General features: G+C 44.2%; 5 protein-coding genes and 2 non-coding genes across 12 annotated transcripts in view; 3 read left to right on the forward strand and 4 right to left on the reverse strand.

Moving 5' to 3' along the window:
- The first annotated feature begins 6,557 nt into the window (after positions 1–6,557).
- ASCL3 (achaete-scute family bHLH transcription factor 3) lies at positions 6,558–7,445 on the forward strand. The gene has a single exon (XM_041729714.1). It carries the CDS (start codon positions 6,900–6,902, stop codon positions 7,443–7,445), a length of 546 nt encoding a protein of 181 aa, XP_041585648.1. The 5' UTR covers positions 6,558–6,899.
- Positions 7,446–10,249: 2,804 nt separating this feature from the next.
- On the forward strand, positions 10,250–18,078 carry C15H11orf16 (chromosome 15 C11orf16 homolog). The gene is made up of 6 exons (XM_041729824.1): positions 10,250–11,252; positions 12,974–13,130; positions 14,712–14,946; positions 15,553–16,200; positions 17,674–17,891; positions 17,992–18,078. Exons 1-6 carry the CDS (start codon positions 11,086–11,088, stop codon positions 18,076–18,078), a joined length of 1,512 nt encoding a protein of 503 aa, XP_041585758.1. The 5' UTR covers positions 10,250–11,085.
- AKIP1 (A-kinase interacting protein 1) lies at positions 17,507–25,588 on the reverse strand. Of its 3 annotated transcripts, XM_041730499.1 has the most exons (7): positions 25,440–25,588; positions 25,039–25,248; positions 24,529–24,609; positions 22,465–22,518; positions 22,236–22,340; positions 21,173–21,244; positions 17,507–19,195 (listed from the first exon to the last, which is right to left on the reverse strand). In XM_041730499.1, the coding sequence occupies exons 2-7, from the start codon at positions 25,240–25,242 to the stop codon at positions 19,055–19,057; spliced, it is 657 nt and encodes a 218-aa protein (XP_041586433.1). In that variant the 5' UTR covers positions 25,243–25,248; positions 25,440–25,588; the 3' UTR covers positions 17,507–19,054. The 3 variants fall into 3 exon arrangements, with proteins under 3 accessions (XP_041586433.1, XP_041586432.1, XP_041586434.1); XM_041730498.1 differs by lacking the exon at positions 25,440–25,588 and having other exon boundaries at positions 25,039–25,391; XM_041730500.1 differs by lacking the exons at positions 22,465–22,518; positions 25,440–25,588 and having other exon boundaries at positions 25,039–25,391.
- A 24,182-nt stretch (positions 25,589–49,770) lies between these two features.
- Positions 49,771–196,895, forward strand: DENND2B (DENN domain containing 2B). Of its 3 annotated transcripts, XM_041729818.1 has the most exons (21): positions 49,771–49,991; positions 95,071–95,159; positions 143,113–143,217; positions 161,856–163,100; positions 166,460–166,596; positions 174,213–174,364; positions 175,804–176,019; positions 176,958–177,054; positions 177,630–177,674; positions 178,667–178,851; positions 180,314–180,423; positions 180,639–180,708; positions 183,473–183,550; positions 184,128–184,268; positions 188,138–188,286; positions 192,003–192,180; positions 192,481–192,522; positions 193,472–193,583; positions 194,331–194,570; positions 195,428–195,514; positions 196,152–196,895. In XM_041729818.1, the coding sequence occupies exons 3-21, from the start codon at positions 143,138–143,140 to the stop codon at positions 196,184–196,186; spliced, it is 3,399 nt and encodes a 1,132-aa protein (XP_041585752.1). In that variant the 5' UTR covers positions 49,771–49,991; positions 95,071–95,159; positions 143,113–143,137; the 3' UTR covers positions 196,187–196,895. The 3 variants fall into 3 exon arrangements, with proteins under 3 accessions (XP_041585752.1, XP_041585751.1, XP_041585753.1); XM_041729817.1 differs by lacking the exons at positions 49,771–49,991; positions 95,071–95,159 and adding an exon at positions 95,406–95,933; XM_041729819.1 differs by lacking the exons at positions 49,771–49,991; positions 95,071–95,159 and adding an exon at positions 119,948–119,967.
- Positions 196,896–203,525: 6,630 nt separating this feature from the next.
- The window catches only part of RPL27A (ribosomal protein L27a), a 3,202-nt gene continuing 364 nt past the window's right edge, over positions 203,526–206,363 (reverse strand). The window contains exons 2-5 of one of the 2 annotated variants that reach the window (XM_041729821.1): positions 206,013–206,076; positions 205,501–205,576; positions 204,650–204,824; positions 203,526–203,698 (exon numbers count right to left, since the gene is read on the reverse strand). In XM_041729821.1, the coding sequence (XP_041585755.1) occupies positions 203,570–203,698; positions 204,650–204,824; positions 205,501–205,576; positions 206,013–206,076 (444 nt within the window). In that variant the 3' untranslated portion in view covers positions 203,526–203,569. Of the gene's footprint in view, positions 203,699–204,649; positions 204,825–205,500; positions 205,590–206,012; positions 206,077–206,363 lie in introns of those variants that run through there. The other variant, XM_041729820.1, reaches the window with a different exon arrangement.
- On the reverse strand, positions 203,804–203,932 carry LOC121476741. Its single transcript, XR_005984026.1, has one exon. It is a non-coding gene; the product is annotated as a small nucleolar RNA SNORA3/SNORA45 family (small nucleolar RNA).
- On the reverse strand, positions 205,201–205,330 carry LOC121476678. The gene has a single exon (XR_005983975.1). It is a non-coding gene; the product is annotated as a small nucleolar RNA SNORA3/SNORA45 family (small nucleolar RNA).

Here is a 206,363-nt window from a genome sequence, read left to right on the forward strand (position 1 = left end):
AAGGTTGAGGTTTTAGGAGTTCTTAATGGGTTTTTTGGCTAGTAAAAAAGTCTTTTTAAATCTACAAACCTAACCTAAACTTACTGATTTTACTGTTAGTATTAAAGGATGTAAGTAAGTTCAAGTACAACCAAGTGGAATTTATTCTCAGGTATGCAAGGCTGATTGAACATTCAAAAATCAATGAAATCTATAACAGCAAACAGGCTAAAGAAGAAAAATGACATGATCCTATCAATAGATGCAGAAAAAGCATCTGACACAACCCAACACTCAATTATGATTTAAAAAAAAAAAAAAACCACCTCTCAGTAAACTAGGAATAGAGGAGAAATCCTTCAACTTTATAAAGAATATCTACAGACCTACAGCAAACATTATACTTAAACAGAAGCTTTCCTGTTAAGAGAAGGAACAAGGCAAGGATACCCTCTCTCATCACTTTTCAACATCATACTGCAAATTCTAGCTAATGCAATAACAAGAGAAGGAAATAAAAGGCATACAGATTGGGAAGGAAGAAATAAAACTTTACAGATGACATGATTGTCTAAGTACAAAATCCATAAGAATTGATAAAACCCCAAAACTCCCTGGAACTAGTAAGTGATTATACAAAGGTTGCAAGATAGAAGGTTAATATTTATAGGTCAATTGCTTTCTTATATATTATCAATGAGCAAGTAAAATTAAAAACAATACCTTTTACATTAGCACTCCCCAAAATGAAATAGGTATAAACCTAACAAAATATATATGAGGAAAACTACAAAACTGATGAAAGAAATCAAAGAACTACATAACGATATTCCATATCCATGGTTAGGATAACTCCATAAGCTATCAGTTCTTCCTAATGATCTATGGATTCAACACAATCCCAGCCAAAACCTCAGCAAGTTATTTTGTGGATATTAGCAAACTGATACTAAAGCTTTATATGAAGAGGCAAAGACCCAGAAAAACCAACACAATATTAATGGAAAAGAACAAAGGTGGAGGGCTGACACTATTTGACTCCAATACTTACTATAAAACTATAGTAATCAAGTCAGTGTCAGTGTGGTATTGACCAAAGAATGGACAGATAAATAGAACAGAGAGCCCAGAAATAGACCACACAAATGTAGTCATCTGATCTTTGACAAAGGAACAAAGGCAATATACAACGGAGAAAAGTATTTTCAACAAATGGTGCTGGAACAACTATACATCCACATGCAAAAAAAAAAAAAAAAAAAAGAAAAAGAAAAAAAAGCAAGACACAGATCTTACACCATTTAAAAAACTCAAAATGGATCATAGACCTAAACGTAAAACACAAAATTAAAATTCCTAGAAGATAACATAGGAGAAAATCTAGATGGCCTTTGGTTTGGTGGTAACTTTTTAGATAAAACACTAAAACATAAATCATGCAAGAAAGGAATAATGATAAGTTGGAGTTCATTACAATTAAAAACTTGTACTCTGTGAAAGACTATGTCAAAAAAAATAAGACGACAAGCCACAGACTGGGAGAAAATATTTGCAAAAGACATATCTGATAAAATTCCATTACCCAAAATATACCAAGAACCCTTCAAACTCAATAATAAGACAACGTGATTAAAAATGGGCCACCAAACACCTGATCAGACACCTTACCAAAGAAAATATACATATGGCAAATATGCACGTGAAAGATGTTTCACATCATGTCATTAGGGACATACAAATTAAACAACAGTGAGCTACTACCACATACCTATTAAAATGGCCAAAATCTAGAACACTAACACTACCAAATGCTGGTGTGGATGTGGAGCAACAGGAACTCTCATTCATTGTTAATGGGACTGCAAAAATGGTACAGCCATTTTGGAAAAACAGTTTGGCAGTTTCTTAATAATTATTAGAGGATCCACTCATCACACTCCTTGGTATTTACCTAATAAGTTGAAATCTTATGTCCACACATAAACCTGCACATAGTTATAGCAGCTTTATCCATAATTGCCAAGACTTGGAAGCAACCAAGATGTCTTTCAGTAGGTGAATGGATAAGTAAACTGTGATACATCCAGACAATGGAATATTATCCATCACTAAAAAATGAGCTATGGAGCCACAGAAATATACAGAGGAATTTTAAATGCATATTATTAGTGCAAGAAGCCAATCTGCAAAGGCTACATACTGTGCGATTCCAACTATATGACATTCTGGAAAAGGCAAAACTATGGAGGCAGTAAAAGAAAACTCAGTGGCTGTCATGAGGCAGGGAGGGATGAAAAAGTGGAGCACAGAGGCTTTTTATAGTAAAACTATTCTGTATGATACTATAATGGTGGATACATGTCATTACACATTTGTTAAAACTCACAGAATGTACAACACCAAGAGGGAACCCTAAGGTAAACTATGGACTTTGAGTGATGATGTGTCAATATTGGTTCATCAGTTGTAACAAATAAATTACTGGGAGGAGATACAAGTGTAGGGAAAGGGTTATATGGGATCTCTTTGTATTTTCTGCTCAATTTTGCTGTGCATCTAAAATTACTCAAAAATAAGATCTAAGTAGAGGAAAATAAAATTTAAAGATATTTTAATAAAATTTAGGTTCATATTGACCTTCCTGGTTATGGCCTTAACTTCTACGGAAAAGAATATTGACCAACATTATGAGACTATTATTTACAGATATTTTTCATAAGTAATTTTGATAGAAAATCATATAAACCAGATGAATGAGGAGGCGTTGTTTTTACAAGAGTATGTTACAAGAGTCTAGTTTTGTAAGCAAACCTTTCTATTTAGTATTGTTATATGTTGTCGTATCTACATATTAGGTAGAAAAAAACAGCTAAACCAGAACTAAGCAGTTCTGTTTAACTGTAAGCTACTTTGCATATAGTTACTAAATGATCACTTATAAATCAGGTTAAGTCTGACACAGCCCAAATACAGCATCTCAGTGACAAAACAGGTAAGAGACTCTTCTCCAGAGTAGCCCATGGCTGGGGGTGGGGGTGGGGGGGGCAAGGAAACGGCCTTTAAGGAAACTCCCAGGCACAGTTGATAAATGATGAATTTTATCAGCTGATGATTCCATTGTCTTAAACTATTAAATATGCCCATATGTTAAAAGATTCAGATTTTGCTGGTGATTAAATCATCTGGAGGAGTGGGAAGGGTTTGGTTTGGAAATCAGGAGTCCTAGGTTCTGACCCCTGCTCTGCTGACAGCTCTGCAAGCTTAGCCAACTCACAGTCTGAGGGATTGGATAAGAGGATTTCTAAGATTCCTTCCATCTCTAACATTCCATAAGTCAATTATATGTGCAGTTATAGAGTTTTGTTTTTTACATGCTAGATATTTTTAATACCTTTGAAAAGTTGAAGTTTTATGCCAAGCAGCACTACCAGAATCTCTTAGGATTTTATCATTAAGACCTCATCATTTATTTCCCAGAAGACAGAAATCTGAGATTTTCCCAAGATAGGTGCATTAGTTAGCTGTGCATGTATCTGGAACTGCAAAGCCCCAGCACCAATAGTCCATATTGCTTTCTTTTAAAAACTTGTATTCAATTCAAACACTTCCATCCTCCACTAGGCTTTCTATCTTGATCCTCTACTGAGTTTTTCATTCTCTCTGTTGTGTTGGGATTAATTTTTTTTAATAAAAGATGATCATATTTAAATGCCATTACACTGATTGATGAACTTTTGGGAAATGCTCAATAACAAAAGCTGCTCAACAGTGTGTCTACAGAGACACTAAATTTTTTTACCCAAGAATTATGCATAGTCTACTTAAAGCCTAGAAAATGTTAAGTACCCATGGCATATATAAATTACCCAGATTTCATCTGGGCCAAGATTTAAGACATTAAAATTATCTGTCAAGATAAAACTATACCTAAAGAATTCTTGTGTGTAATTGGCTTTGCTGACATCTGCTTTGCATTTTGATACTCTGCTGTGTCAGTTCTGGCTTGCTAGCCATAGGCAGAGATAAGGCTCTGCTTTTCTCAGAGATATAGAAAGACAGGCTCCATCCCCATTGTGCCATCATTTTGTAGCTTCCGCCATACATGTTCTTGATCTCTTACCCCCTCGAATTCCTGTCTTGGGAATTCCCTAACTCTTTTCCCTTAGCAACTTTTTATTTTTGACAGAATCTTGGCTAGTTTTTAATCTTCCAGAGATTTTTGTTTTAAGTGAAATATTTTAGGCCATTTGGTCAGTAATTTGGAATCTTTCATTTCTTGTTCCTTTGTTTTGATTCTTAATTGAGCCTTTCATATTTATCTCATCTGCTCCCCCACCCCAGCCCCCTATTAGGAAGAGCTTTCCCTGGCATTTACTCCTTTCCAGGGTGTCCCACCATGGGACTTCTTATCGCACTCCCCTCTCACCCTCCCCTCTCACCCTCCCCACCCCTCACCCCTTATCCCCCATCGCAGACTTCCCTTTCTGATTTCACAGTCATTTTTGTCTTTCAGCAGCCATACTAGATAGGCTAGGCTTTTTCACACCGTAAAGTGATACGCTTCACAGCACTTGAATTCTAGTGCATATTGGCGGCTCGTCTCATTACATGGTGTCAGGCTGCAGGTTGTTACTCTGCTCAGGTAGAGAAGCAAGTGACTATGTTATCCAATCTTGCTCATAAACAGGGTTGGGGGGAGGAAAGTGGCCTTGTTTTCTCTACACATGCCAAGCATAGAGGTCAAGCCCTCATTCCCAAAAATGTTGAAAAATCACACCCTGAGGAATTAACAGAAAGTCATATTTCCCTCTTTTCTGGATGCCCAAGGCAGATTTCTTGTTGCTTCTCCATTTTAGGTATGGTCATCTCTCAACAAATATGCTTTGGATAGATCAGTGTTTGATTTTCCGGTGTTAGGGAAAATATAAGCCAGGTTTTTCTGTAGGGTGCAGTTCAGAAATGGATACTGAACAAGTATTCATCTGTAAAGAAAGGAAAGAGGAAAAGCACTAACACCTGTGCATTATGGTTGTTTTTTTTTTTTTTTCATTTGATCCTCACAACCACCTTGCAGAATAGTTAATACCTCAGTTGATCATAGGAAAGAGGTGAAGCTCAGAAAGGTTAAGGAACTTGACTGAAGACACACAGCTAGGAAGGCGCAAAGCCAAGATTGAAACTCAGGGGTGTTGTAACTGAAAGAAAAACTGTTCTTTTTCCTACAGCACTACCCTGCCTCCCAGTTTAGTAATTAAACTGCAACATCTTTGTAAAATCTGTTGTGGTTTTATTATTATAGTCAAAGGTAAAAAGGTGGTTTAATAAATGAGATACATGAAGACCTATTCAGAAAAAAGGACTGTATTGGTTTGGGACCTCTTGGGGTATAATGCTTTATCCTTATGTTCCATGAAAAAAAAAAAAAACTAAATACAGATTCACTTCATTCAATATATTTAAAGTTCTGTGGAAGTAAATTAAAAATAGGTAAATTGACTATGTTTTAAATTGGTGAGTTTCCTATTTAAAGGATCTTAAAGTGAATTTTTAAAAGCAAAAGATTCCTTTCTTATTTTTTTTTCCTTTCTTATTTTTATTTTTGGTTTTGCCCCTGGCATAACAGGTATTACTTTAGAAGGCTATGCCTGTGAGCTTGCATGATCATTAACTTGTTTGTAGTGTCTCCAACATGTATTTGAATATTGTGGTACTTCAGTGTTTCCCAAACTTTAGTTACTTATATGCACTTCATGGAGTTTATTATCCGGGTTCTACCTGTACTGTTATTTACTTATTATTTTTCTTGAAGTGCCATTTTTTAATCAAGTAGATGTACTTTTAAAATTGTATTTAAATTCAATTAACTAACCTACAATGTATTATTGGTTTCAGAGGTAGAGGTCAGTGATTCATCGGTTGCATATAACACCCTGTGCTCAGGACGCCTGGGTGGCTCAGCGGTTGAGCATCTGCCTTTGGCTCAGGGCGTGATCCTGGAGTTCCGAAATCGAGTCCCACACCAGGGAGCCTGTTTCTCCCTCTGCCTATGTCTCTGTCTCTCTCTCTTTGTCTCTCATGAATAAATAAACAAAATCTAAAACACACACACACACACACACACACACACACACACACACACACACAAACCACCCTGTGCTCATCACATCATATGCCCTCCTTAATGCCCATCACCTAGTTACCCCGTCGTCCCAACATTCCTCCCCAGCAACCCTCAATTTGTTCATGTAGATGTATTTTTATTTTATTTTTATTTTTTTAAGGGTTTTATCCATTTATTTGATAGAGAGCACAAGCAGGGGGGAGTGGCAGGCAGAGGCAGAGGGAGAAGCAGGCTTCCTGCTGGGAAGGAGCCCAGGACCCTGGGATCATGACCTGAGCTGAAGGCAGATGCTTAACTGACTGAGCTACCCAAGCACCTCCAAGCAGATATATTTTTAAAGGAAATTTTGTATCACTGCCATAAGCATGAAATCAATATAATTCACAATAGAAATTAACAGCAAAATATTATTAAATTCTAGTAGATACTATCATTTGTTGAAGACTTCCATCTAAGGAGGATCAGAAAGCATTCTAGTAGGGTGGAAGACACACACACACTCTTACAAGATTAAAACTGTATCTTTGTAATCACCAGGATTGAAAGAGTTGAAAAGGAATAACTTTCTCACAAAGTGAGTCAATGTTACTTAATGTTGTTTCTCTGTACTAACAAAAAATCCTCTCTTACTACCCACAGAGTATGATTACCCCATATCGTTTTCAGAATGAGCTCAGAAAGTATTCATCAAAGCAGAGAAGGCTTTAAAACATTGATCTCTGAGAAAGTCCATGATATCTGCTTTCTTTTGATCTGGTCAAATTAATAAACTTGGTTATGTTTCCAGGCTAAAGAGGAAATGATGGACAATCGAAGCTACTCTAATCTGCCAGAAAAACTGCCAGCTGTCTCTGAATCTGCCCACCTGCCACTGACCAGGTCTTTCTATCTTGACCCCATGGTCACTTTCCACCTGTATCCTGATGCCCCCGTGCCGTCACCTTACTCTGAAGATCTGCCATTGCTGCCTTTTCCCAGCGATTCCCTGATCATGGAAAATTACGGTGAACCCTGCCCCTTCGCCTTCCCAATGTCTTATCCAAATTACAGAAGGTGTGAATACTCCTATGGGCCAGCCTTTATCCGGAAAAGGAATGAGCGGGAAAGGCAGCGGGTAAAGTGTGTCAATGAAGGCTATGCCCAGCTCCGACATCATCTGCCTGAGGAGTACTTGGAGAAACGACTCAGCAAAGTGGAAACTCTCAGAGCTGCCATCAAGTATATTAATTACCTGCAGTCTCTTCTGTACCCTGATAAGGCTGAGACCAAGAATAACCCTGGGAAAGTTTCCTCCCTTATGGCAGCCACCAGCCACCACACTGACCCTATTTTCAGAATCATTTGATTGTTTCCAAATAGAAACAAATAATCTCACAAAATGGTGTCTCTTACAGCATCATTCAATAGTTTTTCCTAAACATAAGTTCTGCTTATAGAACTTATAGAAGTTATAGTAGATAACAGCTCAAATGTCCACCTGTGCTGATTATTTCCTACCAGGGTTTGACATGTACAAAACATGATCTTATGGGGGTTGAGAAGATATGTCTTAAGCTTTGGTGATTTCTTTCAAGAACTGTAGAGGAGCAGGAGTCCCCAGGATTCTCTATACCCCTCACGTTGTCCTTCTCACACACTTGGCCAGAGTCTCAGCTGTAAGAAACTCTCATGAAAGTATAGTAAAGTCTGATCAATGACTAATCAATGTTTATAATGCCCTTTGCAAACATTTCATGCTAAATGATCACAATTAACCTCCCTTGGTTTGTCAGAGTCCGGTAGTTCTTTTTGTTATAATTTGGGGTTGACAGGAAACCTATATATTTATACCTTACCCATGTCCTGATGAGAAAGTATCCCAAGACTGAAGCAAAGATAGCTAACAAAATCTTGTGATTTGAAATTATTTTACAGTCATCTTTTCCCTGCATGCAGAAGACTTCTTTAGGCAGCTTAGTCTAGTTAAGAAGGCTATCGCAGTCTGTGGAATCAAGCTGCCTCAGTTTAAACTATGACTCTGCTCCCTCCTCTCCATGTCTCAGTTCTTCATCCACAGAATGAGAATAATAAGAAGAGCAACGATTCTCCCCTTATGTTTGGAGAATTAACAATGCCTGACACATACGTATGCATAACCATTAGTAGTAGTAGTAGTAGTAGTAGTAGTAGTAGTAGTAGTAATCTTCTATTATCCATAGCATCATCATTCTACAGGTTATTCTGGCCAGAAAATGTACAGGGGCCATGCCTGTCCTTCACTGCCCCATATCTTGGAGTCTGCCTTCAAAATGTCTCTATATCCATTCCTGTGACTTCCACCTTGAATCCTGAGCCCCATCTGTGGCCAAGCCCAGCCCGGACTTTCCATATACTGGCATATTCACCTCCAGTGTCATCTCTGTGAAGTCTTCCCACTCCAGCCATTACTCGTTCATTTATTTTGTACACATATTTCCTTGCACTTCCCATCCTACCATCTTTACACACTGTATTACACATCTATGTCTTCAGTACATAGGGACAGGCCTATTCCTCCCTACATTCCTAGCACTCAGTAAAGAGCCTCAAATCAGGTAGATGTTGTGTGTAAATATTTGGTGTTACTATTTTCCTATTCCAATCCTGTCATGTTTTATCTTGGTCACTGTTAACAGTCTCCTCTCTGGTTTCTTGGGCTCAAGAATTAACTGCCTACATTCTCATTCTGATGTTTTTTCTTAAAGCATTTCATGTCACTTCCTTGCTCAAACCCCATGACGTCTTCCTTTTGACTACTATGTTGTTTACATTTATCTGCTGGGTTTGCAAAGCTCCCACCAATATGGCCCCTTTCCAAATAGTCACACCTTGATTTTCTCATGACACCGCATTTCCTCCAAAAGAGAAAAGCAATCTTATAAATGAATCCTTCTCTCTTCGCTCTAGCCTCCTAAACAAGAATGTTCTCCTTTTTCCCTCCTATCATTGAAATCCCACCTGTCTTATTCAGAAGTAAGTGACCTTCTCTCACTGCCAGAGACTCCACTGGTCTTTCTTGGACTCCAACTTTGTGCACCAAATAACTCAGCTTTTATCTTATGTGGTCCTTAGCAACAGTCATTCTCCTGACTGGTAGGTTATGCTGTGTGAGGGCAGTCATCAGTTAAGATGCTTTTAGTTGCAAGTGAGAGAAAATACAATCCCAATTTGTATAATCAATAAAGATTCACATAATGGAAGCATCTAGCTATAGATCTGCCTTCAGGCAGGGCTCAACAGTGTCACCAAGAACCTGTTTTGTTTAGGCCTATCCTCCCTTTCTCTGGGAATAGCTTCAATGCCCCAAAAAGGCAGTCAGAGGCTCCTAGAACGATGTCCTTTCTTATTTATGTGTAGGAGAAAAAGAGAAAGTCTATAATCCAGGATTCCCAACACAAATCTTGAGATTTATTCTGATTGGAGAGGCTGGGGGACATACTCATACCTAACCAATCCCCAGAGTGGAACTGGAGCATGGAATGTGCCGATTAACACACGTTCTACCTGTGGAGCTGGAGATAACGGTCAGCCTCTTTTACCAATGGACCTGTGAAAGGAAACAGGAAGTGTTGGAAGAGGGGAGTGGATGTGGGGGAGACATGCACAAATGTCCCTGCATACTTTTTGGTATTCTCCCCTGAACACTGTGCCAGGCACATAACAAGTATACAATGACTGTCAGATGCCTCAAAATACCAGCCTGTCCCATGGATGTTCAAATGAGAGCAGAATCCAGACTTCTGTTCCCTTTGTCACCAGTGTCCATTCTCATCACCCTCAAGTGGTCACCACATCTCTGCTCCTCAGCAGGGTCCTCTCTATTACAGACAAGCAACATGCCCATACCTTTGACTACTTTGCTTTAAACTACAGACCAAGTCTATCTTAGAGTCCTTCGGCCAGCCAGTGGCTCACCTAACCTAGCCTCCTGTCTGCACAGGATGGAGGCAGATGGATAGTCCTTAGTCCTTAGTCTGGGCAGGGGCAGCTCCCTCCCTCACAGGACTCCCTGGGATTCATGAAGGCTTCCCACCAGGACTGCCTCTTCCAGTAGTGGGGAAGCCTGAGCTTTGGGGAATTGAGGGTGCAGTGACCTTTCTCCCCAACGCCCCATCTCCCCTTTTCCCCAGGGAAACCCTCTGCCCCCTTGTCCTACCCACGGCCCCCACAGCCCCCCTGCCATCCCTCTGCACATGCCCAGTACACTCACTCAGTCCACAGCATTCCTGCTGGCTTGCATCCATGGCAACCTGCTTGGCAACCAGGAGTCCGTTGGGCTAAGGCCCTGAGCCCCAACTGTCAGAAGGCTGAAGTGGAGGAGTTTGGGGCTGTGAGTAAGTCTCCTTGGGGTCAGACCTGTGGACGTGGGCAGGGGCAGACCCTAACAGAACTCTGGTGGGCTGGGGCAGCAGTGTGATCTTGGATCCTGGGTGTCAAGCCGTCACGTCTGAACAGGTCTATGAAGGACATGACCTTGGGATATCAGCGGGGGCTAGTGTTAGTCCTGGAGGTCACTGGATTAGGAAGGGAGTCTGTGGCTCAGATTGGGGGTTTGTTATTAGGGTTAGGCCAACCATATTTGTAAAGGGAAGTGTTGTTTTATCCCAGAGTCTCTACAACTGGGGAGGAGGAAAAAACTAACATCTATTGAGCTACTTATCAGCCAGGTACTTTCTCCATATATCATCTCCAGAGCCATAACTGAGGCGCTGTGGTTACGTGAGCATACAAGGATTTAGAGCTGGGTTTCTCTAAAGTCACAACTCTCGCTCTTTCAAGCCCTCCCCTATTTCTTGAGCTGAAGTTTCCAAGGCAGATGATTCAGAGAACAGCCTGAGCTCGTCTGTGGGAGCAGGTGGGGTCTGCTAACCCCAGAAGTGAGCCCTGCGCCAGCCAGTTGCCGTCTGCCGGGCTGTGGGCTGCAACTCAATGGTGGTGCTTGTTCTCAGGTGGTTTCTCCCAAGGCCATGGAATCCTCTGCAGGGACTGGGACGCCTCAGCCCAAATACTGCAGTGTGGCCACAACCCTGAAGCCCCCTTCCTGGACTGGCCCTGCTCCTCCCTGGGAACTCTCCTGCACCTGCCCCTTTGCCATCCAAGAACCCTGGCTCACCCGGCACAACCTCCTCACCAGGTATGAGTCCCTGCAACCTCTGGCAGAAGTGATGTGCGCCCCTCTTGTTCCTCTCTGTTCTTGGCTCTCGATGGTGTACCATGAGGGGTAGAACTTGCTTCCTGGGAAGGCTGAAAAAGTTCTTTCCTGTGTGGGCTATGGTTTGCTTGTGGTCTTACATGACTCCAGTCTAAACTGTACTCCCTTGGCACTCTGAGGCAAGGTGGCAGATGTCAGAGTTGGCATGGGTGAGAGAAGCAGTCAGACATCGCCAGTTGAAGAGTTTCTAGCTCATTTTACCACCAACTACGAGACTAGCCCTGGCACCACGTGAGAAATTAGGGTTTCTGCAACCAGCAGCTAAGGCAAGCTGGCCAGTTACCTCTTCAGGTTCCCTCGGTAACCCTCAGTTATCCTGGCCTTTCCCGAATCAAATCCTCGGTGGGCTGTGTAAAGTGTGATTGCAGAAGGAAAGGAAGCTCAGCCCTCAAGCATACACAAGTGACGTAAGTTCCAGGGACTCGCTTGTGTCCATGCCACTCACATAGGGACATGCCAGTTTGAACCCTTAATAACCCGCTTTCTGGATTCACCTATGGGGACCATCTTGTTCAAAGCCAGAGTTAAACGTCCCTGCTTCCAGGCTTGCCCACAAAGTAAACAGCTTTTTCAGAAAACCAAACCCTGACTCAATAATCCACCCCTCTACAGCCCTGGTTTGGCCCTGCCCACAAACCTTTCCAGGAATAGCTTCTCCTTTTTCCTGTCTCTCAGTCCCTTGGCCAGCTCTTCTGTGTTTCCCCTGCTCAAACACTTCCTCCTCCCTTCTGATCCCATAGCATCAAGCATCCTTCCAATGTTACTCTTTTGGTACAGCTATCCAAACACCATGCCTCATCCTGGATTCCCCCACACTGCCTTTGGATTTACCTCCCCAGCGCTCTTTCCTGGACTGCTGTTCAGCCTCAGAACCAGGATTTATTCACTTGAATAGATCCAGGCTAATCACATTTTGATGACCTTAATGCAATTCTCAATCCCCAAATGGTAGTTCCCTTCATTGTCCTCTCCTTCTGCCCTTTCCAGCAGTTTATCTTGTTTTACTGGAAGTCCTAGATTACCAGCCACTTTTTACATGGGTTTCTGTTCCACATAGCCATTATGTCACATGCCTACTGCTGTGCTGCTCAGATCTGTGAAATGTGTTTTCTTTCTTCTCTTCTTTCTTTCTTTCTTTCTTTCTTTCTTTCTTTCTTTCTTTCCTTTCTTTCTTTTCTTTCTTTCTCTTTCTTTTTAAAGGTTTCTTTCTTTCTTTCTCTTTCGTTTTAAAGGTTTCTTTCTTCTTTCTTTCTTTCTTTCTTTCTTTCTTTCTTTCTTTCTTTCTTTCTTTCTTTCTTTCCTTTCTCTTTCTTTCTTTCTTTCTTTCTTTCTTTCTTTCTTTCTTTCTTTCTTTCTTTTTCTTTCTTTCTTTCTTTCTTTCTTTCTTTCTTTCTTTCTTTCTTTCTTTCTTTCTTTCAGGTTTTATTTACTCATGAGAGAGAGGCACAGACATAGGCAGAGGGAGAAGCAGGCTCCCCTCGAGGAGTCTAATGCGGGACTTGATCCCAGGACTCTGGGATCATGACCTGAGTCGTAGGCAGATGCTCAACCACTGAGCGACCCAGGTGTCCCGTGAAATGTGTTTCTTGATGTTTTTAGGGCTTGGTTTTCTCCACTCCCTAATTCTATTTGCTTTTTCCCAGATATGTATCTTACCAACCATGTCTCCACATTGCTGACTCGGCATGGCAGGGGCCTGGCTGGTTGGGAAGAGTTGGAGATGCTGCTGACACATGGGTCCTGGCGAGAAGGGGACCAGATGGCTTTTATTACCGGGCTCAGAGAAAGGCTGCTCCAGAGGCAAGTTCCTCACATCTCCCAGGACACTCCTCAGGGTGGCCCTGTCATACCTGCCACGCCCCAGCTGTGTGTGCCCAGCAGTACGGTTTCTTGGATAAGCGTACGTCTTTCATGGTCAGGTTCTAGAGGGGAAATGTAAAGGCAGTGAGTTTGCTGGGGCTGTGTAACAGAGTAGCACAAATGAGGCGACTTAAAGAACAGAGATTTATTGTCTCTCAGTTCTGGAGACTGGTGTTGGTAGTGTCAGTCCCTCTGAGGGCCGTGAGGCAGAGTCTGCCTTTCCTAACTAGCTTCTGGTGGCTTGCTGACCACCTTTGATGTTCCTTGGTGTGTAGAAAAGTCACCCTAATCTTTGCCCCATCTTCACATGGTATCTTCCCTCTGTGCATGTCTGTGTCCAAATTTCTCCTCTTTATATATAGGAACATCAGTCTCTGGATGAGGCACCGACCCTACTCAGCCTAGTATGACCTTGTCCTAACTAACTATATCTGAAATGACCCTGTTCCCAAGTGAGGTCACAACCTGAGGTACTAGTGGTTAGGATTCTAACAGATGAATTTTGGAGGGATACAAGTGAACCTGTGACAGTGAAGAAAATTTACAGTAAAAAAGTGCTTTATTCAGGAAAATTCAATGTGTTGAGTGCTGGGCACCAGCCTAGGGGAAAGAGGAACAAAACGTGCCCACATGCCTGCCTCTGTGCCTGGTCCCCCACGTGCTGGAAGCCAGGCCTGTACTTCACCTCAGTGGCTGTTTACTTCTTTGGGATTTTTCTCTTCTCAGAGTCAGACTTTGTGAATGTGGACTCATGGAAGGAAGACAAGTGTGAATTCCAAAAAACTGAATTATAGAATTTCCATTCAAAAGTCATTTTGTTGTTTTCAAATAACTAATATGTGAATTCCAATGAAATATTAGCAGAGGTTTGTCCAAATAATAGGCTGTGTGGTGATCAAAGTAACTTGTCACCAGACTTTATTTCTCTTCAAAATCATACTGATTTTTCAAAACAGCTTAAAGGCTCCTCTTGCCCTCCCTTTTATGATGTTCATTTGCTTAGCCAAACCTCTCCACACTGAGGTGATGGCAGTGCCAAGGGCTGCCTTCACGTTAGGCCACAGCTACTCTTTGCCTGTGTGGGCCTGTGGATGAATACACTATCTCTGGTTGGTCTTGGACACAGGGAAAACACTTTCCAGAGGTGCTGAGAGGAGGAGGAGTACACTGGGGAAAGATCCAGAGGACCCAGGTTATCCCTGGGAATTGCAGACCAAATATATAGAGGAGCAAAGAAAACCAGGAAGAGGAAGAGAACGGGAAAGGAATGGCAGGAAGTGACAAACATGAGTTGCCCATGGCAAAAGGAGGTAGAGGGAAGAGCATAGCACCCAGAGTACAGCCTGCCTGTCTCTGCCACAATCAGCTCTAAGCAGCATCTGTCTCTGTCCTTTCCCTAGATGGCTCTCACTGTTTTAAGGAGGACCCGGGGCTTGTTACTAGGGCATTGCAGGGAACCATGGTGCTCCCTGTTCCACTTCCTAATGCCAGATCTCATTGTGAGTGTTTTCTTTGCCACAGCTGGAGAGACAGGGGGCTCTGCTTGTGGAATTTGAGGTTCCCCTCATCACAGACCCAAAGCTGCCAGCCCAGTGGCAGAGCATGGTCTTAGAAGAGGATGTCATTCAGTGTTTGCCAACCATGGACTACTCACTGGAACCTGGGGACAAGGTGCTTGCACCCTGGGAGCCAGACCAACAGCGGTACGGCCCTGGCACTGTTCTCTTGGGCTCGGAGGCAAGAGAGCCCCAGCAAGGTAAGGGAAGCTGCTCTGACCTATCGGTCCCCAGAGGGAGCCAGGCTGGTAGGAGAGAGCAAAAAATGTCTTAGAGGTGAGCTTAGGGCCTTAGAGATATATTTAAAAAAAAAAAAAAATCCTTATCCCCTACTAGCAGCTTAATCCTGGGTGTGGCAACAGATACACAAATCATATCTTTCAGATTATGAAATATCTGGGCAAAATAGCCTAAAACTATTATGTTGGTTAGCGAACCTATGGTGTGACGGGGTTAAGCTGGGCTCACACCAGTACTTATGACTGGTCCCCCATCAAGTTATCCACAGACTGGGATAGTCTCCTCCTGCAGGCCCACCAGTCAGCATCATTGCCTTTCAGAGCATGACAGGCTTCTCCTCTTTCCCCATGAAAATTGAGACAGGGAGGTAAACACAAGGGCACTGGGAAGTGGCTGAATGGAGCAGGTGCAGGAATGCTCCCGGCAGGCTTTCCAGGGAGAGGTGCCCTCGAGGAGGCCCACAGAGCAGGGGCCTGCACTGAGGTTTGTTTTGGGGGTTAGGAGAACCCTTGTCCATGACACAGAAGAGGTAATTGTAACAAAATGTTGCTCTTTCTGTTACACAGCATCCAAAGGAGGAGAAATTACTGTTCACTTTTGGAATGGCAACACAGCAACCGTGCCTCTAGGCAGGGTTCAGTGGGTGCCCCTGGCTGTCTGGAAGAAGGCTGTGGAGAGGCTGCACAAGCCTTTAATCCAGGAGCACCCCAGGCCCCTCCTCTGGGCCCCTTGCTGCTCTCTGTGGGGACCAGCCACCGGATGTGTCACCAGTGGGCCTTCTCTGGGCACTCCATTCCCATGTCCTCCCTGTGTCCCCCCCGCCTGCTGCCAACTGCTGTGCCAGGGCTGCCTCTGCTGTTGCTCCCTGGCTGGACCTACCTGGTGGCCTCTAACCAGGACCTCAGGGGGCACAGCCAAAGAATGTTCGGAGGTGGAACCGAAGCCCCCAACACAGCTTTTGCCCCTAGTGCATCCTAAAGAAGATGAAGCTTCCGTGCGAGCTCCCCTGGGTGTTTCTTCCTCCTCCTCTTCATCTTCTGAAAAGGATTTGGAGACTGATCTGCAGATGGGCCTCCCCCAGAGGCTGATGGTGGACGGTACAGTCAACACAGACCTCGTCCTTCCTGAGAAGTGTCCAAGGAGGCAGGGTGGCCTCCACCAGCCTGGGTGGAGATACTGGAGAAACGGGTCTGAGCCGCATCCTGGGAAGCTAGGTATACCTACCTCTTAGGTGGGGCTGAAGACCCTGCTCCCTTCCCTCCCCCGTGTCTCTTAGGAATCTCACTCATGCATGTCCTGTCTGGGGATTGGAAGTAACACTTAGGAGCGTGGCCACGTTGATGGGGAGGTGGTGATAAAGGGGAAGTAGTAGGTTTCCACCTGAGCAATAAACCCCAGTAAGAGGATGGGCTGATCTTCGGGCGAAGGTCTGCATCACTCTTTAACAACTGTCTTTCCCTTCTTCACTGTTCTCCTGCCGGGGCCCTGCCATTGTCTGTGCCTGCCCCCCACCTCCGCCCCCTGCCTTTTTTTCTTGGAGCCCTTGAGTTTTCTCTAGATGAACAGTCAAAATGCCTCCGGGTGTTGATTAGAGTTGCCCATGCCCTGAGAGGACAGAAATTAGTCTTTAAACATTCATTGGTCACCAGACCCTGCTCTCCAGATGGTCCCCATAGTAAACCAGAGCGGGAACAAGCAGGGTACTGCATCCTGCTGTTCATTCCTTACAAGATGGGGCAGTGTTACTGTCATTCGCCATCCATAGCCATCCCCATCTTCCCCTTAAGAACCATGTTGATTCCCTCATAGGTTTAGAAGTTGTGTGTCACTAGCATGCATCATGCCTGTCCCATTTAATTCCCAGTGAGGCCCAGAAAGCAGATGCCTAAGTCAGTTGGCAGAGGTGGCTAAGCCCAGACCTAGACTAGATTCTAGGGGCCTTGAGGTCACTAACATTCAGTGAACTAAATGAACATTCTGTCTGGGGCAGGGAGGCAGTGTGGTTAAAGAGTACCACTGCTAAGGGCTTTAAGATTTCGAGACACCCACTGTGGGTCTCTCTGCCCTCCACGCTCTTTGATACTTTCGAATTCCCTTTGATCCCAACCTAACAATTCTAGAAGGGCCAGGCTGCTGGCTGCCCCCAGTTACTCTGCTCTCTTCCCTGGAGAGCTTATGATTGAAACAGGGCTCAATCTGTAGTTTTATAAGCCAGGAAGATGATGGATTCAATAGTCCTTCCTTTTCAGATTATTTTCCTACTCCCCAGGGAGTCACATCTCCCATTATTTTGTTCTACCTCACTCAACCTCTTAACATACACACACCCTGCCACCCTGCCCCACCCCCAGAGCTCACTACGTCGTCTTTGTGAGCAGGGAGATTTACAAGCTCCTGCAAGAGTGCCAGTTGGCTATTTTTGCTTACCCTCCTGGCTGTTTTGAAAATTGCGTCTGGTACCTTCTTCCCATCTAATCGCAAATGTAGTTATTGGATACAACCCATCCAGAAAGCATGATGGCCAGAAATGACTTAAACTTTATTTCTCTTTCAAAATAGAGAACAGTGGTAGGTAGCTTACAGATAGTTAAGAGCTTTGGGGATATCTGACATATAGTTCTACTTCAGTCATCAAGACTAATCCCATGGTGGCATGTGCGACATAACTAATTGAATTTGGGGTTTAGGAGCAGGAAATGGCACCATCTGGAAAGAAAAGAGGAGCAACAAAGAGCAAAGAGTACAAGCTATAGTGATGGGGAATACCAGGGAGCTGGTCCTGGAAGCAAATGGTGTGAAGCCACCACATATCCTGCCACAAGATGAACACAGAAAACAAAGTCAGGCAACAGCGACACACCAGAGGGACCAGAATGCTCTCAGACCAAAAGCCTTGAGGAGCCAGGTAAAAAGCAGGATGGCCGGGAAGGGGCTCCCTAAGGACTCCTGACATGGTTCTCCACGCCCCTTTTGAAACTGAGAACTCCCGCGCTGTCTTTTCCCAGGAAAATGCATATACCCACAATTTTGCATTCCAGTTCAGAAGGCTTACAGAACCCACAAAGCTGAGCACAGACTTCTTACTTAAATGACACTTGACCCTATGGTGAAGGGGATGGGTCTGCTGGACTACAGCCTCTGTCTGTGGGAGTCTGTTCCTCATTAGGAATGCTAATACAGCTCTACTTAAAACTTGGTTTTCATCATATAAAATACTGGCATTTGTTCTGAGGATAGACTTGTCATGTTCACAATGAGATGAACTACCAGGCAACTAAACTGCTATTGGCTTGGTAGCTTCGAGAAGTTCAGGGCACATCATAGACCTTTTAAGATCAGTGACTTTTGATCCTTAAAATTACAGCATCAGACTCTCAGGATTTTTTTTTTCCTTATAGGAAGCTAAAAGAGCAGCAGTGATAAATACCTGAGGAGGTGTTACTAAGTGGCTGCCAAGTCCTCCTGCAACGGACGGGGACAGAGAGCAGGCCACATGTGATGGGTGCATAAGCAGTTGCAACCTCACACTCTACAACTTCTCTGCAGATGAGGGGCACAGGCATGTGGTGGTCCTGGCCAGGGTTCCGCCGAGGGACCTCGGCGGGGCTACTTCTCTTCCACAGAAGCTGCAGGGCCTGGTTGGTCTGCTTTGGGCAAATGTGTCCACAGCCTCTCTGCCACCTTCTCATAAACCTACAGCTGACCATGAACGACACTGTTTCACCTCTTCATGCCAATAAAAAGGAACTCTCTTCATTTCCAAATCTCTCCCTTTATTACCACAGTTAACCTTTTACCTAGAAAATAAGCAGTTAAGAACTATTAAGACAGCATCATTACATTATTACTTTCAGCAGAAGGAGGAGTGGGGTCTTAGACATTTAAGTTAAAATAGACACTGAAAGACACAAACTCCAGTTCCCAGAAAGGCTGACCCTCTACAGTCAGCCCTGAAAGCAGGATTACTGTGTAAATATGAAGAAAATCATACGGTGACTTTATTCTTCTTGTCACTTAAAAAAAAAAAAAAAAAAAAAAAAGGTGATGTGATAGCCATGATGGTCAACATCATATGGGGAAGACCAAGTCCACACTTTGTCCCGAGTCAACTGCTACCACCTGAGTCCTGGTTAAATCACTTGTACCCACAGTGACGGAATAGGTCCCTGGATATACTTCTATGTAGAGGTCTTTAGAGATGTTCTCAGCCTGCAAAGAAAAGCAGGTATTAGCTGTTGAGACTAGAGGTCACAATGCCGTCAGAGCACCTCTACCAGGCGACCTTGGTGTGCCAGGAACACAGTGGAATGGAGCACTGGTGTGGGAGATGGAGGTCCTGCTTCAAGGCTCGGCCTGGCCAGACAAGAGGAAAGTCACTTAGGTAAGTCTCAGCCTCTCCTTGTGCTTGTTTCCTTATTTCTAAAGCTGTGGTACTAAGTACCACATGTACTTTCATAAACATGTACGTGAAAACACCTGGCAAGTGCTAGAATGCTATACAAACATGAAGGGTCATAAAAGGGACACTCCTGGTTGTAGAGAGGAATTAGGTAGAGGAAAAGGGGATCATTGTTTGGGGGCTCAAAAGCAGACAGTGGGACTTGTTAGCACAGAGCAGCAATAATGACAAGGTACCATGGAAAAATGGGAATCTTTCTAACTGTGCTTTGTTTGCTAAATTCATTATGAGGAAGATGAAATATTCTTTTCTCCAAAAGCTGAACACACTGTGAGTTGATTCCATTTTGTCATGCAGCAAGGAGCCGGCTGGCCAGAGCCCTCCCTTAGTGGGCTGGTGCTCCTATAATACAAAACACTGGAAGCTGGAGTTAATGGAAGATTTGTGTTTAAAGCTGTGCTCAGCACAACCCATCTTTCAAGGACAGACCTGACACATGACTGGGAAGTGGGCGGAAGTACAGGCAGAGAAGGGGTGTCAGTCCAAATGGCTGAGAGCAAAGTTGCAAACCAGAAGAGAGCCTGTAATTAAGAGCTGCTATCCCACAGCTGGGAACCCCCCACGAACTTCCTCCCTGCTCAGAAGGAGCCACAGGCAGCAGCTGTCATCTCTGTCACCACACCCAGGCCAGCAAACTACACTAGGAGGACTAAATGGCAATATTTATACTTAAATGAAACTTCTTCCCCATCCTCCACCTTGCATAGATTTAAAGCCAACTTTTCTCCAAAGCTGCTTTATGTTCTAGCCTTTCATGCCCAGTTACTGCAAAATTGGCCTTAATTTACCTGTCATTTAACTGACATGAAGGTGTATGACTACGCCACAACTCTTTATTGGTCTTTGACCACATAAGTACACAAAGGTAGATTTTAGAAAATACAGCTCTATCAGAATTGCAGAAAGCGAAAGATATTCCATTTCTCTGCATAAAAGGAAATACGGGGTCAAGATTGGCATCTGTGATTCCACCATCATGAGTATCAGGAAGATTAGCATTACCAAAATACAGCAAGTCTGGGAGGCATCTTGGCCTAACTTATATTTGTACTAGAAGTAGAACATTCTTGGTTGTTACTAACGCTAGTATATTTTGAATCTTGGCTAGTAGCACGATAATATACAAACAAAGATTAAGCAAACTATCAGAGTAACATGCTGGAGTTCCTTTCCTCTGAATTCCAGTCCTTCCAAGTTCCCAAAACTTTCCTGGGTTCATGAACTAATGAGTACTTCTTTATCCTAAAAATGAGAAACTCATCACTGTGTTTTTAACAGAGAAATATTTGTGGAAAATGAGAACAAATCCCTTCAAATGTTCTGGAACTTGAGCTAACCAAATTTGTATGTTTCAGAATTTCAGCAATGGTTTTCACTTTGTAAGCAGGAGGGTCAGGCCCCTCCTGCTGCTTGAACAGATGGTGGAATTCCAGCAGGAGCCAGTGCCAGCCCAGCTGAGCTGTAGGAACTGAGAAGTGAATACTTTGCATTCTTTCCAACCACAACTATGAGTTCAGGCACAAAAAGTATCCCTTAAGCTTCAAGTGAAGGAAGGATACCAAAAAGACATGATTTTACACTGAATCCAAATGCTGTACTCTCAAGACTGGAACGTCCCAACATAAAAATACTGTACGTCTGGAATAAAGAACCCTATAACCGACTCAGTGGGTTCATGGAATTGCACGGGTGGTGAAGCCCAGAACAATGAGGAGATGTGTACTTACAGGCTGGGATGCTGCTAGAGTGCACTCTGACGCTTGAGAGATGCCTCCAAGATCGAGGGAGGTTTCCTTTTTCTGGAGAGACAAGTACAAACATTGATCAGTGCCCAGACTCTGACTTCTGGATTGTAAAGAGAAACTTTCTCTTAGTTTATTAGGAACAACTAACAATTGTTCTGTCAGTTTCTTCTAAGTCGTCATCTAAGTTATTATGGCTTTTAGTGGATTCTGTGAGGTAGTTGTAGTCAGATGTTTACCATGCTTACTTTTTATACTTACATGGGCTTTGGAGTCAGACCAGAATTTGAATCTTAACTCCTGCTTTTACTGAAAAGGGCATATTGATCTCTCTAAGCCTTAGTTCCCTAGTCTGCAACATGGGGACTAGATTGGAGATTTAAAGTGCAACAGTGACTGACACTTATAATGGGCTCTCAGAAAACAGAATTCTCTTGTGTGCTTCTCCCAAGAGTCCGGGTAATAGCAGGGAAAGATGGAATTTCCCTCAGAGGCACCAACATTTTATAGGAAGGAATGGAAGGACAGGAATGTCTCTTGTCTACATGTAACCCCCTGTCAGGGTCAGGCCAGAAAAGGGAACCCAGGGTTCAGGCTCTGGTGTGGCTCCACACATCTCAGGCCAGGGAAACAGAAGGGACCTCCCAGTGTGCATCTAGCCCTCAAGCGTATCCCTGGGGCCCCTCTCCCGTCCTTTCCCTAAACCTGCAGGCCAGAGAAGTTAGGAATCCAACTTGTGGGTCAGACTCTGAACTTAAGTTTGCTACCTTTGAGTAGAACTAGTGGGAGTTTAAAAAGAAAAAACAAAACAAAACAAAACAAAACAACACACCTCCTCCAAAAACAACAATGAATTTCTACTGTATCAGTTCAACAAGTAGAATCTTTGGCTTCTCCAGAACATGTGATAAAAGGCAAGTAAGTTTGTAGTGAGAGGCCTGTAATTGTTCATTACTAATAGTTTATTTCCTAACATTTTAGGAAAAGAATTCTGTTAAGAGAGGGAAGGGGAGTGGAGGGCACAGCACAGGGAGCTGAGGATACATACCTGGCCATTCCCCATGTCCCAGCACAAATGCACCGCTGACTTCCCTCTGTGATAACGAGAGACGTGGGCTGCCCCTCCTTCCTCCAGCACAGATGAATAATATTTCTATAGAAGAAACATGAAAGATGTTAGGTAACCAAATAGTCTGGTCAAACTTTAAAAAAAAAAAACTCCGTTACTTGAGGAAAGTATGGTTAAGGAGGGAGGCAACAGAGCAAAAGTAAATTACCTGCTCTCTTGACAGGCCTCTGAAATCCAACAAATCTGAGCCCATGTGAAGTGGCTGCAGAGGAGGAAGTTGCATTTGGCATTACTTTGCTGCCATCTGCTGCCTTTGTAGGGCAAGAACTCTGGCCAACCACAGCTGGGCAGGACCATGCTCTCTGCCAGGTTAAATAATTGTCACAACATCTTCACCCCAATATCAAATACATATGCCTTTCCACCTCCTCTCATCACAAGTTCTGATGAACTGTTCCATGTTTACTGTCCGAGTCTCAGACAAGGACAAGGGAAGAGGGGAGTATCTCCTTGAGATTTAGAAATACAACAGGAAATGTAACAAAAACTCAATAGCTAGGCAACCCTTCTCCCCATGCGGAGGAGTGGAAGAAGAGGTCTCTAATTTAAGGAGAATAATCCAAAGGATCAGAAAGCAGTTACATTTTTTCTTGTCTACTTCCTTCCTCCCCCTCAAAGTTAACCTTAGACTTGCCCTTGATTATGACTAATGATGAGGACATCACAAGCCTGCTTGTTTTGAACACAGTGTTCAAACAGTGTTTAAGGCATGAGACCAAAAGAATGCGAAGCTGGGGAAAACACTTCAGGACATAGGTCTAACGATGTATTTTAGGGATTGCTTTAAAATTGTAAAGGCAAACTCAGAACACTGTTCTTAATTCTATCTCCAGAAAGCCAAGGGGTTCGGTCCGAGACTCCATTCCAGAGTGGAAACTTGCAGTATGGACTGAAAATCAAAATGAAGAGCACCAATTCACTGAACCTCAAACCAAAAACAAATGTTTTTCCTTTTAGTGGACCATGAACCAAAATGTTTAAGTTAATCTCTACACAGAAGAGCTAGATTTTTCTAAAACAATTTAACAGAATAATATTCTCTGGACCATTATTGCATTGATTATGACTCCTGTTGTTGGAGTAATAGGGCTTCTGCAAAAAATTAAGAGATTTTTTTGAATATCTCTTAATATGTGAAATTGAAAAGCAGGACAGAAACAAGTTACTCTCTTCCTTCTCCTTTGCAGACCAGCATCCTTAGAACCAACCACAAAAGAATCCCATCATGTTAAAGCGGGCAGAGACCACAGAGTGGGCTTTAACTCCTAGACATCAGAGTACCTTCCAGGCAGGTAATGTCTTGGGATGCAGGCTGGCCTGCCTTCACCATTTCTTCAGAGTACTTGATGACCTAGTGAATGGTTTTGAGAAGAGGATCTTCTAATCTTCGTACACCCATTTCAATGAATGGTACCCAAAATTTCACCTAAGTCCCTCATGCTACAATTTATGACAAATTCATCTCTCAGTGAAGACCAAAGAAACAGACTCTAAAGGCTGGAAAGCACTTTAGAGATCTTCATTTTATGACAGGGAAGGTAGGCTGAGTGGGATTAACTGGCCCAGGGCATTATAGCCAGTTAGGGGCAGATCATGGGTCTCATTTCTGAGAGGCTGCTCCTGCCATTAAGCCACACCTCCTCTGCTGAGGGCACTGCATCCGTTCTCTGTAACCACCCTTGTGGCCAACAAGTGATACAGACTCACAGGGACATACTTAAAAACCACCTTACTCGCAACAGCGGTTAAACTCTAGGGATTTTGCCTCAGTTTTTGTTTCAATACATTTTTGAAAACCAGGAAGTCTCAGTTCCAGTTTAGAGCAACCTTACTGATTTTTTTTTTTTAAACTTCAGTTCAAAGTTCAAAAAAATCCCTAATATCTGGACTTGAATGTTTTGGAATTCAGCAAATAAGCTCCGCGGGCCCTGCCCCAGTCTGAAAACAATAATGAAGACAAAGACCTTCTGTGGTTGGTTCACTGCTTTATCCTCAATCATACCTACAGTTAGACATTCAATAAATATTTGTTGAATACATTCTAACTTGGGACTTATCACCTGGTTTATATCCCTGTTTACAATCTGGCCACGAATGTGGGGCGGGGTAGACCGGTAGCCTCCAGATTCTCCTTAAAGTCTGCGAAGATCCACTTTGTGGCCCGTGTGCAGGTGCATCCAGGCGAGCTCTGCTTTGGCTTACACCAACTTACCCCACACTGACTTGAGGTATAGTCCATGAATGCTGCCATTGTCCTGAAGGAAGCACTGAGGGTTGGTTGTCTTTCTTCTCTCTATTCGAATAAATGGCAAACCACAGGTGAGAGCTGGAATTCGCTAGACAATAGAAGTCATTTGGGGAATAGCATCTTTTTTTTTTTTTTTTTTTTTTTTTTTTTTACTGTTTGAAAGGCCTCTGCAAGTGTCAGAAGGCCCTTACTGAGAAAGAATTCCACTCTAAAAGCAATAAACAGACACGCAATTTATCCAGGACAAATAAAGGTTTGCTAGCTTCCCTGTAATACCAGAGGGCAGCGTGTAAGAATCTTTTTCAAAGTCACCCACCCGGGCGGGGCACTGGCGGTAGGTACCCCCACGCCCCCCAGTGAGAATCTGTCAAACGTCAGGGGTTCTCCGAGGGCTTTTCCGCCCACGTCCCGTTACCTCACGGCTTCCGTCAGGGGCCGCCAGCGGGCCGCCCGGCACCGCAGCCCTCGCCTCACCTGTCCCGGCAGGAGGCGCTGGGGGCCGGCCGCGGGCCGCTCCCGGGAAGCGCCCCCCACGCTGCTTCGGGCAAGCTCCCGCGGACGCCAGTCCGCCGCCCTCGTCCTGGCGCGCTCCAGCACCTCCCGACCCAGCCTCGCCGTGCGCTGCAGGGCGCGTCGGTCCACCCCGTTCAGCGCCGCGGCCGCCAAGCAGTTCTCCATGCCTCCCTGCGCGGGCGCACACACACACACACGGCGGGGTCAGCGGGCCGCCGCGGCGGGTCGGAGCCCCAGTCTCCACCTCCCCGGCGACCAACGCGCCCAAGGCCCTCTCCAGCCGCCGCCGGGCCGGGGCCGAGCGGGTGCGCGCAGACCCCCTCCATTTCCGTCTCCCCCTCCCCGCGGTAGGGGGCCCTCACCGGCCCGCCTCTCTAGGCGCATGCGCCCACCGCGGCGCCGGAGAGGGAGGGCGGGGCCTGGAGCCCCGGCGCCGGCGCAGCAGGCCGCCGCCAGGGGGCGGGGCCCGTGGCCGCCGCCGGCCCCGCCTTCTCCCTGCACCCGGGCCCGGGGTCCCTGCGCGCCGGTTGCCGGGCTAACGGGCGGGCGCAGGGGCGGGGCCTGGCGGCGTGCGAGGCGTGGGGGCCGGAGTGGAGCGGTGGCGGGGCGGTGGGAAGAGCTCCGGGGCGGGGGCCTCGCCGTTCAAGGTCGTCTCCAACGCCTCACTGGGTGGCCCTGGGGGAAAGTCAGGTGGCCTCCTGTTGGGCTAAGGAATTGTAGGGAATTAGACACCTGCCCCCAGGCGCCTCTCTCAGCCCGGTCTGTATCTTGAGATGCAGCCCCTGCAAAAACCCCTTTCGTGGGCTCAGCGGTTTAGCGCCGCCTTCGGTCCAGGTCGAGATCCTGGAGTCCCCGGATCGAGTCCCATGTCAGGCTCCCTGCATGGAGCCTGCTTCTCCCTCTGCCTGTGTCTGCCTCTGTGTGTGTGTGTGTCTGTCATGAATAAATAAATAAAACCTTAAAAAAAAAAATCTCTAGGGATGCCTGGGTGGCTCAGCGGTTGAGCGTCTGCCTTTGGCTCAGGGTGTGATCCTGGGGTCCCGGGATCGAGTCCCACATTGGGCTCCCTGCATGGAGCCTGCTTCTCCCTCTGCCTATGTCTCTGCCTCTCTCTCTCCTTGTGTCTCTCATGAATAAATAAATAAATCTTAAAAAAAAAAAAAAAAAACCCTCTCGTTGGAGGAGATGGAGATGGGTAGGAGAATCCAAACTGTGCTGCTGCTGCCAGGGTGGCGCTTGTCGAAGACTGTGGCCATGTGGCTGTGGCCCTCCGCCCGCAGGCAGGTTCGGGGCCGGAGGGTGGAGTTGGGGGTGAGGGGGGCGGCTGAGTTGTCTGTCCTCGGCCCCAAATCCCTCCAGGGCAGCTTCCTCACTCCTCCAGTGGCAAGTACGGACTCACACACTTTTGGAAGCCTCCTCTCTGGGGGAGTTGGACGCACCTTTGCAGAAGAGTTGCACCACATGTAAATGAGCTGTGCATCCTTCCCGCGCACCGCACTCCTCCACACCTCTGGGTTACGTGATGGACGGTGTAGCCCAAGGTCTCACTGCTGGTCAGTGGCGGCCACACCACGCTGCGCACAGCGGAGCACTGATGTTCAGGAAGAAGCACTTTACGGGTTACTGCTCGGTGGGGGTCACTTTAAGGCACACACGGAAATCTTCAATGCTGAGCGAGTCTCCGCAGAGGGCTCGATCAGCAGTTCTGCGCTATCAGGATATTACTGCAACTTGTTTGCACTGTTGCTCATTTCCTGCTTTTCTCTCGCGGAAAGAAATGGAGTAGAAGTCTTCATTATCATTGGGATATTTTTCATTGTAGTGTAAAAGTATTCTAAAACTTTCTCTTCAATAATGCTTATCAAACGCCTCCTTCATTTTTTTTAAAAGATTTATTTATTTATTCATGAGACACAGACTGAGAGAGGCAGAGACACAGGCAGGGAGAGAAGCAGGCCTCTCGCAGGGAGCCCGATGCCCAGGATCACGATCTGAGCCGAAGGCAGGTGCCCAACCACCGAGCCACCCAGGTGTCCCCAAACGCCTCCTTCAGAACATAGTAGTTAACCGGTGCACAGGGTCCCCAGTATAAGGTCTGGAGATCTGAGTTTGAATTCAGTCTCTGCCACTTTTTTGCTGTGTGATTTCTGGGCAAACAAGTCACTTAAAATCTTTGAACTTCAGTTTTTCCTCTTCTTGATGTTCAGGAATACCAATCGTACTAACCTCCTGGATTGAACTTCTTGAGAGTGGGGCCGTATTTGTTTTGTTTAATGAGTTTAAGGTGCATCTAGTATTTCACTTGCCACAGAAAGGGCTAACAGATAGCTATTGAATGCAGTGAAATAGGAATCGGATTGCTGTAAGGATTTTGTGAGAGAATTCCTGGAAAATGCTTAGCACAACGCCTTGCAACGAGTAAGTACTCCGCAGATATAGCTAGGACTATAATGCCCCAAGCACTGTCCTAGGACTTGGGGAGAATAGAAAGTGGGTCAGGCTAAAGCAGAATAAAAAAAGAATGATGCTTATAAAATCTGTAATGCTAGGAACCAAATATTAAGATTTTGTTCATAAACTGTTGCTTTTTTTAAAAAAAAATATTTGAGACAGAGCAAGCAAACACAAACAGGGGGAGTGGCAGATAGAGACTCCTCTCAGCAGGGAGCTGAGGACCCCGAAATCATGACCTGAGCTGAAGGCAGACTCTTAAGGGACTGAACCACCCAGGATCCCCTGGCTGTTACTATAAGACTGATATAAAGTGTTATGAAACTTAGAGGAGAAAGATCCATCTATGGTTCAGTTAGAGGGATCAAGAAAGGCTTTTTAGAGAAGGAGACATTTGAGCAAAGTCTTGAAGTATGGCCCAGGAAGAGAAGAGATATTTAAAATACCTGATAACTGCTTTTATAATGAATGTGGTTGAGAGGAGACAGAATTTGATTTGCTTTTTTTATTTATGGATTTCAAGATCCCGGCTCTATAATTTAGCTGAGTCTATATAACTATGAACAGATTATTTAACCATTCTCTACCTCAGTTTTGTCATCTTTAAAATGAGAATAATATTGTATTCCTCATAGGATTGTGAGGACCAAATAAATTAATACAAAAAGTGCTTTGAATAGTACTTGACACATAGTAAGTACTCAATAAATATTAGCTAATATTATCTTAATGAGACCTCAGCCTTGTTTTTCAATATGTCCTCACTTGCCTGATACTATATCCATACCTCACGTTACTTGGCTCTCTTCCCCAGGACTCTATTACCACTTCCCATGCCCAATTCAATTTCAGTTGAAGCACTAGTTTCTTCTTGTCAAGTCAACTTTTTAAAACCTCTGTTTCCATGGCTTTTTTTTTTTTTAATATCGAGGTACTTATCCCAATCTGATTTAAATTATATGTAGTTATGGTTCATTTTTTCCTAACAGCTTATGAACTCCTTGAAGGTAGAAATAGTTCCTAATTTGTTCCTAAATATCCAGGGCGTGGTAAGCAGTAGGTGTTCAATAGACATTTATTGAATTTACTGACCTAATCTTTTATTTAAATAGATCCATGTAAAAAATAAATAAAAAAAAAAATAGATCCATGTTAGGTCAGCTCCGGTGGTGCAACGGTTTAGTGCGCTGCCTGCAGCCCGGAGTGTGATCCTGGAGATCTGGGATCGAGTCCCACATCGGGCTCCCTGCCTGGAGCCTGCTTCTCCCTCTGCCTCTCTCTGTCTCTATGAATAAATAAATAAAATCTTTAAAAAAATAAAAAAATAAATAGATCCCTGTTAGACCAGATAAGAATTGTCTTCTTAAAAAAAAAAAAGTCTACCTTTTTTTACTTTAGTGAATATAATGAATATTCAGTTATAAATAATTTTCCAGAATTTAACATTAGAAATATTTGGGAAAGAAGATGCTTGGAATGGAACTAAAGCCTAAAGACTGACATGAAAGTAAATCATTGCATTTATTTTTATATTTGTATTTATACATGTCTCTTTTTTGGTATAATTTGAAGGATTGAACTGTAAACTACAGTGAGAATCTTTTTTCTCTTTTTTAAGATTGGATGGGAATAATGATGGAAACTGCCTACCATCAAGTCCTTTGTGGATTAAACACAGCCCAAGCCAGCTACTTCTTTAAATTTTTTTTTCTCTTGTTTTTTTTTTTTTTTTTTTTTTTAGAGTGAGAGAGAGTGTGTGACTAGGGAGGGGCAGAGGGAGAAGGAGACAGAGTCTTAAGCAGGCTCCACACTCAGCGTGGAGCCTGATGTGGGGCTCGATTTCACAACCCTGAAATCATGACCTGAGCTGAAATCAAGTGTCTGATACTTAACTGAATGAACTACCCAGGTGCTCCCAAGCCAGGTACTCCTTAAAGCCACCAGTGAGACTTGGAAATGGAACAGCAAATAGAGGGAGGGCATATGATCAGAAATGTATCTGATCATCAATGGAGAAAGAAAACTGTTCCTCTAAGTCTTCCACAATTTCTCTCTTCCCCAGGATAGATATATTACAGAGAGCACATAGACGTTGTCTAGGTTATATTTTGGGGAATAAGTGGGTTGAAGGACATTTATATTCCTGAAATCTGAGGAAAGAGATTGGTGCTGTATTTGGACTTCTTGAAAAGAAAAAAAAAAAAAACAAATTTAGTCTCTAGGGTCACAACCTGGGCCGAAGGTGGCACCAAACTGCTGAGCCACCTGGGTTGTCCCAAAAAACAAATTTAATAAAGAACAAATGCAAGTATTTTTCTCTACGTGAAGAGGGCAAGAAAGGGTTAAAAGCCTATGATGTAAAAGTGGGTATCATGCCAGAGTTAGACAATGATTTATACTGTACATACCAGAGAATGTATAAATCATTTCATTTGACAGGTGGTATTTTTATTTCTTCAGCAGACTTAGGGAGCTTTAGAATCATTACAGCTTTGTAAAGTAGTATTATAGACTGAGTCATTAGATCATTCATTTTGCCTGATTACATCAACTCATTGGGTTTTTGGGGAATGAAAGAAACTCATTATCAAAATTGTCATCTTGATTATATAGATTAAAGAAAATGGATCAAAGTACTGAGAATTAGCTTTCACAACCTGTTAAGAAATTGGAAGTTAAAAAATTGATTGCAGAGCAAGAATGATTAGGGAAAAGTTTTGTCATTTAAAAAACTATCAGAGATTAAAGGCATGACAATTTTGGTAGGTATAAATAGTAGGAATCCATGTGGAGTTTTTTTTTTTAAATGACTTTATTGAATTGAGGGATAATTTATATTACATTATACTTACCTGTTTTAAGTGTACAATTCAATAAATTTTAGTAAATTTATAGAATTTTGCAGACATCACCATGATCCAGTTTTGGAAGATTTTCATTAACTGAAAAAGATCCCTGTGCCTACCATATGCAGTTAGTCTCAGTTCCCACCTCTAGGTCCAGGCAACCGCTATTCTGTTCGCTACGTCTATAATTTTGCCTTTTCTAGGCAGTTTATATAAATGAATCACAATATGTGACCTTTTTTTGTCTGGCTTTCACTTACCATCATGTTTTTGAAACTCATCCATATTGTAGCAGGTATCAGCAATTTATTCCTCTATACGACTGAATAATATTCCATTATATGAATATACTACATTTTGTTTATCCATTCACCAGTTGATAGCCATCTTAATTGTTTCCATTTGGGGACCATTATGAATAATGCTGCTATGAAAGATTGGATACAAGGCCTTGTGTGGATACAGGTTTTAATTTCTCTTGGGGAGATACTTAGGAGAGGAATTGATGAGTGATATGGTAAATGTATGTTTAACATTTTTAAGAAACTGCCAAACCGTTTTCTAAAGTGGCTGTACCATTTTACATTTCCACAAATGATGTCTGAAGGTTCCAGTTTTTTTTTTTAAGATTTTATTTATTCATAACAGACACAGAGAGAGAGAGAGGCAGAGACACAGGCAGAGGGAGGAGCAGGCTCCATGCAGGGAGCCCGACGCGGGACTCGATCCAGGGTCTCCAGGATCACACCCCGGGCGGAAGGTGGCTCTAAACCGCTGGGCCACCAGGGCTGCCCGGTTCGTTTTTCCACTCCTCCTCAATGCTTGTTATTATTTGTCATTTGAGTATAGTCATTCTAGTGGGTATGAAGTGCTATCTCGTGATTTTAATTTGCATTTTGTTAATGACTATTGATATTGAGCACGTTTTCTTGTAGTTATTAGCCATTCCTATTTCTTCTTTTGTGAAATGTTTATTCAAATCTTTTGTCCATTTTAAAAAAAAAGATTTTATTTATTTATTCACGAGAGACACCCAGAAAGAGAGGCAGAGACACAGGCAGAGGAAGAAGCTGGCTCCATGCAGGGAGCCTGATGTGGGACTCGAACGCGGGTCTCCAGGATCATGCCCTGGGCTGAAGGCTGCACTAAACCGGGGCTGCCCTCTTTTGTCCATTTTTAAATTGGTTTGCCTTTTTTTTTTTTTTTTTGAGTTATAAGAATTCTTGTTCCAAACAAGAATTCTTTATCAGCTGTGTAGTGTATAAGTGTTTTCTCCTGGTTTCTCCTGGTCTATGTCATGTCTTTCATTTTCTTGTGTTTTTCAAAACATAAACATCTTACATTTCAATGAAGTCCATTTTATTAATTTTTTTCTTTTATGGATTGTGTTTTTGATAGATAGGCAATCTTTGCCTAACCCAAGGTTATGTAAGAAGTTTGCCAAATGACCTGTGTACAGGTTGGGGAACACGACTTCAAGTCTGCCATTACCTTTATTTTCTGTTGTGTGCAAGTTCTCGCATTCAGGCAGTGCACACCTAGGACATGTACATACTTTCCAGACCACCAAGGATATGTGCATGTGAGTTTATCAAGGTCCGCTATGACTAGCTTGTTCCCTGGATCTTATTGTTAAATTTCTGGCTGGTCTGTTGCTCTTACCAACCACTACTGCACTCTCAGCCAGCTGTGATGTTGATTTTTCCTGATTGTTTACTGCTTGTTTTCTAAGGTCACTTGTTTCCAATCATACCCTGAGCACCAAATCAAGTCATTGCCCTCCAGCAGCAGAACTGCTGGTTTTCATGGCTTGTCTTGTCTTAACACAACTACCGTGTTATGGTTGAGGTCGGGTATAGGAAGTGGAAAAAGTCTCTGAGGTCCCAGATGCCCACTTTTCTCACTAGAGTTTCAGCAGTTTTATTATTCATTTATTTTAAAAATAAATGCTTTTCAATCTGGTCCATTTCTGCCCCCCTCACCTCTCAACATTGCTGAATGCTTATTTGACAATTTTGTATAGTTTTATTCTTGCTTTGGACAGATGATTTACCAACCTCCTTACTCCATCATCCTGGAATTATCCCCTATGTAGAATTTTAATGTCCTAAAAATTGACACAGTATATCCTGACAGATGCAACAGCTTTTTAAAAATTAATATTTAGATCTCACTGTTCCTTCCAATTTTATCCTTCCTAGCCTTTTAAAATACGACTCTTGACTCTCAAGTTTACTTTTATGTATTCTTTTAGGATGAAATTTATATTTATTCTTTCTATCAGTATTTATTTGTTCAGTGGTCATTTATTAAGTCTTTGTTCTGTATTTCCATTTCAGGAAGCTCTCACAAGTCAAGTAGGAAGCCAGATTTCCAGAGTGAGAATTATAACAGTTTTAGAGTAAACTTTAGCTATATGCTCTGGTCTGTAGTAAGTTTTCCTAATTATAATTATAGGTGTATCCCATTTTAAGAAATAATAGAAATATATTTAAAAGTGTAAGAGATAATAGGGTGATTATATTACTTAAAATATGCTGTTTACACTCAGATATTTGTTATCCTTCAGTTTTGTGACTTTTTTTCCAGTCACACACCATCTTCTTCATATTGTGGAGAGAAGATAAAATGATATACACACAAAGTTTCTGTATGTTTTTTTCCCTGTGAGGTCTAATAGTAACTATGGCAAAGATGTCCTGTTTGGGTGGGAGGGAGCAAACTGGTGCGAAATTGGAAGTTAGGTCTGGTGGCTGTAGAATATTAAGAAGGACGCCAAAGTTGAGGTGGCTCACATTATTATCTGAACTTACTTGATTAAAGGGAAATGTGTGGCAGGGAGAGAGGTATGTCACCTTTCATATAACTTTGTTCCTTGGGTCACGGAAATTTCACTCTATCATGGACTGGGCAATATTGAACATAGGTGAGTGAGGCAGAGGATAACTTTCAGTATGAGAAAGGAGGAAAAGAAGATGGGTGGTTGAAATTGTAGCCAAATAGAACAAGCAGGCTTGTGGAGAGAGGAAGCACAACAGGGTCAACCAGGCTTGACACAGACCAGAGATTTCTCCAGCTAACCATAGGTGTTCTGAGTCAACAACTAGATCCTTATCATCCTTATTTTAAGAAAATAAAAGTCAGGTGAGGCCAAAGGATTATTTTAGTAAATATAATAATTGGATTTGGAAGTTCATTATCTGATGCATAGCACGGACAGAGGGAAATGTAGTAGAAAATGTTTCAGACTAATTGATTTTGGAGTGGTCCTCTGACTAATCTTCGAGCTAATTTTTGTACTAACATCTCATTTTATAAGTCCTAGCTTGGTCTCAATGCTAGCACTTATAAAATGAGATGTTAAAACAAAAATTAAGATAATGGATGTGAAATATTTTGAAAAGTGCATTGCTATATAAATGTAAGAAAATATCATTATATAATGCTAAAATACTAAGAGCTGCTGCTAAATGAAAATTTCTTGTAAACTAAAGCTTCACCAAAATCATAATGAAAATTAATGGAAAGATAAGGTTTAATATATCACAAATTTCAACAAAATTGTATTGAGTCTATGCTTGTTGAAGTGGTGAGGTTCATGTGTGTTAAAAGTGAAGACAGATCACTTCATTGCATAGATCCTATAGATACCATAATTTAAAAATCCTTTTCTGCTTATTGTGTTTATGATGCTAGTTTAAACTCAGCACATGTGCTTTGTAAGAATCTAAAGAAGAAGATTTTTCCAAAAAAAGATGATGGTCTGTTTATCTAGGCCCTCCAAAAGCATTTCCCGCCAGGCAGTTGACATGTAGCCTTGGCACAATTTCAGAAAACTATTTGCTTCTGTTTACTCTTCCAGATACAACATCTCCTAGGAATTGAGATGAGGAATCTCCTTTAACTCTTTTAAATTTTAGAAGCATATTTTATATAACACTTTGAGTCTACTCTTAATACAATGAAAATTCTTGTGTCTTTAAATTCTTTTAAAAAATGCATCTGTTTTAGTAATTCACTAGCAGAGACGTCAAAGCCCTAAAGTGAGTTAACCCAATGTAATTAGATATTCTTTTCCCATAAGATTAATCATGGGATAATTGTTAATATTTTCAAAATCTTTCATTAAGAAACAGACCCACTGTTGAATTTCTTCTGAAGAGTATGTTCTGCTTAGTTTACTTATAATATTTTTCTTTTTCTTTTCATATAACATTTTCGAAATATTTTGTGAAGTGAGGTAGATACTATATTTAAAAAATAAATTACTCAAAACTTTTATTTCTTTTAGGGACTAAATTTGTTTCTAAATGTTTTTAATACTCATTACATAGTTGGGAATACAGGAGCATATTATAGTTTTATTGTGATCCCAGAATGCATGTTATTTCAATTAAATATAAATATCTTTAAGAGAATGTGATGGCAAATGTATTAATTTAAAGGTGAGAAATCTAGAATACAGAAAGATACAATAACTTGAGATACTACAGTTAAGTGTGAGTGAATTTAAGTCTTCTTGTTCTGATCCAAAATCAGAACAAGGCTGTGGATCAGAACACGGTGACTTCTGAGTGGCAAGAATTAGAGTAAGCAACATATCAGAGACAAAGAGTATAAGAGATTGTCATATAACACCAATGGAAAGGGTAGATAGGGAACGATAAGCACATGTCCAAGGTTTGGAGGCTCAAATTCAAGGTCTGCCATTAGAATTTGTCCCCTTGATACTCTGGGCAACATAGGTCCATTTCCCACCCTCCCTTTCTCTCTGTAATTTACAAGGTTTCAGGCATAGTTGGAAGACATGGCCCTGCTTCTATACAACTGATACTGAAGGCTTATGTGTTGAGATGAATGGCTCCCTGCATTAAGGGAATCAAAAGTCAACATAGTCCAGAGTCCAGAGAGTTCTGTCTTAGAGGCTGGAGTTATAAGGGCAAAATGATTCAGCAAAGCTGGGGTCACCACTGGTACCATGCACAAAGTGTTATCTTGGTCTTGTGAATTGGTGACATTGGTCCCTTCAATGACTTCTTATCTCTGTCTTGAAACCATGTTGACTCCAAGACTGCCTGGCCCAGAAACAATCTGATTACCAGCTGACGGCCTCAGCTCAATCCTGTGAATCTATACCAGCTTAGTTTTTAGGACTTCCAGCTATATATTCCAGAGGAGTAAAGAATAGGAAATCCAGAGTTGGGTTGAAACAAGCAGAATGACTGAGATAATTCTGTTAGGAAACTAGTAATACTGTCCTCGCAGAGACCTACCTCATCCTCACCTCCACTGCACTGCCTGTCACGGAGTAGGTCCTTAACAAATATTGGTTGAATATCAAGTTATTGCAGGGACCTGCAAGTGATGAAAGTAACTTGGTGGGAGAAGGAATGAGAGAGTTACTCCTGACATAGGCACAGAGCCTGAATGCAGCTTTCAGGTGTGAGAAAGATGGAAGTGCTCAGCTATTTGGGATGTCCTAGAAGTAAACCAAGGCACAAAGAAATTATTGACATATCCAGTTCTATAGAGCCATCTAGGGCAGCATTAGAAATTAACCAAGTGTCTTTGTTCTTAGATTTATGCTGTGCACACTAAACAAATGGTTTGTAAAGATTCAAAACAGTGCTTAGGCTAGCAAAAAAAAATTTCTTTAATTAATATAAAGTTTGAGTAAGTGAAATTTTAAAGATGATGGAATCTAATTGATAACTTCCTTACTCTTTAACCTGCAGATAATCTCCCTTTTTAAAGTGTTGATTATACTAGTGATTATGCAGAGAAGAAGCCTGTGATGAAAATGTGGTATAAAATTGTGTTCTTTGTTCAGCAAGTTAAAACAAGCTGGTCTGTAAGCAATTATTATCTTCATCAAAATTCCTAGCTCTAATGTTTTGGCTTCATTGGCCCAGCACGTATGCCTTCTCAAACAATTGGATGGATTTAAAACACTTATGAGATGTTTGTGCTTATATCTTAACATAGCATCAGTTCAACAGGAAAAGAAAAAAAATGTAAGATTTGGCATTAGGGCATGGTTTTAAAAAGAAAATCAAACCAAAACTAAAGTAAACAAAAAGCCCATAACAGCGCTTAAATCCCTGTATACGAATGAACATTCTTTATTCAGCCTTGTAATGCCCTCAAGTAGCTGAGCAGTAGTTAGTATTCAGGAGTGTCTTTCTGCTCCTTTCTCTTTAATCACTTAACATTTCTGGAAAAAATTACCATTTTTATATGGATGATACATTTTAAATAAATCTCTTTTTGCCTTTTTTATCTTATTTTTGGTTATTCCAAACAACAACAAATATATTCTGTATTCTAAGGAACTGTTCAGGTGTCTGTTTGAGTTAGCAGATGATTTAAAAATAAATTAGCTTTTTAAATTCTGAATTTGCATATGTGTAAATGACTACAAAGAATGTGCCTTTGGATAAGATTTGGAATGTTTATTTAAAAAACAATCATCTTTTAAGATTAAAAGTATCCACAGGTGTGCTTATGTAACTTTTCCTAGTGGGTTAGGTTTCTGGTTACATTCTTTACTTAGCTAATGATTACATAGTCAAATATTTATGCTCTATATTCTTTTGAAATTACTGTTGGGGCGCCTCGGTGATTCAGTCGGTTAAGTGCTCAACTCTTGGTTTCAGCTGAGGTCAGAATCTCTGGGTCTTTGAGACTGAGCCCCAAGTAGGGCTCTGTGCTCAGTGGAGAGTCTACTTGTCCCTCTCCCTTTCCCTCTTTCCCTCCACCTCTCCCCATGCACTGCCCTTCTGCCCCTCTACTCTCATGCACTCTCTCTCTCTCTAAAATACATGAATGAATGAATGAATGATTGAATGAATAAATAAATAAATAAATAAAATCTTTGTAAAAACCCAGAAATTACTGTAACGTAACAGCTATTAATTGGGTAATTGCCATTTACTAGATGTTGAAGATGGGTACGCCTTCAAGAGATACGTATTCTAGAAGAATCAACAAATTGGGTTATGGTGAATAATACTCAGGAACAGGTGTTATGGGCTATGAATTGTGCCTTGCGTGTACAGAGAGGGAGTAATTCATTTTCCCTGGAGGTAGGAGAAGTCTTTACTGAAGAGGTGATAGGAGAAGTCTTTACTGAAGAGGTGACCTTTGAATTGGGTCTATCAAAAGTATTAACTTTCTTGACATTTTTGGGAAATGACAAGTTATTTATGAGATTGGAGCATAGACTGCCTGAAGCCAGTGATAAGATATAATGTTTGATAGAAGAGCTAGAAGGAAAAATATACAAGATTTCCCCATCAGGTAGGAGAAAAGACAATGAGATGAACAATTAAGAGATCCAGGAGGTCTAACATATAAACAGGAGTTATAGAAAGAGAAATTAGAGAAAATTAGGGGAGGAAATTGATAAATAAATAAGAACATTTATTGGAACTAAATAAAGGATATAAGCCTCCAGATCAAAAGGCCTACTATGTGCCTTAGAACAGTGTTAGAGGGCAGCCTGGGTGGCTCAGCAGTTTAGTGCCACATTCAGCCCGGGACCTGATCCTGGAGACCTGGCCCGGGATAGAGTCCCATGTCGCACTCCCTGGATGGAGCCTGCTTATCCCTCTGCCTATTTCTCTGCCTCTCTCTCTCTCTCTCTGTCTCTCATGAATAAATAAATAAAATCTAAAAAAGAAAGAAAGAAAGAAAGAAAGAAAGAAAGAAAGAAAGAAAGAAAGAAAGAAAGAACAGTGTTAGAAAAAGTACCCATAACCTAGGCACATCATCATGAAATTTTAGGTAAAAAAGATCCTATGAGCTTCCAGAGTAAAAAAAAAAGAAAAGTAAAAAAGGCATCCTTAGCTGCAATATTAGAAAGGATGTGTCCAATGCCTTCTAAAATCTGAATTGGGAGTGCCTGGGTGTACCAGTTGGTTGAGTGTCTAGCTCTTGGTTTTGGATCAGGTAATGATCTCAGGGTTGTGGGGTCAAGCCCCATGAAAGGCTCCACACTTAGTGCAGAGTTTGCTTGAGATTCTCTCCTTCTCCCTCCCCTTCTTCCCCTCTACCTACTAGCATGCTTATATGCTTATGTGTGCTCTCTCTCTCAAATAAGTATCTGAAAAAAAACTTTAAAAAGGAAAAATCTAAATCAAAAATATTTTTTAGGGGATCCCTGGGTGGCGCAGCGGTTTGGCGCCTGCCTTTGGCCCAGGGCGCGATCCTGGAGACCTGGGATCGAATCCCACATCGGGCTCCCTGCATGGAGCCTGCTTCTCCCTCTGCCTGTGTCTCTGCCTCTCTCTCTCTCTCTCTCTCTGTGACTATCATAAATAAATAAAAATTAAAAAAAAATTTTTTTTACCTAGAATTCTATATCCAGCTAAACTGTCAGTTCTGTGGGAGAATAGTTTGAAATCATTTTCAGCCTTGCCAAGTATCAAAACAATTTTTACATCCTATGCACCGTTTCTCAGAAAACTATTGGAGTAGGTGCTTACAAAAGGGATAGAAAGGGGGCGCCTGGGTGGCTCAGTCAGTTAAGTGTCTGACTTGATCTCAGGGTTGTGAGTTCAAGCCCCACATTGGACTCCGTGCTGGGTGTGGAGGCTATTTAAAAAAAAGGATAGAAAAAGAAAGAGGAAGACATGAGACACAGGAAACAGAAGATCCAACATAGTGGAGGTTATTCTTAGAAAGGAATAGGGAAGAAAGCATAGGAAAGGACATAGGAGAGGAATGTTGAGGGAATCACACCTTTGCTTTTTCAGCAGTGAAGGCAAGCCACCTGGTGATAGTAATTAGTTAGAAGTTTTGAAAATATACAGGCTTGGAACAATTGCTATGGAAAGCAAGAAAAGAATCTAAATCACTAATAATAGTAAAAAGGATTGTTGAGCAGTAGTCAGTATTGAGAGGAGGTTTGTAGTGAAGCCTGTCCCTTTGCTTTGCACCTTTCAGTAGGGTTTCAGAAATGATAAGGTACTTTTTGTCATTCAACTTCAATGCTATTTATCAGAGATACTTTTCCTGAGATACTCTGAAGATTTGTTTTTACAAAACTGAATTTTGATTGGCAAAAGATCTGTTTCTTCACAATATCAGAATCTGCATGCTACGGGTGCCTGGGTGGCTCAGTCAGTTAAGCATCTGCCTTCAGCTCAGGTCACGATCTCAGGGTCCTGGGATGGAGCCTCACGACAAGCTCCCTGCTCAGCCGGGAGCCTGCTTCTCCCTCTCCTTCTGCTCCTCCTCCTGGCTCATTCTCTCTCCCTCTCTTTCTCTCTCAAATAAATAAATAAAATCTTAAAAAAAAAAAAAGAATCTGCATGCTGGAAAGCTGAGGCTCTTAATAAATCACATTTGGTAGTAAATCACACACACACACACACACACACACACACACACACACACACACACAAGTTTAGAGTGACAGCTTCCAATACATCTGTAACCCAGACTTTGAGCCCTTAAATCTTGGCTCTTGAAGTCTTGATGACTTGAAAGTTGGTTAATGAGTTAAATACTCAGTGAGGAGGAAGGAACTAAAGACAGACCGGAATGCAAGTTTATCCTGCAGGAAAAGAAAAGAGGAAAGAAAGGAGAATAAGATAAATGTGAGTGCTGGGAAGAAGTTGGCTGTCCCAGAGACTGAGGATGGCTTTGTCCTCTGACTCTAGTATGTCAGCCATGTTCCCTACCCTATTAGAGATGCTGGGGTAGGCTACCACTTAGCAATAGAGTAGACACATACAAACTGTCACTCCCATCTTTCTGATGTTCAAATTTTCAAAGTCATAGCTATGACTATTCAAATGTTAATATGAGTAACCTTTTCATAACTGACTATTTTAACAGAAACTCCTTAAATATTTATCATTACAATTGTCAAGAAAATATTATTTTTTAAAAGATTTTATTTATTTATTCATGAGAGACACAAAGAGGGGCAGAGACATAGGCAGAGGGAGAAGCAGGATTCGATCTCAGGACTCCAGGATCATGCCCTGGGCCCAAAACAGGTGCTCAACTGCTGAGTCACCCAGGTATCCCAAGAAAATAATTATTCTACTATACTATTTATTTGAATCTGCTAAGTATGTAATATTGGTCATTTCTGAACTAGTTAGTAGACATCTTCTCCTTGACTCTAACCTGTAGTCTAGAATCTCCCAAGAACTTTTTTCAGTTATGAGTGTCTACACCCTACCTCTGGAGATGCTGAATCAGAATCTCTAGAGATATCCTGGACTACAGAATTGCATTTTTACAAACTCCTCAGATGATTTTTCTCCCGAGAACACATATTTTATTGTTTATAGAAATATAAATGAATTGAAAGATGACTAGAGTTCTCAGGTGATTTCTGATAAGCATCAAGGCTGAAGACTACCTTTGTTTCCAACTTACTCTGTGCACTGCATCCAGAATTATTTTCCTCAAATGCACATCATGTTACTCTTTTCCTCAAAAACATGGTCTCTCCATTCCCTTTAGAGTAAGATTCAAATTTCTTAGTATTGCTTTTCTGGTCTTCCTGTGTCAATCAGAATAGGTTTAGCTTACACTGCAGTAACAACCCCTGAAATTTCAGTGGCTTAAGACAATAAAAGTCTATTTCTTACTCATACAACAAGTTTGGCATTAGTGGCCTATTCTGCCCCATTGTCTTACATGGCTTTAGAGTTTTGTGGTTAGAGAAGAGAGGCATACACATCTCTTATTTTTTTTTTTTTAAGGTAGGCTCCACACCCAACATGGGGCTTATACTCAGACCCCAAGAGCAAGAGTCATATGCTCTACTGACTGAAGCAACCAGGAGCCCCTACATTCATTCTTAAATACTTTGGCCTGGAAGTGACACGTGTCATTTTTGTTCACAGCCTGTTGGTTAGAAAGTCATATGGCCCTGCCTAACTGCAGGGTGAGTGGAACATATAAACTCCTGGGACTGGGAAAAATATTAGTAAGCATTTGTTGTATCTACCACAGACCCATATCTACATTTTTTTAAAAAGTTGAGGTGGACTTCGTATAAGTTCATAAAAATTAACCATTTAAAAATTTACAGTTCAATGACATTAATTATATTCATGATGTTGTGGTTGTGCAACCATCACTTCTGTCTAGTTCCAAAATGTTTTCATCACCCTCAAAGGAGACCCCATACCCATTTCTCTCTCCCTCTAGCCCCTGGCAACCCTAATCTTTTTGGCTCTATGGATTTACCAATTTTGGATGGCACGTATAAATGGAATCACATAATATGTGATTTTTTGTGTCTGGCTTCTTTCACTTGTATAATGTTTTCCAAGTTCATCCATATTGTAGGATCTATCAGTACTTCATTCCTTTTTATAGCCAAATAATATTTCATTATCTGAATACACTACAATTTGTTTATCAAGTTGCCTGTTGATGGACACTTGGGTTGTTTCTACCTTTTGGTTATTGTGAATAGTGCTATGAAAATTCATATAGAATCTATAAAAAAAAAAGAATCTGCATCATGGAAAGCTGAGGCTCTTAATAAATCACATTTGGTAGTAAATCACATACACACTCACACACACACACGCATACACACACACACAAGTTTAGAGTGACAGCTTCCAATACATCTGTAACCCAGACTTTGAGCCCTTAAATCTTGGCTCTTGAAGTCTTGATGACTTGAAAGTTGGATATATATCCAAATTATTTATTTGGATACCTGTTTTCAATCCTTGTGGTGTATACCTAGTACTGGAATTGTGGGGTTATATGGTAGTTCTATGTTTACCTTTTTGAGGAACCGCTAAATTGTTTTCCACCTAATCTGTCTTCTTAGCCTCTGTTACTCTAGTTAAATGAGGAGCAGTCATTATTCTTAAAGTTAGTATTTCATAGCTCAGACAATCCCTTTGCTTAAGTGACTTACTCTCTTTTATTCCACATGATGTCAAAACAGTTTTTTTGCAAATGTTTAATAAATGTTTGTTGAGTGAATAAAGAAACAAAGAGCTATAGCTATTTTTTTTTCTCATTTGCTATAGGTTCATTTTTTGGGGAAGTAATATGGAAAATGATCGAAGGTATCACATTCTCACAATTCTTATTTCAGGGATGCTTTTTTGGGTGAAATTCAGTGAACTTTAGGGACAAAGATAAATCATCCTGTAATCTGGGGATATTTGATTAAAACTGATGTCATTTAAAAAAGATCAAGAACTAGTGTTTCAAATCAGCAAATATTTAGACCTTACTTTCTTCCAACCAAAAATTATCTTCAAGCCTCTGAGAGAAGGAAAAAGGACCATTTGGCAATAGATAAACTGAGAAGACCTTCCAGCCTTCTGAGGCTTTTCTTGTTTCCCATCCATCTAAAGAGCAGCTGGCATCTCATCTTATTCTTTATTCTCTTCCAGGTCCAGCCTGCCCAGCATCATCCGTCAAGCTATCCTAATGTTTGCTTTAAATAAATAATAAATAGTCTGGTATTTGGAATAAAACCCCAAAAGGCATTAGAGAGCAAAAAATAAATGGATCTAGGTCAGAGCAACCTGGGTGGCTCAGCGGTTTAGCGCCATCTTCAGGCGTGATCCTGGAGACCCGGGATTGAGTCCCACATTGGGCTCGTTGCATGGAGCCCGTATCCTGTGTCTCTCATGAATAAATAAATAAAATCTTTAAAAAAAATGGACCTAGGTCAGATTGGACCTTTTTGCAAGCTGATTATAGGAAAAAAAACTGATTTTATTTCTCTCTCATGCACTTAGGAAGGGGGGGTAGTGAAAGGCACTGCAAGGTATTCTGTGGAGGAAACAGAGTCTACTCTGAACAAGAGGGTAAGTGAAACAGTTCGGTTCAGTTAGCCCTTCAATACTTTAACAACTTCTTCTTCTTCTTCTTCTTCTTCTTCTTCTTCTTCTTCTTCTTTTTCTTTCTTTCTTTCTTTCTTCTTCTTTCATCTTCTTTCTTTCTTTCTTCTTCTTCTTCTTCTTTCATCTTCTTTCTTTCTTTCTTTCTTTCTTTCTTTCTTTCTTCTTCTTTCTTCTTCTTTCTTCTTCTTCTTCTTCTTCTTTCATCTTTTCTTTCTTTCTTTCTTTCTTTCTTTCTTCTTTCATCTTCTTTCTTTCTTCTTCTTCTTCTTCTTCTTCTTCTTTTTCTTTCTTTCTTTCTTTCTTCTTCTTTCATCTTCTTTCTTTCTTTCTTCTTCTTCTTCTTCTTTCATCTTCTTTCTTTCTTTCTTTCTTTCTTTCTTCTTCTTTCTTCTTCTTTCTTCTTCTTCTTCTTCTTCTTCTTTCATCTTTTCTTTCTTTCTTTCTTTCTTTCTTTCTTTCTTTCTTTCTTTCTTTCTTCTTTCATCTTCTTCTTTCTTTCTTCTTCTTCTTCTTCTTCTTCTTCTTCTTCTTCTTCTTCTTCTTCTTCTTCTTCTTCTTCTTCTTCTTTCTCCTCCTCCTCCAAGGGAGAGAGAGGGTAGAGAGGGGCAGAGGGAGAAGGAGAGAGAGAGTCTCAAGCAGGCTCCACGCCCAGCGCAGAGCCCAATGTGGGGCTTGATTTCACAATCTGGAGATCATGATCTGAGCTGAAATCAAGAGTTGGATGTTTAATGGACTGAGCCATCCTGGTGCCCCCTTTTTAATTTTTTTGAGAGAGAGAAAGAAAAAGAATACTTTAATAAATTAATAACTTATTTGTAGCTTTATGTTAAAATCCTAATTATAACACTTAAGAAAATAATAATCACTGAAATTTCTTTTTTTTTTTTAAAGATTTTATTTATTTATTCATGAGAGACATAGAGGCAGATACATAGGCAGAGGGAGAAGCAGGCTCCCATGGGGAGCACAATGTGGGACTCTATCCCGGAACCCCAGGATCACGCCCTGAGGTGAACGAAGGTAGATGCTTAACCACTAAGCCACCCAGGTGTCCCAATCACTGAAATTCAAATGAGATTTACTATCTTGACAAAAATAACATATATCTTAAAACATATGGTTCTTGAGGTCTTTATTAATAACTTTGTAATTTATATTAATTATTCCTATCAGGACTACTAAGTTACTTTTCCTTCTTAAATTCTATGCATATATAAATATAATCGTTCTTAGATTCCAAAAGAAAATTTTCAGGTTGTGAGAGAAAAATGTCTACTGTCTTTAGAGAGTTTCACTGTCAGTCTGTTAACACAGTAACAGAAGGAACTATTCATTGGAGGGTTTGTTTAAGAAAAACATAAAAAGGAAGTTATTTACAAACAGATGTGGCATTTCATAACCACATCTGCATGTTAACCAGCATTGTTTGCTGAAGCTATTTGTAGTCTGGAATTGTGCATCGTAATACTTCTAAGCATACTGAAGATTGCAATTCTGTTAATCCTACCAGTGGACTGGAGTAGAGGGTGAATCCTTAGCCTTGTTCTAGAGTGGTGATTCTTATCTTTTTTTGAGAATACAAATCTCTTTGATAATCTGTTACAGGGTAGGGACCTCTTCTCCCCAAAATGCATTGTGCACGTATAAATAATTGTGCATTCCCTTTGAATATCTCTGGAAGAATATACAAGAAACTATAGTGATTACCTGAAAAGAGGGCAATTGGAGGACAAGAGTGGCAAGGAAGACTCTATATATCTTTTATACTGTTTTTTGTTTCCAACCAGGTACATATCTTACATGTATATCTATATATTTTAATGTGTTTTTAAGGTCACAGTGTCAAAAAAATTTTGCACACAATTTGAGGTTCTGTGCTTCTTATTCCCTACAATTAAAAAAACTAAGTAGCTTTTAACAAAATATACATTGAGCCAGTTGTTATGCATTATTTTACTTGATTACAAAAGATAGAAATGTAATCAATAGTTTCAGTAGCCTATTAGTGCCACCGTATTTGTATAACAAAACATGTTGATTCCTCAATAATATGTTTTAAAATCTTGTTAAACTTTGGTTAGTAGGAATTATTTTTTTAAACATTCAGTTTAAGGATTTTTTTTCTCTTAGAGGTGGGCTGTAAAGGCGACTGTGCCTAAGGAAGGTTGCTTATTATGAGGGGAAGAGCTATATTATGTCTCAATACATGTAATATCTTGCTTGATTCCTTTTGGGATGCCTGTGTGAGTGTGTGGTGAGAGAGGGGCTTTCCTCTAAGGGAAAATTGGCCTATGTAGAACTGACAGAAAGCTTACAATTAATTTAGTGTAGTGTTTCTTAACCTCGGAGATTCTAATTCAGTAGGTCTGGGACTAGAGCCAGAATCTGTATTTCTGACAAGCTTCTTAGATGATTTCCAAAGGGCTCTCAGCATCAGGAACTAGTGGTCCAGTACATGCTCTAAAGCTGTACTGATTGCAAAAACCAGTTACAAGCATTCATACTACTACTGTTACCTTTTTTTTTTTTTTTTTTAAGATTTTATTTATTCATTCATGAGAGACACAGAGAGAGGCAGATACATAGGCAGAGGGAGAAGCAGACTCCCTGCAGGGAGCCTGATGCTGGACTCGATCTCAGGAGCCGGATCACGACCTGTGCCAAAGGTAGATGTTCAACTACTGAGCCACCCAGGTGCCCCTACTGATGTTGCATCTATGTGACTGTAAGCCACATTTGCCTTTTGAGGGTCTTGGAAAAGAGGAAAGTAAAAAGCCAAAGGGAATGACAAGGTCATCCCTTTTAAGTCATGGTAGCTACTTCTGAGTCATGCTGGGCTTCTGGAGATTACAGATCAGAGTTGTTTTATGTTGAAGCTGGCCGTAAGTCTTAAAGGTTATAGAAAAAGTAAAAGGGTAAATATGGGGTGCTTTAGAAATGAGGTTCTCCCCAAAGTAGGGGGAATGAAAAGCAGGATTGGATTAAATAGTATTTGTTGAGGTTATGGATTAATAATTAGTAATTAGTTTCTCTAAAAGACATCTTAGGATAATTTCAATCTTTAGCACTTAAGGTTAGCTATTTAAGCAAAATGTACTATTTTTATTAATAATTTTTAAAAATGAAATGATATATGGAAAAGCTTGCCCTAGAAAACTTAAAGGTAATTTGGGCCACCATTCTTGCCCACTTGCCTACTTTAGAGAAACCTGGTTTTTTGGATCATGAAGCATAAATGAGCCCCCCATTGCCCCTTTGATTAAGACCACTTAGAATATTATAGGCAGAGTACATTACATGGGAGGAAATAACTGCTTCATGAGTACTAGACCTGCAAACCTGAAAGACTTCCTCAAAAATCTTAACCACTTTGTCCCTCAAAGAATAATAATATTTAAAAAAAAAAAACACCCAAGCAAAATCTATGAACCAGAAAACCCAAAGTACTCACTATGTTTAAGTGCAGGATTTAAAATAGAAAAAGGAAGTAAAGTCCATCTCTGTGATGTCAAGTGCTATTTTGGTATATAACAAAATAGTTGAATCATAAGTCCCTCAAAGTTAAAATATTAAACAGACTCTTAGCTATAAGATGTGTTGCCAGGCATCTGTATGGAATATAACCATGTAATCAGAGCATATTGTATTTCTCCACACAAAGAGAAGCAAAGCTACTGCTTCTAAAGATTAGGAAACTTTCATTAGACTGACAGAAGACAGTACAGAGGAAATGGCTTGGGGGTGGAGGAGATGTATGAGAGAGGATGAAAGGAACAGCATTCATACTCTCCAAATTAGAGCCAGGATGTTTATGCTCAAATCTTGTCTTGGCTCTGTGTTGAGGGGACTGCATAATGGGGACATGGGAATGTGTATCTGTGAGATCCCTAAATTAGGCACTAAATAGACCAAATTCCTCCTATAAACGCTTTTTATTTGTAGCAGTCTCTGAACATTTCTGAATATATACTGTGAGTAAAGCCCAAAGCCAGCTAATGCTAATTACCTCTTCCTCTTTTCTGTTGCTAGTATCCTTCCTTAAGGCTGTTATTTCATTCTGTTGTTTACAAGTCACATGCCTCTAAAGGATTGTAACCTTATAGGGAGTGGTTTTATTTACCTCTCATTTACTCAGGCAGCATCTATGTATTACTGTGCACCTATTTCATGCTGGGCACTGTGCTAGGCACATACGGTATAATTATTGGCAAGACAGACTGGTCCCAGGCATCACAGAGCTTACGTCTCCCTTGGCTTTGTCAAGTGATGTGGAATTAGATTAATGCAAATTACTTAATTAGCACCATTTAAAACAGCACTAAAAACGGTTCAGATGTCAGTGTCTCTAATAAAATTTTGGCCAGTATTAAGATTAATATATCAGTGGAGTTAGACTCAAGATAGTATTTAGGCTGTATTTAGAAAATTTAAGGGATGTTAATTTTCTTTCTGAAAGAGCAGATCTACTTAAAGTTTTTCTTAAGAATCAAACAAGTTCTATGCATAATTTGCAATAGTACTGGCAAGCAAAAGGAACGGCTATTTGCGACTTGTTATTGCTCTCTTACATTGCATTAGTGCACAGAAGGCAGTGGCAGCGGTTGTAGAGGTGAAAAGAGTTACTATCCTGGCTCTGCTGGAAAGAAAACCTTGATGCTTTCTTTACAGATGTCAGTCACAAGAAAAACAGGATTTTGATAGAATTTTAATAGTTTTGCAAGTGGGAAACTTATGAACGAACCTCCTTAAAGAGCTTAGGGAGCTGCAGGTGGAATTTGCCTGGAAGGTTGTTAAATTCTGTTGCTTGTGTTCCTTCAGGATTCTTCTCCATGAGTTCTCTTGTTGCTTGTGGAAGATAGAACCACCCTAATTTGAGACTGAAGATTGGAGAAGGCTGAGTCCATTTATATATGGCCTTGGTTTCCTGAAGGGGTTCAAGTGCTTCACTGAACTAGAGGAGAAACTCATTGCTAGATTTTGAATTTGGAGTAAAACTTGTTCTGATTTACCCCATTTCAGGTTGTCACCTGTATTTCTTTTCTTTTCTTTTCTTTTTTTTTTTTTTTAAGATTTTGTTTATTTATTTATGAGAGACACAGAGAGAAAGAGACATAGGCAGAGGGAGAAGCAGACTCCCTGAGGGGAGCCCAATGCAGGCCTTGATCCCAGGATCCTGGGATCACGACCTGAGCCAAAGGCAGATGCTTAACCACTGAACTACCCAGGTGCACTGTATTTCTCAGTGGGCCTCAACAACAGAAGTCTTGGGTTTTCCTAGTGGAGAACCAATTTACTTGGCCAAGTACTAATGTATTTTTCACACACAGACAACTGTGTCACGCGGTGTAAAAGGCCTTCTGCTAGAAAGGCCAAACGTATCCTCTGGTACCACTATTACTAAGATAAAGAGTTAGTACTAGTAATTTATGTTAATATCCTTTTTGGGCAAAGGAACAATAATAGCCTTTATGAGTTTGTTTCTTGCCACTATTTCTCTTCTATCATGAAGAAATTCAGTTATTTCCAGGTATCTCTTAAAATCCCCATTATTTTTGATGCTTGTCCTGCAGCTGAGTAACTCCCTCTTTAGGATATGTGATAATTGAATTGGCCTGGCTTGGGCTTTGAAACATGTCTCGGCCATAGCCTGTTTATGTTCATTCATGCGCATTTGCTCCTTCAAATTGTAAACTAGGTTTGTGAAAGTCAATTTTATGCATTACAATATCAAGGTCTATTTTTAGTGGTTCATGGGATGAGAAATTGGGTTACATGGCTTCCTAACATCCCACCAAGTATGTCTGGGTTTGGATTTTAAGTGGTTTGCGTTATTCTTTTCCAAGTGGATTGTCACACTGAGTTAACGATGTCTTTCAGTATTCCACTAATAAATCATAGATTCTCACTGCTAGTATTCCATTGCTTATTTAATGACACCCTATTCTAGTTTTGGGTTTTGCGAGCTAAATGGAGTATTTAAAACAAAAGCTCCGAATGCCCTTGGAACTTTCGGTGCAGATCAGACTCCTCGGAACCCTAGAGCTTTCAGAGTGTCTCTGCCACTGCTGCAGTTCCAAACGTAGCTTCTCGTGATGTCTTTCTGGGTTTTGCAGGGCTCCCCCAGGCCGAGGGCTGGGAGAACGGAAAGAGCTCATCGGTTTGTTTGAAGGCAGGCAAGCTGTACAGGCAGCTTTTCCCAGACTCTCCCAACTCCGGCTTTTCATGCATACCAGCAGAGCCGCTTTTTTCCTCCAGTGATTGAAACCATCTGGACTGCAGGGGGGTCACGTGTGTATGAGAAAATGACATAAAGTTTCAGACCCCCTTGTGCTTTGCTCCAGATCCAGACAATTCTTGTTCGGATGGTGCCGAGGTGAGGGCCGTCCAGCTTGAGGCCAACTCCTCAGCCTGCCCCCCCACCCCCATTTCCCCAGCCCGGGTCGCCCCCCTCGCCTCCCCTCGCCTCCCCTCCCCGCTCCGTACGCTCGGCGCGGTTTCCTTGTTCCCTCCAGGGCCTCGGAGCACACCCCTCCGCCGGCTCCGGCAGCCCACCCTCTCCGTCTCGGGTGGAGGCACACCCCCTCCACGCCCCCCTGCACTCGGATCCCTGCTCCCTCCCACCCGTCTCCCTGCAGCCCGGCCACAGCCCCGGGCGCGGATGCCTGCCCGACCACCGCCCTCTCTCCCGGAGCGGCTCCTCCCCCGGGCTGCGCGGCTCCAGACAAGCCCCCGTCGGTGCGAGCGCCCGGGCTGGCTGGGGGGCTCCGAGGTAGGTGCGCCCGGCCGCCGCCCCGGCTCTCCCAGACGGTCTTCCCGCGGGGGCGGGGGCGCAGGGGTCGGTGCCCTCTCCCCGGGAGGGGCGCCGGGGCCGCCGTGCCGCGCCCTCCCGCCGCTGCCGCCCCAGCCTTTCCCCGCCGTTGGGCGCTCGGGCCCCGGCCGAGGTCCAGCGCCGTGAGTATCCGCGCGGGGCGCCCACACTCGGGGGGCCTCTGCGGGCGCCGAGGGCAGGGCGGGGGGCAGCGCCGCGGGGCTGCGGGGGACTGCCCCCCGGGCGGTGGGCCGCGGCGGGCTCGGCTTTCCGGCGGGCTGGGGCCACGCAGTTGGGGGTGGGGAGCAGCGAGCCCCGGGTCAGGGGAAGCGCAGGGCTGCGGGGCGCGGAGGCTGCGGGCGGGGCGGGCGCGGCGGGCGGGCCTGGGACTCCCCGGGGTCCCCCGAGCTGCGCTGCCGCCGAGCCCTTACCTGGAGCTGGGCTAGCTTGTAGGCGGGCTCCTTGAGGGACACACACACACACACACACACACACACACACACGGAACTCAAACAAAGGAAAATTAACTTTGCATTCCATCACTTCAACAAATTAAACTGAGACTATTGGTGAACGATTAGCTCTCCTTTTTTTTTTTTTTTTTTTTTTTTGCCCTTCTCCTAAAGTGCACCAAATATTAAAGATCTATCTTTAAGGGACTCAAGACTAATGGAATACACTTTAGCCAATGTTTGTGCTACCTTATCCAAGAATTTAGTAATTTAGTAGAATTCAAGAGACTGAACATTTTCAAGTGTTTCTGAAGAGATTACTTTCCCGGGGTCTTTGTATGAATGTGGTTTACAGTTACTTGAACATGAAGAAAACAACTTTGTCACCTTCTTCACGAAGTGAGAAAATTTGCCTGAATGCTGCCTTAGTCTAGTTCTTGATTTGATCCCTATGCAGGTGTTTCTCTTGTTTGGGAAGTGGGTCTTGGGAATGGGAAAGAGGTCATTATCTCATCTACAGGACAATTTTGAGCTCTTACCTGCACACACTTGGACTGGCCATCTTGACCTGGCCACAAGAATAAAACCCAAATGACTACATTATTGTTTTTTCGTTTTTGTTTTTTTCCCTCCAAGTAATATTTTCAGAGGGTGACTCCATTCACAATAATGAGATTTTTCAGAAACGGGGGCTTCCAAAGAATCAGAAATGGTTTAGGTTCCGGAAAGCTGATCAGAGATAGAGACCCAATTGCTCCATAGTCTGTCTCCAGGGCTGCATTAAGGACCGCACAAAGCAAGAGCTCAAGAGGAGCCTGTTGAATGCAGGGAGTGAAGTAAAGGCCTCCTGGACTCTGCTGGCTTGTCTGAGAGTTGCCCTGTGACTATGTAGATACAAGCTTCCTTTTTCATTTATTCAGTAACGATTACCCTTGGGAAAAAAACTCCTCAAGATATGGGGGAGATTTGTCCAAGTGTATATGGGAAGTGGTATTATCTTCAAAGTATTTTTTTATGGAACACTTAGCGATTGGCTGATAATTAGTAAAAACTTTGCTCTTGGGTTTGTGGACTCATTGGAGATAGAGGAGTGGCACATAAGAGAAGAATAACAATTTTAGATCTGTTGGCTTAGAATATCAGAATTAATTATAGAAGCTCAGAGGGGAAAATAATTACGAGCCAGAGTGGCTTCATGGTAGAGAAGGGATTTCAGTTAGGCCTTAGAGCGAAGTGTGGCCCTAAAACTGGCAGAGAGTTGCTGGGGAGAGTTTCCAGGAAGACAGAACAGATCATGTGGATTGGAGCTGGTGAGGAAAGCAATACGTTCTGAGCATCTTACTCTGTGCCACAAGCTGTGCTCTCTCTTTCATTCTCTAGTGATGCAAAGTAGGTGTTGTTATTGTCTTCAAGAAAGAGAATTCTTGTTTTAAAGACAGAAAATCCAAAAGATGAGTAACCTACTCAAGATCACATAAGTAGTGAGTGGAAGAGCTGGAATTCTGACTCCTGATTGCTTCTAAAGCTTGTGCTTCCACAGCTTTCTTCCAAAATGAGTAGTGGGTAGTTCAGTTGAAGCCGACTAGTGAGCTTGAATCCTGGCTCAGGAGCTGGAACTTTATCTTATACACATTGTCTGACTTTAAAAGGTTTTTAAGAAGAGGATGATGGACAAAGCAATGTTTTTAAGATCTGTGTGACATCAGGGTACAGCAATGTGATACGCTTATCATAGGTAAGGTACAAGATGTAGTTCTTAATTAAGGAAGGTTAAAAAAAAAAAAGTGAAGGTAGCAAAGATACTGGGTGTTTAAATTCCTGCTCCATATACCATACCCTCCAATAGCTTGGTTCACTGGGGAAGAACTCATTGCACTGACCACAGGGCTGTCGGGGATCTGGAAAAGAGCTGAGCCTGACCAGGCAAACATTGAACTGGAATGTGTATGTGGAGCAACATGGCTGGCAGTTTATATTCCCCACATGTGTTGCAATGCTTTGGTGAAAGTTTTTTGTTTTGTTTTGTTTTGTTTTGTTTTTTTCTTTTACGACTATCCCAGGACAGAGATCAATGTCGTAATTTGTTTAAGAGCCTTTACTAAATGGTGAAGTTAAGCTCCCAAACCAGGGTCTGCCCTAAAGATCTCATTTAAATTGAGGTGTCCTGATATCCCCCAATATTCATTTGTTTCTTTAAAAAGGCTGAATTTTAAAAATTTGGTACTGGCAAGATAAAAATGAGTTGAGGTTACCTTTCTTAGTAAGACCAGTTTAGAAAAAAATGCACATTTATTTCACTTATTGTTATGGAGGAGCAATAGATACCTTTGGGGATTTAACTGTGTAGGAATTTCGAAAGGATAGGAAAGCCCGGATTTAGAGATGTGCAGAGCTCTTCCACCGCCCTCTACATTTCTTACCAGTTAATTGTATTGTTCATATACACAACCAGGGAGCTTACAGGGCCTTTGAATACCCACATTTATAGCCAGACCCTTTGATTCTCTGCAGATAATGGGCTCAGGAAGGGCAGTGGTGGGTGGAGCCACTTTATTAGAATTGTCTCCCACTTTGAACACAATCTAGATGTCTGGTTCGTCCTTGTGCCACCTCTAGGCCTTTTCCTCTGAGCTTGTCAGTGCTCTGAAGATTGGGTTTTTAGGCAAGGAATATCAGATAGTGGGTGGGGAAGGTTGTGCCCCCCCCCCCCGCAAAAAGGCAGAAAAATCAAGTTTGTCAACCAGAGAATTTTTATTTTAATTAATGTTAGAGTCAACCATAGTTTTTCGTAACATACAAAATATAAACCCAAAATATGATCTCCATTCTCTATACCCATTTTTACCTTAAAGAGCCTCTAACTGGAGAGTTTACTCCGTTGAATGGGGCTTTGATAAGTAAAATTCTCACCAGCAGTTCTAATGGTGTGAGGACAGGACTCACACCGTTTGGATTTTGGATCTCGGAAGAATGTGACCTCTTAAATGTAAGGGATTTAGACTCCAGAGATGTAGGTTGAATAGTTCCAGCTTTGCCATTTTTATTTAGAAGTGTCTGGAGTTTGATGTCAGGGGGATCTCTTAGCTCAGTTACTTTAATTCTTCTAGATGAGGGTAATCCCCAGTCCAGGCAGAGTTCATGCCCTGATTAGTCCCTTGGTTCCTTCTCGTAGTTTGTTATCTTGTGTTACCTGAAAGCCATTTTGTTTTATCTGTAGCCTGTGGTTATAGATCAGAAAGGAAAATCAGTTAGGAATCCCTCTAGAGAATGGCAAATCTCCTTACTAGTTGACTGGTGATCTTTTCCTTGGAGTTTTTGTGAGAATGCTCTTAAAGGTTAGCTTTGAGAATTGGGGTCTCCAACAGTGACTTTGGCAGTGCTCTTATTTAAATGTCAGAGATGTTGGTTGCATTTTTTGGTTCATTGCTTACTCATATCGTTGTTAATGTTTTTATATGTGGTAAGCATTTGTTATTTTTATCGCTTATTAAAGGAGTGATTTAGGTTTTATAAGGTAGTTGAAAGCTTAGAAAAATAGGACTGGAATATCCTTTTGATACTCAGATATAATCTCCTAGTAGAGTAGAACCATTTGACCATTTTAACTTGCTCTGCCTTCAAATATCCTTAAATCTCTCTCAAGTGATTTGCTGTCTCTCAAGAGGTTTCACAGCCTCTCTAGGAAACATTTTCTGAGCTTTCCAGACTGATGATCACAGATTATCTCCTTGTAGTTAGGCTGAGTTTTCTTTTAATGTTTCTTACTTTCAGTTTTCCCATCCCTCTTCAACACACAGATGTTCACAAAGTGAACAAGTTGTCTTTCCTGGTCTCCAGTGGCAGCTACCAAATGTGCAGATTGCCCCTCTGGACCCATCCTTTCTTTCTCTTTGTCTGGCTAACCAAACTGAGCACTCTATATTTTTCTTTATACATCTCTCTTTTTAGACCTATGATTATACTTGTTGCTTTGTTTTTTGTTTTATGCAGGAAGTCAATATCAGATATGTTAGCAATTACAGCTTTCGGTGAAAGGAGCCTTTTGGAAATAAAATGTGCTTTCCCCCCTATCAGCATGAATCATTGTGTAACATATGTAAACTCTGGAGATGATTTAAAAAAATTATCAAAAGAATTTTGCCTAAGTTCTTTAAGAGCTTAAAAAGAATCTTACAAAAGCCTTTGTAAGACTATGCTAAAAGTAACAGACTAGCCCAATCAGGACCTTTCCAGAAGTGTGGGAATCATTTGTTTATACCAGAATTTAGGATCCCCAAGCAAATACGATAGAAAGAACCTACCTAACCCTTGTTAATAGCATAGGAAATAGCATAAAAAATAGCATAAGAAATAAAAACCCGTTTTAATGGTTAAAGGGCCGTGGTGATTAGAATATGCTGAGAACCCTGATTGTCAGTGTTCTGGAAACTACTTTGAGTGGATAGGTATAAATGTTGGTAGCTTTTTGTCTTTCTTTTGATGTGAAGTTGGCATCTTGGATGTTAATTTCGTTAAGGACAACTTTGAATCTAGATATTTATGGATGCCCCCCTCCCTATCCCTATTCTTCCTCATGCCAAAGGCTAATTGGAGTGGAGCAGAAAGTACTTCTCATCAGGGAGTAAGCATCTTGGAATGTTTTGTCGGACACTCGTCTATATCGGTATCATTCATACACTGTTTCTTGTGTTCACCATTTATTGAATATCCACTGTGGAAAAAGCACCAGGTTAGTGCTTTCAAGCATCTGTTTGTTCTCTTACTACTCTTTTTTTTTGGTGAACATGCTTCATGTTAGGTGTTAGATGATGAATTAGTGAGTGGGTAAAATTAAGAAATCAGATGGGAAGTTATCTTTGGATATTGGATAATGGAGGTAGTGGGTACCTCCTGACTGGAATGTTGCTGTTGGGAAGTGGCTATTTGCATATCACTCTGCCCTTCCTTCTAGGTGCTGTGATGATCCTTGACTAGGAGGCTGAGCATGTGGGATATATTTTTTAGTGAGTAAACAGGGCCCAGTTACTTATTTTTGCTATCAGTTGTGTTAGATTATATATTTTTAAAAATTTATTTATTTATTTGACAGAGAGTGTGCATGCATGCACACAAGCAGGGGAGAAGGGCAGAGGGAGAGGGAGAAGCAGACTCACCCCTCAGCTGGAAGCCTGGTGCAGGGCTCGATTCCAGGACCCTGGGATCGTGACCTGTGCTGAAATCAGACAGTTAACAGACTGAGCCATCCAGGTGCCCCAGATTATATTTTCTGTTGCCGGGAACTCCACTTAGCATAATATTCCCTGCATTAGGAAGTACCTAGGAAAGGACTATCTGGAGAAGGTTTTCCTGAAGGTCTGGTTTGGCCAACGGTGGATTCTAGGTGCTTAGGCCCAAAGGGCTTCTACACAAACCAGAGTAATTCTAACACTGGGATACAAGGGGAATGGAAGTTCTCTTAAAACGTTGCACTAGTATGGGACAGATGTCAAAGCTTCGTTTCTCAGTGGACACCAAAATCTGTACAGAGACCTAGAGATGAAGAAAACCCAGCTTTCAAATAAATATTTAGTACTCTGTAGGGTTAGGGAGAGCATGGAAAATGGAATTTAAGGCCAAAGTGTTCATTTGTGTCCATAATGTCAAAATAATCAGAAATATCAGTTGTGAGGGTTTTGTTTTGCTATTTTTTTCCACATCTGTGTTTTGACAGGTCATTGTCTTAAATTAGAATCATATTAGGACCAAAATGTTTTTTTTTTTAATTTTTTTTTTTATTATTTATTTATGATAGTCACAGAGAGAGAGAGAGGCAGAGACACAGGCAGAGGGAGAAGCAGGCTCCATGCACCGGGAGCCCGATGTGGGATTCGATCCCGGGTCTCCAGGATCGCGCCCTGGGCCAAAGGCAGGCGCCGAACCGCTGCGCCACCCAGGGATCCCCAGGACCAAAATGTTTTTACAGAAAGTGTTAGAGTTAAGGGAGGTGGGCAGAGGCTACCTTGTATCTTATTTCAGATGGACCATTTAAGAAATTCTCATGAGTAGCTCAGCGGTCAAAATTAGTTTGAAATAACTTTGCTGAAAGGTATTGGTTAAAGAACATTTATTGGCTTTTGTTTAGTCCTGGTTTAGATATGAGCAAGAAAGACAATTTGGGAGCAGTATCACTTGCCCAGCCCTGCCCGCACTCAAGTTCCTACTTAGTTCCCATGTATTTGTCACTGTTACTGATCCCTGGAGGGCCAGAGGTAGATCTCAGGACATGAGACTCAGACGTGGCATCAAGAGGTGCTTGGCTGGCTCAGTTAGTAGAGCATTTGATTCTTGATCTCAGGGTTGTGAGCTTGAGCCCCACATTGGGTGTAGAGATTGCTTAAAAATAAAATATATATTGAAAAAAAATGTTGGGCTTGGTAGGTCACTAGGATTATAGGTGTGGGGAGATGGGTGAATGGGACAGGGAAGAAAAACTGAAGAGCGTATAGTACTATGGAAATTGAATAAAGAGATGAAAAAGTTAGAATTCTTTTTTTCCCCTCATTGACTTAGACTTTTGTTCCATTGGAAATGCTTTATCACTTGAGGTCATTTTATGAATATTCACTACAACTAGCTGAAGGCACTGTGACTCCTGTACATTGATGGGAAGAACCCTCCTAGATGATTCTCTGGATGTGTATTTGGATTATTTCTATTTTCTTTTTCTCTTTTTCTCCTAAGTTGTGATGCTGCTTGTTTTGTTTTGTTTTTAAGGAATATTCTGGCTTTAGTGTCTGGACATTTTTAGGACTATGGGCACTGGGGGCAAGGGTCCCATGACATGTTGCCAGGTATGAGAGGCTTTTACCCAGGCAAATTCCTAGGAAAGAGGGAACAGAAAAGTTTATATACAAAGTCAGAAGGGAAAATGGCATGGTGGTGGTGTAACTGCTTTGGCCATTGTGACTGTCTCTGCTAAGATGAGGCTGATGGTTGGATGATGGAGTGGTACTGAGAATATTTTATAGTCCACATCATTCCTTGAAGATTTTTTTTCTTTTCTTTTTTTTTTAAAGACATTATTTATTTATTCATGAGAAACACACACACACACACACACACACAGAGAGGCAGAGACACAGGCAGAGGGAGAAGCAGGCTCCATGCAGGGAGCCCGATGTGGGACTCGATCCCAGGTCTCCAGGATCAGGCCCTAGGCTGTAGGCGGCGCTAAACCACTGAGCCACCGGGGCTGCCCGAAGATTTTTTTTTCTTTAAGAAAAAGCGTAGTGCATTATATTGATTTTGGTTTTGAAACTTAGATGACATATCCCTAAGTAAGCATACAGAGAAGTGAACTTCCTTGAGATCACATAGTTTAAAAGATGAAGAGCCAGGATGTGAATCTAGACCGTTAGAGACTGAAAGCCAAGCCCTTAACTGTGTATAGCCTCTAACTGGTCCTGACTCTTCTACTACTGCCCTTTATTTTATTTTAATTTTTTAAGGTTTTATTTATTTATTCATGGGAGACACAGAGAAAGAGAGACAGGTAGAGACACAGGCAGAGGGAGAAGCAGGCTCCATGCAAGAAGCCTGATGTGAGACTCGATCCCGGGACTCCAGGATCATGCCCTGGGCCAAAGGCAGGTGCTAAACCACTGAGCCACCCAGGGATCCCCTACTACTTCCCTTTAGAGTCTCTTCTTCACGTAGCAACCTATTATGCCTGTTCCCTACTTCAGCCCTCTCCTATGGGATCCCACCCATCACACTTAGAGTCCCACTTGCCAAGTCTTTAGGTGCTTTAGCCTCTAGTCCTCCGACCTGCTGTCCACTGTCCTCCCCATCTCTTATGTCTCAGAGCCTTTGTCCTGTACCTGGGATACTCTTCTTGAATATTGCTAGTTTGTACCTTCCTTCATTCAGGTGTCAGCTCAAATGCATCTCCTTGAGGAGGCTTTCTCTGACCATCCAATGTAAACTGCTCTTGATAAACCTATAAATCCTTCCTTTGTTTTCCTTCCTAAAATTGTATTATGTATTTGTGTGTTTTTCCTGTTTGCTTTCACAATTAAATAAACTCCATGAGATGAGGGAGTTGGTCCATCTGTTTACTGATGTCTTTACTTTTTAGACAGTATGTGGTTAAGTTTTCTTTAAATATTTGTTAAATAAGTAAGTGGTGTCATTTGCTTTTGACTTTCATGTTTAACATAACTTCACCCGGATAAAAATAGCAGAGAAAAGGGATACACAGGTGATACATACCAGATCTGGGATATCTATCTATCTATCTATCTAATCTAAAAGATGTTATTTATTCATGAAAGACATAGAGAAGCGAAGCAGGCTCCTTGCAGGGAGCCCGATGTGGGACTCCATCCCTGAGCCAAAGGCAGATGGTCAGCCACGGAGCCACCTAGGCACCCCTGGTTTTATATTTATTACCAAGGCTTTGCCATAATATTTGGCCAAGAAAATGCTTAGGAAAGCTGAGTTGAATGAATGTACTGTTTGATTTATTTTGGATTCCAGATAGGAGCTCAAAGAAGGGAGAGAATAGTGTGGACTGGAGTGCTTAGAGAAAATAACTGAGGGCCTTTAAGGCAAGATTGAATTTGGTTGCGAGTATAGGAATCGTAGAGATGGGTTTGTTGTTTATTTTTTTAAAGATTGATTTATTTCAGAGAGCATGCAGGTGTGCATGTGCGAGTAGGGGAAGGGGCAGGCTCTTCAGGCATATTCCCTGATGAGGGCAGAGCCTGATCCCAGGACCCCAAGATCATGACTTGAACCGAAATCAAGGGTTGGCTGCTCAATTGACTAAGCCACCCAAGTGCCCTGTTGTGTTTGAAAGCTGGAAGGATTATTAGGATGACCTAGTTCAATCTTCCTGGCTATAGACGGGGACACTGAGCTCAGAGGGGCAAAGGACTTGTCCAGAGGCACTTATGGTTTTGTTAGAACCATATCTGGAATCCAGGTATTTTGATTCCTGGGTCAGTTCTCTTTGCTCCATACAGTGCTGCCTTCAGAATCAAGGAAGAGCTTTGGGGATAGGAAGTGACTAGGAATAGCTCCAACAAAGGCCCAGATGCAGAAAAAAATGTTGGCTGTGTAGGATAGAAATTAGGATGGAAATTAGGTCATCCTAATTGAATCAGCAAGTTTATGAAAGAGATCCATGGGAGATAGAGTAGGCTGTAGAAGCTGGATAAGACCAGGTACTGGAGGATTCTTTTTTTTTTTCCTTTTTTTTTTTTTTAAGATTTTATTTATTTATTAATGAGAGACGAACAGAGAGAGAGAGGCAGAGACACAGGCAGAGGGAGAAGCAGGCTCCATGCAGGGAGCCCTATGTGGGACTGGATCCCGGGTCTCCGGGATCAGGCCCCAGGCTGAAGGCGGAGCTAAACTGCTGAGCCACCCTGGCCACCCTCCTTTTTCTTTCTTAAGTAATTCCTATGCCCAATGTGGGGCTTGAAGTCACAACCTGGAGATCAAGAGTTACATGTTCTACTGACTGAGCCAGCCAGGTACCCCAGATTCTCAAGGATCTTGAATGTTATCTTGAAGACTTTAAATCTAGAATGACAAGGAGGCAGGCATGCTTGCTTGCCTGCCTGCCTTCTTTCTAGATTTATGTATGTATGTATGTATGTATGTGGGAGGAAGGGCAGAGAGAGAGAGAGAGAGAGAGAGAGAAAGCATCCCAAGCAGACTCGGGCTCCATCCCAGGATCCTGAGATCACAACCTGAGCCGAAACCAAGGGTTGGTTGTTCAACGACTGCACCACCCAGGCGCCTCATGTAGTCCACATGTTTTCAACTGGAGCTGATGAGAATAGATTGATACAACCCTTACCAGGCCAGTAAATTGGCATGGGGTATGATACTTTAAAAGTTTTTTCCATCCTCAGGAATCTTTTTCCATCTCTAAGGAAAAACTTCAAGTCAGTATGTAAGTGAGAACACAGACCTTTAAATAATATCTCCTACTGGATCTGAGAGTTTGGGTTGCAGAAAAAGCCTGGAGCATTTAGCATTCAACCAATACTTATTGAGCAGGACCTGTTAAATATCTAATACTATGCCAAGTATTGGAGTTTTAATCTTTTGGTCATATTGCATCAAGTGTTACAGATAGGATATGAACATTTGGTTCTAGTTCATATTAAGTTCTTTTAGAACCTAAAGCTGTATAATGGGTCCATAAGCCCTCAGTTCAGCTGCTCACTTATGCCTGCATTCATTTGTTGAATGTTCACCACGTAAGAGGTGATATGCTGAATGCTGAGGTAGTTTTGAAAATGATTGAGGATTGGTGAGGGTCCTCAACTGGTCCGTTCGTAGGTCTGGTAGCTGACCAGTTTCCTTGGGTTCCTATATAAGAGGAGAGTGTATCAGCAGTAGTGCATCCGTCTTCACTTGTTCTGTCCACACTGGGCTCTCCCCTGTTCCTCTTGCCTCTGTTTCCTAACCCTATCTTGAAATTTAAGAGAAATAAAATTACCTTCTTTGCATTAAATTTGGGAAGTTCCACTAAGGGCGGCACTTCTCTGATAAAACCTTTTTTTCTGTTGTTAGAGATTTTATTTATTTATAAATAAATAGAGGCAGAGACATAGGCAGAGTCATAGGCAGAGGGAGAAGCATGCTCCCTGAAGGGAGCCCAAAGCAGGACTTGATCCCAGGACCCCAGGATCATGACCCGAACCGAAGGCAGATGCTCAACCGCTGAACCACCCAGGTGCTCCTCTGATAAAACCTTTAATATAATTTGAAATCTTTCCAGGAAAATCTCTTCTGTCTGTGAAATCCCAAAGTAGAGGCTTCTCCATGAGAACTTTCCTCCTTCTGAAAGTTGCTTTGCCTACAGAATGGACACAGGGTATGCAGTATTCAGTATTTCTCAGGCTCTTCACTTCTGTCTGCTTCATTGGCTCTCTGTGGGGAATGCCAGGAGGGGCACGTTGTTTTGTTTTCTTAGAGTGAATGACACAAATGAGAGGAGGCAATTATGCTAAATTTTCCCATCATTTGGAAAGGCAGCTGCTTAAACAAAAGAGGCAAAAGAAGATGGATACAGAAGAGTGTTACATTGAGCCTTTGCATTGCCAACTGGAGTGAGATTGCTTTCCCCTCCTTTGCTTGGCATCTGGAGCCAGCTTGTCTACTGTCTGAGATTTGCTCTGCTTATTCGTATCTGTGACCTCTTTTAATAGAAAATGACAAAATATAAAATTATCTTTCTCTTCAACTTTAAATTGGTTTTTTAAAAAATATATATATATGGGTACCTGGGTGACGCAGGTGGTTACCCACATCATGATCCCAGGGTCTTGGGATTGAGTCCCATGTTGGGCTCTCTGCTCAGAGGGGAGTCTGCTTCTCCCTCTCCCTGTGTGCTCTCACTCTTTCTCTCTCTCAAATAAATAAATAAAATCTTAAAAAAACTAAAAAATATATATAATTACATTGTAGTACATATAAAAATATTAAAAGCTTCACTTCCCTATCACCTAGAGATCACCACTATTAATATCTTAGTGCACCACCTTCTTGAACTTTCTCCAAGCACATATGTATATATTTGTATTTTGTCTTTTGAGTAAAACCAGGTCGTACATACTGTTTTTCATTCTATTTTATTTTCAATTTCTTCTGCTTTTCCAGGTCAAGGCATTTTTATTTTAACCCAGACCATATTTCCCCTATTGCCCCTACGTGTCTTCATCATCATTTAATCTAACCTAGTCTCTTTTGTATGATACCATTTTGTCAAAGAATTATCCTTAATAGGTTCCCTCAAGTGAGTGCTGTCTCTATTACCTGTGTATTGCTAAGAGGTTTGTAGGTGTCATCTCATTTAACCCTTGCAACAGCACTGAGCACATTTTATCATTCTAGTTTTTTGTATACTCTCTTCCTGTGGGATCTTAGCTATTTCCAGGGCTTCAACTATTTCCTTTATGGCAGAGATACATTACTTGTAGCTCAATGGTTACCCTGAGAGCATGAGTTCTTGAGCCAGATGGCCTGGGTTCAAATCCTTTTTTTTTTTAACCACTTACTATATGTGATCCTGGATAAGTCATTTAACCTTTCTGTGTTTCAGTTTCCTCATCTGTAAAAGGGCTAACAATAGTGCCTCCCTCCTAAGGTCTTCGTAAGGATAAATGAATTAATACATGTAAAGTACATAGATGACTTGGCATGCAGTTAGTGTGTATAATCATTGCTACTCAGCAGCTGGATGATCCGCAGGCCCCTCAAATTTTCCCTGTTCCATACTTACCTCTACAAAGCTGCTCTTTCTTCTTCTGTATTCACAAGCTTCTTTAATGATATCCGAATCATCTCTGATTTCTCCTTTTTTCTCAGTAATCAAACTGAAAGTCTTGTCAGTTGCATTTCCCAAAAACCCTCCTCACTGTCTCGTTTCCAACTGAGTTAGAGATTTTACCATCTTTTTTCTGGAATACATCCTCAGTGTCTCAGAATGCCTGCCCCTGGACGTTCCTGTCAGTTCCCGGCCTGCTCCCAAGAGTGATCATTCTAAAATAGTTTCATTATCATAGTTCTTTTGCTAAAAGCTTTTCCTTTTTTATGAGGAATAACATAGAGTAAAGTGCACAAATATTAAACATATAGCCTACTGGATTTCAACATTTGTATTCACCCATGTAACCCCTGCTCAGATCAAGATATAGAACACTTCCAGCACTCTGGATGGTTGCCTTATGTCTCTTCCAAGATAGTATCCACATTCCTACTCCCAACCACTCTGCTATTTGTTATTGTCTTTTTTTTTTTTTTACATATCTTTACAACTACTTAAAATAGAATTCCTTTTTCTAGTTTTATTATGAAACCATTGCTATATGTCACTGTATGAGATTAAGGCATACAACATGATGGTTTGATTTGGGTATATTGAGAAATGATTACCACAGTAGTTCAGCTAACATCCATCATCTCATATAGATACAATAATAATAATAAAAAAAAAAAACGCAAAGAGAAACATTTTTATCTCCTCCTGATGAGAACTCTTAGGATGTACTCTCTTAGCAACTTTCCTGTATGTCATGGAGTGGTGTTAGCTGTGGTCATCATATCATACATTATGTCCCCAGTGGTTATTTATCCTACCTTCTAGAAGTTTGTACCTACTCCTGACCACTCTTGTATATTCATTTGTTTTGCCTTTTCTTGATCTTTGTGTAAATGAATCATAAAAGCTCTTAACTGAATCTTCTTTGACAGGGTAATTCCAAGCTAACTTAATGTGACATTCAAAAATGTTTGTCATCTGGCTTTTACTTAAATCCTTCACACTTAGCCTTCCCTTCCTGCCATGCCAAAATTGCATGTAGTTTACTACACAATAGGCTCTTTTTCCCTTTCATTTCTTTGTACTTAATATTCTTTTGGCCTTCTACTTCATTCCCTGTAAATTCACCCTCAAAACTCAGCTCCAGGCCAAATCAAGCCCTTCTCTGTACTCTGGAAGCATGATTATTATTGTCATTTACTTATTTACATGTCTTTCTCCTCTCTTCATTTTCAAGAGCCCATTGATGGACCATTTACCCCCTAATTTTACATAAGTAATTCATGTTCTCTCCAGGAAAATTAGAAAACAGAAGTAAAAAAATAACCCCAAATCCCACTATACAGAGATGACCATTACTTACACACACACACACACACACTACCAGAATATATGCACCAACACTGTACAACAAATAAACATATATTCACAAAATACTAAATAGTTGTTTAATCTATTACTTACATTTTGTCCCCCCCACACACTTTTTGTTGTAAAAACTCTGTATTATGTCTGAATTTTAGTGCAGTTCCTTTCCCTCGTTATTTTTGGAGGATACATTTGTAGAAATAAGATGAGTAGATGAAAGAGATCAACATTTTAAGGGCTTTTGATATGCTTAGCCAAATCACTCTCCAAAAAATCTTTAAGCTTCATTTCTGCTAGGGTGACAGTGCCCATTTTTTAGCTGTCCCCGCCAAGCTAAAAAGAAGGAAAATAGTATTTGCAAATCTGATAAGATAAAAATGGTTTGTATCTCTGTTTTAATTTGCATTTCTTTGATTGTTACTGAGGTTGAGTATTTTTCTCATATGCTTAATGGCATTTAATTTAAATTTATTATATAATCTGTATTTCTTTTGTGATTTACACGTTCATGTATTTTTATATTTTTACTGATTTTTATCAATGTTTTTAAGATGAAAGATGTTAACTCACCATATATTTCCCTCACTTTATCACTTATCTTCTAACTTTATTGTTTTCCACATGTAAGCATTTTAAATAATTTGTTGTACCAAAATTTATTAGTCTTTCAAATAATTTTCTTTACCTATGGTATTATTCTTAGATCTTTCCTTAGCAAGATTAGATAAATATCCATTATATATTCTTGTATCCCTTTTATAATGTCATTTTTTGCATTTAAATCTTTACTCAATCTGGAACTTCTTCTGTTATAAAATAGTAACACCAATAAAGCTAATATTTTGAGCGCATATTATATGACAGGCACATGCTTCATTTGTACTGACTTATTTAATACTTTGAACAAACCTGTGATGCAGGTACGATAACAACCAAAGGTTGCTCAGCTAGTAAATAGCAAAGATAGGATTCAAGTTCAGGTAGTTGATCCCTAGAGCCCATGTGCTTACCTACTCTGCTAACTTAATTTTTTCCCAGTGTTTTAATGTCATTTGTTAAGAAATCCATTATTTTCCCACTGTTTTGAAATTGCCAGTTTTAATCATATGCTAAATTTACATATACACTTAAGTATGTTACTAAACTTTTGTTCAACTGAGCTATCTGTCTGTTCCGGTGATAATGCCACACGGTTTTAATTTGTAGAGCTGAAAGATGGTATTCTTCTCCCGTGTGCATCCCCAGTGCCTAGCAGTGACTGTTGCCTTATAGGTATTTAATGAATATTTGCAGAATGATGTAACTCTTGGAGGTTCATGGATAGAATTCAGAGAGTCTGCAACTTGGTTAGGAAAAAATTACATCATCATTTTCATTGATCCCAGACTGAAATTTAATATTTCTTTCAATTATGAATATAGGCAATAAAGCATAGGAGTAATAGCACTACCTGTGACTTTGTCATGGATATTTGCCAGGGTGAACCTTATGTTAAAAACTCTTACTTTACTGCATTTCTTTCTGCAGGCCATCTTATCTTTGTGTCTAATACCTAGACAGTGCCTGATACTTGGTAGATGCCCAATAAGCCTACTAATTGGAAAAACTTTTAATTTTCTTTCTTTTTTTATTAAGATTTAACCATTTATTTTATTTTTTTTTTAAAGATTTTATTTATTTATTCATTCATGAGAGACACAGAGAGAGGCAGAGACATAGACAGAGGGAGAAGAAGCCTCCTTGCAGGGAGCCCGATGTGAGACTTGATCCCAGGACCCTGGGACCACACCCTGAGCCTAAGGCAGATGCCCAACCACTGAACCACCCAGGTGTCCCTACCCATTTATTTTAGAGAGAGAGTGTGCGTGTGCATGGACAGTGTGGGGAGGGACAGAAGGAAAGAATATTCTGGCTTGACTCCCTCTGAGTACAGAGCCTGACTGGGGCTAGATCCCATGACCTGAGTGCAAACCAAGAGCTAGATGCTCAGCTGACTGAGCCATCCAGGTGCCCCTTAATTTTCACATATGCACAAAAATCAGAGAACTGTATAATGAACTCCTGTATATTCTTCTTCCAGCTTCAAATATTAGCATTTTGCCAGTTTTATCTATTTCCCTTCATTTCTGGATTATGTTATTTTACCCAATAATTTTTCAGAAAGCATAACTAACTGGTAAAGACCTTAAAACATATAGCCACTCAGAACACATTTAGCAAAAGTAAAAAACAATTCCTCAATATCATCTGTTACGCAGGTGGTATTCAGATGTCCTCAATTGTCTCAAAGGTATCTTTTACTTAAATTGAATTTTTGGGAATTGGGATCCACATAATACCCACACTTTGATTTGGTGGGTATGCCTCTTCTTACATGTCAAAGATATTGTATAAATTACTTGTTAATTTATCTTCATGCTCTGATACTGCTCTTCTCCTGCTTCTCTATTGCCTCTTACTTTGGTATGTTTTTACTAGTAATTTACTCTTGAGAATTGTTCTTTTCCCTATTTAAAATTTTATTTATTATTTTAATAAGAAATTGTTGATTTTGGTTATTTGGTTTTATTTTTAAAACTTAAATACTTGTTCCATGTAAAGTTGTTCCTTCACCCATGTTTTGGACTGAAGTATGTGATGGTAAATTTCTTAAGATCAAAGCTCTAACAGATATTTCTTTTTCATTTTCTTAAGAAGTCTCACCTTGTAAAATACTTTGATGTAAAAAAGAATCTTTCTCTGAGATTTTTATATGCATCTCTTGGTCTTAATTGAATCATCTTCAAAACTGAAAGAAATTCAGATTTGGGTCTTTTTTATATGCAGAGGTTTTTTTAATATTTCAAGAATATGAGAATGTCATAGTGTTTATCTGTGTTTGTTGATTTTGTTCAGGATTCTATAAATCTTTTGTATTTAGACTAAAATCCTCTTTTCTGGACAGTTTTGCTTCCATTAGACTTTTAATTATAGACTTGAAGCCATTTGTTCAAAGACTTCTATTATTTGCAGGGTGGTTCTCTGAGCTGCATTCTTTCTTATGATTTTTCAGCTTGTACATTCTTGAATCTCTCTTTTTCTTTATTTGCTTTTGCATATTATATCTTTTTCTTGATTAGTTTTTTCTGTAGCATCACTTCTGTTATACTCATATTTATTTATTGCTGTAGGATGGACCTTCTATTTTTACATCCTGGACTTGTATAGTCATTATGATGGTCTGTTTCATCTCCTTGAGAATCAGTGCCAACTGCTCTGTAAATTTGATTGATTGATCAAGTGTTTACTGTGGGGGAGGCAATCCATTGCAGGGATTAGTTTTGTTTTTCTTTCCTACCATAAGGTTTTTTTTTTTTTTCCTTTCTTACATCCTTTACCTGTTTATTCATTTTTCTAAGTTTACTTGTTGATTCCCCTTTCATAGTTTCAGACTATTTTGCTTACACTGTATTTACTGAGATTCGTGAGGAGTCCTTTTCCATATATTGAGATTCCATTTCAGCCTCATTATAAAGGGTTAAGGAATTTAGGCATTTTCTATTTTGTGATGGTGAATTTAATAATCATCACCCGATTACAAATCCCCCATTTTGGAAAATGACTTTGTAAAAGAGAAACGACATTCCAAATTCCCAGTTCATCTTTGTTAAGGTGAACTTGAAGGAAAAGCCCTATGATGATGGGAGAAAGCTCTCTACCAAGACATGGTTTGTGCCTGAGAGACGCATGGTTTGGATATGCTTCTGGAGAGCTTGCTGACTGCAGTAGCCTCCCGGTCAGTGATGGCCCTGGTGCTCATGCACTGTTCTCCCACTTGGCCATTACTGTTATTCATCTGACTCTTGCTATTTCTGTGTCTGCTGTTTAAAAACTCTTGAGGGTACCAAGCAAAGGAACAATTGGAAATATTTTTTTTAAGAAAATGAATGACTCTTGAGTAACAAATCCTTTCTCCAATGAGATGGTTCCAGCTTTTGCTTTCAATAAAATTGAAAAAGTTTTCAGCTGGTAGAGGATTAAAAATAATTTTTGATAATTTTGGCATATAATTTGGAAGGAGTGCAAAGATTGATATTGCTACAACAAAATTTCTTTCTTTTTTTTTTTTTTTTAAAGATTTTATTTATTCATGAGAGACAGAGAGTCAGAGACATAGGTAGAGGGAGAAGCAGGCTCCCTGTGGGGAGCCCAGTGTGGGACTCGATCCCAGGACCCTGGAATCACGCCCTGAGCCAAAGGCAGATGTCCAAACACTGAGCCACACAGGCGTCCCAACAAAATTTCTTTCATTCCTCTCTTGTTATTTATGTGAACAAAGTTTCTTGGCCCTTGCAACTAATAGTCTAATAATGGAAAAATTAATGCATTTTTAATAAAATTTTATTGTTTTATTTAATACAAATTCATAATATGATTGTTTTAATCAGTTGCATAATAGCAATAAAGATAATGAAAGCCCAACCCAAAGGAAAAGATTTTTTTGAACATTGAGAGTTTTTAATCATGGAATTAAAAAATATATGTATAAATATATTTATATGTAATAGTTATATTGCAGAGAAGTATCAAAATTTGATCAGAAAAGATTTTGAAGCAAAATATTAGGATAGAATTCTGAGAAGGAAGTAAAAAGGAAATAAGAGTTCACAGAGAAGAAGGAATGATACAAAATTTCATGTTTTTTTAAAATGGATCATGATGGATTGTAAATCACTATGGTATTTAGACTTTATTGTATTAATTTGGACTCCTGTTAAAAAGAGAATAATATAGTAGTTTTATTTAAAAATGTCAATATTTACAAAATGCCAATATTTATAATATGCCGGAAAGTATACCTCTACTATTTATGATGCAAATATGTAATTTTTCATTTAAACATATGGGAAGAGGGGATCCCTGGGTGGTTCAACAGTTTGGCGCCTGCCTTTGGCCCAGGGCGCAATCCTGGAGTCCCGGGGTCGAGTCCCACGTCGGGCTCCCGGCATGGAGCCTGCTTCTCTCTCCTCCTGTGTTTCTGCCTCTCTCTTTCTCTCTCACACTCTCTCTCTCTCTCTCATAAATAAATTAAAACAATTAAATAAAAATAAACGTATGGGAAGAGTACTTGTTTTGTAAAATTCATTTACTGCAATATGACATTTATAGTAGAGTATGTAAGTGATTAACCAGAGGAAAAGGAAGACTATTAAGGAAAAGATGTAAAGGATGCGTCAGGATTAGAGAAAGTAACCAGAGAAACTGCTATTGGAACTGAATCTTGAGCGACTATGGGAGTTGGCTAGCAAAATAGAGGTGGAGAAGAAGGAAGAGCAGTGTATGCAAAAGGCCTAGAGGTCTAAAGGAACATGGGGACCTTAGAGGTGATGGCAGGATTGGCATGAGCAGGATGGCGATTTGCAGCCAGCCTGACAGTGTACTTTGATGGCCTGGAAAGGAGAGGCAACAGGGCAGGAGGTAGTTAGAAAAAGTGAGATCCATTATTTGTGGTTTTTCCCAGTGGATATCTTCTGGACATTCTTACAACTGTAGAGATTTTTTTTTAAAGATTTCATTTATCTATTTGAGAGAGAAAGTGCATGCACACAAGTAGGGGGAAGGGCAAAGGGGCAAAGGGAGAGGGCCGGATGCAGGGCTCCATCTTAGGACCCTGGAATCATGACTTACCATGACCCATCATGACCTGAACCTAAGGCAGATGCTTAGCCGACTGAGCCACCCAGGTGCCCCAACTGTGGGATTCTTGATTATATTCTGCTAGGGGAGAAAAGAGAGGCCCAGCCAGGGTCCGTGCATCTTACAGGTTTTGTATCCCAGTAGTGATGGGCAGGCTGAGATTAGTGCTAGAGTCCAAGACTTCCTTCTACACACTGGTCACCTGTTTGGTTGAGGCCTTCAGCTTGTCATTAAAAAAGGGTAACTACATCCTTGGGCCCCGGAATTGAGATCCTTGGGCCAATAAAGGATCTCTCTCCCCCAATTTGTGAATCTATTTATTTTTTTTATTTTTTTTAAATTTTTATTTATTTATGATAGTCACACACAGAGAGAGAGAGGGGCAGAGACGTAGGCAGAGGGAGAAACAGGCTCCATGCACCGGGAGCCCGACGTGGGATTCAATCCCGGGGCTCCAGGATTGCGCCCTGAGCCAAAGGCAGGCGCCAAACCTCTGCGCCACCCAGGGATCCCTATGAATCTGTTTATATGTGAAAAACTTTTACAAACTTCTGCAAGGTAAATTAAATTTAACATATAAATTTAACTAAATCACCCTTTTTATAAAGAATTCGACCGTGTAAAGTTTCGCTGGTCCCGGAAAAGGTAGCACATAAGGTCATTATTCTGGCGGATCTGGTACTGGGAATTCTTTTGCTTTCATCATAGAGAGGCTTTCCATTATAGGGATCAAAGTATGAGCTCTGTAAGAGAAGACTATATAATAGTCCTGAAAAAAACTGATTACACTTTTTGCCTTTTTGGAATATTTGTTCCACAAAGTGGTAGAACCGTGATTCAGTATTTGGGTAGAACAGATTGAATGAATTCCAAAAGGAAATCATCAAAGGGTTGATTTGATACCACACAGAAACACGAGGTGGTGAGATGAGTGGTTTTTCCACATTTTAATATTTTCCAGGATGACACTGAAAGCCTTGCCCTTAGAGAACCCCGAGCCACCTAATCATTCTTCCAAGCTCTTGAAAAGGAGAAATGGAAGATTTATACCATTTAGTAGATGCCCTGGGCCTTTTGTAGGAGAGCCTGGAAAGGAATTGAGGACAGCCATGGGAGTATAACCAGCAAGGCCTTGCACTTGTTTTGGGTGCAGGGTGGGGGGCGGGTGTTGATAGGAGAGAATGCTGTCAAAGAAATACTAAGTCAGTTCAGGAGACCCATTCTGTGCCATTCCCTACTTAACACTTTCATAAATCTCACTGATTGTCTCAAAGAGGAGGAAGTCAGGACTTGGAGAAACCAAGTAATTTGCCCAACATTCAGAATTTGAATCCGGGTTCATTTCATTCCAAAACCCTTTCCACTGCACTCTGATGCTTCCTTGTGCTGAAATCATGGCAAATGAACAATATTCTGGATTGAATTAGGGAACTCATGGTGTCTGGCTCACTGTTCTGAAAAACTCTTAGCAGGCTTTAGTTGGAGGCATTTGGGAAGAGGCATAACACTGACTAGGAGAGAGGAATTGAGGGGCAATGCTAGGAGTTTCAAATGCAAAGGGATTTTGGGGTCGTGGTGTCTTGTCCTTGGCAGTGGCTTGGAGGAAGTGGCTCCTGAATTCATTTGCCACCAGTAAGCCGTATGAAAGCAAATGTGAGAAGACTAGCATACTCTAGGGATCTGGAATTTCACAAGACACAGTTTTCATCTGTTTGTTTGTTTGTTTTTTGAGACCAACATGAGATTCCCAGATTTAAATTTTTTTCTCAGGGAAAGAGGCTAGAAATAAACAAACAAAAACCCCAAACTTAATATTTTCACATCATCTAAGAAAGGGCATTTGAAAACCAGAATAATGAATAAATTAAAAAACAAACAAGCAAATAAAATAGGATAAAAGGGCAGCCCTTTCCAAGAAAGTACCTCATACTCATCTTGTACAAAATTTGGTTAGATTTAAAATATTTTGAATTCAGAAAAATTACAACAGAAAATTTACTGATGTGTTTGTCAGTTTTGGAAGTTTTATTTGATGTACAGCATTAGGAGAAGCTTGACTGTTCAGTTGTTTCATACTTTTTTTTTTTTTTTTTATCATAGTTACTGGTGATAGTCCATTTCAACAGGTATGTTGATGAAAACAGTTTTAGTAGTCAGTGTAATTCATTCGATATGGAATATTCTGGTGAATGGAGAGAAGAGGAGTAAGAACAGTTCTCAGCTTTCAGTTCTGTGGCCAGGCTAGGATGAAAGCACAGTGGTGGTTCTGGGTGAAGGCCTGGGGGAGAGTGCTGGCCTTCCCTTGCAGAGTGGGGGCGAGGGGTGTACTGGCCCCTCACTGACCAGAATGGAACAGTTAGGAATTTATTTGAGAGAGATGCTGTAGAGATGGTAAAAAACTTATCAAGGCCTGGACCAGTATTTAAGAGAACCACTCCTCTAAAGGAATTATCCTGTTTGGTTCTCCATGATAATCTAAAAGCAGAGGCATAGACAAAGGCCCATTGTTTTCTCCAGGGCAGCTGTTTATTGCATTGGTGCTGAGGGGTGTGGGAAGCCCACAGGACTGTGGCCTAGGTGCTCAGATTTGGGGGTGGTCCTGCTCCTCTGCCTGGTTGTTTTCTTCTGAGTCTCTCTTGTGGGAACTTGCGGCAGACTGCATTTTCCCCCAGGCAGGATAGTCTTAGCTTCACCTTCTACATGGTCTCCGTGCCCTGAAGTTCTTGTGAATACTGGGTGCCTGGGAGGAGGAAAAAAAGCCTAAAAGCAGCTTGGGAATTCCCCAACTCTCCTAGCCTTGCCTCTCTTGTCCAAGGGAATACTTACCTTCTGCATTTCCAAGGCCATGCTGGGGGAAGTGTGTGCTTTGGCCTCTCTGGAGAAGGGCACATGAGCTTCCCTGGCCTGTTTACATTAGTTTGGTCCTTTCTGCCTTTGATTACAAATGAGGCCTTGGATGGGGGACTTCCCTGCTTCCATGGAGGTCACTCCTTCCTTTTGTCTGCTTTCTCAATTTTTCCACCTGGAGAAGAGCTGCGGCCTACCCCCATCCTCCACCCTCGTTATTAAAATACTGTCCTTGGCTTAACTCTTTGTGTCATAGACTTGGCCCAGTGAGTGGGTCAGTTCACAATCAGGAAGCAATTAATCTGTCTCCTCAAATTCTCTTTTGCTGTGTTCTTTGACTTAATCAGATCTTTTTTCATTTGCCTGTCACTGAGTTGTCAGTACTCTGCCCTAAGAAAGGGTTGTCTTCCAAGCTCAGAGGCTGGACTGCTCATTGGTTCTTGTTGTATTGATGCAGGATTTCCTGGTTCTTTGGAATGTCTTGGCTGCTCTAGTAAAATGTAAACTCTTTCAGGTTAAGAGCTCCAGGTCCATTCTTTCCCTTTTCCCCAGTCTGTAGTATGGCATGTGAGAGGAGAGGTGGGCCCTTTGGGGAGGGTTACCACCAGTGACAGAATTTGCCGGTGGGGCTACCTCACCCTTGCTCTCAGTGTCAGTCTTTCCACCCAGAGCACAGACACAGCAATACTCTCTCTGAGGCTGACTTCACTGTGTGCTAGTCTGTGGCTCACAATAGGTACACGTGAAAACGCTTTGGCCCCTAGGGGTGGTGGTAGAAGGTCTGCCTCAGACTTCTGTGTTCTTTTGTGCTAACTCCCCTTCTCTTCTTGTTCATTTGAACCATCCTGATTGCAGAGTTTCTGATATAACTAGGGGATCTTATCTGCCCATTGAAGCATTTTCTTTCTTAAAAAGTGCCCAGAAAGCTCAAGTGAATTTTACTTGGTGGTAATAACTTTTATACTCTGTTCATAGCTTTCACACTTTGGGAGACTTTCTCTCTTGGGTAGTTGGGGTAGGATTATTTTTTTAAATCAGTGGACCTTGTTCTGTATAGTGACTTCTGTTACCCCAAGTCTTTCTTCAGATTGATCTTGGGTCTTGTTCTCCTTTTGGAAGAATCTTGTTTGGGTCCCATGAGTCCCCTTCCAGTTCCACTAATGATGCTCTGTGCTAGTGTGGTTCTTTGGCTCTAGCCTGTTTCCCTCTCCATGAGGTCTCAGTTCCTATCTCACACGCAGAGATTCCTGTCTATACTGCTTGGTACTGTAATATATTTTTTTCTGGCTTCTGTTTGGTCAGTTATTAGATGACAGCCTATTTACATTCACATTTAGACCTAGGATCCTATTTTTAAAGCTCAACTTTTTGTTTTGTTTTGTTTTGTTTTTTAAATCTGATTCCCTTGCCCCTAGTTTGTCTTCAGTTTAAGTTTGGGTTTTCTTCTTGTGCCACCCATCTGCTGGTCTAGCAGTGGTCTTCCCTTCAGTTTCCCTGTGTGCTGCGCCTACCTCACTCCCACAGTCTTCCCCTCTGGCGTAGATCACAAAGGAAATATTTAGTTAGTCTCTGCCAAACATTCTGGCTGTGTTGTTTTGCTTAAGAAGACATGCAGATAAACTGTTTTGATTCTTGGTCTTGGTGCTCTAGGGCAGATGTTCCTCCTAAAGCGGAGGTATTGTGGTCAGTGGAAAGAGTGGGGGACTAGAGTACAGAGAAGTGAATTCTAGTCCCTGCTGCACTGCTAATTTGTGGTGTGATATTGCGCAAGGGACATGTCTATGTCTCAATTTCCTTTTGTCAAAAGGGACCTTATGAAAAAGAAGATTGGAATCTGTGGACATGAGATGGGAACCCAGAGAGTAAGTGTGGGGGATCAAGGAGAGAGTAGATAGGCTAGAGGTGGAGAATCATTACTATGAGTATCACTTGTGGAACCAGAAGGAAATGCAGATTCAAATGCAGATAAAATTATTGTATATAATCACTTTGAAAAAGTATAAAATGTGATAACAAAATGGTAGAAATTTCTTGATCAGGATGACTTCAGGAGATAATTGCCTTGTCCATCCCCAGGCTTGCTCTGGGTCCATCCCTATTGCTGTCACCCTTGGGATGTGGAAGGCTCAGCCTTTCTGCAGATTCAGGTCCAGAATTCCACCTCCCACCTTCTACCTCCTTTTATAACCCCAGGAATATTTGAAACTCAGCCCAGATCCTCACCTGGATTTGATTTCCTCATCATGTGGCAAATGGTCCTTGGAAGTTGTAGTTTCCAGAAACCTTCAATGTTTGCTAACATGTCCAACTTCTGCGTTTGTTGATCACTCCTTCTGTGCATGGCTGTGTTCCAGTTCTTGTGCCCTAAAGGTGATTCCAGCAAGGAAGGGGGAGCCTGGGGGATCCTATCACTAGGAACTAGGAAATAAAAGTAGACAAAAGAACTGAGAGATGGCTTCTTGGTGTTCATGAAAGGCGAGTGTTGAAGAAGAATCAAAGTGATTTAACATCTTCCTGTATAAATCATAGCGCCCAGGTACACAAACTCAGATAGGCTGAGTTACTTTTTTTTCTTATCTCTACCTGTCCCCCTCTGAAATAATTCTGGGATTTTATCAGACCTTGCCTAGTTTATACTTTTTGTTTGCAGTTAAAGGTTTGTACTGATTTCTTCCAGTGCAGAATGAGTTGGACGAAGACAGCCTCCAGAGTCTTTTGCTGTCCTGTGATCCTTTATCAGACATAATCAGCAGAAACTTTCCTAAAGGAGTACAGAAGATACTTGGCTCTGTGGGGTTAGTTAGTTGTAAGTCCCTGTACTCACTATTGCTGTGCCCGACACTGGGAGGTTCTTGGGCTGCTGAAACATAGTGGAATAGTTCTGGGAGTAGAGTTACTTAATTGACTCTGTACACTTTGAACTGGACCTTCTTTGCCCCTCTGCAGTTCTTTATTTATCTCCAAGTCCTTGTGTCATATACCACAGTGCCCATCCCATATTTTTTTGTATTCTATAAGCTCTGACTCCATCTCGACCCTACACTGAGAATGAGGGTGTCTTCTATTTTACGGGGACTGTTAGAGGTAGATGACCTAAAACTCTGGGATAGTTCCTGTTCTTTAGATAGCTAGATACTGCAAATCATCCAGCTCCAGAGGAGCAAGCAGTAAGCATTTCCTGTAGACTGTAGACGTGTTCATTGTGAATGTCAACATTGTCTGGGCAAAATAATTGTTTGACTTTGGGCTTGATAAGGGTGGTGAGCCCATGTTTGGCTATTTGGCTATTTGGTATTTTTACCCCATCTGGTTGGTCTGAAACCAAGTTGTCCAAGGCAGATGGGCCATCTGGTAGCTGTTAGTTGATGGCCTGATGTGTCCTCCCTTCCACCCCAGTTCTGGATCCTCATGAGCCCTTTCGGCTTCCATGTCTCTCACCAATCATAGCTCATACTATCACCCTTAGGCAGGTGTTTTTAAAAGCCTACTCATTCTCTTTAACCCTCTTCTATCCTCTTTCTCTCCTACCTATTTTACTTCATTATCTCAGGAAATACCCTCCTTGTCCCCTTGCCTCTTTGAGTGTGAGTAAAAGCCAGTTCTAATCAAAGCTGAGAAGCATGACATCAGTACACTTTATAAAGGAAAGTCAGACATTTGGGAATGAAATTAGATGGTGTGAAAAATCAGTGCTACACATCTTGTCCTTGTGAATACCGTTTGAAATCCCCCAAATACCCATCTTGTAATTAACCTATCCTTCTTGTAGGACCACAATTTTGGATATGTAAAAATTAATTTTATTTCTCTTATGTTTTGTTTGATTCCTAGTATTTACACAGGTATTTTTTTGTATGCTTATTATATATCAGCAATATTTTGGCCATATTATTCAGTAATGAGCTTATCTGGACATTCAACTACCATGTCTAATACTGTTTCTTTAGGAAAATGTCTTCAGCTTATAAAAGTGACTGATAAAGGAGTGATCATAGTCTTCACTATTTAGCCCCTGCTGGAACTTGCCTTGGAAGGGGCTACCTCTATATTCCCATCCTATGGAGAGGAAGAAAGGTGCTGCCAAGGCATGCCTGGAGATGGATCAGGAAGATGTGGTCTTGGTCTTGCCTTTTATCTGAGTCTATAGGAGGTAACTAGAGGTGCCAGAGTGTCCATGCCTGCCTTCATGTAAGCTCTTTTTCTTCCCACCATGTGTCACTTCAGGAAATACTTTAGCTTGAAGACTGAAGAGGTACCCCTACTTAGAAAATCATGACCTAAGTATGACAGGACCACATTCTTTAAACATTGTTTGGTGGAATTAATTGAATCATCTCCTCCCATTTTTGAGTGGGAAATAATACATTCTTGTTGTGATGATGTATCAGGTCTTAAATGGAAGGCTTCTAGTTTGAAGCCCTGTACATTTCCAGTGGGAGAAATCTGCTGCCAATTTATGAAAACCGAAGACGTCCCTGTGTTGTATGTGTAAATTGCAGCATCTCCTTGTGGAATGAACACTTCAGGAAATGGAACAATTTTTTGAATAAAATTCCAAGCTCTACTAGGTTCCAAGTGACTGAGAATTTCCCATTAGAGTGGGAAAGCTTATCCATGTATTTTTGCTTGGGGACAGTGTGTATCACTTAGTTACAGAGAAGTTCATCCATAGCTGATTTCCTCTTTCTTTGTCCTTCTTTCTCTGGTGCCCAGGGGTGGTTTGAGCTCATCTCTAGTCTCATCTCTTAAAAAGCAGCATGCATTTTGATCATGGTTTGAGAATAAAATTTGTAGCCTCAGGGCAGGGTGAAACTAATGGTTCTTGTAAGCAACAAATCTTTCACCTTTGCTTCATTGGTACCAGGGTGTAAGTAACTGAACTAACCAGCTACAGACGCTTATTGTGCAATTTTGAGGTGAGTATGGGCAAAATCCCAGGGGCTGGGAGGCAGACATGTGGCTTCCAGAGAGATGACATCAGCAAGTTTACTGGTGCTGTGGAGGAAGGGGAGATTCCAGGTGCTCAGCTGCCTTCCCGCATGTGGGGGTGTCTCATGCCACCCCCAGTCCTGTCGGCGGCCAAAGCCTTTGCTTGGGAAAAGCCTTCATCTAATTCTTGCCCCACTCTTGTTCTGGTCAGGACCTGAAATTGGAAAGGGTCTTGCAGCCTTGGCTGTGGGAATAAAGCTTTGAGGAATGAATTTGCACGTGTGCTTCTGTGTGTCAGTGCATTTTGTGTTAATGCTAACAACTGATGAGGGTTTCCAGACTGAGGGTTGAATATGAGATGGGGAAGCATTATCTGCATTTTTTAGAGTCTGTATTAGGAATTGTCCTTTTCTTGGAAGGGAAAGCATTTTATGATTTAACTTTTCGTATTAAAATTACCTATTTTCTTTGATAATATAGGCAGTGTACAACAGGAAGGCATTTCCAATTTCCTTTCTATGTTCTCCTTCCCCATGTTTATCCTGGAACAGACCCTCACAAAGCCATAATATGTGAAAATTGTAAAAAGTACTTCTACAAGAAAAATCTTTCTCTTTGCTTAGTGTTGCCTTGCATATGGGCTTCTGGGAACTGCGGTGGGGCTTCTTGGGAAGCCTGTACCTCACGGTAGGAATGAAAGAAGTTTTATGACCGCTGAAGCATGACAGAGAGGGTAGAGAACAGAGCTGGGAGCCATGGAGGCCTGTGAAGCCCATCGGCTTACTGGCTTTACTTTCCTGTCAAGATGTTGGGTCCTCAGTCTGGTTCCACTCTCCTCCCCTAAGATCGTGGGAAAAAATGAAGCCTCTACATGGAAAGCAGGTGATAAAGCCCTCAGCAAAAGCTTATACTAGGAGGTTTATACATCCCCACCCCAGGCCTGCCTTGGATTTCTTTGGGGCTGTCAGTAGCTTAGGGTTTGTTTCTAAGTCTCTTGTTTGCAGTCAAGTGTAGCCACTGCTTCCTTGAAGGCATCTGGGGCCAGCCCAGGCTTGTTGTATCTGGATGTCTTCCCACAGCTGTACATTTCTCTTTTTGGGGCTTTCAGATATGAGGACCTTCAAGGTCTCTGAGCTGCCAGAGTCTTTCTTCTGAGAGCCTGTATCCTCCCCTTCTGGGCCCAGGAAGCTGTGGTAAATTTTTGGTTTCCTTCTTAGCTGGGTACTTCTGGGAAGCTGTCTACATTCCTTTCTGCCCAACTCTCTGCCTCTGGGGCTCTGTGCAGTGCGGTTGCTTCAGGTCTCTGTGATGTGGAATACTAAGGCAGTTCCACTGAGGCCAGTCACTGGAGATAACCAGAAGCTTGAAAGTAGAACTGCCCTTTTTTGCCATCCTGGAAGTGGGAGCTCGCTTTTCATGGAATGAGGTATGATTCTGAGTCTTTTTAAAACTTTCTCCAACTTGCTTCCCTGTCTCCTTGTGACTCTCTAAGGGAGGGAGGGAGGAGGGAGATTGGTGCTGTTTCCTGTGATCTTGGTGTGGCACCGGAGATGGGTGCAGCAGATGTCTTTTGAGAGGAAGGAGCTTAGAAGCAGGTGAGAGAATCTGTCTTCTGGTTGCCATAGAGCTGGCTCTCTTCCCAGACAGGGTATCTTGACGCTGAATGGTTTGTGTTAGTATTTCCTCATCCTTAAAGACAGGTGCCACCTTTACCTGATAAAATCCTTTACTTGTTAAAATCTTAACAGGGAACATCACCATCAGCTCCTATAAAGTAAAAAGGGCCCAAGAGAGCATTAAAAAGAATGAACATGCTGGCCAGAAGATGAGCCTGAGAGAGAGGCTCCTTGTCCAGTACTATCCAAGGAGAGCTGTGTGTGTGTGTGTGTGTGTGTGTGTGTGTGTGTGTGAGAGAGAGAGAGAGAGAGAGAGAGAGAGAGATGGCTGGAAGTGGAGGGTGGGAATGAATACTTCTAGTAAATAGGAAGGGGTGGTAAATCTGGAGAATCTGGAGAGGGAATGGAGGAAGCTGGCTGTAGTGAACATGAAAGTGGAGAATTTTTGCAGAGATGTGTTCCAGAGTAGCTGGAGGCCAGTAGTGGTGGGGAGGTGGTTGGGACATGCTCAGTTGTGATTGCATTGCTGAATTCCTCGGGTATGATGGCCACGAATGCTTTCCTCTGGGGAACAGAGCTGGTCCCACAATAGCCCTTCCCCACTCTGCATCTGTATTATACCCATGTGATTCTTGCCAATCATGGGTCCTGATCTAGAGTGTTGGGAGGAGCGGGGGAGGCGCTGGGTCTGAGAGTGGGCTGGCCAGTCAGTCTCTGCCTTCCAGTTTACTGGCTTCCTGAGAATGAGAAGAGCCTGTTTGTAGCTGCCAGTCCTTTCTGGCACAGCTTGTAGAGGTGTCTGTGCTCTGGAAGGTTACAGAACCTTTTCATGGATGCCCTGCCTCTTTGGGATTTGAGAACAGATGGGCTTAATTTGAAGCAGAACTACCTCAAGGGTCCAAATCTGAATTGCATATCATACAATTATTTCTAGTCTTTGCTTTTCTTCCCTCTGTGTCTCTCTCTTCCCATCACTGTCAGGGATTGTGAGCAGCTGCTGCCGCACATGGACTGGTCAGGACGTTAAGAATGGAGCTGAATATAACCGTGCACACTGCCCTGATGTGCTCAGGCTCATCTTTAGAGAAGACGTTGATTCGAACCTGTGATGATAGAGAGGGCCTTTCCACCCCAGAGTGGGTGAAAGTAGGGAGGAAAAGATGGGAAGTACTACAGGAGTTGGGAGAGTATTGCTTCTACCCCTTCCTTTTCCCCTCCTGTGCCCCCAACATTTCCTGTGAATGGTCAAGGGCAGGAAGAGAAAACCAGGATCTTCCTTTTCAGCCATTAGGCAGTCATTAAGTACTTGTGGAATTTTTCAGCTTAACCAGCATTGTGATGCAAATATATCATGCTTGTTTGCTGCCTGAAGGAACCTATAATCTCTGAGAGAGATAACATTTGTTAAACAATTAAAGGATATCATAGATCTTAACTGGGTTTGGTTACTAACTGACTATATTTTATAGTTCAGGAAAGACAGTTGTGTCTTAAAACTATAGGAAAGTTTTCTTGAAGGAAGCAGAATCTTTTCTGGTCTTTGAAAGCTAGATGGACTTTTATATAAGCAGAGGAGAGGTGGGAAGTATTCTGAATGCAGAGAAGAGCAAGAACATGGAAAGAATGTGGCATGGTCAGGGTCAGGGTCACTGTGATAATCTGCCTTGGGAGTGGTGGGTCTGGTGAGCAGAGCTGGAAATTTGAACGCTGGAACTTCTGCATTGGTGCGTAGGAGATGGAATTGATGCAATGAAGGCGGGGTTTTATGGAGATCACTCTTGTAGAAGAAAGTAGGGTAATTTTGGAGAGGACAGAGACTGGCAGTAAGGAGACCTACTAAAAAGTATAGGACATTGACAACGAGAATAGAGAAGAAGGGGGTAAATCCTAGAGAATATATAGAAGTAGAACAAATAGGACCTAGACATGAGATGTGAAAGATGAAGTTGAGGGAAAAGCACAAGATGTTAGTTAAAATGTCTGCCCTCTCAGAGTGAACTGTTACTGGTAGCTTATGTTTATGAGATGCTTTGCAGTTTTCAAAGCACTTTTTAATTCAGTAAGTATCTCAAAATTATCTGGGCACTTACAGTTCATCCAGTCTGGCTTCATTTTCCAGATGGGGATTAGAACCAAGAAAGGGGAAAGTGCTGTTCAGAACTCACACAGCTATTTAGTGGTAGAACCTCCAGCCTCCAGTCTCAGCCTTCTATCTCCTGGGGAAATTTTAAGAGAAGAATACATGGAAGAAGGAGTATGGGATCAGGGAAAAGTCCTGTCTAGTTGGGTGACATTAGGTGATTTACTAATCTCTTAGCAAAATGAAGCTTACTCGGAATCATTCAGAAGATGAATGATGACTATTGAGAAGGTTTTTTTTTTTTTTTTTTTTTTTTGAGAATTACTAGACAAGGAAGATGGATTCCTTGGGTCCTTCTGGTTCTGAGATTCTTTTTTTGTTTGTTTGTTTTGTTTGGTTCTGAGATTCTTAAGAGTGCACAAAAATGTTTGGTTTTTTTTTGTGTGTTCTATGCCCTCCCTTCAGTCATTTGGCAGTGTTAGCCAACAAGTTACAGGGGCTTTGGGCAATTGTTTTAACCCAGTGTAGGGAACCCTGACACTGAGGGAATAATAGGGATTCTGAATTTTTTTTTCCCCTTCAAAAGGCTAAGTGGTACTTACATATGTTCCTTGACATCCTTAGGAGTAATGCTCAGGAATTCCCCCAAATATGCTATTCTCAGACTTCCAAAGGAGCTTGCTCCTGTTTCTGTCCTTCAGGGATCTTAAATTGCTCTCTCCTCTCCCTTCACATTCCTCTGTTTTCCTTCTCACCATCTCATCTATCTTCCCTTCCTTGCATCCTGGAGTTTAACTTTTTTTCCCTGTGGCATAGATCCCTCTACATTGATCTCTAAGTGAATGAACATTTGAAAGCACCTCTTTGTACACAAAAGGCAACCAGCTCTATTTTACATAAAAATTGGATGTACCAGTGCATGTATTGTTTTTTTTTTTTTAAAGATTTATTTATTTTAGAGAGAAAGAGAGAGAAGCAGACTGCCCACTGAGTGTGGAGCCCAAGGTGGGGCTTAATCTCACAACCCCAAAATCATGACCTGAGCTGAAATTAAGAGTTGGCAGGCATCCCTCCTAGTGCATGTATGGTTAAGGACCTATTCTTTCTAGAAACTTCTAGGTTCTTATTTTTGGGAAAAAGTGAATGGTTTAAAAAGTGGCATCTTGTACTATAGGATATTGAAGTTTATTTAGTATGACACTTATCTGCAGACCAGGGCCACCTTCCATGTTCCTAGGATAAGGACTGGGTTTTGAGGGGCCACTGCTCTTCTCTCTTGTTGATTCTTCTTAGGTACCTAGAAGAGGCATCGTAGTTTTCCATTATGGGAGATAAGCTGGTATGTTTATATCCCGGCAATACCTAATGGAGCTGAAATGCTGCATTCCTAATGTCTAATGTTTCAGTTAGAATAGTCAAACCCAAGTCCTTGTTCACCAACAGCTATCAGATGACAGCTTAGTATAGAAGGCCAAAGATCCACAAGAATTCATTCCGATAGTTAAAAATATCACTTTGCAATTCTGATCATGATGAACCATGATTTGGGGAGATGATGGGTAAGAATTGTTGAGATTCCTGAGCTTCTTTGTGTCCTTACTAAAGCTTGGGTGGTCAGAGCCCCAAATGGGAGGTTTCAGTGTGAGTAGCAACAAGGACAAAGGGCCAACCAGGCAGGGCTCAGCTGACCCTTCTTTCTGTGAACTTTCTTAACCTCATCTAGCCATGAGTCCCTTAAGGTGACTCCATAGGGATAAAAATGGTATCTTCCTGTTCTGCAGAAGGACTTGAGAACCTCACGAACCAGACATTTTAGCTTACTTCTCAGTTTAAGGGGCTCCATAGACTTGATTTTCTTTTTTTCCTTCAGTATACTTGCCTGAGATGTTATTAAGACTCCATTTATCTCTGGGTCTGCAAATACACTGTGTGTTCCCCTGGATGTACTATTGTTCTAATGGGAATGGAGCAGAGTAAGACGTGGACCTCATTTGATCTGGGCTTTGTATTTCAGTCAGTGAACCTAAAAATCACATCGACTCATCAGTTGACTCATATTGAACCATTTCTTAAGTCTCCTTCATGTCTATCGTCTTCATCCTATTGTTAATGTAGTTTTTTGCCCCCTAAACTTAAGAGTAAAATAGTATCTTTTGTCTTTTTAAAATGTCATCTTGTTGTATTTAACCTATGGTTCCAGTTTGTGGAGGGCTTTCTTCCTTATTCTCTCTAATACATTAATTATCCCTCCCATTTTGTTTGTCATAGGCATTTTAGATAACTTTATCTTCCCCAAGTCATTGATAAAAAATGGTGACCATGATAGGATCTGTAACAGATGGGAAGTGGCCAAACTTCTAGGAGTTCCTAGTTGATATTGATCCATTTTGCAGCATCGTTTGGGCCCAGCTGTCCAGAGTTACCAGATCATCCAGCTGCCAGTGTATTTCTGTTTTATCCTTAAGATCACAAGATGTTTTTCTGAAGTCCAGATAAATTGTGTCTCTGGCATTCTTTGATATATGTGTGCTCATATGTATGTGTTTATTTATGTGATTTATAACTTGTCATATACAAATACATATCATGGAAATATTATGCATATTATTTTTTAAACCCCAAACTATTATTTATAGACCACTTGCTATCTATCACAGCGTGTTTTACGTATATTGTCCCCTTTATTCTCCTTTATATTTTATATTTTATTAAATGAAAGTAATAGTATATTTTAGTAGGGCTTATATATATTTTTAAGATTTTATTTATTTATTCATGAGAGACACAGAGAGGGAGAGGCAGAGACATAGGCAGAGAGAGAAGCAGGCTCCGTGCAGGGAGCCCGATGCGGGACTTCATCTTGGGACTCTAGGATCAGGCCCTGGGCCCAAAGTAGGCACTCAACTCCTGAGCAACCCAGGCGTCCCATATGACTTGTATTTAATCTCTGGTGGCTGGTACTTCCTTCTCCATTCCTTGCCACTTTTCATATTTCTTTGTTTTGGAGTTTTGCCCATGATATTGCTTATTTAATAAGTACTGACTGAGTACTTGCTATGTGTAAAGAAAGCACAACATTATAGCCTGTTGGAAATTCAAAGGTTAATAGGAAATGATCCCATTGCTCAGAAGAGTTTATACATAATTAAAAATATGAAGGGATGAATAATGGCTTGGTAGGGGAAGGAGGGAAGGCAAAAGAACTCAGAAAAGAGAGTCCTGAGTGTGAATGAAATGCTGAGCCTAGCCCACTTACCAAGCTCTGAATGGAAAACTCTGGAAACCGTAGTGGTGGTATGTTCCATGTCAGAACCTTTTCAGAAAGATGGAAGGTGTCCAGTTGACTGTTTTAAATCCTATCCCAGCACTTGAGTGTCTTCCTGAGTTTGAGGGTGGGAAGAGGCAGGCCTGGCAGGAGAAACCTTTTTTTTAAAGGTTTTTTGAAACCTTTCATTTAAAAAATATTATTAAAAATATAGAGTAGTTTTTTTATATGTACCGTTTAAATGTAAATATTCATATACCTATCACTCAGCTTAATAAAGAAAACATTACCATTAGTTTTGAAATCTCTTATGTGCCTTTAATTCTTCGGGTTTTAATTTAAGAAATATGTATGTTAAAGTGAGGAAGTAAAATAGGGTAGAGTATTTCAAACAGTGAAAAGGAAAAAATTGCTAACTCGTGATTATTGTTTTGGTATTATTTCCTTTTTCATTTGTGTCTGTTTTTGTATTTTAGTGTAGTTACAGCTTTGTTATGCACAATTAGCATTGTCTGATGCTGTTAAAGTTTTCACAGTCACCACTTAAAGTTAATTTTCAAATAAGTAATACATGTATGTGTTATAAATTCAAAAGGTGCAAAAAAGTGTACCATGAAAGCAAGTCTTCCTCCCACCTTCTCTTCTCTTTGCTTAGAGCCAGTTGCGTTGCCAGTTGGGGATTGTAGTCATCTCTTTTAATGGTTGCACAATAGTCCGGTGCAGTGTTTCTCAGACTGCCCATCATAGTTAGTGGGTTGGAAAATCAATTTAGTGAGGGCTGAACAAGTTTTGTCTGCTTTCTTACGAAATAGATTAGTACAGAAAATAGCAGAGAGCATCCCTGAAGATAAGTACCATTTTGAGAAAACTTTTTGGTTTAGTTTTATACACACACACACACGCACATGCCCTCTCATGCATACACATGCTACACTTCTATGTTACATATATATTTTTTACTCTGGGTCTTTGTCAAAACGTACTGGAAATTTACCAGTCTAGTAATGATTGACTTGGAGCTTGTTCCTAATTTTTCATTATTATAAATAATGCCGGGAGGAGGCATTTTCCCCCTCATACTTCGGAATATTTTTCTTAGGATAACTTCCTGAAAGTGAGGATACTAAATCAAAGGATATGAGCATATTTTTTAAAAGAATATGAGCATATTAATTGATCTAGCCAAGTTACTTTCTAAAAGCAGTGTCCCATTTACTATTTAATAAATGCTGTCTGTATTTTATTTAGTATAGGTTATTTTTGTTTTAACACAGACATTTTTCTATGTTTTATATATATATTTTTTAATAAAATGGGATAATTTATTTTTTCAAAGTAATGTAAAATGAACATTTTCCTATTTTACTAAATATTCTTCTATAGCCACAATTCTCATTCTGAGGGCAGCTTTTCTTGGATGTAGGGTGTGAGGGATGACTGCTCTAGTGCTTCTCAAACGAGCTATTCTTACCCATTCTTATAATTTGTATTACATATACTTTTTTTTTAAGAAGATTTTATTTTTAGAGAGAGAGGGAATGCACAAACAGAAGGAGGGGAAGAGGGAGTGGGAGAGAGAGAAACTCAAGCAGACTGCTTGCTGAGCACAGAGCCCAGTATGGGGCTGGATCCCACAACCCTGAGATCATGACCTGACCCAAAACTGAGTTGAATGCTCAATCAACTGAGCCACTGAGGTGCGCCTGTATATACTTTTACTTCCTGATCTTTATTTTATTTTTATTTTTTTTAAAGATTTATTTATTTATTTATTCAGAGAGAGAGAGAGAAAGAGAGAGAGAGAGAGGGGCAGAGACACAAGCAGGCTCCATGCAGGGAGCCCAATGTGGGACTCAATCCTGGGTCTCCAGGATCACACCCCCGGCCGCAGGTGGTGCTAAACCGCTGCAACACTGGGGCTGCCCACTTCCTGATCTTTAAATTGGCTTTTTTAGAGCTTTTTATTTTTAAATAGTTTTAAACTTACGGAAAAGCTGCAGAGACAATACAAGTTCCCCTAATCTTACAGAACTATGGCACATTTATCAACAAGAAGTTAATAGTAGTGTAATGTAAGCTATAGACTTAATTTGGATTTTATTAGTTTTTTCTATTCCAGGATCTAATTCTGGGAGAGATACTCTGAGGCTGTGCAAGTCCCCTATTTCTCCTTAAACTTATGCCCACTAATTTTAGCAAAACAAAATGAAAAGCAAACAAAAAAATACACAGCTGACCTTTGAACAACATGGGTTTGAACTCTGCAGATGCATTTATACATGGATTTTGGGATAAATACAATATAATACTGTAGATGTATTCTCTTTTCCTGTGATTTTCTTTTTTTTTTCCTGTGATTTTTCTTAATAGGATTTTCTTTTTTCTAGCTTACTTTATTGTAAGAATATGATATGTAATACATATAAAACATGCAAAATATGTGTTGACGACTATTTATGTTATCAATAAGGCTTCCAGTCTGCAGGAGGCTATTAGTAGGTAAGTTTTGGGGGAGTCAAAAGTTATAGGAAGATTTTCAACTGCACAAGAAACTAGCACCCCTAACTCCAAAATTGTTCATGGGCATTGATCTAATCAATAAGATCAGTGAAAATAGGGTTAATAACTGATTATGTTTTTTTCTTATGCATATTAAAATAAGTATTAAACATTTTGAAAGGTTTGTCCACATACCACTTATAATCCATCTTGTATACACAGCAGATCTTGGGAACCCTGGACCTGTCTGAAGTGCTAAGCACCAAATGGTTTAGGTTTTGTGGTAATATTTTTGATCCCTTATCAATTAAATTGATTAGTTGGTTGGTTGGTTTCATTAGTTCTTTTTTTTTAATTTTTATTTATTTATGATAGCCACACAAAGAGAGAGAGAGGCAGAGACACAGGCAGAGAGAGAAATAGGCTCCATGCACCGGGAGCCCGACATGGGATTCGATCCCGGGTCTCCAGGATCGCGCCCTGGGCCAAAGGCAGGCGCCAAACCGCTGCGCCACCCAGGGATCCCTTGCGCCACCCAGGGATCCCGGTTTCATTAGTTCTTTTTTTTTTTTTTTTCATTAGTTCTTATATTAAACATGTATTAATTGGCCTTGGTATAGAGTTCTAAACTAAAATTCAGAGTTAAGACATAATTCTTGCCCTAAAGAATATTATAGGTTTATTTTTTATGTATTTATTTTTTAAAGATTTTATTTATTCATGAGACACACACACACACAGAGACAGAGACAGAGACATAGGCATAGGGAGAAGCAGACTCCATGCAAGGAGTTTGATGCAGGACTTGATCCCTGGACCCAGGGATCACACCCTGAGACAAAGGCAGATGCTCAACCACTGAGCCACCCAGGTGTTCCAAGAATATTACAGGTTTATAGGCTAGTAGGAGAATTAAGTTGAATAAGCCTTGGTACACTAAAACATGAGGCAGTGAGCATGGCTAACAACAGAGCAATAGATGGTTTCAAGGAGTGGACTATGGGTAGAGAATCCAGTCCAGGGAGAGAAAATCAGGGGAGATAGCATTGAGGAGGTGACACAATCTGAGCCCACATTTCCCACAACTTGGCCCACATTTTATACTTGTTCTTTCAGGCTTAAGGTATTTTCTTGGTTATATTATGGAAAAGCCATTTGAGTCCACATTCTCCTTATCCTCCCAACACCTTTCCCCCCACTTTGTCCTCTACCTCCCCTATCCTGAAGCTTCTGTCATGGCAGGTTAAGATCTTGGTTGAGCTTTGAGTTCTAAGGCAAGTAAGCATGAGAAGCTCATTCTGGAAAGGTAAAATGGTACTTTTAGAAGGGGTCTGGAATATTGCCTCCTCAGTCTGGTCTTTCCTGGCACCAGACTGTGTTTATGTGGCCCAGTGTTAAAATGCTCAGAATAACAAGGGACAGTAGTCAGTGTCTGTGGAAGTGAGAGATTCTAAGAAATTAGCCCATATATGAGCACTGTGACAGATACTCCAAGATACTGGATCAAGCCACTAAGTATCTTATGCCCTGGGGATCTGAATTTTGACTTTCATATTGAGGATTGTGAGTCGAGTAGAGGTGAACCAGGGCTGGAAGGCTGACCAAAGAAGAGTTGCCCAACCCAGTATGAAGATGTCCAGTAGTTGTTTCACCACAGGGCAGTGAGATCCAGGATAGTTACAGGCTGAATCCCACAGTCTATTAGTTTAGAGCCTTAGTGTTGGGTGGGAGGCAGGTGGGATAGGACAGAGTAAGGACCCCAGGATCCATAAAATGCCAGGACTTGAGCATAGAATGGCTGTTTCATCTGTGCAAGCAGAAGCAGAGTATGTGTAGCAGTGGCCAGCACACAGGAGGTCCTGCTGGATGTGGCTCCTGACAAAGGCAGAGGAGGGCTGGGATTGCCATCTGGAGGGAGATACTTGTTTTGTTGGTTCAGAGGTGCTGTAGAGCCCTTGAGGAGACTGCTTGATTTGCAGTAGGCAGATTGCCTTTCAAGATAATTAGATACTGCATATTCTTCTGCTTTGTAAAAGTGGCTTTGTCTCAGACCAATGGCTAGGAATGAGTCCCTGGCAGAGGCTCAGTATCCTTCCAAGGCACTTCCCAAGTCATTTCCAAGTTTCTCCATCCTGTGTTTGCCATCTTTCTTCTCTCTCCAGCCTTCTTTAAGCAAGAACCCTCAATCTCCCATCTTCTCCTCCAGGAAAGGCTGCCTTTCTGTTTAATCCCAGGCAGATGACTCCAGAGTCCCAAGCAAGGGACTCTGCTGAAAGGGTTGGATGGAAACTCTGTAGCACAAGAATTCTTCCTACTGCTTTAGATGCTTCAGAAAGCAGTGGGACTAGGTGACTAGGACAGAACAATTGGACTTGGCGACTGCAACAGAACATTGAAGTTACAAGAACTCTTCAAGAACAGCTAGTTATATTCAGGGGAAAATAGAGGCCCTAAGCAGGGCAGGGAGTGGCTTAAGGTCTCACTACTCTGGAAACCAGGATCTTACTCCTTCTCTACTCCTGCATTTAAAATTTTCCCCTATTTAACTACATTACCATTCAGAGGTGGAAGAAGAAAGCAATAGAGCCCTAAAGGGCTCTTGTGTAAACCTGTCTGCCCACACAGCAGCCAGAGCTCAGTGTAGAACTGGGCAGGACACATGGTGGATTCCCCTGTTAATTGGGCAGAACTAGGTGTCCTCCGTGGATATGTGGCTGGACTCCACAGTTTGGTGGGCACTGGGAGCTCGGCTCCCAGAGGCAGCTGAAGTTACACTGTTAACACTGCATCTCTTAGGCATTCTGGGATCCAACAAGCACTATCAAACAACAGCTTACTTTTCTTGAATTCCTTTGATCCCAAAGTAAGGACTAACTTTTTTGTTTGTTTGTTTGTTTATTCGTGAGAGACACACAGAGAGAAAGGCAGAGGCACAGGCAGAGGGAGAAGCAGGCTCCATGCAGGGAGCCTGATGCGGACTCGATCCCGGGACTCTAGGATCACGCCCTGGGCCGAAGGCAGGGCTAAACCGAGCCACCTGGGCTGCCCAAGGAGAAACTTTAAAAAGATTTACTATATGCTTCTGTATTTTTAGGTTTGGAATTCCAGTTGTTTTTATTTTTAATTTTATTACTATTAAATAGAGAGTTTATCTATTTAAGAGAGAGAGAGTGAGAGAGAGAGAGAATGAGTGGGCGTAGGGGCAGAGGGAGAAGGCATAGCAGACTCTCCTGCTGAGCATGGAACCGACATGGGCCTCAATCCCAGGACCCTGGGATCATGACCTGAGCTGAAGGCAGATGCTTAACCAACTGAGCCACCTGGGTGCCCCAGATTTTCAGTTGTTTTTAGAGACAAGAAATATTATAAACTCTTCTAGTGACCAAATATAGAGTCTAATTATCACACACACACACTCACACACACACTCACATATTCTTGGTACAGTGTAAGTCTATACACTCAGATTCCTCATCTTATGGAGGGGATAGCTTCTTTCTTTCTCAAAGATTGATTTATCCCATGAACATGAATAGATTGCCCACTGTGAATGAAATAATAAAGTTGGTAGACCTCATGGGGCTCATGGCTGCTGGGGAGACAGGTATGAGTGATGGTGACAAAGTGCTATAAATACCATGAATAAAGCCATCTTTAAACTGCTGTGGGATTGCAGAGTAGACCAACAGATTTTGCTAAACGATCAAGAAACATTTCACAGGGGAGGTGATAAGTTGGCCCTCGAAAGCACTGAGATTTTGCTTGTTGGGGAGGAGGAGGTACTAGGAAAAAGGTAACAGCATGAGCAGTGGGGAGAGAGTGGTAGGAGAGGAGGAATGCAGTTTTCAGGGTACCAGGTGGTGTGCTGTGGCTGTGCCTGTAAAGGGGTTGCGGCAGCAGGGGAAGCCAAAAAGGATTTCAGAGGTTGGTGCTAATGTTATCTTGTGAGGGGATTTAGTCACCCACTGCTATTGTTTTTCTTTAGACCTTCCATATTTTTCCCCCAAATAGTTATTTCCAATTTTTTTTAGTAATGAAAAATTTTATTTCAAAGCATCTTATACCCATCTCCAAATTATAAAACATAAGATGACTTTTTAAGGAAAAATGTATTTTTGTAAGCACAGTGACCTGCACGGTGGAGGTAAGAGAAAGCGTTTTTGTTCCCAAATAGAGCTGACCTGAGAGAACCTTCTCATCTATGGGAGTTGGGCCATTCCTGCACCCCACTTGGTTTGGCAGTGATACTGGTGGGGGAGTGCCTGTAATGGGTAATGGGAGAGGCTATAAAACCCTGGAGCGCATCCCTAGAAGAGTGACCTTACGAGGAAATTTCTGGGAAACAAACCACAGGGAGACTTTACAGGAATTTTTGGTTGAGCCCACAGGCAAGACACATGAGGAGAAGGGATGTAATTATAGTTTAAAGTCTATGAAAAGAAACAATGAGTGGCATGAAATAGCTGTTCTAAGTTTCTTCTTCCTGTAGGACAAGACGAAATGGGTTCTTTGCACTCATTCAGCAGATACTTAGAGTGCCAGCTGGGAGTTGGGCCCTATGCTAAATGCAGGGAATATGGTGGCAAAGCAGTCAAGGAACTCCTCAGGGAAGACTGGCATTAAGAAAAGGATAATGATGGGATCCCTGGGTGGCGCAGCGGTTTAGCGCCTGCCTTTGGCCCAGGGCGCGATCCTGGAGACCCAGGATCGAATCCCACGTCGGGCTCCCAGTGCATGGAGCCTGCTTCTCCCTCTGCCTGTGTCTCTGCCTCTCTCTCTCTCTCTCTGTGTGTGACTATCATAAATAAAAAAAAAAAAAAAAAAAAGGAAAGGATAATGTGGGCAGCCCAGGTGGCTCAGCAGTTTGGCACCTGCCTTGCACCCAGGGTGTGATCCTGGAGACCGATCAAGTCCCTCATTGGGCTCCCTGCATGGAGCCTGCTTCTCCCTCTGCCTGTGTCTCTGTCTCTCTCTCTCTCCCTCTTTCTCTGTGTCTCTCATGAATAAATAAATAAAGTGTTTTTTTTTTTTTAAAGAAAAGGATAATGTATTTTGGTTGGAGATTATGACGGATGAATCCTCATTTTGACTTCTCTGAGGTGGTGAGAGGCAAGGCAAGAGCCAGTTAGGCAGACCAGGGGCAGACGGAGGGTGGGTGGGTGGGATGTCCCAGGATAATGGGAACAGCCTGGGAAAAATCTGGCCCTTTTGGAAAACTAAAAAAAGGCTGTGTAGCTAGCACATGCAGGTGGAGGGCAAGAAGTGTGCTGAGAGGAGGCTGGAGAAGGATCAAGCAGGGCCTTATAGGTCCTGGTAAGAATTTAGGTTTTATCTGAAGTGCATTGGGAAGCCATTGAAGTGCATTAAGCAGGAAATGATAGGATCGGATGTAAAAGGGTGATTCAGACAGCTGCACAGAGAATGGAGCTGGGAGGGTAAGAGTGGAAGTGGGGGCCATCAGGAGGTTTTTCAGGAATCAAGGGAAGAGACTGAGGTGACAGTAGAGGGCAGAAAAGTAGACAGACACATTCTGGGAATAGAATTATTTGGAATCAGTAAATGGATTGGATATGGGGAGAGAGGCAGGAAGATGCAATGGTGTCTCCCAGATTTCTGGCACAAGTTTGCATGCATACCTTTCAGCAGATCCTAGACCACATAAGGCTGTAAAAGCGCTGTTGTTTGAGAAAGGTCGAGTAGGATTGATCTGAATCCAGCCTTGCAGAGGCAGCGGAGGGATGCAACTGTCCTCTTACCTTGCCTAGTTCAAAGAGCTTATTATACCCACAGCAGCACCCAAGCCAGGGATTCCAGTTCTCCCATCATGGGGCCCTTCCCGTCTCCCTTCCCAGTGAGGACAAGGCTCTAAAAAATTCCAGTGTGCCACTAGGGGGAGCATGGCCTGCATTCTGTGCCTGGTCTGGAGGGCTTTTTGAAGTCTGGATTGTTTTAGAAACTGACTTGTATCCGCTTCAGTACTCAGCCCTGGCCCGTCATAGCGCTTAGAAGAATGCCTGACATATGGTAGGTGCTCAGTAAATATTAGTAGGTGCTAATATTGTAACTGTGAGTATTCTCTTGTTGTAGCCGTGAATTGGCATCACCTCTTCTTTCTCAGTATGGAAGTGGAGTGTGCATTTTCAGGGTCAGGAGGAGAAGAGAGGGATGTCTGTTGGAAATGCTAAGAGGGAGAAGTTTAGGGACCTGAAGATGTTGCACTTGCCATTTCATCCTTCTTCTTTTGCAGATGTGGGACACTAGGGCCTTTGAGGGATTCCTGAGGTGGTGGTTGGCATCTGGAGTGGGAGATTGAATCTCTGATTGCTTCACTCCGGCACCAGTGCCCACTACTTAGTGTCTATGCCATACCATTATTTTGTGTTGCATTTTCTTGGCACTTTTCCTACTTTAGCTCCTTTTTTTTTTTATTATTTATTTATGATAGTCATACAGAGAGAGAGAGAGAGGCAGAGACATAGGCAGAGGGAGAAGCAGGCTCCATGCACTGGGAGCCTGATGTGGGATTCGATCCCGGGTCTCCAGGATCGCGCCCCGGGCCAAAGGCAGGCGCCAAACCGCTGCGCCACCCAGGGATCCCTCCTACTTTAGCTCCTGACCTATATTTACCCCCCCGCTTTTTTTTTGTCATATTTACCTTTTAAACTCAAGTCAAAGTCTTGTTGTGAGAATTTTGTGATAGAGGTTAATATAAACGCAAGGATTCTGCAAGGGATCACTGCATTAAAGGTTCTACCAGGGCTGCTCTGGCACTGTTTTAGGAATCAGCATTGAAAAATGTCTTCCTCGAGCCCCGGTGTCCTCCTCTTGGAGAGATACCAACTGCCTTGGATTTTTGTTTGTTTGTATGTGGTAAAAAAAAAAAAACAAAAAACAAAAACAAAAACAGCTGAGATGAATGAAGTTCTTAGCTCAGTGCCCAATTTTAGGAGAATGCTTTCCCACACATCATTTCTTTTTATGGCCATCCTAGCCCTATCATTTGCCCACGGGATAGGTTTCATAGGTGGAAACTGGGAGGTTGGTTAGTGGTAGAGCCAGACACTGCCAAGGTCTTCTGACTCCTGCTCCATTGGTGCTCCTGCAGCTACTCTGCTTAATAAACAGAAGAGAGTTGAAAGGCCTCAGTACTATTTCTAGATCTGTTATTTTCTGCTTCTGTGACCTGGGGCAAGTCATTTGACCTCTCTTTGAGATTTTTCCTTAATCTGTTGAATTAGTATGATAGTACCAGCCCTAGCTTTTAGGTCAGTTGTGTTGAACAGATGAGCCGAGATTTATGAGAGAGCTTCAGAAAAGTACAAGGTAACTTATAGCTATGGGGCAGGACTTTTTCCTCTAATCTGTGCACCATTATCTTCCACATCTCATAGATGCTATGGTAAAGCCTTCAGACCAACAGGATGGTAGTCAGGTCTAACTCACGATGACTCAGAAGGATTCCCCACCTTCCCCTGGGAACTCAACCTTGTACCTTGATACTGGCTATCAAAAAAAGTTGTTTGTTCTTAAAATCAGGTGGTAAGTGTACGTTAGTGGAAAGTGCACCAGGCTAGAGGGTAGTCTTTAACTGTCTAGCTAGCTGTGTACCTGTGGACTAAACATTTGGTCTCTCTGGGCCTCAGTTTTCCCATCTGTAAAATGGTAAGACTGTTATCCAGTGTATTTCGAAAGGCTTGAGGATCAGACAAAATAATACATATATGAAGGTCACAAAGCAGAAATGTACATGGGGAGGATTGAGTCAAGAGGGCCTGCTGTGTCTCAGGCACCAGGCTAGCTCTTGGATAGGAGTGACAGTATTCCTGGCTGTGACAGCAGCTCGCAGACAGCCGGGGCTTTAGCTGCAGGCCCTGAGCAGGCCAGAGACATGAGGCTGTGTTTGTATCACAATTGTTGCTTGGGCTGTGACTCTGGACTTGCCCGGGACTCTTACTGGTCCTGACCTAGTGTCTTTCCTCTCCATTGCAGGAAGATGAGAGACTGCTTGGGCACCAGCAATAGTACCATGAGTCCCTGCACTGGTTAAAGGGATCGCCACAACCTGAGCAGGCAGCAAGGTAAGCAGAGGCCAGTCCAGGCGAGCTCCTGGGATGTGAATGCATTTCCGCCTCAAGTGCTGCCCGGAAAATCCCAAGTGCACAAACAAGTCAAGGCAATGCATCTGGGTCCTCCTACCCGCACGCCAGGACTCAGAGGAAGGGCTTGCTTCCCCTCCCAAGTGCTCCAGCTAGCTCCCTCCCCCCCTGGCCAGGATTCCTCCAAGTCAAGGGGAAAAAAAAAAAGAGAGAGAGAGAGAGAGAGACACTGGAGGGGAGGAAAACAAGTCCACTCACTGTCTTTCCCTTCTCCCATCTGAACTGTTGAAGCAAGTTCCCAGGAGCTGCCCAGAGCCCTTGTTTGACTGGAAGGGAGGTAGGAGGAGTGGAATGTGTGCAAAACCCGAGCTGATCAAAAGACAGTGCTGTTTCATGGAAGCCTCCCAGAACTGAGAGCGGGAGAGAAGGGGGGTGGAGGGGGAGAGAGGGGAGAGGAGACAGAGAGAGAGAGAGAGAGAGAGAGCGAGAGCGCGAGCGCGAGCTTGAGCAGCGCAGGAGCACGCTGGCTGGCGAGAACAGGGTCTCCATGACAACTGGCCTGGCCAGCTAGAAGTGCTCTGCTCATTTGGCTGGAAGGAGCGCCACGAAAGGTCAGAGGAAGGAGCTGTGGGAAGCTCGCAGCAGGTATCGGAGCTTAAGCGAGTGGATTTGGGGGCCCTGGGCTCCCTTACAGACTGTGGTGTGAGCCAAACTCTGCCGAGAATGGAGTGGGCAGGAAAGCACCGGGACTTTCAGGTAAGGTCAGCTCCGGCTTGGGTTGTTTTTTTCTCCTTTCCTGGCCATAGTCTTGGGCTGTTTTCTGGGAGGCAGGCAAATGTCTGTACTCTCTGCTCGGGGTTTGGGGCTCAGGAATGATGTCATGCTTCAACAGTTGGATTCTATTAGCTTAAGGAGGAGGGAAACAGCCAATTTTCTTGACTTTGCAAATCTAGCTGATCTCACTCTCGCTGAACCTGAGGTGTTTGGACTTTTCTGTAGAAATCATCATCTTTTATTTAGCACAAAGGCTTAGGATATTTTTACAGAAAGAATCTTTTATATGGAAAAGGCGAGTTATCATCACTCCAGTATTGTATTTGAAGTTCCTACACGGAAACTCCAGTGTCTTTTGAGTGGCTTGGTTTGTTCTAGTGAACACTGTCTGTTTTGTCTCTTGGTGCTGCTGTGTCTGACCTATAGTGGGGGGGGGGGGGGGAAGCCAATTAACTTAGCTAGGAGCCTGTGGTGAGTTCCCAGTTTTTGGAGCAGTTATTAGAACAGAGGGACCATCGTAGGGATATCTGAGCTAGGATCACACTCTTGATCTCTCAACTAGGTAACTTGGAAGGAAGCATGCTGTCCTGTGTTAATAAGGCCCATTGCAGGCTTTCGTAAAAAGCATATGGGGTGGAGGCTGACAGGTGTGTGTGTATGTATTTTGGGGTTGGAGGGCCTATGAAGAGGTTTACCCTACAGGTATCTCTGAGTGAGCTCTCAGTGGCTGCTGTTTAGAGCTAGCCTGCTCGTGGAGACACAAGGTACTGTGGTTGTGCCAGATGGCTACTCTGGGTTAATATTTTAACAAAATCTCAGGGCATGCACTGTCCACGCTGTGTACTCTAATTCTGTTTATCCTATGTTTTTGTAAAACTTGTTCTGACCTAGAGGAGTGGTGTGTGGTGATCTCAGCGTGGCCTATGAGAGGGAACCCTACCAGAAAGCCACTTTATAGGTGATAGGACAGCTAGGTTGTTAGTAATCTTATTTGGAGGGTTAATGCAGCAGACACCCCCTGCAGTGGGGACCCATCAGGAGATGTGCCTCTGCTTCAGCCATGTTATATCTCAAACTTACTCCTGGGCCTCAGGGAACATTGTGGATGCCTTTGGTTTCTCTGTAGGATGAGGGAACAGCTGCTGTCCTGGCTCTTTAGTTTTTCTTCTTGGACTTTCTGAACAGAATGTCTTTTGTATTCTGGCCGACAATGAGGGGGCCTTCTGATTAACTTTGGGTCAGCTTGCCAATAAAAGTACCGACCATGTCCCCAATTTAGGCTCACTGAATGTGTCCATAATGTATCAGTATTGTGGCCTGAGGGTCCACAGGGTGAACTCCGTGGCCCTGGACCTCAGATGGGCCACTGCTAAAGTGATACCCCCTTTTACTACACTCCAACAATCCTCTGCTTGGTTGAAACCTCTGTTTTGTTGGGAGGATATGGCATTGCACTGTTGGTTGGGATTAAATTTGGGGGGTGTGAGGAGGAGCAGTGCAAATCCAGAATCTCGGTTCTTCTCTACTCAAGTGGCTGTGGTTGGGGCTCCTCTAGTTTTATCACCGCCCCCCCCCCATACATAAAGAGGGCTAGTAGGTGATAATTCTTTTGATACAATAGAGTAAACACTGGATTTGGGGTGAGGAGACTTGAGTCCATGGTCAGGTTCTCCTACTTGCCATCTCGGTGGCCATGGGCAAGACCATTATTAACCCCTGTGACCTTTGGATTTATTAGCTGTGAGATGGGAGGTAATGTTATAACTACTTCAACAGTTCTGTTGGGAGGACCAAAAATGTGATAATTTCCATGAAAGTTAATTTTAAGCATGTTCAGCGCTATATAATGTAAGATCTTGCAAATTAAAGCTTGGATGGCCCCACTCTCTTCTCAAAAGTCATTTTCCCCTCTGTTCTGGTTTCCCAATTTATAAAGTGCCTTTTTCTTTTGCGCATTTATAAATAAAAATGAGAAAAGCCTTAAAAAAAGGTCTTTAAGATACAAAAGGAAACAAAGCAAATAGTGCTTTCTTTGGGTTAGGAAATAGAGTGATGTTCACAGTAGGCGTTGAACCTCCTAAATGATCCTTCAGAGATGCAGCTTTCTTTCCCTTAGGTCACTTGACTTGTGTATTTAATATAGAAGAGAGGGATTCCAATAGACCCTTTGCTTTTCCAGTGTCCCACAGATAGCTACTTCGCAGTTCTGGTATCATAAATTTCAGTAGCTGGAAGAGAGGCTTCTGACTGTCAGTTTTGGCTCCTTCATTCTTCTAGGTTGTGCTGGGGAAACTGTTTTGAGTGGGCAGAGAGGCCTTTCTCCTGTTCTGGATTTGAAAGGGTATAACGGGCAGGAAGAGTTACTGCTCTGAGAGGCTCCTTGGGGGCTGGGCAGCTCTTTCAGGAACCTGTGTGGCTACAGCTTAGGGAAATAAGAAAGAAAGAAAGAAATGAGGAAGTGGGAATTTCAAGGGCAGAGATTCTTGATATGCAGTGGGACTGTGCCAAGGAACAGAATAGCAGGGATGGGGAGACTCCAGGTAAGGACACCGGATCTGTTCTCAGGGAGTGTATAGGGCTCGTGTGTGGTATGCTTGGTGGGAGAGAGGGACCCAGCACCCCACCTGCAGCCCCAGCTTTTGTCGTAGGACAGAGGAAGCTGCCTGCCATGCCCTAGTGTGGGATCTGGGAGAAACCCCTGGGAAGACCCTAAGGAGGCAGATTTGTTGTTGTAGTTCAAGAGTCCTTTTTCCAGGCGAATCCCATCCCAGCAGCCTCTATTGCCTGATGGCAAAGTAGTCCATAGCTTAGCTTGGGGCTGCAGCTGTTCCCCACTCCTCCTTAGACCAGCTTCCCAGAGCTGAGTCACACATTGGATGGATCCCTCCGTGTTCTTTAAGGATTAAAAAGTAACATTCCTGTTCTCACTCCCTCTCTCCCCCCTTCCTCTACTCCCCTTCCTGCACAGTCTCCCTCAGGGCTCCCTCTCTCTAAAATTAGAATAATAAGTTACCCAAGGAAGTTGAAATGTTGAAATGCCTTGGAGGACAGGCCGAGGGCATCCTGAATTCCACTGACCATACCCTGTGCCTGGAATGGAGGGCTTGGGTATAAAGTTTATAGGAGTACCCCAGACTCCAGGTGTTATGGCCACACTGCTAGCCTGGAAGGCAAGAGAGGCTGTGCTCCATTTCCCACCGAATTTGATTCTCATAAATGCTTTGGGGAGCACCACTGGGCACCTGGGGGCAGCGGGAGGGTCCAAATCTGGGACTGCCACAGCATCTCCCTCCAGGCAGGTGGGGCACAGAAGCTGAAGAGCATGTCTTCTTTTGCTTCTCTTGTTTTGTACCTGTCACTGCCCTGGAGTCTCCTGATTTCCAAAGTTGGACCCAAGAGAGTTTACTGAGGCAGCCAAGCAGAGGGAATGTGTATCTGAGCCTGGAGGAATAGAGGCAGCAGCCATGCAGAGCACTGGCTTGGCCTCCCTTCTGGGCCTCTACATTAGCTTGGAAGAAGAGGATATTTAGGATGGGCAGGGAGAGAGAGAGGGGAAATCTGTCTGCAGATAATTGAGTTCTTTGAGTTAGAGGAACATGGAAAGTGGAGAAGGGGCCAGGAGGGCATGAAAGAAAAAAATTACCATCTGGCATAGTTTGCAGAGATTTCGCTATAAACCCTGAGGGAGAACTTGCATTAGTAAGTGCCTTCTCCTTGGGGATAGGGAGAGACATTCTAAGCATCTATGTTTTTGCTGGGGAAATGGCATTGTGTGCGTCTGTCTCAGTAGGTGGGTGCAGTCAAATATTTGGAGCATCTGTCTTAGGGGAACATGCCACGGAATATTGCCTGATAGAAAAATCCCCTGTAAGACCTAGAAAACTTGACTATGTGTATATGTGTTAAGGGGAAAGGAGGATGTTAAATGAGTCTAGGCTACCTTATTGTAGGATTTCTTCAAAGATCCCTTCTCTTATTATTTTTGGCTCCGATGTACTGTTAAAATTATCACAATATTATTTTCATCTAAAAACTGTGTGTTAGATTGCACTGTCTCTATAAAGGGTCAATTATGTTCAATACCTTCTTAACCAAAGCTGACCTGTTTCTAAGAGTTTATCATGAAACCACCCATTTCTCAAGGATGCAGACTCTTCTTGTGCATGACTTGTCACTGAAGGGGTTTATAAGTGAGCTGGAGGTTGACTAATAGGAAGCAGCACAGTGAATGAAGGACTGTTTGACCCTGGGGAAAATGAGAAGAGGAGGGGGTTACGAGAGACTGGGAGGAAACAGGAGAAAGGCTCTGGACAAGGGGATGGTGTGTGTGTGTGTTTGTGTGTGTGTGTGTGTGTGGGGGTAGTTCTGAGGGACAGCAGGGGGGATAGGAGGTACCTGGGCTGCTCTAGACCTTCGCAATTTAGCAGAAGGCTGACCTGCCCCCAGAGAGCCTAAAGAGACAGCTTTGTGTAGGTTCTAACAACCCAGGAGGCCGGCATTGGAGTTGACACCCTATTTGCTCCTGGGCTTGGAGGCATCTCTGGTGCCCATGTGCCCTTTTGGTCTATTCACCCATTTTGCCAGTGAATATGAAGGGTCTGGGCCAAGAGCTGGGGGGCGTAATAGTACCAAGTATGAACTTAATGTTGTCACTAGGTGTTATATTGTAGTTATTTCCTCCCCAAAGTGAGCCCCTGTCTATGTAATTAAGAGAGAAGAAACATAGGCCTGCTAAAGTTAGGGTTTTGCAGGTAGGGTTAATGACCATCTCAGGCTTTAGGCTGGGAAGAAGGAAGGGGGTCCAACTCTTAGACTCTGATATAAGGCACTGTTTGAATGATGGAAGAGAGCCAACTCTAAAGGACTGGAAATAAGAGGGAGAGGGTTCTAGGTCTCTGTTGAAGCTTCTCTGAGAGCATCAATGGATAGGAAGAGGGAAAGGGGAAAATTAGAAAGGAAACGATATAGTCAGCTAGTTTTCAGAACTCTATAGCCCTGTCTGAGGAAGTGAATTTTGGTGTACTCACTTGTGTCTTGGAACACAGGCTCCCTTATGCAGTTCTGACAGCTGAGTTTTATAGATTGCTTTTAAATGAATCAATCTGTGTTTGTTCAGCCATCAGCGACTCTTGACACTCAGTGTGAGTATGATAGAGCGAACCATTTGCACTTACTGTGAGCGTCTCAGTGCTGTGCGGTGCACCTGCAAGGAACTGGCCCTTGCGGGTCTCACCCGTCTAGGTTTAGAGCTCGACAGTCACTAGCTGTGTGACCCTGGGCAAATTGTTTAATCTCCCTGACCCTCTGAGGTATCTGTAAAATGGATATAATAACAGTACTTAGCTTGTGACAGTTGTGCTGAGGATTGAATGAAATGATATGTGGAAATCTCTCAGCCCAGTGCCTGGCACCTAGTAAATATTCAGTGCTTTTCCTTATTGTTATCAACTTAGAGCAGCATTTCAAAAAGTAAGGCTGGCGTCTCTTAATCAATTTGGGATTACTACGCAGGAAAGTCAAGTCAGATTCTTCTTTTAGAAGCTTATATACTTTGTGTTTCATTCACCTTTCTGTCAAGACCTTAGGAGAGTCTCCAAGGTGATCCTTCTCAACCCAGGTTCAGAGGCTCAGCTTCACTGTCCTGTAGGATGCTTACCCCTCACTGTCATGGGAGACTAGAACTGCTTCCTACAGGCTGCTTTCCTGCAGGCCTACCTGCAGCCAGCATTGGCCGCCCCTCACAGGCTCCTGTCGGTGCTCTGGGTGTAGGCTATCCCAACACTCCTCACCTCTTCTTCCATGAATTCTGTGTGTCATCCTCTAAGACCTGGCCTAGAGGTTAGGCTTTGCAGCCAGCTCTGGAAGTATGCAGTCCAGCTCTTCCTTTAATTATCTGTGGACTTGTGGCAATTTAACTTTTATCAACCTTAGTGTCTGCATCTGTAAATTGGGGGTAATGTTACCTCAAAGGTTTGTTGCAAGGGTTAAATGAGTTTATATAAAGCACTTAGCTTTATATAGCTGCTGGCACAATATGCTCTCAGTAACTGCTAGCAGCAATTGTTGTTCGAGATCTCTCCCTCCTGTGAGTTGCTCTGCCTCTCCATACAGCAGTACAAAAGCCCTTGGCTAGGTAGTCAGCAGATCTGAGCTTTAGTCCAGGCTCTATCAGTGACTTGTCCGGTGACCTTGGGGAAGTAACCTTGGCTTCTCTAGACTTCAGTTTCCTCTTCTAGAAAGTGGGAGGTTTAGATTGTTTCCATTAACATTCTGACTTGACTCTTAAATACATGTGTCTTGTCTTTCCAACAGATTCCCTGAAGTTCTATAAAATTAAGTATAATATTTTATACATTTTATTTCCCCAAAGTGGCCAACATATATAGTTTATGCTTGAAAAATATTTGAGTAGTTTTTTTTTTTTTTTTTTAAATCCTGTCAGCTGGATTCTAGGAAGTGTTTGACTTGATTCTTATAACTTGGAGCCTGGGATCTTGTTCTCAGATGCATGGGGCTTGGTTGTAACAACTTGCAGAGTCTCCAGCTGTTAGTAAGTTAGAAAGGCTACCAGGTTAGTAAGAAAGGGGATGGGTTTTACTTGGTGCCCGGGGAAGATTTTGGTTGACAGATGTTTGGGGTACTTCTTTGTTGTGCTGTGTAGGCTCAACTCAGCCTTGTGAATAAATACTGCCGTCACTGTTTCCTTCTCTCCGCAAAGAAAAATGGCAGTGTTTCCTGGCTGACCCTCTCTCTCCCTTAGAGTTTGAAGTGAGTCAGTGCTGCTCAAAGACAAACCCGTGTGTTAGGAGAAGAGCCGTCTAATGAAAGAGTGATATTTAGAGCCTGGCCTCTGGGGTCAGACAGTTGGGGTTCATATTCTGGCTCTGCCATTTAACTGCCTCTGAGAACTTGGGTAAATTGTGTAGGCTGTCCATGCCCCAGTTCCTTTTCTGTGAAACAGAGGTGCTATTAGTGCTATTTCATGTGTTGTGGTAAGGCCTAAGTGTCAAGTGCTTAGGGATAGTACCTCGTATCTGGTACTAAATGAAATGTGAGCAATGACTGTTATAGTTCTAATTCCCTTAGAAACCAAGCAGAGCTTGTTTCCAAGTGGCTGGTTGGTCTGGTTTGTTCTGCTGAGAAATGTGGGGCAATATCCCCTTCCTTCATGTCTTGGGCAGACATCTAGTGTCAGCAGAGTAGCAATAAGCGTCCTGCAAACAGTACATAGATCATAGCTCTTGTACTTTGCTTTTGTGAAGAAATATATAAACCATAAGGGGAATCTGAGCTAAAAGACCATGTAGGCTGAAAGGACCCTCTCTGATGAGTAACCTGTTATGTGGCACTGGAGTTAGGGACATGTTCTTTTACCCAGAATCCCTGGGTAAAGGAACAAGATGGAAAGTGGGCTGAGGGACAGTGTAAATTCAGAGATAGAACTTCGTAATGGAGAATGATGGGTATTTCTGAGCAAGTGGTAGTGGCTATGACAGTAAGCCCTATGGAGAAGCTCCTGGCACTTTATCTTCCCAAGGGGCACAGTTTCTTCCCAGCCCAGGTGAGACTTGCCCTTAAAGTGATCACTCAGACCAATCTCAGAGGAGTGGTGGATTGGGATGAGGTGATTCTAATCTGTTCCTGACCAGAATAAGTAGCATAAGTAGCTTGGTGTATCTTATCTACAAGTGTAATTATAAAGAGATTTCCTTTTCCAACTGCAAGAAACAGGAACTTTTGCTGCCAAACTTAGCAGCATGTTTTAAGTCCCTCAAATCTCCTCTGAGTGCTACCAAAGCTCTCAGCTTTGTTGTTATCTCTTGTTGAAATATCGCCTGAAAAGGTCATATCAACAGTGCCAATTTATGGGCCTGCTGAACCCAGGCAGGCCTAGGGCAGAATGAGGAGTTCCTGGGAGTAGGTGCTTCACAGATTTTCCCTTTGAGTCAGGCTGTTTATAATTTAAGGTTCCTTTTGCTTTAGAAGACCAAACTCTGCAAAGTAGGGTCAAACATTTTATTTCTTCTGCAGTTTTACTCCTGTAGGCAGGAGCTCAGCTCAGACTCTACAGTAGCTCCCTGTACAGCTGGGAGAAGCTCAGCCTTGATGGTACTGATGGCTGCTCAAACTATGCCTGGCACTTCTTAATGGAGGTGAGTTTTCTTGGCACAAAATTATGCCAGGATCCTTCACCTCATTTAATTTATTAGGAGTTTTTGACCTACTATGTGCTCTCTGAAGGAATGATTAAAAGAGGCGAAGACTGCATGGTGTAGAAGCCACACATAGGTATTTGCATTCATTCGTAAAGATCTGAGGAAAAGATTAGACCCGTGTGTACATATATAGTACTCTTTCACTTGCCAAAGCGGATGCAAATAGGGAGAGGAAACTAAAGAATGTAACCCATCCCAGCAACTATAAAGAAGTATGGTGCTTGAGTGTGGGAGAAAATACCTGGGACAGCTGAGGTGAACTTGGCAATGGCAGTGACCTTGATTGGTAGTCCATGACTTGACTAACTCAGCTGCTGTGTTTGGAGAATTGAGGTTTTGGAAGCTAGGAAGGAAGGAAAGCATTGAAATTTTTTATTTTCTTTGCCTCCCTCTAACCCCCTGATTCACTCACCCGTCTGGGTTCAGACGTCCATGGAAAGACTGCCAGATAAATTGCTGTTTTTAAAGTGGTGTGGGCAGCACTGTCCTCTCCGCATCTCTGTGTCTCTCAGTGTGAGTCCTCACTGCTGCCCAGGAGTGAGTTACTAGTCATTTGTGCCCAGAGAGCAGGCTGGGAGGAGACTGGTGGTAAGAAGGGCAGTGAGTTTAATGCTGAGGAAGTGCCCAAAGGGAAGTGGCAGGGATCATGTTAAAAAGAAAACAGTGAGGAACAACTGGGAATTTTTGTCTTATTTAAATCTCATCAAACAGAAATAGAAAAGCTCCCTCCATGCCCCCATCTCAAAATCCACATCTGTTTGGCAAACCCAGGTGGGTTTCAAAAACAGTGCTATCCAGGCTCTCTTTCACCTGAAGAACACCCAAGGTCAGATGTCTTACATAGCTTACTCAAAAAAGTTGAGCCCTGGGAAACTGTAGAAACTAAAGGGGAAAACCATAGAGTTATGCATATTTACCACAATAAGAAAAAATCAGAGTTGGGGGTGGGGAGCAAGCCATGGAGACTGTAACACCTGTGACATCATCCCAGCCCTTGAGAGCAGTTCATGTTTTGTCACCAGGGGAGTTGGGGTGACTGTTTGCGTTCCCCAAGAGTTTATTTCTCCTCAGCCTTAAAATTTAAGTAATTAATTGAAGTGTAGTTAACGTACAGTGTTATATTATTTTCAGGTATACAACATAGTGATTCAACAACCCTATACATTACTCAGTGCTCCCCACGTTGTGCAGTCTACCATCTGTCCTCATACAACGTTATTACAATATTAGTGACCATATTCCCTATCTATTTTTATTCTGTGATGTATTTATTTTATCACTGGAAATTTGTGCCTCTTAAATCCCCTTTATCTATTTCACTCATACCCCTACCTGACGGTCAACCACCAGTTTGTTCTCAGTATTCAAGACCTTTTGTTGTTGTTGTTGTTGTTGTATGTTTCTTTTTGTTTTGTATATTCCACATATAAGTGAAATTGTATGTTATTTGTTTTTCTCAGACTTATTTTACATAGCATAATACCCTCTAGGTCTATTCATGTTGTCCCAAATGCCAAGGTCTCATTCTTCTTTATGGTATGTGTGTACCATATCTTTATCCATTCATCTATTTTTTTAAAAAGATTTTATTTATTTAAGTGAAAAAAGAGCACACAAGCAGGGGGGAGAGTCAGGGGGAGCATTAGGGGGAAGCAGACTCCCCACTGAGCAGGGAGCCTCACTTGGGTCTCCATCCCAGGACCCTGGGATCATGACCTGAGCTGAAGGCAGATGCTTAACCAACTGAGCCACTGAGGTTCCCCTATCCATTCATCTATTGATGGACACTTGGGTTGCTTCCATATCTCGGATATTATAAATCAGTGCAACCACTGTGGAAAACAATATGGAGGTTCCTCAAAAAATTAAAAATAGAAATACCATATGATTCAGTAATTCCACTACTGGGTATTTAAAAACACTCATTTGAAAAGATATATGCACCTCTACATTTATAGTAGCATTATTTACAATAGCCTTTCTCTTTTTACTTTACACTCTTTCCCTCAGATTCCATCTTCTGCTACTAGGTAGAGACGCAGGATGTGGGGGTGTCAAACTCTGCATCTGTTTTATAAACTTTTAATTAATTAATTAATTAATTATTGAGAACCCTATTCTGGTCTAGGCACTGTTCCATATTACTGGGGATATGGAGATAACTAAGATAGCAAAGTCTGTATGTCATGGAACTTAAGAGTATTTGGGGTAGCAGTAAACAAGTAAACCAATAAATGAGATAAAGATAGTGTTATGAGCTATGAAGGAAATAGGAGTGATGTAAAAGAGGGAGAGTAATAGGAACTTGAAAGCTATTAAAAGAGAAATTACAGAAAGTGTCTCTGAGAATGTGACATTGAGCTGCAAGTTCAAGCCCAAGAAGAGCTGTGAATGTGTAGGTTTGGGGAATGTACATTTTTGGAGGAGGGAACAGTAGGGGCAAAGCCCCTGAGGTAGGAAAGAGCTTGGCATATTGAAAGAACATGAAGAAGTTATCATTGTTAGATTATAAGGAGCCAGTGGTTCTAAGGGTATAAGATATTGGTAGAGGTGAGGTCAGATACAGCCTTTTGGCTGCAGTAAAGAGTTTGGAGAACCAATGTGAGGGGCATATATTCTAGGCCTGTGTCACGACTAGGGAAAAGTCAACATGTGAGAGGGATGATTGGCTAAGAGCAACACTGAATTTGATTGGGAAGAAACAAGGAAAAAGAATATGGGGAAATAGAGGGGATCTGAAGTGGGGATAGGGATAGGCATAGCTAATTAGCTAAGAGAAGTGGAATAAGTATAATTCAATTCTGCATAATTCTTTGGATCAAGCAATGTATGTTTTAAAAATTGCTATAGATTTTAGGTTTGTGGTGTATCATTAAAGAATGCTTTCTGTGTTCCAGGCATTGTATTACACTAGGCATTTTCCCTTGCATCATTGGAGTAAATCCTCACAATAATCATTGAGTGAATTTATTGATATTCTGATGTCTACATGAGGAACTCAGAATGGCTAACTTGCTTAAAACCCAAATCTAAGCTCTGTGTGATTCCAAAGAATGTATTCCTTTTACATCTCCACTCTGATTGGTATACCAAATGAACTGTTTTAGATAACTAAGAGGAAGTACATGTGCATTCCCCGCCCCCCCCACCGGGTTGTTATGTGTTATTGACTGTCATATTCTCCCTTCTATCCATTGGAAGCTAGAATAGATTTTAGATGTTTGTGGATTTGAATGAGTTCTTTCCAGCTTTCCTGAAAGGAGTGCATGGTTAAATATGAAGAAATGGATTTGGATGCCAGTCCAAATCAAAAACCGGTGTAGAGGAGGGTGGGTGGCGAGACTTGGAAATAGATAAACTGAATCACATCTCTGTCTGGGTAGGAAGAGTTATGGTATCATGTATTCTCATGAGTGATACTCTACAAGTAGCCAGATGTCTTAGACTATGATTCCTTCTGTTTTACGGTAAAAAGATAGAATTTATTTTTGGAAAATTTGAGTAATTTTCAGTAAACTAGCATTTGTAAATAAACTATGATTTCTTAGTTTACAGATCTCTTTTAGAGTCTCAAAGTTTATTGGAAATGTTTGAGAAAAGAAATTTATCAGGCCACAACTTGGACTTGCTGGAAATTGAACACTGACTAGTTTCTATTGGTGGCTACTTCTTTTTTGAGGGATTGATCCTGTCTGTAAAGGAAGGATCAGGATTCTGAAATAAAAATGTGTGGGCTGTTTGTAAACACTCATTCCTCGGTGTTCACGAGACCTGTGTTCAGCTTAGTCAGCCAGCTTAGATGGAATCGTTTGTGGAGGGCAGAGCAGGGTGAGATTAAATTTCAGATTTTGCATAGATTCTTGACGCACAGAGGAATTTCCTTTTGTAATGAGATTCTGCTTTCCTGTCTCCCCTGTCCCTGTCTGTTTTAGTAACTATTTTGCTAGGAAAGATTCCTTTAGATGGTGTTTTTATCCTTAGTACTGATTCAGTGAGCAGACCTGAGATGGTCACCTACAATGAGCAGGTCCGTACCATGAGCAGGGACATACGGATGAACTAGGGGTGCATGAACTAGGGGTGCGGCTGAGAAGATTGCTTCGGTCTTAATCTCAAAGGGCTTTGACCCCTCCAGGCACTGGAGCGGGGGAGGGGGGTCCTTCTTTTGAAAATAGAAAAGGAACACAATTGGATCTGATTGGTAGAAAAGACACCTGTGAGACCATGTGGAAGATAGATTAGGGGAAATGGGGAGAAAACTTCTGTTACCCGGTGTAACCAGTGAGGTGGTATTCCAGTCTCTCACAGTTCATTTAAAGCAGAGTATAGGGAAGTCTGGAGGGTCTGAACTCCAGGTTGCAGGTTTTCAGACCTGAGCAGGCCCTAGATTCACCTGGAGAGCTGGTTTCCAATTCAGTAGGTCTGAAGTGGGGCCTGAGAATCTGCATTTTAAATAAGTTCCTAAATGCTGCTGGTGGTTGGAAACTGCATAAGAGGCTCAGCAGCTGAGCTTCAAATAAGGATGTAGAGGGCCAGATGTAATCCATATGCCTTCTTTCAGTGACCTAGAATTTCATGTCTATACTTTGGAATCTCTTGGGTGGCTTACCACCACAATGTCAACAAAGCTCGGTAAAGGCCCGTGCCCATGGTCACAGTGACTCTTCTCACGATATTCATATCACTTCCGGATGAGGTTTCCAGCTGAGTGCTTGTCTCTAAACAGCTGTTTGATTTCTTCTTGGAAAATACCCTTCCTGGGCACTTGATTCTATTAAGGATAGCTGACATTTATGCCAGGATAAGCTCCCACCTGCCCTTTAGCACACCCCCTGGTTGACAGGACTGTTTCAGGGACTGCAGGCAGGCTGAGCACTGAGTGTGTTCTGTTGGTTAGTCAGGTTTACACAGGACATGCCTGGGAGATTATCTCTTTAGCCCAGGAGTTGAATTTCCAGGGCAAAGTCCACATTTGGCAGCTGAGAGGCTGAGAACACCTGGGAGAGAGGATTTCACTTGGCTTTCACTTAGCCAGACCTTAGTGCCTCTTCCTAGAGAGGTCAGGTGTTCTACTTGTCTGCTGCCCAAGCTTCTCCCAGAGCAGTGTGGCTCCAGGCACTGCCCCCTTGCTCTCTAGTTCAGGACCCATGGCTTCAAGGTGAGACACTTGAGTGAATAAAACATAAGCTGCCCTCTCTTCCTTGGTGGTCTCACTTCTTGAATCACTGTCTGTGCTTGTTTCTCTCCTTGGGGGAGGGTATCCTAGGGCTCCCCTTTCCTTAGCTTCACTCATGGGTTCAGCACAGTTATAGAATTCTGTTTCAGTGTGGGAAGAGATACTATAGATTACCAGGAAAGAGTCACTATATCTGCACAGCTGTAACCCATTCTTGGCATTGTGGTTGGGAACTCTGGTCCTGTCCCAAGTGCGTCAGAGTTTAGAGGTGAGAAAACAGCGTGCCCAAGGTGGCAGAGCTAGGACAGGGAAGGAGGTCATTTCACTTTTGATTCAGGACCTTTCTGTAAGCATTTCACAAGGGCTGTAATGTGTTGCAATTTCAGATTAGTAAGCATGGCATGAAACTGTCTCAGGCTAATTTTTGTTTAAGATTTTTTACTTTTTTAATAACAAAAGTAATACATCTGTTCTATAAACTTTTATACAATAGGAAAATATATGTTGGAATATGAGCCTCTCCTATAAACCAGTGCCCCAGGAGCATAATCATTATTAACAGTTGGGTAACTGGATTTTTCCCCTTATAGTACATTTATATATACATTTATTTTATTTTTACAAAAAAAATTATAGTCTAATCAAAAATGGAAAACAAAAATTTGTGTTGGCAAGGATATGGAAAAATTAGGACCCTCATACACTGCTGGTGGGAATGTAAATGGTACAGCTGTTGGAGAACTAAATTCAAAAGCTAAAACTTACTGCACGACCCAGCAATTCCACTCCTAGGTATAAACCCCGCAAAATTGAAAACAGGTACTCAGATACTTATATGCCAATATTCATAGCAGCATTATTCATAGTAGCCAAAAGATGGAAACAACTCAAGTGTTCACCCACTAATGGATAAATAAACAAAATGTGGTGTATCCATACAATGGAATATTATTCAGCCATAAAAAAGGATAAAGTTCTGATACCTGTTACAATGTGGATGAACCTTGAAAACATTGTGCCAATTGAAATACATCAGACGCAAAAGAACAGATACTGTGTGATTCTGCTTATATGCGATACCTCTCTATACCTCTATTTGGCGACTCATAGAGACAGAAATAAATTACAGGTTCCCAAGAGTTACTGGAGAGGGGAAAATGGGGAGCCATCGCATCATGGTGTTTAAGAGTTTCTGTTGGGGGTGATGAAAGAGTGTCAGAAATGGGTAGTAGTGATGGCTGCATAACATTGTGAATGTAATTAACATCACTGAATTGTAAACTAAAAAATGCTTAAAATGGCAGACTTTATATCTATTTTGCCATAATAACAAAATGAAAAAATAAAAAGCTTATACTCTCCTGAAAATGTTTTCACTTGGTCATTTACATAGGCTATTTTTCCTTGTCAGTAGTACATTACTTTTAACGGCAGCACTGGGTTTCTTCAGGTAGATGTAGTATAATTTATTTAACACAGCCACTATTGATGGACACTTGAGTTGTTTCCAGTTTCTCCTGTCCTGAGCCAGGCTGGGCTGCAGTAGCCAGCTGTATACAGCTGTCTCTGCCCAAGCTTTGTAGTACTTGTATTACCCTCGGCAAAATTCCTAGAAGGGAAGATTTGCTGATCAAAGGTATACTCATTTAGAATACATTTAGAATGTTAGTAAACATTGCCAAACCTCTTTCCAAAGAAGTTGCACCAATGTAATTCTCGTCAACAGTATGTGAAGGTGCCTGTTTCTCCTGCACCCTTGCCAACACGGCTGTTATAAATCTTAGAATTCATTGGAATCTTTGCCAGTCTGATAGGTGAAGAGGATTTCTTTTTTTTTTTTTTTTTAATATTTATTTATTTATGATAGTCACACACACACACACAGAGAGAGAGAGAAAGAGAGGCAGAGACACAGGCAGAGGGAGAAGCAGGCTCCATGCACCGGGAGCCCGACGTGGGATTCGATCCCGGGTCTCCAGGATCGCGCCCTGGGCCAAAGGCAGGCGCCAAACCACTGCGCCACCCAGGGATCCCGTGAAGAGGATTTCTTATTGTTACTTTATTTAGGATTTATTAGGGAATTGAACAACTTATATGCTTTCTGGCAGTTGTGCTTATTCTTTTGTGAATTTTTGTTTCAAATACTTTGTTCATTTTTCTGTTTGGTCATTGTTTTTTCTTGTAGATTTACATACCTGTTACATTAGAACTTTTTGCCATGTAAGTTGCTTATATTTTTTTTCTCTGTTCATTTTTCATTTTTGACTTTCTTAGGCTAATTATTTGCCTTCCACACATTTAAAATTTTTCCTTAGGGATCCCTGGGTGGCTCAGCAGTTTAGTGCCTGCCTTTGGCCCAGGGTGTGATCCTGGGGTCCCGGGATCGAGTCCCACGTCAGGCTCCTGGCATGGAGCCTGCTTATCCCTCTGCCTGTGTCTCTGCCTCTTTCTCTCTATGTCTATCATAAATAATAATAAAAAATAAATCTTAAAAAAAATAAAAATAAAAAAATTTTTCTTCAGGCAAATGTATGATATCTTCCTTCAGGGCTTGTTTCTTCTTCCCTTAACGACTTTTGAGTTGAATTTTATGTCATACTTTGCAAAATTTTCTTCACTTATCAGAATTATACAACTCATTGATTTTTTTTCTAGTGTTTTTATGGTTCCAATTTTTACATTTGAGCTGTAATTAAGTTTGTAATAAGGATTGAGATAAGAATTAAATTTTATTGGTAAAAAAACTAAAAGTAACTGTTCTATTAAATGGGCTCTTTATATAAAATTTGTTAATGTCTATTTGCTTTAGTGTTTTTCATGAATGAGGCTACCTATCTTTAAATTTTTGCAGAATAAAGGTCTTCAGTGAGAGAGGCAGATCAAGATCAAGGAATTGTGTCCAAGTCTTCTGATTGCCAGTTGTGTTTTTTTGTTAGTTTTTTATTATCCTTACACAATGCAGCCCGATTCCTTTTCTTGATGTTTGGGGATAATTCTATCACTCCCCTCATGAAGAACTTGACAGTGAATCCTATGTGCTATTATATTTGACACATTAGACCTATGTCGTATGACATGAAAACCTCTCTCTCTTATGCTATGCCTGGTGAGATGAGCTCAGCCTGGGTGAGGTGGGAGCAGAGAGGCAAATGCATGTTTGGTGCTGAGGAGACTCAGGGCCAAAGTCTGAAGGGATGGTAAGACAAGACCCAGGAAAGGTATGATTCTGGGGGAGGGGAACAGCGGAAAGAAGCGTGAAGAGACTTGGCTGCTTAGAAGATTAAGAAAGATTTTTGAACTGAGAGAAAGAAAAGGAATAATTATTTATGTCCCAATTACTAAACTAGCAGGTCCCACCTAATTGTACTTTAAAAGTGACTTTTCCTGAAATGCTGGGTCAGCCAAGTGTTACTGCTCCTAAGGGTAGTGAACCCAGAGGAGAAAGCCTTATTCAAGGGTCAGAGTAAGTAAAATCCTGCAATCAAAGAAGTTAGGGTTTGAAAGACCCAGGAGAGCAGCAGCGACCTGGCATCATTTCTGCTCTTGTCAGCCAGGAGCTTAGACGGAAATGTTTGTAGTGGGAATAGGCTAAATAAGGAAGCAGGAGAAACGACTTCGGACCAGCAGACATTCATTAGGCTCCTGTAGGACTGGCTGCATATATACATTCAATCTCTATCTTTAAGGAACTTAGTCAGTGGATAAAACACATAAAAAGACATGGTAGTGTGACTTATGCCACCATATAAGTGGCAGCAGGAGGAAAGGGTTCGTTTTGTCAGTGGTGGGAAGAGAGTGAGGAAGATGAGGGCAAGGTTTCACATGAAATAATGCTGATTCACATTTTGAAGGATAGATTGTGTGTGTGTATATATGTGTGTGTGTGTGTGTGTGTGTGTGTGTTTAAGTTTGACCACCATGAATTATTTTTTCAGTGGCCAAACCAAAGGAAGGGCATTCCAGGTAAAGGGATCAGTATGTGCAAAGATAGAAGTGAAGCAATATGTGCCAAGTTATGTGCACATAACTACCAGTTGGTCATTTTGGCTCTGCATAGTAGGGCAGGATGAGAAGTGTCAAGATGATATTGTAGAGACAGGTCTCAGGAACTAGGCCTTCAAGGGTTGGATTACCCCAAACATAGTTGTTTAAACAACAATAATTTTATTATTATTATGTCTCATGGTTTTGGGGGTCTTGCTTGGGGTCTTCTTACATCATTTTAGTCAGATGGTGGTTGGCTCTAGAATCATCAGAAGACTCACTCCCTGCCTGAGCTGGGACAATTCAAGCCATTGGGGTTCCTCTGCTCTACTGCTCTCACTCCATCTTCCTCCCAATCCTCCATTATTACTCCTTGTGGTCACCCTAGCATGGTGGTCTCAGAGACTTCTTATTGGGTATCTCAGGACTTGAAAGCCAGTGCCCCTCAAGAGGATGGTGGAGGTTGCGTGGCCTTTATCTTACCTGGCCTTGGAAGTTAAGCACCCTCACATAAGTTGCATTCTGTTCCTTGAGGTAGTTACAGGGGCTCTTCTGGTTCAAAAAGAGGAATATCAAACAGTCCACAAACTTGTTTTGAAATCACCACAGTCATACAAAGGAACTTGAATTTTATGCCATAGGGCAGTCTTTGCCAAACTTAATGTGTTACTTACCTTCTTCACAGTATTACCATGGCCTCCTAATACCTGAATTGATATTTACATAATGTTTAATTCAGCCTACATTCACACTTAAATTGATTTTAAAAGGAAATGTTATCTTACTTTCTTAAAGTGGAAAACCAGTATTACTTGCCATACACACAAGATAACTTTTATTTATTTATTTATTTTTTATTTTATTTATTTATTTATTTATTTATTTATTTATTTTATTTATTTTTTTTTTACAAGGTAACTTTTAAAGTAAATACAGTGAGAACACAAACTTTTAGCCTGGTACTGCTACCTATGAAAGTCTCTCTTAAGAGATCAACTGTTAGAGCTAGAGACAGAAGCAAGTGGAGACTTTTTTTTCTGAACTGAGTGAGAAGGTTTGAAAGGACTAACAGATCAAATACTTGATCACTTTGTAATTGCCTGCCTTGCAGTTTTTTACACCACATTCTGGGAAGCATCCCGGTGGGCCTTGGGCTGTGGAGCTGCTAAAAGAATGTGAGCCCTGGAGTCATCCGGAGAAATTTACACTGTAGCAGGATCGCTTTGGCTGAAGTGTAGAAAGTAGACTTGGAGAAATGCAAGTAGGAGCAAGGTGGTGGTTTCTTAGGAGATGATGGCTGTAAGTCAAGCAATTGATAATAAAATTGGGGTGAACAAGTGGCAGGGGAATGGAGGAGTTGAATCTGAGGCATTAAGGAGGCAGCATTTTCAGGGCTTGGTGACTGTCTGACCTGGAGTGAGAAGGAGAAGGAAAAGTCAGAGGTGACTTGTAGAGCTGGGAAAAAGTGGAGAAAGTATGTGGAAAAATTATGAGGTGGGGGGAAGTTTTTATTAGACGTGGAGTGGAAATGATGAGTTCTGTTTTAGGCATTCCTTTTTCTTCAAATTTTAAAAAGATTTTTTTTCCTTTTTCTTAATTTTTTTTAACATGAATTCACTTGGCACTCTGTGGATTTGTCTGATTGTTTCTTTGGGGTATCGTGTAGGTTATTCCCCTCTCCTCTATATTTTCTGTGAACTGCAGATTAGATCTAGAGGCTTGATTAGATTTAGGGTAAGCCTTTTTTTTGGGGAGGAAACCCCTTTGTAAATGATGCAGCAGACCAGAGGCACATAATGTCTGGTTTTCCCACTAGTATTGATGCTAAATTTGGTCACAACTTAAGGTAGGGCCAGCCAAATTTCTCCATTGCAAAATTATAGTTTTCATTTTATAACCAGTAGATAATCTGTGGGTAACCTTTGGCACTATTCCCCATCAATCTTTCACTTAAGTGGTTTTACTTTTTTAAACTTTTTATTGTGGAAAATGTCAAACATACACAAAAGTAGAAAGATTCAAAGATGAACAGCCATATATCCATCATCCATCTTCAACTCTTACCAGTATTTGGCCTAGCTTGTTTTATCTCCATCCTTGTCCAGTACCCCTCCTTCCTCCTTCTTCTCCACTGGATTTTGGGAAGCAAATTCCAGGCATCATACCATTTCATATATAAAGACTTCACAATGTCTCTCTAAAAGACCTTTCAGACATGTTGATTTCTTTTTTTTTTTTTAAAGATTTATTTATTCATTCATTCATTCATTCATTCATTCATTCATTCATGAGAGACACAGAGAGAGAGAGGCAGAGACACAGGCAGAGGGAGAAGCAGGCTCCATGCAGGGAGCCTGATGTGGGACTCGATCCCGGGTCTCCAGGATCATGCCCCTGGCTGAAGGTGGTGCTAAACCACTGAGCCACCAGGGCTGCCCGACATGTTGATTTCTGACCAGTAAATTGTAGCTGCCCTTATGAAGGAGGAAAGAGTGCTGATGGTTGAACTGATACAAAGTTAGGGCTTTAGGTAAGTACAGTGGAAGGGGAAGGGGCTAGGGATTGGAGGGGGTGATGCATTGTGGATTCCTGGTTGGAAATTCATACTGTGAACCCTTCAGCCCTCAGTCTTCTTAGCCTTAAAGCCTTCATCTTCCATCCTCTTACGGTTTCATCTCGTAGTATGACCATGCCTTTGGCCTCATCACCTGGAGCTGTTACACTTTCAGGATCCTAAGCTCTGAAATTCCCTTCTCTCCCCAGTCTTCTGAATGTATATACCCCCCACTCTTCATTGTCCCCTCTAGACAGCTGATTCTCTGGCCTTTCCCTGCTTGTGGAGCCTCTTAGCAACCTCAGGACTGCCCACTTATTTTCCTATTCAGTCCATACCCAAAGACAAAAATTCCATTCATGCACTGGATTACCCGAATCCCTTCCCTCTCTTCTTCCTGTGCTCTTCTGTCCTGGCGGGCTCCATAATCAGATCTTATTGCTACAGCCCCTAGATTTCTGAAGGCTGCTTCATTTTTCAGAAGCACAGTTCCTGACCCATCATTCCTTTCTCAAAAAAATTTATATGATTTCCCAGAGAAAAGATAAGACCCTTAATTTGGTTCTCAAAGGCCTCTAAGATCTGACATTTCTGTCTTTCCACTTTTTTCTGGTCTACTTCCAGTTAAATTCCTATCAGACTCAACATCTTCGTATGTCTTCTACTTCTCTGCCTCCAAGACTTGGCTCATGTAGTTCCATACACCCAGGATTGCTCCTTTATTTTTTGCCATTTGACCTTCCGTGCCCAGTGCAAGGGCAGCCTGCTCTATGAATCCCTCCTGCTTCTTCAGTTGGAAGTAATCCCTCTTTGTCTAAATCCACAGCATTTCATCTCTCCAGTGGCCCTTAAAATAGTCTTCCTGGTATTTATTATATTTACGTTTCTATTATATCCACCTTACTGGAATGTGAGCTCTTTGAGGATGGACCCATGCCTGAGGCATTTTGGTGTCCCAGCCAGCCCTAAGCACATTAATTTACACATGTTGGTGTTCATTTTGTATTAATTGAATGCACATATAAGTGCGAATGGAAGGAGAGACTATTCCCCTGGCTTACCAGAGACTGTACTTAAATTTTCCTACCCCTTCTTCTCTTCTAGTAAGTAAAGAATCGGACTTAGCTTGACCTGGCCCTGTGCAGGAATAGACCAAGCTCCTGACCCACATTACAATGGGTGAAGCACAAAGTTTGTCCCACTGTGGGATCAGGAGCCTCGAGTACCAAGAGTTCCAGCAGGATGTTTCGGGTTTAGGGAGTTAGACTGGCTTGGCTACATTCTGTGCACTGTAGGGGAGAGGATTTCAAAGTAGTACAGAAAAAGGAAACACTGAGAATGCTCTTGGCAGAGGTAGGAGCAGAGGGTTTGGAGAGCATGGTGACCCTGAGGTGAGGGTTTTATTTTCATCAAGTCAGGCCAGTCCTTTTCCTCTGTACCTCCCAGGGCTGAGCCTCAGTTGAATATGGGAAAACATGTGGGCATGATATTTGCCATTCTTCCTGCCTTGGGACCTTGAGTCATAGTCTAACTGTTCATCTCAAATAGCCTCCTGTCTCTTTCTGTCCAACTACTGTTTGTCCTTTAAGGTCTGGCTCACATTTCCTCTCCCACAGAAAACCTGTCTTGAGTTACTTACTCTAGCCCCTCCACTCCTACCCATTGTACTGTAGAGTACTTTTACTCTGTATCTCACATTTTAATTATTTCCTACTGTTACCTCGTCTCCCTAAGTTAGTCTGTGAGCTCCTTGAGTGCAAGAATCTCATCTCATGGTTTGCTTCTTTTTTCTCTGCTGAAAACAAAGCAATGATCAGTAATTACCATTGATTTTATTGAGTAGCCGGATTTCTGGAACTTGGAAGATTGGCAGTAGCAGAAAGACTGAAGATGGGAAAGGGCATGAATGTCAAACTTAGTCATGGGCTGGTTCTCCAGAGTTTGGGTCTAGGGAGGCATTGCCTGCTTATCTTTACAGTCACCTAGTGTACCAGAGAAGAGAATGGGTTTCCTGAATTCTGGCTTTTGAAGCTCTGAATTCGAATAGTATTCAGCATCCAGGCAGGTGAGGGCAGGAGGTGTTCAGGGGCCTGGTCTCCAGGGAAAAAGAAGGAAGGCTGATGGCTGAGGCCCTGCATAGCAGTGGCCAGCTTGGAGTAAGCTGGCACCATGCCAGTTCCCCTCGTCTGTAGGAGCTGTAGGCACACATGGTAGATTGGAGCTTGAAGGATCCTTCACCAGCCTTTTCCCTGAGCTGGAAGCAGAACAGGGAGCAGCAAGCCAGTTGGCTGACTTGCCTTTTCTGCCTGAAAGTACTTTGTTTCTGTTGCTAACAACAGACATGGGTAGTGTAAATAAAACACAGACACACAGGCACATAGACACATATGTAGAGACTGAAAATTTGAGTTGTCAGGGCCGGGAGGAGGGGCTGAGGTAGAAGGGGACTGGAAATGTGGAACTGAAGATACTTAGTGTGTGCTGGATCCTCTTCCAGCCTTTGGCAATAGGGTGGATGAGTTGGGGAGCCTGGGCAGTCGAGTAGGATAAGATACTCCTTGGATACCACAAGCATCAAAGACTAGGTGCTTGTTACACTTGGATGCAAAGCTTCACTCAGGCAGACACCCCTCCAAGTGAGATGCTGGTGATCTGAAGCCTGGTGGCAGCTTCTTCCTGTCTGTCCTGCCTTTCCTTTAAGGCTTTTTGCTCATTTGTCCCTTATAGTGCTATATCTGGTGTACATTGATCAGCAGTGGCTGTGGCCTTTCTGATCTTGACCTGTCAAAGCCCCCTGAGGTCTGCACACATAAATATGTGACTAGAGTTTTGGGTGATGTCCTGAAAGCTGTGATCTTCCTTAGAATGGACTGAGACCCATTCAGCCTTGCTGGGGAGGGTAGTCCTACCAGCAGGATGCTGAACGGTTAGTGCCGTAAGAACTTAACAGTTGTGTCTCATGTGAGATGAACTTTGACTCTTGAGGTCCAGAGAGATTGTGATGAGAATAGGTAATAAGGACTATGAGTCTCCATTGCTGGTAATGTAACTGGGGGTGGGTTAGGTGTTCTTTCTTCTTTATTCCTGGATCCAAAAGGTATCTAAGATTACATCCATAGAACATTTTCTGTTTCTGTTCAGGGGGGAAAAAAAAGACTGAATTGATATGATATATCTCATGGAGTTACTGCATTTGTTCCTACAGGAGCTAAAGGATCAAGGTACATGTGAATGAGCTGCCCATTTTTAAATTTAGAAGATCTGCAAGATTATCCCTATAATAACAGCAATCTGACTTATATACTGATAGACTTTCTTGAATAGGAGAGAAAGGAATAGAGCTATGATTAGGGTCTGAGAATTGTACATTACCCTGAAAGGGCCTCAAGAGGATGCCTCCCATGTAACCTCCACTATCCGTGCAGTTCCTGTGGCATAGAGTCAACGAACTCTTGAGGAGACTTGGTCACTTTTTCTCCATTCCCTGGCTTAGAAGGGGTAGTCGACCAGGGCTATTATTGACTGGGGTTGTATTCAGCCTACCTCTGAAGCTGATAAAACTCCAAAGCAGGAGGCAGTACTACTCTAAGTAGTCAGACGGAATGATGGTTCTTGTAATAAAAACTGTGTTCTAGACCACCAAGCCTGAGTGGCTTCTTAGAGAGGCTCAAGGGGAGGCATGAAGACCTCATCCAGCTGGACTTCATCTCTCACCCTCACCTCATCCCCCACGAATATCACAAGTTGCCAGTGAGGTCTGGTCATTGACTTCCCTACCTGCACAGTTGAAGTGAGCAGGGAGGTTTATGTTGAAGCCCCTCCCACCAGTTAGAAGCATGTAGGACTCATGTTGTTTCCTTACTGTGTCCTCAGTGTCTGGCTTAGTGCCTGGCACAGAGGAAGTGCATGGTCATTGTTTGTGGATTGAGTGGTTTCCCAACCTAAGCTTGAGAGGAACCTTTAGACTGGGCTTTGGAGCATGGATAGGATTTGGATAATAAACAGAGAGGAAGGAAAGTACTCCAGGCTGGAAGGGGTTTGAGCACAAACACATGGAGGCAGAAATGGACATGTTTGCAGCAGAAGGTATTCCCCTGGAGAGGGAAGTGCGTGTGTGTGTGTGTGTGTGTGTGTGTGTGTCTGTCTGTGCAGGTCTGTGTATCTTTGCATGGAGGGGAATGGAGGGTGTGGTGGTGTGATGTGGGATGGTTTAAGAGGAAGAAGGAAGAAGAGACAAGTATGTCAAATGACGGAATGATGGTTCTTGTAATAAAAACTGTGTTCTAGACCACCAAGCCTGAGTGGCTTCTTAGAGAGGCTCAAGGGGGAGGCATGAAGACCTCATCCAGCTGGACTTCATCTCTCACCCTCACCTCATCCCCCACGAATATCACAAGTTGCCAGTGAGGTCTGGTCATTGACTTCCCTACCTGCGTCATTTCCCTTCCCTACGTCATTTGACAATCATTTGACAAGGTTCTGGAGGACCTGGAAAATTCTGAATCTGGTATGATTGGCAAGTAAGGAGCGCAGAGGAATGACATGATGAAATTGATGTTCAGGATGCTTCGTCTGTCGTTTATGAGCAGGGAGGACTGGACATGGAAGTATAAAGGGAAACTAGTAATGATAAGAGTAATACTTCACATTTATTTAGTGTGAGGTGATAAGCTGGAGAAAAATTGCACAGAAGATGACATGTTAGCTTCTTAATATTTGGCTATATTTGGCTTTTATTTGGTTAAATACGAAATGGCTCCAAGGACATCTTCTTCCTGGGCTCTGCTTCCCAAAACATGTCCTTGAAGCTGCTGGAGCTGGGGCTCTTATCTGGCTCAGCTGGGCTGCTGAATTTCTACATACTCCCTGCCAGGAACTAATGTCCTTTGGCCTCAGCTGGGGTGTGTCCCCGCTCCAGCCATCTGGAAGGTCAGAGAAATTAGCCACTAGAATGTGCCCATTAGTGCTACGAGGGGTTACAACCTGTCACTGGAATCTTAAGCCTGGGAACTGCTTCTCTCACAGGGCTTTTCCAAGTTGGAACAGGCTTACTGTTCTAGCACTGACTGCTCCCTTATTTGGACACTAAATTTTCAGGGTGAGATTGGACTTCTCCTTCGGTTTAGGAGACTTTTTTAAGGATCTGATATCCTTGTGAGTGAGTTTCAGAGATAATGTGACATTGGAACCATACCTTTCTTCTCTTGGTTCTTTCCTTGGCCTCTAGCCCATCCGCTTATATTACCACTTTCCTCAGTCTTCCTAGAGGAAAAATAGATAACACATCATGAAGCCAAGAGGCAGTGTGACTGAGGCTTGAGAATCAGGGCTTAGGGGTGACTTCATGCCCAGCCTTAGGGCTTATCTCGTGGCTTTGGGGAACTTACTTTGTGCATTGACTTGGTAGATTTGAAGTTTAGCAGCCCAGCTTCTTGTGGGGTCAAGGTGGGGAGCAAAGTACAGGGGAGGTATGGGAGTGGTGGTGGTGGTGGTGGTGGTAATGGATGGTAGTGGTAGGTGTGGTAAGGTATGGGAGTGGTGGTGGTGGTGGTGGTGGTGGTGGTGGTGGTGGTAATGAATGGTGGTGGTAGGTGTGGTAAGGTATGGGAGTGGTGGTGATGGGTGGTGGTGGTAGGTGTGGTGCTGCCGAGGGTAAAGAATCTTTTGTGGTAACTTGGAGAGCATACTTCTTTCCTGCCCACACACCATCGTGGACAGCTAATTATACTAAAGCTCAGCCCCTTGAACTTCTGTGGTTGACCTCTGTGAGCCTCTGGAAAGTAACTGTGCTCATAAAGGTGACATTGGATCCCACTGGAAGAAGGAAAAGCCGGAAGGAGAAGAACTTGTTTCTTGTGGTGTGCTTTCACTAGTTGGAACACCCTGTGGGGCAGCCATCAGCCTTTGGGCTATTACTGTGGGCTCAAAGTGTAATACTGTATGTGGAAGAGGCTGTAACTCCTAGGGACAGGTATGCCTGTGGAGTGGAGGCAGGGCCTCCCACCCAACCCCCAGGTGGAGGCTGACTGAACTGAGAAACAGGGCCTGCCCAGAAAGAAAGCAGCTTGGGCAGCGGTGAATTCTTTTTGAGCAATGCCTATAAACATCATCTGCACAACCACGTTTCATGGTGGGAACTGTCATCTCCATTTAATTGAGGAGGAGACCAACATTTCTTTTCTTTTTTTTTTTTTTTTTTAAGATTTTATTTATTCATGAGACACACACACACACACACACACACACAGAGGCAGAGACACAGGCAGAGGGAGAAGCAGGCTCCATGCAGGGAGCCCAATGCGGGACTCGATCCTGGGTCTCCAGGATTACGCCCTGGGCTGCAGGCGGCGCTAAACCGCTGTGCCACCGGGGCTGCCCGAGACCAAAGTTTCAAGAGGTTAGGCAACTCCTAGCTAGTAGAGGCAGAGTTGGAATTTATATCCAAGACTATTCTTTTCCATTATTCCTTATAGAGGAAACCATGACAGGCCATTAATTTTAATACACTTTTTATTTTAGAATAGTTTTAGATTTACACAAAAGTTGTAAAGATAGTACAGAGAGTTCCTGTAGACCCTGCAAACTGTTAATTTTTTTTTCTTCCCCTTCTGGTCCATTTTATGAGTATTCATGGGGTGGGGGAGTGGGGTAGTAGTACATATTTGGAGATTTGGAGTAAGGACATTTTTCCCAAAGATCCTAACTTGGAGATTTTTCAGCTAGGAGTTTTGAAAGCCCCATCAGAGTACATTATTTCTTCCCCAGTCCCACTGTGTTTCAGCTCTGCTGAACTAGGCTAGACCTGGCCTTGACATCTGGTATCGGAGTCAAATACCCTAATTTCTGATGCTCTCAGTAGAGAAATAGATAGCAGCTGGGTTTTGGAGTTAGGGAAGGTGGGTCACTATGGGGAGGAGGGTCCTTAGCAGCTTACCTCCTGGATATTCTTCTGTCTGATGGGGCTGTAGCAGGGGAGTGTTAACAGTTTGAGCTGGTGTTTCCTGGCCTGGAGCTAGAGCCCTCCTGAAGGACACAGGGAACATCAGTGTGGGGAGGCCCATTTGCCTGGATGCTCTCTTGAGTCTGTCCGTGCACAGTGCAGTGTTCTGTGGCCATTGCCTCTCTGGGCCCAGGCTTCAGTCTGCAAGCAGGCAGGCTGGCTGTGGGCAGGATATTGTCGTGGGCAGCTTGTGTGCTTTGTTTTGGGCCCCAGGCACATTCTCCATTTAAGGGAAAGGGGTCTGCAATCTCCTTGGCTCTGGGTGTGAATGGGCTGGCCCAGAGTTTGCTCATGGCCTTTGCTGGATGTGCTTTTTCAATGAGATCATTTCAGAATTACATTCCTATGAAATTATATTTCACTCAGGACGTGAAACTGGATTTGTGTAAAAGCATTGGCACTAAAACTCAGGGCTCAGAGCAGGGCAGAAACGAGAATAGGGATAAACAGCTCTTCTTTAGGAGGAGGAGAAGACAGAAAGAGAGAAAACAATTGTTAAAGGATTTTGCATTGAAAATTGGTACACTGTGAGCGTCCCTGGGGAGTCGGGTTTGTCCCTCAGACCCTGAAAGGCAGACGTGATATTTGTTATCCCAGCTGCCTGCCACCCCCAGGCAGTATGGGCTCCCCCCTCCCACGTTGTTCTCTCTCATAGCTTGTTCTGTCACTGTTTCTTTCTGTCTCCATCTCTGTTTGTGTCTCTCTCTGTCTCTGTCTCTCTCTGTCTCTCTCTCTCACACACACACATGCACGCATGCACACACAGTCCTTCCATGCTGACAGTATGAGATTATCATACTCTCTATGATTCTGATTTATATTTCTTTTTTTTTTGATTTACATTTCTATGTAAATACTGTTCTCTTTACTCAGAATACTCTTCTCTCCCCTTGTCTGCCTAGAAAAGTCCAGTCATTCTCTGAAACTCATTTCAGCCTTGCCTTCTCTGAACTCTGTTGTGCTGCCCTGAGACAGAGTTATTTTCTAGTACCTCTGTGCCATCATCCCCTCATGTGTCCCACTCTCCTGTACTTCTCATCTGGTGTATCTGGAGGGCAAGGGTATTTCCCCCAGTACTTCGTACTGTGCTTCATAAAGAGTAGGTGCTCCTTAAATGATTGTTGAAGGAAGGAAGTGAACGAATGAGGACTTGGATGCGAGTGAAAGTTGGGTACTGCGGGCAGGGTGAGCCACAGAGCGGTGGCTCAACATAGCACAAGTAATGTCAGAGGCCCTGAAACTATAGAGAGTCAGGTTTGCAGAAAAAGTGATGCATGTGTGTATGCACAAAAATATGGAGAAGTTTGAGGACTGGTAAGGTAGAGAGCCTAGTGAGTTCTAAGTTCCATAGGCAGATTATAAGGATTAGGTCTGGACTCACTCCAGGTTAGATGACGCTACTTCCAAGTGATCTGTGCAAAGCTACGACAGGATAGAGAGAAAAGAGCTCTAGATTTGGAAATGGGGATTCTAGTGATGGTGGGGATAATACTCATAATATTTATTAACAACAGCAATAATAATAACATAACGTAATGGCAACTTAATCCTTACTGTGGACCGAACACCCTTCCAGGCACTTCATACAGAAGTCCGTTTATCCTTACAATAAGCCCCATGAGGCAGCTGTAGTATTGATTGTTGACATATGAAGAACTAAGGTCACACAGCTACAAAGTAGTTCTAGACCTGCTTCTGCATTTACTAGCTGTGTGACCTTGAGACAAGACCACCTCCCTGAGCCTCCGTCTCCTTTGTAAAATGGAGAAAATACTGGTGCCTGCTGGCTTAGCCTGTAGAGCATGCAACTCTTGATCATGGCGTCTGGGTTTAAGTCCCACATTGGGTGTAGGGATTATTAAGTAAAAATGGAAAAATTACCTACTGCATTTAACCTCTGAGACTTGTATGGTAGGCTCCACTGAGATAACATGTGAAAGTGGTTTTGAAAAGTATAAAGCTCTCTACAGTCCTTTGGAGCCAGTCCTGGGGAAGAAGGAAGACTTGCACGGTGATTGTGGTGTAGATATTGGGCTCACACTTAACGTGTGTGCCGCTCTGAGTGTGGGGCTGCACTTGTGCTTCACAGCTGCCCTGGGCTGGCTGGTGGCAGTATCTCTGATTATATTTAGAATCAGGATTGAGCTGTCATTAATGAATCCAGAAACCAGTTTTTATTGCAGCCAAATGTATATATGAATAGTCACCAGAAACAGATTCTTAGGGCTAACCAGCCCTCCTTTCGTAGTCAGGGTAAGTAGTGCGGAAGCAGGGTGGCAGACATTTGCTCAGGGGGAGAGGTACTCTGTTGGGCCCTCAGGAGCAGCGAGACCACTTCAGCCAGTGGTAAAGAGGCTGGATCATAGAAGAGGCCTGTGTCAGCTCCGACAGTCCAGCTGCAGGTTTGTGACTGCAGGATTCTTTGGGCTGGTGGGTGTGACCTGGTTTTTTTCTCAGGAGAGAAATTTGTGGGGAGTTTTAGAAATTGATTTACATTGCTATTGCCTTGATAATGGAGACTGTGTCCAAGAAAATGGTCCATTTTTGTGGACAATTGGGCCCACCAGTGTGCCAATACTTAGGCTTAAGAGTGAGCTGTGCTGAACCAGGCAGTAGATAAGGAAGAAGGGTGAAGGGAATGGAGTAGAAATGTCTCCATGTGCAGCCAGGGAAGAGCAGTGTGGCCGCTCCAAAGCCTGTTGCTAACCATTATTCTCTGGACATCCTTAGAGCCAAGCGGCTTCCTCCATGAGGTCTGAGCTCAGAGTGCCTCCAGCCTAATAGCAGCCTGGTTGGGCCATGATGCCTGTGTGAATAATTATAGGTCACTGAACAGAACCACTAGTCAGCTACATCCCTCAAAAATGCATAATTGTAGGCTACACATATGAAAATACACAAGAGATTAGATGCATGTCATACCTCATTACAGAGAGCAATGGCATGAGTCAGATGTGACTTGGGTGGCTGTTAGTATGTGAGAGCTGCTTGGTGAGCACACTGGCTGCCCCACAAGGATGCAGGCAGTGTATTCCCTGTGCCTCCCACAAGGAGCCTAGGGACTTAGGGAAAGGGGAGAGAATACATACTGGGCCATAGCTTACTCTTTGTATCTGCACTTAGGAATAAATGAATGTGACTGCCTGAAGGTAGATTTAATTCCCCTTTAGGAACTGTCTCCGGCACCAGTTTGCAAACCACATTAGAAAATGTCACATTTGAGTCCCAGGACGCTTGACATTTGTGAGTCTTTAACGTTTTTGGATTTAACCATATCTGACACTCCTGAAAGTCCGGTGAAGTATAGTAGTTTGTAGATTGTGAATTGTCAACCTTAAAACTCATTTTACCAGCAAAATGTTTTTTTTCCAGGAATAGCAGAGAATTGCAATTCAAGACAAGCAAGCTATGGTAAAACCGTAGACAACTCCAAAGGAAAAAGGAGAGGAACATTTTTTTTTTTTTTTTCTGAGAGAGAGAGAGCATGTCTTCACTCTGAGTAGGGGAAGGGCAGAAGGAGAGAGAGAAAGAATCCTAAGCAGTCTCCACTCCTGGCTCCATCTCAAAACCCTGAGGTCAAGGGAGAGACAATCTTAAGCAGTCTCCATGCCTGGCTCCATCTCACAACCCTGAGGTCATGACTTGAGCTGAAATCAAGAGTTGGAGGCTTAACCAACTGAGCCACCAGGCACCTGGATGCTCTTTTGAGAAAAAGATGAAGTTCAGGGCTATTATAAACAAAAAGTCCATTGAAGTAAACTGGGCAATCAAAGTATAGTGGCTTTTTATTGGCTGAATTGTGACAGTCTCTCACTGGCTGGGCTGTTGCTGGGGTAGGAGAAAAACCTTTTTTCCTCCTGCTGGGATAGTAAAATAGCTTAAGTAGTGGGGGTTTCCTGTTGGGCCTGCAGTTGTGAGAGCTCCCCCTCTGGCCTCCTGACTCCATTTTATTTTTTTTTATTTTAAATTAAAAAAATTTTTTTTAAATTTATGATAGTCACACAGAGAGAGAGAGAGAGAGAGGCAGAGACGCAAGCAGAGGGAGAAGCAGGCTCCATGCACCCGGAGCCCGACGTGGGATTCGATCCCGGGTCTCCAGGATCGCGCCCTGGGCCAAAGGCAGGCGCTAAACCGCTGTGCCACCCAGGGATCCCCTCTCCTGACTCCATTTTAAATGAAGTTTCTTTTTATTAATTTTCACCCTGAAGTCTTGAGTTTGAAACAGGGTACTACAAGGACTTAGGAGAGCAGGGTACTTTATTGCAGGTGAGTCTTTCTTTGTGCCCAGCATTGGCATATCTGCTAAGTTCTGTAGATCTCCATTTAGAATTATTCTTGCATTTATGAGGAAGGTAAGATGGGTTAGGAGAAGGATTCATAAAATGAGTCTGTTGAGTAGCTTGTGAACCTCCTAAAAGGAAATCCCTAAAATGGTAAAAAGAAGTTTACATTCTTACAAGCTTTCCATGGAGATTCTTGGGGTTCATTAGATAATCAGGGCAGCCCGGGTAGCTCAGTGGTTTAGTGCCTGCCTTCGGCCCAGGGCCTGATCCTGGAGACCCGGGATTGAGTCCCACATCAGGCTCCCTGCATGGAGCCTGCTTCTCCCTCTCTCTCTCTCTCTCTCTCTCTCTCTGTGTGTCTCTCATGAATAAATAAATAAAATCTTAAAAAAAAAAAAAGAAAAAGATAATCATAGGGCTCTGGGACCTCAAAGTGAATAACTGCTATACTGTAAGAAGTGGAGATTTGGAACAGTTTCAATATGCATCCCCCTTGATATGAAGGCTCTACAGTATACTTGACAGTTACTGTTAATTCTGACCTAAGATGGTTTTCTCTAGTTTGTGGGTTTTTTTTTTTTTTTTTTTTTGGTCATATGGCTCTGAATGAGTTTTAGCACCCTTGAAGAATGCAAATTTTCCTTCAGAGAAGATTCAAATCATGGTTCCAAAGCCTCTAAGGGCAGTTTCCAAATGGGAGTTTCAGAAATGTTTTGAGAATGTATTGGAATAAACATTCAGGCCTCTAAAGACGACCTAGAAGAAGATAATGTCTGTATATTGTATATCTTTGTATCATTATTGTTAAATAATCTGCTTCATTACCTGTAGTTACAACTGTCTTGCCCTCAGCAGTTGGAACCAAGTCTCCAGTGCTAGTACAAGCTATGCAAAGATCTTAGAATTATTTCTTTGAAAATTGGTCTGTAGTAACTGTGTTGTCATTACTGGATGGATAATAAATTATCCTGCTGGATAAGTGCCTGAAGCTGATGGGGAACTTTTAAGCTCCTTGAGGGAAGTGAAGGCATCTGAAAATACCTCATGTTACCTATCTGGACCATACTTACCTACTTCTGGGCTGAGGGAGCCCAGGGTTCACATAAGACCCTACTTTGTCTGGTGGGTGGATTGGGGCGGGGGGCTTACTAAATGCCCAGTCGGTTGCTCTGGTCTGGTCTGGTCCAGCATTCTACTACCTCAGCATGAGGCCTCTCTGTTGCTGAGAAGGCAGCCTGAGCTCTCTAGATTTCTAGGCTTGTAAGTAACAGTAGAGGTGGTAGGTGGGTAGGGTTCATCTGTGGCCTTTCCTCTCAGTTTCAATTGTTTTAGTCAACTCTAAAACCAAGGAATCTCAATATGGAAGGGACCTTACATGCCATCTGTGTTAAACACAGAGGGAGAGGGGAAGTAGACTAACCTTTTCTACCTCATTCACTGCTGTTATCCCCAGCACCTTAACTGAGTGATGTGTGGGTAGGGATTAAAAAAAAACACTTTTTGGAAGAGTGAGCCCCTGTGAACACCAAAAACTTCAGCAGACCATTGCTATTGCTTCATTTGTTCATTTATTTGACAACTATTAATAAGTACTGTGTGCTATTTACTATATGTTCTGGGATATACTGCAGCAAACAAGACTATGCTCTTGTCCTCAATAATGGAGAAACTGGGAATTACAAAGAACTTATAGTCTTTAATGGGAATTTAAGAATAACAAATTCTCCCTCATTTTGTCCATTCTGGATCTTCTTGTGTCTCAGATCTCTTTGGAGGCCACAGAAAACACATGTCCTTTTTTCACATGAGAGCCTTTCAGAATTCTCGAGGCGATCACCCGTTTCCTCCATCCCCAGCCTTGTCTTCTCCAGGGTAAACATTCTCCATTCCTTTAGTCATTTCTCTCATGGCATGCCTCTGAGTGCCCCCTCCATCCTAGTCTCTATCCTCCAGGATTCAGTCCAAACCAAGTCTGTCCCTTTGACAGCGTGGAGTCCAGAACTCAACACAGTATCTCAAACATTAAGTTCCAGGGAATGTTCCAGCCTGGAGCCTTTCCTGCGTTTCCGCTTTTCTCTGCTTGCTCTGGGCCCAAGCAGTGGATGATGGAAAAGAATAGGGCTTGAAAAGGTCTTCATATTTGGCTGGCTAATCCTAACAGTGAAAACTCCTTTCTTTTGTCTCCTTTCTGCCTTCTCGCCCTTCACCCCTACCCCTCTCCGGTTGATACAGACAGTCCGCATACAGCCTTGCTGCCAGTGGCTTGCCTTTCCTTTTCTGAGTCACTGCTCTTCATTATGGGAGGGGGGGTAGGAGGGAGGAATTAGCATGAAAAAGCAAATTCCAGTTCTATAACTTTATTCTGTGCCAGACCTTTGTCACATTCTCTACCCCAACCCCCACCGAAAATGACAAAACTTGAGTCTTGTGACATCACAATAGTTAGCTATCGTATCAACCACAGTGATGTTACCAACAGAGGATTATGACTTCAGGGAAGATGGAGGGAGGGAATGTAGCAGGCAAGAGACTCCTTGGGAAGAAAGGAGTTATTTTCATGCAAATCTTCATCCAGAAAGCCCAGTTGGCCTTCCTGTGGATGGGCTGTCTAGTGGAAGCCCTCGCTCAGAATCCCATTGCTTCCTCCTCCTGTGGATTAATGGTTTGGTTTGTGGACATTGCCCAAGTCTGAGCATGTGTGGAAGTCCCCTGCCAGTGGCCGGCTGGCTTCTGAGCTGGCTTTGGGTTTTGTTCACAAGGTCAGTGCTGAATAGAGCTTTTTAGGGAGGGAGTTGAGAGGAGAGCCTGGGAGGCTGGGGTGAAGCTGACACAGATATGCATAGGCTCTCGACCGAGAGGGAGCTAGTGTGCAGTCACTTCTCTTCAGGCTAGGGGGCAGCTGTTCTGACAGCCTCTGTGTGCCTGAGTGTGCCCTCCATAGACCTGAGAGCTTGCTGCCCGCCTCCTTCTGCGGCCCAGTTGGACCTGCCCTGGGAATTCCTCTTTGGCTCCTTGATGCAGAGATGTAAAAACACCTGCTGCGGAGGTTCCCAAACTTTCTCTGTTCCTGGGCCCTTAGTGTTTCAGTAATTTTTTCACAGTGTCCATAGGCCAAAATAAATACCTACATTCCATTTGTGAAGCATTTTAAGTCTAAGCCATGTGGTAAGTGCTCATATCCTAACAACTGAATAGCCATTTGAAAAAATTATACACTTAAACTGAAAGGAAAAATATTTGTATTTCATTCTTAAATAGTCATAGTTATGACTATTGGGATGGACTGGACCCTTACAACATCTCACATCTTTGGTATGGGGACAGGTAGTAGTGACACTTATAGCGAACACAGCATACTGTAAGAATCAGTATGTTGTACACCTGAAAGTAATACAACTTTGGGTGTCAACTCTAGTCAAAAAACCCCCCTCACATCTTGGAATCAGAGTGAATATTGCCATCCTCATTTCCTGTTCTACATTGCTTCTCACGTGGTATTTGGTTTTGATCAACTGTAGCTGTTGAAAACCCATCTTCACCAAGAAATAACATCACTGAAAAGAACATAGTGCAATCTGATGTTAAAAGTGTGATCTAGTGGGGTGTCTGATAAATGTTGAAGATTGCTCTGTTTCTCTCAAAAAAGCAAACTATTTTGCAGCACCCCTGTGAGTTCACTGCAGTGCTCAAGGGTTGCTCGGCACACAGTTTGAGAACCGCAGACCTGCAGTCTCCAAGTAGCAGTTGCTTATTTAAAGCAGGAAAAAGAGGCAAATTCTGTCTCCATCATGACTCTTAAAGAAGTTGGACAGACAGATGGACAGAGTCCCCTTACTTGCAGAGACTACTCCAGCAGGACTGCATTTTTAGGGGAAGGCCTTTCTTTGACCAGGGTCTGTGTTTGTGAGAGCTTCCATCCCTAGGGGGGGAAGAATGATGAAGAGAAAAGGCCTAAAGAGCAGTGATAGAACAGCATCTCTGATATTTATTTCACGTTGATTCTGGGTTCTCCTCTAGTTCACTAGATGGCTTAAAGAAAAATGGGGTTTTAACACTAAGAGTTTGGGGGCCATGCATGGGACCTCTGCTAAAATCCTTTTTTTAACTCTATCCAGTTAGAACTGGGCTGCAGGGATGCACTTGGGATGGAGGATGGTTTCCTGCCACAAGACACAACGAAGACCAAGGGGCTGATGTGCCCTGGTATCAATTATAGAGCTCAGTTGGCACTGAGTCTGGCACCTCCAGTCTCTGGTGTCTGCTGCTTACTATGAAACCCTGGGCAAATTACTTAACTGAGCCTCAGTTTCTGCATCCATAAAATGGAGGTACTGACAGCTAGGTTAAATGAGATAGATGCATGGGGCACCTGGGTGGGTCCATTGGTTAAGTGTCTGACTTTGGCGCAGGTCGTGATCCTGGGATTCTGGGCTCAGCAGGGAGTCTGTTTCTCCCTCTGCCCCTACCCACCCCACTCATGCTGTCTCTCTCAAAAAATAAATAAAATCTTTTAAAAAATGAAATAAATGCATGGATAGAGCCAGCAGAGCCTGGCTGCATATGTGCACTTTCTTCTACTACCTTCCAAAATGAAGAAAAAGAGGGCTTTTCTCCAAAGGGAAATATAGCCCTAAAGATCTGGCCAAGATCTGCACTATGAGAGTGACTCTACTACTTCTTGGTAACTTTGTGTATCTAATGTTCTCAAATCTGCTGAACCCAGGTTACAACCTGTGTGCCCACTCTGTAGGTTCCTTTCTCACTCTCTAAATGGCATTTTTTAGATGAACAGAGTTCTTACTTAATGTAGTCGAATTTATCAGTATTTTTTTTCATTAGGCTATCGCCTTTTGTGTCCTGTTCAAGAAATCTCAGCCTGCTCCAAGATGTGTCTCTTTGGCTTTTGCTTATGGTTTTTCTTCTGCTCTCAGCATTCCTCTTCTGCCTTCTTTATCTTTCCCAAAGGCCACAAGACTCAGCCCAGTGTCACTCCCTGTCTTTTCCGGAAGCCCTCCCCGAAATCCATTCTGTCCACCTGATTAGGTGTCTTTCTCCTTGCTCCCAGAGCTCTGTGTTCATGCTTCTTTCACAGCTTTTGTTACATTGTACTAGATCCTTTTTAGTCTAACTGGGGCAGGATGGGGAGCTGCTCAAGGGCAAGGACCAGAATAGAGGACTGTAGCATGGGGGCCTGGCTGAGAAGACGTTTTCAAAGGGTGCAAGGAGGTAAACCAGTGTAGGTACCCACACCTGTCCCTCTTCTCTACCTCTCTGACAGTATTTCCTAGTGTTTCTCAACCTGTCCCCCCTTTTGATGAACATAAAGATCTTGTAGGCAGATTGTGAATCCCCCCATAGGTTGTGTTCCTGATTGAGAGTTAACTGCATTACAGTGCTTCCGAGGGCTGATAAGTAGTATCCAAAACAGTAGACATCAGAAAAGGACCCACAGAAAGGACCCTTGCATTTTGCAGTTGGGAAATCATTGCAGTCTTTGCAGAGTGCAATTTCAGGTGAGTTCTTGGGCTAAAGCCACCCATGCCCTGAATTTTTTGGGTGCTCAGAAGGCTGGCCCCTTTTGAGTTTTCTAAGTGGGTGTGATTACTGCAGGTAGGTAAGACCTTGAACTGGGAAGACTGGTGGGGTTGGAAGATGGGCCTGGGTAATGGAGCCCAAAGCTGCTCACCCTGTCCAGGAAGGGCCACCCTAAGCTGGTGGCAAATGTTTTGTCATTCAAAAAATATTTATTGAGGGCCTGCTGTTTAGCCACTGAGGATACAGCTGTGAACAAATACAAAAATCCTTAGCTTATATAAACATAATAAGTGGAAAAGAAAAGTAGTATTTTAGGTGGTAGTAAATGATACAGAGAAAAACAAACCAGAAAAGGAGGAATAAGAGTGCTGAGGGGCAGCAGGATGGAGGGAGGTTTTTTTTGTTTGTTTGTTTTCTTTTTGTTTGTTTGTTTGTTTGTTTTTTGAAGATTTATTTTAGAGAGAGCACAAGAGAGCATGGGAGAAGGAGGGGCAGCAGAAGACGTAGGGAGGGAGGCTATAGAGCAGACTCCTCACTGAGTGCAGAGCCCAATGCAGGGCTCAGTGTGGGGCTCAATGTGGGGCTTGATCTCATGACCCTGAAATATGACCTGAACTGAGATCAAGAATCAGATGCTTAACTGACTGAGCCATCCAGGTGCCCCTGGTCCTTTGGTTTTTCTTTCCCCAAAGATTTTATTTTTAAGTAATCTTTATATCCAATGTGGGGCTTAAACTCACAACCCCCAGATCAAAGGTTGTGTGCTCTGCTGACTGAGCCAGCCAAGCACCCTGAGGAAGGTTTTTTAATAGTAATTTTGTTAATACTAATTTTTTACAGTTGGTCAGGGAAGACCTCACTAAGAAGGTGATATCTGACCAAAGTCCAGGGAGAAGGGGGAGCAGGCTCTCTTAGAGGGTGTGCTTGAGTTACAGGTACAGCAGGTATAAAGGTCCTGCACTATACCTTGTGTGTTTGAGGAAGTAACGAGGAGACCATGTGATTGGTGTGGAAAGAGTAAAGGGAAGAGTAGTTGAAATGAGGTCAAAGAAATCATAGGGCCCCAGCTGATGAAGGCCCTTGTGAGTCATTGTAAAGACTTTGGCTTTTACTTGGAGTGACTGGGAGCCGTGTCAGGGTTTTTAGCAGAGAAGTGACAAGATCTGCACTAATGCCAGTGATAGCTTATTAAAGGTCTGTTCTGTTAGTTTCTGTTTTCTTAGTGAAACATGAAGCAAAGTCAGCTAGAAGAGTAAGGACAAGGGAAGAGGTTTCACAGTTGAGAGTTGGAGGGAAGCTAACCTGTTGGTTAGAGACCTCAAGTATGTTCCCTCTTGGTTCTGAGTATCCTCTGTTTTTTGTAGATGGCTTCTCATTGGTATCCATGTTCTCATTATAGAGGTGGGGTATTGTCCCTATACCACAGATAGGAGAATGGCGGTGAGGAGACTTACCCAGTTCCTTTGGCCCTTTCTATTTCCTAGTCCTTTTCTGAGAAAGTTGGCTTGTGGGCAGTGTGGTTTTTTTAGAGGATGGGAGGCATCCTGTCATCGGTCAGGTTGAGTTCAGCTAGACTAGAGAGCATGGGAAGGGTGAGAAGAAGGTCAAGATTTAGGATCAGGAAAGGCTTCAGAAAGAAGTTGACATTTGAACTGAATATTTAAGAAAGAATGGGGGAGGAGGACATCAAGATAGAAGGAATTGGTTGAACAAAACCTTGAAGGCATGAACATTCTTGGCATGTGCAGGAAATGGCAACTAGTCTGCTGTGGCTGGCCAGAGGGAAGGCACTGGTGTACAATAGGTCTGTGGCCTTTGAATCAGCATCATGATTACAGGAACCCCAGGCTCTTCTCACCAAAGCGAAAGAGGGCAGTGGTTAGCCCTCAGGGGCAGGACTCTTTGGGGGCAAGCCTCTGTTCTGCTTTCCTTCTCTCAGTGTTGCCAAGTCATTGGACAGAGCAGGCTCCATAGTCCTGGCAGAGCTAGGTTCAGCTGCTTGTTGAGAGGCCGAGTTTCCAGACCATGTCTGGGTTTTTAAAACTATCTTGGAAGCCACCAGATTTCCTTTGGCTTGGAATTGCCTAACAAGCCCTCACCCCTTTTCAGGCTTTCAGGAAACATTTAAACGCAGCTTCCAACCTCCACAGAATCTGTACTGAAGTAGAGAAGGACCATCTGGCAGGAAAAGGGATTGAAAATGATTGAGGTTGAAAACCCAAACTTATAGGCCTCTTTGAGGAGGAGGGTTGGGAAAAAGAATGTGGGAGTGATAAATGGACAGTGAAGAGATGGAAAGAGCTTGATTTTTTTTCCTGATTATTATTTAACAACAACAACAACAAAAACCTCTATCTTTTCCCATGGCTGGTTGAGGAGGATTTCAGCCTCATAGGGACCTGTTAAAACTGACTTCCCTGCAAAACAAATCTCAGTTCCTCCCCACTTAATCAGGCTCATGATCCCCTGGATGTTTTTGCCTGAAGGGCTTTCTGAGCCTAGAATCTCAAAACCTGGGGCTGGAATAGAGAGGCTCTAAGGTATAAGGTATGTAGAAGTAGTGGCAGAGAAAAAGGGTCTGGCATTTTGGAGGGAAATGGGAGTGAGTGGAGAAAATCATTCCTGGATCCCTTTCTAAAGCTCCTTTGCCCACCCACCCAATCCCTGAGCCCACTTGGTTCCTTGCCCTCAGAAAGCCTTGCTTTTAGGCACAACAGAGCCAAAGACAGGCTGTGGGCAGAGAACCAGAGAAAAAATGAATTGGGAAAGGAGGGGAGGAAAAGGGGGATGAAGGAGGAGAAGCCAATGTGTGTCAAACTGTCCATGGCAGGCCTCTTCCTCCCACACTCTTCCTCCCACCCTCAGCCAATGTTGTGCACCTTGGGGCTTTTAGTCTTCTCACAAGCATCCCTATTATCTCCCGGCACGCTGCTGCGGTAACAGGTTCTCTCCCAACACACCCACAAGGAGAGGCTGTTCCTAGGAAACCTGCCTTCCTCTCCTTCCCACCTTACCTGGACTAGTAAAGCAGAGTGCTTGGCAGGGTCTGTATTTCCTCCACTTGGCAACTGAAACCCCAGCAGAATGGGTTCCTTCCAAATGCTTGCAACTGTTCCTTATCACTCTCAGCATTCAAATGTCTCCTCCTTCAGGGGCAAGGCATATTGTCATGTCCATGGTTAGGTCCATGAAAAAATATCACACAGATGTTTAGAAATATCCACCTAAACAAGGGAGAATGGTTTTGTTTTGCTCTAGGATAGGAAGGTTCATTCTTAGAGTTTGGGCATCCTCAGAAGGAGCTCCTTTCAAAGCCTGACCTGATGGGTCCCTTCTTGGACCTTAAGCAGAGTATTTGTGGTCAAAGGATTAGATTATAGAGAGAAGGAGTGGGAGACATTTGCAAGATGAAAGCTGGCCTGAGCAAAAGCTAGGAGCCTTTCAGAGGTCTTTCCTCCAGTGGCAGTGAGGAGAATAGATGGGGAGTTTCAAATGGCTAAGAGGTGTTGCCTTGCCCCAGAATAGGCTCCTCTTCCTGGCACTGCACAGGTCCAGCTGTCTAGAGGCTTCATGTGGATTCTCATCCACAGCATCCTCTTAACCCTTCCTGTGGGGACTCAGGGCTGCAGCACTCACCTGCTGATGGAGAATCAGGTCAGAGAGCTGAGTAAAGCTGACCAGCTGCAGGCACTGGATGGGGAGGGACAGCTGCAAACTGGAAAGAACCTACTGCATCTAAATGGGCCACTTTCACTCAGTCTAGTCAACTGTGGCCGCACAGAAATGCAGACGGTGATGTCAGATTTTCTAATTTTTCAAAAGAAAGGCCAGAATCTGACTTTTTATTTGTATTTTATTTGTACCCACCCACTTTTTAAAATGTTTGATAACTAATACAAAAATTTTTAAGAAATAAAGGGATGGCCAGATGGGACATGTTTTTGCTCTTGCAAACCATCAGTTTATGTCTTCCAGTATGAAGTGTTTTTCCCAGGAGTTGAAAGTGAGGTGACAGTGAGGGAAGTAGATGTTAGCTACCAGAGGTGGGTGGCAGAAAGAGCTAGTCTGAGATACAGGAACACTAAGCACACCCGAGAATTGAGGAACTGTTTAGAGGAGACATTGATAATGCTTTCCCTGGACCTCACGCTATACTTGCTCCTTTGTCGTTGAGGGGCAGGGAAGAAGAAGCTGAGGGCTGGGAGGAGGAGGAATGAATGTGAATGAACATCCATCTTTTATTTGCTTACAGCTGGGCAAACTTTAGGAGAAGGGTCAGTAGTGACCCTTTGTACGTTTCCAAGTCCTCAGAAAGCAATAGGACACAAGTTTTCACACTTACAGGTATATAAACTAGCTTAAAATGTTGGGATCCCTGGGTGGCTCAGTGGTTTAGCACCTGCCTTTGGCCCAGGGCGTGATCCTGGAGTCCCGGGATCTCAGGCTTCCCGCATGAAGCCTGCTTCTCCCTCTGCCTGGGTCTCTGCTCTCTCTCTCTCTCTCTCTGTCTGTCTCATAAATAAATAAAATCTTTTTAAAAAATCCAAATTCCCAGTCCCCACCATTATAGATTCCCATCAGGAGGTGGAGGTGGGGCCTGGGACTCTATTTTTAACAAGCATCCCATTGACGTGAAGGAGAGGAAGTGGACAGTGGAGTCAGACAGAGCTGAGCCCACATTCCTGCTCCATTCTTTCACGGGGTGAGTGATCTTGGGCCAGTTATTTAATTTCTCTGAACCTAAATTTCCTGATCGGAAAAATGGGTCTGTATTGTTACTACCTTGTAGAAGAGCTGAATTAGAAGATGATTAGAGGTAATACAGAGTCCTGGCTCTGTGCTGGGGCACTGGTGCAGGCTAGCTGGGCTCAAATTCCCGCTGGGCCACTTTCCTCTAGCCAGGTGACTTGGGGCAAGCCATTTAACTGCTCTGTATCTTGGTTTCCTTGGTAACATGTAAATAATAATAGGACCTACTTCTTAGGCTTGTTTCTAGGATTAAATAATTTAATATATGTGAAGTGTTTATAACTTCAGCTATTATATAAAGAATGTGGGAACATGCCTTAATAAATGTACCTTCGCTTTTCCTTAAGTCCTCTTACTGTGGGTGACAAATAGGTTAAGGCTTACTTCAGATGTCACCTCTCTATGAGGCATTCCTGGGGTCTACTTTTTACTTGACTCTTCTCCCTTAATAGTTATATCCTCCAGGGCAGGGACTGTGTCTGTCTGCTTTTATATCCTAGTACCTTGCACAGTGCTTGCATAGAGCAAATGGATTGAATGACAGTAACAGGGAGTCTGAGAATGACTCAAGGCCGGGAATGGAGTGGTTGCTTTCCAGATACCTAGAGAAGCATGATCTGGATGAAAAACTATTTACTAAGCTTCAGTGTGCCAGGCAATCATGTGAGGTAGGTCATGCTATTATTATTGCTCTTAAAGTGAGAAATGAGTCTTTGAAACTCACTTGTGTAGTGTCACTTAACTATTGTTGATAGAGGCAGGGTTGGCATTAGTTATCTGACCCCGAGTCAGGTGTTCTTCCCACAGCACCTCAAGGACCTGGGACTGGTTTCTTTGTCTCAATGTAGAGTTTGTAGAAAAATTCTAGAGATACCTTATTATAGTCCTTTCTCTGGATAGTCCTGACTCTTCAGATAGTTGCCTATTTGTCAGAGATGGGTTTTTGAGCAACTCGTGATTGGTTGTAGATGCTAATTGAACAATTCCATTTTTTAAACATGCAGTTTCTGCCTAGACTTTGCCATCAATGAGCCTGGGAACTAAACTAGCGAAACAGCCTCTCAACCCAGTGGGTGTTTCTTCCTTTCTGCTCCATACCCAGTGGGTGTTTCCTCTAACTGGAGTATCTTCTCTCCTTGCAGCCAGACTAGCCAAAGGTGTCAGGGTGAAAGCGTAGATGAGAGCCTAGAGTTGCTCTTAGGGCCCTGGAAGAAGCAGTGCTCCCCAGGAAGCCAGCCATGTGGAATGCTCAAGTCTGTGCTTTAGGTGTAAAGGGTTAGCCTGGTCCTTAGTTCCTCAAGCCCCTAGATTATTCCCTGATCTGATAGACCTGGCGTAGAGAGAGCAGATAGGAGGAAGGATGATCAGTTGGCATCTGTGTTCTTCTGACTGAGTGGGCCTGTCTGGGGTTCTCAGCAGTGCCTGCCCAAGATGCCTGAACTCCTAGGCTACTTTTGAGAATAGCAGCTGTGCTCTTACAGACGCGTGATCAAGAGTCTTTGCCATGGGCCTCATAGAAATTTTGATCCATTCTTCTCTTGGTTACTTCTTCACAGGATTTTTCTTCTTGGCCCAAGCAAGTGTCAGAGTCATCTGACAATTTTCCTTCTTACTAAGTTGGCTCTGTTCTCATATTCGACTACATAAAAGCATTTCTGAGCAGCAGGCCCACCCTCCTTAGATCGGAAATTTGGGGAAAGAGAGAATATATTTTTTATCATGTTATTTTAATATCTTTCAGTTTTTGGTCTTTCCACAAATCTTTGCCCTTTCCCTGAGGACTTGCCCTGGAGCTGCTAGAGCATGTCTAGTGTTGTTTTGATGGGTTATGATGGTTATTGTGACCATTGTTACCATGGGCACAGTTGAAAGCTAATGCTTAGCATGTTGATTCCTTGTAGCACTGTTCCCTGAGGACCCTGGGAACTGGCCTGGAAAAACTTCCAGAGGCTGCCTCTTTTCTTCCTTCTTTCGTTGCACATACAGCTATATGCCAAGCACTTAGCTTGGCACTGGGCTGGGGCGAATAAAGAATATCTCATGAGAGCCAGTGTGCACAGATGCTCTGGTGGTAGGATTGACTTCTCCTTCCCATCATCATCATCATCATCATCATCCATCACTAACATGCTGTATACTTAGGTATATAAAGATTTTTCCCCCCAGTGTGTAGAGAAGGCTTTTCTCTACTTTATGAAGGATAAAAATGAGGCTTAGATCTGGTTTTCTTTTTCCAAAAGCGTCTTGTCATTGAGACCAATCACTTATTTGCACCAAGGTAATAAGTAAGATGGCCTCTAGGATTAAGGTCTTTAGTGGCTGTAAATAAATGTGTAACTTTCACATTCAAATATACTTCATTTTGGTCAGTGTGATGTAAATGCCAATCAGAGTGAGAACTACTGTTCAGCATCTGTGGAGGGGTGTTAGCCCAGGCCAGAGCGCACATACACGTTGGAAATACGCTTGGAGTATCCATTGTATTCTCTTTAACATCCACTCTCCATGGCACTTAAAAAATGTGTCTCTCATGAATAAATAAATAAAGTCCTTAAAAAATGTTTTTTTTTTGCCCTTAAGTTTTATTTTAACAGCTATATTGAGAGAATTCACATACCATAAAATTCACACATTTCAATTGTTTTTAGTATATTCACAGAGTTGTGCAACCATCACCACTATCGAATTCCAGTACTTTTCTTTCACCCCAAAAAGAAACCCATACTCACTGTAGCCATTCCCTGTTCTGGCACTCTCAACCCAGCCTAGGCAACCACTAATTTACTTTCTGTCTCTATAGATTTGCCTGATCTGGACATTTTGTAAAAATGGCGCCAGGGTTCATGCATATTCTAGAATGCATCAGTACTTCTCATTCCTTTTTATGTCAGAATTATAGTCCATTGTGTGGATATACCACATTTTGTTTATGCATCCATCCATTGATGGACATTTAGATTGTTTCTACTTTTTGGCTATCATGAATAATGCTGTTATGAACATCTGTGTACAGGTATTTGTGTGGACAGGATGCTTTTATTTCTCTTGGATATAAACCTAGGAGTGCATCATGCTGTGTCATATGGTAACTCTGTGAACAACTTTTCTGAACTGCTGAACTATTTTCCAAAATGGCTGCACATTGTACATTCTCATTAGTGATAAGTGAAGGTTCTAGTTTCTCCACAGCCTCACTAACATTTGTTTTTCTGTGTCTGTTTCGTTACAGTCATCCCTGTGGGTGTGAAGTGTAATAACTTATTGTAGTTTTGATTTCTAATTCCCTGATGACTAGTGATATTGAACATTGTTTCATCAGCTTATTGGCCAATTTTATGTCTCTGGAGAAATGTCTATTCAAATCCTTTGTCTAGTTTTTAATTGGATTATTTGTCTTATTGAATTGAAAGAATTCTTTATACATTCTGCATACAAGCTCCTTAGCAGATACATGATTTGCAGATAATTTCCTCCCGTTTGTGGGTGTCTTAAATTTCTTGGTGTTTTTTTTATAGCACAAAATTTTTAAATTTTGATATAATACAATTTATTTCTTTTTTCTTGCTGGTCATTTTGTTATATCTAAGAAACCATTGCCTAATCTGGTGTTATAAAGATTTACTCCTGTTTTCTTCTAGTCTTTAATTTGTAATTTTTAACTCTTATATTTAGGTCTGTGATCCATTTTTACTCATTTTTTTGTGTGGTATGAGGTAAGAGTCCTACTTTAGTTTTTGCATATGAATATCCAGTTATCCCAGCACCATTGGTTGAGAAGATTTCTTTCCTATTGAATAGTCTTGGCATCCTTGTTGAAAATCAATTGATCGTGAATGTTTAGGTTTATTTCTAGACTATCAATTTTCTTCCCTTGATCTCTATTTCTATTCTTATTACTGTATACACTGTCTTGATTACTGTGATTTTGTAGTATGTTTTGAAATTAGTCTGAGTTCTCTAACTTTATTCTTCTTTTTCAACATTGTTTTGGCTATTCTGGATCCCTCAGATTGCAATGAAATTTTAGGACCAGGTTGTCAGTTTCTGCAGTTGATGGATGTTCTGTTCAATTTATAAATCAGTTTAGTGGATATTGCTGTCTTAACAGTTTTGAATTTTCTGATCCATGAACATGGGATGTCTATTTATTTATGTTTTCTTTAATTTCTTTCAATGATGTTTCGTAGTTTGCAATATACAAGTTTTACACTTTTTTTGTTAAATTTATTCCCAAGGGGATCCCTGGATGGCTCAGCAGTTTAGCTCCTGCCTTCGGCCCAGGGCTTGATCCTGGAGACCCGGGATTGAGTCCCACATCAGGCTCCCTGCATGGAGCCTGCTTCTCCCTCTGCCTGTGTCTCTGCCCCTCTTTCTCTGTGTCTCTCAGGAATAAATAAAATCTTTATTTAAAAAAAATGTATTCCCAAGTATTTTTCTAAGTATTCTTAAAAATACTAAAGGATTTTTTTTGCTACTATTAATAATGGAATTGTTTTTCTTAATTTCATTTTCAGATTTTTCATTGCCAGTGTTTAGAAGTAAAACTGATTTTTAAAATATTACTCTATCCTGCAAACTTGCCTGACTTTTATATATTAGTTTAAGAATTTTTTAGTGGAAAAAAAAAAAAAAGAATTTTTTAGTGGAATCTTTTGGGTTTTCTATATACAAGATCATATCATTTGCAAATAAGAGAATTCTATTTCTTAAGTTTTAACCTTTTTTTCCTTTTATTATTTTAACATAAAGTAATGCTCCCTAAAGGATGAATGATATATATGCTAACTCTATATGGTACATGAATGGACATTTTTCACTTCATCGGTACTTAAATACCATAATGTATATTAGTTTTATTTTAATGGGTATTAGAAAAAATATGATAGCTCATAATTTTATGGTATTGGCTCAAATATTACTTTATCAGGATATTCTTCCCTGAACCTTTCTATTTCAAATAACAGATCTTCACTCTCCCTTTACCTTGCTTCATTTTCTTCTTCATACCACTTATCATCACCCTATATATTAAACATAAATGTACACTGATGTATCCCATACATGTGACATGTACAGCCTTGTTGTCTGTTTTTTCTGAGATGTGATCTCTCTGAGGGCAGACACTTTGTTTCATTCTTTGTTGGGTGGCAGTACCTAGGACATAAGTGCTCAGTAAATATTTGTTGAGTGACTAAATGATTAATTGTATAGAACAAGATTAAATCTTTTAAGACAAGCAAGTCAATTTCAAGTTGATTCAAGAAATATACTGAATAAATAGTTGTTCAGGAGGTATGCAAATTGGATGGAATTTGTCAAGGCTCTATGGCATGCTAGAAGTTTGGAGAAGAGGTAGAATGGAAATGAGAAGAAATGAGAAGAGGTAGAATGGAAATGAGAAGAAATGAGAAGAGGTAGAATGGAAATGGAGTTTTATGATTTTCTGTGAAGTGATAAGTTATCTGTTAGTTCATTGCCTAACCAGGATCAGGGGTCCCTCGAGGCTCTTAAACTATAACACATGGAATTAAATATATGTGGGAAAGTGGTTCCTGCCACCCGCCACAGAAACTCTCTTGGCAGTTTTGGAGGTCATCTGGAAATGTTTGAGGTACTTTTGGCTACCCATGGAAACTTGGCTAATAGGCCTTGTCTTTTTTGTAGGGCTCTGGGTTTGCAGAGAGCAGAAATGACCATGACTGCCAACAAGAATTCCAGCATCACCCACGGAGCTGGAGGCACTAAGGCCCCTCGAGGGACTCTGAGCAGGTGAGTAGGGGGAGCACTGCTAGGGGAATGGGGTTCACTGAAGGATGCCATCAAAGGACAGCCAGATGGCTTGGGTCCAGAATATAAGTGATTATCATCTTGACTCTGATGGTTATCCAGGTAAATGATGTGGTCCCTACTCATGCTGACTATGAGCAGAAGCCATCTCTAATATACATGCCGTTTTTTGCTTCTATAAGTGTCCATAGCAGAGAGCAAAGAGAGCCCAAAACAGACTTTGGTTTGTGCTATTGGAGGAGCCTAGAGCTCCAGGAATGAAGCCAGCATTTTCCTGGCTATATCCTTTTCCTAAGATGGGGACAGTTTGGGGCCTGTGCCTGAGCTAGGCTACACTGTAGTGAGGGAGGTTGACCACACTGAGGGTTGGGGTGGGGAGACAGTTATGCATATTAACACAGTTTGCAAGCAGAAGTCTAGGTTCTATAAGAATTTAGGCTGGGCTGTAAACAAAGCAGCTTGGGGATTTTCAGTCAATGTAAGCTATAATCCACTTTCCCGATTTTGTCTTTTTAAAAGTGGAATGTAGAATGATAGAAAAACCACAGATTTTGAAATCATATACAATTGGCTTCAAATCTAAGCCCTAACTACTAACTACCCCCCAAATAGTGAGATCTCAGGGCATTTTCCTAAGCCCTCCAAAATCTTGGATACTCCTCTATGAAATAATAATAATAGTAAGTATCTCACAGAGTTGCTGTGAGGATTAAATGAAATAATATATGTCAGTGCCTAGCATAGTGTCTGGCATAAAGCTTCTCAATAAATGTTAGCTCTCTTCCTGTGATGAGATAAAAGCTTCCAGAGCTGGAAGATCAATGTACAGCTCTCACCAGCGCTTCTCAAGTTTTAGTCAAGGCTGGATGCTGATGTCTTAGAAGAACCTCTGGGCTCTTTTATTAAAGCCATGTATGTACCTTTTCTAGCCCCTTCTGTTGAATCTAAGGTGGATAAATGTGGCTTTTGGGACCTTAGCCACTAGAATAGATAGCTTTGAGAAGGATGCTCAGCTTAGGTTGGGATAGGGCTATTCCTTTCTGGGTATCCGGGCTGTGCAGTGCCAGGCTGAGTCCGTGGGATGTGGCACACTCAGGTCCAGAGGTGGTAGGAGATGTTTGGTTCATTCAGAGCTGGAATCAACATATGGTTGACAGAATGGAGCTCTGCGCTGTGCTTCTGAGGAGTGAGTGGTGTGAATGAGGCACACATTCAGGAAACAGGAGGAATTTCCTACACCACACATTCCAGGTTTGGTCCTGGTGGAAAGGGTCTGGATGGACTGTGTCAACCAGACAGAGGTTCTGAAGTGTTAAGTACTTAACATCTTAGAACTTAGGTAGACAAATTGGTTAACTACTCTGCAGCAGCAAGACCAACAGGAACAGTCCCTACCTCCTGCCCTTGGACCTCCTCTAACCTACAGTTTCTTGCATACTTGCTTCCCTGAACTGGGCAAAGCAGAGAATGGCAGGGACCAACAGCTTCTTGGGTAAAACAGGTAGAAAACCTGAACTCTCCCAGGGCATGTTGGTGGGCACAGCAGAAACAGATCTAGATCTCAGTCTTTGTCTCCCATTGTCTGCTTCTGGGAACCACTTTGCTGGGCTCTTACCAGTCTGATGGCATGTTTTACTGTGACTTACTTGGCAGATGGAGACTGGGAACTAAGGTTCCCTTTTTTTTTTTTTTTATAAATCTGAGATCACATGAGTAAAATAAGCATTATTTGTGATTGTATAGTTTTATTCTTAATTGTAAAGAAATAGTATATTTAGAACCTGAATTAGAACTTACCATACTAGGGGCGCCTGGGTGGCTCAGTCAGTTGAGTGTCTTGCTTTCAGGTCAGGTCATGATCCCAGAGTCCCGCTTTGGGCTCCTTGCTCAGTGGGGAGCCTACATTTGCCTCTCCCTCTGCTATTCCCACCCCCGCTTGTACTCTCTCTGTCTCTCTCTCAAATAAATAAAATCTTAAAAAACAACAACAAAAAAGAAATTACCATACCAGCAGCCCTCAACTCTTTTAAATATTCATTCCCCCTGCAATTTCCACTATTTGAGGGGGTAGAGTGAGAGATGCAAGTTTTACATCAAGTCACAAAGCTAAATCAGGTCCACCAATGGGTACCTGTTTTTATTTGGAATATGTACCTATGTGTTTTAAATATTTTTAGAAATTGCTCCTCCTTTAGCTTCCGAGTGATGTTTGTAAATATCTGAGCCTCTGATGTGCCTAAAAAAGCATCCTTCCAGCCTCCCCTTTAAGTCTTCACTTCCCTTGCTTTTTGCTATATTTCTGCTTCCCTTCTGTTCTTTCATGGGCTGGAGTCACAGGCCTCCAGGGATAGCTATACCTTCTCTCAGAGGCTATTGCTGTACTGTAGGTGTTATTTTGAAATTGTTATCTAGTGGGTTCACTGGCTGTCTTTACCCCAGCCATCTCTGGAGGCTGTTCTTTGAGCTGAGTAGGGTGGTAAATTAGTTCATTTAGGAAGTCATTGTCAGTGGACTTTGGAGGCTTTCCTCCCAGATGCCAGGCTCTGTGAAAGACAATGGGGGAGAAAGAAGAAATATCCATTCTTTTTCTTCAAAGCATTTTACAACTTGGATTAATGACCTTGGCACCTGAATCTCTTAGACCTTTTAGTAGATGTTTGGCAATGACCTGAGGTTCCCCCCCCCCCTTTTTTTTTTATCATCACTAGCCCAGGGATCTCAGTGGGAAAAGACTCCTTGGTGTGTCAGGGAACTTTGGCTGAGGAGTGCAAGGGTGCTAGGGCCTGGAAAAGCCGAGTGTTTAATTCCTTGGCTGCTTTGGGGTCCCCCATGTCATCCATATAGAGACAGAGGAACCTAGTGATACTGAGGCATTTGTATCTCACTTGGAGGCGAGGAGGTCCTCTGGGGCATGGGAAAGGACAGCTGAGACCCTGTGGAACAGGCAAGATAGGTATTTGCAAGTTTGTGTCCTTAACTTGAATGAGACTTCACCTGAGCCAGTATGGGTTAAAGATCCTGGATTCCTTTTTTTTTTTTTTTTTTTTTGGTTCTTATGGCTATTTTGCTAATTTATTTCCTTATTTTTCCTCTGTAACCCAGTCTTGATTGGCAGGATATTTAGAAGGAGGAAATCTAAGCCTTTTCATTTAACCACCAAATGAATTTTATTCTTTGCTAGGTTTTGGTCTTTTGGAACAGGTTTCCCTTTCTCTCTATTGTTGAGGCAAAATGGGCACGTTGCTTCACCCTCAGCTGCCAGAGGTACCCTCCCTGAATATTGTTCCCACTCCAGCTCAAAAGATTTGGCTGCATCCAATTCTGGGGGTGGGAGGTGGAATTCTCAAAGCTCCCCTGGATTTCAGAGGTCGGGCTTTATGATGTTGTTGTTGATGACCTGGGGTGAGACTAGAAGTGGTCTGGTGTGGTGCCTTGCAAACAAGGAAGTGTTATGTTTAAAGCTAATTCAGCCACCTAAATGGGGCAAACTTCGCTGCTTCTTGCTCTCAGGAGATTAAACTTGTGCTGTGAGGCCTGGCAGGCAACAGGGCCTGTTCTCAGAAGACTCGTCATGCCTGCTGATTTCCTTGACAGCTTCTTCACTGTGAACCTCCAGCACTTGGGTCATTGCCCCATGGAAATACAGGCTATCAGTATCATGTTTGGGAAGCTTGCCTCTGGATGTAGGTGTGAGAAACTTGGGTGCCTATAAAAATGTAGACTTCTTAGGGTCACAGACTTTGACTTCTTTCCATCTCTCTTGAGCCTGGAATAATGCTTGGTATGTGGAAGATGATAACTATTTATTGGCCTTTTGATTAGATGTCTAAGAGATGAGTCTCTTCTAACATAGGCTGCTGTGCTAGTTGAGTCCTTGTAGTACCGTTCTAATAGGTCTTACCAACTTTGGGCTCCCTTTCCATTCAGTTCCCAAACTCTTAGAAAGGCAGAATTGAAAGGAATCTGAGAACTCATTCAGTCTAACCCACTTGTTTTGCGAAGTTGAGATGTAGAAAAAGAAGAGGTGCCCTTCCGAAATACAAAGCTAATGGGAGAAAGAACTCAAGCCTAGCTCTCTTGATCCTTCTGTCGTTTTATTGTACCACTACATTCACCTCCCTCTAAACATTCCTGGGATCTTCTTTCTCAGAAACTATTGTCAAGTGTGATATGGTCAAATTTGGCCTGGCTTGTAAGGCTTTTATAAAAGCTGTGGTCTTTCTTTCTACTCTTAACTCTTCACTGTTGTCTAATTCAAACCTGACATTTCTGCCAGTCTAGGTGCAAATATTACTTCCTTCCCAGTGCTTTTGTTAACCACCCAGTTAAGAAGGATTTCCCTCCTCTCTGTATTCACTCTTAGAACCTTTGGTTTGGAGCCTCCAAGTGGCACTTACCATATAGTACCTCATGGGGGGATTTTTGTGGGGGTCTTATTTCCCCTACTCAGTTGGAACTCTTTGGAGGCCCAGCACATACTCTTTTGGAATGTAAGAGTTGGAGGGGTCTTGGGATTCTTTTGGCTCAGTTACTTGTTGCATAGGAGGAAGCTAATACCCACGTAGCTAATTGACAGTGGAACCATAATTTCAACTCACATTTGCAGATTTCTGTGCAGAGGAAGGCATTGGTTTGTAATATGGTGAAATCCAGAGAGGTCTTGGGGTCCCATTGCTAAAGTGGGCACAGATCTGGACCCTTTGCCCTAGATTTCAGGAGGAGGATAAGAGCTAGCAAATAGGGAAAAGCTCCTGGGAGTGGTGGCTGTGGGTAAAAGATAGTGGTGCAAAGCCTGCCCTTGTGTGGCAGGCCACCTCTCAGGAGGACCTGTGGCTTTAGCCCCCTGTTACCTGAGATTCTTCCTGGAGTCCAACCATAATGTCAGTAGTATATGGTTATTTATTGCTGCATAACAAACAGCCTTAAAGTTAGTGGCTTAAAATATTAATAGTCATTTATTTTGCTCACAAATTGCAATTTGGCTAGGGTTCATTAGGGAAAGCTTGTCTCTATTCCTTGAAGCCTTGGTGACTCAGTGGCTAAGGGCTGGAGTCATCTGAAGACTTGTTCACTTACATGTCTGACTGTTGATGCTGGCAGTCAGCTGGAACCTCAGCTGGAAAACACCTACATGTGGCCTCTGTGTTTGGTTGCACGCTTTTACAGCGTGATGTCTGGATTCCAAGAGTGAGCACCTCAAGAGATCTAGGCAGGAATGCATGACATTTTATTACCTAGCCTCAGAAGTTGCATGGTGCTGTTCTGTTTTACACTGTTGATGAAGGTGATAAAAGAGCTCTGCACCTAGTTCCAACTTGGTAGTGTGTGTGAGGGTGCTCCCCTGCACCACTAGGCAGTTCTCTGACCACAGCTCGGTGCCCTACAATTCAACTTGTCTGAGACTATCTATCCAGAGATAGCATCAGATCCCACAGGTTAAGGATCTCTCAGTCCTACAGACTGCCCTTTGCCTCAGATGCTAATCTCAAGCCCAGGTTGTTACCTGTGTTTCTGACAGACTGGCTAAACATCAGAAATTCCCAGGAACCCCTCCTTGGTTTCATGAATTTACTAGAGTGGCTCACGGAACTCAGGAAACCCATTTACTCATGAGAATATCAGTTTATTACAAAGGATATTAACGGATACAAATCAACAGCCAGATGAAGAGATACATAGGGTGAGGCCCAAACAAAGGCTGTTCTGTCCCTGGGAGCTCGGGCCTGGCATAGTGGCATGTAGAAGCATTCTGATTCATCAATCTGAAACTTCTCTAACCCCTGTCCTTTTGGGTTTTCATGGAGGCTTCAGTTACATAGTCATGATTAATGAGATCATTGGCCATTAGTGGTTGATTCGACCTCCAGTCTGTTTCCCCTCCCTGGAGTTCTGGGGAAGAGAACAACAGAAAGTTCTAACCCTCTAATTACAAGGTTGGTTTTCCTGGTAAACAGAGGCCAGGCTTAGGTGTAGTCCCACAAGTCACTTCATTTACATGACAAAAGACACCTTGATTGCTGTTATCACTTAGGCAATTCTAAGGGTTTTAGGAGACCTGTGCCAAAAATGGGTCTAAGACCAATTCTGTATTTCTTATTATAAATCACAATATCACACAAGAGGAGGGAAGATCAGTCCCACTTGATGAGAGGACTATCAACTTCACATTTAGTAGAAAGCCATGTGAGATGGGATAGGAGTTGTGGTCACTCTCTTTAGAAAATGCAGTCTTAAAAAGAAGAAAAGAAAAGAAAGGAAAAGAAAATGCAGTCTGCCGTAGTCTGCCCTCTGATCACAAAAATTCACATCCTTCCCGAAGATGAAATACACTCAGTCTCTCCCCTAAGGTCCCAAGTCTATCTTATTAATGGCATCCATGTGAAGTCTAAGATCTCATCATATATGTCTGGTTTGGGTGTGGATGGAAACTCTTTGGGTACAGTCCCTTTCTTTCAGTGCATGAAGCTCCTTGAGCACTATTCCTCCTGGTGTGAAGGTCTGTAAATGAAAGAGAATATGTACCTGCGCCCGGAATAGCTGGTGGGACAGGCCCAGAATAACTGTTGTAGATACTCCTTTTCAGAAAGGAAAACTGGAGACCACGCAGCTGTGACTGGCCCATTGTAATCCGTACATGCAGTGAGGCACAAGTTAGCAGCTCCTCGGTGAAGTCTTGGTTTTACAGCCCAGGAGGCATTTACCTTGTCTCTGGCTCCACCCTCAGGGCTTTTGGTTCTGTCCTGACTCTGACTCCCTTTCTCTCAAAAGTAGCCCATTCTTACAGGTGAGTACTTTTCTCCATCTGCTTCATGTCCATAATATTTCACGTGTCCAGATGGTCCGCACTTCATTTCAGACCACCTCTGTGCTTTCCAGTCCCAGCTGATATGCTCCATTTAAGAATTTGGTGGGTTTCTTCTGGATCACTTTATTATCCACCGCAGTAGACAGAAGGCACAGGTACAAATCACTTCACCGCGAGCCCCTTCCCGCTTTAGGTTCCCCGTGAGAACCCTCTGGGACCAGGGGTTCTTAAGAGTCTCCGAAGCCTATGCCTCTTAAGGCCACCCTTAAGATCATTAGAAGGCCTTTGGCCTGTCTCTCTGTACAACTCTCTGAGGCAATGCTTGAAACCATTTGTTTAGGTCTTGACAGAGGATTTTTTTTAGGACTAGACAAAGATCTAGTCCTACTCTAGATTTTTGTTAAAGAGATTTATTGAGGGATAATGAGAGTACAGTAAATGGAACAATTTAAAGTGTACCATCTGATTAGTTTACACACCAGCATGCACATACACACACAATAAAACTGCCACCACAGTCTGGAAGCCATTTCTTAATTTGAGAATTTTGTGCTGTCTAGAGAAACAGAAGCTAGTGTTTCTTTCTAACGCAGAAAGCCCTTTTTCATTGCTGTTTCCTTTCAGTGTTGCTTGACAACTAAACAGGCCTTTTTTGGCTCCTCCCTTCTCTCCTTTACTGCAGGCAGCTAAGATATCAGACAGCACCTGGAGTGCTCTGCTTTGAGGTGCTTTAAGCTGGGTCACTGAATTAGGTATATTTCCTATTTTCCGTGTCACTACTGGTGACAAAATTACCAAACTTTTCAGCATTTATGAGGGTCCCCCTTCCTCTAGCTTCTACTGACATTCTCTTGATTTCCCTTAAGCCCCTCCTGACAGCCTGTCGCTCAGTCCCGAAGTCAGTGACTTAGGATTTTGTTTCAACAGCCCCCCCTATTCCTAAATGCCAAAAACTGTTCTACTTACCTAGTGCTACAGAACTACCCCAGAATTTATGGTGTCAATAACCACTTTATTATGCTCACAGACTCTGTAGCCTAGGCATTCAGAGAACACTGCAGAGATGGCTAGTCTTGCTCCACAGTGTCTGGCACCTTGCCTGGAAAGACTTGAAGGCATAGGATGACTCACTGACTAGGGGCCAGTATCACCTAGAGGTGTCTTGTCTCATGTCTGGGAGTTGATGTTGGCTATTTTTGGAACCTCAGCTGAGACTGTTAAACACCTATAGGTACCCTCTCTGCATGATCTGAGCTTCCTCACAGCTTGGGAGATAGGAGGTAGAAGCTGCCGGTTTCTTGAGGCTTGGGTCTGAAAACTGGCACAAATTCATTTCACTTGTGTTCTATTGGTCAAGCATTGAAGAAAAGGGATGATTTTTATAGGAGGCATGTCAAAGGATTGGGGGACCATTTTTTTTTTTTTAAGATTTTATTTAAGAGAGAGAGAGAGAGAGAGAGAGAGAGAGGTGGGGAGGGGCAGAGGGAGTGATAGAGAAAAGCAGATTCCCTGCTGAGCAGGGAGCCTGATGCAGGGTTCAATCCTAGGACCCTTGGGATCATGATCTGAGCCAAAGGCAGATGCTTAACTGACTGAGCCACCCAGGCGCCTCCAGGAGACCATGTTTTAAAACCATCACAAGTATCTTTAGTATGGTTTCCTGGAACATTTCTCTCCCTGTTGGCTTCGCATAGTACCTGGTTCTGCTTTGTAGACCATTTTTACTGGACTAGGGTATTGGGGATATCCCTGGAAGGTATCATTTTTTTTTTTTTTACCAGTCTCAGGGAAGACTTCCATCTTTTAAATACTCTGAGTTCATTGTGGCTACTACTTAGAGGTCTCAGAGGACCCACAGAAGAGCCCACTCATCCTCTTTGTGCTTCCCTAGAAATCAGCGGGAAGGCAGGCAGGTATAGCTTTGGTAGATTCTTGTTTGGAAGTGGAAAGGTGACTCAATTTCTGCTCTGACCCTAGCTACCATACTACTTAATCTGACAAGCTATGCTTGACCTCAAGAGTCTCTGTAGATGGTGGCCCATAGGTAACCTCACTTGCAGGATGAGGTTATCCTGGATCCATCTGAGATGAGGTTGCTTTGGGAACAGGAAGGCCAAGTTGTGAGTGTCACCCCATCCTTTGGCTTTTTTTCAGGACTATCCCAGCGTGGGATGTCAGTGGGAGTTTTTGAGCTGAGCCCCTCCTCTGGCCTGGGGAAAAAGCTTCTGGACTTGCCATGGGACTCCCGCAGCCTTCCTGTCCTTCTCCTTCTTGTGTGCCTCAGAGTACAGCCTTGAGGGAATGTAGTGAGAATGTTGGGTTCACTGTTGGGGCAGTCACTGTGTGGTGGGAGGATGCTGATGTCCACTGAGTCAGCAAGGGCCCATCTTCATTGAACAGCCTTAGAATGGTGAATGGCCAACTCCCAGGCAGTTTCCCCGGGGAACAGGCTAGACACCTGTTTAGTAGAGACTAAGCATATTGGAAGCTGGGCTCTGCGTAACCTCAATCTGCAGACAAGCTTGCTTCATGGCATCCACAGCCCATCTGGTTACCTCTGGGACTATTTCCTAGACCCATGGGAGCCTTCCCCAACTGGCCCCAACTTGGTCCTCTTCCTGATACTGACACAGTCAGAAGCCCTGTCACCAGAGCATGGTGAGTTCAGAAACCTCTCATTACCAAGGACTAAAATAGCCTTCCTTCCCAGATAGTTTTTGGCTGTACTTGGCAGTATATGGGGCATCCCTTGGCATGAATGCTTACTGCTGTGGTCCTGATCACTAAGTGAAGGGTTGTGTTGTGTTCTTATGAAACAATACCAGAGGGAGGGGCACATACTTGGCATTTTAATTCTCACTTTCTATGTATACACATACTGCACATGTTGCTTTTTCTTTAAATTTCTCTTTTCAGGGCAGCCCAGGTGGCTCAGCAGTTTGGCGCTGCCTTCAGCCCAGGGTGTGATCCTGGAGACCCGGGATCGAGTCCCATGTCGGGCTCCCTGCATGGGGCCTGCTTCTCCCTCTGCCTGTGTCTCTGCCTCTCTCTCTCTCTTTTCTCTATGTATTCTCATGAATAAATAAATAAAATCTTTAAAAAAATTTTTCTCTTTTCATACCCTTAGTTCATACTCTATTTCCTACTCACTTGTCTTATATATTTGTCTGTATGTGAGTGTTTATTCTCCTCTGTTTTACTTAAATTTCCTTTGCATTCTCCCCTCCCCCTTTCTCTTTTTATCTGTTTATCTTACCCGCCCCCCCCTCCCCCACCTTTTTTTTTATACCTTACTCCCTGTCCTATAAATGTTGATTTTGGCCAGTCACGTGCTGCAGTGTTGGCATCCATGCCTGTGCTGAGCAGCAGATCTGGCTGCATGCTGACAAGGCGGTGGTATGAGTGCCCAGTTTCAGAGTGTCTATTTCCCCAGAGGCAAGCCTGGGATTTTAGAATATAGAGCAAAAGATGATCAGAGCACAGTTTTAGGTGTCTTTTCACTGTGCTATCTTTACTTTTATATTTCTTTTACCTGCCTGGAGCTATTTATGGTATTCAAGCACTTTTTAAATGTGTATCATTTTAGCCACATAGCTAGTATGTAAGGATACTCAGAGCAAGTGTTTTCCTGCTTTTATGGATAAAGAATTTGAGGCTCAGAGAATTGAGATGACTTTTCCATGAGGACATTCAGAAAGTGAGGGAACCAGGACCATAGGAAACCCAAGTTTCTAGACTCTTGGTCTGGTATATGAGTTTTGCCTTATGGGAGGGGGCTTTGGGAACCAACAGCCATGCTAGTCTGTACTAAGTGCTTTGTGTAACTTTTTGTGTTGTTCTTCAGGTCATATGTCACAGAGGGGGAGGCAGGGAAGTCTGAACAATATCCTGGGAAGGCATAAAGAGACCTAGGTCTTAACCATTTATTTTATTATTATTTTTTTAATTTTTATTTACTTATGATAGAGAGAGAGAGGCAGAGACACAGGCAGAGGGAGAAGCAGGCTCCATGCACCGGGAGCCCGACGTGGGACTCGATCCCGGGTCTCCAGGATCGCGCCCTGGGCCAAAGGCAGGCGCCAAACCGCTGCGCCACCCAGGGATCCCTAACCATTTATTTTTTATTCGTTCATTTAGCATTCAACATATTGATTCCTACTAAATTCTAGATGCAGTGCAAAGAGTAAGGGATATCAAGATTAATAAGACACCATCACCACCTTCAACTAGATCCACTCATAGCCTAGTAAGGGAGGCAAGTGAGGAAACAATATAGTCCAATAACATGTTACAAGTACTATAACAGACATTTTTCTTGGTGCAGTGGAGGCATCAAAACTTGGCCATCTCCACCTGGATGAAGGGGGTAGGGTCAAGAGAGATTCCAGAGCAGAGCTACAGAGATGTGTAAGTGAACAAGCCAAAATTCTAGGAAAAGGAAACAATGTGTGAAGGCCTAGAGGCATGAAAAACGAGGATTTTGATGTGGGTGGGTTTGGGGATTATATGTAGGAAAAGAATGAGATGACAAAGGAAAAATAGGGACCAGATCATGGGGAGCCCTATCCTTGCCAGAGAATTTGCACTTCCTTCTGTGATCAGTGGGAAGTTTCAAGCTTGAAGAGTTTTGTTTGTTTGTTTGTTTGTTTATTTATTTATTTATTTTTGAGTTTTGTATTTTAGAAACATGTCAGAAGGTGAGAAGGTGAGAAGACTGACTAGAACTGGGTTAAGATTGAAGGTAGAGAAATTAAGAGATCATTTTAATAGTCCTGTTGAAAGATCAGATCTGAACCAAGGAAGTAGCAGTAGCAGTAGGTCCTCTTCCTGATACTGACACACTGACACACTGATGAGGAAGGGGACAGATCTGAGAGATGTGAAGGTTATAGAATTGGTAGGACTCAGTCATTAAGTAGATCAGTGTGTTTAGGGAAGGAGCTGAGTACAGATGCTTGAAGGAATGGGGAACCAAGAAGAAATCTGGACCTTTTCTCTCCTCTGTGGAACAAGTTGGAAAACATGAAGTAGGGGTATCTAGGTGGCACAGTCAGTTAAGCATCTGACTCTTGGTTTTGGCTCAGGTCATGATCTCAGATCATGGGATTGAGCCTCACATTGGGTTCCACACTCAGTGAGAAGTCTGCTTGGGTTTCTCTCTCCCTCTCCTTTTCTCCTCCCCATCCTGCTCTCTCTCTCTTTCTCTCTCAAATAAATAAATTTAAAGAAAGAAAAAGAAAACATGAAGCAGTAAAAGCCGATGGTGGAAGCATATGATGAGACCATGTGAGAAGACATTCAGCCCAGGTGAATGGGAATGAGAGCAAATGGGGTTCTTCTATCTAAGGCCAACCCTCTAGATGGGCATTGGATCCCCATCCCCTTTACCGCCTGCTTAAGGACATTGCTCCTACATTTGCTCTCTCTCATTCTGCATTGATAGCTTTTCTCTCTACTGGATCATTCCAGTCATCATTTAAGCATGCTGTATCATATCTCCTGGTTCAAGTTAACCAACAAAATGCTTCTGTTGTACCACGTTCTCCTCTACCCCCGACCTCATTTCCTTGTTCCCCATTTTAGGAAAACCCTTTGAAAGAAATGCCTTGTCTCACCTTCTCATTCCACTTTCTTCAATTCCTTCCACGCAGGCTTCCCTTCCTACCTCTCTACCAGAATCTCTTTTCTCAAGGTCATGGCATCCTCTGTGTTGCTAAATGTAATGATCACCTGTTTCTCAGTCTTCCCCATACTCTATTGTTAGTAAATTTGACTCAGTTGATCACTCCCTATTTTTTGAAGGTCTCAGGGAATGAGTCTTTATGAATTTCATTCTTCCTTATTACGTGCCCTTCTCTGTCATTCTCCACTGGTTCCTCCTCCCTCTACCTGACTTTGAAGTACTGGAATGCTCTATTTCAGTCCTTGAGTTTCTGTAGCTCCTGACTCTAGATGAGATCATACAGTCATAGAGTTCCATAGTTCAGCTGTTGTGAATAATGCTGCAGTAAACATAAGAATATATATTTCTTTTTTTGAATTTTTGCTTTCATTTTTGTTGGGTAAATACCCAGTAGAATTACTACATCAGATGGTATTTCTACTTTTCATCTTTTGAGGAACCTCCATACTGTTTAACCATAGTAGTTGCACCAATTGACATTCCTACCAAAAGTGCACAAGGGTTCCCTTTTCTCCATATGCTTGCTAATGCTTGTTATTCTTTGTCTTTTGATATTAGTCATAGTCATATAGTTTTAAATAATATCTATATACTGTTGATGACTCCTAGGTGGAGATTTATAACCCTAACTCTATTATTTTACTACATGCTCAGGCTGAAAACCTTGACATCACCCTTGACTTCTCTTCTCTTTTTTTTTTTTTTAAATTTTTATTTATTTATAATAGTCACATAGAGAGAGAGAGAGAGAGGCAGAGACACAGGCAGGGGGAGAAGCAGGCTCCATGCACCGGGAGCCTGACGTGGGATTCGATCCTGGGTCTCCAGGATCGCGCCCTGGGCCAAAGGCAGGCGCCAAACCGCTGCGCCACCCAGGGATCCCCACCCTTGACTTCTCTTTGTCTCTCATCCTTTTATCTAATTCATCAGCAAATCCTATTGGCACAGCTCTCAAAATAGATTCATCTCTTCTGCTCCATTCTAATACAAGCCATAATAATCTCTTGCCTGGATTATTGCAGTACACTTTAGGTAGTCTCTTTGCTGCCATGCTTGCATCCCTGCACTTCGTTCTCTGATGTGACATCAGAGCATATCATTTTTCTGCTCATACATTTCAAGATCTTCCTTTCTCTCTCAGAGTAAAAGCCCAAGTCTTATTATTGGTCCATAGGGTCTTTTGGTGCCTCTCTGACTAATCCCCAACCCTCTCCTCTTCTCTCTCCACTCTGACCACACTAGGCTTTTTGCTGCCCTCAGAATACAGTAAGTATGTAGTTGCCTCAAGCTTTTGCCCTGCTGCTCCTTTGCCTGCAGCATTTCTCCCCTGAGTAAACACAGTGTTTACTTGCTTAAGGTTATATTCACATCATCCCTGGCAGAGGGGCCTGCCCTGATCTCCATTACTGTGAATCTCTCTCCTTTTTCCCTGCTTTATTCTTCTGCATTGTCTCCATATCCATCTCTCAGTGTTGGTTTGTTTGTTGTCTGTTCACTGTAAACAAGTAAAGCCACACTGCCTCTCTCCACCAGACTATAACCTATAGAGAGACTTTGTCTAATTTTAGTCTCTGCTAATCCTTGATGCCTAAAATAGCACCTGGTATATATTTGGATCCAAGCACCACCATTCATGTGGCCACAGTTTCCCATTGCCCATCAAGGGGGCGGGATTATTTTACTTTCACTGCCAGGCTGCATTTGAGAAACTAGAAAGTAGTTAGCTGGGACTGGCTCCTACGAGTGAATGAGCACCCATTCCCATCCATGCCCAGGAGATGCCACCTGCCATGTAAACACTGCCACGAAGAACCATGCATCCTCATTGCCATGTCCCTCCTTAAGCCTCCTTGTTTTCTAGGTTAACAGGTTGTTCTGAGCCCTCCTTCAACTTGGGGCAAAGACTGATGGAAGCTGATTCTATTCTTGGGATTATGGAATTAGTTCCATTTGCAGGGAGTGCTTAGAGGAGATTCTCATGCCAGAGGTCCTTGTAGAGAGAGCGAGATCCAAATATCCAGACCATGGAAGCTAGTCTGTGGGGAAGCTGAAGAGACAGGCACTGGGGATAGAAGATCCAGGGCAGTGTGGTTCTGCAGTGGGATAGGGCAGGCCAATTATGCACAAGGCTGACCTTTCTCACCTGCATCATTTTACTATTACAGCATAGAAAACCACCCAAAAACATAGTGGTTTAGAACACTTTATTACTTCTCATGCTTCTGTGCATTTACTGGGCACTCCCTCTACTGGTTTCCTCTGGAGTCTCTCATGTAGCCAAGTTCCGTTGGGTCCAAGGTGACCTCACTCCCCTGTCAAGCTTACACTGGGGCTGGCTTCTGGCTGCGGGGGCCTCAGTTTAACTCCACATGGCCTCTCATCCTTTAAAAGACTAGACTGGCTTCCTAACATGACAGTCTCAGGGGAGCATTCCAGGTATATGAAGGAGGATTCTGCAAGGCCTCTTGAGGCCTCAAATTTGAGATTTAGCTTAATTTCTACTTCATTCTGTTGGTCAAAGCAAATCACAAGGTCAACCTAGACTTGAAGGGCAGGAAAATAGAATCCACCTTTTGATACCATGAGCCACAAAGGATTTACAACCATTTTAAATTTATTCCTTTCTCCTTCCACCCCAGATGTTCAGAATCCAAGGACAAAGATAAGCTCTTTGTTCTAGGTGTTAGCCACCAAGGTCAACACTTGATGTGTTTTGTGCCTATTCCTTATAATAACCCCCTGAAATGTGTGTTCTTTTAACCTCCATTTTAACAGATGAAGATACTGAGGTTTAAAGAGCTAAAGTTATTTGCTCCAAGTCACAGAACTTGTTGGTGGCTACTCTGAAACGTGAACCCTAAGGCTTTATAATGTTCTTACCCTCTTTTGAGAACAAGTGGCTTAGCATTCCTGGTGAAAAACTTAATACTAATGATACTTAACAGTCATAGTGAGTTATAGTATATGATATCAGTTCACATCCATAGTCTCATTTGCTGATTATGACAACCCTGTGATGTAGTCAGAACAATTTTGAGGAATTGAAACTAAAGGCTTCAGGGCAGCCTGGGTGGCTCAGTGATTTAGCACTTGCCTTTGGCCCAGGGTGTGATCCTGGAGACCTGGGATCGAGTCCCACATCGGGCTCCCTGCATGGAGCCTGCTTCTCCCTCTGCCTGTGTCTCTGCCTCTCTCTCTCTCTGTCTCTCATGAATAAATAAATAAAATTAAAAAAAAAAAAAAAGAAACTAAAGACTTCAGAGTGAGTGGCTTTGTCTCTGATCACATTCTTAAAAAGGTAGAATCAGAAACATGGAGAGAAAGCGGTGAGTTCTACCATCAACTGAGTATCACATGAGGGCTAGGCCTTATTTATGTTGTTTATGAATTTATCCCTAGGACCTTGGAGTGAGTGAATGCTGCCTCCTCTGTGAAGAACCTGGGGTTGCCTGGGCTCCGTGTCAGTCTGGCCAGGCCCTTTCTTCCCTCCCGAGCTGCTAGAGCACACTGGGCCTGGCCCATGTGGGGAGGTGGTGCAGGGAGCAGAGCACCTGTAGCCCTGGCCGCAAATCAGCCATGATACAAAGACCAGAAACTTTAAGGAGAAGGGCCAGGCTCTTCTCTTCATGAGAGGAGAGAATGTAAACTCCAGTTAAAGCAGGCTAGGTATTGAGGCATCGAGCGAATTTCTTACCCAGTGTAGATTTCTGCATGTTGGAACTACTAAGGGAAGTTAGAGAATCACTTGTTTTGAAAGCATGCTGGAATCAGACAGGCCTTACCATATTTCTTTCCCACCTGTGGGAGCCATGCCTTACATACCTGTCTCCCTCCCACCACATAAGTACAGTGCCTTCATGGCCTAGTGAATTCTCACCTTGGGGGTTGAGGAGACATGTTCCCAGGGGAGCATATATCAAAATGTCTGGAGAGATGAGGCATATGCAGGAGGCTTCCTTTAGATGCCTGTGCTCGCCCACTAGCATTTCTGTTTCCTGAGGACATGAATTTTTGTCTCTTTTATTTATTCTTGTGTCTAGGGCCTAGAGCAGGCCCTGGCACATCGTAGGTGCTCACTAAATACCATTGAATGAATCAACACATGTTAAGGTTGTTTTCTATTAAAGGCATCTTCTCCCCGCTCCAAAAGAGAATAATGGAAATTTAGAGTCCTTTGTGGAGTCCAGACACTTCTGGCTTACAAGGCTGGACTAATGACCTTTGGCATCCATGTTTCTGTGAAGTAAATGAGGGACTTAAGGCCTCCCTTGATTGTGAGTAGGTTGGGATCTCCCCAGGCTCAAGTTTGGCGCATTGCCCTGTTGCTGCCTACCCTAGGGAGTGCTGAGGCTTATTCTTTTCACACATCCTTGCTAAGCAGAGTCTCTGGTCATCGGCTTGGCTGGGCACTGAATTTCTCTCATCTGTGCCCATGTACACGTGGGATGGCTCTTGTTTGACTTGCCCTTTTAAAAACAACTTAAGCATGTTGAGGTTTCCTGTTGATCGGGGGCAGCCAGAGGCTATGACCCAACAGGGAATTGTCGGCCAATCCCTGACTCACCCAAGCTCCAGTTTTCTGTGTGTGAGCAAGCAGTGACAGCAGGCTGGCTCAAGGGCAGCTGGCTGCCTTCCTGTGGGTGGCATGGCACTTGAGCCTGTGAGGCTACCGCCCAGCTTTAAGGGCCATAGCATTAGGGTCAGGTAGGCCTTTGTAGCATGCGGTGTTGGCAAGACCCTGCTGTCTTTGAACTGAAACTGTTCGAGAAGAGCACTGAAAGTTGACAGTGGTTACCCTGGCAGACAACTAGAAAAGTGCACTGCAAGGGAAGTCTGCTCATGGTTCTTGTCAATAAGCTCACCTTTACATTTTCCTTTCTTATTTATCCTTCATTCACTGAGCACCTTCTAGTTACTGAGGATGTGTCTGTCCTCCCACCTGGAAGAGACTGTGGACTAGTAAGGAAGAGGTCTAGAGGTCTCGAGGGGGAACAGTTCCCTGATACTTATAAATGCCACATTTGGGACAGGGCTGTGCAAAGTTCTCTGAGAACTTCTCCTGGGTTATGTCCAGGAGCTTAGACATTTCACAAAGATGGCAGAGGCCACTGCCCCCTCTTGAGAGGGGCAGCATAATACTCTGTAAGTTCCTGTCCTGGCTTCCCCACTCACCAGCTGAGGGACCTTGGAAGAGGTATTTAGCCTTTCTGTGGCTCACTGGTTTTCATTTGTAAAGTGGAGGCAGTAATAATAAACAATAATAATTGTGTAGAGTTTTTGTGAAGACTAAATGAGTTCATAATATGTGTAAAACCAGTTATTTAGAACTCTTCCGCATATGCACCAAGACCTATATGTGGATCTAGTGCTGAGAAGTGGCTGGTGCTCATTTGAAGGGGCGCTGCCACTGGAGGGTGGAGCCGCCTGAGGAGGTGGCCTCTGCTCCACAGAGGCATCTTTGCTGACAGGGCAGAGAGGACTCTTTGTTGAGGGACCCTTCTGATGCTTTTTAGACCTTCAGGGATCTGAATTCTGGTCAAGACAGTATGTTGTGCTGCTAACAGAAGTTTCAGGGGAGATGGGGAATTAATTGTTCAGATCCCAGGGCTCAGGTGTATATTTGGGGTGCCTCGGGAAGTAGGTGTCAGAGATGCTCTCTAGCAGCTCCTGAGAACCCAACACCAGCATTCCTTCCCAGTGCCGTGTTCCTTGAGGCTACGTTGGAATATTTATACCGTGGAGTTTGGCGCATGGTACAGATCTGTGCTTTCTCTTTCAGAGGGCAGATCGCTAAACATTTCGCAGCACACCCCTGGCCTTACTGCTTCCCTAGCTGGCAGGGGTTGCTTGTTGGGCTTCTCTCACCTGACACAGAGCTGGCCTCTGTCCCACATGGGGCTCAGGGCCTCTGGGATTGAACTGGGCAGAGAGACCCATTGAGTTTGCCTTGCGGTGGATACAGAGCTGTTCCTCTCGTTGAGGATGGCTTCAAAAGGTGTATTACTTGGAGCTTGGGTGTCCTACAGGAAAGAGATATGGAGTGCTCCAGAAATAGAACACTATGCCTCTGGCTGTCAGGCCACTCACTGCCATGTTCTCTTCTTTTCCTGTTTTCATTTTTGCTGCTTTTAGGTCTCAGTCAGTCTCTCCACCTCCAGTCCTGTCCCCACCGAGGAGTCCCATCTACCCGCTCAGTGATAGCGAGACGTCTGCCTGCAGGTACCCAAGCCGCTCCAGCTCCCGGCTGCTCCTCAAGGACTGGCACCCCCGTGATCTTTCACCCCCAGATCCTCAAGCTCCCTCCCCAGACACTTCACCACCCATCTGTCCCCTCAAGACCACCAGCTTCAGTGATTTGGACAGAAGCCCTTCGGTGTGCAAGAGAGAGGACCAGAAGGACGGTGTCCCGGGGGCAGCCCAGGATGTAGAGGGAGTAGCTGCTTGCCTCCCCCTTGCCCAGAGCACCCCATCCCTAGGGCCAACAACCGGCCCACGGAGCTGCTTTCTGAACCGCACCGGCACCCGTGCCCACAGCCTGGGCATCCGGGAGAAGATCTCAGCATGGGAGGGGCGCCGAGAGGCTTCGCCCAGGATGAGTGTGTGCGGGGAGAAGCGGGAGGGCTCCGGGGGCGAGTGGGCGCTCAGTGAGGGTTGTCCCAGCGTGGCGCCATCCCCCTGCAGCTCAGAAAAAGCCTTCGATTTCAAGGGCCTCCGGAGGATGAGCAGGACCTTCTCAGAGTGCTCCTACCCTGAGACCGAGGAGGAGGGAGAGGCGCTCCCTGTCCGGGACTCTTTCTATCGGCTGGAGAGACGGGCAGGCCGGGGTGAGCCCGGCGCCTTCCTCAGGGGGCATGGCAGCAGGAGAGAGAGCTCCGCAGTGCTGAGTCGGATCCAGAAAATTGAACAGGCCCTGAAGGAGCAGCCGGGCCGGGGCCTGCCCCAGCTCCCCAGCAGCTGCTACAGTGTAGACCGAGGGAGAAGGAAGACTGGGACCTTGGGCACCTTGGAGGAACCGACGGGGAGCACGAGTGTGAGCACTGGCAGCCGGGCAGGAGGAGTGGCCGGAGTTGGGGGGGAGGCAGGCCCACCCCTGGAGAGGGAAGGCAGTGGCTCCACTAAGCCAGGGACCCCTGGAAATAGCCCGAGCTCTCAGCTGCTGCCATCCAAGAGCTCCCCTGATCCCGCTGTGAACCCTGTCCCCAAACCCAAGCGCACCTTTGAATATGAGGCTGACAAGAACCCCAAGAGTAAGCCAAGCAATGGTCTACCTCCTTCGCCCACACCTGCTGCTCCACCCCCACTGCCCTCCACCCCAGCCCCACCAGTCACTCGGAGACCCAAGAAGGACCTGCGTGGTCACCGCAAGTCCCAGAGCAGGTAACGAATGCTCCTCCAGTGTCTCAACAGACGGGCACAGTGGCTTTCTTTTCAATGGAAGATGCAGAAGCAGACTGTAACTGTGGGTTGCAGCCAGGACTGCTCCCTAGGTCCTGAAGCAGTGAATAATTGTCAGGTGGTAACATGAGTTAGGTGAAAAAGAGATCACTCTACCCTTGCAGGATAACGATACATAAATGTGAGTGCGAGGGTGAAAGCAGTTCTTTCAGATGCTGTCTACTGAAGGTGTGGGCTAGATTTGGCCTTTGGGGGATAGTCGGGCTGTGTCTTGAGCCCTGTTGGAATTTCCTTCGTCCCTGTGGGAGGGAGGGGTTGGGCCACCTTCCTTTTAGATAAAAGGACTACTAGTAGGATCTTAGCCTCATGACCACCTGAAATGCCAGCATTAGAAACTTATTTCTTTGAGGGAAGCACCATCCGAATACTGCATGTTGTCATTAACATGGTAGATTGATATATTTAAGGTGATTTTCTCTTTCCTGAGGGCTTCCTGGCATTTAGGGACCCTGGCCCTAGAGGGAGAGGGGATCCTTGGATCCTGAAAGGGGAGACTGGTGGAAAAAGGAGTCAAAGAACATTCTACTGGTTTCTTGCTCATGTCTGAGATGACTTGTCCTGACACTCTCATTGGCTTCCTGGTCAGTCTCAGCACTCCTGACCCTGGACTACCACAATTATAGCTGCTGGAGTTGGGAAAAGTTGACAGGTGTCTTTTTCTCTGAATTGAGGTAGGCTGGGGGCCTGCCTCCTTGGGAGAACCTATCCCCTTCTCCCTCACTGCCTTTCTCTTCTAAACCAAAGTCAGATGGCATTTGGGTTTATTTCACTTCTTGGGATTCTTCCATTGGACCCCAATTTCAGGCTGCATCCAGCATAACCCTTCTCATATAGATAACTGGAATGAGAAAAAGTTCAGCCATGAGAAGAAAACATCAGAAAGTTTCAGATCCATGGGCCAGAAGAGCCCTTGGCTAAGGGTAATCCGATGTTTTGGTTCACCCCAGTGTGCTCACTGGCTTTTAAGTCTTTAACAACCTGCCAAGAGTGTTTGCTTTGTTCTTATTTATCCATTTTTATAAACACCCATAGAAAGCCTGCCATGCACCAAACCTTGTACTGGTTAAGGGGACACAGGGTCAAATAAGATATGGTTTTTCCATTCTTCCATTCTTGATGTGGTACAGGAGATAGATACACAAATAAATCCTAGATGCTGCTCTGTGTGATGTGAATCCCTGTCAGCGTAGGGTGCTAAAGAGACCCAAAGGAAGAGGCAGCTAAATTAGGCTGGGGAGTGATGGAAGCCTCCGTATAGAGGGGGTTGCTGAGCTAAATTTAGAAAAGCAAAAAATTTGCACTTAGCTAGATGGAAAAAGGGAGTGCAGGAGAGTACATCAGCCTGAAGGTTTTATACATACTCCCCCACACATTACATTTATACATTTATACACACACACACACACACACACACACCCCATATATGGTAGGGTCACTTCACATAAGAATTAACTTCGCAAATTGAAACATCTGTGCTCTTGGGGTAGGGGGAAGACCATTCAAAAAGTGCAGGGTATTTTATTTGCCTGTTCAAACAGTGGACATATTCCCTTGAGCATGAGATGGTGAGTTTGTTTCTATTGTGTAAGGTATGAATCTTATATTTAACATACCTTATTTTTAAAAATGCATGCCAAATGTTTCTTCAGGTATTCAACAGAAGGGAAAGAAATCTGTTAAAAAGTCCGGAGAAACTGACTGTATTAGTCTTAATCAAAGACACCGTGTTGGTCTTCAATGTGGTGCCTACCTAAGGGATTTTCAAGGGTAATTTGGCTGAACATGATTTGTATCTCATTTACTGACTCAAGAACTGTATGTATATCCATGAGAGCTTCATCTCAGACCAATAGTTTCTGTGGGCCCACATTCAGGAACCACTGCACTCAACCATTGGATATTTAACTCAGTGAGAAGTCTGGGTCAGAGACAGATTTGTGACCCATCATGGTAAGAATGGTAGATTCAGCGATGGCCATCAGTATTTGGCCCCCAAAAGTACATAGTGAGAAAGAGAATCCTGAAGACAGGACTCTGAGAGACCCTGGCATTTAAAAGACAAGTAGAAAAGGTGAATCTCTCTCAAGATCCTAAAAAGTAATTGCCAAAGAGGCTATTGACTATGTCATAGAGGCGAAGGAAGGAGAGTGCCAATATAGAGTGTTCAGCTGTGTCCAGTGCTCCAGAGTAGCCAGGCAAGCTGAGAACAGAATGTGGTTTTAGGACACCATTCGTCCTTGACTTGTACCCTAAGACTCTTGTGAATTTTTCATTAAACAAGAGAGAAAGGCTGAAATGTCTAATGGTACCCAGAAGAGGAGGGAGGTGTTAGTGGGTGGGAGGAGGTCTTTAGTCCGTGCCTCTCCTTCCCCCCCCTCCCCAGGAGCCTGCTGGCAGCTGCCTTGGAGAGAAAGAGAGGATGCAGCAGGGGTCAAGTCTTAAATAATGGAGGGGAGGAGTAGAGAGTACAGGGGGCTCAAGCTGTCTGAGGTGCTAACAAGCTGTGGTTTGGAAATTTCTGCAGTAGAGGGGATGGCCATTTGCAGTATGGAAAGGAGCAGGTGACTAGCTGAAGGGAAGCTGGGTCTTGGAAGTAGCTTGACTAAAACGGTCCTCCTAGTTCCACCTCAGAAGCACTGTGATTTCTTTGGAGGTCTCAGCCTTTTTTTTGTCCAACAACCCATCTACCACTAGCTGCTTCCCGACCCCCAAACAGCCCTGGGCATCACCCGGCCACTGTTGAGCCCTTACCCCCTGTTTAGATCAAGAGCCCTTGCCAGGATGCAGGCATGATGGGGGAGTCCAGAGGCAGAATGGGTACTCCATTCTTGTGGTACTGGCAGGTGCTTCTCAAGGATGATATGCTCCAAGCCTTGGAGGCCCAGGTCAAAAGCTGACACCCTGGAGCCAGACAGCCTGGGTGAGTCCTGCCTCTTGTCACTTCATCTCCCTGAGCCTCCGTCTCCTCATTCATAAAATGGCACAAGAGCTCGTAGGAATATTGTGAAGATTAATGAGGTACATGTGTGTTTGCTACAGCATCTGACACATAACACCCTTCTTAGCTGTGGGAGTTGTTACTGGCATTATTTGCAGGCACCCAGTCTGGGGCTTCTCAGACCATTTTCTCCTCATTTGAATGGTAAGTTTTGGTCTGTCTTGATGCATTGCTTGGTATCTGGTTGATGAGGAGGACCTCTGGTCTTTGCTGTTGCCCACTCCCCCAACAAGGCAGTGGAATCTAGTTTTGATGGAATGACTCCTGCTCTTGTTATCCACAGAAAATCCTTTGAGTTTGAGGATGCATCCAGTCTCCAGTCCCTGTACCCCTCTTCTCCCACTGAGAATGGTACTGAGAGCCAACCCAAGTTTGGATCCAAAAGCACTTTAGAAGAGAATGCCTATGAAGATATTGTGGGTAAGCTGTGGCTGAGGTGGTGGGGTGGCTCATCTCTGGAGGCTGCAGGACAGGAACAGGAGGGACACTCCCAGCTTCCGCTTTATTCACCATAGGCAGATTTGGCCCGGCTTCTGGAACTTCTCGAGAAAATGGGCACCAGAGGAAGCAGCTTAGCAAAGACTGAGCAGCTAAGAAATTAAAACCTGACCTTGAATGAACTGAAACCCACAGGGCTTCTGGGACCACAAAAAAAGGGAAAAACCACACCATCCTTTTTTATTTTATTTTTTTTTAATTTTTAGAAGGCTTCCTTAGTTGTGTGTCCTTCCTTAGCTGTGTGTCCTTAAGCAAATCACTTTTCTGAGGCCTTTGTCTTCTCTTACGAAGTGATGATGATGATGTTAGAGTGTTGGCGATAATGGTGATAATAGTAATAATACTTCAAAGGATTATTCTTAGGACTCAATGAAATAAAATGTTTATCCACATACCTAGCACAATGCCAGGTCCTTGGTATCTCTCTCTCCTACTTTCTCTTAAAGCAAGTGGTGTCGAGAAAGCATCTGCTTGCAAACAAGCTTAGACCTCCTCAGTTTCACAGATGCTGACAGAAGACACAAGACTCTTGGATTGGAGACAAAGGACTTTATTACTCACGACACAGCAGGCAGCATGAGCTCTATGTTCACGTGGGTTCATGCCAGGTCACATGAGCACTGTGGAGGAGGTCCAGGTAGAGGCTGTACATGCATTGGGTCTGTGTCCAGCTGAGGAGCTCCAAGCTTAAGGAACCCAGTCTTTTCAGGGAGTGGCCAGCAAATGTGCCCAACCTTTGCCCCACAAAGAGACATTATCTTTGTCCTGGTCAGAAAACAGATCTGCCTCTACCCTGGAGAGAGACACTCTCTATGTCTTCTGAGGTCATTTGTTATACGTCTGTGAAATAGTATTGCAGATAGTTCATTCTTCTTACTCACAAGTCAGAAATGTAAGGTGCTGTGGAGGATTGTCCTTCAACAACTGGGAGGACTCAGTATTGGCAAACTTGTGTTCCAGAGTCCACGAAAAACCAACAGACTGGGGTGGGGTGCATTTATTTGGGGCTTTTATTTTAACCCTGGCCTCATTCTCTTCATGGGGTACTTCAGTTTTGTTCAAGTAATGTGTGTGTGTGAGTCGGTCACTGGAGAAGAGAAGCGATGTATTTGTGCACTTGACCCCTCCTTTCTCATCTCTGTGTTAGGCCTTGAGGCTGGAGATGGTAGTCTTAATGAACACATTAGAGAGAGAAATGGCCCTGCGGAGAACCTTTCAGATTTTCCTAAGACTGGGGAATCTTTGGAAGGAGAGATCATCTATTCCCTCATTTGCTCTGAGACACCAGTTTCATCATTTTCTCTTTATGACTTGCTGGGCCAGCATTTCTGGGGAAATAGCACTGCTTTCCCCAGGAACAGAGTGTAGGATATAGCCATCCAAAATGAGGTCATAACAGGAAGACTGTGGGAGTGGGATCCCTAGAATAGAAAAAGTGTTTAGGGAGGGAGGCATTTTCCCTTAACACTGGGAAAAAGCTTTGTACACATGGTCTCCAGAGTTGAGGTCAAGAGCCCTGGGGATGGATCCGAGGCACATCCTCATCTTCCTCCCCACTCTCGTTGCAGGGTACATTCCTGTTTCCTCTAGTTGAGAAGAAATCGGAATGTATTCTTGCTGCCCGGGGCCCTTGGGAGAACCTGGTGCAGCTGCTGCAGTGGACAGAGGAGGCTCTAGTTCTGAGCTCCTGCCCCCTCCCCGCAAGACAAGCTCTGCCCACGCTGTGAGCCTCTTCTCTGAGAAGGCTCTGCAGCCTGTCTGGGCTGTCCAGGGATTTCAGGTGGGGAGATGAATGTTTTTATATCAACTGAACTTAAATAAGAGAAAGAGATGCTTCAGACATTATAGAAATGTTTCTCCCTGTCCAGAGTTCTGTGATCCCAGGCTCTGTTTGGGCTTGTTTGGGGACCATGTCTGGTGGGGTGGAGGGAGATGAGAATTGGGGAGGGCTCTGTCCTGGGCAACAGAGTTGTTCTCTGGTCAAGTTCTCTTGGTCAAGTTAGAAGAAGAGGAGGGAGGCAAGGATATCTGGGTCTCATCCTCCAGACTCAGGAGAGGGGTCTTTCTACCATGTTGGGATGCTGCACGAGGAGGGAAGGAAATACCAGAGCAGCATAGATGCTTCCTGAACGGATGAGCTAGAGCTAGGGGTAAGGGCTGGGATGGGATGAGGCTGCAGTGGGGGCGTGTTCCTTAGCTGCTCACCCAGCTTCTGGATCTTTGGACCATTGTGCAGAGAGTAGGGGAGGAGTACTCAGGAGGATGTTGGAAGGAGAGCAGAGGAGTGACCCAGGCATCTGGGTTTGCTTCAGCTTTGTGGGGTAGGGGTCTGGGGGTGTTCAGCATTTGTAGCTAGTTCAGTGCCTGGATACGGCTTCCTTCTTCATATCCCCCACAACAGTGCTGACTGAATTTCTAGACCAGGGATGCTAGAGGTAAATATAAGAGAGAATATCTCTTCCTCTTAGATTCCAGTTGATCTGTCCCTTTCTCCTTCCCTGGAGATAGGCCCAAGAATTTGGACACCCCCACCCCCACCCCCAGAGGCTTCACAGGGCCCTTGTTGCTGAACTGTGAATGTCAGTTTCACTTTTGTCTGGGATTGACCAGTACCTCGGACTTCCCAGGAGCCTTCTTTTCTTTTCTTGGCTTAGCCTGTGCACTGTGAGGTTAAGGTTGCTTCTGGTTCTGTTTGGATTAACCAACTCTTATGCTGCCTTGCTTGCACAGGACAGACAAAGCTTTGTTTTGGGTGTGTGATAATAGGGCTGTGGGGGGCAGGGAGCACCCGGGTTAAATCTCCACCTTGGGGACCAGCTGATTGGATTGGAGTTTCTGGTCTCTTAGAGGCTGAGGATCATTTGGCCCAGAAACTAACATGTCTTCTCTGTGAGCAATGGACTTGAACGAGGGGCCCTGGGGAATTTGTTGGCTTCCTGCCTACACCAGGCATGACGCCTGGGGACCTGGGGTGGGATATTCCGAGACAGGCTGAGGTTTATCCTGCTAATTTGCAATAGAGGGGTTCAAATATAAAGTTACTGCTTTGCCACTTCCTGGGGGCTGTTAATTCTCGCCTGTCCAATTTGACATCTGCCCCTGGAAGATGCTGCTATCCTACAAAGCCTTATAATCATTTGCATTTTGAGCCTGACACTTAAAAATGCACCCGAGGAAGCAGCTTGTTAGGGAGTTATGTGGAGTGGCCTCGGCGCCTGACCAGGGAGCCTGGACTGCATTCCTGCAGAGATTCCCACTCCCATCAGCTAGTTGGGGCTGAGGGAGAGTTTCCAGGAACTTGAGCTGGATGGGAGCTGGGGACAGGGTCAGTCAGCCTGACTGCAAAGCTTTTTGAGCAGCTTGCTCTCTCTGGCTTCTCTCATTTGTCCCCAGGCCGGAAAGTAGTAAGGAACAGAGGGTACCTAACAACACTGAGGCTGCAGCCCAGAGGTGCAGCCCAGGGGACGGTGCCTGGGCAGTTGGAGAAAGGTGTCTAGGCTTGGAGGGTGGGGAATAGTTGACCCCTAAGAGCTCCCTATGTGATGTGCTGTGTGTCATGGGGGTTGGTGGGGGGGGGGGGGGAGTTGGGCCTTTATCCTGGACCTCTCTCCAATGCTTGAAGGAGGGGAAGAGGCTGAGCACCGGCAGAAACAGCTGGATGGAACTGGGAGAAGTTTTGACAAGGAAGCTACAGACGGGGGTGGGGGTGGGGGGCTACCAGGGTGTGGCCAGGGAGCTTAGGATTCTGGTAAGAGAAGTTCTCAGAAAAACACCCAGTGCTCATCCCGTTTTCTGTATGTTGGTAAATTGAACACCAATAAAAATTAATTTAAAAAAAAAAAAGAAAAGAAACAAAACCCAAATAAAAAAAAAAAGAAAGAGAAGTTCTCAGTGTCTGTGCACACACACACCTTTCCTCCTAACTGGTTCTTCCAGTTGTGTGTGTGGTTAATGACCAAAAGAGCTGTGGGGAGGAGTGGAGGCAGGGCTGGTTTCTTCCTTCAAGAGGATCAGTGTGATAAGTTTGGGCTCTGACAAGCCCCTTTAAAAGAGTGCAAAGCAGAAATTCTTGGCGATGCCCTTGTTCCATATCTCATCAGCGAAGCTGGGAAGGGTTGAGACCTCTGGCTTCCCCAGCTGGGCTTGATGAGATGGGGCTGCTCTGGGTCAGGCTGCTGGAGAAGAGGGCCTACCTCTTCTCCCTCTCCTCAGGCAGCCAGTGTGGATCGCCCTCAAGGTATCTGTGCATGCGGGAATGCAGGTGACAGTCTGGTGGCCTGCCAGGCTTCTTGTCTCCCTCTCTGCCCCTGCTAAATCTTCACCATGTCTCTCCACTCACCTGTAGCTTCGCCAGCCTTGCTGTAGTCCTGCTTCCCCCCACCAAGCCCGATTCCCCAGCCCTCCTCCTCTCTTGACTCTGAGCCATTGCTTTGGGATTAATTTTCTCTTAGCAGGTTCAGGTGTGGTTCTCCTCAGGGCCCGCTTGGCCTCTGCCTATTATCCCCATCCCTTGGGCATCCTTATTTCCTGGAAGGATGACTGGGAGTATGTCCACGAGACAGCTCCAAAACGGTGGCCAAGAACAGGAGAGTAGCAGGTGAACTAGGGCTGTGAGGGCCTGGCTAAGGCTGCGGAGACAGGACTTGGGCTGGGGCCAGCAGTCATTTCCTGGAGCAGTGATGAGTGGCCTGGTTCTATCAGAGAAGATTTTAAACATTGCTGAAAAAGAAAGAGGCTGGTGTTGAGGCTGGGAAGCAGGGGAAACAGGCTTTTGAGGCTTTCCTGAATTTCATTGCCAGAGGCAATATAAGAGTTGAGATCCTGGTGTTCCCAACTGTTCTCTTTCAGGTTGTCATTGATGTGCCTCAGTGTTGCATATTTGTTACTTCCTGGGCCTCAGTCTCCTGCATCTGTTTCTTGGAGCTTTGGACTTTGTATCAGTGTTCAAAGGTCTGATTCTTGGGAAAGAAAGAAGGAAGAGAGAAGGTAGGAGGGAGAGAAAGGAAGGAAGGAAGAATGGAGGAAAGAGAGTTTGCCTTGGGAGTCATGTCACGGCACTCAGAATCTGTTAAGAAGTTTAGAAACATCTATCTAAAGCAGTGATTCTGAACAGGGCAGGGGGTAATTTCATCCATCCACCCATTTGTATTTCCTTCCTTCCTTCCTTCCTTCCTTCCTTCCTTCCTTCCTTCCCTCCCGCCCTCCCTCCCTCATCCCCCCCCCCCCCCCCCGCCCCTGCCAACTCCATCTATGTATGCATTTATCCATCTGCTCAAGGGACATTTGACAGTGTCTGGAGACATTTTTGGTTATTACAACTGAGGGGATGCTACTATCATCTAGTAGATTGAGGCCAGGGTTGCTGCTAAGTATCCTTGGAATGCACAGAAGAGCCCACCACAACGAGAATCATCCCAACCCCAAATGTCAGTACTTTGGAGAAACTCTGATCTAAAGGAGTTGAGACCAGGTCATCCTGTTGGTTCAGGGATGATGATAAGGACTCTGGCTGGTCATCCAGCCCAAGAAAGTTTGGATTTGATGAGCTTGGAATAAATGTTCTTTCTGCCTTTCTCTGAACAATGATGCTCTAGTCCTATTTTCCAGGATCAGGAATATTGTGTCCTGGCACTCCTGATCCTCCCACCTCATCAGTACAGGTTCTATATTGGAGAGGGACCAAGAAGTACTGAGTCTATCCTGTATCCTCCCTAAGTACCCAGAGTGGGGTAGGCTGGCTGCCAGTTTTGTTGCTTGGCTTCTTGAGGCAGGGTTGCTAGGCCGGCTCTGCTTAGTCAGGACTCTGGAATGGAGACCAGTCATCTTTATAGCATGACTGTGTTACAGGAAAACGTCTGCTCAGTTGCTGGGGACTCTGCTCAGTGCTCGGAATCACTTCATCTAGTCCTAGTTCCAAATCCTATCTTGACCCATTCTTGACTCAGACCTTCAAGAGATTTATGTTGCTCCTCTGGCAGCCCGATGAGCTGTGACAGAAATTGTCCTTCACACCTTCTCCTTCCTCCTACCTCTGTGAATTTATTTCCTAAATTCAGTGTTTCTTTCCATGGTAGTAATGAGTAGATACTCCCAGTTTAGAGGGGAATCTTGACTCTGGAAATTGAGAATTCTGTAAGCATACAGGGGTTTGTTTTTCTCCTGTGTCCCATCCTAGGAAAGCCTACACTCCCAGTGGCCTTATTTCTAGTCCTGTAGCTCTTTCTTCTGCTTGTTCCCTGAGAACTAGTATCGGGATTCCTCTGGGGTGCAAGGCACATCTAGGCGTCTGTAGGGCTCAGCAGCTACCAGGCTCCATCCTGCTGCTGAACGGAGAGAAGAGGAATGAGCCCTGTTCTCTTCATGTATGCTGCCCCCGAGCAGAGGGTGGCATACATGTTGGCCACTGGTGCCTAGGTCCCAAGTCCCAGACAGAGACATTGATTTGCAGGGAGGATATGGAAAGACAAGGGAAAGGGGAGCAGAGAGCTGTATTCACTCACAGTGCCCACAGATCTGCTGCAGAATTGAGCCAGGACTGCCCTGGCACCTGGTGTTCCTGGTGTGTAGGGAAGTCCAGGTATGTGTTGCAGGGAAAGGGGCAGACAGGTACGGCTGTCTGGGAAGGAGTGGGAAGGAGTCTGATGGGAAGGAGTCGCTTTGACGAGCGGGGACTATGCCTTTGACTTCCTGAGGTTGGCTGGTAGTGCCCATCTAGTGTCTCCTGCCAGGCATTGAGAAGCGAAAACTCCCCTCCTCCCCTCTTTGGCCCTGATGGCTATCAGTCCTGTCACACAGCCCCCATGTCACAGCAGGAGGTCTAAGTCCAAAAGGGGAGCAAAGACTGGTCTCTTCTTGCAGAAGAGACCAGTGGTGGAGGAAACAGAGTGACACCTGGAGGAAACAGAGTGACACCGTAGTGAGAGTGGTTCATGGAGCAGATCATGACTGAGCTGTCACTGCTCCACTGACCCCTGGTCTGCTGTGGGGTTACCCGTGTGCCAGATAGCAGACCTGCCCTGAAAGAATGGGTGCACAGTACAGTAAGGGAGAGGGAGGCCCGGGAGTGCTCTTTGTAGTTGGTTAGTGTCCATCCATCCCCATCCCCCAGCGTGGGTCCTCAGGGAGCATCAGTAGCAGGACAGTGTGTGACCTCTGGAAGCCTTTCCTACCTTGTGCTGTATATCTCTGGGGTTTTCACAGCAGGAGGACTGGAGCCAAGGAATGAAGCCTGGTGCTGGCTTTGTCCCCTGGCTGGGCACAGGCAGGGGTAGCTGAGCCCGTCTTGTGCAATCTCTGAATTTATAAAGCAGAGGCCAGACGAGGCTGAACTGAACAAGGGGCGGGGGGTTTGCTTCTGGACTTGGAGCCGGGATCTGTTTGTAGCCTCCCCGCTGCAGACGGGCAGCTGTATGACTCACGGCCTGAAGGGCCAGGCAGAAGGCATTCTCTCTGGTTCACAGGAATTCTGCTTGTTTATTTGTGAGTGCGTGTATTTCCTCCTTCCCTTCTCTCAGTCTCTAACGTCGCCCCTTCTGCAGGAGATCTGCCCAAGGAGAATCCATATGAGGATGTGGACTTAAAGAGCCGAAGAGCAGGACGAAAATCACAACAATTGTCCGAAAACTCCTTGGACTCTTTGCACAGGATGTGGGGTCCTCAGGACAGGAAGTACAACAACCCACCCACTCAGGTAATGGCAGCCCCGACGTGGGCCAGTGCGAGGGCCGCAGTGGAGGCCTGTCCTACTGGGGCTCTGGTCCGCTCCCACTCCCACTCCTTCCCTCACTAGTGCTTGGCAAAGGAGGTGACCTCAGGAAAGAGCTCTGCAGGCAGGGACTTCTCCCATGTTGAAATCCTTGTGGGCAAGCAAGATGTGCTCCTGGAGCACCCCGCCCCTGTTCTTCCCTTTACTACTCGAGCTCTACGCTGCAACACTGAGGCATGAGCCCTGGCTGCCTCCTGTCTTATCATTGCTCCTGCTCCCCTTCTGTGGGCATCAGGAAGATGGGGCCCTGCTCCGAGTCTTGGTATTCCTCAGTTCTGGCCCCACTTGGGGGCCAGGCCTAGGCCCAAGAACCAGATTTAGAGAGCTAGACAGGTGTCCACCAGACCTGGAGCCACTTGTATTGGAGGAAATAAGACTGAATCTTCAAGGAATGGACTGATAGAAAGAGTCCAAGGAGACCATTAGACTTCAGCTCATTCCAGCCTTGTTCAGGCTGGACAGGAGGCAGGAGAATGGAGGCGCTCTCTCCGACCTGCCCAGGCAACGCCACTTCTCTTTGCAAATGGGACCTGGACATTTTCTAACATTGGCTGGAGAATATAGAAAGGATCTGGCTTTGGAATGATGTAACATTTTTATAAGAGATTCACCTTTCTCATGCGCTATATTCAAACAGGCTTCTGCTGAATTTGTGTGGCCAGCGTCATTGGGAAGTGGGAAGAGGACTCTGGGGGACAGGAGGAAGGAGGGCTGGCCGAAGAGTGATGAGGGACGATGCCAGATGCAGACAGTGGGTGGGAGGTGGGCTGAGTTGGCAGGGGTGCTGCCTTTCTAGCAGGGAGCAGGATCTGTGGAGAGTAAAGTGCCTGTGCAGAAGGGTGCTGGTGTAGACCCAGGGAGCAGGTCAGGGCTAGGAAGGGGCAGCGGTGGCGAAGCAGCCACCTGGCTGAGAGGCCCGCCTTGCTGGGCTTTGGGAATGAGAACCCAAAACCCTTATGTTCTGCCTGGAAGAGGTGAGCAGGGCCAGGCTGCCATGTGGTTATAGCCCCTGCCAAAGAAGTCTTTTAGGACTGGATTGGGGGCCAGGCTGAATAAGGAGTGAAGGCTAAGCCTAGTCTCAAAACTCAGGAAGAGCCCCCAGAATTCCCTCTTGTCCTTCTCTTTCCACTCAGATGAGAGCCCAGTTTTCTTAGCCTCTGTTTTCTTTTTTCTGGCAGAGGTGGTTCAGCTTCCTTTGTGGAAGCACGTATCTCATCTAGCCCTGACCTGCTGATTAGCAGTTGAGGTCTTAGGAGAGGAAACACAGGCAGAGGGAAATTCCAGGGTGGGATTCGGGGGAGCCAACGATGCCAGCCAAGGCATCTGTGCTGAAGCCCTCTCCCACATTTTCTCCCCCATGCCAGCTCTCTCTGAAGCCCAGCAGCCAGTCCTTGCGCAGTGGGAACTGGTCAGAGAGGAAGAGCCACCGACTGCCGCGATTACCCAAGAGGCACAGCCATGACGACATGCTGCTGCTGGCTCAGCTGAGCCTGCCGTCTTCACCCTCCAGCCTCAACGAGGACAGCCTTAGCACCACCAGCGAGTTGCTGTCCAGCCGCAGGGCCCGGCGCATTCCTAAGGTAGCCTCCCTGGAGGGGCCGCCCTGGGGCTGGCTGGGCAGGTGGGTGGGCAGGTGGGCAACTCCCTCTGGTCCATCCTTCCCTCATCTGGGGCTGCTTCCTCAGTTCTCCTTGAATGAGTTTTGGATCCCTGCACTGGCCTTTCTTTTTCATCTGGTTAAGTCCCTGTCTTATTAGCAAAGATGGATTAAGTTATTCGTGGTTGCACAGATGTTAGGGAAAGGACAGGCTAACCTCTCCCACAGGGAGCACTCCATGCCATTGAGCTACCGGAAACCAATCCATCAGGAGACTCCCCATTAGTGAGTGCGAGGTGTACGTGTGCAGATCTCTCTGTGCCTACACAAATACTTCCAGGCTTTGAAGGACCTAGGACTCCAATTTGGGTCTTCCTTTCTCTGACTTTCAGAATTGAGTTTTCAGCAATGATTTGCACACACACAGGCAGTCAGACCCAAATCCCCAGCCCAAAGTGGCAGGATTTAGCCAAATGGTATTTTTAGCCTACAAACAATGCTTGGGTATATTGGGAATTTAGCTCCTTCCTGTCGTGGCCCCGGGTTATAGCCTAGAGGGAAAGGCTCCAATCCTTGTTCCTGTTATTACGTCTGAGGAGCTCTTTGTCTCTGTTGGTTCAGTGACTCTGGGGACTCAGAAGCTCCCATCCTGTGTAGTTTCATCACAGTTCCTTCCTCTGGGGAGCTAAGTTTAACATCCTTGTTTTGGGGCAGGAGACCACTTAGGGGTGAGGGAGATAGCCACCAGCCAGTCTGTACTCTGGGGCAGTGCAGCATGGAGACTAGTACTGGGCCCAGTGTGTGTGTGGAGGACAGTTCTGCTTGCACCTTGAGGGAATGAATGGACTACTAATCAGCCTTCTTAGAAGTAGAGGCAGCTGGTGTTAGGGTTGCCTCACCCTTCCTGCTTTTCTCACCCAGCTTGTCCAAAGAATTAACTCCATCTACAATGCCAAGAGGGGAAAGAAGAGGTTAAAAAAGCTGTCTATGTCCAGCATTGAGACAGCATCACTAAGAGGTAGGCCTTGATGTCTGACCTGGTTCAGGTGTCTGGGGCCCTTGGGCAGTAGGAATGGGGAGAGGCACAGACTAGCCTCAGTTTACCCTTCTGTGGGCCAATCATAGGATCCTCCTGCCTTCTAGGAGGGGAGAGTCCTCTCAAGAAGTGGCACATGGAAGGGGAGGGCCAAAGAGGGAAGGGAGCCTGAGCTGTGAGGCCCTGATTAAGGAGGTGGGTGTGGGAATCTGCTTCTGGCAAAAGGAAAGGCCAGACTTACTGAGCACTGTGGTCTGTTTCCCATTTCAAATCTTGGCATCCTAGAGGCAGGCCCTATGATCCAGGCCTGTAGGCCTCACTGCTGGCTCAGCCTCCTGCTCCGGCCTTTAGCAGCTTCCCCCAGATCAGAAGTGGATGGATAGGGGTTTGTATAGTAATTAGCGCCTATGGTTTGAGCTCAGAGGGACCTTGGGCCCATGGGGGCCCAGAAGAGTTATGATCCATCCCTGGTGAGGAGACCTGGGAGGGGGGCACAAGAAATGTTGGGTGTGGGGCAGTGGCTCAGCAAGCATGCACTCCTGCTGTTACTTTTCCAGATGAGAATAGTGAGAGCGAGAGCGACTCTGACGACAGGTTCAAAGGTGAGGCGTGGCTCCCCAAGAGCACGGAACCCCTTCCCGGCCCTGGCTGTGGAGTTACCCCCTTCCTCTGCACATATAGTTCCAGTGTCCCCCATTGGCCTGCTCTGGAGAGGCAACAGGCAGGCGGATAGCAGGCGATAGAGCAAGGAGCTGTAGGGGAATCCCCTCCTACTACATGCAGGGCAGCCTTGTGCAGGTTGGACTCACATGTCCCCCCTTCATTTGGACTTCCCCAAGGTGTTGTCCATGAGAATTGGGGGTTAGACTTGCCTGGTAAATGCTGCGAATCTGACAGGCCAGAGGTGGGTTTAGAAGATCACAAGTACCTCTTCTGGTTGTGAGAAATGTGCCACAGTCTGAGGAAACTGGTCCTCTGGAGGCCCTGAGGCCACTTACCCCCCATATCTCTAGAAAGGAGGACTGACCCCCTCCCTGAAAAGGTTTTGGGAACTTCCCATTCCAGCAGCCTTGGATAAATCTGTTGCTTCTCTACTGGGAAACCTACAGACTTTCCTGGATGGTTAACGTATGTGGGAGCTGGCTCCCTCCTTCCTTCTTCCACCAGTCCCCCAGGCAAGTGGGCAAATGGCCTTTGGGCCTGAGACAGGGACAATGAATCCAAGTCCAGGGATTCTGAGAGAGGCCCAGGATAAAGCCTTTGTGGAGGTTCTTATCTTCTCCTCCTGTTGGTACTACACAGGGGTAGGTGGGTGCCAGGCATCCATGTCTGGGTTTACCTGGCTTAGACAGTCCTGTCAGCCCCAGCCCAGCCTCCAGAAGCTCCTAGAAGTAGCTTCCTGTGGCAGGGTAGAGCCTTCTCACAGGTGTAGACACCTTGCTCTTGCCACGTCAACCCCCAACCCAGCTGGGACCGGGCTTCAGCACTCAGAGGTGGTCCACAGTGGCAGAGCCTGAGACTGGGTGGAGGGAGGCTAATCTGGGGTCCGTGCAGATTCAGCCTGCCTGTCCCCTGACCTATGACCTGCCCCCAGCCCACACGCAGCGCCTGGTCCACATCCAGTCGATGTTGAAGCGTGCACCCAGCTATCGGACCCTGGAGCTGGAACTGCTCGAGTGGCAGGAGCGAGAGCTTTTTGAATACTTTGTGGTGGTGTCCCTCAAGAAGAAGCCATCTCGAAACACCTACCTCCCTGAAGTCTCCTACCAGTTTCCCAAGGTGAGGCCATCTTTCCCCATCCCACCCCTCCTCTGGCACCTTCTGTCTGCCTGGCCCATTTGTGGAGCAAGAGAGATCCTTTACCTGCCACAGCCACTCACCTAGCTGTGGCAGCCTTGAGCCTGATGCCTGCTGGTTAGCAGGGAAGAAAGGGTTGGCTTCAGGGGCATGGGTTTGGGCCAGGGCTTATTCACAGAACGCCTCCCAGTAGGCTTAGAATAAAACCCAAATTGTTTATAAGGATGGCAATGGGCCTGCAGGAGGGCCCTCAGGTACTTCTACTTTTTTTTTTCTCTTTTTTTAACAACTTTTTTTTGAGACCTGAGTCATATACTTTATAATTCAGCTATTTAAAGCGTACAATTCAATGACTTTAGTATATTCAGAGTTGTACAATCAATGTTAGAACGTTTTAAAAAAGGATTTTATTGGGGATCCCTGGGTGGCTCAGTGGTTTAGCGCCGCCTTCAGCCCAGGGTGTGATCTTGGAGACCCGGGATCGAGTCCCACATCAGGCTCCCTGCATGGAGCCTGCTTCTCCCTCTGCCTGTGTCTCTGCCTCTCACTCTCTCTGTGTCTCTCATGAATAAATAAATAAAATCTTTTTTAAAAAAAGGATTTATTTTCTAGAGAGAGTGTGCATGCAAGCAAGCAAGGGGAAGAACAGAGGGGAAGCCAGAGGGAGAGGGAGAGAGAATCTGAAGCAGACTCCATACTCAGCGTGGAGTCCGACACGGGGCTCAGTCTCACGACCATGAGATCATGACCAAGAGTCAGACGCTTAACTGACTGAGCCACTGAGGTGCCCCTAGAACATTTTTATCACCCAAAAGGAAACCCTGTACCCCGTTGGCTGTCACTCCCCATCCCCCCTCCTGCCTTCCCTCTTACCGCACTTTCCCTGCCCATCACCAGCCAGCCAACCTGGCCTCCTTGCTCTCTGGCTCTGCCTGGAATGTTCTTTCTTCAGCTCTGCACATGGCTGCCAGCTCTTTTTCATTCCTCGTTCTCTGCCCAGATAGTACCTCTTCCAGGAGATCTTTCCAGATACCTAAAGTATCCCTCCCCCTGCCCAGTTCTCTGTCATAGCACCCTGTTTATTCCCTTTGTGGTACCGTTGGAGATTTTGTTGTTGATTGTCTCACTCTCCTGACCAGAATGTGCAGGGACAGGGACCTCGCCCACTTTGTTTTCCATCAGCAGCCGCAGCGCATGACACAGGGCCAGGTGCCACATAGAAAGCGCTCATTTGGCACATACTCAATGAATAAATGATGACTCAGCTCACACCCAGGCCTCTCTGTAAGAATCCAGAATGTGGACAGGATTGCTGAGAAGCATGCCAGTTGGTCGGATGCCATCTAGAGCTCTCAGGGGAGGAGATGCTTCTCAGCTACCCCCTCCCACCCCCAGAATCCATGTCTTCTCTCGTCTATTTCTTCCCATATTCCTCTCCCTGCAGCTGGACCGACCCACCAAGCAGATGCGGGAGGCAGAGGAGAGGCTCAAGGCCATTCCCCAGTTTTGCTTCCCTGATGCCAAGGACTGGCTTCCTGTGTCAGAGTATAGCAGGTGAGGCCTGGCCTGGTCTGGCTGGAGGCAGGAAGAGGGCATAGCTCCTTTACTCTCACAGCGGGAGCAACTGCATGGGACACACCCCAGTCTCTGCCTCTGCTTTTACAGCAACCTAGCCCTTCACCCCCTCCCTGGGAGGGATTCCCTCTCCTCGGGTGCTGTTTCCTGGGTCCTCTGATCCTTCTCTGATGCCAGACCCCTCCCCGTTCCAGTGAGACTTTCTCTTTCATGCTGACTGGGGAAGACGGCAGCAGACGCTTTGGCTACTGCAGGCGCTTACTGGTGAGTAGGGCCACTCAGTCTTTGGGGGGCTGGGCTGCAGAGCGTGTGAGTGTGTGTATGTGTGGGCGCACCTGCACTTTAACTCTAGCTTGTGTGAGATTCTACATTCTGCTTCCTTGTATGCTCTTTGAGGCCACCCTGACACATATACACGCACACATGCACACACGCGTGCACACACACACACACACACACGCACGCACAGTTAAGGCACTCCTGGGATGGCAGGACTTAGAGTGACCCCTCTGATCAGGCCCCAGGATCTAAGATAATCTGCAATGAGAGGAGAGAGTGGATCATCTTCTACTGGGCTGTCATATGTGTTTAACTTTCCTACACGTTTTCATCTCATTCGTTTCTCTCGGACTCCTGGGCTCTGGTTGCTGATGCTGGATTGCAGGATCATATCACCCCAGCAGTACGTGTGTGCATCAGACAGGGGTAGAGGCCAGCCTTCCTCATGCCCTAGCCAGCTATGTAAAGGGGCATCCTGTCTGTGGTCTGCTAGTGTTGGAGGCTGAGGAGGGGCTGAGCAGTACCTTTTATGGGATTCTGGAAGACAGGCCTTGAACAGAGGGGAGTGGGAGGGTTTTGAAAATCTAAGCCATGTTATATAGAGAGGAGCCCTTCCTCATCTCCCTTTCCACTAGTCCTGGGCAATAGATTGAGGTAAGGTAAAGAGAGAGTCCTATTGCACTCTCCCCTGGAGTTCACTTGGGATGTTGTTGGTTTGGGGTGTGAGCAGTGTTTCAGGGCTCCCATGCCTTAGTGGGACAAGGACTCACTAGATGCCAGTCTAGGGACAGATGAAGCAGATCCTAGCTAGGCAAGGGTCATAGCAGGGATCCCAAATGAAGGATTCTGGGCCATTCATTCATTCATTCATTCATTCTGAAACCCATACCATACTCCTATTGAGGGTCAGGCAACATGTTAAAGGCACATAAAGAGGAGTTAGACATGAATCCAATCCAATCCTCAAGGAATTTTCGATAGTCTAGTAGAGGAGGTTGGGCTTTGGATGTAGAAGGGAAGGCAAAGGGAATAAACTATTATTTAGGACCTATTATGTTCCAGGCTGGATGCTTTTAAGTATGTCATCTTCTTTAATCCTTGTAATGGTTTATGGAGTATTACTATGTCTGTTCTTTCTATAGAGTAAGAAACTAAGACTTGGATCACACAGCCAGTGAGAGACAGAGCCAGGATTGACTCTTAAGTTCTTTAACACCAAGTCTCATGGTCTTGGATCACCCCAAAGAGTAGTCTGGAGAGGAGGAATATTTGGATATTGAATGCCCAGGGAGTAGGGCCAAGGGAACATGGAGCAGGACGGACGCCAGGTGGAGAGCCAGGCAGAGGCCAGCAGCCCCCAGGTTAACCTGGGCCCAGAGAGGAGCATTCTGAAGGCTGGCGTTGCAGGAACAGTGATGGAACAGAGCTGCTCCTTTGCAGCGGGCCTGCTGCCCCCAGGGAAGAGCATGTTTGTCCTGGCGTGCTCGGAGAGGGCCTGGGCTGGGCCCCTGCCAAGGGGGCTGGCACTAGCTCGGCATTCCTGCAGATTGGACACAATGATTCTAACCCAAATCCCACATACTTGATTTAATCACTTGGGGCTTTAGGGGAGGCGGGGGAGAGGGAAAGAGAGAGGAGTGAGTTTCAGGCCTAATATGGACAAAACAGCCTTCTCTTTAGATCTGTGACGTGTGGCCAGCAGGTTTGGAAACTGAAATAGACCCATCTGCATTTGCTTAGCAGCCTGCATGAGGGGCCAGCACCTGCTGCTCTGCTCCCTCCCTACTCGGCCTTGCCAGGCACTCAGGCATCGGAGCCAGAGGCAGCCACAGTGCCCTGCCAGCCCCTGGCTGGAGAAGTAGACTCCTGTGGACTCACCCCAACCCGCATTTGGGGGCTCCAGGCCTGGGGAGCTCTCAGTGCACATCTCCTCCAGCCACTCACCTTTTCAATGCCCCTTCTCCTCTGTTCTGTGCTCCTAGCAAACCTCTGGTCTGTGTCTTTGCCTCCTTTTATCTTCTGTCCTGTCGGCAGGCAGCAGACTCTACCTGTAAGACAGCACATCAGAGTCCAAAACAGAGTCCTAGCTCCACGACTTTTAGATGCATGCCCTTGGGCAATGTCTTAATATTTTTGTGACTCAGTTTACTCACCTGTAAAATGCAGATGATAGTGTCTGTGCCTATCTCAGGCCGTTTGCAAAGTACCAAGCCCAGGACTCAGATATGATAAATATTCAATAAATAGTAGTTTGCTGTCCCTCTCTGTGTTCATTCTGTCTTACTAGAATGGGGTGGATTGAGGAAGGGAGTCAAGGGGAACCTAGAATGGGAATGTTTTATAGAATGTCCCCTGTGAGGGACAGACTCCATGGCTTGCTCCAAGGAATGTGCACAAGGCCCTCTCGTTACCATTGCATCCCCTGGATTCCCAGCTTTAGCCATGTAAATCCACAAATCACCCTATAGCTTCTGCCTCTTTTGCCAGCCTCTGTCAGCATCCTCCTGGGAGGAGCTTGGCAGGAGCCTGGCACCTTGGGCGGGAAGACCCAGCAGAGGCTGACACCTGCCCCTGAAGAGTATCAGCCTTTCCTCTGGGGGGCCTGGTTGAGTTGCAATGTAGAAGGGGCTTGGAGTTGTCCACTAGAAGATCAGTCCTTAGTCCTCAGTTCCCAAGGAAGAGGAGCCAGGTGTGGTAATCATGCATTCTCTGTATCTGTCTGTTTCTCCTCCACCTCGTCCTGACCCAGCCAAGTGGGAAAGGGCCCCGGTTGCCAGAGGTATACTGTGTCATCAGCCGCCTTGGCTGCTTCGGCTTGTTTTCCAAGGTAAGAGGGCTCTGGCTTACTTCCCTCCCCTTTTTCCCAGCTGACAGCTCCCTTAGGATTATCTGTAGCCTGCTTAGATGAGAAAACCACCTGTGCGCACAAACGAGCAAGCGGGTGTGAGAGAGAGAATGCAAGAGCAAGTACAGGGAGCTCTTGGACTCCTTCCTATTCCCAAGCCTGACTCCCCATCTGGCCAGCTGGCAACTCCCCAACTCCTGCACCAGCATGGTCTGCCAATGTCACAGTCTACTCTGGGCCATGGGCAGAGCCAGAGTCCTTGGGGACAGAGACACCAGATCCCCTTGGAGAAGCCAAGTGCCCAGGGACCCAGCTCTCAACTGATGTTTCCTTTGCCCAGCTCCTGGGTGTGAGGCAAGGACGAGTTAGAGAGCAGAGCAGTCATCGAGTGCCAAGGGAAGCAGGCAGGGTAGAATGTAAAGCTGCTGGTGGGACAGTCCTCCTGTCCCCCTTGACCCTTGTTGGTCAGAGGCTAGGCCACCCTCTTCTTTGCCCAGGAGGGTAGGGAAGGGCAGTGCCCTAACACCCTTCCTCTTTGGGCTGCTGGTGGTGGGCACAGGTCCTAGATGAGGTGGAGCGCCGGCGTGGGATCTCTGCTGCCTTGGTCTATCCCTTCATGAGAAGTCTAATGGAATCGCCCTTCCCTGCCCCTGGGAAAACCATCAAAGTGAAGACCTTTCTTCCAGGTGCTGGCAATGAGGTAGGGATTTCTGCTGCCTCTTCCCTCAGACTATGGATGGGGAATGGAGGAATGCCTGCCTCGCCAAGGCTGCAGCCCCTGGGAGGGGCAGAGCACGGCCCCTTCCTCGCTCACCATGTGTGTGTAGCTAATCAGTAGGGACTGGAAAAGCGAATGATAGAACTGTAACGGGGGCCCAACTCCCTGCAGCTCCTAGGGGGCCTTCCCTGACCCGCTTGGACTTAGCTGCTTTCCACCTGCCCTCCTTCATTCATTCATCGGGTATTTCCCAACAGTACTCACAGTCAGTCAGGGATGGCACCAGACCCCGGAGCAGGCATGAAGTTGCAGTGGGCCACAGCTGTTTTGTGGAGTTCACGATCTAGTGGGAGCAACCAATATTAAATACATATGTCTGCTTCTAAGTTGATAATTCCTAAATGTTTCAAGTGCCAGGTGCAGGCACGGGAATGAGAACATGAAACAGGGGATCTGCTTTAGGTTCGGGCCCCAGGAAGGTCTCCTCTGAGGAAGTGACTAGGGTTGAGTAGAGTCAGCTCAATGAAGAGGGGAGAGAGACTGAAAGAGGAGGGTTTAGATGGGAGACCGTTATTCCAGGTAGAGAGAGAACATGGCATAGTGACAAGCAGCTGAAGAAAGGCGACGATGGTTGAAAGGGGAGTGAAGCATGGTAGACAGCAAGGGCCACATCACGGTATGCCTGCTAGGCCAAGGTAAGGATTGTGGAGTTTATCTAAAGCAGGGTTAGAAGATGGGAGATGTAGTTTTAAAAACTCACTTGGACTGCTGTGGTGAAAACAGGGAGACTGGCTAGGCTCTCCTGCAGTAGTACAGGCAGGAGATGATAGTAGCTTGGATTAAGGTGTGCTGGGAAAGGTGAGGAGAAGTAGGTGGATTTGAGATGTAGTTTATTTATTTTATTTATTTTTTTAATCTTTTTTCTTTTTTAAAGATTTTAATTATTTATTCATGAGAGACAGAGAGAGAGAGAGAGAGAGAGAGAGAGGTAAAGACACAGGCGGATGGAGAAGCAGGCTCCATGCAGGAAGCCTGATGTGGGACTCGATCCTGGGACTCCAGGATCATGCCCTGGGCTGAAGGCAGGCGCTAAACTGCTGAGCCACCCAGGAGTCCCAGAGATGTAGTTTAGATAGAGGATCAGAAGCACTTTGTGTTGAGTGGAAATATGGAATAAGTGTTCAGGAGATTTTAGGGCTGGCTCCTAGCTTTCTGGCTTGAGCAATAGGATAGCTGCTGGAGCGCTGCCTGTAGAGGGAGCAGGCTCTGAGGAGGAGGTGGGGGAGGCGGATTTTGTATGTGTTATGTTTAAGATACCTGTGTGGCACCCAGGAGAAGACATGTAGTAGCAAAAGTGTAGCTGGGGAAGAGAAAAGAGCCTGGACCCAGTCCTCCTTGGACCTGGGGAACTCCAACATTGGAGGATCTTGCAGAAGAGGAGTAGCAACCCTCAGGAGTGAGAAGACAGAGGAATAGCAGGCTGTGGCTTGGAAGGCAAGGAAGGGGGCATTTTAAGAAGGAAGGGGTGATCAGGTGAGGTCAGAGTGAGAAACGGTAAGATGCCTTGGCAAGAGCGGATCTCAGTGGAGCGGGGACCAAGGGCCCCAGATACCTGAGTGGAGTGAGTTGAGAAGTGAATAGGGGTGAGAAAGTAGAAACAGCCTATATGGACTTCTCTTCCAGAGCCTTGGTTGTGAAGAGAGCTAGGGAAAGGGGCAGTGGTTGAGAGGAGGGAGTTTGCTGAAGGTGATTGTCTGAAGGCTGGTGGGAGTGGTCTAGCCGAGGGTGAAAGAAGCAGGAGAGGGAGCAGAGGAGAGTCAGACGGTGGTCCAGCAGGCAGCAGGGTGTGGGATCCAGGGAGGGACTGGTTTCTGTTGGGAGAGACGGGCAGTTCCTTGTGTGATGGCAAGGAAGGGCCAGGGCTTCTCATCTGATAGCTTTGGCTTTCTCAAAATGGAAAAGAAGGTCATCCTCTGAGAGTGGAAGGTTGGTGCTGGGTTTTAGGAGAGGGAAGAAGAAAGGACTTGGTTGTGGCCGAGAGAGGGAGAGGGTCTGACTAAGGGGGCACTGGGGGTGCTGACATTGGCATGGTTGCCATTTCTGGGCTTTCTCTTGGTCTCTCGTCTCCCACCCTCCTTTAGAGGGACTTTAGTCTGCTTGAGAGGCCTGGTGCATGAGGGCTGGCCCTGCCTGAAAGCCCAGCAGCAACCTGGGGGCTCTTCGGGATGGCCCCACCCTCACCAGCCTCACTTCTCCTCACTCTGACTTGAATTACTTGCTCTCCTGGAACCCTGCTTCCTTTTGCCCCGAAGACTTTCCCCTTCTCTCCTCGGACAGCCCAAATGAAGCATCTTGTGCTCCAAGCCTCTGCCCCAGCCCCTCCCCGCCTCAGCTGGGGTTGCTGTCCTTCCTCTACGTGCTCGTGGCCCCCTGTGCAGATGTGAATCGTGGCTTCCCTGCCTGACATCAGTCTCACAGCTGTGGTTGCTTAGACTCAGGCAGCCCCACTGGACTGCGATCCTTGAGGGCAGGGATGAATGCAACGAGGCCCAAGTCCCACAGGCTGCTTCTGTGAATTCTCATACCTAAAGGGAGCCTGGACCCCAAGGGTAATAGGCATGTGGTGCTGTGCTGCAGAGCAGAGCCTGGTGGACTGCGGGCAGCCTGTTGGAGGTGGCGGGGTATGAGGGAGTATCACTGTGACTTCTGGGGGCAAGGATGGGAGGGGGGACAGAGGCCTTTGGTGTCATTGTGGTATGGGTTTCCTTCAAGCCACATTCACTGAGTGTTTTTTGTGCACAGAGTATTGTGCTCATCACTGGGCCTTCTAGGAGTTTCCCACCAATGGCTGGGAAAGATAGTGTACACTGACTGTTAGGGCAACTTGTACCCATTTTGCTGCTTCTCCAGGAGCCAGAGGGATGAGTATTGAGCTAGGGGTTTGAACTTCTCTTACTTAAACTCTGAGGAATAAGTGAGATGATGTGGAGTAAAAGCCCCCAGAAAAGAACTCTAGGCAGGCCCCCATGACAGCTGCTTCGGGATGGCCTGAGCATCAGCAGTACCTCCTGCTCTCACTGCTACGGTCAGTTGCTACCCTTCACCCTCAGGACTGCCCCGGGGAAGTGGCTTTTGTGCCATAGCACTGACCTTGGGAGTGGCCTTGCCACCCCTTTGGAGGGAGCACGGCTAGATCTGGCCCTGATAAAGTCCTGCGTCCTGGCACGGCTGTGGACTAGCCAGCCCTTTCCTTGTGTTTTCCTTGTGTTTTCCTTGTCCCTGGCACAGAGATTAGACAGGCTGACAGAGATAGAGGCCAGAATGGTAGGACAAACACAACCTCTGGAAGGAAGCTCGAGCAGGAAAGGGAGAGGACACGGCAATAAGGGCACTGGCGTTGCCTTTCGAGAGGTGGCAGTCAAGGGATACGGAGATGCTGCTCTTCCTATGGCCTGGGGAGCAGCAGTTATTTGTGGGGTCTGGTCAGTATGGGTGCCAAGACCTTTGCCCCGGGGAGATGGGCCAGGGGGCAGGGAGTACCCCATAGGCAAGCTGTGTGGTCTCCTCACCCTCGTGATGCAGATGGCTCATCGACTGCTTCCTTCTAGAGCCTCCCCCACATTCTGGTTACTCCTCTCACTTGTAGCCTAGGTGTCTGAGTGCTGTGGGCACAAGGCTGTGGTCTGAGGGGAGAGGGAGCCTGGGTCTCACAGCTGTGTAGGGTAGATTAGAAACCTGGGAAAGAGAGGGTGGGGAGAGAAGCCTATGGCTCGCCCGTCACTGTGTGTGGGACCCAGCAGTGATACCCATTTCGCCTGTCTTGACCCACTTCCCCCCTCGCTCTCCTGCAGGTGTTAGAGCTGCGGCGGCCTATGGATTCCCGACTGGAGCATGTGGACTTCGAGTGCCTTTTTACCTGCCTCAGTGTGCGCCAGCTCATCCGAATCTTTGCCTCGCTGCTGCTGGAGCGCCGGGTCATTTTTGTGGCAGATAAGCTCAGGTAAGGCCCAGCGGGGCAAGGTGAGGAGGGGGGAAGGCACGTCCACTAATTAGTCTGACATGTATTTATGAGCCCTGGTATGTGCCAGCTCCTGTAGTATTGGTGTGACAGGACTGAGAACCCAAGGGAGGACTTGGCCTGAAGGAAGACATGGGACATTTCTTCTTTCACTCCAACCAAGAGTGTGCAGATGCAAATATGTTGATGTGGAGAAAGGTGGAGTAAGATTTCTGGCTGATGGCTGCACTTCCTCTGGAGGGGGAGGCAAGGCCATCTGTGGGATGTTGAGTTCGAGGAGAGTGATGAACTCTAGGTAGAGCCACGTAAGGAAGGGGCAAGAGCACTGACTAGGGGTCAGAAGAGCACTGAGCCCCCAGGGAGGAGCCAGTCTGGGTATCACCTGGGGAAGGCACTGGGAGACTTGTGGAGAAGGACAAGGTGAGGCATTGAGGGTGCCGGGAGGAGACTGGTTGCGGGAACCTTGGCCAATCAAACTAGGAGAGGGAAAAGATGTCCAGGGACAGGAGGTGCCCATGAGGTACGGGAGCTGGTGTAAGAGGAATGAGAAAAGAGCTGGCTGGATCACAAGTCTTGGTCCAAAACGTTGGCATTTATGACTTTAGAGGAGTCCCAGATGCCAAGATCTGGTTGTGGCTGTGAGAAGGGAGTAGAAGGGTCACAGAGCATGAGGTGTTGTGGGAGGTGTCGAGCTCTACTAGGCAGTCAAGATTTAAAAGAAAGTGTCTCAGTCTCTTCAGGAAAATACCAGACTGGGTGGCTCGTAAGCAATAGAAATGTATTTCTCACAGTTCCAAAGGCTGGACATCCAAGATCAGGGTGCCAGCATGGATACATTCTGGTGAGGGCCCACTTCCTGGTTCATAGCCAGTGCCTTCTCGCTGTGGTGGAAGGGGTGAGCAGGTCGGAGGATCTGTTTCTTTTCTTTCTTTTTTTTTTTTTTTTAACATTTTATTTATTTATTCATGAGAGACACACAAAGAGAGGCAGAGACATAGGCAGAGGGAGAAGTAGGCTCCCTCCTGGCAGCCCGATGCGGAACTCGATCCCAGACCCTGGGATCACACCCTGAGCCGAAGGCAGACAGAAACCCTCAACCTCTGAGCCACCCAGGTGTCCCTCGGAGGATCTGTTTCATAAGAGCATGAATCCCATTTACAAGGGCCCCACCTTCATGACCTAAGAATCTCCCAAAGGCCACACGTCCTACTTGGGGTTTAGGATTTCAAGATAGGAATTTTGGAGGGCACGAGTATTTAAACTGTAGCATGGAGTATGTGTGGGGGGTGGATAGGCAGGAAGAGGATGAGCTCTTGGCAACATGTATATTTTTTTGGTCAAAGACTCCATCACAGGAAGAAGTGGTTTCTTTCAAGTGGAAGAATTAATTCAGTCATGTGGACATTCATTAGCCTGGCTGCTGTGTGCCAGGTGCTGATAGGAGGGGCAGAAAAGGAAAATCCTCTTTCAGGTTGGTCCTCAAAAGGCCCAGGCTCCCTGGAGTCTTTCTTTCTGTGTGAGGGGCTACTGAGAGGAGCAGAAGGTGACTCCTGAATGCTCTCACAGGGCACTGGGGTGGAATACCAGGCCCATCCTTGGCCAAGGAGAAGGAAGAGGAAGAAATGCCAGGGCTGCTTTTTCCAGAGAAGGCCAGCTTTAGAAATGAAAAGGGCCCCTTACTTCCCACCCCAGCCTCAATGTTTCTGTATCCCACAGTTCTGTGTATCTTGTGCTTCCTCAGGAAGGGGCCGAGCCTGGCAGCTGGAACCCGCCAGGTACAGCAGCTTCATGAGGCCCGTCTGCTGCCTCTCCTCCACCTGTGTTCACCATCCATCAGCAAGTGTGGCTCTGGTCTGACCAGACCATGGTGTCCCTACCAAAGCCTAAACCCTGAGGTTCCTTTTCTGGAAGGTTCCATTCCCTCACTCCTCTTTGCTACCCCCACCCATAGGCCAGCTCCAATAGGTCCCTTGATACAGCTGAGCACACTCTTGCACCACTCTGGAAAAAAAGTACCCCAGGGCTCTGTTCTTTGAGGGTGCCGGGAGGAGCATTCAAGTTCTGCCTCTTGTGGATCTTAGAAAAGATATCCACCCTGCTCAGGATCTGCCTGTGACTGGAGAGGGGCAGGGTGGGCACTTCAGTGATGGCACACAGGCCTGGACTGGGTCAGGGCTCTGCGAGTCTGGCCAGCCCATGTTCTGTTGCTCACGTTAGGTTGTCCACAAATCCCTTTGTCTCTCTAGGTCTAGCTTTGATGCCTGTGGGGGAGTGCACCGTATATGTGTACAGGCTCTGCACTGACAGCCCTAGGGGTTATACAAAACTTCCTGTCTCCAAAGAGCCAGGCCCATTGGAGGGGAAGGTGGAGATCAGTGTGTCCCTCAACCCTGAGACAGCCCTTTTCCAGATATTTTCCAGATGGCTGTCCTCTCAGTGTGGGGAGCTGCTGTTCCAGGGGAAGGGCTGTCAGAGCCAGGACATCTGTGTCTTTGCCTTAAGGCCCAGAACTATCTTAGGTGTCCATAGGGTGGCAGGACAGAAAGGGGGTTTGCTTCTGACATGGATTAAAACCATGTTCTCTGGCTGGTGGGGCATTAGTCAGGAAAGGGGGAGAATCCCTGCTGGAGCCGATCTAATAAAGTCTCCTATGGCTAATAGATGGGACCAATAGAGGCAGAGTGGGAAAGTTGAGCTTAAAACTAAACTTGACTATGGGCCCTGCTCCTCATCTGTAATATGGCCCCTAGGAGAGGGCCGTTGATTCTCCTCCCAACAGATGGGTTGTCCAAGCCGGGTGTGCCACCTGTTTGCCAGTGCCTCACACTGCCCTCAACACACGTGGGGAGTCTACATTCACTTCTGCACCTTCTAACCAGCACCCTAGAGGTCCTCCTCCCCTCTTGCACCGGTCATTCTGCCCAGATAGCCGGCACTGTAGTGCTGCGGGGTCTAGAGGCCTGGAGCCTCCTCTAGGCTGAGACACAGATGACCCCACTGAGACCTGAGGCTGTTTTTTGGAGCCTGAGAATAAATATGGGAGTGGGCACTTTTTTCAGCTTGATAGGAATGGTGCCAGGCTCCTCACCTTGGTCAGTGGTCCTTAGACCACTTTTGGGGAAATTACAGAGAGGAAAGGTTGGATAGAGGCTCAGAGTAATCAAGTCACACTGGGCTGGGACACAACTGGTTGTGTACCAGGTCAGCCATTTATGAAACTGACCCTTCGTATCTGTGGCCCCAGCTATAAGATGTAGAATCGATAAGATGACCTCTGAGGGCCTTTCAGCTCTTACACACTACAAATTTGTGATCAGCTCTTGCTCACCTTACCTTCATATTTCCTGGCTTGAGCTGATGCTTCCCCACTAGGTTAGGCCTGTCTGTGCATGAGGGTGGCCCTTGGGGGTATATATGTGAGTTGTTTGTGAGTTAAAGTGTTGCTGTGTACCTTCATGTCTGTTCCTAGGTTGAGTCCCAAAGAAGGTTGGTACTAATGTCCTTGAGGCCCTGAGCAGTGGGAATGTGGGGGCTTCACCAGTCTGCAGGGTCAGATCCAGACCTGAACTCCAATAGCACTTTTGTTGTACTGGGAGTGTAACCTATAAAAGGATGTTCTGAGGCCTCAGGGCTCTTACACCCCTTCCCCAGAGGTGCTGGGCCTGGGCTCAGGTGCTTTGTCTCTATCTATCTACCAGTACCCTTTCCAGCTGCTCCCATGCTGTGGTGGCCTTGCTCTACCCCTTCTCCTGGCAGCACACGTTCATTCCTGTCCTTCCGGCCTCCATGATTGACATCGTCTGCTGTCCCACACCCTTCCTGGTTGGCCTGCTCTCCAGCTCCCTCCCCAAACTGAAGGAGCTGCCTGTGGAGGAGGTGAGCCATTATCTGGGGGAACCAGGGGGGTGAGGGGTAGAAGAAGGAAGGAGGAATAGGTACTCCCGGGAGGCAGGGCCAGAGGGGGAAAGGAATGGACAAAGACCACTGGGATCTTCTCATTTATGGCCCCTGGGCCTCTCTACCCAGCTCTTACCTTTTTCCCTGGGGGCTCTATGCCTGGGTAAGATGATTATTCCTGTTGTCTAACTCTGGGAATCAAGGAAATGTGGAGGCCTAGGGAGGGCATTGTAAGGGCTCACCTCCTGCACCACTGCCACTAATGACTCTTTCTTGCAGGCACTGATGGTGAATCTAGGATCTGACCGATTCATCCGACAGGTAAGAGCAGGGCAGGACATCACAGAATATGGCCTGCCCTAGAGTAGGTACTTGTTCGATGCAGGCTCTGGAGCACCCGACACTATTATACACATTGCTCAACCTTCATAGTCGGTTTGTTGAGCTCTCTGGTTTCCATATTCACAAATAGACAAAGTTGGGGAGAAACTGATCTAAGAAGCCTGGACCCCAGCATGATCTGCCTTTCTGCTTGGGATCATCCGGTGTGATGGCAGTGTTGGGAGTGTGAAGAACACAGCCTGGAAGTCTGAACACTTGAGGTCTGGTTCTGCCACCTTTGAGCCACATGATGTCAGACAGGCCTCCAAACTTCTCTGAGCCAGAGTTCTCATCTCTAAACCAGACAACACCAGCCTTAAAATATTGCTGGGGGGCAGAATGTGATGGAGTGTCAAGTTTTGCAGTCATCATTGTCAACTGCAGGAAGCCTCTGTTAGTCATGGAAATCCTGCTGGGTCTCAACTAAGGAGCACAACCCACTGGTACCCTCTGGGAGTGTACATCATTGACAGGTGCCTTCCTGGGTACAAGGCATCAAGGTACAGACATAGAACCAGAACACAGAGACAGGAATGATAGCCCAGCCTCATCCCTGAGACACAGGCTGGGCCACAGTTTCCCTACCCTGAGCCAGCTCTGCTTTCCACCCTGGAGCTGGAGATGGAGGAGCTGGGGAGACTTCATCAGGGTGCTGGTCCTGGGCAGTCAATGCCATGGCCTCCACCGCTTATTATCTGTGTGACCTTGGACAAGTTTCTTAACCTCTCTCTGTGTTCAGCTTCTCATTGTAAAGTGAGGTTGATAATAGTATCAGGATTTTTGGGGAGGAATGAATAGGATTATATACTGAAGGTCTTCAAACAGGGCCTGGTACACAGTAAGTGCTCAGTGTTACCTGTGATTATGATGACCGTGTGTTTGCCTGTAGATGGATGACGAGGACACGCTGTTACCGAGGAAATTACAGGCAGCTCTGGAGCAGGCTCTAGAGAGGAAGAACGAACTGATCTCCCAGGACTCTGACAGTGACTCCGATGATGGTGAGTGAGGCTTGCTCCTGCCACAAATAGGTCTGGCCCTGACTCCCTCTACTCTGGGTCTGGGCCTCATGGTACCAGGACCCTGTTTCTACACACCAGACCCTTCTGGTTGACAGGGCTCCAGGTATAGAACTTTGGTCTCGGTCTAGCCTAGAATTCTCTTACCCCACTACTAGTGGGCTCAGGGAGTAATGGGTCTGAGGTATTGTGGTATTTTTGTCAGAGTGAGTTCAGAAAGATAAACAACATTGGGGGCACTTCTTTGGTGGCCCAGGCTATAAAGCTGCCTTCTTCCCTCTAATTCTTCTCTACTTCGGGAGGTTTGGGAAGGAAAACCCAAAGACATTTGACAACCACCAGACTCTTCCTGCTGATAGGAAACTAGTTATTCCTCCCTCAGGGGCCTTGCCATGAGCCCCTGCAGGAGATGGAGGAAACTTCCTCTTCTTGTGAAGCCAAGAAAACCACCAAGGGTGAGGGGTGTGGAGAAAGTGATCCTCTGGTCTTTGATTTCCACTCTCATTCACCCAGTGAATATTTGCCAGCTTCCGTGTGCAGAGCACAGTTTCTGACCTTCCAGCTCGGAGGCTAGTTACCATGCCAGGAACACAAGAGAAAAAGTTTCGGTGTGGTTCTGCTAGAAGTTCTTGGGGGAGAGGGAGACTATATCAGCTAGAGGTTGGGGTTAGACATCGAAGATGACAGGTTCTTGACCTGAACCTCAAAGATTTGTCTTTTCTCTTCCAGAATGTAATACCCTCAATGGGCTGGTGTCGGAGGTGTTTATCCGATTCTTTGTGGAGACTGTTGGGCACTACTCCCTCTTCCTGACTCAGAGTGAGAAAGGAGAGAGGGCCTTTCAGCGAGAGGCCTTCCGCAAGTCTGTGGCCTCCAAGAGCATCCGCCGTTTTCTTGAGGTTTTTATGGAGTCTCAGATGTTTGCTGGCTTCATTCAAGACAGGGAGCTAAGAAAGTGTCGGGCAAAGGGTAAGGCCAGAAGAGCTTGGGTCTGGGAGCTCTGGGCCCTCTTCTATAAGTTGTCTGCTACTCGCAAGGCTGAATAACTAGGCACCGTGTAGAAGTTCATAGGTATTGGCTAGGGCCAAGGCCTCCTAATATCCCTTTCTTCTGATAGAAACTGCTGAGGGAGCTTTCTTCTCCTCTTGGCCCAATAACTGCCTTCACGAGGCTGTGCACAGGCTGGAGCCATGTGGCTGGTAGGGCTCATCTCCACCCAAGAGCAGCATGCCATTGGTTGCCAATCCCCTCCTCAGATGCCTTCTTATTCAGAGAAAAAGAGCAGACTTGAGAAACTTAGGGGGTTCTGAGAACCACAGGTTGGAGAAGCCCTTGAGAAGACTGAGCCAGCTCTGAGGTTGGTGGAAGCCTCCATACAGAATAGAAGCTCACTTTGTCTCTAGTTATATCATCAGCTCAGCTCACTCTAGGACTGTTTTTTAAAAATCATATCAAGATCTTTTTGTCTAACCCAGGGTTATTATGTCTTCTGTCCACTAATACAGTCCATTTAGTCTAACAAACCTTTTGGAACAACATGATAGAGTGATCTCGGAGGAACTAGAGAAGGTGCCCAGCTCTGAAACAAGGAGTAGCATCTTTGCCTCAGTGAATGCAGCAGGGCCACACAGGGAGGCAGGAGGCTGAGGGCCTCTTGCTTTAGCAGTGAGCACGGTGAGATGTCTGAGACCGTGAATTCTAATACGATGCTCCCATAAATTGTGACAACAGATCTTTGATTTCTCTGAGCCCATGGTCCCCTCCAATAGGCCTCCCCTTCCCTTCATGCGATAACTATTCTCTTCCCCCTTCCTCCTCTTCCCCAGGCCTCTTTGAGCAGCGAGTGGAACAGTATTTAGAGGAACTCCCAGATACTGAGCAGAGTGGGATGAATAAGTTTCTCCGAGGTTTGGGTAAGTCACATGGTCACTGATGAACTAGATGTAGAAGAACAAGAAGCTGTAGCTGAGGTATCTGTACCAAGACTACTCTCAACCAGTGCCACTGGGTATTTATATTGGGGCTGTAGACAGAACTGTAAGACATCCCCTGGTGAAGAGGTTCCCAGCTTAGTGCTCCAAGAGCATTTAGCACAGTATTTACCAAATTCCAGAACTATGAGAAACCACAGATCCTTACATAAATCAGATCTTTTTCTGTGTGCTCCTTCCTGAGTGAAGATGAGGATGCTAGGGGCAAGTGAGCTTTTCTCTAGGCATAAAGGGGTCTACAGAAATTGCGGTGCCAGAGTGCCCTTTTCTGAAAACCTCTACTCCCTTCAAAAAGCTCAGCCAGCTAAATCATGGAATCCTAGCATATCTCAGTTTAAAGGAAAATTGAGGCCAAAGAAATTAAATAGCTTGCCCATAGCCCCAAAACGATTGATACCAGTCTCCTAATTAGAGCTCTAGCATAGTTCACTGCCTCAGATCAGATCTGTCACAGCTGAAATCCAGTCTTTCTAACCCTGTCTCTCGCTGAGAGTAAGGTTAGGGCTGTTACAAGAGTTGATACTGAAACCTTCTCACTCTTGCCCTCTCTGACCCACAGGCAACAAAATGAAGTTCCTCCACAAGAAGAATTAAGCCCCTTTCCCAGTAACGGAGTCCAGTGCCTTGCAGAGCCTGGAGCCTGGAGAGGGGCCAGCTTGGAACCCTCTGGGCTGCTGTGGCTGCTCTGCCCCCACAGACCCCACCCTCCAAGCCAGCCCACCTCTGCCTTCACGATATCCCAGGATACTGTTTGTAAATAATCTGCTGTAAGCTTTCTTATCTCTTTTTGTAACAAGCAAAGAGAATCTGGTAAATATTTGTATATTCCCAAGGGGCTGGGTGCTGGCGACTGGCCAATTATGTGCAGCTGACTGTCTCAGCCGAACCACTGATCTTCCCCTGGAGGCTCCTGGCCTGCCTGCCTGAGGCCCCTGCTGCCAGTCTTGGGCCCTGGAGAGCAGATGCTGTCTTGTTATGTACAGGAGGACTATTTTTTTTTAAATCTTAGAGTTTCTATTTTTTTCTAGTAGTCCCCATCCCCTATCTCCCTGTTTTTGAAAGGCAAAGGCCAATCAATCCCCATGTGCAGCATGGTACCAGGCTTTCGGGCCTGGCCTCTTGTTCTTCCCACCTTTGTGATGGTCAGTGAGTCATGGGAAGCCCACTCCCCACCCCCAGCTGTGCCAGTGCTCTCCGGGCCCAGCTCCCAATCAGTGGTGGCCACGATGCGGTACAGGGCATCCCTCCTTCCCACCATCTACGGGTGTTCTCAATAAACAGTGTACAGTTGTTTGGGGCCAGAGCCCTGTGTGTTCCTTGGCTTCATTTTCTACAGTTCTCTCATCTGGGGGATGGGCTGAGATAGGCCAATCAGGAATGAAACATCATCATGCAGGGAATTGAGTACTTCATTAAGAGTTTAGCTTCAGTGTGAGTCACTTACCTCTCCTGAAATCAAGTTCTCCGCCTTGAACCGTATGACTGGTCTTAGAAGATACCTTGTCATTGTTCTTGTTCAGCTTGCCTCTTGTTCAGACTCTATGCAAGTGTTCCCAGCGATGGCAAGAATGCTCAGTGCTTTCGGCTCCACCATTAGGTGAACTTAACATTTGCCTGTTTAGTATGAAGCCCTTAAGATATCATTGGGTATCCTGACATTGGTGAGGTGAAACTCAGCAAAAGCCAACCCAGGCTTGCTCATAGCCCTGGCCCATTGCCGATAGGTCTTCTCTCATTCTGTGGATAGTTTTCTCCTGTTGGAACCCCAGGTTTGCACGCAGGAAGTTCTGCTATATTCCCGGGAAAAGCAAGAAGAGAAGCAGGGCAGGGAATATGGATAGTTTAGGTTTCTCACCTACCCAAGGCCTTCACAGAACAGAGACCTTGAATATTTCCAAGATGAGAGATGAAGCAATATGCTAGAACTCTCTTCATTGGAATTCAGTTTGGGGCTGGCAGGATTTGAACCTCTACAAGGAGTAAAGCTTTCCTATCCTTCCACCCTGGCCTACTTAAACAGTAGGATAAGAGTCTTATCCTGAGTTTCCTTCCCTCCTCCCCTCTTCCTGTTGAAGCCCATATAGGTCTCAGCCTGTCTGTGGTTTGGGATTGCTATCTGCCTCCTAAAGCAAAGTTAGAGGGCTTGTGTTCTGGGAAGACAAAGTCGTCTTCTCTTCTGAAAACGCCTGTTACATAGTTGGCTTTGGCATCTTCCAGGAATAGGGAGGTGGAGAGTGAGGCCTCAGGAGTCTGAGTTTTCAGCTGAGGTAGAGAGAGAAGACAGTGCTTATCACCAGGAAGTCCAGAGTTGTGTGTAGTTACCTCCAGGACTTATTACTGTTAACCCAGCCTGGGCTTCATGATAGTCATAGAAGTGGATTCCTTAACAATAAAATAATATAGTTTCCAGAAGATGACATTTCTTGCTCCTTTCCTTTTCCCACTCCCCCTCTCTTTTTAAACTTGACTTCAAAGAATCCTCACAGACATGTGATCAGATCACAAGAGAGATAGATATAAATTCTTTTTTAGTAAAATTTGAAAACTTTATGTATCTTTAAAATCTTAAGTTACCTAAGATTAACCCGAAGGACTCCTTCCTCCTATGGTGGCCACAGCTTTCATCCTAATTCAGAAAATCAGTACTGGCACAAAATGGGTCTGGTTGGGCTGCAAGGGTCCATACAGTGAGTACTATGGGTAAGGCACAGAAATCTTGGGGGGGAACATAAGAGGAGGGTGTGTTCAGGGGGCCTGGTATAGGGTTGACAAAAAGCAGTCAATACTTCTTTCCAAGTTCCATTTTACATGATCTCTCAACCTCTAAACAGTTCTCAAACGTATCAGATCCAACACTCTCCTTTTCCCTAGCAAATACTCTCACTCCCCGCTTTACTATCCTGAAATGAAATTTGTAGATAACATAACCTACCTAAGCATGCCTTAACTTTAATATAAATGGGGAGAAATAAAAGGAAGTATTTTGTTATAACATGCATTTAAATATGTAAATGCTTGGGTACAGCTATACTAGATGATATAATGAGGTCAGATGCTTACATTTGTACATAGAGTTACTGTGAATGCAGTAGCTACACATGCACAGATAAAAATGTGTTGTATTAGCAACTCAGATTCTCCTGAGTAGGTGTTACCATTGTTAAGAACGTTGAACAACTTTTTTGAGGGGTGGGGGCAGAGGGCAAGGGAGAGAAAATCTTAAGCAGACTCCACGCCCAGCATGGAGCCCGAGGAGGGGCTCAATCTCACATTCCTGAGATCATGACCTGAGTTAAAATATGAGTCGGATGCTTAACGGGCTGAGCCACCCAGGTGACCCAGAGAACTGAACAACTGGCAATATTCTGAGCAAAACACAGTGAGCTTCCCCTGATTTAAACAGCATTTGGAATCCTGGAAAACTGAGAAGTATATGAAAACTGGGCCGGGGGGGGGGGGGCGTTAATCATGTGTAAAATGGAGATAGATCTAGATTTTTTTGTTGTTGTTTAAAATCAACACATTGCAGGATGTCTAGCAACCTTGGTTGCTTCCCCTCCATGATTGTGACAAAAACTGCCCCATTCATTTCCAAACTACCCCCCCTAGAGGATGGTTTTGCAATCATTGAGAACAAGTGTCTAAAAACTGCGTTTCTGACATCCCTTGGGCCCATAGGGGCAACAATGCTGTCTCCTCTACCAGAAGCCCCACTGTCTATTGTCAGCCCCTCTCTATTCTGGAGTTAAGGCCTTCGGTTTTCTCCTTAATCCGTCTTGTAACTTAGAGCAGGGCAGGCTGCCCCATTACATCTTCCTAAATGCTTTTTAAACTAAATAACCATGCTCTGTTAAACTGTCCAAATGAAGAGCCTGGGCTTCTTGAAGGCAGTATTTTGAAAGAATGCCCTTGGAAAGCCATATTATGGAAAGCCATATTATATTATCCAACTCCAGCTTATATTGGATGGTGTATGGAATTAGGGATCCCCCCAAATCATTCTAATTATATTTACAGCTCAGTTAAATTTTTTGCTAAAAATAATATCCTTTATTTTACATGGAGACTTGTAACTTGTACCCAAAATGACTTCTTTATAAAGATACATAAACGGAGTCTTAAGAAAAGACCAAAGTGGGGATAAAAGTAAAACAAAAAACGCGCTGTAAAATAGAGCCAAAGGTGAAACATAACACCTGAACTTACATTCTAAGGGTGACGCACAGCACGTTTCTAGAGCCTAAGTGGTCGTATGCATTCCAACACATCTTAATTCATTTGCCTATGGAAGTGAGGGCAGAGTCACGTAAAAGTCACGAAAACTCTAGATCAAGAGAAAATATTACTTTTTCGGTACTGGCAAATTACTGGTAAATTTGGAATTATTTTGTCTTTATATTCCCTTTTAATATAAAGTAATATGCATTTGGTTAAGCAAGAAACTCAAACTACAAGAACAGACATCTCCCTCACCTCCCACGGCTCGAGGAAATGCCTTGTTTTCCCTTCTTCCCGAACGTTTCCTTGTGTGTACGAGCAGGTGAACGCAGTTGGCGCTCATCTTCTTGACAAGGGAAGCTCATTCTGAGAAGTCTGGAAATTCCCCTTTTACGTGTGTATAAAGACCTCGTTTCCGTCAGCGCGGCCTAACAAGCACGACCTCGGGGCTGCAAGGTCCGCCCGGCCGCCAGTTCCGCAGCGGCCCACGCCCACGGCCGCCGGCCGAGTTGAACCTCCCGCCTCGCCGGGGAGTCTCTCCGCCTCCCGACCGGCCCCGCCCCTTGCCGGAAATGACTGAGCCCCAGGAGGGAGCCGGAACCGAGCGTGCTTCCGGTCGCGGGAGTGGGCAAGGTCAGCGTGACCCCGGAACCAGAACCTCACACCCTCCGGAAGTGGCCCTCCGCGAGGACTGACCCGTGTGGCTATTGTGTGATTGCGTCCCGAGGTGGGGCCGGGATAGCGCCGCGCTCGGCGGGGCTCTGGCCGCTGCCGTCCTCGTGGTCTTCCTCTTCCTAGCGGAGGCCGACGCCGCGCGCCTTCCGTGGATGAGCCCTTAGGTTCGTCCAGGGCCGGGCTGCGTTTGGTCTAGCCGTCAAGTAAGAATGCGTGTATTTGAATTGAAACCCTAAGTTCGATTTAGCGGATTTTGATAATGGGGTCGGGTGCGATACCTCCAACTGCTGTTGCAGCTGCAGCTCCGAGGTTTGGATGAAAATTTAAAGCACATGTACATTAGGCCAGTTCTATCCTTAGCATTTCAAGCTTATAGAAAAGAAGCACGTCAGCCTGACGTGCTCAGTGACATTTTTCAGTTTGAAGAGGCAGGTAAGACAAATGGTTGAGGACCACGGAGTTACGGGGAATCTAACAAAAGCTCCGCTTCCCATACGTGGGAGGACTTGCATTAACCCGGAGCACGTATCACCCACTAAGAGATGATACAGCACCGGCCTGTGCCTACAGGACAGACTACTCAAAGCTTGGCAGCTTCAACATTGGATTCCTAAGTGTGGACTGTCTCATCAGTGGCCCTTTCACCCAAATATATTAAGTTAAAATGTAAGGTTTGTGTTTGGTCCCATCAGACAAGCTAAGTGGTCACAAAAGGTCTGTGCCCTTCATTTGCAGCATGGAAGTAGGGCTTTTCATCAGTCACCTGACTTCCCTGGCAATATTAACATGTGCATCAACGTGTGGGTCATATGAGCTGTAGACCTGAGTGAGCAAACTGGAAAGAGGCTGCTCAAGCTGCCCTGCCCTTCCCAGGCCAGGTGGGATGGCATCACATCTGGATTATCTTCTATCTAAAATGAGGGACTTCCACATTCAGCATGCCCAGCTACACCTTCATACAGGACAGGAATGTGTAGGATCCCACTCAACCCCATCCGGTTTATGGATACTCCTGCTACATGGTGGTAATGAATTCCTGGGAAAGAAAGTAGCTATTAAGGGGCTAGTTTTCACAAATGGTCCACTATACCCCACCTGTCCAGGCCTAACTATTTAGGCCTCAGCCACACCCCACTTCACCCAATTGCCAAGTCCTGTCCATTGAATCTCCTGAATCCTTTTGCTTTCTCCTTCCCATTTTGTTTTACTTCCCACTGTGGCCCAGTCCCTAACTATATTCTCCACAGGAAGTTTACCTCCCAAGTATAACTTCCAAATTGGTTATTAGCGTGTTTGCTCTTCCCTCTGCTTGGATCATTTTTACCTTGACTTAATCAGACCAAGGGGATTAATTTTGTCTGCTCCCATATCACTCACAGTTAAGTCCAAATGGTTTAGTAAATGCTTCCAGTTTGCTTAATCCATACAATCTTCAATTTTTTAAAAAGAAAACCGGACTAAGGTTAAGCCACACACAACTGCAAAGGTTTTGATCAAAAAGCTCAAACCCCATCTGAATCTTAAGATACTCTATACCACTTATTCTCTCAATATCAACTATAACCCATTTCAGATCCAGGACCTCAGCTTCCATATTATGTCCTCCAAAGACTATAAGGACAACCCGTTTTATCTTTCTCTGTCAGGACCATTAACAGAGAGATACAACTTCAAATGATCCAGTTGGGTATCCAACTGAGCAAAGCCTTCCTGGCACCTTCTTAACCCAATCAGCTAAGTTTGCTCTCCAGTTTCCTTATACTCTGCAAAATCCTCTAATGGTTGTCACAAGAAATTTGTCCAATAGAAAGCTATGATGCCTAGCCCATGATCACCCCAGAGCACAAAAGAAACACGCTGCCAAGCTAAACCTAGTCATATTTTTAGTGTCATCTTATTTCTTCGGCCAGGGTTCTAGACCGCAACTTTCATTTGGGGCCTAAAAAAAAATTTCGTAATTTTTGGTAAGAACTAGAAAAACGGGATCCCTGGGTGGCGCAGCAGTTTGGCGCCTGCCTTTGGCCCGGGGCGCGATCCTGGAGACCCGGGATCGAATCCCACGTCGGGCTCCCGGTGCATGGAGCCTGCTTCTCCCTCTGCCTGTGTCTCTGCCTCTCTCTCTCTCTCACTGTGTGCCTATCATAAATAAATAAAAATTAAAAAAAATATATTAAAAAAAAAAAAAAAGAACTAGAAAAACTAGTAAACTGTAATTTACCCGGAGATCTGAAGGTCTTATCTGACACAAGCATTGATCATCATCAGTTTTGTAGATCACAAACCCTAGAAAACCTGATTCCAGCCTTTTAGGTCTAAATTCTATGCTAGATACATTTCAGACTAAAATATTTAGCATTTCATGATGTATTTCTATGAACATTATGACTGCTATGCACAGGGATACATAAATCCTGACAAATGCTTTTTAGATTCCAAACCACTTTCACGTGTAAAAGCCCTGGTGTTTAACATTCAAACTGCTGGGCCCCATCTAAAATTTTTGGTTACGACTAGAGTAGTATGATAAAAGATGGAGTCAAGGAGGAAAAACCTTCAGTTCAGGAATTACATCTTTCACAATTGCTTCAATCCTTCTCACTGTCCATCAGATCATAACCAAGTCTTCCATTTTGCGGCACCTGACTGGCTTAGTTGGTAGAGCTCTAACTTGATCTGGCTGAGTTCAAGCCCCACGAGCCCCATGTAAGGTACAGAGCTGTACAGCCACACATTGCAGTTAAGGGTGTATTCTCCTACTCACTGTATAGTCCGAATTTACAATGCAAACAGGCCTTTCAACTCTAAGATACATCCAAGTGCTATCACAGGTATCACTTTCACATATTCTAAACGAAAATGTTCAAGTTAGGTACTGGGCCAAATCCTTTATGCACTGGTGTCCTCTCTCGCACACTTTGAGGGGAGCTGGTAGAGAAGCTCAGGCCCTCATATCCTTACTCCTAAAAATCTGTTTAGGCATGTTTCTGATGTATAGGTAGGGAGGTAGGGGTGCTAAAGAATTTATACTCAGACCACAAGAGAAAAGCACTTGTTAGCATTTAATGAACCTCCCCCTATGTGGCTTCAAGCTACTAGAACGCAGGCGCCCCCCACACCCTTTATCTTCTCCTCAGCTCTTCTACTGAAGAATTTGGCCTTCACGATGACAGGCTGTTTTGGGAGCTTTCCCTTTCCCAAAACTTTGTAGTAGCCCTAGAGGAACAGAAAAAGAGTTTATAATACACACCACAGCAGGTACCAACTCCTTGGTATGAAAAAAAAATGACTGCCAATCTACTCCATCTAGGAGCTGGGGGGACATGTTTCTGATCTGGGCACTACCGGGGGCACCAACTGCCCTCGCCAGTGAATCAAGACCAGCAGATTCTCTCTGAGGACTCTAGCACACCAGGACAAGAAATGTCAGGATGTGACTCTAGCCTCAAGAAAGCACAACCCCCGCACCCCCCACCATTCAATTGCTACCTGATAAGCAAAAGACCACATTCCTAGCAATGTTCCAAGAAGTCCTACCAAAATTGCTCAAGGAATGTTAACTAGGCTGAGAAAAGGGATTTAAAACTTCACTGAAAGCCCCTTCAGGGTTTAAGACTACCTCCACACCCATGGGAGGTTAAACTGACACAGGACCAGAACTCCAAAGGATAGGCAAAAATGCTTTGTCGTCACTGCTTTGCAGGGGTGGGGAGTGGAAATCTCTTCCGATAATGCAGATCCACAACTAACAAACATATTAGTATTTTATTATGTAAGGGACATAAAGGGCCAAGAGTGCCCATGTAAGCAGGGTTGTATTAAAAGAGACCAGAGCCAGCTGAGCTGAGATACTGCTCAAAAGCTCAGGCCAGAAATGCAAACCTGTACAAACCAAGACAGTTAAGAGTGGGAATGAAACTACTGATTGGAAAAACATTCAAGAAATAACAAAAGTAACTGAATGAATTAGAGACTGGAGAGAGCTGAATGCTTTGCATGAATCACAACTAGAATGCAATTTTGGTGAGTTACCTGTTGAAATTCTGTCAAGACAGTAGTCTGGTAGGTAACTAGCTATAAATTCTAGGAAGAGCATCAGTAGATCAGATTATCCAGAATTTTGAGAGACAAAGACCTTGTAAAGTCAACAAATATTCCTTCACTCACCGATCGCACCACATCGATAATAGGAGCAGCTCCAGTCTTGTTTTTGGCAGCATTTACCCGTGTCTGCTCACTGACTAACGTCCACAGTTTATCAAGGTTGACAGTTGGGCAGAAGCTCTGGTTCCTCTTTAAGTGGTAATGTCTCATACCGACTTTTCCAAAGTAACCTGGGTGACTAGGAAGAGAAAGATAATCACTTTCATAACCTGATTCCAATTAAGAAGTGATGTTTATTGTCTTCATAGTTCATCTCCCCTAGTTATAGTGTAAATTGTTCATCAGTGCACAATAGTGACATAACCAGGACTCCATTCATTGTTGCATTAAAACAAGTCTTTAAAAAAAAAAAAGCCATGGAAGATGTTCAGGAGACTACCGTTACTTCATGGAACCAGGATAAATCACCGAAAAAAGTCAAGCGGCAGAGCCAAGACTAGAGATCTTCCGTATCACCTGACAGCCACTCTATGGAAATTCCACACATTCTTGTAGTAGAGATTTTCTAAACAAATTTGGGGGCACAGTGAAATCTAGCAGGTTATACACCTGACGCATGTCACTAACCTGGTGACTGACTATGCCATAAGGGTCACAGCCAGTGAATAAGGTCAGCAATTACTCTTCGAGGACTCTAGCACACTAAGGCAATAGCTGATACCCAAGCGTGACTCTAGCCTCGATGGCAAATTCTCGGTTCACATCAAATGTTAACTTGCTAAAACCCAGCAATATACAAAGGTTTTCGAGTGGTTAAGAGGCTTGCTTCCCACTGAAGGTGTCCTGAGCCAGCCCTTTACCCATCATTCCAAAACTGTCAGTGCTGGTAAAAGTACAGGTCAAGAAACACTCACTATTTGTCAAAGTTGATCCTGTGATGATGCATGCCACCAGCATTACCCCGGCCTCCTGGGTGCTTCCGGTGTTTGCCTGCAATACAAAGCTACATGGCTAACGTAGCCTTCTCCAGTTCAAGTCTTCTTGCAAAAGCATTTCCCCACACTTCTGCGTTTTATTTTTTCAGTCTACAAAACCTCTTTAAACATTGCTATTCCCTCAAGACTCTGGGTCAAACTTGTCTTTGCAATGTTCCACATCACAGCACTATCCACTGCTGGATAGTGTTCATGCCTTCGACAAATGAACACTTTGTCCCAATTTAAACTACCCCCCCCCCCACTGATGTGAAAATGTCTTTAAATGGAGCACCGTAGAGAATTCTAAGGAAAAAACCAACAGCTAACAGCCAAGCTTACTCCGAATGACCGCACAAAGCTTACCCACTTCTACCCTACCCACTTCCCGGCTAGCTAAGCACCCGGCAGGGAGAGCTCCAAGCCGGCCAGGATGGGATGCCGGCACTTACCGATGCGGCCGTGGCCATGGCTCACGTGGCCCCGAAGTTTCCGGGTCTTCCTCAGTCTGGATGGCTGTATGGAAAAAGGTGCTTGGTGATAAAGCCAAAGGGAGGTGGGGCAGAGGGCGAACTTGGCCGTCTGAGAAGGGTCTGTAGGTCTGCGGGGTCAAGGATCTGCTTTGGGCCACATCAGCAAGGGTGATGTTACGGACCGGTCGGCCCGGGGCCCCGTGGCCTCATCAGGGCGGCGCCTGAGCGCGCAGGCCCGCGTGTCTCAGAGAGCCGAACCCTCGGCAGAACACGCGGGCCCACACTCGGGGGCCCACACGGGCCACCCTGCGCCGAGCGGCCTGGAAGGTC

Source organism: Vulpes lagopus, chromosome 15, assembly GCF_018345385.1.
Source record: "Vulpes lagopus strain Blue_001 chromosome 15, ASM1834538v1, whole genome shotgun sequence".
Taxonomy (NCBI): domain Eukaryota; kingdom Metazoa; phylum Chordata; class Mammalia; order Carnivora; family Canidae; genus Vulpes; species Vulpes lagopus.

What these genes read in the sequence shown, in the direction of transcription:
- ASCL3 (XM_041729714.1), top strand. Translation starts at nt 6,900, where the DNA reads ATGATGGACAATCGAAGCTACTCTAATCTGCCAGAAAAACTGCCAGCT.
- C15H11orf16 (XM_041729824.1), top strand. Translation starts at nt 11,086, where the DNA reads ATGGAATCCTCTGCAGGGACTGGGACGCCTCAGCCCAAATACTGCAGT. An exon ending in GGCAAGAGAGCCCCAGCAAG is followed by an intron (nt 14,947 to 15,552) that starts GTAAGGGAAGCT and finishes TCTGTTACACAG; the next exon opens with CATCCAAAGGAGGAGAAATT. An exon ending in GCCGCATCCTGGGAAGCTAG is followed by an intron (nt 16,201 to 17,673) that starts GTATACCTACCT and finishes TTTGGGGTTTAG; the next exon opens with GAGCAGGAAATGGCACCATC.
- AKIP1 (XM_041730499.1), bottom strand. Translation starts at nt 25,242, where the DNA reads ATGGAGAACTGCTTGGCGGCCGCGGCGCTGAACGGGGTGGACCGACGC. An exon ending in AGCGCCTCCTGCCGGGACAG is followed by an intron (nt 24,610 to 25,038) that starts GTGAGGCGAGGG and finishes TTATTCGAATAG; the next exon opens with AGAGAAGAAAGACAACCAAC. An exon ending in GAGGCCTGTCAAGAGAGCAG is followed by an intron (nt 22,341 to 22,464) that starts GTAATTTACTTT and finishes TTTCTTCTATAG; the next exon opens with AAATATTATTCATCTGTGCT.
- DENND2B (XM_041729818.1), top strand. Translation starts at nt 143,138, where the DNA reads ATGACCATGACTGCCAACAAGAATTCCAGCATCACCCACGGAGCTGGA. An exon ending in CTCTGACGACAGGTTCAAAG is followed by an intron (nt 177,675 to 178,666) that starts GTGAGGCGTGGC and finishes ACCTGCCCCCAG; the next exon opens with CCCACACGCAGCGCCTGGTC. An exon ending in CTGACCGATTCATCCGACAG is followed by an intron (nt 192,523 to 193,471) that starts GTAAGAGCAGGG and finishes GTTTGCCTGTAG; the next exon opens with ATGGATGACGAGGACACGCT.